General features: G+C 39.6%; 4 protein-coding genes and 1 non-coding gene across 9 annotated transcripts; 2 read left to right on the forward strand and 3 right to left on the reverse strand.

The window, feature by feature from the left end:
• Positions 1-708: 708 nt before the first annotated feature.
• On the reverse strand, positions 709-15,143 carry Eqtn (equatorin). Its single transcript, XM_071600397.1, has 9 exons — positions 15,137-15,143; positions 14,710-14,901; positions 11,223-11,313; positions 10,596-10,600; positions 9,414-9,467; positions 8,724-8,768; positions 7,716-7,775; positions 5,260-5,413; positions 709-1,000 (listed from the first exon to the last, which is right to left on the reverse strand). Exons 1-9 carry the CDS (start codon positions 15,141-15,143, stop codon positions 709-711), a joined length of 900 nt encoding a protein of 299 aa, XP_071456498.1.
• Positions 15,144-49,318: 34,175 nt separating this feature from the next.
• Positions 49,319-238,942, reverse strand: Mob3b (MOB kinase activator 3B). Of its 2 annotated transcripts, none has more exons than XM_071600677.1 (4): positions 238,754-238,942; positions 171,372-171,987; positions 82,728-82,930; positions 49,319-54,714 (listed from the first exon to the last, which is right to left on the reverse strand). In XM_071600677.1, exons 2-4 carry the CDS (start codon positions 171,787-171,789, stop codon positions 54,685-54,687), a joined length of 651 nt encoding a protein of 216 aa, XP_071456778.1. In that variant the 5' UTR covers positions 171,790-171,987; positions 238,754-238,942; the 3' UTR covers positions 49,319-54,684. The 2 variants fall into 2 exon arrangements, with proteins under 2 accessions (XP_071456778.1, XP_027786934.1); XM_027931133.2 differs by having other exon boundaries at positions 238,741-238,942.
• Positions 167,885-167,957, forward strand: Trnae-uuc (transfer RNA glutamic acid (anticodon UUC)). The gene has a single exon. It is a non-coding gene; the product is annotated as a tRNA-Glu (tRNA).
• Positions 233,217-233,816, forward strand: Ifnk (interferon kappa). The gene has a single exon (XM_027930865.2). The coding sequence runs from the start codon at positions 233,217-233,219 to the stop codon at positions 233,814-233,816; it is 600 nt and encodes a 199-aa protein (XP_027786666.2).
• Positions 238,943-261,557: 22,615 nt separating the features above from the next.
• On the reverse strand, positions 261,558-288,175 carry C9orf72 (C9orf72-SMCR8 complex subunit). Of its 4 annotated transcripts, XM_071600678.1 has the most exons (12): positions 288,121-288,164; positions 284,089-284,319; positions 281,328-281,815; positions 280,197-280,256; positions 277,168-277,263; positions 276,380-276,444; positions 275,093-275,165; positions 272,314-272,430; positions 268,075-268,310; positions 264,839-264,896; positions 263,516-263,625; positions 261,558-263,401 (listed from the first exon to the last, which is right to left on the reverse strand). In XM_071600678.1, exons 3-12 carry the CDS (start codon positions 281,769-281,771, stop codon positions 263,215-263,217), a joined length of 1,446 nt encoding a protein of 481 aa, XP_071456779.1. In that variant the 5' UTR covers positions 281,772-281,815; positions 284,089-284,319; positions 288,121-288,164; the 3' UTR covers positions 261,558-263,214. The 4 variants fall into 4 exon arrangements, with proteins under 4 accessions (XP_071456779.1, XP_071456780.1, XP_027786871.1 ...); XM_071600679.1 differs by lacking the exon at positions 284,089-284,319 and having other exon boundaries at positions 288,121-288,175; XM_027931070.2 differs by lacking the exon at positions 288,121-288,164 and having other exon boundaries at positions 284,089-284,650.
• Positions 288,176-288,358: the final 183 nt, after the last annotated feature.

The following is a 288,358-nucleotide window of genomic DNA, read 5'->3' on the forward strand; positions in this document are numbered from 1 at the left end:
AAACCGGGAACACCCTAATCTGCCTTGGTCCTTGAGCAAGGTCACCTACATTCAATGTCGCTGCAACATGTCAGCAACATGGGGTACGCTGGCAAGGAAATTGTCATACCTACTTGGCTAATGGCTCCCAGCAAATTTGCATAAAAGAAACATTTGTCTAAAAAGAGTTATAAGAATTAGCCCCTAGGAGTTTGAGGTCCATTGCAATGTTTCAGAGAAGAAGGAAAAAGTGAACACATGCCCTGGATAATAAAGACCTCACTGGGCTGGGGTTGTAACTCTATGGTAGAGCACTTGCTTAGTACAAGTGAGGCACTAGGTTTGATCCTCAACATCACATAAAAATAAATAAAGGTATTGTGCCCATTTACAACTAAAAATAGTTTTAAAAAAGGACCTCACTCAACATATAGCATTTCTGCCCCTGCCTGCCTTTTCTTTCCTATAAAAGTACTTTATTCCCTGGATCCCCTAAGATGGAGCTTTGAGGACAGTAGGCCCCACCATCTTTCAAAGTGCTGGACATCTAGTAAACCTGATTCATTTCAACCAACTCTCACCAAATAAAAATTGGTTTTCAAGTGGTGAGCAGCCCAGATCTCAGTCTGATAAAATGGAAAAACAAATTAAATGTCTCAGCAATTTCAAAATGGTGACATTAATGTGAGACACAAAGATCTTTTTTTATGACAAAAGAATTAAAGTTATCTATTTCTCTTCATGGCTGTCCTCACACAACTCTTCACGGTTAATTAGTAAACATGATGCCTCAATTAAGCCTGCATCATTTGAGCATGTGGAAACCACATCTGTTATGGTTTTAGATTTTGATATCCTTGTTCTTGATGGTTTCAGCTCTGGAGAAGTGGCATACAAATATGTGCTGCTGTCTTCTGCACTCTTAGAAAAAGATGTATCTGATACACCTTCTGACGGATGAAAGTAAGATAGGGTTGCCAGCTCTGGGTTGATGGAGTATTGACTGTCATAAGTTTTATAACTGGAAAAAAAAAGAACAGATAACAAAAATTGTGTTTAAGTGTGCACATTTGTAACTAATTCAATATAATTCATTTATATTTTATTTATAAGAAATAAAATATAATTGAATTGTAATATAATTGTCCAATGTACTAGTTCATTAATAACAGTATGTAAATGATATAGCTTTTCTTTAATATTAATCTTATTATATTTAAAGCCTATGTAGATGAAGCATTTTTAAACCTTAAGACTACAATGTAGAAACCTATTTACTGAAACAATGAAGTTTGCCTTAGCAAAAGTTTAATAAGATGGAAATGGTGCTGTATGCTTGCAATTCCAGCTATCTTGGAGGCAGAGGCAGGAGGATAACAAGTTTGGAGCCAGCCTGGGCAACTTAGCAAGACTCTGTCTCAAAATACAAAATAAAAATGGCTGGGGTATGGCTCAGTGGTAAAGTGCCCCTGGACTGAATTACCAGTACAACTAAATAAAAGAAAAAATATTTTTTTTAATTAAAGAGTAATAAGAAACATGTAAAATGACATGGAATTAGAGGGACTAAATACTTAGCATCAGAGTTTTAATGGACTAAAGAAATATATGTGAAAGACCTAAGCAACCACATTTTACTTGGGACCTCATTTTGCTCTGAAACTTAACCCCTGACCAACTGCAATCCTAAAGTCAGGAAATACCACAGAAAGCTCTGTGCAAACAGTTCTCTCGAAAAAAAGCCACAGACAGTGATTGCCTAAGATAGGCCAAGATATCGAAATATCTGAAATTCCAGACGCACCCCCCCCCACCCCCGCCACCTAGGTGGGGTGACCAATATCTAAATCAGAAGTCCTTCAGCTTGGCATGTACCCCCTTGGGACACCCTCATGGTTTAAACCAATCATTTTTAAGAGCATCAACCCCTTGAACTAACTAATAATCCTTTCCAGATTCTTTCCCGCCACTTGATAGGCTAATCATGTTTTAGAGTTGTTTTATGATTTTCCCGTGGTGTGTGATGATTTGCTAAGAGATGCTATGATGTATGTGAAGTCCCTGCCTTTCCCAAAGAGTGTATAAAACTGCTGCAAACCCTGGGCTCGCGGCCTCTCAGCATCAGCAGCTGTTGTGTGCGCGGAGGACCGAGCTAGCTCGCAAAAAACACCTCTTTGCTGCTTATATCCATCTTGGTCTCTGGTGGTCTTTTAGGGGTCCTGAATTCGAGCATATCATCTTTCCCTTTCTTCCGTGGTGAAGAGAATGCGGAGCAATTTTGGGCAATCATCCCAGGTAGGCTGGTGAGTAAACATAACACTATCCAGGAGAGAGATTAAACTCTTTGGGCTGTCAGAGTAATGGGGGGTTTTGATTCTTCCAATTGTATAAATCACTAGTGGAGAAGGGCCAATACTGAAGTCTAGGGTTCTCGGTCTTGTCAGGGGGCCCTATCTCCCTGAGGGGCAAGACCGGGGTGGTGTCAGGATATTGGGCAGGGGACAAGGCGCGTTGGGCTCCCCCTCCGGTTCCCACTGCTGGTCTTTCCAGTGCCCCGTCTGCTCTGCTCTTCCTGCTCCTCCCTCTGCACCCCCCTCATCGGGCTGGTTGGGGGGGCACATAGGGAGGGGGTGCAGATTCCGAGAGAAGCGGGTCCTTGCCCCCTTGGAGGACTGGATACGGGGGGGGGGGGGCTGACGGTTGGGTAGGTACTGGGGTTCGTGGCCTAGAATCAACCTCTTTTGCCACAAAAATGTTGGCCTCATGTGCCACATGTAAAAAGGGAGTTAGCCAATTAGGGGGGTCCTCAAGTAAGTCCATCCACCCTAAGATATAAGGGATCTGTTATGGATGTCCCTCTCTTCTCAGGTGAAAAATCACGTTCTTTACTCGGAGGACTGCACTTTTGTCAAAGGTCCCCTCCGGTAGTTACCCCAAAGTAACTAGCTTTCTTTCCTTTATCTCTATTCCCAAATTATGTCCTCTTTCCCTAACATCTGTGAAATGGTCAGTCAGTATGGTCAAAGGAGTAGTCTGAGTTTGTCCCATGTCTAAGTGGAAAGAGAAAACAGCTACAGCTATTCCCCAAATCAAGATTATAACACAGACAGACAGCAAATGCCTCACATAGCATTTCAAAGAGGATTTCAGAAGGCAGAGTAGATCTTCCATTGGACTCCCCTGGTGGCTTACGACCTGCAAAAATTCTGAGGGGGATTAGTTCCCTTGCCGGGGTGTCAAGGTGGAGGCAGACAGGACAATAGAAACAAACACAGATAACACAGAATGCACAGGGCTGTGTGGATTGCTAAACTGAGACTAAAAGCAGAGGCAGATGGAGGATCTGTCAGCTGCAAAATACAGACGCCTTTAGTAAAGGGCGATCCACTCAGAACCCAGAAGGGGCTAGGGACGTCTCCCACAATCCCCCGTCAGCGGCCCTATAGTGCGTCCACCAGGACCTTTTGCCGACCAGAAAATACAGAACCAAAACCTGCAGGCAACCAGAGTACCGAAAATTACACATCAGCAATGCCTTAATTTACCGGCCGGATTTTCATCACCTCTCAATCGAGATGTCTGGGTAGGCTTATAAGGGGGATCCCAGAAGAGCCCCCAATGATATGCTTGAGTTCTGGACCCCCCAAAGGACCACCAGAGACCAAGATCGATGTAAGCAGCAAAGAGGTGTTTATTGCGAGCTAGCTCGGTCCTCCGCACACACAACAGCTGGTGATGCTGAGAGGCCCCGAGCCCAGGATTTACAGCAGTTTTATACACTCTTTGGGGAAGGCAGGGACTTCACATACATCATAGCATCTCTTAGCAAATCATCACACACCGCAGGAAAATCAAATAACAACTCTAAAACATGATTAGCCTATCAAGTGGTGGGAAAGAATCTGGAAAGGAATATTGGTTAGTTCAAGGGGTTGATGCTCTTAAAAATGATTGGTTTAAACCATGAGGGTTGTCCCAAGGGGGGTACAGCCAAGCTGAAGGACTTCTGGTTTAGATATTGGTCACCCCACCTAGGTGGGGGGTCGTCTGGAATTTCAGATATTTCAATATCTTGGCCTATCTTAGGCAATCACCATCTGTGGCTTTTCCAAGAGAACTGTTTGCACAGAGCTTTCTGTAGTATGTCCTGACTTTAGGTCAGGGGTTAAGTTTCAGAGCAAAATGAGGTCCCAAGTAAAATGAGGTTGCTTAGGTCTTTCAATATGATTTATTAAAAATACAATAATCAAAAGAATTACTGTTAACTGTGAACATGAAACAATTCTATTAGGATTTTTGAAAATAATCGGTCACACTGTATAAATGAAAATTTAAAAAACAAGCCCCTTATTCAGGTTTCAGTTGATTTTAAAAAAAAAATTAGTTGTAGATGGACACAACATCTTTATTTATTTATTTTTATGTGGAGCTAAGGATCGAACCCAGTGCCCCAGGCTTTCAAGGCAAGTGCTCCGCCACTGAGCTGCAACTCCAGCCCCAGGTTTTAGTTGAATTTTTTTTTTTTTATGAGAAAGAACAAATGGATAAACTTCAAAGTATAAATGAGACAGAGGAACAAATGGATAAACTTCAAAGTATAAATGAGACAGAGGATCTGCTTTTCCGAAGAGTATCAGGCAAGGCTTGCTTTGGTGAAAAATGTTAAACCCTAAGAAGATCTGCTATTAAGGGAAAATATATATTCCTTGTAAGTTTCTTGCTTAGCATCTGGATAAGTCATTTTAAGTGACAGCTGCTATTTTAAGAAAAATTTCCCTTTCCCGCCCAAAGGGACTTTCTGAGAAAGGCTCACCACTCCTTCATATCAACCCCACCCTTAACCTCCTATATTATGACCCACCTGGCTCTCCTCCCTGAACCTGCCCCATAAAAGTCCCAGAACTCAAGCCTGTGTTGCCTCTCTCCGTCTATGGAGAGATGGCCTTTATTTGTCAGCTCTGACAAATTCTCCTATGGATCTCTGCCTGGTCTCCGTCTTTCATTTCTTGCTCGCCCATCTCTCAGTTCCTTGCTCACCCATCTCCCAGTTCCTTGCTTTCTTTTCATCCCTATTGCTGACGATTGAAAATATTGGGGAAAAGTTCAAGTAGGATATTGCCTGAGATGGCTCCTTGGGAATAGAGGAAATGGAGTCAAACTGAAAGACTGACAGCTCTATTATTCAGGCATTACAATATGCTAACAATTTACCCAGGACAGGAGGGACTGAGCTTGACAGCATGCATCAGTTATAAACACTGCAGAGGTTGGTGAGCTTACCTTAGCTGCTTCAGTTTGTACAGTGTGGCACTACAGAATGCCAAGAGAGCGACAAATAGGAAAAGGGTCATCAATGAGATACCCAGCATTAATTTGATCTTGATATCCTCTAGATCATCTGATTTGCTTATTTTTGTAGTGTTGACATCAGATTCTGACAGGAAAGAAAAAAAAGGCAATGGAGAAGAGTGAATTCTTGATGTTTTCCCTGGAGATTGAGGATGGTAGAAGATGCAGAGAAACCCCATGCCACCCTCAGTGTCCACTGCTCATTCTTCTACCACAGGCAATTCAGAGAGAAGGCTACTTCCCACGCCAAGCACTCCTTCCTCTTTACCCTTCACAGCACTCTTGGAGGAGCTGTCCTTAGCTCCATTTTGCAGGATCTCAGCAGTTCATGAATTTTCCCCTTGCACACAGCTAGTAAGTGGTAGAGTCTGACTTTAAATCCAGGTTACCAGATGTCAAAATGTGTATATAGCAGACTTTCTCCCTGACTTTCCTGGAAACCAGTTAAAGTAATTGATCATCTTTGTAGAGATGACTATTAATATGATCAATGTACACACAAGGCACTAGTGTTTCAGAAGAAAAGGGTGATGTTGTTCTGTTGTTGCAACATGTACTGGTTGTTCTTTGAAATAAAAGGATGGTGTGTGCAGGCTCTCTCCATGAGGTTTAAGGGCTAAGCTTGCCTTAATTACTGAGATGACTAAATCTAATGTACTTGACAGTGCATCGAGAAATGCAAACATTTTTTAACTCTTAAAAATAAGTTAAATCAAAAAATGATGCCTGGATCCAGAGACATGAAGAAAATTATTAAAACTAGTAATAAAAAATGCCTCTTTACTGACAGATCTGACCTTTTCCTGAATATTCATCTGACTTAATAAACTTGGTTGTCACTTCCTTTTTTCACAGTTCCTCCCACCCCCATTCCAAATGGTCCAAAGATCTTTCTTTTATGTAATAGTTAGTAAGCAATAACAAATTCCCATGTCTGAGCTCTCTGATAAAACTTAAAATGGTCAAAGTGTAATCTTCTTCCCTGTGGAAGGAGATGTAGAGAGCAGTCAATGGCTGTTAGCTGACTCTGAGACCAATTGTTTGGAGAATAATCCAACAAATTGTTAAAATGGAAAATTCTCCTAAGTTGCTTTTCTGACTCCTTAAAGAGTCATTCTAAAGAGGCTTGTTCATAGTGCATTTATCAAGGTCATGGTCAGAACCAGAGAAGAGTTTGGAATTCCTAATCACTGAAATAGCCAGTTACAGGTGTGGGACAGGTTTTTGCTCTAAGCCTCAGTTTCTTTCTCTATAAAATGGAGATAAATCCAACTTCATGGAGTTGCTGTGAGGATTGACATAATAATGCAGCTAAAGCTCCAGAATACCCTTGTGTGCTCAGCAAATGACAGAAAATCAATCAAGCCACATTTAATCACTTCAGTTAAAGAAACAATAATGCATTTTTAAAATGACCCAGCATTAGTGATCCCTGTGGATAGCATTTCAAAACAAAAAAGACTCACTCCATTTTCTTGAAGCACCACAAGGCAAATGGTGACATTCTTCAAATAATTCAGTACAGAACTGGGGTGACAGGTCTTGGATATATCACCAGATATATTTCTTTTTCCATCATTTTTTGTAGGACAGGCATTTGGGGGAAAATTAACACATTGCTTTTTCATGAAAGTGTCCATTCAAATTAGGAGTTGTTTTAAAAATGCAATTACTCCATTAAGGTAAAGTGTATTCAGCAACAGGAACTCACATTCATTACTGGTGAGAGTGTGCCATAGTACAGCCACTCTGGAGGACAGTTTGGTAGTTTCTTACAGAGCTAACTTGTGTATTATATTTTGATGATGGGCACATGAAATTATGCATTTTTCAAAACCCAAAGAACTGTAAAACACAAAGCGTGAACCTTAATGTAAACTATGGACTTTAGCCAATCATACTCTTATTTCATAAATTTTAACAAATGTGACACACCCATGCAAGATGTTAATAATAGGGGAAAATAAAGAGGCGTAGGATGTGGGACCCCTATGTACTTTAAGTTAAATTTTTCGCTAAACTTAAAATTCCTCTGCAATTAAAGCTTTTCTTTCTTTCTTTCTTTCTTTCTTTCTTTCTTTCTTTCTTTCTTTCTTTCTTTCTTTCTTTCTAAGACTGCCTTCTCTGTATTTCCACTCACCTACTACTCTATTTTGTTTCTCTGGGTCAGTAATAGAAGCTATGAAGCACTCGTCTGCAAATTGGTAACTGAAGAAGAATATTCAGGAATCATTACTCTTCTAAAACAGGAAATGTCCTCTTTCATGTGATGTTGGCCACCAGGACACCCTCCTGCCTGCACTACACTTTACTAGGAAAATAGTATCACCAAGGGATAATAAACATGTGAGTATTTATGTATCTATTAACTGAAGTACTCTTCTTACCTGGAATTGGTTGAAATAATTGATCTCTATCATCCATGCTCACTGTTGTTCCATTTATAGCTGTTAAAACAATAAATTGATGGTCATGGCAAATAACATTCTCTAGGTAAAATTAATATATGTGTATGATCATGTGTTTACAGAGGATGTAGGTCCTGTTCTCAATATTCATGATAATATGTTCTGCACAGTAAACAGCAGTATAACTCTGGCTTGAAGAAAGCTTACCTACCACATACATTTTCTCCATTAGACACATCACTGCCTTCTTGCATTAAAGAAAATTAACCAGCTAGTTTAACACCACACTTGGGGGCCAGCTGAAGGGATGACTGAGTGTTCTTATCAGGACATTAAAAATATATGAAGTTCTGCTGATGTCTAAATGGCCTCAAAGATGCTGAAAGCATTGATTTTGAGTGACAAAGGTATCATGGTGAGTAGATGATACAGAGTATAAATACAGAATGCACAAACAGTGAGGATTGACTGAATATTGTATATATTTCACATTTAGCATGCATGTATATCTGTGTGATACATGTATATATACATAACTACATGTGCACATACATACATTTATTTATACATGCATGCATATACTGATTTGGACAGGTGTGCATATATATTATGATACATATAAATTTTGTGCATGTATATATCTTGATAAATATTTTGCATGTTTACAAGCATCTCTGTATGTTTATGTGCACCCTGTTGCAAATACTAGAGGGCCTATATTGTGCAAGAACCTTATTTAAAAGTTTTAATCATGAATTAAATTGAATAACTAGATTTTAACATCTATATGAGAATAAGCCTTTGGGGAAGTGGATTAAAAACTCTCTTTAGCACCTCTCTGGGTTTGTTTGGCATCTGCTATTACATATGGCAACAAAACATTGACTTATTCTTAGCACTGTACGTATTTAGACTAATCATGGCTTTCTTATACAAGATTTTAGAGAACCAAATCTTTTTTCCCAGCTGCCTATGATATGAATTTACCTCTAGCTAACATTGTCCAAAAATCTGGAATATTTGGAGTTGTTTCTGTAGGAAAAAAAAATGATAAGTAAGAATACATTGTCTTAAATTAGACACCTAGTTCAAGACTTTAGAGTAGACCCATCCTGTATTGTTATGATTTTACAAATATTTCTTAAGGAAAAATAATCTTGGCAGAAAAGTAAAGTGGTGGTGTTGATTTTGTAAACTTTCACTCACAATATCTTTTCCTTTAATAATTTAGGAAACCCGTATCATTGACTCTATCATATATATATTTCTTCCTCAAGCAGGTAGATTTTTACATTATTATTAAGTTATATCTAATACATTGATATGTATATAAATAAAAACTCAGATATATATGTAAATATTTTAAGTTGGTAAATGTTTTCTTTTATACAATATAAATATACGTTCATTTAGCAGTATGTATTTTATGTAGATACAAACATAACACTTTTTGAAAATAAAATTTATAAAAATCCCAGTACCTACTCCTTGCCAGAAACATCTGAAATTTGACTCAAGACATTTACCACTTAAAAGATTTTATAGTGACTTTAAAATGTAGTAGTATAAATTCTTTAAGCATGCTATTCCTTTACATAATGCTCAGAGTGGTGAATATTATAATTTTAAATCATATGACATGATCCAGATATGAATACAATATAGTAGTTTTAATACTTGGCCTTTTGCGACGAAAGTGTTTTTCTTCAGTTGTTATCCTGGCAATTTTACCTAGGAAGAGAGATAAAGAATTATCAATATATGAAAATATTGGATAAACATCTACGATATTAAGCATATTTTGAAGCAAAAATACAACATAGACAAGGAGAGAGAAGAGATAGAAGAGAAAGATGAAGTTTTCCTGAAATAACTTACAGAGGGGAAAGGACCAGGCACTGAAGAATAAGATTTGGGGATGATGGGCTGCCTGAGGTGAGGTTAACATGCCTATAACTTGAGAGAGAGGAAAAGCAAGGCCCAGGGGGCCAGGCTCCTCTGGAGGTCTGGGAAATCACTGGCTAAGACACTTGGTTTCAAAGGTCAAGGCACAACCTTAAAATGACAGCTGCAGTCCAGAGCAGCCTGGTTGTTGTTCAATGTGATGACATGAAGAGGAGGCACCGAGAGTGTCCTTGTCAATTGGAAACAGTTTGGAATGAAAGGATTTGGGACTGCACATTGGATCGGCAGGCCTCATTCAGCACCCATCTCAGTCTATAATGTGTCTGTCTGGAGGTACATCACTGAGACAGGTGTGGGAACAATTGAGACTGGAGGCCCATTTCCCCCATGTAGTTGGCAATCTTTTTTTTAGTTAACTGCTGAATGCAGGAGCCAGTGCAAGTTCCATATGGAGTTCAAACCTTCCCAGGAGTGGGGAGTTGAACAGAGAGGCAGAATGAATCCAGCCTGAGCCCACAAACCCCTTTCAGGTATCCTGCTGACAAGGAAGGATGGAAAGGGAAATCCATTACTAGAGTTGATGCTGACTCAGGGGAGACTCAAATGAATGGTAAGGAATCTTTAAACTCTGCTAGACAATCATTTTCTTCTTCTTGGGAGAGGAGCATTCCCTTTCCCTGCCAGCTTTAGGATCTCTACTTCATTCAGTGATCTTCAAAGTTATCAGGGAGATCTCCATTGCCTCCAGGGACTCTCCTCTAGGGCATCCCTCCCATGACAGAGTGTCTCCTCTATCACAATCCCCTTGAACACTGCAGGAATTCCTTATCCCTATCCAACTTTTGTGACAGTCCCTTGGGGGCCTGGATTGTGGGGATACAATTTAGGTTTGGATAGCTTTTTCTTGTGTCCTATGGCTCTCAGTAGCACACATCCTGAGGGGTTGTGAGGTACCTGCACTGCTTGAGAGATGGGTATCTGGTTCTTATCCCACATACTTCAAGATGTTTGCTATGCACAAGTTAGATTCCTATGAGGGAGTATCTAATTAATGTTTGCCTCAGAAATGTCACTGTCTCACAAAGTTTGGAATTGCTCAGAAATATTCCATGATTGCTAATGCCTAATTATAATCGGGCATTTTTCAGTCTGGGTTTTCCCAGTGTTGAAACTGCCACAGCCAGAATCCTTCTCTCCTCTCTGTTGAAGGCTTTTGAAGGTCTACAAAGTAGAAAGGAGCAAAAATGTAGGTTGAAGAAAGTTGCATCATTTCCTATAATCCTCAATTCAGTTATTTGATTTTCCTTTCCCTGCAGACCCAAAATATGAGGTTTAGAATTGTAAGAGCATCTCTGCCTTTTGAAATTTTCAGGGCAATGGACCTGAGCCTCAAGGATATAGAGTGGGAGGAAGAATGAGAAAAACCTAAAGGATAACCCAGAAGTAGCTGGATCCCTGCATCATAGCATCTACTTTAGAGGGAGAATTTTAGTCTGTTTAGGAACAAAGACTTCTTTCCTACACACCAGTGTCTTGTGGTGCTTTAAGAACTTTCATATGTTCAACAGTGACTTTCAGGACTTACGGTGCTTTACAGCAAATCTCAGACCCGTTGTTGCTGTGACATTTATTTCAGATTCTGTACCATTTGGATTTTTTGTGGTGAACACATCTGAAAACATAAAATCAAAAGTCTTCAGCAAACAGATAAGTCACTTATTCATTAAATTTTTTTCTCACAGGAATTTTTTTTCTTTAAAACACATTCACTAATTTTTAAAAATTATAAAATATTTGAGTCATTTTTCATCTTCAAGAAAGATAGAAAGAAAGGAAGGAAGGATGGATGAGGGGAGGAATACACAGGGCACAGTAATACACTGCAGGAATCTCAGCTACTTGGGAGACTGAGGTGTGAGAATTACATTTTGAGGTCAACATGTGCTACTTAATGAGATCCTGTTTCAACATAAATAAAACAGGAATAGAAAATTAGCTCAGTGATAGAGCACCTGCTTCACATTTACAAGGCCCAGCGTTCAATCCCAAGAACTGCAAAAAACAAAAACAAAATGAAAGTGGGCCAGGGTCAAACAGAAAATTCATATGAAAAAAAGCCAAAATAGTATGCTTAAGCTGAATGTCTTTAAGAAACAATTATTGAGGAAATTCTTGGAAAAAAATATGTTGGTACAGAAGAGATGCCAAAATAAATTTGTACACGTGCAATATAATCATTGTTTGTACCGATATTATCAAAAAACAAGGAAGAAACATTCATTTGTATCTTCTGTGAGACTATTAAACACTTCAGCTTAAAAACCAAGTGGATCAACAACAAATAAGGTCTCCCACATATACTTCCATTTACCCATGAACAGAAAGAATGCTACCCGCTAAGTGTCATTGTCAGGTTGGTTACAGTTCAAAGCTAATGAACATATTCACTCAACCAAGGGGTAAAAATAATTTAGGGCAAAATTGCAAACTGAACATATATAAACATGTGTTTCTTCTTTCCAAAATATCATGGATGACAGAAAATTTTGAGCACACATAAATACATGTGCATGTTTAATATTTACATAATGTATTAATTTCTTTAAGCATATAACATGAAAAAGATAGTACCATTAACATACATAATTTGTTATAAAATTTCTGAGGTGGATCTATGGGGAAAATCACAGGCCAACATTCATATTATGAGTTAGAAAAATTAAAAAATTGAAATACTTTGGTATTTTCGTGCAGAGAATTCAGATAAAGAACAATACATAGAGCAACAATGGACCCAATTTCATATGACAATGGGATCATATTAAATATGAGACTCACATAAGGAGAGAATCAGTGTTAGATAATCAGCTCTTCTCTTTGAAAAGTATGTCTTAACATATATTATGCCATATTAAAAAATCATTAGATTTAAGTTAAAAACAAAAGTTGGAAATTATTATAAAAAGTTAGGAAAATATAACATCTTGGATTAGATAAAGCCTGTCTAAGCAAGACAGAAAATGCAGGAATTATAAGGGAATTAACAGAATTGATTTTATAAAACTCAAAATTTTCTCTATGATACTCAATTTTGAAGATAAGCAGTAGACTGGGAGAAAATTGTTAATACTTTTATCATAGAAATAAGGTTAATATACTATATATAGAAAGAGCCCTTGCAAATCAATGAAAATCCATACTAAGAAAAATGAACAAGATATTAACAGGTTAAGTCACAGATGTGTAAATTAAAAATACCCACTAAGGATTAAGGAAAATATCAATCACACAAATAATTAGAGTGCAAATTACAAAAGCAAAGAAAATATATTTGTCACTTATCACATTCAAATATTATAATTGTTGCTATTCATTGTGGAGAATTTTGGGGATGTAAACTGGTGAATAATTTTTTGCAAAGCAATTTGGGGTATCTACCAATATTTAAAAAGATAAGACATTAATATTCAACAATTTCAGTATATAGCTTTTAGCCAAAGAGAAATATAATCAAGAATATTAGGGGGAATTGAACATAATCTAAGTGTTCTCTAATGAGATAATTGATATATTAATGAACATCATTTTATTGAATACTGTGTATCCATTAAAAATAATGAGGTAGATGTTAAAAGAGCCAAAACTTATTAAAATAAAAAAAGTACTTTGTATAAGCTCATTTGTGTTTTGTGTATATTATGTATAAAATTTCAGAGTTTTTAAAATCAAAGTAATTGTCAATTAATTGCCAATTGTCAAATTGATTTATAGATCCTGTTTGGTACAAAAAGAGGTACATCCTGAAGAGGATGTATTTGAACTTTTCTGTTCTGCATATCTATATGCAGAGGTGTTCCAGAGGTCACCTAGAACTACTCCTGCCTCTGTTCCTGCTATCACACCTCTGTGATTAGGGATGTATTTAATAAAAGAGAAAACAATAGTACAACTTACTGATTATAATTTCGAAAAAGCACCGGAATGCATACACACACACACACACACACACACACACACACACATATATATATATATATATATATATATATATATATATATATATCTTCATTATTTTTTCTGTTGTTCTTTGGTTAATGTTAATAAGGATCCCATAATAATTAAATTTGATCTTAGTCTTTAGTTTTAGTAATAATTTCTTATGAAGTTTTTACTTTTTAGAATAGTACACCTTATAACAAATTGCAGAAAGGAAACCCATATAAAGTAATAGTGAGTTATAAAACTGAATTTCAATGGAACTTTCAAACATCTAAAGTAATGTTGTTATAGGTTGAATTGTGTCCACCCTTCCCAGCCCCTCCGAAAAAAAGCTTATGTTGAAGTCTTAACTCCTGGTACCTCACAATGTAGCCTTATTTGGAAACAGCTTTGTTGCAGATGTAATTAAGATGAAGACAACTGCAGTAGCATGAGCTCTTACTCATATGGCTGATGTCCTTACAAGGAGGAGGAAGTGTGGACACAGAGGCACAGGAAGAACACCCTGTGAAGAGGGTAAGGCAGAGACTGAAGAGAGACTTCCTGCCACAAGCCATGGCACACCTGGGCTGCAGAAGCTGGAAGAAAGGAAGGATCCTCCCCCTCGTGGCTTTGGGGAGAGCCTTTACTTGATCCACTAATATTTGGATTTTGGACTTCCAGCCTCCAGAACTGTGAGAAGAGATTTCCACTGTTTTGAGCCTATGAGTACTCACTGTGGTACTTTGTTTCACAAGCCTTATAGAACCAACACACCCCTTTGGATACATTTTGTTTAACTAACCATCAAATGAGGTAAGTAGCCACAATGCTGTGATGAACTACAGTCATTAGAATAATCTCCAGGAGAATCCTGCTAAAGTTTCAACATCTCAGGAAATAAACTGTAGGAAAATAAGGATTTCATTTTAGATGCTGAAAAGTGTATATGGCAAACCAGAATTTAAGAAGTAGGCAACCAAAAGATTTTGAGCATTTAGAAAGGAGAGTTAAGGTAAATCAAAGCTGTTAAAAATCTATTGTTGCAGGTTTTTTTTAATATATATTGCTATTAACTTAAAAGTCTTACATTGTTTTATATCTTTGTAATAATTGCCAGTTTTCTCATTAGCAGGAGTAGTATCCATATGTATTTCTTCTTCATGTTGTATAAAAGGAATACTTTCAGCATTGTTTCCTTCATCACTTATGGAAATATTATTATCCACATTTTCATCTTCTTTATAATAATCTTCATCAGAAGAATTCACTTCAGGAAGCTCTAAAAAACGTACAACACGCCATGGATCAGAAATATGTTGCTTTCCTTTGCAACTTTCTGCTTTCCACCTCAATGTTTCATAAACAATTTGAGTAAGTGATTTAAAATCTAAGTAATGCCATGTCCCCCAATAAACTTTACACCATCCTGTACAAAGCTGCCACATACCAGTGTTCCATGGTTAAGGGTCATCGTTCACATCTACCATTCTGTGATATTTGAAATGTCTACTCACCTTCCATGTTCGCTTTCAGGTTGCTAATCCCTGAGGGAAAAAACCCAGATAAAAAAATAAAAAATATAAAACTCATTGGGAAATTGTTGTGATTTATCCAGCGATCTGTGACTTCTCCTCAGATCTTCCTTCCTGTGTCACAGAAGGTCTTAAGACTAAGTAGGACATTATGATATCACTGCCCGTGGGAGTCAGAATGCTGTGGAGCATTCCCCAGAGCTTTGTGACTCGATCTCCATACTATTTCATCTTTGGCACTAAAATGGGTTTTAGTATTTTTTTTCCAAATAAACCATTATAAGAGTTTCTCTGAAAGTTAATAAATATGGTTTCAAGAAAGAATGTTAATTATTGGTTTCTGGGTTTTAAAGAACCATTGATATTCTATGTAGTAAAATTAAAAGCGACCATTTTGGTTTTAATACAATTACAATATGTTCTTTGGGGTAAGTACAATCAAAATATGTGCTAAAAACTAGTCAGAGAAAGCAAGATTCAATCCAAATGCCCTGCAAGTTCTGGTTTACGGATTGTTTAACTATAATTCTTGGGGAAAATTTTATGGAACTCTCATATTGGGATTCTAAAACCTAGATCCTATATAAAATCTTTGTTTTGTTTCATATATTTCTATTAACAAAGTCCATATTTTACTTCACATACAGATTGAAAAATGAATATAAAGTTTAAGTGGTCATAAGAGTACTCAGGAATAAATAGTAATATTTCATGGATTATTGATATAATATTACCATAGATTATTCATATATTATCTCAAGTAATAAGCCATAAAGACAGGAAAGTAAATGGACCCAATTTTTCTTCATGATATTAAAGGCTCACCTATCTTCCCATCTCAGTTTTAGCTATAGTTCATCATAGCCTCTCAACACTAAGAGACAGTGGTAATCAAAATACCACAAGCATCAGGAAAATTCAGGATGGCTGTGAAAGGACTTGAAAGTTTTCCAGTGCACCGAAAGCTCACAAATTAAGTCCAACCTTTGGTTCTATCCTGAACATGACCTAGAGAAATGGACTCAGCACTGAGTTCAATTGCCTAAGGCGAGGAAGAAGCAGAGAAGACTCGTCAAAGGGAAAAGATGTCAGGCTAGCAAGCCTCAGCCTGGGAGCCTTAGTCAACCAAAGGCAAGTGGACCCATATATAGCACTGGTTTTCTTTTGGACCATTTAGCTCATTGTCAAGTGAAGGCTGGGAGGGGGGAAAGAATGTGAATGAATAAAGAGCTGGCAGACCTTTGGAAGCCTTTCCTTTGGTATCTTTCTAACAGTCTGCAACATAAGAGAGAAACCTAAAGCAAGCATACCCCATGGGGCTACAAACCACCACAGGGCTTTGGAGGACACAGCCATGAGGAAGCTTGGTAAAGCACAGAATTTCACAGGAGGAGGAGTGGCATCTCATGGAACCACTAGCTGGACCTGATGATACCCAGGAGACAGAACTAGCCAGAGACATGTCAACCACTGTGTGCCCCAAATCTGTCAAGGATGTGCAAGTGCTTGGTCAATGAGTGCTTAGTTCAGGAAGCGTTCAAGTGCCAAAAGTCAGCTTTGCATTTTTGAACACAAAAGAGAATTTTCTTGTTTCACCATATATTCCTCTCTCTGCTGAGTCCTCTTCTAGTCCCAGGACAGTTATTTTTATTTGCTGATATGACAAATGCTCTCCACAGGTAATTGCCTTGGTAGAGCCCAACTGTGCTAGACTTATTTTAAAAATAGCGTTAGATTTCATGAAACTATTTCAGTTAATTTGAATATTGATTCTAATTTTCCTCTGTGCATTGATTCATCCTCCTTCTGAAATGTCTCAATAGTATGCTCCCAAATTCCTGTGTTGAAGCTCGAACCCCCATACTTCAAAATGTGGCCATGCTTGGAGATGTGGTTGCTGCAGATACAATTTGTTAAGATGGGATTATCCTGCAGTAGTATGGGGCCCTAAAACAACATAAGTGGTGTTCTTATAAACAGGATGTGATTTAGGGACACACAAAGAGAATGAGAACGTCATGTGAAGATAAAATAAAGACAGAGACGAGGGAATGCAGCAGAAGCCGAGGAAAGCCAGATGGCCAGCAAGCCACCCGAAGGTGTGAGAGGCCTGGGACAGGTGCTTCTTCTCAGTCTTCAGAAGAAACCCACCTGCAGACACTTGATGTAGGGCTTCAGACCTCCCAAACCAGGAGATGATACATTGGTGCAGGTTAAGACACTCAGTTGGTGGAACTTTGCTCTGGTAGCTCTAACCTACTAATTCAATATAGAAACGTTTTTACTTAGTGGGAAGAGATTATGGAAACAAAAAATTGAATGTTTCCTCCCTGAAGGTTATAATTTTGGGCTGTAATTAGTTTTCAATAAAAGTAGATAGTCTATTACTCAATATGTTAGAAACTTCCCTTTACAGGAGTGTGTTCATTTTCTTTATGTTAAATAATATTTTAATTCTTTAACGAAAACCTTAAGAAGCCTTCATTGTCAGTGCCAAGAATGTTATTGGATTATATTTTCTTATCTATGACTTGATTTATTTTATGTATGATTTCATGTTTCTTGACCACATCTGTATTATAAACCCCCTCTTATTTTTGTATCTTCTTCTACAAGATCATTGAGCTCAGAGTAAGATGGCTTATATTTGAGTTCAGCTCCATTAATTTTATCCATACGATCATGAACTAATTACCTTTTCTCTGACTCTGAATTTGCTAAACTGGAAATTTGGAAAATTAAATTTCACAGAAAGCGGATCCTTTAAATATCTATTGGGTTGAATGTCTATTGGTTTGAACTTATCTGAATTTGCCAAGTACATATGGACTAAGAGTGGCCAGATTTTCATTTCTTTTGGGTTGAATTTACTTACTAATCTTTCTATGTATGTAATGATTAGGAGTGGTAAGATTTTCACATATCCTTTTTTAAAAAATATATGTATACTGAGGATTGAATTCAGGGGTGCTGTACCACTGATCTACATATCCAGCTGTTTTAAAAGTTTTCAGTTTTGAGACAGGATCTCACTAAATTGTTGAGGATAGCTTAAAGTTGCAATCCTCCTGCCTCAGCCTCCATAGTAGCAGAGATTAGAGGTGTGTGCCATCACACTCAGCTTATATACCCTTTTATTAAGAAGCAGAGCATGTCAGTAGAATAGGCAATGAAGTTGAAGACATATACAATTTCAGAAATAAAACAATGTTACAGAATAGTTCAAAACATATTTTCAAAGAATGTTGACTTAGTCAGTCATCCTTACCTTGAACAAAGTTCATTAAATGCAGATAAATTCTACAAGATCTTAATTAGTTGTTGTGGCCCATGAACATAAGCCACAAGGCCTTGCTTAAAATATTACTTTGAATATTATTGTCCTTAAATCCAAATAATAAGTTCACACACTGCATAAAATAGAATAAGTGATTAAATAAATAATTAGTTTCAACCTTATAATTTTATAAAACTAATAATGAACTCTGTTTCATCAAAATGGTCAAGTTATATATCATACAGGATTTTAAATTTTCAAAGACCAAAAATATTTTAGTAAAATCGAAGGAGCCTCTTTTGAATAGAATGTCATCTCCTTTCTTTCTTTGTGGCACTGTCAGGAATTTATAGTGCCTTCTGGATTCTCATATTTTATTTTGTGTGCTAAATTAGAATATTGAACCCCTGCTTGTGACTAGAATACAAAGCAGTAACAGTATTTCTCTCATTCTGAAATCATTCTCATGTTGCCTAAATCACCTGGAGATGATACTTAGTGGCTAACAGCCCTGCAACCATCCACTGACTCTAAAAACAGATTCCAAGATGGCCCCTCATGATCCTCTCCTAGTTACTCTTGCTTTTGTGATAATTTCCTCTTTGTAAGCATGAGTGAAACATGTAACTTGCTTCTAACCACTAGAGCATGGCAACAATGATGGGATGCCACTTTTATGACTGCATCAAACCAGATTGTAACTTGCATTTTATAAATGGATTATCCCCTTTGCTGACTTTGGTCAAGTAAGCTGCCATTGGGCAGATCCATGTGGCAAGACAAAGAGTGTTCCCCAGAGCCATTAGCTAATAAGCAGCTGAGGCTCTCAATCCAATAGCCCTCTAGGAACTGAATCCTGCCAACAGCTACATGGGTTTAGAAATGAATCCTTTCCCAGATGATACCTTCATTGTAGCCCTTGTAAGAGATCCTGAAACAGGGTACACCTACATCATGGCCAGCTTCCTCAATTCCAAAAGCTATGAGATACTAAATCTGTATTGTTTTAGGCCAATAAATCTATTATGACTTATTACATAGCCATGCAGAACTGATACAGTGGCACTCAAAGATGAATATAAATAAGGCCTACAGTGGTCAAAGTCAAGGGAGTGCATTAGGTGCTCTAATAAATGCAAATTTCTAAATCCCACTCTCTGGATTCTGATTTAGTAATTCTTGAGCAAGGCCCAGCAACCTGCTATCACCAGCCACCTGTGGGCTGTGTGTGGACTGTCACAGTAGCCTCCTGAGGGGATAAGTGGCATTGGGAACTCCCTGTGGCACCCCCCACAGGGATTGACCACCTGATGCAGGTGAACTTCTCCTTCAAGGTCTGCCAAAGATCCCACACAGCACCTGAGATGGGTATGATCAGCCAAGATGTCAGTCAACCTGCTGACTGCAAGACATCATAAAGAAAGACTCCTCCTTGAAACCTTATCCCTGTCTTTGATGGACCCCCTTAAATAAACCACCAGAGCCATTTTCCTTTTGTCTAGTTCCAGAACCCATGTGGACTAGATATATAAGGGGCTTCATTTCCTGTAAATATATTTTTGAGTATTTGTGCTTTGTTATTTGCTAATTATCTGAGATTGTAAGTTTTAGGATGGCTTGGATTCCCATGGGAAGAAAGAACCCTGCAAAGAGACGCTGGCTATCCTTCCCTCCAAAAACCTACCTCTTTAAGTAGCACCCCTGTGATTTTGAGACAGGTAGCCAGCCCTCTCACTACATCTTGAGAAAAATTCATATAATTATTATGGTTACTATATGGAATTTGACTGTTTATAAACAAATATTTTTTAAAAACAATATCATTTGGGATCCATCCATACATGAGGGTAAGATTCATTATTCCTGATTCTACAGAAATCCAATGAAGATTATTATTTAAGTCAGCCTTTGTACTGCTGTGACCAAAAGACCTGACAAGAACAATTTCAGAGGAGGAAAAGTTCATTTTGGGTCTCATGCTTTCAGAGTTTCTCAGTTCACAGATGGCTGGCTCTACTGTTCTGGGTCAAAGGTGTGGCAGAACATCATGGTGAAAGAGTGTGGCAGGGGAAGGCCCTGGACATGGCCACCAGGAAGCAGAGAGAGAGACTCCACTTGCCACGTACAAAATATATACTCCAAAGGCACACCCCCAATGACCCACAGCTACAACCTATCCGCTTATAGCTACCACCCAGTTAATCCCTATCAGTGATCAATATACTGATTAGGTTAAGGCTGTCACAATCTAATAATTTCACCTCTAAACCCTGTTGAATTTGTCTGACACATGAGTTTTGGGGAACACCTTACTTTAAACCATAACAATGGTATTCCCAAAGTGTGTTCCATCAACTGTAGTACTATAAAAAGCTTCCACAATTAGCTAGTTTGGAAAACACTTCCTTTGACATGTATGCTTCTATTAGACAGTAACGGTGCATGTTAGAGCCTACAAAGTTTCAAAAGTTCTCTAGTAGGAAATCTTTTTCTAATGTTTTGCCAAAAATGTTACAAGCTTATTTGACCATAAAAATTGTGAAATCTGTGGAATTCTAACATTTGCAGATAGATTACTATAACTGACTAAGAGCCTAGGAAGAGTGCTCAGCCACAGCAGGGGTGAAAATGTTAACTGAGTCAGGTTGGATTTTTCCATGTTTTCCAGTTTTGAATATTTGCACAACCAGATCTGAGGAGAAAAATCTTTACTTTCTCTCCTCAATACGTAAAAGTCTTCCCTGGAAGGCAATAGTCTAGCCAGGAACAAGACTGTTTTGTGGGGCCCTTGGGTGACATGAACCCCTCTGATAGGGGACCAAAGGGGCAAGAGCTCCCCTGGACTCTTGACTGTATAGAGAGTGTAGGGTCTTAGCTTCCCTCCTGGCTTGCTTGGTTAGCAACCTCTGCAACAGGAGCAATGAGCCCACATGTTCCTCTCCCTCAATGATTTTAAGTTTCAGTAACTGTTTTTTTTTTTTTTTATCAGACTCACCCTTTTTTTATACTGTGAAGGAGGGATTCACTACACCTTGTGAAATTTTCTCATCTTTGCTTCCCAAGCTTCTGTGGGCTTTTGAGGGATAATTTATTTTATGATCCTCATGGTGTAAGAAGCTCTGTCATCAGCTTAACAAGCAAACAAGCTGAAAGGAAGAATAATCTGTGTGTGTGTGTGTGTGTGTGTGTGTGTGTGTATGTATGTATAATACAGTGATTAAGAAGCTCTGGAGATAAACTGTTTGGGTGTGTATCCCAGCTCCACCACTAACCAGCTACATGACCTTGGGTAAGACTCTTACCCCTAACCCTCAATATCCTCACCTGTAAAATGGAAATAGTAACAGGACTGCTTCCTAGGATTGTGACGAGAATTAGTTTATATACTCTAAATAAAATGCATGATGTATAGCTCTACATGAGGATAGGGATTTCCCCTGTGTGAGCTACCACTGTCCCAGCATGCAATCAGTACCCAGATTCTACTTTCACAGACTAGTGAACTGTCACCAATACTTCCCTCCATAAATGTTACAAAGATGGGATGAGACATAATACATCCAGAGTCAAGCACAGTGCTTGGCACCAAATTAATCCTCAGTAAATAAATTCTGAGCCTTTCTTTCCCCTAAAATGTCTTTCTAATTCCTGATAAGGCACTTAGCATACTCATCTGCTCTGTTCCAAGTCCTTTCTTCTTTTTTTCCCCACAATTTTTAATGGTACATTATAGTTGTACATAATGCTGGGATTTGTTGTTACATATTCATACATATACACAATATAACAATATAATTTGACCAATATCACTCCCCAGAATTTCCCCTGGTTCTCCCACCTCCCACTCCTTGGACCCTTTCCTCTATTGGTCTCCTTTTGATTTTTTTGAGATTCCCACATCTCCCTCAACTTTCTTTTCCTTTTTCCTCTCTAACTTTCACATAAGAGAGAAAAATATGACCTTTGGCTTTCTGAGTTTGGCTTATTTTGCTTAACATAATGGTCTTAAGTTTCATCCATTTTCCTGCAAATAGCATGATTTTATTTTTCTTTATTGTTGAATAGAACTCCAGTGTATACACACACACACGCACACATCACATTTTCTTTATCATCCATCCATTGATGGACACCTAGGATGATTCCTTAGTTTGGCTATTGTGAATTTTGCTGCTATAAACATGGATATACATGTATCCCTGTAGTAAGATGATTCTTTTTAATTTTTTTTCAAATATTTATTATTTTTCAGTTGTAGTTGGACACAATGTCTTTATTGTATTTTTATGTGGTGCTGAGGATAGAACCCAGGGACTCACATGTGCTAGGCGAGCACTTTACCGCTGAGCCACAACCCCAGCCCCAAGATGATTTTAATTCTTCAGGATAAATACCGAGGAGTGCATAAATATTTAGTTGCATCATATTGTCTTTCTTGCCTAGCCTTTTGAGGAAACACCATATTGATTTCCATAGTAGCTACACTAACTCACAATCCCATCAACAGCATAAAAGAATTCATTTTCTCCAGCATTTATTATTGTTTGCATTCTTGATGACTACCATTCTGACTGGTATGAGATGAAATTTCACTGTAGTTTTGATTTACATTCCCCTAATTGTTAATGATGTTGAACATTTTTTTTTCATGCATTTGTATTTCTTCTTTTGCCCATTTATTAATTAGATTTTTGGTTTAAAGATTTTTTTTAGTTCTTTTTTATATTAATCCTCTGTCAGAAGAATAGCTAGCAAAAATTTCTCCCATTCTGTAGGTTCTCTCTTCACATTCCTGATTGTTTCCTTTGCTGTGCAGAAGCTTTTTAATTTTATGCCATCCCACTTATTAACTCTTGGCATTATTTCCTGAGCTGTAGGGGTCCTGTTGAGAAAGTTATTGCCTGTGCCTATATGGTGGAGTGTTGACCCTAGTTTTCTTCTAGAAGTTGCATAGTTTCTGGTCTTATTCCTAGGTCTTTGATCCATTTTTAGTTTGATCTTTGTGCAGGGTGAAAAATAGGGTCTAGTTTCATTCTTTCACATTCCCAGCACCATTTGTTTAAAAGGCTGGTTTTCTCCAATGTATGTTTTTGGCATTTTTGTCAAGGATCAGATGACTGAAGTTCTATGGGTTTGTTATTTTATTCTGCACCATTGGTCCATGTGTCTGTTTTTATGCTGGTACCATGCAGTTTATTGTTACAATAGCTCTTTAGTATAATTTGATGTCAGATATTATGATACTTCCAGCATTGCTTTTTTTTTTTTTTTTTTTTTTTTTTTTTTGGCTTGCTTGGAATTGCTGTGGCTATTCTGGTCTTTTATTCTTCCAAGTGAATTTTAGGACTATTTTCTTCTAGTTCTGTGAAGAATGTCATTGTTATTTTGATAGGGATTTCATTGAATGTGTATATTGCTTTTGGTAGCATGGCCATTTTTACAATATTAATTCTGCCTATCCATGAACAATATTAATTCTGTCTATCCTTCTTTCTACTGAGATCTTTTCATCTTCTGAGGTCTTCAATTTTTTTCTTCAGTGTTCCATAGTTTTAATTGTAAGGGACATTTCTCCTCTTTGGTTAGATTATTCCTAGTTTTTATTTTATTTTTTTAGGTTATTGTGAAAGGAATTGTTTTCCTGATTTCTTTCTCAACAAATTCATTGTTTATTTTTATTGTAAGAGATATTTCTCCTCCTTGGTTAGATTATTCCTAGTTTTTATTTTTATTTTATTTTTTAGGTTATTGTAAATGGAATTGTCTTCCTGATTTCTTTCTCAACAGATTCATTGTTGGTATATAGAAAAGCTATTGATTTTTGTATGTTGATTTTATAACCTGCTACATTGCTAAGTTTGTTTATAAGTTCTAGCAATCTTTTGGTGGAGTTTTTTGGATTTTCTAGGTATAGGTATATCATCTGCAAATAGTGATAATTTGATTTCTTCTTTCCCTATTTTCATACACTATTATTTTCTTCTCTTGCCTAATTGCTCTAGCTGGAATTTCTAGTATTATATTCAACAAAGTAGTAAAAGTGGACATCCTTGCCTTGTTCCAGATTTTAAAGTAAATAAATGCTTTCAGTTTTTCCCCATCTGCTATGAGACTGGCTTTGGGTTTTTTCACATATAGCCTTTATGATGTTAAGGTCCTTCTATCCCTAGTCTCTTCAGTGTTTTTATCATGATTGGGTGCTGAATTTTATCAAAGGCCTTCTTTCATGTATTAGATGACTAAGTGATTTTTGTCTTTAATTCTGTTTATGTAATGAATCGCATTTATTGATTTGTGTTTGTTGAACCATCCTTGCATTTCTGGAATAAAACCAACTTGATTGTGATATACACTATTCTTAATATATGGTTGAAAACAATTTGCTAATATTTTATAAAGATTTTTGCATCTACTCATCAGGAATATTGGTCTGTAGTTTTCTTTCCTTGAGGTGTCCTTTTCTGGTTTTGCTGTGTGATTCTGGCTTCATAGAACAAATTGGGAAGTGTTGCATCCATTTTTTTTAATTTTTATTGTTGGTTGTTCAAAGCATTACATAGTTCTTGATATATCATATTTCACACTTTGATTCAAGTGGGTTATGAACTCCCATTTTTACCCCATATACAGATTGCAGAATCACATCAGTTACACATCCATTGATTTACATATTGCCATACTAGTGTCTGTTGTATTCTGCTGCCTTTCCTATCCTCTACTATCCCCCCTCCCCTCCCCTCCCCTCCCCTCTTCTCTCTCTACCCCCTCTACTGTCATTCATTTGTCCCCTTGTATTATTTTTCCCTTTCCCCTCACTTCCTCTTGTATGTACTTTTGTATAACCCTGAGGGTCTCCTTCCATTTCCATGCAATCTCCCTTCTCTCTCCCTTTCCCTCCCACCTCTCATCCCTGTTTAATGTTAATCTTCTTCTCATGCTCTTCATCCCTACTCTGTTCTTAGTTACTCTCCTTATATCAAAGAAGACATTTGGCATTTGTTTTTTAGGGATTGGCAAGCTTCACTTAGCATAATCTGCTCTAATGCCATCCATTTCCCTGCAAATTCTATGATTTTGTCATTTTTTAATGCAGAGTAATACTCCATTGGGTATAAATGCCACATTTTTTTTTTATCCATTTGTCTATTGAAGGGCATCTAGGTTGGTTCCACAGTCTTGCTATTGTGAATTGTGCTGCTATGAACATCGATGTAGCAGTGTCCCTGTAGCATGCTCTTTTTAGGTCTTTAGGGAATAGACCGAGAAGGGGAATAGCTGGGTCAAATGGTGGCTCCATTCCCAGCTTTCCAAGAAATCTCCATACTGCTTTCCAAATTGGCTGCACCAATTTGCAGTCCCACCAGCAATGTACAAGTGTACCCTTTTCCCCACATCCTCGCCAGCACTTGTTGTTTGACTTCATATGGCTGCCAATCTTACTGGAGTGAGATGGTATCTTAGGGTGGTTTTGATTTGCATTTCTCTGACTGCTAGAGATGGTGAGCATTTTTTCATGTACTTGTTGATTGATTGTATGTCCTCCTCTGAGAAGTGTCTGTTCAGGTCCTTGGCCCATTTGTTGATTGGGTTATTTGTTATCTTATTGTCTAATTTTTTGAGTTCTTTGTATACTCTGGATATTAGGGCTCTATCTGAAGTGTGAGGAGTAAAGATTTGTTCCCAGGATGTAGGCTCCCTATTTACCTCTCTTATTGTTTCTTTTGCTGAGAAAAAACTTTTTAGTTTGAGTAAGTCCCATTTGTTGATTCTAGTTATTAACTCTTGTGCTATGGGTGTCCTATTGAGGAATTTGGAGCCCGACCCCACAGTATGTAGATCGTAGCCCAATTTTTCTTCTATCAGACGCCGTGTCTCTGATTTGATATCAAGCTCCTTGATCCATTTTGAGTTAACTTTTATGCATGGCGAGAGAAAGGGATTCAGTTTCATTTTGTTGCATATGGATTTCCAGTTTTCCCAGCACCATTTGTTGAAGATGCTATCCTTCCTCCATTGCATGCTTTTAGCCCCTTTATCAAATATAAGATAGTTATAGTTTTGTGGATTGGTTTCTGTGTCCTCTATTCTGTACCATTGGTCCACCCGCCTGTTTTGGTACCAGTACCATGCTGTTTTTTTTTTTTTTTCTTTTTTTTTTTTTTTTTAACTTAGCTTTTGTATTATAATTTTTTTTTTTTTTTAATTTTTTATTGTGGGTTGTTCAAAACATTACAAATTTCTTGACATATCATATTCCACACTTTGATTCAAGTGGGTTATGAACTCCCACCTTCACCCCATACACAGATTGCAGAATCACATCAGTTACACATCCATTGATTTACAAATTGCCATACTAGTGTCTGTTGTGCTCCACTGCCTTTCCCATCCTCCACCCTCCCCCCTCCCCACCTCTCCCCTCCCCTCCCCTCCTCTCTCTCTACCTCCTCCACTGTATAACCCTGAGGGTCTCCTTCCATTACCATGCAATTTCCCTTCTCTCTCCCTTTCCCTCCCACCTCTCATCCCTGTTAAATGTTAATCTTCTTCTCCTGTTCTTCGTCCCTACACTGTTCTTAGTTACTCTCCTTATATCAAAGAAGACATTTGGCATTTGTTTTTTAGGGATTGGCTAGCTTCACTTAGCATAATCTGCTCTAATGCCATCCATTTCCCTGTAAATTCTATGATTTTGTCATTTTTTAATGCAGAGTAATACTCCATTGTGTATAAATGCCACATTTTTTTTTATCCATTCGTCTATTGAAGGGCATCTAGGTTGGTTCCACAGTCTTGCTATTGTGAACTGTGCTGCTATGAACATCGATGTAGCAGTGTCCCTGTAGCATGCTCTTTTTAGGTCTTTAGGGAATAGACCAAGAAGGGGAATAGCTGGGTCAAATGGTGGCTCCATTCCCAGCTTTCCAAGAAATCTCCATACTGCTTTCCAAATTGGCTGCACCAATCTGCAGTCCCACCAGCAATGTACAAGTGTACCCTTTTCCCCACATCCTCGCCAGCACTTGTTGTTGTTTGACTTCCTAATGGCTGACAATCTTACTGGAGTGAGATGGTATCTTAGGGTGGTTTTGATTTGCATTTCTCTGACAGCTAGAGATGTTGAGCATTTTTTCATGTACTTGTTGATTGACTGTATGTCCTCCTCTGAGAAGTGTCTGTTCAGGTCCTTGGCCCATTTGTTGATTGGGTTGTTTGTTTTCTTATTGTCTAATTTTTTGAGTTCTTTGTATACTCTGGATATTAGGGCTCTATCTGAAGTGTGAGGAGTAAAGATTTGTTCCCAGGGTGTAGGCTCCCTATTTACCTCTCTTATTGTTTCTTTTGCTGAGAAAAAACTTTTTAGTTTGAGTAAGTCCCATTTGTTGATTCTAGTTATTAACTTTTGTGCTATGGGTGTCCTATTGAGGAATTTGGAGCCCGTCCCCACCGACTGTAGATCGTAGCCAACTTTTTCTTCTATCAGACGGCGCGTCTCTGATTTGATATCAAGCTCCTTGATCCATTTTGAATTCACTTTTGTGCATGGCGAGAGAAAGGGATTCAGTTTCATTTTGTTGCATATGGATTTCCAGTTTTCCCAGCACCATTTGTTGAAGATGCTATCCTTCCTCCATTGCATGCTTTTAGCCCCTTTATCAAATATAAGATAGTTGTAGTTTTGTGGATTGGTTTCTGTGTCCTCTATTCTGTACCATTGGTCCACCCGCCTGTTTTGGTACCAGTACCATGCTGTTTTTGTTACTATTGCTCTGTAGTATAGTTTGAAGTCTGGTATCGCTATACCGCCTGATTCACACTTCCTGCTTAGCATTGTTTTTGCTATTCTGGGTCTTTTATTTTTCCATATGAATTTCATGATTGCTTTCTCTATTTCTACAAGAAATGCCGATGGGATTTTGATTGGCATTGCATTAAACCTATAGAGAACTTTTGGTAATATCGCCATTTTGATGATGTTAGTTCTGCCTATCCATGAACAGGGTATATTTTTCCATCTTCTAAGATCTTCTTCTATTTCTCTCTTTAGGGTTCTGTAGTTTTCATTGTATAAGTCTTTCACCTCTTTTGTTAGGTTGATTCCCAAGTATTTTATTTTTTTTGAAGATATTTTGAATGGAGTGGTTGTCCTCATTTCCAATTCAGAGGATTTGTCGCTGATATACAGGAATGCCTTTGATTTATGTGTGTTGATTTTATATCCTGCCACTTTGCTGAATTCATTTATTAGCTCTAATAGTTTCTTTGTAGAGCCTTTTGGGTCTGCTAGGTATAGAATCATATCATCTGCAAATAGTGATAATTTAAGTTCTTCTTTTCCTATTTTTATGCCTTTAATTTCTTTCGTCTGTCTAATTGCTCTGGCCAGTGTTTCGAGAACTATGTTGAACAGAAGTGGAGAGAGAGGGCATCCCTGTCTAGTTCCAGATTTTAGAGGGAATGCCTTCAGTTTTTCTCCATTCAGAATGATGCTAGCCTGAGGCTTAGCATAGATTGCTTTTACAATATTGAGGTATGTTCCTGTTATCCCTAGTTTTTCTAGAGTTTTGAACATAAAGGGATGCTGTACTTTGTCAAATGCTTTTTCCGCATCTATCGAGATGATCATATGGTTCTTATTTTTAAGTCTATTGATGTGGTGAATAACATTTATTGATTTCCGTATATTGAACCAGCCTTGCATCCCAGGGATGAATCCTACTTGATCATGGTGTACAATTTTTTTGATATGTTTTTGTATCCGATTTGCCAGAATTTTATTGAGGATTTTTGCATCTAGGTTCATTAGAGATATTGGTCTGTAGTTTTCTTTCTTTGAAGTGTCTTTGTCTGGTTTAGGTATCAGGGTGATGTTGGCCTCATAGAATGAATTTGGAAGTTCTCCCTCCTTTTCTATTTCCTGAAGTAGCTTGAAAAGTATTGGTATTAGTTCTTCTTTAAAGGTTTTGTAAAATTCTGCTGTATACCCATCTGGACCTGGGCTTTTCTTAGTTGGTAGTCTTTTTATGGTTTCTTCTATTTCCTCAATTGATATTGGTCTGTTTAGGTTTTCTATATCCTCCTGACTCAATCTGGGCAGATCATATGACTTAAGAAATTTATCTATGCCTTCACTATCTTCTAATTTATTGGAGTATAAGGATTCAAAATAGTTTTTGATTATCTTCTGTATTTCTGAAGTGTCTGTTGTGATATTGCCTTTTTCATCCCGTATGCTAGTAATTTGAGTTCTCTCTCTTCTTCTCTTCGCTAGCATCGCTAAGGGTCTGTCGATTTTGTTTATTTTTTCAAAGAACCAACTTTTAGTTTTGTCAATTTTTTCAATTGTTTCTTTTGTTTCGATTTCATTAATTTCAGCTCTGATTTTAATTATTTCTTGCCTTCTACTTCTTTTGCTGTTGTTTTGCTCTTCTTTTTCTAGGATTTTGAGATGAAGTATGAGATCATTTATTTGTTGGTTTTTTCTTTTTTTAAGGAATGAACTCCAAGCAATGAATTTTCCTCTTAGAACTGCTTTCAATGTGTCCCATAGATTCCGATATGTTGTGTCTGTGTTTTCATTTATCTCTAAGAATTTTTTGATTTCCTTCTTGATGTCTTCTATAACCCATTGATCGTTCAGTAACCTATTGTTCATTCTCCAAGTGATGTATGCTTTTTCCTTCCTTCTTTTATCGTTGATTTTCAGTTTCATTCCATTATGATCAGATAAGATGCATGGTATTATCTCTACTCCTTTATATTGTCTAAGAGTTTCCCTGTGACATAATATATGATCTATTTTTGAGAAGGATCCATGTGCTGCTGAGAAAAAAGTGTAACTGCTTGATGTTGGGTGGTATATTCTATATATGTCAATTAGGTCTAGGTTATTAATAGTGTTATTGAGTTCTATAGTTTCCTTATTCAACTTTTGTTTGGAAGATCTGTCCAGTGGCGAGAGAGGTGTGTTGAAGTCTCCCATGATTATGGTATGGTGGTCTATTAGACTCTTGAACTTGAGAAGAGTTTGTTTGACGAACATAGCTGCACCATTGTTTGGGGCATAAATATTTATGATTGTTATGTCTTGTTGGTGTATGGTTCCCTTAAGCAGTATGTAGTGTCCCTCTTTATCTCTTTTGATTAACTTTGGCTTGAAATCTATTTTATTTGATATGAGTATGGACACTCCTGCTTGTTTCCGAAGTCCATATGAGTGATATGATTTTTCCCAACCTTTCACCTTCAGCCTATGTATGTCCTTTCCTATCAAATGCGTCTCCTGTAGGCAGCATATTGTTGGGTCTTGTTTTGTGATCCATTCTACTAGCCTGTGTCTCTTAATTGGTGAGTTTAAGCCATTAACATTTAGGGTTATTATTGAGATATGGGTTGTTCTTCCAGCCATATTTGTTTATTTCTGTTACTAAACATGGTTTGTTTTCCTCTTTGATTATCCCCCCCCCCCTTTACTGTCCTACCTCCCACTGTTGGTTTTCATTGTTATTTTCCATTTCCTCTTCCTGTAATGCTTTGGCGAGGATGTTTTGAAGAGATGGTTTTCTAGCTGCGAATTCTTTAAACTTTTGTTTATCGTGGAAGGTTTTAATTTCATCCTCCATCCTGAAGCTTAATTTCGCTGGATACACAATTCTTGGTTGGAACCCATTTTCTTTCAGTGTTTGAAATATGTTATTCCAGGATCTTCTAGCTTTCAGAGTCTGTGTTGACAGATCAGCTGTTATCCTGATTGGCTTACCCCTAAATGTAATCTGCTTCCTTTCTCTTGTAGCTTTTAAAATTCTCTCCTTATTCTGTATGTTGGGCATCTTCATTATAATGTGTCTAGGTGTGGATCTCTTATGATTTTGCACATTCGGCGTCCTGTAGGCTTCTAGGATTTGGGATTCTGTCTCATTCTTCAAGTCTGGGAAGTTTTCTTGTATTATTTCATTGAATAGACTTCTCATTCCTTTGGTTTGGAGCTCTGTACCTTCCTGTATCCCAATGACTCTTAAATTTGGTCTCTTAATGTTATCCCATATTTCTTGGATGTTCTGCTCATGGTTTCTTAACAGTCTTGCTGAGCTGTCTATGTTCTTTTCCAGTTGAAATACTTTGTCTTCATTGTCTGATGTTCTATCTTCTAAGTGTTCTACTCTGCTGGTAGTATTCTCCATTGAGTTTTTAAGTTGGTTTATTGCTTCCTGCATTTCTAGGATTTCTGTTTGTTTGTTTTTTATAACCTCTATCTCCCTGTATAGTTGATCCTTTGCTTCCTGGATTTGTTTGCGTAATTCGTTGTCGAAGTGATCTTTCATTGTCTGATTTTGCTGTTTAATGTCTTCCTTGATACTCCAGATCATCTGAAGCATGTATATCCTGAATTCTTTATCTGACATTCCATCTGCTGCAGCTGTTACCTCTTCTAAAGTTGCGTTGACCTGCATTGCTTGTGGTCCTTTCTTTCCTTGTCTTTTCATACTGCTTGCGTATCTTTCCTGCAGGTGCGGGCGGCGGCTCTGCTCTCTTCTTATTCCAATTGGGGTGTCGTGGCTACCACGCCGGCAGGTCACTGGGCCTGTTCTGGGAGCTGGCGGCGGCTCTGTTCTGCCCCTACTCCAATTGGGGTGACGAGTGTACCACGCCGGCAGGCCACTGGGCCTGATCCGCCGGTCGGTTGCAGGTTTGCCTACCCTGCAGGCGCGGGCAGCGGCTCTACTCTGCCCCTACTGCAAATGGGGTGACGTGTCTGTCGTACCGGCAGGCCACTGGGCCTGTCCCGCTGGTCGGTCGCAGATCTGCCCACCTTTCGGGCACGGGTGGAGGCTCTGCTCTGCCCCTACTCCAATTGGGGTGTCGTGACTACCCCGCCTGCAGGACACTGGGCCTGTTCCTGGCACGGGCGGCGACTCTGCTCTGCCACTACTCCAATTAGGGTGGTGTTTGTACCACGCCGGCAGGCTCCTGGGCCTGATCCGCAGGTCTGTTGTAGGTCTGCCTACCTTGGAGGCGCGGGCGGCGGATCTGCCCTGCCCCTCCTACCACGCCTGCGGACCCCTGGGCCTGATCTACAGGTTGATCACTGGTCTGCTCACCCTGCGGGCACGGGTGGCGGTTCTGCTCCGCCCCCGATTGGGGTCACGTGACCACCACACCGGCAGGGCCTGATCCGGGCGTGGGAGAAGGATCTGCTCTGCCCCAACTCCAGTTGGGGTGACGTGTGTACCACACTGGCAGGCCACTGGGCCTGACCCGCCAGGCTGTCACAGGTCTGTTTACCTTGCACGCTCATTCGTCACAGCGCGAACCGCGGCTCTGCCCTGCCCCTCCTACCACGCCCATGTACCACTGGGTCGCGGGTCTGCCCACCTTGCGGTTGCGGGTGGCAGCTCCGCTCCGCCCCCTCTCCAATTGGGGTCACGCGGTCACCACGCTGGCAAGCCGCTGGGCAAGCTCCGGGCGCTGGCGGCGGCCCGGCTCCTTCCCTCTGGCTCGACGACAAATTGAGGAGACTCGGGTGACTGTGCCTCACCCCCCCTACCAGGAGACCAACTGCTTATGTCACCACTGGTATTGATGAAGTTCCCTCCTCCGCCGCTTTCTGCAGACATCAGGTCTCTGCCATGTTGGTATCCTATGCGAATGGCAGCATTTCGTTCCCCTTGCCGGGCAACCAAAGCACCGGGTGAGTCCTGACCGGCCCTCAGCAGGACCCGGACCGAGAAGCAGTTTCCGCGGGCTCCTAGCCCCGGGCCAGGGAAGTTCCGGGAGCTGGAACTCGGCCACTCCGTGCTCGGTGTAAGCTCCTATAAATGTAAGCTCCAAGAAGCAGTCCCCGCGGGCTCAGTTCCGGGAGCCGTAATTCGGCTGCTTAGTGCTTGTTGTATGCTCTGGTAGGTGCAGGGTCCAAGAAGCAGCCTCAGCGGGCTCAGCAGCCGCTCTGCGCTGGGTATTCACTCCGATAAGATCAGTTCTAAGAAGCACCCAGGCGCTGAGCCCTAGCAATCTGTCTGCAAGCCGCAGGCGAATTGCAGCCTGAAATTACCTGTTCTATGGCTGAATGAGCTGCGGTCAGTCGAAAACAGCGGTGGTGACGTCAGTTTACCAACATGGTGGCTGCTGGCCTCCTCTGTGGTCTGACCGGTGTGGAGAACCGAGATGGACCGCTTCCTTCCCCCGTCTCGAACCCAGAATTCAGCCCTGAGTACGGTGCTTGCGCGGCTGGCAGAAACTGCAGCGCTGTAACCCTGCGTCTCTATCCCCATGCTGTTTTTGTTACTATTGCTCTGTAGTATAGTTTGAAGTCTGGTATCGCTATACGCCTCATTCACACTTCCTGCTTAGCATTGTTTTTGCTATTCTGGGTCTTTTAGTTTTCCATATGAATTTCATGATTGCTTTCTCTATTTCTACAAGAAATGCTGTTGGGATTTTGATTGGCATTGCATTAAACCTATAGAGAACTTTTGGTAATATCGCCATTTTGATGATGTTAGTTCTGCCTATCCATGAACAGGGTATATTTTTCCATCTTCTAAGATCTTCTTCTATTTCTCTCTTTAGGGTTCTGTAGTTTTCATTGTATAAGTCTTTCACCTCTTTTGTTAGGTTGATTCCCAAGTATTTTATTTTTTTTGAGGATATTGTGAATGGAGTGGTTGTCCTCATTTCCATTTCAGAGGATTTGTCGCTGATATACAGGAATGTCTTTGATTTATGCGTGTTGATTTTATATCCTGCCACTTTGCTGAATTCATTTATTAGCTCTAATAGTTTCTTTGTAGACCCTTTTGGGTCTGCTAGGTATAGAATCATGTCATCTGCAAATAGTGATAATTTAAGTTCTTCTTTTCCTATTTTTATGCCTTTAATTTCTTTCGTCTAATTGCTCTGGCCAATGTTTCGAGAACTATGTTGAACAGAAGTGGTGAGAGAGGGCATCCCTGTCTTGTTCCAGATTTTAGAGGGAATGCCTTCAATTTTTCTCCATTCAGAATGATGCTAGCCTGAGGCTTAGCATAGATTGCTTTTACAATATTGAGGTATGTTCCTGTTATCTCTGGTTTTTCTAGAGTTTTGAACATAAAGGGATGCTGTACTTTGTCGAATGCTTTTTCTGCATCTATCGAGATGATCATATGGTTCTTATTTTTAAGTCTATTGATGTGGTGAATAACATTTATTGATTTCCGTATATTGAACCAGCCTTGCATCCCAGGGATGAATCCTACTTGATCATGGTGCACAATTTTTTTGATATGTTTTTGTATCCGATTTGCCAGAATTTTATTGAGGATTTTTGCATCTAGGTTCATTAGAGATATTGGTCTGTAGTTTTCTTTCTTTGAAGTGTCTTTGTCTGGTTTAGGAATCAGGGTGATGTTGGCCTCGTAGAATGAATTTGGAAGTTCTCCCTCTTTTTCTATTTCCTGAAATAGCTTGAAAAGTATTGGTATTAGTTCCTCTTTAAAGGTTTTGTAAAACTCTGCTGTATACCCATCTGGTCCTGGGCTTTTCTTAGTTGGTAGTCTTTTGATGGTTTCTTCTATTTCCTCAATTGATATTGGTCTGTTTAGGTTGTCTATATCCTCCTGACTCAATCTGGGCAGGTCATATGACTTAAGAAATTTATCAATGCCTTTACTATCTTCTATTTTATTGGAGTATAAGGATTCAAAATAATTTCTGATTATCTTCTGTATTTCTGAAGTGTCTGTTGTGATATTGCCTTTTTCATCCCGTATGCTAGTAATTTGAGTTCTCTCTCTTCTTCTCTTCGTTAGCATGGCTAAGGGTCTGTCGATTTTATTTATTTTTTCAAAGAACCAACTTTTAGTTTTGTCAATTTTTTCAATTGTTTCTTTTGTTTCGATTTCATTAATTTGAGCTCTGATTTTAATTATTTCTTGCCTTCTACTCCTTTTGCTGTTGTTTTGCTCTTCTTTTTCTAGGATTTTGAGATGAAGTATGAAATCATTTATTTGTTGGTTTTTTCTTTTTTTAAGGAATGAACTCCAAGCAATGAATTTTCCTCTTAGAACTGCTTTCAATGTGTCCCATAGATTCCGATATGTTGTGTCTGTGTTTTCATTTATCTCTAAGAATTTTTTAATTTCCTCCTTGATGTCTTCTATAACCCATTGATCATTCAGTAACCTATTGTTCATTCTCCAAGTGATGCATGATTTTTCCTTCCTTCTTTTATCGTTGATTTTCAGTTTCATTCCATTATGATCAGATAAGATGCATGGTATTATCTCTACTCCTTTATATTGTCTAAGAGTTGCCCTGTGGCATAATATATGTTCTATTTTTGAGAAGGATCCATGTGCTGCTGAGAAAAAAGTGTAACTGCTTGATGTTGGGTGGTATATTCTATATATGTCAATTAAGTCTAGGTTACTAATTGTGTTATTGAGTTCTATAGTTTCCTTATTCAACTTTTGTTTGGAAGATCTGTCCAGTGGCGAGAGAGGTGTGTTGAAGTCTCCCATGATTATTGTATGGTGGTCTATTAGACTCTTGAACTTGAGAAGAGTTTGTTTGACGAACATAGCTGCACCATTGTTTGGGGCATAAATATTTATGATTGTTATGTCTTGTTGGTGTATGGTTCCCTTAAGCAGTATGTAGTGTCCCTCTTTATCCCTTTTGATTAACTTTGGCTTGAAACCTATTTTATTTGATATGAGTATGGACACTCCTGCTTGTTTACGAAGTCCATATGAGTGATATGATTTTTCCCAACCTTTCACCTTCAGCCTATGTATGTCTTTTCCTATCAAATGCGTCTCCTGTAGGCAGCATATTGTTGGGTCTTGTTTTGTGATCCATTCTACTAGCCTGTGTCTCTTAATTGGTGAGTTTAAGCCATTAACATTTAGGGTTATTATTGAGATATGGGTTGTTCTTCCAGCCATATTTGCTTATTTATGTTACTAAACATGGTTTGTTTTCCTCTTTGATTATTCCCCCCCCTTTACTGTCCTACCTCCCACAGTTGGTTTTCATTGTTATTTTCCATTTCCTCTTCCTGTAATGTTTTGCTGAGGATGTTTTGAAGAGATGGTTTTCTAGCTGCAAATTCTTTTAACTTTTGTTTATCGTGGAAGGTTTTAATTTCATCTTCCATCCTGAAGCTCAGTTTTGCTGGATACACAATTCTTGGTTGGAACCCATTTTCTTTCAGTGTTTGAAATATGTTATTCCAAGATCTTCTAGCTTTCAGAGTCTGTGTTGAAAGATCAGCTGTTATCCTGATTGGTTTACCCCTAAATATAATCTGCTTCCTTTCTCTTGTAGCTTTTAAAATTCTCTCCTTATTCTGTATGTTGGGCATCTTCATCATAATGTGTCTAGGTGTGGATCTCTTATGATTTTGCACATTCGGCGTCCTGTAGGCTTCTAGGATTTGGGATTCTGTCTCATTCTTCAAGTCTGGGAAGTTTTCTCGTATTACTTCATTGAATAGATTGCTCATTCCTTTGGTTTGGACCTCTATACCTTCCTGTATCCCAATGACTCTTAAGTTTGGTCTCTTTATGTTATCCCATATTTCTTGGATGTTCTGCTCATGGTTTCTTAACAGTCTTGCTGAGCTGTCTATGTTCTTTTAAAGTTGAAATACTTTGTCTTCATTGTCTGATGTTCTATCTTCTAAGTGTTCTACTCTGCTGGTAGTATTCTCAATTGAGTTTTTAAGTTGGTTTATTGCTTCCTGCATTTCTAGGATTTCTGTTTGTTTGTTTTTTATAACCTCAATCTTCCTGTATAGTTGATCTTTTGCTTCTTGGATTTGTTTATGTAATTCATTGTCGAAGTGATCTTTCATTGTCTGATTTTGCTGTCTGATGTCTTCCTTGAGACTCCAGATCATCTGAAGCATGTATATCCTGAATTCTTTATCTGACATTCCATCTGCTGCAGCTATTACCTCTTCTAAAGTTGAGTTGACCTGCATTGCTTGTGGTCCTTTCTTTCCTTGTCTTTTCATACTGCTCGCATTTCTTTCTGCTTGGTGAAACTGTTGTGTTTTTGAAATTTTCCCCCTATATATTTATATTGCTCTTGTATAGTTGAAAAGTCTCCCTTGCAGGGGCGGGTGGCGGCTGTGCTCCTCCTCCAATTGGGGTGATCTGTCTACCACGCCCGTGGGCCGCTGGGACTGTTCTGCCGGTCGGTCGCAGGTCTGCCTACCTTGCGGGCGCGGGCGGCGGCTCTGCTCTGCCCCTACTCCAATTGGGGTGACGTGATTACCACGCTGGCGGGCCGCTGGGCCTGTTCTGCCGGTTGGTCGCAGGTCTGCCTACCTTGCGGGCGCGGGCGGCGACTCTGCTCGGCCCCTACTCCAATTGGGGTGATGTGACTACCACGCCGGCGGGTAGCTGGGCCTGTTCCAGGCGCGGGCGGCGGCTCTGCTCTGCCCCTCTGGCTTGATGACAAAGTGAGAGAGATACTTGGGTGTTTGTGACTCACTTTCTTTACCAGGAGACCAACTGTTTCTGTCGCCGCTGGTATCGATGAAGTTCTCTCCTCCGCCGCTTTCTGATGACATCAGATCTCTGCCATGTTGGTATCCCATGCGAATGGCAGCATTTCGTTCCCTTTGCCGGGTGACCAAAGCAACGGGTGAGTCCTGACCGGCCCTCACAAGCCCTGTCTCAATCCTGTTGCCACTGCCTATGAAGGCTCGGTTGGTATTTACCTCCACAGTATTCAGCAGGACCCGGACTGAGAAGCAGTTTCTGCGGGTTCTTTGGCCCTGGGCCAGAGCAGTTCCGGGAGCCGGAATTTGGCCGCTCCGGGCTCGGTGTATGTTCTGATAGGAGCAGGCTCCAAGAAGCAGTTTCCACGGGTTCTTTAGCACTGAGCCTGAGTAATTTGTCTGCGAGACGCAGGCGAATGGCAGCCTGAAATTACCTGTTCTATGGCTGAATGAGCTGCGATCAGTCGAAAACAGGGATGGTGATGTCAGCTCTCCAAGATGGTGGCCGCTGGCTTCCTCTGTGGTCTGACCGGTGTGGAGAACCGAATTGGATCGCTTCCTTTCCCCGTCTCAAACCCAGAATTCAGCACTGAGCACAGTGATTGCACAGCTGGCAGGAGCCCGCAGAATCCGCAGCGCTGTATCTTTGCATTGCTATCTCGTCGTTTCCCAGGGCGCACTGCAGACTCTAGCTGCAGACTGTAGCCGCGGGGCGATTTGCTGAATAAGCAGTGTGACCCTCCGTGTGGACAAATCGCTCACGTTTGAGCCCCCATAGCTGATCCTTGTGCGATGGAAATCCTTCCTCTAGGTTTTGGAGCACCCCAATTTTGCTGGAAATTCCTAACAAGATAGCTTTTAGCTGTTCTAACTCGTCATTCTCCCGCACAGTGACGCGGTACACGGGGGTGATGCACTCCCTTCGCCGCCATCTTCCAGCGCCCTCTCAACTTACCGTGTTGCCTCCATTTTTATTTCACAGAATAATTTGAAGAGTTTTGGCATTAGTTCTTTCAAGGTTTGATAGAGTTCATCTGAGAATTCATCCACTCCTGGCCTTTTCTTTGTTGAAAGACTGTTTATTACTGCTTCTATCTCATTACAAGTATTAGTCTATTTTTTTATGTCTTCTTGATTGAGTTTTGAAGACTGTATTTTCGTAGAAATGTATCAATTTCTTATAGGCTTTCCAATTTATTGGAGTGTAAGTTTTCAAAATAGTCCCTATTGATCCACTGAATTTCTTTGATGTCTGTAGTGATTTCTCTTTTTTCATATCTAATTTTATTAATTTGTGTATTCTATCTTTTGTATTGTGGTTAGTTTGGCCAAGAACTTATCAATCTTATTTATCTTTTCAAATACACAAGTCTTCATGTCATTAATTTTTTGTATTGTTTTTTATTCTCAAGCTCATTGATTTGGGCTCTGATCTTAATTATATCCTTCTTTCTACTGAATTGGTTTGTTCTTCTCTTTCAAGGGCCTTGAGATTCATCATCATGTTATTTATTTGGGATCTTTCTGATTTCCTTATGTAAGTACTCATACCTCTAAACTTTCCTCTTGGAACGGCCTTCAAAGTGTCTCAGAAGTTCTTGTATGTTATATCACTATCCTCATTTAAATCTAAGAATTTTTAAATTTCTCCATTGATTTCTTCTGTCACTAATCATTTAAAAGTGTATTGTTTAATCTCCATATGTTTATATAATTTATGTAGGGTTTTGTTGTTCTGATTTCTGATTTTATTCCATTGTGATCTGATAAGATGCAAGGAATTATGCCCCCCCCTTTTTTTTTCTGTATTGGCTAAGGTTGCTTTTCGGCCTAATACATTGTCTGTTTTGGAGAAGATTCATGAGCTACTTAGAAGAAAGTGTATTTGGCTATAGTTCAATGAAATATTCTATAGATGTCTGTTAAGTCCATTTGATTTATATTACAAATTTTTCAAGTCCAAAGAGTCTTATTGAGTTTATGTCTGGAAGACCTATCTAATGGTAAGAGAACTGTGTTGAAGTCATCCAGTATTATTATACTGGAGTCTATCTGAGGCTTCACTTTGAGTAGTGGTCTCTTTTATGTAATTAGTTTCACCCACATTTGGGTCATAAATATTTGTTATTGCTCTATCTTCTTGTTGGATTTTTCTCTTTATGAGTATGAGGTGACATTCTTTGTCTCTTCTGGTAAATTATGAGTTGAAGTGTGCTTTGTTGGATATGAGAGTAGCTACTTTTGTTTGTTTTAGAGCTCCATTCATGTGGTATATCAATTTCTATACTTTCAGTTTCAGCCTGTGGCTGCCTTTGCCTGTAAGGTACAGTTCTTGCAAACAACAGATAGTTGGGACTTGTTTTTTTTATTCATCCTGAGAATTTATGTCTTTTAATTGGAGAGATGAGACCATTGATACTCAATGTTATTATAGAGAGATGTTTATTAATTTCTGCCATTTTGATTTATTGATGTTTAATTTGATCCCATTTCTCATTTTCTTAGCTCCTCTTCAAATGAGATTTGTCATTTCTGAGCTCTTGAATTTTTTTTTTTATTTCTTTTGTTTTAAGTATTAAAGTTCTGAAGTCCTGTTTTAGTAGTCATGAAGTATTTTGGTTTCTGCTTATCTTGGAAGGTTTTTATTTCTTATTCAATTTTTAAGAATATCTTTGCAGGATATAGCAATCTTGATTGAGTTATTTCCTTTGAGGACTTGGAACACATTATTCTAAGCTCTCCTTACTTTTAGAGTTTGTGCTAAGAAATTGGAAGTGATTCTGATTAGCTTTCCTCTAACTATGACTTGATGTTTTTCTCTTGAGACTTCTAAAATTCTGTGTTTTGTATGTTGGCATTTTAATTATAATGTGACATAAAAAGGTTTTTGTCAATGGTGTTCTGAATGCTTCCTGTATCTGGATATCCATCTCATTCTCACAGTTTGGAAATTTTTCTGATAATATTTCCCTGAGAAAGTTATCCATTTCATTAGCCTGCATCTCCCAACCCTCTTCAACTGCAATGATTGTCAAATTTGGTCTATTAATATTGTCCCAGAGCTCTTTTATATTCTTGTCATGGTTACTTGTTTTCTTTAAAGTCTGACTGTTCAAGACTGACCAGTTTGTCTTTTAGCTCTAAGAATCTGTCTATAGCATGATGTACTCTATTAGAGACTTTCAACTAAATTTTTAATTGATTTATTGTCTTTATTTTCCATGATTTTTGTATGATTCTTTTTCAGCATTTCTATCTCCTTATTGAATTTCTCATTCATATCCTGTAGTGACTCCTTAATTCGTTCAATTGGTTTTTTTTTTTTTTTGTTCTATTGGAAATTCATTGGTCAATTTTATAATCATTCTTTTGAATTATTTATCTTATATTTCATCCACTTCAACATCTTTTGGGTCAGTGGCTGGTGAATTATGAACTTTAGGAGGTGTCATGTTACCTTGTTTTTTCATGTTTTGTATCCCTGTGTTGAGTTTCATGCATCTGTTGGGAGAGGGATTTCTCTTCCACTCACGTATGGGCCTGTTTAGGGCAGAGTCTTCATTTGCCAATATGCCTTAGCGTGATCTAGATTGAGATTCCCTTTGTGTTAATTCTCTCTGTTTTTGCTAAAACAGTGGATGCCATGGGTAGAACCTGAGGCCCCACCCCTAACCATTTCTATTTGGAGCCTGGTTGTTAATTTGTGTTTTTCTCTTTTCTATTCTTTGTATTACAGTATAGCTAAAGATTGAGTGTCACTACTTTGTGGAGCAAGGTATGCTATATTTTGGTTAAGTTGAGCTCAACAACAGAGTCAGTACCCTATAAACGTGTTCTGTCTCTGTAGGGAACCTCATAGTAGGGGGAACCAAACAATGCAAACAATATATAGTATTAAAGTAAATACCTGGTTCCTACTATGGCATCTACAATGCTAATTACCACAAAAAACCAGAAGTTTAGGTTCAACAATTGCCAACAGCAAAAACAATAAGTAACCATAAACTGGATCCTACATTAAAGTCAACAACAGGTGTCAATGCTACACCAGCAATAATTGCAACAGTATGAATGATGGGGGCAGGAGTTATATAAATGTATCAGTTCCAAAAGATGGTAAAAATGCAGTTAATTAAAAGAAAATAAAATGTGATAGGAGTTTATAATTTCAAAAAGTGAACAGAGACTGCAGAAGAGAGGTATTAGGTGATAGTTTTAAGAAAGGAGGAGAAAAATAGGAAAAACAAAGTAAAGGGAGAGAGAAAGAGAGAACAAGGAAATCTGGCTATTAGCAGGAGAAGAAAAGAGAGTGAGACAAGAGAAATAAATAAATTAAAACCAAACCAAACAACCCAAAATACACAAACTAAAAACCCTAACTCTCAAACAACAAGGCAAGGAAAAATAACATCATTAAAAAATGCTATTCATGAGAAAAAAGAAAAAATATGTATATGTCCATGAACCAATCAGCACAGCAAGAAAACACACACACACACACACACACACACACACACACCCAGAGAGAAAAAGATTCTTAATGAATGAAGGAATCATTTCCACCGAGGAGGTCAAAAATAGTATAGGAGAATGGATTGTCATAGTCTATGCCCAATTGTCTTTCTTCCTGTTTCCTCTTGGGCTATGTACTAAGGAGAGGGGGGGGCAGTTTAGGGAATGGTAACCACTTCTTTTTGTGTTGCTCACCAGGATGCCCAGTGTAGTGGCCTAAGGCTGAAGGTGGTTGAAATAAGTTTCAGCTTCCCTTATCATCAGTATGAAGTAGGATGGGATGACCAGTACTGTCAACTGGAATTTTGTCTGTGCAGACCAGATCTATGCACTCCCAGGGTGGGGCTGTTACAGAGTTCTGTGAGAGGAGTTCTGTGGCTGGAGTTTAGGTCTAGTCAGCCTTTGAGACTTAGTTGAGTGGTGTCAGAGAGATGAGATCAACATACCCCCAGGGCCTGGCAGTTGCTGAGCTCAGTCAAAAGTCTGAATCTCTTGAGCCTCATGGAACAGGGGAGCCAATCCTTCACACACTCTGCTGCCCATAAACAAGTCTTTTCAGTCTTAGTCCCTGAATATATTCACACTTACGGGTTCAGATTCCTAGACTTCTTCAGCTGGTCACGTGAGCCACCAGACTCAGAGGATAAGCTTCACTTTTCTGACTTAAATCCTCTTGGGTACAATCTTCTCTATTCTTTTTTCACTTCCATTCTGCTGGGTACACCCTGGGCCACAGGATAGGTGCTTGCCTGGTCAGAATGTCAATGTTTGTTCTGATTTTCTTGCTCCCTTGCAGCTGCAGCATGGCCTCCTCAAGAGGCCTTAGCTCTCAGCAGCCAGCTGAGAAACAGAGCACTTTTCAAATACTAGTTGGCGATGCAGCCTCTGGATCAGCTAAGTTCAGGCTGCTTTTCTGATCTCAGCTTCTCCCTCTTCCTGTAGTGAACCAGCACCACTACCACTGTCACAATTGCCTTGGCTCCAATGTACACTTTCTTCTTTGTTTAGTGTACCCACATTTCTGAGTCTCCAAGACACTCTGACTGTCCAATAATAAATTTTAGTGAAATCCGTCTTTCACCCACCTCGCTGAGAAGTACTCCCCGCTGCTTGAATCCTGAGCCACAGAGCCACTGGGAATGCAGCCTTCTAGCCTGCCATCTCAAATCTCCCCTAGTCCTTTCTAACGCAGTAACTCTGGGATGCATATGCAGCAAAGATGTTTATTTTAAAATTACTCATCTTTCTGTCCTTTTTACAACAGGTGAGGGGTTTGAGTACCTTCCTGTCCTATTTCTCTATCCAAGTGACACAGAAGTTTTTTTGTAGTCACTTAGGAGAGATAATTTGAATTCCAATTAAATATTATGAGACCAAAGGCTTACCTTCTTATGAATGCAAATAGGACAGGGAAATGATTGGTTTATGATTCTTAGGGTCTTCTGGAGTTGGTTTTTTTTTTTTTTTAATTTCAAACCTGTAAGATCACAGGGTTTTTCTGAATTCATGGTCCAGATTATTTCCTGCTAGTGCTTATTACTAACACTACACTTCATGCCATCTGTACAATCTCATGCTGAAATTGGGTCTGTACTACAAATTGCTCCTTAGAAGTGTGGGGTGAAGCTTACTTTTTTGAATGAATTTTCCTTACTTTCATGCAGCATTTGCTTATCTAATGATTTAATATATTGTGTATATATATGATTTTATGATCTGATTTAGATTTATTGACTTAAATCATTATATGTTATATTCTATCCGTTATCTGTTCATCTCTTGATGAATGCTTCCTCCTTCGATGTTCTGTGGTTGAATTCTTTTGTGAATAATATTAATGAAGCCCTAGGAATGGACATATTTATTTCATCCAGCGTATTTATTTTCATCACAGCATATTTATTTCATCCAGCCTTAAAACCTAAGCCTGTATTGCTTCCTGACATATTAAAGATCTCCCAATGGAATCAGGAACCAGAGAACATTTATGGTCTGTATAACTTCCAGTGACCTCAAAGGAAGTTTGAATGAATCAAATTGCTGCTTTTAGCATATGATGAATCCCTATTTATTTCTGAATTAAGTAAACGGAATATAAGCAATAATAATCTTACTGCTTTTCAGCTACATATTTCTGATGGTTCATGTACCCACATATATTATAACTGAAGAAGTAATGCCACTTAATTTATTTAGTGGAAGAGGAAAATTAGCAAAAATTAACTGTGATAGTTTTTCAAATCATTGATTATAAAAATAACATCTCGTGCTTTGGGTATTTCTTTTTATTAATTTTTAAAAGCCTGCTTGGATTCCTGTGAGTGAAATGTATGTTTTGCTTACATTTTAGAGGCAAGGAGCAAGACCCGGAAATTTCTTATGTACCTTTCAAATTGTCATAGCAATACCTTGAACCCACCTTGGGAGATTCTTTATGGACTTTTAAAATTGGTTTCCACCTCCTGCTCACTTGGGAATCCCCCTTTAGCCTTTAGTCTTCCCCTCACATCACCAATGAAAAAGTCATTCTGACAAAATTGGTTTCCCCATCCGATCCATTTTCCCATCTTATTTTTGATTCAGGGTCTCCTTTATAGTCTTGAATACCTGTTGTATGAAAAAAATGCACAATCTGATCTCAGATGGACTGATCATAGAAATGCCAATGCAACCATAGAACATATGACCAGGAAAGAAACTGAAGACTGGATTGCTAACGACATGGAGTGTGTGTCCAGAGAGGGGACCAGTCTGAAAGAGTGTCCAGTGCCAAATGGGTGAAGGCATCCCTCCTAGTGTTAAGAATGTGGGTACTTGAGGCTGGGGATGTAGCTCTGTAGTAGAGCACTTGCCTACCATGTGGAAGGCCCTGGGTTTAATCCCCAGCCCTGAAAACAGAAAAAGAATGTGACTCCTCTGGAGAATTGTGTGAATTAAATCCTGCTTCATCATTTTCTTGCTTGTGACCTTAGATGAATTTCTTAGTAACCTTGACTATAAGGCAAGGATATGCATGGAGAAGCAATTTCATGTCATTGCCACAACCATGTAAAATGCTTAGAATGTACTTAGTTTATAAAAAGCACTTGATAGCACTTAGTTGATATATAACTTTTGGTGTTACAGCATCAAATTGATGTTATCATTATTATATATTGTTTTGGATTAATCTTTCTCTATTAGATCTTAATTAGGCATTTATCTCCCATGTGAATTTATTCATCTGCCAAATGTTTGTTGAGCATGTACTATGTGACAAACTATATTCCAGGTGATACATATCTATACACAATATAGCGATTCCGGATGTCATGGAGTTTATATTCTAGTGGGACAAGATAGTGTGCAACAAATCTAATTTTAAAAATGGTATAAGTGTTGTGGGGAAAAGTGAAGGAATGGGAAGAAAGGGGGGGTTGTGAGTGCTGCAAGGTGTGATCAGCAGAGTTGTTTGTCACTGAGAAGGTGGCATCTCAGAGAGCTTGAAGGCGAGACATTAGAGAAAGGGATTTGGGGGAGAAATGTCCAACTCCAGTGAGTGACCAGCGTGTGTGCCCAGCCTGACTGAGCCCAGCAAGGAGGGCTCAGGTTGAGGGAGTGAGTAGGGGGCAGCTGGAGCCCAGGCTTAAAGTCTGAGTGAAAGGGGGTAATATTGCAGGGTTTGGAGGATGGGCTGCATTTGGATTCACAGACGGGTAAGGAACTGTGGTTGTCCATTTTTTGTTTCTGTGATCAAAATACCTGACAAAGACATCTTGGAGCAAGTTTATTTTGGTTCCTAGTTTCAGAGGTTAAGTCCATAGTCAGCCAGGCCCATTGCTCTGGGTCTAAGATAAGGCAGAACATCATGGCAGAAAGGCTGGCAGAGAAAAGCTCCTGGGTATGGCAGCCAGAAAACAGAGGGCAGGGGAGAAGGGCCAGAGGGAAGATGAACCCTTCCAGGGCACTTCCACAGTGACCCACCTCCTCCAGCCATGCCCCACCTACCTACAGTTACCATAGCCTGTATTTCCAGCGGTTCGGGAGGCTGAGACAGGAGAATCAGGAGTTGAAAATCAGCCTCAGCAACAGTGAGGCGCTAAGCAACTCAGCGAGGCCCTGTCTCTAAATAAAATACAAAACAGGGCTGGGGATGTGGCCCAGTGGTTGAGTACCCCTGAGTTCACTCCCCGGTACCAAAAAAAAAAAAAAAAAAAAAAAGTCAGTCCATTCAAACCAGGATGGACTGATAAGATTACAGATTTCATAATCCAGTCATTCTACCTCTGAATATTTCTTCATTAACACAGGAACTTGGGAGGGCACCTATATCCAGAGCATAATAAAGACTCAGTTCTTTATTTTCCAGCCAATGTGACCTTCTCCAATTCAACTTTATCCTGACTAAAAGTTCTAAGCATCTTTACCAAGGTTTTGTCTTCATATAGACTCATGTGGACCAAATATCCCTGTTGTACCTTTACATAATTATACTCCTGATTAAGACGGTCCTAAGTGAAATTGGGTATGGTAGTGTATGCTGTAATCCCAGTGGCTCAGAGGCTGAGGCAGGAGGATCACAAATTCAAAGACAACCTCAGCAACTTAATGAGGTCCTAAGCAACTTAGCAAGAGGCTGTCTCAAAATAAAAAATAAAAAGGGCTGGGGATTTGGCTCAGTGGTTAAGTACACCTGGGTTCAATCTCTGGTACAAAAAAAAAAAAGAAGAAAGAAAGAAAGAAAAAAAAAAAAAAGAAAAAGAAGAGCCCTAAGTGAAATAGTTAAATTTTAGACAAATAAATCAGAATCTGTCAATTCACTAAAGGCTTCTGCCGCCTGTAATATCAGTTATTAAGAAGTTTTTGGCAATATAAAATACAAAGACATATATCATAGAATGATATGCACAATTGTGGGGAATAGTTATCCCAATAAACACAGAATTTTATTTATATTCACTGTCCTGTATGTTCTTTATATTTCTTGAAAATGTGTAGATTATTCTCCATTGCTGATTTGATAATATGTGAGGACAGATCTCAATCATATGATATTATTTGCTCTAGAACAGATATTAAACAGATATTAGACTTAATAGCCACATACAAAAACAAAGTTTAATTAGGTTGACTTCCTACTTTAGCATTTTTTTTTTGTACCAGAGATTGAATTCAAAGGCACTCAACCACTTGCGCCACATCCCCAGCACCCCCACCTCTTTTTTGTATTTTTAATTTAGAGACAGGGTCTCACTGAGTTGCATAGGGCCTCACTAAATTGCTCAGGCTGGCTTTGAACTTGCAATCCTCCTGCCTTAGCCTCCTGAGTTGCTGGGATTACAGGCATATGCCACTGAGCCTGGCTTCATTTAGCTTTTAATCTATTAAATACTAGAAATTTTTGTTTGGTTTTGTCTTCATGAAAACTCAATAAGATGATGAATGCAACATTAAAACAATGAGATGTTTTTAACTAAAACATTTCATTTTAGTTAAAACAATGAGATGTTTTTGTTAAAACATCATATTTTACCAAAATCTGTTTAGTGAAAGTAAACCTAGATAAAATATGTAAATAATACTCCCATTGCTTTTCAATGACATTTATTTATCATTTTGGTCAATGTAGTGAAGAAGCTTATTTGAAAGTAGAGTTGAAGGTTTAACATTTATGATAATTAAAAGACTAGACAGATTTAATTACCACTTTAATTTCCACAAAGGAAGTGAGTTTCTATGGGAGTATTGATTTTTGTTGGGTGGGGGACTTAAGGCATCTGGTTTGAATTTATTTTCTTCTCTGACTTTTTCATTTGTCATCATTAATATAATGTTGCTAGAAAAAAAATAAGAATATGGCAGATATTCAATGGGGGTGAGTTCAAAAATTAATAGGTGATCTTTGTAGACATGCTGTAACATGGGTTGCAACCTGAGATGTAAATGAGTGCAGACTCCTAGTGAAAGGACAAACAGTAACTGCCAGTCAGCCTCACAGCTGGGAGGCAAGTACAGGGTGGGATTGGGCTAAATTGAAGAGCATATATGCTGTCTCAGTGATTCAGCCACCTTTCAGCCAATTTCTGTCACATGAGAAAAAAAGCTTGGTATTGCCAAATCTGATTTTATAAGAGAAGCCCAAATTTCTGATTTTTTACATGTGAAATTTCCCAATTTTTAAATGGCAACAAACTTAAAAAGAAACACTTTTTTTTTCCAAATATATATAAAAAAGATACAAGAAAACTCTGGAATCAGAACACAAGAAGCTAGTATGACAGCTTAATTGTTTTGATTAGAAATGGACTCTGCCTCCCCCTATGTTAGACAAACCCTTATATTATATCATTGAAAAAAAAAATATATATATATATATTTACTACCAGTTTTTCAAATATGTTTCCTTATTCTCCTACAATAAGTTATTATATGAACAAATCTATAATCCCAGTGTACAGTTCAGGCATGGAGCAATCAAGCTACCTAAAAATCAAGTAACATAGTGGCCAGCCAGAGATTAAAAATAGAGTTTGCATGCCCTGATCAATGAACTTTTTCTATGATCTGGTTTTATTATCTTTATATACTGGGTTATCATCAAATTAATATTAAATCCTGCTACAAGAAAAAAATATGTCTAACACTAATCTGTTGAGAAACTAAACTATATGCTTGACGCCTCTTGGAAAATTCTGTAATAGGATAAAGAAACTTCTGCTAAATACAAATATGTGCATGTATGTTTTTAAACAAATTTTGAATTATGTTTTGTAGAATTTTTACTTTTCCTCTTATTAAACTATTCCAGGACAGTTTTAAGATGAAGAAATTAAACACAATAGATATTAATTAAATATTATTAAATAAAATAAATAAATAAGTCAAGCATTAAAAAAGGCAGACCAGATGATGGTTACATGTCTTTTATTTATGACATTTGAATTTCTAAGCCCACATAGAACTGATTTTATAAATATCCTTTAGTTTTATCTTGCTTTTCTAATTGATTTAATTGTTAGTCTATTTTTCTTATAGTCAAACCCTTAATTTAATAACAAATGGAACTAAAAATATAGTCAACATTTTTTTCCAGAAGTATGTAGAAAAGATACAAGAAAACTCTGGAATCAGAACACAAGAAGCTAGTATGACAGCTTAATGGTTTGATTAGAACTGGACTCTTCCCTCTATGTTATACACATTCTTACATAATGTCACTGAAAATTCTTACCCAGAATTAATACCTGCCCAGAGGGAAATAGTCTATTATAAAAGTGTTTTGCTGATATATTTTTTTAAAGCAGGAAAGCAATCATTATTTCAAAACACACTTTGTTTGGCTAATTCTAAGAATCACCAGTTTCTTCAAAGACCAAAGTGGTCACAGCAAGAGAAATGTTGTTATCCAGATGACATCTCCCTCTCTTATTAATTGTGCCTTTTTACCATTTCTTGAAGACATAGCCATACTTTTCCTACAACTTTTTTTTCCCCCTTACAGCGTGATACTAATGGGGTTTGGAAGGGACACCAGATTAGAGACCATAGGAAGTGATGTGCTTCTATCACTGATAGATTGGCAAAAACCACCACAAAGAGATGAGTGGAACTCTAGTTCCTTCATGTTTTTCCTGTTAAAGAGGTGATTGAAAACAACAACCCAACCCAAGCAGTGTAATCTAATAGAGATGTTAAAAATAGGAAGAAAGAAAATTCAGGGAGGTTAGCCAAAATGGTTGGTTATAACATAGGGAAGAGTTTTGTATGGATACTTAATTTCTTTTAAAATTCTATAAGTGTATAAAAAGAAAGTCAGGACTTAACAAAGACACAACAGGGTTTCTGGAAGGCATGAACTAATTTCTTATCAGGTTTATGGTTGGTGACATTCATAATGCAAACTTGGGGAAGAGCTTTGGGAAGCTTTCTAGTTGAACAATAGAAATGGTTACCAACAGGTCAGCCAAGAAGGTGCTGTCATTGGGAGAACTCTAAAGGAAACAAGATTGAAGGACCATTGGGAACAATCTTGAAAAACTTCACAGATGCGCAAATGAAGTTATCTTTATTATGTAATTACTTATGCTGCACTGTCCCTGGATTTATTAAAGGTGGGACACAGAAAAGATGTGCTGAAATTCAAACAGTACTTTGCTGGAATCAAAGTGGAAGGATTTCAGATATTGTGGAGTTTCAGTAGGTTCTACCAGAGGATGATACAGAATTTCCATGCCTGGAGATCTGTGAGAGGAGAACAGATTTTCAATGGGAATGTCACTGACATGGCCTGGGAGGTAGAAGGAATGGATTAAGAAATCTCTCAAAGCTCCTCCCATTCATCCTGAATCTGAGACTCTGGGTCCTAAGAAATGAGAAAATACTCAGGGAAGAAAAAAATTGACAACCTAAGGAGCAGGAATGACTCTAGATGAGTGTTTCTTATTCTACTTTTTTCCCCCATTATTTTTCTACTGAGGAACTTTTTTGGCATTTTACTCCTACTCATGTCCTCCCACCCCTTATTCCATCCTTCATAAGATTTTAATACCACATAAATACTTTGTATCTGATTATGTGCTATGGTCCTTTGGAGGGCTACAACATATTATAAGATCTAAGATTCTCCCTCCGAGAAGCATTCGGAAATTCCTCTCAACAAGAAGGTTCTCTGAATAAACCATGGGTCTGAGTGGGAAGTCACTAAGGATAGGGGGATGCAATGTTACATGTATTTCAACTCTGGCTACATGACCATACAAATTCTCATCGGCCAGCATGCCCACATATTGCCCACACGGGCAACTGTCCTGTTTCTCTTCCTTCTGTTAAATGGAAAGGTATGAATCCTTTGCCACTGGTATATCATTTATCTGCAGTGGGTAGTCTCTTTGGGGATCATGAACTCTGGTTATTAAGAAATGGATGTTTACATGTATAGCTTCACCTTCTATAAAAACTAGGCTTAGTGAATTTCAGAGCTTAATAATCAATCATAGACGTTGATAATGGTTGGACCAGCCAGATAGCACCTGCAGCCACTGATCCTTCTTAATATTATGAAGAGATGTTAGACATGTGCTTCCTGATGTGATGCAACAGGAAGAAACAACCTGACTTACATACTATTCTTGCAAAAAAAAAAAAAAAAAAAAGGAGCATAATGAGGAAACAAGAGGAAACCAACCAAACAAAATCCTCCAGATGGTGGGACATTCCACGAGTAAAGTGGCTCAAATTCTTTAATAATGTCAGCTGGGTACAGTGGTGCATGCCTGTAATCTCAGCAAGTTGCAAGGCTGGCATGGGAGAATCACAATTTCAAGGTCAGCCTCAGCAATTTAACAAGACCCCGTTTCAACATAAAAAGATTTTAAATATGAACTGAGGATGTTGTTCAGTGGTAAAGTGTCCCTGGGTTCAATACCCAGTAGGAAAAATGATAATAATGATCATAATGATGATGATGTCAGAGTCATAAACTGATGGACACACTGCACCATGTACACATAACACAACACAGTGCCCCACAAACACACCTCACCACACATATTCACAAAAGGGAAACTCTAGTCCATTATCGGATACTAAAGAGAAAGGCAATAAAAGGCAAAGTGTTATTCTTGATTGAATCCTAGATTAAAAAAAAAAAAAAAACTATAAAGAATATTTTGAGACAGTTGAAGAATTTCAAACAGGGATTGTGTTGATGTTCAGTTTCTTGGAGGTGATAATGACATTGAAGATGACCAGGGCAAGAGTCATATTAAGAGGAGCTTGATGAAGAATCTTAAAGTTTTATGATGGCTATATCTTATTTTCAAACGATTGAACACTCAGAACATGTATTTATGGTAAGAAAGAAAATGGGGCAAAATGTTAATTGATGCACTTAAGGGCATAAGGATACTCATTATAATCTTTTAACTTTGAAATTTTCACTCCCCCTGCTCCCACCCAAGTGGGAAAACAAGGAGGAGAGGGGACCAGGTTGGGAGAAAGAAGCAGGGTTGCCAGTCTCTGACCCAGAGGAATGGAGAAATCTGGAGGCTTCCAGAAGCTCAGATTCTCCATTTGCAGTAAGAGATTTGTGGAAGACAAAATCAGGCCAAAGAGTTAAAAAAATTTTTTTTTCTATGAAGACTTTCCTTAGAATTTGCCAAACAAAGTTTTGTGAGAATAGGAACATCCTGTAATTAAAAACTACAAGAGCAGTTTTCTAGAATTTACTCTAGAAGAGTTGATTAGTGCAATTAGCCACATAGCCATGAGGAGAATGTTTCAAGAAGTTCAAAAAAATGTTTGGATGTTTAGATTTATTTCATACAGTTAGTAGACAACAACTTTATTAATGACACATGTCTTCAGATTCTAGCCTTCCATTTGATTAAGCATCATTGAAATGCAGGAACATGTTCAACTTTCTAAATGCAAACATCCTGTGGTTCTCCATGGTACAAAAATCTCAAGGGCATGGGCTCCATTTCTTTGTCCCACCATCCTGCATTTCCCATGTGGTATTGCATATTACACATTTCAGGAATTAGGGGCTCTTGTTTCCTCTGTATCCTTAAGACAGTTTCCCCCCATCCCAGTCAAAAATTAGGATGAGAAAAATTTTTGACTATCTTGGCCTCTCAAAGTTACTTAAGAGAAAAAAGAAAGTTTATTGTTGACCAGCGTGAACAACATGGAGAGAGGTAGCAGCGTCTGGGTTCCATGAGACAATGTTTATAAGATAGGAAGCAAGGATCTGTCCACGTGGTTGGGTCAGTGTCGAAGGCCACTGTGCACACAGTCAGCCCTTTCTTGGTTTGGACAGAGATTTCATGCCCTCTAGGCTTTCGCGGCAGCCACAAATGATGTTAACACATTATATATAATAAAAGAAATCCAGAGTCGCTCATTTCTCTTTTAATTGTTATTATATTAAGTGTGCTAATACATTCTTATCTACTTCCCTCCACCAACAGATATTTCATTAAACTCAAATTATCACTGGAAGTATTATTACCCCCTCGTTACAGGCTGGGCTGACAGGACCACAGTTTTTGTGAATGAATCAGAGAAGTCGACATTTCATCAATTACAACTATGTTAGGTTTCAAAAGGCAGGGCACAGTGCAGACTGTGTTATTCTGTCTACTGAAAGAGAAAAATTGGGGGAAAAAAATGGAATAACAAAGTTAGCTCCAGCTCTACTGCCACCTTGGTAACTGGGCACAATCAATGGGACTTTCCAGGAGTTAATTTTGTGCCATAACATAACATGGCAGAGGAGAAAGAAGACTGGTTGGGTTTCAAGCTCAGAGAGCCAGTGAGTAAGGTGACAAATCAACAGAGTGGGTGTATCACTGACATACACCAAATAACCAATTGTCCAGCCAGGACTCCCTGCTCTTTACAGAACAAACACCGCACTAATGTGGCTCAGGGATCTTACTGACCATTCTTGGTCATTTGTAACTTTCTTTTATTTCTCTTTTCTGGGAAACAGGAAAGAATATCAATAGGAGAGTCAGGGAGTGATGCTTACTAAAAAAAAGTACATTCTGATCAGGGCAAACTGGTAACTTGTTAGCTTTCTGCGAGTGGCCAGTCTCTTCCCTGGAGTTAGATTGTGAAGACCCTGTTTGGAACAGAGACAAGCCAGGCCCTGGAGTGGTCCCTGATAGAACTGCTTCTTAGGGAAATGGCATGGATGCTGCCAGATGGGCTTCTGATCTCACAGCTCCACAGCCCTGCAGAATGTGAAGCCACAGGATCAGAGTGGGAGCTTTCAGAGACCCAAAAGGAAGGCTTGCTATAGAAAAACTTGCTGTGTATCCAAAGTTCCCAAATTCACTTGGTACTTAGAAAACAAATGACCTAAAAGTCAACCGGCTGACAAGACAGGTAAGTGGAAAGGTACTAATAAACATCTCAGTCTTAAAACCTGAATTCCAGTAAAGCTTAGGCGGCAGGTCACAGGCAGAACCATGACATGCACGGAAGTGCAGAGGCCCCTCCTGGACGATTCCTGAGCCGGAAGGGTCAAGGGCTGGTCCTTCTTCCATGTTGTGGTCTTCTGGTCCACAGGTCTGGTCTAGCAGCACTCAGAGGGTTAAGAGCACATGAAGTGAGTGGGGAACGTGTCTCTCGGGGGTCACTGATCGACTCCACCTCTTCTGCTCCGGGAAGTAGGTGCACCATTTCATCCAGGGAGGTCCGCTTTCTGTCCACCTGGGGCTCCAGGAGGAAACGGCTTTCCTTTCTTCCGAAAGACGAGATGGAGCATTAGTGACACATCCTGCTCGTCATCTCTTTCTGGAAAGCAAGGAAAGAAGGATGGTTAGAAGAAACTATAGGCACAGCAATGATGGGATGAGGATTCTGAAGGCACTCTCAGGACCTGCAGGTTGCAAGCATGGACCATGAATAAGGTTCAGCATGTGGATGTGTTCCATTCAGTCCACAGGCTTATTTATTTATATATTCTATAATTAAGGTACTGTTTAAAGAGTTTTATTGTCTTGCCAAAAATCCAAGTTGCTTGCTTTTTCTAAAACTTTGAAAGATCTAGAGCCACTGAGCAGCTGGAGTTGAAGAATGGCTGTCCTCTTCAGACAGAGAAAATGCTCTCCAGATTGTCCCAGTCCCCCCCCCCCCACACACACACACTCTCAGTTGTGTCCCCAAGGGAAACATCACTTGCCAACCAATATGCTAAGTGGATTTGGACTGCTATTTTTAGAGGAACAACTTCTCTTTAGCTAAGTTTCAGTCAAAGATGGGAAAATGAAGAATAATTTCAATATGTAAAAGTCAATAAAAAGCAGAAGAGAGGACATTCTTCATGGAAATGAAGACTGTACCAAAGTGTCTGACGTGCAGTCACCTGACATTCACCCATACACATCATGTGCCTGGCCTTTGCAGGCATTCACGGATCCCAAATGTGCCATCCTTTTTCTTCCTCTGGGACTCTTGCCTATGACCAGTTCCTGCCACATCCCACCTACCCCTCTTTACTTGGTTAATTGACATTCATTTTCCCAACTCAGAAAAGATGACTTCCACCTGCCTGAAAGAACTTCTGGCACTCGATACCAACCACAGTGGAGACATCCATTCCCTCCACCTGTGCACACCTGGTCCTTGCATAGGGTATACTGGTTGGAACTTTGTGAGTGTGTGTGGGTGCTGGGCATGCCTGTGGGCCCTACTGGACTGCACATTACTAAGGGTCCAGAAGAGGAAACACTTCTCATATCACAACACATGCTTCCACCTTTGTATCCCCGACCCCTAGCACAAGCCTGGGCACTGGCTAGGGACTCCTCTTTCATCTCCAAGGATAGTGTGGGTAGCAAGCTGAAAATGAGCTCTGTGCCATTCAACACTTCAGGAGGACAAGGACAATGTTATTTTAATTAGATGAGTGAGTTGTTTCCAAGTTGCATCTCCTGCAGAATTGACTGTAGCCGCTATGTCTCTTACATGCTGATCCAATCACCTTGGCCTACAAAGCAGTCAAACATCTGAATCAAAGGAGCTTGACATGGAAGGGCCCAGGTGCTCAGAGAGAGTTATGTTCTAAAACCATACAAATGTGTTGGTTAAAGAAATAATATACAGTGCAGAATCTAGGCACTTTTGCATCCCTGTAATATTATTAAATATGGAAAATGATATACAAATGCATATATTGAAAAATTAAAGAACCATTTACTTATACATATTACTCATACTGCGTAGATGCCTGGGAGACAAGACTGCTGTATTCATGGAGCTGCAATCCATTGAGGAGGAAGAGGTGTGGATCACAAGCCAAAGCTCCATGACATCAATGCAAGAATTTATCAGAGGAGAGGCTATGAAGCACAGAGCTACCAAGCTCACCTGGATTTCAGTCCTATTTCTGTCACACACTGCCCACCTGTGTGATCTCCCCAAACCTCCAGATCTTAATGCCCGGTTTTAGGCACACTTTCTCTAACCCCAGAGACGGGGCATATTCCCCTCTTCCACCCTTTCATAGCACCCGTCTTCACAATTGGACTCATCTATTGTTATTTTCCTTCCTCTTCCTGGATTCATCCTTTGTAAGATCCTGTGGATCTGAGAGAGAAGGGTTGTATCTGTTGTTTGCTGTTGCATTCCCAGAGCTTGGCAATATTTTGTTTGATCAAGGAGTGAACAGCTCTTCTATGTCCTCATCTGTAATGCAGAGAGTAATACTGACTTGTAAAAGTCACAGAAAGGTCAAATGTATTAACATATGCTCAAAAAACCTTAATTCTTTTTCTGATCTCTTCCTACAGAAAGATGTGGTTCAGAAGCACGAACATGGAGGCAGTCTTTCTTGCTGTGGGGAGGAGGCCTTGGAGGACTTCTCTGATTACCCACTAGAGAGATGCAAACTTTAGAAGGGAGGAAACTGACCAATGTGGGTGGAGAGATAATACCTGACTAGGTATCTGGTGTTGCTATGGTTGAAGCAGAGGGAGCGGTGACCATAGCAGGATATGGATAGGTGAGTGCATAACTGTGCAAAAGAAGGACCCATGCTTCTGGTGTGAGGAATAGATAAACACCATGGCAACTCTGCAACAAACTTGCTGTTCCTTTTTAAGAGGCTCTTGTGTTTTGTTGTTGTTGTTGTTATTATTATTATTATTATTATTGGAGAAACAGGGCCTCATTAAGTTTCTAGGCTGGCCTCAAACTTGTGATTCCTCCTGCCTCAGCCTCCCAAGTCTCTGGGATTATAGGCATGTGCCACCCCACTTGGCAATTGAATTGAAATGTCAAGTGGGTTAACTTTTGATGAAAGAGACGGGAAAAATGAGGTGAGAATGTAACAAGGGTATGTGTGTACATTTGAGAGAAAAATAAAGGAAGATAGTATGGGATGGACACAATTTTAGCTTTATATCAAATACCGTAATTATTTGCAATGGGTTAGCACTTTCAGAAAGAAAGAAACTAGTGTTTGTTAAACACCCATAAAGTGCCAAGTGCTTTGGGGTGGTTATGTCTTTGCATCTGTATAACCTTAAGAATGAATTATGATCTTCATTTGGCAGAAGAGTCCTGGTCTCTGGGCAGGATGATTTGCTGAAGATAAATAGGGAAACTGCAGAGACGAAACAGGAGCAGTCGAGTCCATTAAACAGACGCATCTGTGTATCAGTCCCAGTGTCTGCTGTTCCGCAGGTGTTATGTCACGTAACCCTGACCCTGACACATGAAAGATGTGCCATCTCTATGGAATTATGAGGAGGCAAGTTCAGGGAAGGAGAGTAAATTATCAAAGTCACGCAGAATATGGCAGGTGTGGGATTTAAATTTAGGCCTATCTGGCTGCAAAGGTCAGCTCTTTCCTCTCTACTATGCAATTTTAGTTTAAAGTTTTTCAGACCATTCTTAGAAATATGCATTCAAGAGCTGTTGATGTATAAATTAATGACAGGTAGCTATAAATCATTTTCTGAATTTTCAAGATGCCAGAAATATTTTTTTTCTCCACCTGGACTTATGCCAATTTGACTTATAAATTATAATGAAGAAATACTAAAACAATTGTGCCACTGAAAAACTGTGGACACTAAAACTATTAAAGTGGTTAAAAAAAAGAAAAAGGTGGGTGAGGGTGAACAGTTCAGAGAGGATGTAGACTTATCCAAGGTCACTGAGTTAGTTTGTGAAAACTTAGGCCTGGGGCTTTCTTCACAGTGCACTGCCGCAACATGAAGAAAAAAAAAACAAAAACAAAAACAAAACCCTGTTTCCTGGGATGGCTGTTAAACTTTACAGGGAAAGAATGCAGATCAGAAACTTGACATTTCAACTGGACCCCCTTCAAAAATCTACAAGTCCCCAAGTTGTATTCTAGGACTTGTCCACTGGATGGCGCCAATCCGCTGTTTAAAGAAATCTAGTCTGCGGTGTGGGGTGCGGGGGCGGGGGAATCCAGTGGCCTTCCCCATCAGAGCCCTCCCGCAGGCATCCAGCAGCGCCAAACACATTCCTTCCTCCAGGGGACAGTGGTTCAAACAACTTCTAAGTAGAGCGCTAAGACGATTTTGCCATCGTTGGAGTCAAGGAACGCCAGAAGTATTAAGACAGACCACTGAAAGAATTCCAAAAGGTGCTTTGGGTTTCTGCAGAGGTGATGAGAATTTTCGGAGAAATGTTCATAGAGCCTTACTCGACTAGTATATCAGGATTTTTTTTTTCTTTTAAACACCAGATTTTTTTTTTTTTTTTAAATGTGTCCTTACGGAAGGAATAAAGCAGAGGTTTGGTTGAGCCACTCAGTATGGTTTGGTACCTGGTTCTCCACTGCCAACAGCTTGACAAAGGCTGTGGGTAGCCAGGTCCCCCCACCCTCTGCTGACCTGCTAATCCCCACCATTCACCACCCCAGCCAGGCCAACAGGGCTTCTAGCAGTTTCTGGGAGGCTGTTTCTTCTCCCTGGTAAATCCTTTCTGCTTTTCTATGCCTGGCAAAGGTTCACATCCTTCAAGTTTCAACTTCAGCTCCCAGAAAGCAACTAATGCCCCTTGTGGGTTGCCCCAAGGCCTTGCTCACATGCCTTACATCACTTTCTATTAGAGTGGGAATTCATTTCATTTTTGCCTCAGTCCTACAAAAATCTTAAAACTTTGTTTTATATTAATGTATGATGAGGGATATTTCTTTCCAAGTCACCTTCAGCATAGATGGCTTGAGGGATCCAGCTATTTTAGGGACAAAATAGAAATTATGGGTCTGACATGAGGTTGTTTTTTTTTTTCTGTCTAAATGTAATTATGCATGTTTTCTATTTCTGATGTTTTGAGTTTTGCATAGCCTCTGAATTTTTATTATTAATACTCATACTTTTTTCTAAAAAAACAAGTTATAGTAATTTAGAGAGAAATGAACAGGGAAGTAGGTGCAGACTCCAGATTGAATCATATTTGGTTTTAGAAATGAAGTTACAGTGACCTTTGCCCCTAGCTTTTGTGGGGAACTTCTTCAATGTATATAACCTTTTTAAATTGAAACTGTTCTCCATTTGTTAGCCATTTCAAGAAGTCTTGGTATCCACAGACCAAACTTCCGGGAACTGTATGAGTCAGATATTACTCTTATCTCTCAGCTTACCTATTTTTATAACTAAAGCAGAATAAATGGTCAAAAGAAATGCAATCACTTGAATGAACAATTTCTGACCCAGTCAAGACTACAAAGAAGCCAACTCTAACTCCTATTTTACAGCACTATGCCACTGCACATTTTAGCAATCTATTTTTTACGTAAAATGCATACAGAAAAAATATTTACTAGGTGTTGGCCATCATGCCAGCATAACAATTTCAATAGGTTGACTTTAAGCATTATAAACAGGTTCTGAAAAACTGACATCACCATAGTAGACTCATAGACCACTGCTCAGGCAGGGAGGAAACAGGGACATCTACCAGTCCAATGCCTTCACTTCAGAGATATGGAAACTCAGATTGTCAGAGAGCAAGTGTCCTCCCCACTCTGTGGATCTGGAAGAGGAAACCTGTGTCAAGGAGTCCTCAGATTGGGTTTGGTATGCTTCAGTTAAAACCCAGTGTCACAGGATGGCACTCCTTAGCCTAAACTGCTGTCAGGGCTCTCCACGACTTTCCTGTTAAGTCCCAACTGCAGCATCCACTGCATTTCCTGAGCGGGGCTCCTCACACCCAGCCTCACCCCTGCACTCCCCATCACTCCTCCTCTCTTGAGGCACCCATAGCCATTCCCCTATGGATGCTTTCACTTGTGTATTTCTTCCCAGAACATCCTTCTCCCAACTCCATCACCCTTCAGTTCTCTCAGTCTGTTGTCACCTCCTCAGGGACATCTCTTACCCTACGTCACTCCCCTACCATCTGCAATAGGTCTCAGATGCTCCTTGTCCAGTTTCCCTTCATGCTTGTAGCACCTTCCAAATCATTCTGTGACCATTTATTATTTTTGTTCTATCATGAGGCTACTCTCAAAGAGATGGATCAGATCTCATTTTCGCTTGAACCTTGGTGCAAAGCACACATCAGGTGCTTTGAAAATATTTATTAGACTAAAATTCAATGAAAAGCAATAATCAGATAGGCCAAGTAACATGAGAAGCGGTGGTGGGGGCGGGGGGAACATGCAGTGAGTACCTCCCATGGTAGAGGGATTTACACTTAATTCTGTGCACTTCTTTCTCACCCCACTGACAAACTAATTTACAGATGAGGAGTCACAGGCTCAGAGAATTGGATATTGAGTCACTTTCCCAAGTTCACCTAGCTTGTAAGTACAAGAATAAGGACCTGAACCCAGACTTTGTTGACTCCAAAACAAACAAACAAATAAAAACCATGCTGTTCCCACTACTTGGTGGGGGGAGGAATAGTATCTTAAAAAAAAAAAAAAAAAAAAAAAATATATATATATATATATATATATATATATACACATAAGAATGAATAAAAGTGCTGCAACAACAGCATCTTGAGACCCATGTCTTCCTTTTGTTCACCCACTTTCTACTAATTCTAAGAAACAAGAAGGAGAAAATGAATATTCCAATAAAGAAGTAACCAAGGAAGAAAGTTCAGAGACAAAAAGAAGGTGGGTGTCAAAGGGTCAGCAGGGGTTGAGAGAAGCTTCGCAACCTGACCTTTATGTACTATGTACTTGAGCTCCTCCCCTCATTAGCCCCCTCCCCTCACTAAAAATCTCATGACTTAAAATAGGTAGTGAAAAGTATACAACATAATGCTAGATTTGGATCTAATAGAGAAGCAAGTTGCCTGTCCGCTAACATGGTGCACTGGGTACAGGACGCATATTCTATCCATATCTGTATCTGTATCTCTATCTCTATCTCAAAGTAAAAGGAGACAGAAAACAGGAGAGCTTCACTGCCCGGAGCACCTTCCCAATCAACACATTTTAAAGGTTATGCAAGATGATGGCTGCTGAAAAACAGTGAAATTGAGTCCACCAGTAAAAGCTGTGGAGGCAGCAAGCACAGCCTCTGGGGACCCCTTCCCAGCCCCCATGCTAGAGTCTGGCCCCCTCTCTTCTCCCCTCCTCACTTCTGTTCTCCTCTCCTCTCCTCTCCTCAGGAAAGAGATGGATCTAGAATGGGCTTGCACAGAAGCTCAGGGTGGACATTTCTGCTGGGCTCCATGTGGGGTATTGGTGATACCAGAACCCTATAACTGGGAAGGTCAGGCACTCTGTCTGTAGAGGCCAGGTCAGAAAGATGGTGTTAGGTGGTGCCTTTTACCTCACATTCAGACCCTCCATATCATATCCATATCATATCCATTTGTTTCTTGAACTAAGCTATTTTTTCCCCCTCTCCCAGAAGTGTGTGGAATAAAAATTTTGGCCATCTCAAAAATCCCATTTCTCTCACAGGGGTCCCACTTTCCTCCATTCTGAAGAGTTGTGCTGGTGAGATCTATGCCAAGGTTTCACCCATCCTCCCTGCCCACCCTCTCTCCTGCCAACACCCATCTCTCCCTCAGGCCATATTTCTACACTCAAATTCACATAAGTATTTTGCTCTTTTCTCCATCTCCAGATCTAATCCCTTATGCAAAAGCAAGTCCTTTGGTCTGGGGAATGTTCTTGAAGGAGTGATGAGGAAGAGAACTAAGAAATGTGGATTGGCATCAGCAAGGAATGCTGTGGGACTCGGCTGGTCTGAGATAATTCCTGTCAGCAGACAGCAGCAAGGATCAGTGAGGTTCCTTCTGCCATCATGGCCCCAGGAGAAGCGTGGTGATGCTGATGTCAAGGGTATTCCAGCAACGGGCCAGCATGATCTGAGGGACTGTAAAATCAGAAGAAGTAGCTATAAAAATACAAATCAACTGATCTCTCTTCCTCGAGCTGAAGGACTCAGAAGTTCGCATGACAACGCACTGCCATGTAATGATACCAGTGTGTGGCCCAGGTGGAGAAGACGACTCTCTAAACCCTGCTGGTATCTTCAACAGTGCTGCCTAGAAAGATGAGGCTGAAGATACAAAGAGGTTTAAACTGATCTCCATCTCTTCCCAGATAAAGTACCAGCAACTTCATGTGACCTTCATAATTTTAGGACCTGCCTCCCTCCCTTGGGCAACCCAGCACCCAACCAGCTTCTGTATGTTTCTGTACTGCTCTGCATGGAGTGACCAGAACACTCCAGCTCACACTTTTATGTCTATGAAGCCATCTAGCAATTTCAAGGAAGGGCACAGGACTCCAGTGTGAAGAAAGAGAAAGAAAAGCTCAGTAGCTGGTTGCTAAGGACATAGCCTGGCAGCTAGCCCTCCCTCAGACAGGGGCACAGTGCATTGCAAGGGAGATCTAGGACAATTATCAGACTGTTTGCTGTAGGGAAATCCCTAGAAAAACAAAAGAAGGAAAAAAGTCAAGAAAAACAAACAAGCAAAATATAAAACATCCCAAACAACTCTTTGGCCAGTTCCCTGTGGGGAAGCTGGAACTGTTGACGGGTAGAGATGGTCTTTGAGCAGCTCTCTCGTGGCCTTGGGGCTCAGGGAAGCTTTGTCACAGGGCCACAGCTGTCCAAATTAGGATGACTTCCACTCTCAGTGGTGAGGGTTTCCCCTCTCATTTTCTAGAATCCAAATAGCTTCATGAATCAGAGGTGGTAATGCTGGCCTTCTCCTAAATACCTTGACAATTCCAGGGACAGGGATCTTCCCACCCCAACTCTTGTGAATGTGCAGGGAACCCCTCTGGTGGGGCCTCCTGGGCAGGACCTTCTAAGGAGTCTTCAGTTCCATCTGGGCAGTGTGAGGATGCAGCCTGGCTACACAGAATGCTCTCTTGGACCATTCCTAGCTGCTTCCCAGGATCCCGTGGGGGGAATGTTGCCCGTGGGGAGCTCTGTGTGCCGCCAGGGAGAATCTTCATGTCCCACACTCGCCCTAGACTCAGAGCTCTTCATTGTGGCCCTAGGGCCTCTGAGGCAAGGAGCATCTAGCTCCTCTGCAGCTGTCAAGAGGGCAGGGCCTCTCAGCTGGAAGCTTCTGTTCAGAGGAGGCCAAACTGACCATCGAGTAAAGAGCACATTCCTTGGGCAGGGGTCAGGAATGAGGCCTTAAATTATTTTCAAAACTATTTTTGTCATGTGGTTGTCATTTGACAGGAACTGAGAAAGAATTCCAGTAGGAGACTGACAGTAGTGACCCTAAATTGTTGGAACAAGGCTTTATGCATACATACATACATACATGCATACATACATACGTGTGTGCACACACACACATTTAAAAATAGCTTGATACATGGCTGGATGGAAGAACGAATAACGTAGTAGCAGGCCACAGGAGAGTGAGCAAGATAGAGCCATGATAACAGAACCCCAACTGATAAACAAAAGTGTCTTCCTCTCCTCATAGAGAACTATCATTCCCTGTGTCTCTCCTGTGTGCCAGGCACTGTGTTTGGTGTCGCACATTCATTATTCTTCTAGTCAGTCCTTATAGCAGTCCTGGGTGGCAAGAGGTCTTGTCCTCAATCTAGAGAGGGGAATCTGAGGGTAAGCACCTTGGCCAAGGTCATATAAGTAGTCATTAGGGTCACCAGGATTGAAACTTGCCCATCTGTATCCCAAGGCAACCTGCTGAACACCTTCATTTGAATCTTCACATCTCTCAGCTGGGTGTCTGAGCCAGCAGCCCCGCCACACCCACACAGGCCACAGACATGGGGAGGTGCAAGCAGTAATGGGGACATGCTGCAGAGATCCACAGGCAGGGATACTGTCTTTCCTTGCTTGCTAGCGAGGAAAGTCTGAACTTGAAAAGGAAGGCAGGGCGGCCAGATTAAAAAAAAAAAAATTAAAGTTCTCCAAACTCTATAAATAAATGTGAGCTCCAGCTAGCACATAGGAAATGAGAATGTTCTTTCTGCTGTCTTTTAGGAATGTGGGTGGCAAATAAGCCAAATGAAATAAAAATAGAAACACTCCAGGCCAGACCTCCCTAAACTGGAAAGAACAATATTTATTTGATTAATTCTGTTCCTAAACAGAAGCCCACATTACTGACACGGAGGGTGTTTCCACAATGTATGTGTGTGTGTGTGCATGTATGTGTGTGTGCACACATGCACGTGCCAACAAATATGCAGGCTCTCAAGTGCATGTATACATGTGAATGGATAAACACATACCCGCCACCCACGGAGAATATTTATCCATACTGGTGTAAGAATCAAACTCTTCTTTTTCCAAACCCTACAAACATTAGAAATAAGTCACTAGAGGTAAACATATCCAGCCTCTGGATTTGCACTGGTTCATAGAAAGGCAGAGCTGCATATTTCTTAAGTCCTCTCATTGAACCACGAGAGATGAGTGACAGACAGGTGGGGCTGACTCAGTGCCTGAGGAGAGCCAGAGTGTGAATCAAAACTGCTTCTCAAAATCCCCTCCCTGGAGCCCTGCAGGGACCTCATGCTTTTGAGAACCCTGACTGGCTCTGCAGATTGACCCACTGTGCCTTGCCATGCTGGTGCCCTGTTACCCCCTGATTAGGACAGTACAGTGGTGCAGCATGATTTCTGAATCAAGTGATGCGACCTGTGACCCAGCATGGTAGCCCTCTCTGACTTTCACTGCTGCTCTCTCCCACTAACACCCAGCTGGCCTCATTAGCCCCCTAGGAGGTCTGTGCAGCTGTAAGGGTCTAGCCCCTCACCCCCACAACTGCATTCATCAGCACAGCTGGATGGGTGGCTGGCAGAAGCTCCTTGTGTCCTTATTTGGGGATGAGCCACATCTTCTATGAGGGATGGAAGATTTAAACATGGCCCACTACCCACCTGTGCCTGACTCTTTGAAAGCTGGGTGTGGGAGGGCAGGTAAGGAATCCTGACCTTGACTTTCATCAGGGATAGGTGGAGGTGAGGCTACAGGACCAGGCTTTCACCAAATGTCAGACAAGCTGAATGGGCCTAGCTTTAATGATATTTAAGAAGCCCTGAAGAAACATGATTTGTCATTTTGGCGGTTTTCTGAATTTCAGGGCATGGGTCCCTGAAGGAAGAATTTACCTCCCCCTGGGAAAACAAAGAATCCCATAGAAACTGCCAGCTCTGCTGAACTTCACTGTGGGGCAGAGCTGCCATCACTTCATAAGACCTCTATTGTGTGTCTGATGAAAACATATGGGGAATTTTCATCCTCAGTGAGCCTGGAATTTAGGAAGTTTTGTCATTTCTTAGAAGGCTCATTACTTTGATAGAAACAAAGTATTACTTTGATGAAGTGCATAGACCTGGAATAAACTGGAAATTTTGTTTTAATAAAATCAGATCCATAGATGCTTCTTGACTTGCAATGGGATTATGTCCCGATAAAGCCATCATAAGTTGGAAACAGTGTAAGTCGAAATGCATCTAATACTCTAATCTACCCACCGACCATCCCAGCTGAGCAGCACAGAGCCCTGCAGAGTGAGGGCTGTTCCCCCAAGCATTGACATGGCTGATGGGAGCTGAGGCCCACGGCTGCAATCTGGCATCTTGACAGAGCATCTTAGCACATTGCTAGCCTGGGAAAAGGTCAAAACTCAAAATCCAAAGTGTGGTTTCTACTGAATGTGTGTGTTACTTTTGCATTACCATAAAGAAAAAAAAAGAAAAATGAAAAGTTGGACCATCATAAATTGAGCCGTTATAAGCTGAGCTGTTGTAAGTTATTTGAATAGCACCAACTGAAATGTTCTCCAGCTCCCAGAGAGAAAAAATCGAGGCTCCTCAGAGCTTTAGCAGCTGATCACCACTTTGTGTCCTACTTCATCACTGACTCTCCTCTCTGTGAGGTGGCCAATGGTGTTCCCCCTGTGGAGAAGCTGGAACTTGGGTTGGTGATTTTGCCCAAGGTTACATGGTTAATACTTGGCAGAGCAAGAATCTGAACCAGGACTACCATTCAGATCTTGTCAACAGGCCTTGGAATCCTGTTTTCCCTAATTTATATCAGGGACCAGAAAAGTACAGCTCATGAGTCAAATCCAGGCTTTACCTGTTTTCATGTGACCTATAAACTAGGAATGGTGATTGCATTTTCAAACAGTTGAAAAAAAATCAAAAGACTATTTCTGACATGTGCATATCATATGAAATTAAAATTTCAATGTCCATAAACAAATCTTAGAGGAACACAGCCACACCCAGTGGCTTTGTATTGTTTGTGAATGCTCCCATACCTCAACAGCAGAGCTGAGGAGTGGTGACTGAGACCATATGGCTCATATGCCCAAACTTTCAGCACTGGGCCCTCTTCAGAAAATGTTTGCTGAGCCTGCCCTGCACCAGGCCAACACCACAACCAGAGGGGCTCTATAAAGTCCACATGGTTACAAGTGGATGCCCAATCTTTCTTTCCAAAATTGATCTGGCAATAAAAAGCCCATTATTTCTCCTATCTCAGGAGACCAGTCATGCCACACCAGTAAGTTCCTACACACCTGAGGCAAGAAAGGAGAGAGCTCAGCGTGCCTGCAGTCCTTGACAGGTAGATGCCTAAGGCTTCAGAGGAGGCGGGAGGGGTAAGTCCTTTTATTTCCTTATTCTCAGACTCACGAATATGAACCACGAAAATGATATGAGCTGTACCTTTAAGAAATCTGCCTACCAGGTTAAAGTGATTTTTACCTAGTAGAGTTCCTTATTCATTTGTTCTTCTGATATCTTATTATGAGAATGGAATTTTAGACTTTTTAGCAATAGGGAACATTATGGGCTACTGTGATTATTCTGTGTTTTACTCTCAATAGAAAAGGGAAATTGTCTAATGTATTGGTAGGTAGCAGTTTGTAGCAGCACTACCTCAGTCCAAAAGAAATAAAAGATGTCCTTTTTCTTTGCATACTTTTGGTTCCCAGTTCTGGCCTCAATTGTATCTCCCAAGACCTGCTCATATGTGAGAAACAGCAACAATAAAAATAAAAATTACAGGCCTTAAGAAGGAAAGATCTAGAGCTGGATGGTAGTAATGGTTGCACAACAAGGTTAGTAAAATTAATACCACTGACCTGTGCATGTTACATAGTTGATAAATTTTATCTTATATATATTTTATCACAATTAAAAAACATTTTGAAAGCTTCATAGCTATCGATTTTGGAAAAAATTAAATCTTCAAAAAGGAAGATTTTTATATACAATTCTATTAGCAAAAAGTTTTTTAAAAAGTTCTCAGAGAAGGGGCTTTGGAAGATTTGAAGATTTACTGGGAAAAAATGAACACTATTGTGTGTTCGCGTATGTGCTTGTGACAGTATGTGCTTATGCATGTACATGTGTTCCAGAAAATATCCATTTCCAACTAATTTAATTCCCTCTGTTCCTGCTGCCTGTCTTGGAATTAAAAATGTTTTTAAAAACTCTTCCATTTAGAATGATCTCTATCAGCACAAAATGCCAAGTACCCTTTCATCAGCAACAGAAACCAAAATAGAATAACTATGTCTGAGAACTGCTTAGAACTGCACCATCATACACCAGTGACACCACAGGCAACCAGCACAATCCCTGAGCACCTCCTGAGAGTCCCCTGTAGTGCACAGAGGAAGGCTGTTAAAGAGTGAGTTCCAAAGAAAGAAAAAAACCACAATAGAAACCTTAAGCTGAAAATGGAGTTCAGCCATGGGCAGGAGTGCCAACCTTAATGAGAAGTCTTCATCTTTAATCACTGGGCTGTAAAGCTAAAGCTGAATGTGCATGTGGTTGAACATCATAACCATTTCCTGTCTATTTGCCAAGTTTTCCAAAGATCGATAGGTTAAAACCTCTCAGCGTGTGCTGCGAGCACCCTGGTGCTTTCCACCAGCTCCTCAGAGCTCAGGGGTGTGGGGTGGGCTCTGAAGACTCTTCTGTGTGGAACGCACACAATAGCAACAGCTGCTCACGGCCCGGGCCTGGCAGTGACGGGGTCAACACTCTCAATGCCAACTGGCAGTGACACTGGTCTTGTCAAGTGAAGCTGATGACAAAGGAACAGCCATGCTCTGTATCCCTTGGTGCCTTCAGCAAGACAGTCACTGCAGACCAGCAGTACCACTCCAGTACAAGGCAACATGCTATGAAGTTGACGCTAACTCCATCAAATGACCTGTCTTGTCTGCTTCTTCCAAGCCCTATACAACCCAGTTGTCCCCTCTGTCCCCAACATACACACAAATACTTCACTTCATCTGCTTGCAAATTCTGGATTCTCAAGATCAAGAAAAATTCTTAAAACAGTACTGTAAGTGTAGACACTGTACATGTGTAGCCAGGTTGTAATGGGCCAGAACCTCTCTTACTTCCCAGGGGTTCCATCTGAGGGCAAATGGATAACTCCTGAGCAAATCTGCACTCCAGGAAGGAATATTTTATGCCTGAGATTTAGAAATTAAATAATTGCTCTAATTAATTGCCACCACTTAAAATTCTTCACCTAAAATGTTCTAATTGCCTTTGGTTTGGAAACACTGGGTGTCTATGTCCACAATGAAACCATTAGCTGGAGATGCATGGTGGATGCTCCCTCAGGGTCTGACCTGTTAAGTCATATTCATTACCTATCTGGCTTCTGTAGGCTAAGGGTTTGGGTCTTTGGATTCACAGCCATTAAATGTGCTGAGGGCAGGGGTCATCATGTCTTTTGAGTGGCCTCAGCACTTGGCGCCAGCTCTTTACACACCATTATCTCATTTGAGTCCCTCAACAATGTACAACTCATTGGCTCAGCTGAAGTGACTTGACCATGGCCTCACAGCTAGACACTGCTGAGAGAGGAACAGAACCTCTGTTTTTGGACCTGGAGGCCCCTGGATATCATCTAGCTGTTTTAGTCATCAGAACCCATTGGGGTAAGTATGTCCCTGAGGGAAAATCCTCTTCAGATATATTTCATTAGCAGAGTAATGAATTTAAAGTGGTATTTATAGAATTGTGTATAGATTTGACTCATAGAATTGTGTGTAGATTATGTTCTGCCTGTTGGTGGCCCTTAAAATTCACATGTAGGAACCGAATACCCGATGTCATAGTATTAAGAAGTAACTTTTGGGAAGTGATTAAGTTATGAGGGCTTTGCTCTTACAAAAAAAAAAAAAAAATGTTCCAGAAGTTCCCCTGGCCTTCTACCACGTGAGGATGCAGCTAGCATGAGCCATTTTAGAAGCGGATAGATAGCAAGATGTTATGGCTTTGATGTGAGGTGTCCCCCACAAGCTCATGTATGAGACAATGCAAGAAGTTTGGAGGAGAAATAATTGAATTATGAGTGCCTCAAACTAATCCTTGAATTAATTCCCCTGATGGGATTATTGAGTGGTAACTGAAGGCAGGTGGGTTGTGACTGGAGGAAGTTTAGACATGGCAGGGTGTAGATTGGGGGTATATATTTGTATCTGTCAAGTGTACTCTTTCTCTCTGCTTTCTGATCATCATGTGAGCTGCTTCCCTCCACCACACTCTTCTACCAAGATGTTCTGCCTCACCTGGAGCCCCAAAGAATGGAGCCTGCTGTCTGTGGATTGAGAGCTCTAAAACCATGAGCCCCCCAAATAAATGTTTCCTCCTCTACAGTTGTGCTGCTCAGGTCTTTTAGTCACAGCAGCTAAAAAGCTGACTAACACAAGCCTTTACCAGACACAGAATCTGCCAGGGCAGGGATCTCAGACTCCTAGGCCTCCAGAGCAGTGAACAATAAATTTCTTTTGTTTATAAATTTCCCAGCCTAAGATCTTTTGTTCTAGCAGCCTGAAAACACTAAGACTGGCCACTTTTGGGATTTGAAGTAAAAATGAACTTGCTTAATTCCTGGTTCCATAAAGCTATGTGACATTGGACAAATGACTTCACCTCCTTATCTGATTTCCTTCCTTTCTTCTGAAATGGAGTATTTTAGAAATAAAAAGAGTATTTATCTCACAGAATTGTGTGTAGATTAATGGGTAATACATAAATATATTTCCTGTAGTACCTGGCTTATAGCTTTACTCAAAAATGATCCATTATTATATCAAGGATTTAACATAGCTAATAGAACACATTTAGTGAGCTGGGCACAGTGGCGCATGCCTGTAATTCCAGCAGCTTTGGAGGCTGAAGCAGGAGGATCGCGAGTTCAAAGCCAACGTCAGCAAAACAGTGAGGCACTAAGCAACTCAGCGAGAACCTGTCTCTAAATAAAATACAAAATAGGGCTGGGGATGTGGCTCAGTGGTCGAGTGCTCCTGAGTTTAATCCCAGTACCAAAAAAAAAAGAAAAAAGAAAAGAAAACATTTAGTGAGGTCTGGAGTCTAAGGTATGGTGATGATAGCTGCCCACAGGGGTTGAGAGAAACATCATTATGGTCTAGACAGGGTGCTGGGTGTAAGGTCGACTCGTGGGGAAGGACTGGGGTGGGAAAGAAATTCTGAGCTTAGAAATAAAAGGAGAGGGCTATATGCATCTAAAAAAATCAAAGTAAAGAGGTCACCCAACCTCTGGCTCAGGAATCTTGTTGACCTCCAATCCTTCCCAGAAATTTGAGACAGCAAATTTGGTATTAGTTTCAAAATGTGGTGCCTGGATCACCAGCATCGGAATTACCTGGGTGCCTATTAAAAATGCAGACCCATGAGCCACATACTGAGGCATCATATGTAGTGGCGCAGCCCATGCATCCAGGTCCCTCACAAGCTCCCCAGATGCTCGTGTACAGGAAAAAGTTTGAAAAGCCCCACACATAATCTTACTGGGGCATACCTAGGGTGTCTATGCGAACCACCTGGAGAGCTTTACTTTATCTTGGAGATTCTGATTTAGGGCTGGGATAGAGCCTGAGAATTGGTATACCTGAAATTGCCTCAGGTGATGTGAAGCAAGGAGAGAGAGAAACTGACTTGTAAACACCTGTTTGCATACCTGGAACAGCTATGGTGTATGGGGACTTAGGACACGGGCCTGGGAGACAGACGCATTTCTCAGTCATGGCATCCATTGGGGCCAGTAAGAAGGCTGAGAGATGAGTGGTTTGACTGACTCCTCTGGGCACTCTCTGAAGAACCCCACACAGGCCTTTCCATCCAGCTGCTTTGGAGCCTGATGTTTAGGTCTGATGCTTTTAACTTTAAAATGTATAGTAAGAGACTGACAAAGAGCTAAACGAAAAGTTTCCTGCCAGTGGGTTCCTCATGTCTTTCTCTGTGACATGGATCACTTTTTTGTTATTATAACCAACTGAAATGCAGATATTCTAATTGACCCTTAGAGATGAATTGCTATTTTTTTTAGTTTTGTCTTACTAATTACCCAGGCAGCAAGGAAGTCAAAAGTTTTCAGCAAAGACTTGTCAAAACATTGATCTTCTGAATACTGAAGGTGTTTTAAAAATATGTTGGATTCATTTCCTAAGAATACTTTTAAAAATAAAATTTATTAAGGTATATTTTGTCTTCAGTAATATGCTTTTATTTAAATGCACATTTTGATGAGTTTTGACAGATATCTGGTCCCATGTAACTAACACCATAATTAAGGTACAATGTTTCTATCACTCCTGAAAATTCTCCCTTGCCCCTTTGCAGTCAAGTCCCTTGACCTGTCTGGGGCCCCTGCCAACCACTGATCTGCTTTCTGACACACTGGATTACACTGTTCTAGAATTTGACATAAACAGAATCAAACTGTATGGGCCTTTTGCATCTGGTTTCTTTTACTCAGTACAATATTTTTAAGAACTCTCCATAGCAAGAATTATCAGTGAATAATATTTCGGTTGCTTCATTCATGTACCGGGCGTAAGTGCACGAGGGCCACAGGCTCCTACTTCAATGGAAAGAGCAGGTTTCTGGAGTGGACAGCAGATTACAGTGAATTGAAAGGGAAGTGAGAAAGCAGAGACAACTGGCTAGATTGGCTTCTTCCCAGGAAGGGGAAGAGGCAGAGATCACAATGAGGTAATGGGAGTTTTCACTGAGGCAGGGGATTTCTAAATGAATAGAAAAGGGTGGAAAACATGCTTTACCATTTTGGACACTAGTCCATAAAAGATGATGGCTTCCATCTTGGTTACGCTTTCTGGGATCAGGACATCCTGGGAGTGAGCAGGGAACTAACTTGTAGAGTGAAGGATAGTCATCCCCTAGGAAGGGGCAGGTAAGCTGAGACCTGCAGAATTAGCAGGACTTAGGAGAACACAGAGGTGGAGGGTTTTGTATACAGAATGGCTTGGAGGTGACAACACATGGCCCATCATTCAAGAAATGTTGGCAAGTTCCCTTTGGAATAGACTATATCTCTTTTCATTTAGATCTACCTGCATGCATTTATTTTTATTTGTTTTTCCAGTTAGATTCATGCTATAATTGGAATCTATTAGAACTAACATGGTGGGGCTAGTATTGATTAGTACTCTGACCCACTACTACATATAGCTGTACCTTTGCCAATGGCTTGCATATCTGACCTTCATACATAAGATTACATCATGAGAAAAGGTTCTAAGACCATACAAGTGGCCATGTGAGACCTTAGATGGGAGCCTGTCTGTAATCTTATCCTCATGCCTTTATCTTAGTGGGACAGATGGGTGATGAGAGAAGAAACAGTGTTACATTTCAATAAGTAAATCCTTCCTTCCTTCAAGCCAAAAGTTAATACTCATTTGATGGTTTTTGGAGCCAAAGAATCTGGTCTTATCTGGCCGGGAAATTTGAACTAGTCTAGACCACACATAGCAGCCAAAATTTGGCAGGCTTGCATTTGGGCACCAAGCCATGCTGACTATTCATTCACATTTTCATATAAATGCTCAGGAAGATGAATTAATCCCTATTGCGATTGACATTTGCAGCAATTTCCAACACTGTAGAACACAGAAAGGGGGGGGGGGATTCAATAAAGAATTGGTATCCCAGAGACCAACAGCACTCCTAATATTTTTAAGCTCTTTCCTGACATGGAAGGTCTGATGTGAGTCCTGTGGAGAAATGATGAGCTGACAGCTTTGAGTTTTATCTATTCTGTACCTGTAAAGTGGGAGAGAAGTGGCTTAGCAAAGAGAAGCAGATCATACCAGGGGCTTAAAGAACAAAATGGAAATGCCCCATTCAGGTAGCATGGGAACAATTTAGAATACATGGGCAGCCATCAGTGGTATGAGGGTATCCCTAGTGTGTTGTGGGAAGGACCTCTTGAAGATAGAACATTTGATCTGCAAGTGTTGGACAGAATGTTCCATGATGATGAAAATGTTCAATAGATGTGACATGCAGTGCAACAGCCCTAGTCATCACATGTGGCTTTTGAGCATTTGAAATATGGCTAGCAAGATTGAGAAATTATATTTTACTTTCATTAATTTTAGTTTAAATGGCCACATATGGCTAGTGGCTACCATATTAGGTAGTACAGTTCTAAGAATTAGACAAAAGGGTATCATACTTTGAAAATGTGAGCTTCTTACAGAATGGAGATGTGTGTTACTTGACTGTTACTCTGTGCTCAGCACAGTGTCTGACGTACAAACGTGTTCTTTAATAGACACCCAGCAGCCCTAAGAGGGGCTTACAGTACAGAAGATAGATCACATAAGACTGTATAGTCAGAATTTCCCAAATGGTATTTCAGAGCTTCAGACCTACAGAATGCTTGGTGGAAGAGATTCCTTGATCAAAGAAATGCTGCACATTCTATGTCTTTCTTAGAGAGTCAGGATGCACATTAGCAAATTGAAGAGACCTGAATTGCAGCATTAACTCAGTGTTTCCCATAGTTACCTGACCATGGAACCCCCTTTTCATATAATTTCTTTTGACCTCCCTTAGATCTAGTAGGTTCTGGGGAAAATACTTTGGGTAACAATGAGTAACGATGGGAGTAGAAGGAAAACTTCCAGTTAATTCTTAGAAGATAGGAACCCTTGATTTTCAGCACATGGCCAGCAGCAAGTAATAAAGGTTTACTGAATGGTGTAAAAGGCACTCTGCTCCAGGCCAAATCAGAGGCAGCCCATAAACCATTTCCCCAGCTGAGGTCAGAGAGAGGGCGGAAGTGTGCACGCAATTCTAAACATTCTCAGGCTGCCATAATGGGCACCTGCAGAGCACCACAATGATCCAGCACCTGAGAACTAGATGCAATAGCAATTCAAAACAGAAAAAGAGAGTTATGGGAATATATTAACTGTTTTTAAGCTTGCATTTTAAAATTTAAATAAAATGGCTAAATATTGAGAATTTGTTGTAATTAGAATATCAACCCCCATATAAAGGAAGGATCAATCAGAGATATCGGATGGTGAGAAGCAGGAGGGGGCATGGACATTAGTAGAAAAGAAAAATGTTAAAATGGAAATCTGATTGAGACCAGGACAGAGGTTTGGTCCTTAGTACTTTCTAAGGCTTGAGTTTTGCTAATATTTTAATAAGGATGGGTTGGAGTTAAACATAATTAACTATAGTTTCAGCTAAAAATTATTTCTAGTTATTGTGCATACACTTATCCTTAAATGTAATCAATTGTGTAAAGGCCATTACTTGGTATGGATTAATTTCTTTTTAACAAATCCCTTTTTTCAAAGTTAGAAAAACCAATATAAACAAATCTCTTCAGATCAAGTTAAGGAATCTGAGCCTTTTATTTTCACTTAGTTTTAATCACCAGAGATAGGAGAGAGCCAACATAGTTCTCAGTCCTGGACATACAGGCCTCTTGTCCTGTGAGCTCCAGTCTTTGTTGTGAAGGCCTTTTATATGCATGAGGGTTACTGATTACATAAATGATGAGTGTATGTGATGGAAAACCTGGAAAGCCCCAGAAAGTATCAAAAAGAAGCACTGCCCATAATTCCATCCAGAGAGAACCACTATTGACATTTTTTGCTATATTTTCTTTTTCTACTATGGACATATGATTAGTGATTCTCCAATACAGCTCTGGAACCTGCTTTTATTATTTAACATTAAGTGCTGACAACTTCCTATGGGCACCATTTTCAACCCTAATTGATTATATCTTTAGGCCTGGAAATTAATTGAACCATATCTTACCCCTGACCTGATTAAATACAAACAACAACAACAAAACAAAATAAGCAAACAATAAAGAGCAGAAAAATGAAATCCCAAACCAATCACCTACCATACTATAAAACAGAAGTAAAAGCTCCCTGGACATCAACAGGGATGAATAAATAGAACTGGCAAAGACACGTGGCTGAGTTTGCACAATGCAGCTCCCTGAGAATAATGACATATTTCTTTGCTATTTTTCAAATTGACACATTTGAATTTATCTGCCAAAGCTCCTAAAATGATCTTTGGCAGGCTCTCCATCTCACCTCTGGGCTTTTGGGTTGCCCTAAGCAACCAACCACCAGCTGATACCAACACACACACACACACACACACATACCATCATCATCATCATCATCATCATCATCCAAAGAGAAAAAGTCCTGTGGATGCAGACTCCAGCTACTGACTATACCATGATGGGCTTTAATCCATGAAAATCCACGAAGGCCTCTCTAAGCAGAGAGAGGTTAGCTTGGATAGAAGATAACAAGCCTTGGGACATGTCAAAGATTGTAATCTCAGTCAGTCAACATGGGGGACTCTAGAGATTATTTCTTTTACAGATGGGAAAACAGAGGCCCAGAGACATTACAAGCCTTGCTCCAGATCAGACAACTAATGTGGTAACTTAATAGTAGAAATGCCATTGTAAAGGCCAAATTTGCCAGACTCATGGGCTGAAGATCTTTCTTCTACAAAGGCTGTGTCCATGTTTGAGCCATTTGGCTGAAAGTCAAGGAACCTGCCTAACAAAAAGCAGTCTGCAGGCTTTTGTACAGATGATGTTTCAAAAGAAAAGGTCTTTTCAAAGACCCCACAATGGCTTTTCATTGCCAGCTATTGTGGAGAGCTGCTTGGCTCATGTGAGAGGCTCTGCTTCTTTTCACAGCCCTGACCTGATCTTGCCACTGCAGGCTAATCTTGGCTACCACACTCACCCAAGTTTCTCCAAGGGAAGTGCAGGCACAGTCTGGCCATGTCTTAAGGAAACACAAGGTCTGCTTTTGCTTAGGCTCAGATGAGGGGTTTCATGAGATGAGGCTTTCTACATCTTTGGTCTTCAAAGGTCTAGTCCTCAAACTGCTTTAAAAAGTTTCCTTCTTAAAGTGATGAAGCCTAGTATGAATGTCAATCGTTAGTCAAGAGTTGCCCACACATGGTGGGTGGGGTGGGATATGTGCCCTAGTGTGACAAAATGTCAGAATGAGGGATGGGGAAGAATGTGGCTCACATGTTTAAAAACTGCCCATCACACCTCTCTGAAGTAATGGCGACAAGTGTGAGGATAAGAAATAGCAGGAGAGTTAAAAAAGTATCTGGAAGTCAAGAAAGGGAGCCACTGCTTATTTCTTGAAGACACTTGCACGTGGTGAGAACACAACCATGGGTCACACCACGGGGAAGACTGAGGAGAAAGAACCAGTAGGACTGGGCTTTGAAGCCCTCTCAGATGGAGCTTCTCTTCCTTCCTCGTTCTTGCTGGCTTTCCCTCTTCCTCACAGGCTTTTTGAGGAGCACTCCTGGCAAATACTGATCTTTAGATGTTTCTCCTTTGTTTTACTTTCCTGCCCCACTGAACTAACTCCCAATCCTAGAGGAGAAAAGACAATGTGCCAAAAATTATATTTTTCAATTTTGAGGATAATTTTCCTCTCAGGTCTTTTTTTTTTTTTAATTAGTTGTTCAAAACATTACAAAGCTCATGATATATCATCTTTCATACATTTGACTCAATTGGGTTATGAACTCCCATTTTTACCCCAAATACAAATTGCAGAATCACATCGGTTACACACTCACATTTTTACATAATGGCATATTAGTGACTGTTGTATTCTGCTACCTTTCCTATCCCCTACTATTCCCTCTCCCCTCCCCTCCCATCTTCCCTCTCTACCTCATCTGCTGTTGTTCAATTCTCTCCCTTGTCCCCCCCCCCCTTCCCCCTCACAACCTCTTTTATGTAATTTTAAAGCGTGGTCTGCAAACCAGCAGCACCACTGTCACCTGGGAGCAAAATGAACACTCTCAAGTCCCATCCTGTCAGACGTATGGAATCAGAATTTGCATTTTGGCAGTTGATTCCTATGCACGATACAGTTTGAGATGTACACTGAGGGTGCTTGGTATTAGGCACTAAACCAGATGATTCTGATTTGCATATCCTGGATGAAGCTCAGATTTGCATGTTTAAAAACCCCATCCTCAGGGGATTCTGAGGCAGGTAGTGTGGACTCCTACAAAGAAACACTGACTGAACCACAGATCTGTGGCCCAAGCACCCAGCCAGAGATAACAGAATAGCCCTGCTGTAACCCTTAGTTTCATAGCAACACCTCTACAAAGTGCGTGATGGTATAATCATTTTCCTGGTTAGCAATAAGGAATGGGGTCTGGGAGAAAGAATGGGAAGGCTCTGGACCTAGGTCACTCAAGTGTCAGTGGCTATATTAGGGTGTACCTTCCTGTCTGGTCTTCCCACCTTGCCAATCTTTCCCTTCCTGCCCTAACCAGCTCTTCATTCACAGCTACTGCATTGCTAACAGCCCTCATTGAGTCTGATTTTGTTTTTAGTGAAAGGCCCACAAAATACTGCTGGCTGTTTGTGCTTCTTCAATCAGGGCCTGGCCCATTTTCCAATTACCAGCATCATTTGGGCTCCTTTCCTCCAACTCTGAACTTGCTTGAGTTCAGGTCATCTTCAGCTGATGCATTTACATGAGAAACGGATGATCTGTCACATCTGTCAGTGTGCCAGCCTCCCCCTCCCTATCAGATAGCAAGTGAAATGGCAAGTGTTTCCCTGGGTTCCCAGGCTGCTGGCTGCAGAGGTGGAGCAGCAGGTCCCAATGGGAGCCACAGTGCAAGCCCTGGAGGCTGACCGACATGCTGGCCTTCACTGTGCTGGCCGGTGTGACCTTTTCCCAGCTTCTGAATTCCAAACTGTATTCCCACTAAGAGGACTGAGAGGGTGACCAACTATCACAATTTGCCTGGGACCAAGGGTTTTCCCCATGACATGGAATTTTCAGTGCTAGAATTGGTAGGGGTGGTCACCCTGTTTGGCATACCAGGACACAAAGGCAGTGTGAGAGCATTCGACATTCCCTGGGTGATCTATCTGGAATCTGGGACAGAGATCATTGAAGGCTGTGGCCACCTTTTTCTCTGTCATGTCTGAAGCTTACAGTGCTTCCCTTCACTCATTTATGCCTTATTTTGTTTTTAATCTCTGTTACAAATTGGATAGGGTAAAGTATAATTTCCAAAAAGTAAATGGCTAAGTGAAGGTACAAAGGAATGGCGGGGGGTGTAATCCCTTTGTCCCTAAAGTACTCTTCCCAGTTCAAAAACATATTAGGTATTTATGATGAACTAGGGACCATGGATGTTTATGTCCTCTTATTCCCAGTCCTCAGAGAGCTGACAGCCCCATGGGAGAGACTGATTTAAGTACAATTAATTATACTTGCTTCAAGGCTACCTAGGGGTTCATTAAGATGGAGAAAAGGCCGAGAAACCTAGGGAAGAATTAGGGTAATTCTTCCATACTATGTGTTAAGTACATTTCTTACATTCATGATGTCATTTAACAGCTAATATTTCTTAAGCATTTACCATGTCACTAACCCATTTCATTTTTAGAACTCTATATACTTACTCCATGAATGAAGAAAATGGGGCTTTGAAAAGCTAAGTATCCTTACTTAAGGTTGCAAATTAATAAATGAAGAGTCCAGGGTGGGAACCCAGAGAGTCTGAGTCTTGTCTCCTGCCTTGTATGACACTGAATCTCCTACCCTTCAGTGTGCTGGATCCTCAAAGTAACCACATGCCAGATACTCAATCAACGTCAGAAGAAAGCAGCTGGTTGGTCTCTGGGAGCAGAGGGTGGCTGTGCGTGATGGAAGCACAGAGGAAAGAACGTGGTGGGTCTCTGAGTTCTACACTGGAATCCCAAGGCATGACTCCAGGAGCGCACCACTGGTGGTGTGAAACCTCTGGGAATGCTAATTTTCTAAAGAAAACTGTCTGGACAAAGGCTGCCCTTCTGGCCCCTGGCTCTAGTAGAGTCTAAAGAATGTATGAACAGAATGTGAAGGCACAGACTAATTTCTTCCTTATCCTTCCAGGGCTGAAGTTGGGAGAGATTCATTATATTTTATTTCCCAGCTTGCTTTATAAGCTTCTGGAGAGCCCATCTTTCTTATGCATGTAGAATATTTGAGCAACTTGCTTTGTGCAAAGAGAGTACTTGAAATAGGCAAATCAGACAAAAATGCATTGATTTGATATGCCACATCTGATCATAACGTGTTCATTGCAACAGCAGACTCAGAAGTCCGATATTCCAGTACCATCAACTTACGTAAGTTTTCTCAATAATGATCCACAAGTGTAGCACTCTTCCTAGACATCAGATTAAGCATCCAGAGCCTGACATCATAACACATCCTCAAAAACTGTCACAGCATCTATTCTTGTGCTTTATAGGTTTTGGTTTGGGTGAAACAAATATATCATTTCAGAAAAATTAAGTATTAAAAAATACTAACATTAATTTCCCTATAACTATAATTAATAAAACATAAGTGTAGGAAGAATATTGTTCCTACGAAATTTATAGAAATAACAAACTTCTGGGGAAAAACTGATATTTTCTTGCCCACTTCCACTGTTAATAATTTCTGGTTAATATAATCATAGTTTTTCTATCAGACCCCAAAGTGGGCCTGTTCAGGGCCTGCCTGTGACTCTGAGACTTCAAGTCAGCTCCTGGCACTGCGAGGTGCTAGAATTCCTGGGGCCGTTCTTCTTCAGTTAGAGAGAAAACAGATTTTTTTCTTTTCTTTTTTTTTTGATGGCAAAGAAAGGCTTTCTCTACTTGCTGACTTATACTCAGCTTTATCCTACAATGGTCTTTATGCTTCTGTGCATAAAGGAGAAATTGACTTTCTGCTCTATCCATCTGATGTTCTGTTACTTTAGCTCAGCAACACTGAACAAGTGGGCACTCAGGATAGGCCTTCTTTAAGGTGTGCCTTTAGGGAAGGTGTTTTTCTTCCACCTGTTGATGCTCACTAAAGGGAACTGAACTCAAACCCTTAGACGCAGAACCATGTCCCCCCACTTCTTCATAGACATGGCCCCTCTCCAATCTTTCTTTTGTCCTTGACATTTTATGAAATTAGCTTTATCAATGGTTTCCAGTCTTTTAACTTCCCTGAGTTATCCTGAGTTATTTGCGCAACCTTTTCTTCTTATGGTGGCTGTTTACCCTCAACAGCCTTTATAAAGAACAAACTAGTAAAACTCCACCATCAATGAATTTCAGTTTATTTCTATTTGAGTTTTCCAACTATGTACAGAGATAACTTAGTTTCTGCCCCCCACCCAGAGCTTTCTAGAAAACTGTTGAGAAAGAAAATGAAGAAGGTTAGCTTTTCTTTAGCCAATGATATAACTTTTTTGTTGTTGTTGTTTCAGGGATCGAATTCAGGCGTGCTTAACTAGTGAGCCACATCTGCAAACCTTTTTTTATTTTGAGACAGGGACTTGCTAAGTTTCTTAGGGAGAGTCTTGCTAAGTTCCTGAGGCTGGCTTTGAACCTGTGATCCCCCTTCCTCCACTTCCCTACCTGCTAGGATTATAGGTATGCACCAGGCTGATATATCTTAATTGTATGCAAAAAGTCGTGCTGTATTTCAGAAGAGTTTAGTGATGCAAAGAAAAAATATTTTTTGCCACGTACTCCCACAGCACGATCATAGATTGTGAACTGAGAAATTCTAAAGGTGACATAAAGTTCATCAATATCTTCTTTGCCAAATACAGGTGCTGTACTGTATTAAACATGTCTTTTATTTTTTGTATTTTGGTTCTTTTACATCTGGGCCCTATTGATCCTGGAGGTGCTGCCTCTCCCAGCAGCACTGGCTAATTCCTAGAGATAGTAAACAGCTCTTACCCAAACTGTTCACACAACAGCCAACACAAACCAGCCAATCCAGAGCCCACCTCCTCCATCAGGCTCTCACACCAACAGCCCCAGGGCCAGGACCAGACAAGTAGGGACAGCTCCTGTGCCCCAGAATCTGCTGAGATTATTCAAACTAGTGAGCCCTAAACCTGTTTATCCTGCCATTGCCATTCCTCCTCATGGAAACTCCAGAAAAGGCTCTTGCCCGTTTTTTCCTTGTTCCCTTGGTCTCCTGGCTGACCCTTGCTTTTGGGTTGTGTGAGTATTAACAAAGTCTTTTCAATGGCAGTTGTCTGACCTGTCAACCTAGATGTACCTACATCATAGAAAACCTATAATTAAAAACATGTAAATAAGGAGATTCGGGGTAGCAAAAACAGATATCCTGTCCCCAGCATTCTGGACGTCACTCAAATAAATTTAGATGAAACTTTGGTTGCTCTGTGAGCTGTACTAAGCAAAACTACCACTTTAACTGTTTTAAGAAAGAAACATTGATTTTAATACAAAGCAAAGTATGCTACTGGATAAGAAAGTACTCCATCAAGTGGAAATTGCTATGATTAAAGTGTTCACATTAAAGTACCTACCGATTCCAAAGGGGATGGGGTTTTTAGGGTCCTAGAATTCCAAAGCACCCCTTGAATCCAATGGTGAAAGTAGCTTAGAAAGAAAGTGAAAATAAGCTTCATTCACCTATACACAAATCCTAATGCTTCATCTTCAGTGTTCTGAATTCTAATACATTCACTATAATTTCACTATAGTGGATTCATTGTGAAGGGCAAAGTCTCTATGGCACTAATTCTTGTTTAAGGCTTACTTCCACTCTTTCTCAAAGGCAATTTTACTTAACTTTGTATGCCCAGCAGCTGGCACATAGTAGGTGTTAAAATATTCATTTACTGATAGAGGAAATATTTCTGAAACATCCTTGTGAATAATGTAAGCGATACCATGAGAGATCCAAGATGCCCCTTTAAGATATTAAGTAAGTAAGTGAATGGTTTCAGAGTTGAGAATTAAAGCTACTTCCTCCAGCCCAAACCACCATATCCCCCCTACATTATGCCACCTCTCAGGGAGCAATCTCAGACACTTAATGGCAACAGTGGACATCTTGGAGTCTCTGGGCTCAGCTGACTACTGAGCCCTCTCATTCTGCGACTCTCCAGCTAACATTGTAGGCATTTTCCATGGGCCTGGCAATGCACTGTGACAAATGGCTGAGCTCCTGGGGGTGATTTGGGTAACACTTACCAAGGGCTCTAGCTCCTTGCGGTCTATGAGGTTCATCTCTGTGACGAAGTAATAGAAGTGTTTGTAGCAGGTGTTGACGTGAGCCTCTGCGCCCATCACAATGACCCGGTCAAAGTGGTGGATGTAGACATGGACGAAGACTCGGAAAAGGCGGCACAGGATCTTCTTGCAAATCTGAAGGAAGTTCTTTGGGAAGGGAACACCTAGAGAAGCAAAGAGGGAAAGGCGTGAAACCACAGTGGTAGGAGGGAGCAGTGGGGAGGTGGCAAGTTGGAAGTGCTTTTCTGCTTCTGTCCAAGGGACAGCTGCTGCACTCTAGCCCAAGAGGCCAGAAGGGGATGGAGGATCAGGGTTATTAGAGCTTCTGATTTCTCAAGATAATGCAGAAACCTGCTGTTTTATGTGAGTCTGCTGTGTTTTTTTTTTTTTTTTTTTTTTTTTAAATGTTAAGTGGAAGTTTAAGAAAAAAAATACAACACTAAATAGATGATAAAACAGAACATCTCTCTAGATTAGGCTTGGTCTGCAAGCCAGCTTGTTTGCACATTCTGGTCCAAAACCTCTCCCAACGTACATTGTTTCTGAGGTGGGCAAATTCAGCAAACTCCCCAGATACTATGTATTGGTAAGAGTTAGGGGTTATGTTTCCTAAAACAGAAAGGGGGAGCGACTGGAGAGTCACTCAGATTTCCACTGCTCTCAACTTGGCCAAAGCAGCACAGGGCAGAGTGGCAAGCCCACCTCCTTCCTCCCTCTCAAACACTATTTAAATTCTTATTATTTACACTGTCTTTAAGTGGTACCATGTTGTAATGGATTCCTAAGTTAAACAGACTTTGTTTGAATTCTTATCTTCTCCTTTTCCAGCTGTTTGACTGTGGGCACGTTATTGAACCTCTGTTTTCTCGTCTGTAAAAGAGAAATGGAAACGAAACAAAACAGTCATAGTAAGACCCTCCATGCAGTTGGGAGGATGTTACCATGAGTAAGAGCCTCTACAGTGCCTAGAACACTACAGGAACTCACTCAGTGGGACTCCCTACTCTTCTTTCTGCAAGGTAAGGTCCGGAGCACTTAGCTTCTGGAAAACTTCCTCATCAAGAAAAGACAGACAATGACCAGCCTTTCAGCAGAATTGCAGAGCTCTGCTCAGGGAATGCCCCAGGTTCCCAGGATGCCCAGAGTTTTGCTGTCCTTGCCTCCACGGGCACCTGGGGCAGTTGCCTGCTGTGAGACTCTGTAAAGGGATCACCTGGGTCCCCCAGGGCAGGATGAGAGAGACAGGGCACAGCTGGCAGTCGGCAGTGACAGGATCTGCCTTCCCCAGGGTCCCCACACTGATATTGGCTTTTCTTTAAAAACAAAATGGCAATATATCAAATGAACCCAGGGAGAGTCTCAGGCAAGGCTTGGCATCTGACTCTCTGGGTAACAGATGCTGGGGTGTGGGCGTAAGGGTGAGGTAAAGCCAGGGGGAAGGTGGAGGGCAGCCACTTGCACAGCCTATGGGCTTTCTCTGCTGGACCAGGGCCGCTGAACCCCTGCTGCAGGTTAGGGAGGGTCTGGAGCCTTCCACAAAGCCCAAGTCCCAGAGGGGATGGAATCCCTGCTAAGATAGGTGTGTTGACTTCAGAAGGTGAGTACTGTAACTCTTGTCAGATGGTTAATAAGTGTTTATCTTGACAACCCATCTGTGAAGTAGATCTTATTAGTCCCATTTCATAAGATGACCAACTCTGAGACTCTGAAGCATGATTCAACTTGCTAAAAAGTGGCAGGTCTGGGATTTAAACCAAGTCAGTCTGATTCTCAAATCCAAAGTTTGAGTACATCAGGAGTGTGACTGGCTCTCTTGCCTGGGTTAGAGGCACCACACAAAGGGGAACCTGAGGCTTACTCCTGTTTTTTTTTTTTTTTGTTTGTTTGTTTATTTCTTTGGTTTGTTTGTTTCTTTGGATTGAACCCAGAGGAACTTAAGTACTAAGTCAAATCCCAGCCTCTTTTTATTTCTTATTTTGAGACATGGCCTTCCTAAGTTGCTTAGACTTTGCTAAATTGCTGAACATGCTTTGAACTAGCGATCCTCCTGCATCAGCCTCCTGAGTCACTGGGATAACAGGTGCACCACACTGCACCCAGCTGAGGTTAACCCTTCAGTGGTGCAGAAACATAAGTATGTATAAGAAAAGAGATGGAGAAAGAAGGGCCCAGAAAAAGTCCACAGGGTTGAAAACCACATCTGGAGGCAATAGAAAGTCAGCTAATGTACTCTGCTGCCTACAAGGAAAAATGTGCTTTTCTTTCCCAGGCCTTACAACCGTGGACCTGGGGCTAAGAGTGAAAGCTAATATTTACTGAGCACTTAATATGTTCTAGGGCCCATGCCAAGAGCCTGGTAAGTGCTGATAGAGCTCTCAGAACAGCCCTTAAATTATTATTTCCATCTTAAATTATTATTTCCATCCCACAGATGAATAAATAGACTCAGGAAAATTAAGCAGCAGCCCAAGGTCACCTAGCAGGCAAACAGAGGAGGTATTTGCACCCAGGTAGCCTGACTTCAAAGGCATGAGCCCCCGGTACCCTGAAACCCAGTGATGCTGCTCTAGGGCTCTACCCACACCTCCAGCTACACAGACCTTCATTTCTGGGTTACCTGGACTTCTTCAGCTTACCATTCCCTCCCCCTGGCTCTCTAGTCTGGTGGAGGATCACCAGTTGCCAGGGGACATGAGGAGTTCCAGCTGTGCCAGTCCCTCTTCCTGGCCCCAAAGGCAGTGCCTGCACCCTATGTGCTAACCACAGTGAGGCAAAATCAAGGACAAACAGAGGATGTTCGCAGCAATTTCCGCATCCCTCCACCTTATTCCCAGGCTGCTTTTCTCCATCCTGCCTCTGCTCAGCTCTGAACTCCTGGGCTCTGTCCTCTGTTTCTTACCTGGTCTCTGGCCTTGTCTATGGCCTTGATGGCATTTGCCCTTGTCACTTCCCTTTGGGTTATAGCTTTAGTGTGATTGAGAGAAATTGATTCTGGAGTCTGGCAGACCTAGTTTCATATCGTAGCCCTTCTGCTTACTGGCTGAATCAGCAAGTCAAGTCATATAATTAATCTAGTTTATTATAAAATTGATAAACATATTTACTTTATAGCATTCTTATAACAATATATATGTTGTGCTTGGACCTTTGTAGGAACTTTAGAACTAAGCTTTACTTTGTTATTTTCTATCTGAATTCCTTGGGTAGATAGGTATTCTGGTTTGGATCTAAAAATGTCTCCCAAGAAGCTCATATGTTAGGTAATGCAGCAATGTTCAGAGGTGAAAAGACTGGATTATGAGAGTTGTAACCTCATCAGTGGATTAATCCCATTTGATGGGTTAATAATTTGAATGGACTATTGGATAGTAACCGTAGGCAGGTGAAATGTTGCTGGAGGAGTAGGCCATTGGGGGGATGCCCTTGGACTATAAGTGTCATGGCCCCTCTTCCATTCTCTTATTTTTGGACACCATGAGCCGAGCAGCTTTCCTTTGTCATGCCCTTCCAACATGACGTTCTGCCTCACCTCAGTCAAGAGCAATGGTATCAACTAACCATGGATGGAACCTCTGAAACTGTGATCCTAAAGTGAACTTTTCCTTCTCTAAGGTGTTCTTCTCTGGTATTTTGGTCACAGCAATGAAAAGTGTAGGACCCCAGGCTCGGAATCTCTTGGTTCTGGCTACACGGTGGGCCTGACTTGCACTATTCCTTCCCTTGTGTGTGCTTTGTTCTCTAAGAGTGAAAGCTGAAAACGGCTCAAGTCAAGACAAGCTCAGCAGGCATGACTGATCACCCCAGGCCAGTTCTGAAAGCTGAGCAGCAGTTGGGTACTCTAGGGAGTCTGGAGCCAAGGGGGTTTTCCCAGTAAGCTAGAGATAAGATGCAGGCCACAGAATGTGGGGTTCAAAATAGGAGAGCTACAGGCATTTGAGAAACTTGTTTGATCACTCAGGAGCCAGTTCTATAGTCCGTATACTATGTTAAGCCTTTCCTCCCTTTCTCTCTTGCCTTCCAGACATTCAGATGTGTGTGTGTGTGCGCGCATGTGCACATGAATGTATTTTAAATGAACCTTCAAAAGATGGGAAGTAGAAAGGATCATTCCCCTAGATATAAAGAACCTGTATGAACCTCCTCTTTGGAAGATTCTGGAATTTTTCATCCTGTGTAACTGGCCTTATGGCAGCAAGATAAGGCCAGAGTCAATCCACTGACCCAATCCCTTCAGTGATAGAATACTGACTGATCTATTTTCTTCTTGGTGCTGCAAGAAAGTATCTAGTCTTCATTAATCAGCCACAAAAAAAGGGAACCCTGAGTGATCCTGAGATATGCACGGATGTCAATTAATTCCAGAAACAACCTGAGCAGTGGTATTGTTATTTCTGTATGTCAAAACAAGGAACCTGAGGCTTAGCTTAGCTAAAGAACATTTGCTTCATGCCACACAACTAAAGGAGATGGAATAGAGATCAGAGCCCAAGCTCATGTGCATCCTGTGCTTTCTGGTGCCAGGGGACAGATGATTGAGTGTCACTTAGCTTACCTGTTAAGTGGTGTCACTTAGCTTACTTGCAGAAGAAGCTCAAAAAAAAAAATTTTTTTTAAATATAGTAAGAAGAATGAAAGGCTAATGGATTATCTGAAATGGATGCCTGGCTATTGACAGGGGCAGCCTGAATATGAGCAGTGTATTCATGGTGGAGTCTGAGCCAAAGGCAGTGTGTGGTCCACAGGGCACCATTCACTTTCCTCCTGACCAGAGCCAAGCCCCTCCTTCCACCCTTTCCACTTCTTTTGAGTATATAATATACTATGTGCCCTTTACTTCAGGATTTTTCAAGATGTATTTTTTAAAAAATCATAATCCTGGGAAATTCTTGACTGAAAAGAGAAGGCCATGAGTTCAAACATATTTGCAAAAATGCCATTTTCGTAAAAGTTTATAATATAGCCAAGTGTAGTAAAGGATCTCAGAATACCTGTAGCAAAAAATCCTTTTCCTTATAATACCTGTTGGTTTAAAACAGTCTATAATCAGTCTGCTCAGGTTTCATTTCTGGCTTTACCACGTAATAACAATGTAGCCATCCATATGCAAATGGTTTAGTCATCCTAAACCTCAGTGTCCTCATCCCAAAAAACCCAGGATATAGTAATGTTACCTGTCACTCAAGAGGTTCTTGTGAGGATTGAATACATATGCATATAAAAAGCTTTCCTTAATGCCTTGCAGATGGTAAGCACTGTATTGTGAGCTAGTTTAATATCCCGTTGACCAAATGTTCTTTGCAACATACTTTGGGATTAAATTCCCTGTATGTTTATTTTTAGGAGAGCAGTCTTGGTATTAATACATCAATTCTGAACTTGCAGGAACTTAAGAGTGGCAGATACTCAATTAAACACTAGGTTATACTCTGCTTTACATTATTTTCTCATACATATGTACTTATGTATTGCTGTGAGTACTGGGGGGAAAGATTGTCTTATATTTTGATTCTACTCTTTAAAAATACCTGGTACAAACAAGGCAGGTGATATGTCATATCGAAATTGAATCATAAAAGACCAGTGGCATTATTTAGTCAAGACATGAATCCATCATCTCCTATTTGGGAGAGAAAAAAAAGCCCACAGCAGAAATGATAGTCTTTTTTTTTTTTTTTTTGCCAGTCTTGATATAGTCCTGGCTTGGAAGGCTGCACACTACTTTTGGGAGGAGAATTCTGTGATGCAGAATATTTTTGATCCAGTTTTGGGGTGACAAGAAGGAATCTGAAACTCCTCTCTTTATCGTTCAAACCTCCTTTCTCTTTTCAGTCCAGTTTTTCAGGTGATGAGAGTTAATTTTCAGTCACTGTACTCCACTAGAAAGTTAATGCCAGACAATATTAACTGAAATTATTTCAGTCTTAACTGAAATAATATATCTTAAGGGTTTGGAGTTAGACTTTGACCAGACTTCGCATTCAGACTTTGAACTCTTAATTACACAGATAGATTGATGACAATAATTCCTGACAGGTAGATATGAATCAATAATATAGAAAGCATCTAACCAGAAGTCTTTAAGTGACTTGTAGTCACTCATTAGAATCTTGGAGCATGCTCTTTGCCCTTCCTTTTTCTCACTCTCAGGACATCCTGTGACTCTCAGATTAAAGCTGGGAAATTTCAGAGTCCAAGAAGTTGGCCTGAAATGAGAAAATGAGTCTAGACGGGTACTCCACAAAGAAATGGTAGGCATCCAGGTGTGGGAAGATGACCTGAGGCTCGGATGACCCTAGGTCACGTGGAGTGGCTTGGTCTGGTGCGTAGGTCAGTACTGAAATGGAATTAGTGAACCTGAAACAGAGCCAGGTTGAGCTCCGATTTCAGAATGGGACCAGGCATCCAATACGCCTGGGCAGAGGTCAGGATCCAAACCAGTCACTCATATGAGATTCCGGCAGGAAATTGCTTAACAATTAGACTGAAGGCAGGACTAGAGATTGCAGGGAGGAGGCTGGCCCTGGAGCTGGGGCAGAGGGGGAGGGGGAGGTGAGTGCAGGTCTGGGGACTCTCTGGAAGCAGAAGAATTTGGTCCTCAGTCAAGAAGCCAGCATCTGACAGAGCCCTGCAGAGTTTATGCAGTGTCTAACCACAGCTTTCTGATCTCTAAGCCGAATTCAGTGAGAGAGCTAAATGGAGCATGGAATACAATATTTCTCTGGGGCCCGCCTGTGGATTTGCTCTCATCTCTGACTTAGCAAATCTCCTTTTTCCTAAATGAAATTCAATAAAAATTCCAGCAATTTCTCAGCTTCAAGCCATTTTTCTTGCTTCTTCTATCTCTCCTCTTCCCTCCTTTTCACTAAGTCCTCAAGTGCCCCATTCAATTCTTCCTTTTGGGGCACTCCAGATAGGAAATAAGTTGCCCATGTGGCTTGTGTTATTCTTTTTAGCCTGTTACGAAGACCACAAAGGGAGAGTCCCTTACACAATGTGGAAATGCTTTGGATGACAAAGCCAGACAAGATCTGGGGGGTGTTTCTGAGCGATGGGCTGCTCAGTCCTGTTTTCATGGTTTTCTCTTTGCTTCTGAAGAGAAAGGCTGATGCTTGCCAATGAGACTCTAGCCTGTGGTCAGTGCTAGGCTGAACTTGGGCTTTGGAGGTATGGAGCTTAGGACTTGTCTCCATGGACCCCAGAACACTACCCTCAAATACCCCAAGTTCTGCAAGCAGTTGGAAGATATTCCACCCTTTCTCTTTCCTTAATCAATGTGTCTTCTTTCTTTAGACCTTAGCTCAGTCTTCCCTTATCCCACATTCAGGGTCTCTGGCATCTGCTGCCCTGCTCCTGAAATTTTCCTGAGCACAGATCACAAGTGGTGACTCCACAGTATCTGTGGGCATCCTTGCCTCAGGTCTGTGCCCAACCGCCCCCGGCCTTCAATCTCCCTGAGCACAGGGGCTGGGTCAGTCTCAAAATTGTCTCCTTAGAGCCTAGCATGAAGCCTTGAGTGGGATGGGTGTGAAATCAATACTTGATACCTCTTGGAATGAGAGTCAAACTCCTCTGCCATCTGCTTACCTGAAATCAAAACTCAGAAAGATCATGGGGCAAACTTTTAGGACTTACAGAGCTAAGTCATGATAGAAAGGGATCTGAATTCAAGTCTGTCTTGATTCCAAAGCCTCTACTCTTTCCACTCTGCCAGGAAACTTTGCAGAGTCCACATGGCTCCTTTTATCTTGCTCCAATCCATTTGTCAGAATTAGGGAAACAAAACTTATTAAAAGATGAAGGTAGAAAAGGGTTGTCTGGTTCTTACTTCCCCAAAGTTTTGTGCCAGGGTTAAGGACACTGGTTAAGGATTTGGCTCTGGAATGCTCCTACTTGGGTTTAGATTCCAGCTGTGAACTTCCATGCTTGCTTGCCCTTGAGCAAATCTGCTAACTTCCAAAAGGTTCAGTTTCCTTATCTGAGGAATAGTGACACTGACACTAGCTGTTCAGGTGATTGAAGCCCTATGCCACAGGCACACAGAGGAATCCAGTGAATGGCAGATGAACCTTAGAGATGGTTCTTCCTCATCATGGCACCAGGTGAGAACAAGTGGAACAGGAGGTGAAGCTGCCTTTTCCCCAAAGGACAAACTCTTTCCTGGAAATCCGATCGGAAGAAATGCGATATATGGGAACATTACGATAGCTGTCCTGGGAGCTTCCACGTGACACATGACAAAAGCCAATGGCTGGCCAATCTTTTGGGGACTCCTGATGGTACATCATAACAGTGACAGGAAACGTCCACTTTTATCCTTTAAACTGCTATTCATTCCTGAGAGCATTGGCACTGTTCTTTCTGTCTTGGAGTCCAGGAACAGGGATGTCACGTGTGAAAATCCCTCTACAAGTCATAAAAATCACTCATTTTCAATAGCTCATGAATAAAAACAACATCCCACACACGTGGGAAAATAAAACAGACCTCCTCTGGCAGCGTGGCCGAGAACACACTATTTCCAAAATCTTGCAAAACAAAATGCAATTGGATCATGAGGGGAAAAAATGAATACAGATGTTTCTTAAAAATATGCAGTCCCCTCCTCTTAGTTTACTTTCCTCCTCCTTCATATGAATATTCCCATTCCCCACCTCTTGCAAAATGTAACTATCTACGTGTATATATTTATCAAAAGACGCCTCATGCTCTTGCCGATGCTGATGAATTCGGCTGCCGAGGACTGATTCCTGCTAGCAGATGTTTTGTGTTATCTCAATATGTTCCTCAAGAAAGTGTCTGTTCATCATGCCAAAGAAAACAATCCCATGCTGCAAGACTTTGTTCCTCTGCCTTTATATATATATATATTTTTTAAAAAAGTCCCCAAACAAACTGACAGCTGCAAATGGTTAGAAATAAACTGGTTACTACTCTGTTCTCCACCTCCCTTTCTCTGCCCTTCCTTAGCTCCCTTGTGCTACCCTCCAACCTATCATGGTGGTTAGACTCAAAGAAAGGAAAAGAGACTAACCTGTGATTATCTGTTCTAAACGGATTGTTAATTCTTCCAGACATGCTATTTTCCAGGGACAGGAAGTGCTGTTTCAGCCACCCAAAGGAGTGACTGTAAATACAGTGTGCCTGCTTGTCACACTTCCTGCTGCTCCCTCAGTGCCACTTCTCAGCTACCAGAGGCTCCCCTCATGCTCCTCTCCAGAATGGCTGCCTTCGCCATCTTGCCCTCTCTCACATGGCATGCACATGGGTGGAAGTCAATTAAGAAAACTTGAGAAAAGTGTCTACTGTGGATGGACAACAAAAGCCACTGAAAACAATCCCTCACTCATGCAAACCTGCCCAGTTTCCTGAAAATCAAATGGTCCCAATGCACGAGATGGAATAAGCAGAGAACAAGATGTTAGTGAACTTCAAGTGAGGTTAGAGAACCACTAGTTTGATCATGAGCCCCAGAAATTTGAAAATGACCTAGATTCCTTATCTTGGATGTGATATTGTGAGTATATTCATAAATAAAACTTCTTTATTCACCAGCAAAATCTTTCTCCCACTATGTGAAGGGCAATTAGTACTAAGTCTTACTTGAATAGTTTCTAGTTCGTAAATTTCTTTCCAACTCCAACAGCCTCTTCCCTAGCTCAATCTACCATCACCTCCTGCCTGGCTTATGTGGCTCTCCAGAAACCGAGCTTCCTTCTTCTAATCCAATTTCTAATTTCCAATATCCATGTGGCAAGAATGGGATCTGCTAATATGCAAATCTAACCAAGGAATCTGTCTTGCTGCATAAAACAATAAAGCAGCTTCCTACTTCCTCCAAGGTGAAATCAAAGCTATTTAACATACATTCATTCACACACATGTATCTCCCCATCCTCATTTTCTGAATCCTCTCAACTTGCATGCAGAACTCCAGACACTTGGAGCTAAGATGCTCTGGCTTGTTCCCTTCTGGGTGTCTTCACATGCAGGAGGATTGGCAGCTGGAAACCTCTTCCTCATTTCTCTTTTTTTGTGTGGCTAACTCCCACTTGTTATTCAAACCTCAACTAAGCTGTCACTTCCCCAAGAATTTCCTCCTTGCCCACCACACCTTCAGTCAAGTTAGGCATGTCGTAACACCCTGTACTTCTCCTACGATTATACTTAACGTTGTATTTTATTTAGAGACAGGGTCTCACGGAGTTGCTTAGCACCTTGCTTTTGCTGAGGCTGGCTTTGAACCAGCCATCCTCCTGCCTCAGCCTCCCAGCCCACTGGGTTTACAGGCATACACCACTGTGCCCGGCCAAGAACTGGAGAATTTTGAGGAATGCTGCTCAGATGCTTTGCAGAATGTTCCTCTTTTGGGTTTTGTCTGATGTTTTAATCTTGATAGTCAGATAGCATTGGTATGTTCTGGAGACAAACACCACAGAAACAAAGTGGCTTTTCCTCCCATGCTATCAAAGTTATGTGCTATGAACCTGATTTACCTGTACTAGTGTTAGCTGTGGCCGCTAACATTTTATTTAAAAATTGGGAAACAATAATATGAAGTTCAAGAATTATAGCTTTCCTCAGAAAACCTGGCATATCTGGGAACTAAAATTCCCACATGGAGATAGTAGTGTCTGTTCCCTATGCATGGGAGATACTGTACTTACCTGGGCAGCTCCATTCATGTATTCAAAAGATTGAAAGGATTACAAAAGAATCATCTTATAGTCTTTTCTGTTTGTTTCCCAGTGGATAAAAATTTTGTAATGTCAAGGAATGAATCTGTTCACAGTTATATCTCTGGCATCTCATGCAGGCCAGAACATGGTGGTTCTCAATAAGTATTTGCTGGATGAAAGAAATGGACTGAATGTTCATAATCCTCCTAATTTTGTGTTTGAAATTCTAAACCACAAGCTGATATCAAGGAGGTAGGAGCTTTGGGAAATGATTAGGTCACAAAAGCAGAAATTTCACAAATGGTATTAGTGCCGCTATAAATGAGATCCCTTTTCCATCTCCCATGTGACATTTTGGAAAAAAGACTGCCATCTTGAACCAGGAAGAGGTCCCTCACCAGACACTGAACCTGCCAGTGCTTTGATCTTAGATTCACCAGCCTCCAGAACTACAGAAATAAATACCTGTTGTATCTAAGCCACAGGAGTTTAAGCTATTTTTGTTGTAGTGGCCCAAGTGGTCTAAGACAGTGAATAAATGAACAAATGACTACACAATCCACAGTAATGTGGGGGTGATGAGGAGCTTTCTCTGTTTGGGTTCCCATTACTTTTTCCAACTCCCAGCAGTGGCCCTTAAGTCACACTTTGTAACCATTGCTCTGTAGAAAGATTCCCAGGAAATTGTAATAGGCTCATGTTTACCTTGATATGCAGTAAAAATTAATGCACATTTATCTCTTAATAGCTCTGAGAGACATGCATCTTTTCATCAGGTTTTTAACTGATATTGAGGATGAAGCTTCTCCTTCCACAAGTTGCATTGCATATTTACTAATATTCAAGTGCCTACTTTCATCTAAATAGAAAGGTGTGAAATGTGGCTTTCCAGAGTTTATAAAGTTTACAACAAGCCAGGATTGATGGAAAAATAACCCTGAAATACATAATGAAGAAAGAAAGGGGTAAGAGAGAACATAGGAAAAGTAATTGATCCTCTTTAGTGAGGTGGGAGGATCTAGTAAGAATGATGATTGGAACCCAATTTGAGGGGTGCTTTGCAGAGCCAGAATAAAACAGTGACAGGGAGAAGTTCATCTGAAGCTGGAATACAACTGTTGGGGGGATCTTCTGCAGATAGAAGGGGTCTAACAAAGGGAAACTTGACAAAGAAGTTCAAGGCAGACTCCGCCTGCTTATGCATGTAAAATCCGAGGAAGGTAAAGTTGATTGGATCCAAATGAAACCAGAAATGTTCTAAATTCTGATCATGGGTCAGCGTTGACCTACATTCATGGACTAAACTATGTCATTTAAGTAAATTATTTACTTGAACATGTTTGAACCAGGAATCCTGTATTCAAAAGATTTAAGGTATTACAAAGGAACATAAATGAGTCAAGTAGGCTGGGTTTAATATGATAAGGAGTGGCATATACTTTGACAATCTACAGAGTACACAGAAATTATACAGGAAAGAGTATCTAGTGTGATACAGAAAAGGAACAAAGCCTCTCAGCCTTAGCTAATTGTTACACAGCAGGAAAATGGGTCCAGGATCGCCAGACCCCCTGGTCTTCAAGACAATCCAGAAGTCTAGACATGTCTATAAAATCTTCTCATAGCTGAGTTGGTTAATTCAAAAATATTAAACCATTTTTCCAACATTTAACTTAACATGATTTTTATATGTTTAACTCATCCTGGAAGTCAACTACAAGATGACGAGGGAATGTCAAAGAACAGTGGAGGCAAATATGAAGGAGAATGGCCAAAGCTAGGACCATCTGAGCAACTAAAGAAACACAGTAGTACTAGATTATAACCCAAGAATGTTATAACTAGATTACAACATTCATGAACCTACACTGATATAAATAAATGGTTGAATAATAAATGGAAAGTTGACAAATTTCCTGTGCAGCAGAATTTCAAATAATTTATGTACATATTCTCCTCTGCAGGAGAAGAGGTCCTTGAGAGTGGGCTACACATGATGACTTGCTTTCAACGGGGAGAAACCTGACAAACAGGACCTCAGCCAAGCGGTCACAGCTAACACCAGTACAGATAAATCAGGTTCATAGCACATAACTGTGATACCATGTGAGGAAAAGCTACTTTGCTTCTGTGGTATTTGTCCCCAGAACACACCAGTGCTTTATAACTATCAAGATTAAAACATCAGACAAACCCCAAATGAGGAACATTCTGCAAAGCATCTGAGTAGCATTCCTCAAAATTCTGCAGTTCTTGGCCCGGCACAGTAAACCCAGTGGGCTGGGAGGCTGAGGCAGCAAAAGCAAGGTGCTAAACAACTCAGTGAGACCCTGTCTCTAAATAAAATACAAAATAGGGCTGGGGATGTGGCTCAGTTTCAGTTCCCAGTACCTGCCAAAAATTCTCACTCAGTTCTTCAAAAATAAGGAAAAAAAAAGGAATGTCTGAGAAAAATATCATAGTAGAGGAGCCCGGGGAGACATGGTGACTAAATGTAAAGTCCTAAGTATCCTGGATGGAGCATGGACAGTAAAGGCATTAGGGAAAAAGTAGCAAATCTGAACACAATGTAGTTTGGTCATAGTGACATTCCAATGTCAGTTCCCTAATTGTGACAAATGTAAATGTAACATAAGATGTAACCAATATAGGGACCTGGGTAAGGGAGACATGGATCTTCCTCAAATATCTTTGCAACTTTTCCATAAATCTAAAACTATTCTAAATTAAAAGCTTATTTATATGGGTGGGGGGAGGCACTTTGTGGGTCAAAATATTTGATTGGTTCCAGGGGCTGTTGAGTTTGTCCCTCTGATGTATGTGCTGACATTCTGTGTTTTACTGACGAAAATCTCTGATCAGGACTGTGTACATAATTTGAAGAGCCCCTTGTTAAAAAATTATTCAGAATTTCAAGACAGTGACAACAGAGAATTAAACCAAGCATAGGTTCTGTCTGAGTGCGGGTGCTGTGTGTTGGTGCAGGGTGTACACGGGTGAGGACGGTGCTGTCTCCCTTTGTACCAAGATCCCAACATGGCTGTCCTGCCAAGAGGCATCCTTGCCAGATGAAATCCCACCACATGTGCTAGATAATGCAAAGCACCCCTTAAAAAAGTTAAATTGGGTGATAAGTCATCTTATACCTAAGTGAACTCTGGCACTGAAAGTGACCCCAAGATCCCCCTCAGGTGCAGATACTCCTCAGGTTCATCCCCTCAACCTCTCTATTTTCTCCCTTCTCAACTGCAACATGATCTATTACAACGGAACTTCTGAAGAAAGTATATTTTTTAAATTCTAAAATTAAATACATAAAAGGTTCTTAGGGTTGTTTTACAACATTTATGATTAAATGTTTTAATTACATTGGCTTCTAAGAGAAACTTTTACTTTCTGAGAATCTAATAGTATGAGATATTAATATATGTTACTATCTTTACCCAAATCCAACCAATCAGTGACCTAGGGCAAGTTATTTCTTCCATTTTGCAGATGAGAAAATGGGAAGTTCCCACAGAGGTTATCACTGTCCAAATGATACAGGTAATGGAGCTGGAATTCTAACCCTGATATAGCCTGCTCCAAAGCATCAATTTCCCAAAGAATATACCGTTTATCCCTCAAAAATCAAGGCAGTTTCTTTACAATCATCTTTTAAATTAACTGCATCATCAAGAAAGTACCTCTCAATAGTTAAGAGTTTTGAAATCTCAATTGAAATAAATTACCAATTAGGCCATTAGGGAATTTTAAGGTCCTTATGAAACATGAACTTTGAGAAGAATCTAAGAGTTCAGGAAATTTGTCTTTTAGAATTTGGAGGACTGCGAGGATGCAGATGACCAAACCAATTGCCCCTGAGATTCCAAGGCAGAAGTGAGACACTGAGGGCGCTAGCCTACGTCAGCCAGCAGGAGTGTTTTCTTTGGACTACATAGTTTTGAAATGCTGCCAACATTTAAAAATTGGGAAACATAATATGAAGTTCAAGAATTCTAGCTTTCAGAAAAACTCAGAAAACTTGGGATATCTAGGAACTAAAATTCCCACATGGCGACAGCAGTGTCTGCTCCCTATGCATGGGAGAAGCTGGACTCACCTGGGCAGCCCCATTCATGCCACTCTTTTGTTTTACCCAGCCTGGACCTTTAAAGAAAACAATGCCTGTGGCTACAAATTGACTGTACAAATGGTAGGCACTGCTGTCTTTTTCTTGGGCCAGGTCTTCCGCTCTCTAGGAAGGAGGGGCTCTGTCTATCATGGGCCATATCAGGATGGTGCCCACTGGCCTACCATCTGCTCCTTTAGGCTGGATCACAGTCTCAGCCCTTGTAGAAGCTCCTGCCCAAACACTTTTTGCTTGTTTTCTTTTACAAAAGCTTGTGGTGGTTGGTTACATAGAAAATATCTACTGACCAGAATTGGAAAAATCATTCCCTTAGCAACACTGTCTCTGAGTACCTCAGACTTTCAGATTTCTTCTTTTCCCAGGCACCACTGAGCACTGTAGTGGAATAGTCCCTTTCACATGTGGTAGTTGACACAAATGTGCAGAAGGCACCATTGGCTAGTTGTCTGAAGATAACCCAGGGAGCATGGACAGACAGACTTCTGAGAGTGACAAAGTAAATATGCTTGGTATTTTGCAACAGGGACAAATATCTTCTCCCTATGTCTTTTCTTTAATATTTATAAGTCATTCTCAAGTTACATACACTTGACTTTCTTATTACCTGAATACTGCACAGTACATGTGGACATTGCTAGATCTCTTTAATATGACACATTTGATCTAGGATACATTAATACAGTGATGCTTTGGTGACATTGCACAGGAGCACAACTGGCCAGCTATACTTGTTGGAGGAGAGAACAAAAGCAAAAGCCTACCCCATCCCTTGCATCCTGAAAAGCCCAGGGAGCCACCTTGCAGAACAAAAGTCCCCTTGCTCAGCACCAGGTCCCTAGGTGCCTTTGAAAGTTCTCGTCTTTCCTGGGCTCAAAGGCATAATAGTATCCTTTGGGACTGTAGTTAAAATGTTTTCTAGTTCTCTGAAAAAGTTTCTAACTTATAAATCTATGGTTTGTATTTCACATAGGTGTTATAGAACACATTTTAAACAGCAGGTAAATGCCCAAATTTCTTTTTTTATTCTAAACATAAATATAATATTGTTAAAAAACTTGAAAATGATGTCAAGTATAAATATCATTATCATTCATAATCCCACCAGGAAATAGCTTCTGGAAATATTTTGGTGTTAACTTCTGTTCTTTTTGCTGTGTGTGTGTTTCTTTAAAACATAAGATTAGAATCATACTTTATATTCAGCCTGTATATTCCTTTCAGCACCTAAAATTCATTATAAGTATTAATTTTCCTTCCTTCCTTCCTTCCCTCCCTCCCTCCCTCCCTCCCTCCCTCCTTCCTTCCCTCCCTCCCCAAGGATTGAATCCAGGGGCACTTAACCACTGAGCCACATCCCCAGCCCTTTTATTTATTTCTTTTTTCATTTTTAAATTTGAGACAGGGTCTCACAAAATTGCTTAGGACCTCATTAAGTTGCTGACGCTAGCTTTGAACTTCCCTCAGCCTCAGCCTCCTGAGTTGCTGGGATTACAGGTATATGTCACCATGATCGGCCTAAGAATTCTTTAAGAACTCATAAAACTTAACATCAAAACAAGTAATCCACTAACAAAAAAATGGGCAAATAATCTGAACAGACAGGTCTCAAAAAAAGGAAAGAAAGAAATTCAAATGATTTGGTATGGTGTGACACACCTATAATCCCAATTATTTGGGAGCCTGAGATAGGAGGATTGCAAGCTCAAGTCCAGTCTGGGAAACTTAGTGAGACCCTGTCTCAAAATAAAAAGTAAAAAGGAGCTAGGATGTAGTTTAGTGGTAGAAGTCTGGGTTCAACCCCAAGTACCACCAAAAAAAAAAAAAAAAAAAAAAAAATGCTCAATATCTTTAGTTATCAGGGAAATGCAAATCAAAAGTACATTGAGATTCCACCTCATTTCAGTCAGAATGGTTATTATAGATGGCTATTCATATTATGTAGAAAAATGATAGAACTGGGCCCAGCATGGTGGTGCACACCTGTAATCCCAGCAGCTCAGGAGGCTGAGGCAGGAGGATCTCAGGTTCAAAGCCAGCCTCGGCAACTTAGCAAGGCTGTAAACAACCTAGCAAGACCCTCTCTCTAAATAAAAAAAATAAATAAAAAGGGCTGGGGATGTGGCTCAGTGATTAAGCATCCTGGTACCAACAACAAAAAAAAAAAAAAAAAAGGAGGAGGAGGAGGAGGAGGAGGAAGAATAAACAGAAGAAGAGGAAGAAGAAGAAGAAAAGGTAGATGGATGATGGACGTGGAAGAATCATGCTACATGAAATAAGTCAGACACAGAAAGATAAGTGTTACATGTTTTGCATGTTTTCTCACATATGGGAAAACTGAAAAGAGAGAGAGAGAGAGAGATACGAAGGTATAAAAGGGAGTATTAAGGAAGTAGAAGGGCAGTGGTAAGAGATGGAAGGGAAGGTGGAAATGATTAAAGCAAGATATATACATGTATGCAAATATCTCAGTGAAACCTATTGCTTTGCATAATTAGTATTTATTGTACTAGTAAAAAAGGACACAAGTATTCTTATGGTATATTTCTCCATTTAAGAAACACATTGTTGCTTTACAAATTCAAAAAAAATTAAAATTAAATCAATAAGGATGGGGAAGGTGGGGATTAAAGGCAGACTGAAACCAATGAACCCAAGCACGTTACAAATGAACATCAACCACATGAAAGCAGTCTGGGTGGTAGGAGGACTGCAAACAAATCCTGAAGTTCTCTTAGGAGGTTTGTTTTTGTGATTGGAGCAAAGCAATTCTGAAATCATTTTGGATATACTATGAGAAGAGCAAATGACTATATGTACTAATGTTGCTGGGAGCCAGGGTTCTTATGTGGAAGGAAGGCAAGAAAGAATTGACGGGGATGGACAGGAATACTGAGGAGACTGTGTGACTTTAAAATACATAAAGCTGGCCGTCCTTATCCTTGGATTTCACACTCAACATTCGAGCAACCACAGATCAAAAATAAAGTTTTAAAAATTACTCCTTAATGAAAAATTAATAAGTATTCTTTGAACAATGAATCATCATAACCCATCACATAGATTCAATAACTATTAGGACAAAGTAATGTCTAGAAGACACTACTATCTTTGGCAGTTAGTCTTTGATGACTTTCCTTGACTAGACTCCTAGGAGTGGATTGTATCCCATGCTTTATTATTAAAAGTTCATTCACATTTTATATTATACTCCATGAAAGATCTGTTTGTTTTATAGAAAATATTAAAATTTCCCCAAATCCTGAATAAAATCAGGTAGCATTATTGATCTTGCTGTGTTCACACTCCCTGGCACACCACTGAGCTCCCCAGCTGTGTGCACACCCCAGCTGGAGAAATACTAATATGGACTCAAAAGTCCTAAACAGCAGTTAGAGCAATCAGCACTCTTCCTTTGAGTACAACAGTGGTTCTCAACCCTAGCTGTGTGTTTGAGTTATCAGGGAAGTTAAAAAAAAAAAAAAAAGAAAAGAAAACTGAAATGCAATGTCCTACACTAAAGCAACCGAGTCAGAAATTCCCCAGAACTTCCCTAGCCCAGAGCAGAGATCCTTAAAGTGTGGTCGCTGGACCAGCAACATCAGTAGTATCTGGGAACTAGTCAGAATACAGCACTGAGTCAAACACTTCTGGAATAGGGTCCAGCAACCTATCCTAAAATGTCCTCCAACAATCCAGATCCATGCTAAATTTAAAAATCATAGGCCTAGAATGTTCCTTTTTGTGTAATCCCGACTTAAGGAGACAGCCTTCTTAACCACGTAGTAAGATTGGTTGGAAATTCACAGAATCTGGTGCCAGACAGACTTGATTTCATGCCCTAGCCTGCTAGTTACTAGTCACGTGACCTTGGGTATGACATCCTCTCTGAGGCTCAGCTTTACCAGGTAAGGCATGGAGTATCTACCGCCTCGGGTTGTTGTGAAAATAAAATGAAAAATAAAATAGTGAAAGGTATTTTCCAATGTAGATGGAGCTTGCTAAGTTTTGGCTATTATGACACATCAGAGAGTCATTACCAGTGGCCTAGAGATCTTGAAGTAAGCTCTGGAGGCAGAGGAAGCCACTGGTCTAGAGATCTGAACATAGGAAACAGATGTTTTTATCCTGACTTCTCTGGACCTAAGCTTAAATTGAGATGACACCTGCCAGAGGCATACACAAATGACTCTTCTGGAACAGCTGTAAGTCATTCCCTTAGGTGCTGTCTCTAACCTGCGGAAGTGCTGGCAATACAAGGCTAGAGAGCTATGAGTGTTCACCTGGACCCCAAAACTGCCAAGGGTAAAGAAGGGAGAGAGCACCCTCCTAACACTTAGACCAGCATTCTCCAACGGGAGCCATGAGAAGCTCTGAGAAGGCTTGTTTAAACATAGACTGCTGGGCTGTACCACCAGGGTTTAAGTGGTTCTGGTAGTCGGGTGGGTTGGGGTGGGGGTCCAAGGATTTGCACTTTTAACAAGTTCTCAGATGATTCTCCTACCGACCTGACCATACTGACTATGCTGAACTGAAAACACTATCTGAGAGTTTATGAAACTGGAAGACAACTGAACTGAGACTATAATCAAAGCTTAAGAAGTGGAAGTTGGTTTGGGGAACTTTCACATTTCTTCTGTTAAATTCAAATTTCCTTTGACATGCTATTTAGATTTGCTCCAGAATAAATCTGGCAAGTTTACAGACTCAGGGTCGACAACATGTATATCGGAACTGCAGGTCCCATGGAGGTTGGTGGAGTGGGGTGACGGGGCAGGCTGGCTGCTCTGCCCTCATGGGTGGTAGGGAAAGAACTCAATCATTCACTAGCAGACCACCAGATCAGTTAGGACCTCCTCCCCACTCCCAAGAGGGTGACACGTATCAATCCTTTAGGATGTTAAGTGTCATCTAATCCTTCCTGCAATCCTATGATGTTTTACTTGTATCCTCATTTTAGAGAAGTAGGAACTGATGCTCAGAGAGGAAACAGACTTTGGGAGGTCATATGCCTAATAATAGGGATCTTCAGGTTGAAACATCAGATCTCAAAACCTTTGCATTTTGTCTTTCATACCCACACAATGGGAGAAGATTCCTTACTCCTACACTGAAATGACCAATGACTGAGGATGAACCAGGCACAGTTGGTGGGGACATCCTGCATCTGAGCTAGATCAGCTAACAAGGATAGACTCTGTACCTGTGCCTGAGTAAGCAGAGCGCAGCCCACCATGCTCTGATCTCAGCATCTGGACAAAATGACCAGGAGGGAGAGTTGGCTTGGACCCCATTCAGTGTCCTCAGGAATGTGGCCAGGATGACTACATCCCCTCCTAGTCCTAACTCCAAAGAAACACAGCCAGGGTTTAATCCAAGAACTCTAAGAATCAGAGGTTAGCTTGGCCAAATGATCATGCTGGTGAAGGATGAGAATTTGGTGTGTCAGAGACTGTTCACCTCCCTCTCCTATGGCTCACTCCTTGGATTTCTGGTGTATTCTCCCAGCCCTGGCTGGCCCTGATGCATTCCCTGGCACAGAACCACTCCTGGGGCAGTGGTAGAGTCTGGGCATGTGGCTGAAGTGTAAGGGGAGTTGAGGTCTTAGATAAGGAGGGTAGAATAAGACTGGAAGGATAGGAAGGATAGTCATTTGGAAGATGAAAGGGAGAAGAAAATAGCAAGCCACTTGTCCAGAGTCACAAAGCTAACAGGTGCTGGACTGGACTTTAAGGCCATTTCTTTCTGACTTCAACATTTGTCCTCTTTCTCCTACTTTTTCTTGCCTCCTTATTGCCCAAGGCAACCTCTTTATTCTTAGATCAATGTGAAAACAACCTTCCATATTGCCTGAAGGATCCACAAGGGGATGTCTCCAGTGATGGTAAGCTCTCCAGGAGGTGTTCAAGGAGAAGCCTGGAGACCACTCGCTGGGGCTGGAGAGAGGATTCAGACAAGAGAAGATGAGGTTACACACGACAACTGTCTGTGTTGCTTGTTAACAGAATTGATTCCCAGACTCCTTTCTGATTCACGTGTTCTTGGGGGCAGTTAGAAATATGGAATTTTATAAGGCATCGTCAGGGATTCGAATATGTTTTTATGAATCATTGTGCTTTCCTTTAACTCTGAAATACTGACTCTAGAGTGTTCATGTTGGTGATAACAATGTCAACAACACCTGTTATAAGTCCTGAGTGTTAACTCCAGGCCAGGACCAGCAAGTAGCTCATGAAGTCCCCACAATTCCACCTACTGCCCTCCCCTAACCCCAGGCACTTTTCAAGAAGAGGACATAGGCAGAGGAAGAGTATGTTTCCTGCCCAAAGTCACAACACAAGGTACTAGAGGAGCCAGGCTGTGAGTACAAGCAGTCTGAAATGATCCAAAGCTATCAGGTCCAAGAAAGGTTCTGAATGAAAGCCAGCAGAACCTAACCTCCCAAATAACAAAAACCGTACCAGGAAAGTGAAATAGACTCTTAGGCTGTTTAGGGTGAATTATGCCATAATTATGTCGTAAGTTTTAAACAGACTTAGAGATGACTATGAGTTTAATTGTTGCCAAGCTCTCAAGGCATAAAGAATTTTATTTTAGAATGTGGTCTAAATGTATTGTATTTGTTTTTCAATTTAAACATTCCAGCATTATCTAAAGTGTACTCAGGTGATTCCTACTTCCATTTCTTCATTTAAAAATAAAACTTGCTGCCAGGTGAAGTAGAACACACCTGTAATCCCAGCTATTCAGGAAGCTGAGGAAGGAAAATCCCAAGCTTGAGGTCAGCCTGGATAATTTAGCAAGATCCTGTCTCAAAAAAGGGGTGGGGTGGTGGGGGGGGCAGGTGGTGTAGCTCAGTGGTAGAGCATCTTGGCCCCCAATCCTCAATACCATGAAAAAAACAAATAAAACACACACAAAAAAAATGCTCATTAAAAATGGTTTTATCCTCTCATGGAATTTTCAAAGTTTCATTAAGTTTATTGACACAATGGTTAAAACATTAACCCCAGTGAAACTCCTGATGTGTTAATTCAACAGAAACTCCCATGCCTTTCTGGGAAAAGCCGGGTCAATACCTGTACCTTACAAGATATGTCCCAGCCCTCACCCACCAGTGGGTCTGGAGGCCATACCAGGAGAGCAGCACTTTCTCAACCAAATGTGTTCTTATTTCCTCTCTCAGGGTGACTCTTAAAGTTCTAGATGGAACTAGAGCAAGCATGGAGAAAGACGAGAGATTTCTATATTATGAGGGCTAAAGCCAACAGTGACTTTCTCGGTTAAGTGCCTTATCAAATTAACGCTGTCACTAAAGTGGATTCTGGGCAAAATGGGGACTGGGGGAGGTGGTCCATCTCCTGACCCTCACCACACAGTGCAAATCTCCCTTGTGCCTGCTTTCAGCCCAAGGCTCTGAAACTATTCTAATTATTTAAGGTTATTTCTCTCTAAATATATATCTACTTAGGACTAAGTGAACTCCAAGGTTGTTTCAAAATCTGATGAGTAGGAAAAGAAGCCCCCCCCCCCAAAAAAAATTAAGTCCAGGGGCTCTGTCAAAGTCACCCAGTTGTGTGGGACACCCTTTGCTTCAGACATCAGATCAATACTCTTTCAACATAAACTTTTCTGTCTCAAGCCCCAGGCTTCCCATAATACAGTAGGATCAACCTAATTATTCCCTGACTCACTCACCCAGAAACCAGAAAGGATGTGTTTTTTCAGAAGATCTGTGCCAACCCTCTCCTCTCTTCCCTCCACCCCCATGGCTTAAGGCAGAAAAAAAAAACACCTAATAAATCAAGGCACATTATAAGTTCCTCATGCTGACTCAGGTAAATGGCTCCTTGGTTCCTACCTGGGCTGAGTAAAGACAAAACCAAGAATTCCCGGAAACTTGACTTAGCAAGACATAATAAAAACCTAATAAATGCAAACTTGTAGTGAGATACTATGGCTCTCTGTGCCATGAAAGATGAAGGGATGTATGCAGGGGCCACTCATGGTGTTGCTACAGAGCAGAACTGGCAGAAACAGGGTGCTACCTGCAGTTCCTCAAAGGGAAGAAAAATGACCAAAACTTTTCTCCCCGTGTCCTATTCAAAGTCCCATAACACTATCATGAACTTCAAAACTTGGTGCTATGTGGTCTTTACAGGTGAAACATACAAATGACTAAGCAAATAAAAATGTACTAAGAAAGAAGATGTGGTGTGGGGGAGAATAAACCAGATAATAAGAAATAAGAGCTGCATAGGGGGAAAGGATGTAGAGAGAGAAGAAAATGTTCAGTACACACCTACCATGTGCTGGGCATGATACAGGCTTTTTATGTAAACTTTGACAACTCTACAAAGGAGGAATTATTAGTCTCATCTTCCAGGTAAACAAATTGAAGCTCATCCAGTAGACGGCAGAGTCATGGCTAAGACACCCAAGTCTCTGCCTCTGGAACAGAGATTAGCCTTAACTTTTAGTTAGCTTTTTTTGTTTGTATGTTTCTTATCCTGCAAACATGAAGAAACAAGCAGCCATCATTGACAAGAATGGTTTGCACGTACTCTAGCCTGAAGCTAAGACTTGGACCAGCAGCTGACCTCTGCTGGCATTGAGGATTAGCTCCATGGAAGGGACTGGGAAGACTGTTATTTCGGAACTCAATAGCTCAAACAATCCCAATCCATTTGTCTTAGCAACTCTGTGGCCTTATTGACTGATGAAAAATAGCTGGTCATTTGGCAGGCCAAATCACTCTCATTAAAATGGTTGTTCTGCAGTGATTCTTATTCTTCCAGAGAAAACAGCAGTGGAGGCAAATTCACTTTAGATCTGGAACTTACACAGAGCAAAATTCTTTCCAGCATTTCCCTGGCACATCTGAGTATTGGACAGGATCATCCTTGTCCCTGAGGCCTGCCAAATGCCTTGTAGCCCAGGCCCCCCGCTGATCTGCCAGAAAGTAACATCAGCGACCAGGGCAAGTCCTTCTGTCTAAGTGGCATCTCCATATCCAGGGAGATGCTTGGGTGAGGATGAGGAGCTGAACCTGGTCCTTGACCAGCAGCCCCAGTCTACAGCCCCTCGGCTGGGATGCAGACAGTTTCTCCTAAGGCACATAGTTGTTAAACAGGACCCATCAAGAGGAAGCAGGGTGAGCTCCTGGGGACAACTAAGGGTGGAGATGGGCATTTATCCCTGGAAATTAGCATGAAGTCAAAACTGTTTAATTTCTGCTCCATAGTCCTGCAATGGGTCAGGAAGCAGGAGGACTAGGAAGGAGGAAAAGGAAGATCTTCAGAGGAAGTTTCTCCAAAGGTGTTTTCCAGTTGAGTCTTTTCCATGGGGTTTAATGTGCTCCCCTGAATCTTTATATTCAAATAACATTTTTTAAGAAACAAAGCAGGACACAAAAGAACCGTGCTGTTTCCCTAAGTCATATCAACCCAATCTAATATAATGAACACTTCAGAGGGTCAGGTCCTGTGCTAGGTAAGGTGAGATACAGTGGCAATAAGATACATAAGAAAGAAAGTAGGCCAGAATAGACCAGTGGTCTTAAAACTGTGTTCTGCTAGTTTTACATAGGCACCTAAGAGGCCTTCAAGTAATATGGGGGTGGTGAGGGGCTGACGGTGTGGGATCCTTTTCCTGCCCACCTGCCCTCTCTCTCATTCTCTTTCCCCACCAACTTAAGCAGCTCTTTTGTTATCTGTTCTGTGTTTTTGCTTGTAGGAGAGCTGCTGGGAGGTTTAATTTATTGATGTCTGAAAAGCCTTTGGGAATTTTTGATGGTTTTCTGCTGGACTGGCCTGGGAGCAGGATTCTTATTAAGCATGCAAAGGCAGATGCCAATATTGATTGCCCTAATGGGTTCTGGCACAGGAAACACACTTAGAGTTCAGTGTTGGCTGAGTCCTTTCAAGTGAGCACAAGCACCAGTCAGGCCTGGCACTTACTCAAGCATCTGCTTGCTCCCTTTCACAGTTGCTTGTGGCAGCTGCTGGCATAAAACCCTGAGCACCCTGAGGTTTGGACACGTCTCATGCAAACAGCTTGGAGAAGGACACCTCCACACCTTGTGCATGGGAAATGAAGAAAGTTCTCAGATGCTTTCCCCTCAGACATGTCTAGGGGTGGTTTGCAACCTGGTGATATCTGCACCTGGATATCTGTACAGAAATGTGCAAGAGGCACAAGGAAAATTCATCCTGCTGTGGTGCTCAAAGGCAAAAGCATGTGGAAAGCACTAGGTGCCCAAGAACGGGTCCAAGGTTCGAGTCCTGGCCTATGACTGTCTTACTTGTGATCTTGGGCAAGTGACTCCTGTCATTATGTCTGTATTTTTTCACTTGTAAATCATGGGACTGTGACTGTTCTTATCTCATGGAATTTAGGGGTTAATGTCTCCACATAAAATAAGTGCATGGTAAGTGCCCCATACATTTTAGCCATTTTTAATATTATTGTTATTATTATCAACATATCCAAGAGGAACAACTCAACAAGATCAAAGGAAACGTCCCAATAACAGCAATAACTCATTTGAATACAACAGACACTAGTATGGCAATATGTAAATCAATGGATGTGTAACTGATGTGATTCTGCAATCTGTATATGGGGTAAAAATGGGAGTTCATAACCCACTTGAATCAAAGTGTGAAATATGATATATCAAGAACTATGTAATGTTTTGAACAACCAACAATAAAAATTAAAAAAATAAAAAAATAAAAAAAATTTAAAAAAAAATAACTCATTTGATGATGTTGTTCTGGAAGCGACGCTTGTCAAGCCAAAAACTAAAGCACATTGAAGAAACTGCTTTGTTGATGGCAATTTTCTTTCTCATCAAGAATGGCATGAAGAACTTCTTACATTTTTATCAGATGCTATAATGAATAAATCCAAGAAACTTCTCTCCTTACAGAAATTTACCAGATGGAAGCTTTTTTTCAAAGGAATTTCAAAATCTATATATGTAGCACAACAGGGTCATGTGGAACCCTATACTGGCTGTCAACACATTTTTTGATGGCCCTTATGGCTCAGGCAGCCTGAGTTCCACTGATATTTTAACAGGAATTGCATTTTAGAGCAGGTTTTGAAGGAAAGCATCACAAGCTTATCTTTTCCAGGGGCTAAGGCAGCCATCAAAGTATCACCTTAGGGCTTTGTGTTATATCCCTCATCCAAGTACACACCTCTCTGTCATCTATCTGAGGAGTGTCACGAAAAATTGTGAGCTCTCATCCCCGCAAACCAGAGACTCTGCACACCTGTAATCTTACCGCTGCCTGCGGTTGCCACATGATACAAATATTTGTGTTGACTTCTCCATATGATCTGGAAATAGCAGCAAAATGTGGCAGAGTTGCTTCTGGGTTCCAAAAATAACAGTTACAAGTCACAATCACTGTGACTTAATTGAAGTCTTTGCCCTAAATGTGGCTCGCTAGAAAAGCTGAAGGTGGATGCCCTCTTTAAACAGAATGAAAGGAGAGAGATGAATGAATGAATGAATGAATGAACAAATTAATTAATTAATTAAATGCCCATTTAAAATATCTTTGGTGGGAATCAACAATTTTTAAAATTCTACAGAAATTTTTTACTGAAAGGACTTTTAAATTTAGAAATATGAGTCAGGATTGTAGGTAATGAGTCTTAGCAAGAAGAAGATTTTACACACTCATACTCTCTCCCATCAGATGACTGCCCCTCCTTTGGAAACACAGAAGGTAAGACCCTATATCTTCTGTCATTTAACTAACTATCTGTGTGATCTTGGGTAAGTCACTGCACCTCAGTTTCCTCACTTTAAAATGGGGATGATAATAACAGTACCAAAGTCATAGCATTGTTGTGAGGATTCCATGAATTAACATGTTTGAAATGTTTGGATCTGTGTATGGCACACTGGCCTATATAAATGTTAACCACCACAACTACTGTTATACCATCATGATCTCCATCAGATTCTCCTGGTACATTCTTCCTCCTCCAAATGCCCTGAAGTTCCTTGTATCAGCAATATCGACGGGACCATTTTAAGGCTTTTAAGGCTAACGGTGTCTTCACCAGAAGGTCATTAGAAAATCTCATTAAGCAGTGACCTGGGTGGACATTTCAAATGGATTGAAAGTCACCTTGGAAGACTGGGAGGCTGGCAGTGAAAACAATCACATTAAATGAGGAAGAGTTTGTCTTTTGGGCGAGAGGTACCACCAAAGGGTTGAAATGTCCTCTTAGGGACATACTTCTCAATTGTCCTCCTGCAAGGGATATTTGTAAAGTCTGGAGAAATTTTTTATGGCACATTTGGGAAGGGGTGTTATTGGCATCTGGAAGGCAGAGACCACAGATTCTTCTAAACATTTCACAATGCACAGGATAGTTCGCCACTGCAAAGAATTATCCCATTCAAATGTCAATAGTGCCAAAGCTGAAAAGACTGTTAGGTAAACTTTGGTGCAAAAGCCCCCTGGATCCCCAGATGCTTGGATATATTGTTAACTTCCAGCTGCCAAGAGCTAACCAAAGGTGCCTGGCCCAATTCTAAAATGGTGCACATGAGGTGCTACTCCTGTAGTGTAGCAGCAATTTATTTCAGATCAAAGACTTAAGATCGCAGTTGGTCCCCCCAAACCCATATAGTTCTCATTTTAGCACTGACCAGGAGACTATTTATTTCCTTCAATACTTTTAGTTCATGTACTGAAGCTTCTATACATTCTAGGCTCTGATCCTTCAGAGATGGTTCTTCCAATGTGACCTGTCTAAAAATATCCAATTTATTCTTTTCCTCTACCTCCTACGCATGCTCCTGCCCCAGTATTACCCATCTTAATAAATGCTTTGACCCTCTTTCTTGTTTCTCAAGGCAAAAACACAGACATGTAATATCCTCCACTTCCTGTTGCACACATCACATTAGATGTAGATCACATTGTCTCCACCTCCTAAATTCATCTTGAATGCTTCCTGTTTTCTCTGCAGCCATTGCCCTCTCCTGAACACTGTGGATAACTTCCTAAATCATCTCCTCACTTTTATTCTTGATAATTTCCAACTCATTCTCTACACAATGATCCAAGTCATTGTTTTAATAATAATAAATTAAAAGTTATCACTCTTGACTCCTTTGATGGCTTCACATTAATGCTTCAAAGGAAATTCAAACCTCTTATACTGGCTTGAAGAAGCCTTATAGTGGAGTTCTCAAACAGCTGCATCACCTGGAGCTTGTCAGAAATACAAATCTCATTCCACCTCACTCAAGTCAGAATGGCAATTATCAAGATTACAAGTAACAATAAATGTTGGCAAGGATGTTGTGGGGGAAAAGGTACACTCATACATTGCCGATGGGACTGCAAATTGGTGCAACCACTCTGGAAAGCAGTATGGAGATTCTTCAGAAAACTTGGAATGGAACCACCATTTGATCCAGTTATCCCACTCCTCGGTCTATACCCCCAAGGACTTAAAATCAGCATACTACAGTGACCATATCAATGTTGATAGCCACTCAATTCACAATAGGAAAGCTATGGAAACAACCTATGTGCCCTCCAGCAGATGAATGGATAAAGAAAATGTGGTATATATATTACTAAGTCACATAAAAGAATGACTTTGTGATTTTTGCAGGTAAATGGATGGATCTGGAAACTATCATGCTAAGTGAAATAAGCCAATCCCAAAAAACCAAAGGCCAAATGTTCTCTCTGATATGCAGATGTTAACACACAATAAAGGGTGAGAGGAAGAATAGAAGTTTAGTGGATTAGACAAAGGAGAATGTAAGGAAGGGAGGGGGGATGGGAATAGGAAACAGTAGAATGAATTGGACATAATTTTTTATGTTCAAATATGAATCTACCATCAGTGAAACTCCACATCATGTATAACCACAAAAATGAATCCTAATTAGAATAAGTTATACTCCATGCATGTACAATATGTCAAAATACACTCTACTGTCATGTATATCTAAAAAAGAACAAATTTTTTAAAAAGGAATACAAATCTCAGCCTCCTCCCCAGACCTGCTGGGTCACCAACTCTAGGGGTGCAGCAGCAATCCATGTTTAACAAACTCTCTGTGTGCTTCTAATGTATACTCAAATTTGAGAAGAGCTGCTTCATGTGCTCTGGTTCCTGGCTCCCCGTCCCTGATCAATTTGTTTCACTCTTTTTTTCTGATTACACACAGCCAGGCGGACCTCTTTCCAATTCCTTGAATATACCAAGTTCTTGTCTACTTCAGGTCCTCACACAGGCTGCTCTTACTGCTGGGGCACATTTCACATCTTTCTTCTCATGCTGCGGGTCCAACTGAGATGCTTCCCCTGACCCCTCTTTCGTGCTAGCTTTCCACCTTTGATTTTTCTGTAGCTAAAACCAATGGCTTTCTTCACACATTCCCATGATTCATTATATGCTATCTTTAGTTTCTAGTTTACTTGCTATTCTCTGGTTCCTTTATAGTCCATAGGGGTTGGTGGGTATTATGTGAGGTGTCCCCCAAAAGTTTCTGTTAATGCAGGAATATTCAGAGGTAAAACGATGGAGATTATGAGAGTTGTAACTAATCAGTCCACCCTAGTTTGAATGACTAAGTGGTAACAATAGGCAAGTGAAGAATGGCTAGAGGAGGTGGGTCACTAGGGCACACTCTAGAAGGGTGCATCTTCCCTGTGGCCCCTTCCCCATTTTTCTCCCTGCTTTCTGACCCTGCCATGAGCTAATCAGCCTTCCTATGTTGGGGCCTGTCCCCATGACGTGCTGCCTCACCTGGGGTCCAGAGTAATGGAGTCCAGGCATTCTGTGGACTGAGATCTCTGAAATTGTGAGCCCCAAATAAACATTCCCTTCTCTAAGTTGTTCTTGTTGGGTATTTTGGTCACAGTGATGGAAAAACTGACTAAAACAGTAGGCTAAGTCTGTATACAATGGATATACTACAGGGCTTAGTAGATAATAGGTGATCAATAAATAAACTCAAGAATGAATTGACAGTCTTAAGGCACTTCCAGGCAAGTGCAAAAAGAGAAAATACATGGCATGGTGCTCCAGCTCTCAACCTTGACAGAGACAGACATCATTACTTGATTTCCACAGTCGTCATGGCCTAGAAATTTTTCAAGCATTAATTAAAAAAAAAAAAAAAGGTAAAAAGTTTAAAAATTACTTAAAATGGAAGTGGAAGTGATGAGTACATTAATTTCCTAAAATCATACTTTAAAAGTCTAATTGCTATTTTTTTCTGTGTGTGTATGTGTGCCATGTACTGCTAACATTTCATAATCATTATTTCCCACACAGGGTAATTGACAGAGCGGGGATCTGAAGCCATTTGCCTGAGCTCATCCTTGAATCCTTTCACTACAGTGAGAAAAACAGATGATAGTTAGATACTGATAGGGGAGCACTTCACCCAATTCAAGGTGTCAGAGGGTGCTGTAGTCTGAATGTGTGTCCCCTCAAAATTATTATGTTGATATCTTAACCTCCAAGATGATGGTATAGTAGATGGAGTCTTTGGGGGTGATTAGAAAGTGATTTTGGAGGTGATTTGTGAGGGAGGAGTCCTCAGAAATGGGATTAGTGTCCTTATAGAAGAGACCCCAGAGAGCTCTCTCCCCACTTTCATCATGAGGACACAGGAAGAAATTGGCAGTCTGCAACCTGGAAGACATCCCTTACCAGAACCGACCATATTGGCACCCTGATTGTGGACTTCCAATGTCCAGAACTGTGAGAAACAAATTTGTGTTATTTATATAAGCCACCCAGTCTATGGGATTTTGTTATAGCATCCTGAATGGACTAAGCCAGAGGAAATCCTGGAGCTCTAAGGCTTGAGTTAGTCAAGCAAAGAAGTTCAGAAGCAGAAGCATGAGCCTTTTACTTAAAAAAGATATCTTAGTTGGAAAGAGGAAAGCTTTGGTAAAATGCACCACATTCACAGGTGGATGTTTGACTGAGTATGTTCTATTCAGAAGTAATGTTGCTACCTGCCTGTCACCTTAGCACATTTTTCACTGAAAATGTTTTGTTTTTTTTTAATATTGGCAGCATATCTGATCTTAGTAAAGTTTATTTATGTAAGTGAACAGTAGGATGGGGTGCAAAGTGCTTAGAGGGTCTTCTGGAGAAGGGGCACAGCTTTTCAAGTTATTCTTGTGCTGTGGATAAATTGAGCACCTGTCCTGGGTTAACAATCCCTTTATAATGAGTTGTTATTATCAGAAGTATGCTGTTCATATCAGAAATGTGACAGCGGAACATGTTTGGAAACCATAGACATAGACTTTAAAGCAATTTTAATGGAAGTGTTTATACTAAATATCTTCTCTGAATGTAATTAAAAAGTAGAAATAATTCTTAGTTGATTTACAATAAAGAGAAACTGCATGGAGGTGGAATTTGTAGCATGGCTCTCTCTTTCATGGCAACCCGCTGATGTCACAAGCAGGACTGAGACTTTCCCAATGGATCCAGGATTCAGTTTGGAAGGGTCTTCTGTGTAATTAAGCATAAAAAGGTCTACAAATTTAGGTAACCTTCTTTTTAAAAAGGATCAACTTTACTTAAGTTGAATTTGGAAGGAAGTGCTTAAAGCAAATCAGACAGTTCTGCTCTAATATTTTAATGAGACATGGATGTAGATATGTCATATAATTCACAAATCTGAGTTTGATGTGATGTCATGCCTCTGTTTCTCTATGGAAAGAACACAGAATTCTCCATGCAGAAGAGAGATCACATCCTATAACACCCAATCCCTTTATATTAGAGTTCCTGAAATTATTATCCTCATAGAAGCTGCATCAGAATCCCCTCAGAGGCTTGCTAAAAATTCCAGAACAGCTGGATCAGTCTTTGAGAGTGAGGCTCTGGGGTGTGAAATTTTAATATTGTTCAGAGATTTCTTATTTGAAACCGTTTTTTTTTTTTGGGGGGGGACTGAATAAAGGAACAAGAAAACATTCTTTTATCACATACAGAGGCATGTAATTCATGAAAATCATCAACATTTAATAGGCCATAGCACATACTGGGTCCCAGGCTGTGGGCAGCACCCCACAGCTCAAACAGGGGCATGGAAAACACTGGCAAGGATGGAAGGAAGCAAGATGGTGTGGCCTGGTAGTACTAGACTGCTGGGTTTCAGAATACTGCCAAAGTGTTAAAATTTAACGTAAGTTGTCTACTTGTACTTTGTCAACAAGGTCAATTATAAAACTCTCACCAATTCTCACTCTCATTTCATAAAAGAAAAGGCATTTAACAACAACAACCAAAAGAAAGAAAAGAGAAAAAAGCTGGAAAGATAAAATATCAGAATAAAGGACATCCCTCTACATAGATAAATGCAGGAATAAAGACGGGCATTTGAAGTGTGCCCTGTTTTCCTCATTTACTGATAGCATCACAACACTGATATTTAGGAAGCTCTCAGGTATTGGAAAGACCTGCATTTAGTAAAGAAAGTTCTAAGTTCTGGCCTGGCTATTGTATGACTTGAACAGCACTAATAAAACTGATGTGTCTTGGTTTTCTTACCTATCAAGTAGGTATAATCCATCATAGGGACTGTTAACAACCTTACAGGGATTGATGACTGGCATATAGAAGGGACTCAAATAATGAAAAAAAAAAAAAAAAAGTCCTCCGACTGGGTGCAGTAGGGCACTCTTGTAATCCCAGTTAGTTGGGAGGCTGAGGCAGGATGATTGCAAAGTCAAAGCCAGCCTGGGTAAGTCAGCAAGACTGTCTCAAAATTTAAAACAGGGCTGGGAATGTAGCTCAGAGGTAGAATGCTCCTGGTTTCAATACCTAGCATGGAAATAAGAAAATCTTTCTTTCCTGGATTCCTCTTCTAATGGATTTACAATCTACTAAGAATCTTGTTGGACTAGACATCAAAAGAATTGAGAGAGATAGAGATAGAGATAGAGATAGAGAGAGAGAGAGAGAGAGAGAGAGAGAGAGATGCTTGAGATAAAAAGGAAGATAAAATTTTGACTTTAATGGATGGACCCCAGTATTTTATTTGCGGCTCCTCTCTTGCTTTAGATTCTGATGGAGTTCCTCATTAGAGCAATCTTGGCACCTTCTACTGAGTGTCTGAAACAGCACTTCTCTGCCTAGTTTGTCACATGACGCATGGGGAATAATTAAATAGCTGTCACACATGTTTACAATGCTTTTTCTCTTATGCCTCTTCACAAATGAGTTACTTCCCCAAAGTAAATACAGGCCAGATAATCATTTGTACAGGATGAAGAGATGTGTGTATATGCATACCTGTGTGCTTCTGTGTATGTGTGGGTGTGTGGGTGTTGTGGAAGGCAAGGAGGGGGTTGCTCAATTGTGCAACTCCAGGGGCACCATTCATACACTAGTCTAAGGGAACAATGTCCCATTGTTAATCATGACCCTAGGAATTGAGCAAGATAGTGGATGAGGTGGAGAAAGGCATATAGATAAATATTATTTCACAAAGACCTCAACGTGAACTCTAGGAATTTGTTAAGATAATTTCAGAGCCAACATTTTTGAGTGCTTATGTGTTGAACACCATCCTAAGCACTTTATGTGCATTGTCACGTTTTATCCCTCACAAAACCCTGTGGTTTTTATCCCACATTCTACATAAGAAAACCAAGTCTTTAGTAGTCACTTGCTCAAAATCACCCATGATTGTCGGTGGCAAAGGCAGAATTTGAAACCAGGTGTGTGGAACCAGAGTCCAAACCATACAACTTTTCTGAACCATCTGCCAAGAAGAAAATACAGGGAGAATGGGGATCTTGTTTCATATTCATTAACTCTCATGGAGGATTGTTTTCCTTTCTTTCCTTCTTCTTAGAAGGCAGTTGGCTAGGTCTGGCCCCTATTTTACCTGTGCCATGATAGGAAATAACTACTTTGTTCAATAACCTGTTCAATAGTCCCTCTAGCAATGGGGTCTTTATTTCATTGGGGCAGGGACACTTAAGCATTCAAGGTTCTCTCAGAATAAGTTGGTCATTGTACACACAACCCCCCTTCTTCCAGAAGGAACCACAGACGCTCTGCTGAACTGGAAGAAAGTAGTAGCCAAGCGTCCTGTCATCAAGCCTCCTCCACGATCCCTCTGGTCAGTGGTTATTCTGGAAGTGGCTCTAATCTGTCATGGTAAGCAGCTTTTGGAAGACTCGCTTTATTAGCTACCACCAAGAGCTAATAGACCATGTCAGGAAGTCTCCGTAAGCTGTAAAAACATTTCCAAAGGTCACTGCCAACACTCCGGACTTCAATTACTTTTTAAAGGAAAAGCAAACAAAAGCGGAGGTCTAGAATTCCAAAACACAGAACTCCCAAGTGAAGCGTTCTCAAGTGGGCTGTCCAGGCTTACAAAGCCATCCTCCACCAGCCAATGAGCAAGCCCTGTCCAGAGCTGTCTTGAAGTCAAGGACTAAAAGCCCCAACCCAGCAGTGGGGATGATGGTGAAGAAGGAAAGAGGACACAGTTGTCCCTGGGTATTCACAGTGGATTGATTTCAGGAACTGGCAGTTACCAAAATCTGTAGATGCTCAAGCCCCTTAAAATAGCACAATATTTACATCTAGTCTGGGCATATCCTCCAGTACACTTTAAATCAATTTGAGATTACTTACAACACTTAATACAATATAAATTCATGTAAATAATTGCTAGGCTGTATTGTTTAAGGAATAACTACAGGAAAAAAGTCTGCACATGTTCAGTATAGAGGGAGCCACCATAGGCCTGACTTTTTGATCCACAGTTGGATGAAACTACAAATACAGAGGGGGCCAAATGATTTCTCCTGGTTATTTAGATTTGGTGCATGAGGCATCTAACCCTCATACCTACTCACACTTCTAGCACCTAACATAGACTCCTTTGTAAGCAATAGTAGAGAAGTGATTAATTTGAGATTAACCCCAGTGTATCAGGCATTCTTCATAATAAATTACGTTTTTCTATTCAAATAGTAAACAGACATCCTAATTTTAAAAAAAGTAGTAAAGCACATAAAGAAGAACGAATCACATCGCCTTAAAATCTGATAGTCGAGTTTTATGATATTTCTTGCATCAGGAGGTTTGCTTTGATTTGGAGATATCTCAAGGCAAGTGACTATAAGTCAAGGATCCTACTAGATTGGAAACACTAATAAGCACTGAGATTTCCATTCACTACTGTTCAGGTCCAGCCACAGAGGAGACAATAACGTTTCATCCTGGCTTAGAATAAGAAAAATTAGTCTTGAAATCTATAATTTGGGGTTGAGGGAAAGGTCATCTGTAGAGTTATTAAGTCAAGGTGTCATATGGGAGAAGCATCCAAAAACTGTTGATTAGGGAGATGTTGGTCAAAGGGTATCAAGTTTCAGTTAGAAGGAATAATTTCTAAAGATCTTCTGTACTGCATGCTGGCTAGAGTTGATAATAATGTATTGCATACTTGAAAGATTCCTAAGAAGTTTGAAATGTTCTCACAAGAACATATGAGCAGTGAAATATAAGTTAATTAGCTTGAGTAATCATTCCACAGTGTATACACATGTCAATACACCATGTTGTACACACTAAATATATACAATTTTTGTCAGTTTAAAATTTTAATTAACTAATTAAAAACAAAACAACAACAACAACAACAGGTTCTGTCCTGCTTCAGAGCAGTTCCTGGCCTGTTCTGAAGCTCACATTGTACATGGCTGTCCTCAGTGATACATTGCAAGTGTTCAATAAGAAGCAAACGTGATTCAAACCCTAAACATTCCAATGTTCAGTGATCTTGTCAATAACGGGATCTCTGCTGCTCCTTCCACTCTGCAGTTCCTGTTTTCTTTCTCCTCTCTTACTTTTTAATAAAGACAATCAAAGTAGTAAAAGAATCTAGGCCTGGGGCAGGGAATGTAGCTCAGTGGTAAAGCTAGCACCCAGCACCAGGCCTAGTTCAATCCCCAGTGAAGGAGGAGGAGCTGCTGCCTAGGCCTTACAGTCCCTGCTCGGCCCTGTGTGCTTCTCCCTGTAGGTCCCTGTGCTGCTCCATTCAGCTGCATCTTCACCACGGACATCACGACAGGACGAGTCTCAGGTGCACTTACAGGGTTAAATGAGACATGCTCTTAAGGCAAGAAGCTTGGCACCTCATAGGCATTTTAAAAAGCGAAGAATCCACAATCATTGTGTTGCTAGATGAGGAGCTCTGAGAATAGGGGTCATGTTCTCTCTTTTGGAGTCTGAGCACAAGGTGCCTAGGACACCCAAGGGAGAGGGAGGGGCTCTAAAATGTTCAAGAGTAAATGAATTTGGCTGCATTTATTTCAGTTCCTTTCCTGGTACATTTGTGTGTGTGTGTACATACATATGCACATACACACACACATACACACATATATATATATATATATATATATATATATATTTTTTTTTTTTTTTTTTTTTTTTTTTTCTTTTCTAAAACAGTAAACTACATTTTCTCCTGCTTCAAACAGTTGTATCATCAATAGTAAGAGTAAGGTTATCCAACTCTCTCTTATTTACTTATTCTAGAAATATTTATATTTCTCATATTATTTTTTCTATCCAGCCCTCTTTTCCCCTCTCTTTTTGTAGCTTTCCTCCCCAAGGCAGTGATTATTCCTCCAGTCACTGGAGTTCCAGCAAGTGCACCATTTTGTTATCTACACCCTCATACCTATGCACCCCTGGTCTCCACATACCCATAATTATCAGTGATTCTGATAAATCCTCTTTCCTATTCAGGTTAGGCAGTCAGTTCCTGTTGCTTGCAACCACAGAGCTCTACCTGACATGAATCTTGTTTTTAATTCCTTTCCAGTCATGTTTCTTTTCTACTTCATGAATGGTTTCCCATACCATTCTTTGACCATCCCCCACCAAATTGAACCTCCTCCACTGAACCTGGCTGAATTTATTACATTCTGTGAATGAGAGGGACAGCTGTTCTCTTCTAGTATGTTCAGCCGTCCTCTTAACTGTAGAGTAGTTCCACAAAATTCAGTTACCCACAGGCAGTCTGAATTTTTTCCCCAATTTTTTTCCCTATGTGCCCGAAGGTTTGGCTCTAACAATTCCAAAATGGTAATGCACAAGAAGGAGCTACCATTTGCTTTGACTTTCCATTTTACTCTGAGGAAAAAGGAGGAGAACCTTTTAATGACTTGAGCAAGGCCAAAGCACTAAGGGACAGATTAGAACAATCTCATGATATTTGATAAGGTGCTATCAAATCTTATTAAGAAACTTACAAGAAAGTAAGTATTTCTTAAAGTATTTTAAGAACTGTCCAAGCAAATGTCTTTGTAAAGTTGTAACATCTACAAAATAATCTTATAATACAAACAGCTAAATATTGTTCAAAATAAAAGGAGGTCAGGGAAGAAAGAAATGTAAGAAGGGAGAGAGGTGTGCAGGAAAAAAATGCTTGGTGTTATTTCTTAGGCAGTGCAGAAATCCTAAATAACTGATCACTCCAAGTCATGTGGCAGGCTAGGATAAGATGTTGTGACTATGAGAGGGGAAAAGAGGGCTGGATAGAAAAAATAATACAAGAAATATAAATATTTCTAGAATAAGCAAATAAGAGAGAATTAGATAACCTTACCCTACTATTGATGATACAACTGTTTGAAGCAGGAGAAAAATGTAGACTGCTTAAAAAAAAAGATCAAGATTGCCATGTTAACAACTCCTTTTTAAAAATAATTAATTAATTGATTGATTTTATTGGTGAACTATAATTATAAAAATAGTGGGATTCATTCTGACATATTTGTACACGCACACAACAAAATTTGGTCAATGTCATTCCTTTGAATTCAAGGTTTTTCTTCGATTGAGCCATAGACTAGTTAGTACAAACATCTGAAAGCATTACCCAAATGAATGCAAATCAATCAGCTCTTCACTGATTATTCCATAAAGCAATATATTACAAAGGAATACATCAACCTGCCTTAGTATTTTGAAGTTTTCACTAATTCCAAGTGGCTACCTCCTCCCTTTGCTCTGATGAGTACAAACTATGAAAAGGAGTACATCTCTTTCCTTACTAAAATATAACTTTTGGAGTTCAAAGAATCTAATAATGATGATAGAGCCTCCCTTTTGAGGACCTATGCCATGACTAGTTTATAGTTCATAATTTGTAGTCATTGTCTATGTGTGTGCAAAGAAGTGCTTCCAAAATTCTTGAGAGTTCACAAAACCAACCGGTTCTCTTAGACTAGGTGAATGGTTTTACAGGCAAGTGCTCTTTAGACCAGGGTGTCCTCACCTAACTCAATGCACATTTGGGGCAGGATAATTGTGTGAGAATCTGTCCTTTGTACATTGCAGGGTGTTTAGTCATAACTGCCCACTAGATGCCAAATGTAACAATGAAAGCATATCTAGACATTGCTAAAAGTTCCCCGCAAAGCAAAAATCACTCCCAGTTGGGAACTTGTGCTGTAGGCCATCACCAGTTGCTTATTAACTTCTCCTTTGTCTTGATAGAAAATCCAAACATAAATTTTATGGTGTACTTCCTCCCCAGCCCAAAGATTGCCCTTCTGGCTATCTGAGTAGACACTGAAGTGGTTTTACCTTTAACTACACAGCATCCTTAGGAGGAGCTCATGTGTTATCTTCATTTCATTGTTGAGAAAAAGAAACTGATGTCATCCAGGGAGTCAGAGATATACAGTGTGTCCTGAAATGCTCCCCCCACACCCTGTCACCTCACCCAGTTGCCTTTTTCCATTAGGGATATAAAGTTTGCCCTGCAGGATTTCATGGTTCAGAGAAAGAAATAACCAATGACAACCATATCTTAGGTAATGTGGGGCAAGTTATCTCATCTCTTAGAGCCTCAGTTTTCATAGCTATAACAATGAAGACAATAATTATACCTCTAAAGGTTGTTGCTTGAAATTGAGACACATGGCTTACACAAAGCAGAGTCCAGTACACAGTAGGTGAGCACAATGTTAGGTCTTTCATTCCCTCCATATGGGGAACCTCAAACCAGGACCATGATATGATCTAATTAGGAAGTCAAAGGGCTGAGTGGAAAAGCAAGCAGAGCATGTACCACCTACCACAGACTGGAAGAAAGGGGAGACTCAGCAATTATGGAAGAAAGCACCTCTGAGCATCTTAATATTGACTGTGTAATACTGCCAAGTCTTTCTAAAAATGTAGCAAATTATTCAAAAGGTACATAAAATTTCTCCCACTTTCACCTCACAATCTTCATTCTTAGCTGTTTCTAAGTTGGCGCAACCAAGCATATGAAACTGCTGAGGGTTGATTCTATTTTATCTGCAAATGGCAATTAGTTAGGGGTCAACTTAAATTGGGAGGGGGATGGTAAACTCATATATTTGAAATATTAAGTCTCTAAATGGAGATCAAATAATTTCTTATTTGTGGGAGAAAAATGCTGAGGAAACCATGCCCATATTAGATCTATCAGGATGTGTGAAATTCCATTTTTCCCCATCTTTCTTTCATAAACCAAAGATGCAAATTTATAGAGCCCCTTAAGATCCTACAACCAAACCAGGTGCGGTGGCGCACACCTATAATCCCAGTGGCTCAGGAGGCTGAGACAGGAGAATCGCAAGTTCAAAACCAGCTCAGCAACGGGGAGGCGCTAAGCAACTCAGTTAGACCCTGCCTAAAAATAAAATACAAAATAGGGCTGGGGAAGTGGCTCAGGGGCTGAGTGCCTCTGCCTTTAAGTTAAATTCATGGCACCACCCCATCCCCCCCCCCCCACACAAAAAAGATCCTACAACCAAAGAGGCAGGAGGCAGGTGCTTGATATCAATTCCCAGCAGCACTCTGAATTAATCATGGGGGTCTAGTGCATACTAGGCAAGTAATCTACTACTGAACTACACCCCCAACCATCCAAAAAGTGGTTTTAAAACCTTTACATTGGGTGGACATTGTCCACATCACAGGTCTGTGGCATTTATTTAAGTGAGAATACACATATAAATTATTTACTTTGCCTTTGGTAGAGAATAATAAATAACACTTATAATAATTATTAACTGCATTGCTAATTATATATATAATTTTTCAAAATCTGGTCCCACCAAACCTTTTTCTTGCCTCTCATGGGAATACCTGCTTTTCCAAGGGAACGGACTTCCTCCCAGTTCCATGAACTCAACAAGCTGTTGTATATCGTCCTGCCTTTGAACATTCAGTCCCTGTACCCTGAGGGCCTGCTCCATCCTACCTTTCCAAACCACCCTTTAGGAGTTGAAGAATTGAAATTAGTCATTCCCTTCTCAGATGAACATTTTCTTATCCTTACCATAGTAGCTTCCATATTGTAAGTTGACTCATTTGGTTACTTGCCTCTGTGTTGGACTGTGAATACTTAAGAACAGGTGAGACATTGCTCATATCTGTCTGCCTGTACCTAGCAAGGAGACCTAGGTGCAGTGATGGTTCTCCTAAGGTTACATTAAGTACTTACTTAAAAGGGACAGCTTTTCCTACCTCCTTCCCATTCCTTCTCACTGTGATACACATTACCTGTTACTGAACGTGCATTTTGATCTATCTGTGACAAGGAACAGAAATCTACTCAAGCTATTTAAGTCAATGCGGGGGTAGGGGGTGGGGGGGTTGTTGTGATGGTGCACAGTACCCCAGGACAGGAGATGAAGCACAGAGGTGGAACTGGGTCAAGGACCAAAAGGGTGGGGACTAGAATCTCTTTTTCACCCACAGGCTATGTGGCCTCCCTTCTGTGCCTCACTCCAGGCCCTGGAGCCCTTCTCTTCTCATTTCATTCTGTGAGACTGTACTCCCTCTTCATGGGACATAAAGTGAGCCGTGAATGGCAGCCTTGGCCTGGTTCCCATTGCCTTTCAACTAAATGGCTAGCACTGGACTAATGACTTCCCATTGGGCCATAGCACAGAGGTCCTGAGAGAGGGCTTTAGTTGACTCAGCTCTCCTTCTGGATGGCACACAAATCACATGGCACAAGCCAAACCATTGGTGAACCTAGGTGTCTCAGGTCAGGTGTCCACCCTAGTCCAGTCACCTGTGTTAAGAAGGGGTGGGATCAAAGGCATAGAAGCCCTCTCATCTGGGACTCTGAGCAAGCACAGATGATCTGAGAGGGGTCACAGGCAGCACGAACACCTCCAATGGTGCGTTCTTCCCCACCCCAAAGAAACTTGCCCTACATGTTTTTCCTCACCCCCTCATTCCTGGCAGCTCTTCTAGTATCCAAGGGCTAGATAGAGCACATCCAGCTGCCAAAAGTTAAATCCTCCTAATATAATAATGAGAATTCAAACCATTAAAGAAACTTCAAAGCAAGGAAAGTACAAGACAAACACAGGTAAACCCAAAGCCAGAAACATGTGGCGAAGGTAGCAATCTATCTCCTATCTCAAAACAGCCTTTGAAACATGAGCAGCCACAATGATTCAGGGAACTAAACATCATTTCACCTATGACTCTACATAAAAGGTGGGCATTATGCTCCACCTGTATCCACTGACCCTCTACAACAGCATGGTCCCTAACGTGGACTTGTGACCAAGGGAAATTCATCTAACTTCTCTGTTCCAGTTTCTTTATCAAGTGGAAGTAATAAAATCAACCCTGTAGGGTTCTAGTGCATGTTAACTGTGACAATTACAAGCTCATATTCTAATGCCTGGTGCACAGGAATCTGTCACTAAACAGGAAGTATTAGATTGAACCATATGGGGTTGACATTTTAGTAATTCAAGCTCATATTGTATATTTCCTTTGTCAGGGGACTTATTATCTTTATTATTATTCTGTGTTCATACTTTTCTACGATAAATGGTAAGCTCCATGTGACCCTGAACTCTGCCCATCTTGCTTCCCACACAATGCCTGCCACAGAGTTGGCAGATAGCAGGTGTTTTATCTGTATTTATTGAATGAATGAACGCTGATCATAAGATTGATGCCAATACACCTGGGGACAATTATCAACAATATAGGACTTTACCCCATTGCCTGGTATATGTTAGGGCACAATAAATGTCTTAAAAGAATTAATGAGTGAGCAAGGTAGTGTAGCAATAAAATTTCAAGACCATAATGAAAGGCCAAAGAGACCATCAAGTCAGTATCCACTGCTATGACACTGGTTTCTGGGTATCACCATCAAAAAGCACTGAGTAGTCTACCTTTGTTTTCATGTTTCCGGCAGGTTCTCTGGTGTCATGTCAATACTATCAGTGTGCACTCAACCCTGTGAGCCTCTAGGTAAATGAGAGAGGCAGTGTGTGAACTGCTGCCTGATGAGCCAAGGGAATTTAGGGCTGTTGTGTGTAGATTCAGAAGCCTGCTGGGTTTTGTCTGCCCAGAGACAGCTGACAGTTTTCTACCCTGCAGTGAGCCTTTGGATGGAAGAGACCTGTCCAAGGGACTGTGAGTGACTCATGCTACTTAACACAGTTTTGTCCTAAGGGCCTGCTGGGTTGATTCCCTGCATCTCTCACCAAACTTTCAACTCTCTAGAGAGGAACAGATCAGAAGGGGAACAGTTTAAACAAAACCAAAAAACAACAAACCAAAAAAACAAGCCAAGTGTGGTGGGGCATATCTGTCATCTCAGCAACTCCAGCAACTCTGAAGGCTGAGGCAGAAGATTGCAAACTAGAGGCTAGCCTGGGCAACTGAGCAAGAGCCTGTCTCAAAATTAAAAAATAAAAAGGGCTGGGTATGTAGTTTAGTTGTAGAGTGCTTCTGGGTTCAAGTCCCAGTTCTGTTAAAAAAATGAATAAAAATATAAATATAAATAAATGAATAATCTGGTATCTGGTCCTAATGACCACCAAGAAAACAGGAGAGGGCCTGGAATCAAGAAAACAGGAAAAAGAATTACAGTAAAAAAGGAAGACTTAACCCATCCATACATGTCTTTAACATTTCAGGTGTTGGCCAGTTTATGTCTCTGCATTTAACAACGGAGTCACATTTAGGTTGGGTGTGATAGAACACTCCCATAATCCCAGCTACTTGGGAGGATGAAGCAGGAGGATTGCAAATTGGAGGCCAGCCTAGGCAATTTAGCAAGACCATCTCTCAAAATAAAAAATTAAAAGGGCTGGGAATGTAGCTCAATGGTAGCGTATTTGCCCCATATATGTGAGACGTTGGGTTCAATTTCCAGTATCTCTCTCTCTCTCTCTCTCTCTCTCTCTCTCTCTCTCTCTCTCACACACACACACACACACACACACACACAGAGTCACATTTTAAAAAGGGGAATGTTTTTTCTGGTTCTGACAACACATAAAGGAGAAAAATGTATCAAAGGCAGAACATACTTACATTTAGAAGAAAATCAACCACTTTATATAAACTTCAGAACATAAGTATACACATATAGAGAGAAGGGGGGAAGAAGAATCACTGAGGTCTACAAAGATGAACATGTTGAAGTTCTGTCCAAGTATCTCCAACACAGCTTAATGCTTGGACCCAATCCTGTGCTCTCTGTACCTTCCGGGTTTAGGAAAAAACTCAGAGCAGAACATCAGGGACTCATTTCCAAGTGAGGCTGAGGTTGCTGCCATTCCTCAGGGTTCTGGAGCTGCTCTTTTCAACTCAAGCTTCTGTTTACAGAAGCATTACCACAGGATTATAATTATGGGTTTCGCTTAGGTATAAAGAGGGTCTGAGTCCTCCATCAAAGGAAGAGGAAACAACTCACTCAGACGTGTGGAGTGGATCTTTCACACTCACTGCCCCATGGAATTCCAGTGGTCTGCAGGGATTGGGGCCAAAGCATGAGCCCCTGAGGCATGGAGAGCTTCAGCTCATGCTGAACTAGAGGGTCCCTCTGGAGAAGCTGTGGGGCTGGGGGAGGCTAGGAAGCTCTGGGCTCCTGCAGGGCCAACTCTCCCACCGGTCAGACTTTCTTCTGCTCTGGGGAAGTGCGTTATTCTCATTTCTCCTGTAAAACTTGAAACCAGAAGTTTCCTCACGCTCTGAGGGAAGGCTATCTTGGCTCTAGGAAGGTCGGGAGAGGCTTAAGGGGTTTTCTCTGGCAAGACAGTAAGGATCTCCAGAACACCTATCTATTTACACCCAATATTGCTTCCTTTCAACTTTTTTTTTCTTCTTCTTTTTCTCTCAATTTTGGCCTTGACCCTGGAACTTGGTCACTACATTCTTAGATAACCCATCACATCTTTGACACCTAGAACCCAAGCCCTGATCCTTTTTCACCCAAGCTGGTAGCCGCACTGAGTACTCACAAGCCTCTCTATCTCTAGTGGCTGTTTTTGGCCACTGAGCCTGGAGCCCACAATGCTAAGGGCTCACTGATGTCCTGGGGTCTCCTGCTGACCTCTGACCAAAGGATTACACAGCAGGTTCACAAAAAACCCTGTGCCTTCAAAAGAATGTGGTGAACAAAGAGTAGAATCTTTGGGCTTCCTTCCTCATGAAAGCTGCACAGATTAACATCTCAGGTGACTCAGCCACTGGAATAATGAAGGCACTGCTCTGAAACACCCAGTAGGCTTTTGTCAAGTTGATGAGACAGGGAGAATCTGGGGGTGAAAGTGAGAAACATTCTCTTCCTCAGAGAAATCTGCTTGACACTATCCAGCATCCATACTGGACAGGGAGCAGACAGTCTTCAGCCCATCTGTGTTCCCAAGAACCTACATTTCTGCATTCAGGTGAGAAAGAGAGATTTCTATCAACTCTGAGCAAAGGAGAAATCCACAGCCTTTTCAGTCTACTTCCTCCTGGGGCCTGGGACATTTGCATTCCATTAACATTCCGTTACATAAAGCTAATTTTCCCAGTGCATTATTATGCATCTTGAAAGAATGTGGTAGCTGTACTCACAAGACCTACCATCAATCACTGGTCATTAATCCTCATTGAATGTGACTCCTGCTGCAACCTATCCTGCTGGGTTTTGGCTTAAGGTTCCATGGCTGGGACAACTGAGAGCAAGCCTCCTGGTTCTCCTCCTTTTGACTCCCCTATCACCGACCCCCAGCATCATTGTCAGGGAGTGCACTGGCTCTGGGGAGCTTTGGGCTTAATGGATTTTGCAGAATTTCCCCTTCCTTTCTGCTACAAAGCTCCGGCTTGATGTGAAAGCTGCCCATGATCCTGAACCCACGGCATCTTGTGTCTTGAGGAACTCACTACATTGCCTTAACCTACAGAAGCAGCTCCCGGCTTAGAAGTAACAAGTATACTTATGGAGTGCTCACTGTGTGTCAGGCGGTATGCAACTCTGGATGGTGTCACATACATAATCGACCTTGACAGAGGGCATGACTTTATAGTTGAGGACACTGAAACATGTTATTAAATTAGGTCAGGTCACATAGCTAGTAAGTGATGGACAGTAACTCATCCATTTAACAGATATTATTATTTTGGGGGGAGAATTGAATTCAGGGGCACTCAACCATTGAGCCACATCCCCAGCATTATTTTGTATTTGATATAGAGACAAGGTCTCACTGAGTTGCTTAGCACCTTACTTTTGCTGAGGCTGGCTTTGAACTTGTGACCCTTCTGCCTCAGCCTACAGGGCTGCTGGGATTACAGGTATGCACCACGGTACCTGGCCATTCAACAAATATTATTTACCCCTTACTATGTGTCAATTCTAGAGCTTGGGGAGACTTTAGTGATCCAAAACAGGCTTCCCACATAGAGCTGATGTCCTACTGGGTTTAAATCCAAAGCTACCTGATCTCAAAACTGTACCTTATAACCATTTATTTCATGCACTCCCTAGTTCAAGGAAGGCCACAACCCCACAAAGATTCACTTAAAAATGTTTGATCATAACCACAATGAGATATCACTTCACATCTATGAGACTGACTACTAGCAAAAAAAAAAAAAAAAAAAAGCAAAGTAACAAGTATTGGCAACAATACAGGAAATTGGAACCCTGTGCATTGCTAATGAGAATGTATAATGATGCAGCTGCTGTGGAAAACAGTTTGGCAGTTCCTCAAAAATTTAAACATAGAATTATTGTAAGCTTGGGCAATTCCACTTCTAGATATATTCCCCAAAGAACTGCAGGCAGGGACTTGAACACATACTTGTATGCCAGTGTTCATAGCAGCATTATTCATAATAGCCAAAAGGTGAAAATAACTCAAATGTTCATCAAGAAGGGAATGGATAGTGAATGTGAAATATACATATGACTAAAAAATTATTCAGTCTTTAAAAAGGAAGGAAATTCTGACACTTGCTATGACATGGATGGAACCTTGAAAATAAGTGAAATAAGCCAGACACAAAAGAACAAATTCTATATGATTCCACTTACACGAGGTATCTAGACCTTGCAAGCTCATAGAGACAGAAAGCAGACACTGAGGAAGGAGGAAAAGAGGTAACTATTAATGGGTACAGAATTTCAGTTCAGGTTGATGAAAAAGTTCCAGAAATGGATAGAGGTGATGATTGAACAACATTATGAGTGTGTTTAATGCTACTGAATCATACACTTAAAATGGTGAAGATAGTAAATTTTATGTTGTGCATGTATTACAACTAAATAAATAAATAAAAAGTTTGATCATAGTGGAAATCAGCCCAAGAACAAGAAGTTAGCACCAATCTTAAGAATCTTGGAAGTCTGGAGCACGTACCTATTCTTTGTCATTTGTTTTAAAAATGAACAAACATTTCTGACCAGGACACTTAGGGAAGTAAAAATGTCAGCTCTTTACAACCTCAGCTCATCTCCTATCCAGTGTGTCATTTATTCTGAATGTAGTCAATATAGTACAAATATAATGAATAAGCCTGATGAGGAGGGTGGCGTGGGAATATTGGCACCTTTGAATCACCCAGTTTAAGAGAATTTTTAGAAGCGCCTATAAGAGAATTGCACCTGACTGGGAAAGTGCTTAGAAAAGAGGAAATTTTGCCTTGTGTTTCTGGAAGGCCCTTCATTTTAAGAGCTCAGATGCTTTTAAATGGGTGTATATTTTGCATCTTTCTGGAGTGAAGTGCAAGCACACTGACTGCTCATGGTTTATGTTTCTAACCAGGGCTTTGCATCTCCACTGCTTCCAATCAGACTTACTGTGGAAAAAGGAGGGTGCCTGTTGGGCTTTAGGCTAAGCACATTGCCCCCAAATAGCATATAGACCAGTACTTCTTTCTTTAAAAAATAAAGTTATTATGTTTCTTTTCCTGATTTATAGAATTAACAATGTCATCACAGAAAATTTGGAAAATGTGAAAACAAACAAAAAAGATCCTAACCCATCAAAAATGTTGCCCCATATTTAAAATATTCCTTAAAAATATGATTTTAATGGATGTCTAAATTCTATAGTATGTATGATTCAATATTATGAAGGAGAAGACAGAGCTTAGTACAAACTTGGTATTGTTGAGAGTCTGTGAGGAAAAGATCCTCTTATTCCTTTATGCATGCAATTCTATTATATAGATATTATATTTGTAACAGGGTTTGCTATGGCCATTACTAAGGCATGCATTAGGGACAGGGTCTGGAACTAGCAGGAGAGGTTTTCTAGTGGCTTCTTGCCTGGCATCTTTTTTTTTTTAGGAAATCAGAACATTGCTTTCTCAGTCTGAAATCCAGTTTCTGGGAAAGTCTCAGGATTTGAGAGAAAGGTACTACTATTGAGGGAAGGACTCCAGTTCTTTCTCAAATTTTCTGAGAATGAGCAAAATTTCATAGTAAATCAATGTTCTCTAGTTTTTCCATCAAGTCACTTGAGGTTTCTACCAACCTCTTGGAATTCATGTGGAGCTCACAAGCCAGTTGTGAAGTCATGGATGGTCAAGAGAGCTTGGAGGAGCAGGACAGTCACCATCAGAGCACACATGTCGCCTCTTTTGGACCTTTAAATTGTCTGTGAATTTCTATCTGATCTCCCTTAGGGTTTGGCAGAACTTTCAGAAAATTTGAAGCAGCAGTAGGTATACTAAATGAACCAACAGAAAGAATCCTGCTCACACGGAATGAGAAAGAAAGAAATAAACAATATAAATGATAAAGAAGAGAATGAAGAGGGGAGCCCAGGGGGATTTTATGGCAGTGGAATTATTCTTATGTGATATTGCACTGGTGGATATGCATTTGCCAAAACTCACAGAATCGTACAACTCAAAGAGTGAACCACTTCAGTTCATAATGAATCAATTTTCATTCACCATGTATAACAAATGTACCATACTAATGCAAAACATTGATAGGGGAAATTTTGAGGGGGAAGACACATATGAGGACACTCTGTTCAATTTTCTATAAACCTAAAACTGCTCTAAAAATAATTTGCAAATTAAGAAGGGAGGAAGATACTTGTTAACCCCAAATCACTTCTTATTGGTGGCATTTTACCCAGTTATAATCAAGTGAACTGAAACAATTTACATAGTGTGTGGCAAGATAACATGGGGCAATAATTTTTTAATAAGCCAGTCTTATCTAGAAATCTGCCTTTAAGTAAAAAATATAAATAAAAAATAAAACAAATTTAAAAAGGAAGAGCAGCAAGCCTGCCCCTGTCAACAGTGGTGGTTACACAGTGGCTGCCAATCATTCAGGCAAAATCAGGCTTGGCCAGATTCCTTTGCTAACTGGAGATTCTTCCCCAAAGCAACACTTAAAAATTCCTAGTTGACCCCTAATAAAGGCAAGGGATTCCAAGATGAAGCCCTCATCTTTCTAGGTTCAAAGGGTCATTGTCACACAACAACCCCATTCATACTGTTTATTTTCTATACTTGCCTGTTCAGGAAATACTCAATACTAGGAGTCAATATTCTTGTCACTTCTGCAGTTATTAGCTTATTTTTTTTTCTTTTGTTTTGCTAGTTTTCCTTCCTTATTTCTAAATCAAAGCTTTGAGTTTTACTTTCCCCAGAGTGAGTCTTCTGGATTTAGAGCCATAAATCAAAAACAAAGCAAATATTCTTATTTCAGTCTCAGGGAGGATAATGGAATTCAGTGCTGAGGGCTAATGCAGCATCAACTCTGAGGAAGAGGAAGGCTGTGCCCCTTCCAGTTTTAAACAGAAGCAGTGGCCCTGACAAGGTAGTTAGCTTATTATAGAGGGTCATTTAAGTTGATAGACCATAGCTGCCTATGTTGCAGTTAACTTCTAAAGACCTACTCACATCCCAGTGGTGGATATGCTCTGTGGCAGTGCTACCTATGGGATATACACCCCTGCAAGGCTGCAGCCAATGGAAACACGGACCAAGCTGATGCCAATCTGGACAGTCAATTCATATGAATTCTCCCATGAAAGGCTCCCTTTAAAAACTTAGCTTTAGCCCTCTGTGGGGCCAGACTACACAAAGCCACCCAACGAAGTAATAACAGTCCAACCCTCTGTTTCCGGCTCCCTTCCCATGCTTTGTACCCCAAGCAGGGTACAAAATAGCAGTGAATAGTGGGAAAAGAAGGAAATAGAATCCATATTTCTATTGCTTCATTCCCCTAAGGCAAATGGCTCAACAATAAATCTTAGTGCAGCAGAGAAGAGAGGGGCAAGGGTGAGAAAGGAATCTTATCTTTGGAATGTTATTTTCTTGGGTTGGACTCATTCCCTTTACTGAATTGGTACTCATGTGTGTGTGTATTTGTGTGTGTGTGTACATGAGCACATGTGTGTCTTAAAGACACATAAGACCATTATTACCTGTGAGTGATTAGGAAAGCTATGTCCTACAAGAAAGTTATCCAAGAACAAGAGGACTACTGCATCTCAGAGGAGGAGACAGAGAATAAAGTTGTGTTTTGGTTGGTAACACTGTTATACCCACTAATGAATCAATTATATACATGACTAGACTTTGTTTTAAAAGCTTACTCTTGGCTATTCTGAAGAGAGTAGATCCACAGAAGGGCAAAGATAAAGTTGGGAATCAGATTCCCATTATTCCTATTGAGAGATGATCACAGAAATGACAATGAAGAAAAACCAAATCCAACACACATTAGAAGGTACAAGCCACAGGATTTGATGATGGATTGAAAGTGAAGAGGGGAAAGAACTTTTCTAAGTTTCTTTCCTGAGCAACTGGGCAGAAGATCTCAGCAGAACTGTAGCTGGAGAACCCTGAAGGAGGAGCAAGTTTGGCATAGGCAAGAGAAAGCACCCCTAGTAAAGCCAAGCCTTAGCAAATCACTGAGGCTCTTATAAAACAAGTCTTCCTAACAGTTTTGGCTTCCTTGGGGTTTCTCAATGAACAGAAGGCAAATGCTGGAGATGTATTTTAAAAACTGACATATGTGTTGGCTGGAGTTAAGCTTTCATTTAGCTTGGGAGCAACAAAGTATCCTGTAACATCTCCCCACCAAGCCTAGCTCTGTAAATCTGGACTGGGTTCTGATGGAGAAATACATGTGATCTCTTTCACTGCTGCTTCCCAAGGGAGGGGCTTGCTTTTCAAAGAAGAGAATGTTTGCCTGCTCTTGTCAACACATGACAACTCCTACAAGTACCTTTAAATGGCTTCAGAAGACATTGGAGCATGGCTGTGAGTAACCATCATTCCTGGCAACAAAAAAAGAAACTGCACATTCATTTCCCAATGTCCAGAGCAGAAACATCTGTCTGAAGCCACAAGGCCTTGGGGGATGCAAGCATCTGGAACGCGGGGGGCTCATTCATCTCAACACCAGACTGTTCCAGATGTTTGCAGCTGCCGGGAACCCATTCTGAAACTCATGGCCTCCATTCAGCTAGGGCTGGCCAGTGGGATGACCCTGAGGATTCCCCACATGAGGAAAAACCCACTTCTTGCCTCAGCAAAGCAAATGGGAGGATTAACTTTAAAACATCAGTGTTTTGAATGAAAGGGAGTTTTTCTTGGCTCCCACTACTGAGGTTACACTCCCTGTGGCCCCAGATTTGGTGATAAAGAATGGGTTACACGTGGTGTAATTTTCAAAGTGCTGCCTCACTACTTAAATCAGCAACGTAATAACTATGAGGTGAAGTGGTAACAGGATTATTTTTTTTCCTCCCCAACAAGTCAAATGCATGTGGTTCTTCCAAGCAGCTGTTTGTAGAAATCGCTGTTCAGATCTTCACAATTCTCACAATTCATTTTTTTTTTTAAGATTGTCACAATTCTTATGCACCATAAGGAAAAAAATCCTGTGAGAGTCAGGTCGTACTGTTCTCTAGGTATGGTTTTAAAATACTTTGGAATGAAGGAGATTTTAGAAGATGGCTTTATGCATGTGTACAATTTGTAAAGACAAAACTGCCATTTTTCCCCCTTAAAGGTAGTTTTACTATTTGCTTCCAAAGAAATTACTTAAAATTTTAATGTTTTATATATATATATATATATATATATATATATATATATATATATATATATATCCATTTCTTTGGTTTGAAAATGGCTGTAAGGTTCTGTAATATGTTAACAATAGGAGAAGCAGGGTGAATGGTATATGGGAATTCCATGTAGTACTTCTGCAACCTAGGGGTTTAAAGTTATTTCAACTTATAAAATAAAAATTAAGAATTGGTTCTGTGGTCTCTGGGTTTTTTTATCTATTATCTCCCTCTCTCTGAAAATTTTCTTTCTCATGGATGAAACATTAATCTGCTCAATTGTGGATGGGATCACTAAGAAACAAACAAGAGTGGCACGAATTTTATATCAGTTAAAACTTTCCAGTAATTGTCCCCAACATGCTAGCAGCACACCATCAGCTAACTATGTGAGAAAAATCCTCATCTTTCACTTCAAATGGAAAAGGTCCTGGCTGATTCAAATGGATTTGGCTTTAGATCTAAAAACAACTGCATGCTCTGGGAATAACCAAACAGATGTGTGTCTGCTTAACTGAAAAGCTGTCTTGCTGAAGAAAACAAAATTCATCACATCTGGTCCTCAACTGCAAGATGAGTGGATTCTATCGCTCATCCGGATTTTAATATGGAGCTTGGTGCAACAATCTATTTAGCTAATTCATGCGCATACAGGATTCTATTTGTTTTTCATACACTGCCACACCAGGATGATCTGTAGATGATCTTAAAGGAAAAAACATTTAAACTTTGTTGATAATTGGGTTTACAACATGTTTTTGTCCTGTCATAACATGTTCAAAAATTCATTTGTGGGCTGGAAATGTGGCTCGGTGGCTAAGTAACCCTGGGTTCAATCCCTAGTACTAAAAAAAGAAAAATGCATTTGGGATTAATACAATATTCTGACTGAAAAACTATATGTGGCATATACAAGAATTATTGAGTTCTATTCAGAAATTAATTAATTAATTTGATTTGTTAGGATTTAATAAATTGCACTTGTGGAAATCAAGCTTTGAAATTTCCCTTCATGGCTGGCTGCAGTGGTACATGTCTGTAATCCCATTGACTTGAGAGGCTGAGGCAGAGGAATCACAGGTTTGAGGCTAGCCTCAACAACTTAGTGAGACCCTGTCTCAAAATAGAATTTTTAAAAGGCTGGGGTTGTAGGTCAGTGGCAGAGCTCCCCTGGGTTCATACCCAATACAAGACACACACACACACACACACACACATACACACACACACATACACACACACACACACACTTCCTTCATGATCTTGAAATCCCTCAAGACTTTACAGGAATGCTTAAAGATCAGCTAGCAAGAGAAATCTAGTAAGTGGCATATTGAAAAAAAAGCTTTTCTTGGACTTGAATATAATAAGTAAGCCTGGTAAAATGGCCACAGGAGAGGAACCTCAGAGAACATCTGGTTTAATCCCCATATTTGGGGATGCATTATTCAACTTTATATATAATTTGGAGGGTTTTTACAGAACACGTGAGTCAGTTTTCTCCTCCTCCTCCTCCTCCTCCTCCTCCTCCTCCTTCTTCTTCAAATTGTTGTTGTAAAACAAAGGCAAAAGACAACCACCAGGAGTCTGTAAATATGTTTATGAGTTGGGGGTGGTAGCACACGCCTGTAATCCCCAGCAGCTCTGGAGATGACGTCAAGTTCTGAGCTAGGCTCAGCAACTTAGTGAGACCCTAAGAAACTTGATGAGACCCTGTTTCAAAATACAAAAATAAAAAGGGCTGGGGATGTGGCTCCATGGTTAAATGTCCCTGGGTCCAATTCCAAGTACCAAAAGAAGTGTTTGTGAATGTTAGCATAATCCTGGACAAACTGATGAAAGAGGCGCACACACAAGTTGTTCTCTTTAGTTACAGGTGGGGTGTGGAATTGGGATGGGACAGAACCCAGGAAAGTTTAGGCAGTTCATTGCTTAAATTGTTGCTATGAGGATACAGGATGAAATCCTTTTATAAAGAAAAATGCCTGAATAAATATAGCAGAGAGGGGGTGGAAGAGAAGGAGAGAGACTGACATTGCTTGAAACTGAACAATAAAGTTGCTTTGGAGTGCTCTGGCTGCAGCTTCTCTGCTCATAATCTCCTGCCCCCAAGCCTCAGGAATCAACTAATTCTCTTTCCTAGGATACCCTCTTAGCTTCTCCTGTGCTCAGTGTTCCCAGGGAGAAGAAAAACACCAGTACTTGGGTCTTCAGCAGCCAAGGGATGGCAACAGGGGCGATGCTTACTGAATGCCTGAAAGGCACCTTACATAGACCATCTCACAGGCTCCTTGCATCAGCCCTCTGAGGTGAGAACATGGGAAGGTCACAGCGTAGTCACTGACCCAGAGCTCATCCTGATGATAGTCACTGTCTCTGTGCCGTGCAGAGCAGCCTTGCACCCATCTTCTTCTACAGGGATGGGGGGCAGAGGCCTTCTCACCTGGCTTCACGGTGAGGCATGAGGGGCCCAGGTGAGAGCAGAAAAAAAAATTCAGTGCCCATCTCTGCTCACCCCAGTCCCCCTCTTAAGCCATGATGCCCTCTACCAGCTGCTGGAGTCATTCTTTTAAAACACAAAGGGACAGTTTCACGTTTCTGCTTAAAACCCACTTCCAGCTTCCCATTGACCTCAGAATAAAATCCAAAAACCTCACAGAGGCCTTTCATGCTTTGATTTTCTCCAACTTTCCCCATTTCCCACTCTAGCAGCCTTGACCTCCTTGCTGGTCCTCAAACATTCCAAACACATTCCCACCTCCAGTGCCTGACATTCGCTCTCTCCTGTGCTGTAAGAAGCTTTCCCAGAGGTCCCAGGCTTTCTCCCTTATGATGTTCAGGACTTGCTCAATATTGCTTTCTCAGAGTGGTTTTTCTGCCCTCCCTGTATAAAAAAGCCCCTCTCACTCTCTCTGGTTTTCTTCATAGCACAACTCAGATGCAGGTGCCTGAGAGTAAGGACTTAGTCTTTATTATTTTCTGCAGAAAGTATGGAAACACTGCTTGGAAACTCGTAGGGGCTCCCTCCGTGTTTGCTGAGTGAATTAGTGAATGAAAACAAGAACAAATGAATGAATGGTACCTCTCCTCAGGGCAATATGCTACAAGTGAAAAATGGTAAAGATAAATAATTCAGGTCACAAATCTGGGGCAGATCCTGCTTTCTGAATAGGTGGCTGGCTCAGCAGTTTCACTTCGGATTTCATTTCCCAGTCTTTCCTGAGTTCACTCACTTCATCTTCCCCCCCATTAAAATAAATCAATCACCCACCATTCCATGCATAAATTAAGTTCTGTCCAACTTAACTCCTTGCTTTGGTAAGTGTGAAAAACGCCAATCAACTACCTTGGTGGCATTTTTCTCATTTTGCTGATTTGGTCAGACCTAGGTTAGCATTAGGAACTTTGGAGATGTTAAAGTTATCGATGAAATATAACCAAGGTGTCACACTGCATTGAGACAACTGAAGACAGATTTTATCTTTCTGTTTTCAAGCATTTGCAATATGTAGCTTTATAGCTTGCCAACAAATTCAGGCGAGTGCTGTACTTCCTAAGCTTTTTGTATGACAATCCCTGTGAGATCAGGCTCTGATGAATATGAATATTAATGGCTTTGAAAAGATCCTATCTGGAGAAGATAATCCTAGGGCTGGATGAAGCATGTATACCACTAATTCTACTTTGGTTATAAATTTCAGCTCCAGAAACAATTTGTCAGGCACTTTTGTATTGTGATTTTTTTAAAAAAATCATTAAATGTATGTGTAAAAATTTAAAAGATGAACCTTGAAAATTAATTTTCTCTGTCCTGAATCTAGACAGGAAGTAAGTGGGAATATAGATCTGTTATGTCTAGTTAGGAGAAAAGTGCTGCTCAACTGTCATCTGAAAAGAAGATGAATACTAGGTGGATCAGCCCAATTGTAATGAACATGAAACCTGAGAACTCACAGGGTAGAGATTTTTCAGGGAGAACCAGAAAGGACATTCCCTACCTGGATGTCAGGACACCCAGACACTGTTCATATTCATGAACATTTCTGGTGCTAATTATGCATCAGGTACTGGCCCTGCCTGAGATTTGGGTGTCATTTTGCTTTTTTAGAAACCTCAGGGGCTGGGGATGTGGCTCAAGTGGTAAGAGCGCTCGCCTGGCATGCATGCGGCCCGGGTTCGATCCTCAGCACCACATACAAAGATGTTGTGTCCGCTGAAAACTAAAAAATAAATATTAAAAAAAATTCTCTCTCTCTCTCTCTCTCTCTAACAAAAACAAAAAGAAAGAAAAAGAAACCTCAGGTTCCTTATCTGCAAATTAAGGATAAACCCTACCCTGCTGATTGTTATGACTATCAAGGGTGAAGAATAAAACTAGTAAGCATTACAAGTCTTTTGGTTATTACTAAGATAATTGTTGCAAGTAAATATAATGCTTCATCTTTTATGTGTTATAAACATGTTTATATGTTTCATATATGTCATATATATATATATATATATATATATATATATATATATATATATATCACATATACATGCAGATAGATAGATAGATAGATATGTTATAAACATCTTTGGCTCCCACATGTAAGGTTCTAAGGGTAAGCTGCGCATCGTGGTACACACCTACATATAATTCTAGCAACTCAGGAGGCAGTGGCAGGAGAATTCTAAATTGAAGGCCAGCCTGGGCTACTTAGTAAGACCCTGTCTCAAAATAAATAATAAAATGGGATGAGGATGTAGTAGCTCAGTGGTAGAGCACCCCTGGGTTCAATTCCCAGTACTGAAAAAAAAGAAGATTATAAAGGCAATAATTTTTTCTCTCTCTTTAAAAATTTACCAAAGATTTAATTTTCCTCAAGTAAGCAACTATTGATATGATTGAAACAACTTGTTTAATATCTACCTTCACCACTAAACTAGAAAATAGGTGACTTGCTTATTCTTTTTCAAACACTGTGCTTTCACTGTGCCTTTACACAGTAGGTACAAAACACACACACATGAATAGACTGTAACTCAGACTCCATTTTCATTAAAGAAAGTATCAAATATCTAGCTAGAAATTGTTTTAAGCCAAGGGCTTTCCAATTGCTTTTATATATATTAACTCATTTCATCCTCAGAGCAATCACACGAAGGAGGTACTAGTAGGCCCACATTATAGGTGAAGAAATGAGAACCAGAGAAGTTAAGGTACTTTATGGAGGTGAGATAGCTAGCATGGGGTGGAACTAGACTGGCTCTAGATTCTGCACCCTTAAGCTCAACCCTAATCCAGTGTGAAACTTCTGTGTATGCTTTCTATATACTTGGCTCAAAACTCTACCTTGCTGATAGCTAATCATCACCAATGTTGTATTTGTCTCCTGATATACCTTAGGCTTAAGGGGAAAGGACATTTAGCGATGTTTCTGTGGCTTCATAAAGACAGGAAGAACAAAAATAATGTGCTTAGAAGAAATAATTAGGTTAATTTACGGGTTCATCACAAATATCCCAATAGCCATGGCCAAGCGAAACCAGGTCTTCAAACCTGCTGACCAGAGTCAGAAAACTTAGTAGAGTTCAAACTGAAGGAGGGGCAGGACAGGACCTGAGTGAGGGCTGCATTTCAAATAAATTGCCTTTTGCCATCTTTCTCCTATTTTACTTCATTTCTCACATGTTCATATGTGAATCAAATCCCAGAACCAGGGAAATCCCAGAACTTGGGAAAGACCAAGTGTGGGTGAATCCTGCTATTGTAAAACACAGTGGAGGTAACACTGGAGGCCAATCGCAAGTCTCCTGGGACCCCAGACTACACAGTCAACATGCTGCTTAACCCAGTGGGAGTTCGGCAGAGCCTCTGAAAACCACCATAAAAGAAGTTCTAAAGAAGGCAAATTCTGATAGTGAAGTTAAGAAAAAAGGGCAATTTTTACTGACCACAAATCAAAATACATAAGACTGGAAAGCCAATCTGCCAATCAAGATATACATATTAAGTTTCTACCACTTGCCAAAAATGACTAGGTCACCAGGGTTTCATTAATGCAACAATGGCCGTCATCCATCTTCCATGTTCAGGCTACAAGAACTATGCTATCCTTCAGAGCTTAAATATCCCCAAGGGTCCCCATGTGTTAAAGCCTTAGTTCCCAGGAAGGTGCTACTGAGAGATGGTGCAATTTTGGAGGTAGGTTCTAGTGGGAGGTCCTTAGGTCACCGAGGACATGCCTCAGAAGACAATTATGGGACACCGAATTTTTGTGGGACACCTTCCCTTTTCTCTCCTTTTTGTTCTCTGGCTCAGTTTTGTTCTGCCACATGCTCCTAGCATGATGTGCTGCTTTGCAACAGGCTCCCAAACAATGGGCCAATGGATCATGGACTGGAACCTCCAAAACTATGTGCCAAAATTTTCTCTTTATGAGTTAATTATCTCAGGTATTTTGTTATAGCGATAGAAAACTCACACAAACCAGAACTCTAGAGAGTGGGTCCTTGATAACCCTGGCCTGCTTCCAGCTCCTTCTGAAAACAGCTGCATTTATGCTCTGGGGTTCTGTAAAATATGCCAGCAATCTCTGAAATAAAGTTTCCCCTTAATTTATTATTTGTTTGCTTAAACTATGAGTTTATGTTACAGAAAATTCCTCCTTCAAAGTCATTGGAGACAGATTTATTTCTAGAACTCAGTGATTTTCAGAACATAGAATGGTTTTATGGTGTATATACTGGCCCATTACATAACACCCCCAGCAGGACCTGGAGCACCACTCTGGAATCAAGAACATTAATATCCTTGCTGGGAAACATAAGGATGTTCATACTAAGTTAAATAAAGAAAAATATAATTAGCCTCATGCCAGATAAAAACACTTGTGGTTTTCAGATCTTTTCTTGACTTTAGAATGGCTGATAGTGGATTGTCTGCAATTATAACATAAAGTTCCATAGAGTGGACTTTAGGAATTTGGAAGGGGTCAGGGTGGGATGGAAGGCAGGGTCAGTGTGCTCATCAGAAAGCCTGCAGCTCCTTCATCAGCCCTGTCTTCACTTCATTTATCTTTACCTAGCAGGCCCCTCCCCAAGGCCTTTCCAAATGTGATGTACTTTAAGCACACATTTTACCATCTATTCATCGACCATATCACAGAAAGCCCAAAATTTAGGACTGGAAAAGTCCTAGAGAAGGAAGGAAGGGAGAGAGACTGGAAACTGACAGATCCATGAAACTTTACACAATGTAATCCCAATTCCTCCAGCAGAGAGAGGAGGGTAACCTGCTTCTTCCTGGGAAAGGGGGGTGGGAAAGTCCAGTACTTCCTCAGTCAGTGCTCACCACAGCAGAGTGCTGTGCTCCTTTGCATAGAAAGTCTCACTTCCTCCTCTTAGCAAATCTCAAGAGGCAGGTGCTGTCCTTTAACCTCATTTTACCCATGACATCATAGAGACTCGGCAAGGATGAGTAACTTGCCTCTAAGTGGCAGGCTGGGAGATCATGAATGCCAACTTAGATCATGAATGCCAGAGCCCACACTGATAACTGTTTAATTTGTTATAGATAAAGTCACCTACGTTGAGTGTTACTTGAAATGAATTTTCTCGGAGTTGCAGGCACCACTTAGGAAGGAAAGAAGGTCATATGTTGGTGATGGTTCTGTTTTTGTTTCTGCTTGGCGTGAGCAGGACAAGTAGGCATTGTGGAGCCCAACCCATTTTTTTGGCTCCACCAAGAAGTGCCCAGCCCACTTCGATCCCCAACTTGTTCCAATTTTGTATCTTCTGGGTCACAGTGCAGGCACAATCCTTCCTCTAACAGTAGTCACAGCAAACTGAACGTTCCGTCTATGTCATTACTATAGGTAGGAATGTATTGGGGGCGGGGGGCAGTCTTAGGGAAGAAGAGAGTTTTTCAAGTCAGCATCTGTTGAGATACCATGGTGGCAGAGATCATGCACACGGAGCTCCAGGCAAGTGACCACGCCACTGTGAAGCAGGTTTTTTGTTTGGGCACACATTCCACTCCTGCGGAGATTTCTGAAGCTGACTTAAGAATGTAAGTGTCATTGCTTGTCCGGGGAACTCTAGTTCATGTCTAGGTGGCAGCTACTATTTCTTCCAAGGAAGTCCAGGCTCAGTTGATCTCTAATCTCAGAATAATACATGATACTCTCCCCCATAAACAAAGGGGAAATGAAATCCTCCAGGTTTCCCAGGACTCATTTCCCTCACTTGTACTTCTTCATTCTCTGCAGCCTTACAGCCTAGACCTGGAGGACTGACTTCCATCAGAACAACCTCCCTCACCTCTGTATGCTTTAGAGCAAGCTCTCAGAGTCCATTGCAAGCACAGAGAGGTGAAGGGGAATGGATTGGGGAGGACACTTGATCTTTCTTGCAGAATTCCATGCTGGTGTAGGCAAGATGGAATTTGCAAGCACATACTGGATTATTATTCTAGATGCCAACTTTGCAGAGGATGTCCAAGTTTGCCATGAGCAAAGGCAGAGTGAGGTCTACGTGCTCTCCTGAAAGCAGAACCTGGCATTCCAGGGCAGGGAGTACAGAAAGCCCCAGAAGCCTGACTTCTCCCTGGTATGCAGTAGAGTTCTGAACCCCTTAATGCAATCCTAAGGTGGCACAAGTTTATTCTTCTCTCCTACCATAAGTCCAGTGCCTCCTTGGAGTTAACGTTCAGCCAAAGGAGAATTTCGATATCTCATGGGAAATCAATGTGCACACATCCTCAGGGAGCATCTGGTTATCTCTGGGAAAAGGAAATTCCAGCAGACATGAACCACTTCACCCACCAGACGATTTCCACACAGCTGATGCCAAACACTCTTTCAGAGTGACCAATCTGAAGAGGGGCATCTGCACCAATAAAATCCTTCCACATCAGCCACCTCACCTCTCTGTCTTACTCTAATGGTGCCTTGATGTCAGTCCAGGTGGTCGTGTCTTTGGAATAAGTAGGTACTATAAAAGTCACTACTTAAAGTCTCAGATTTTCTAAGCAGCTTGAGTGATGGATTTAATCGCTTTTTTGGCTCATCTCCCCCCTACCCCCCAAGATCAAATAAATAAAAGGAATGTGCTGAACCTGAACAATGAAGATTTTGTTCATATGTTTTGCCTTGTCTTTGATCTAGTTGGAATTTTTGTTTTAATATTAGTGGGAAATAATTGCCTTTGAAATTTCAGTGTACCTGTCCAAATTTATTTCCCATCATGTCCTTATGAACCCTCACAGAGGCTGTACTACGTCCTGGCTTTTCTGGTTCTGTCTTTGCTCCCCCTGTTCTGGGTCAGGCTCCCCAGCAAGCTGGCCAAATAAGCCCAACTGGTTCCATCTTGCCAACTAACTTGGTAGTTAAATCTGTGGACCTAGCTTGAGTCCAGCCCAACAGTTTCAGTTCTACTGAGTGGTGCACATCCCACTTCCATCCCCAAGTGTTCCAGTTTTGTACCTTCTGGGTCATACCTAGGCACAATCCCTCCTCTAACAGAGATCACTGCAACGTGAATGCTGGTCTGTGTCTTTTTTATAGGTGATTCATATATTCATGGCTATTTATTGAGGGGCTGCCATGACATAGGCACTGAGGCACTGTCAAAGGGGTCAGATGGTAGCAAAAAAACAAACAAACAAACAAACCACTGTTCTTGTCATGAGAACTCATGAAGTGGATGAAAGTTGAGAACATTATGTTAAGTGAAATAAGCCAAACTCAGAAACACAAAGGTCATACTTTTTCTCTCATATAGGGAACTAGAGAGGAAAAAGGAAAAGAAAGGTGGAAAGGGACATCTCATAAAAATCTAAGGGAGACCAGCACAACAGAGGAAAAGGACCCGGGGAGAGGGAGGAGGAGGAGAGGGAAAGGAGAAACACTAGGGAATGATGTTGACCAGATTATATTGTTATATCGTGTGTATGCACAGATATGTGACAACAAGCTCTACCATTATGTAGGACTATAATGCACCAATAAAAAATATGGAAAAAGGAGCTCATGATTTAGTAAGTTGTGCCTCCAACAGGCACATGGATTGCCTGAGGATAGAGTTAAAAATGCAGATTCTTTCCCAGTAATATGATCTCAGGTGGGGCCTGATCTTCTTAATAATTTTCCAGGTGACCCCAACACAAATCAGGCTTGGAGTAGAAGGTAGGAGGAGAGTGGACCAGAAAGTAGAGAGGGCTGAGAGTGGCCACAGAGATATCCATGATACAGCAGCCAAAGACCCACAGGATGGGACAATTTGTTCTCGAGAAATAAAGAGTGGCAGAAGTGAAAGGTGAAACAAAGTAAAAATGTAGAGTTTCTATTCACCAAAGTCTCAAAACCTAAACAGAAGGAAGTATTTCAAGATAATGCATTGATAGGACTTATTGCCAGGGAAGACAACAACTCATCAGAAGTGATGGCTACAGGATGGCCGGATATAGGCACCAGGGAACCCAGCTGTACCCAAGATTCCTGTGCCCACTAATTAGCACAGATGCAGCACACTCAAGGGGACCAAGTGGGCTGGGACAACAGAAGCCAGTGTAGATAAAAGACCAGGTGGGCTGATTTATATTTTGGCACTGAGTCAAATCCTGGGAGCTTTGCCAAATTCTGAGGAATAGTAAAGTCTAAGCAATGTACGAGCGTGGGTCCACCACCACCTGGTAGAATGGGGACAGTACTCAGGTAAAGTTAAAGAAAAGAAACATGACATTCTGTGTATAGTCAAAAAAAAGTTTTCCCCCTTGATTCAGGTATAGTTCAGGAACTCAAAGTGTTAAATCTCTATGTGACACCCACAGTCTTTAGGAGATACTCTGACTTTAGGTTCACACTGTGGATGTCACGACACATAGGGAAAGGCCCAGAGCAAGACTTCCAAAATTTCCAGTGCTTCTCACCAACCCTAGGAATGTCCTTTTATTTTTTAAGTTGTAATCAGACACAAAACCTTAATTTTATTTATATGTGGTGCTAAGAATCGAACCAAGTGCCTCACACATGCTAGACCAGTGCACTACCACTGAGCCCCAACCCCAGCCCCTAGGAATGTCCTTTTTACACTCATTTCAACCAGTAAGTCTTGGTTGGGTTTACAACCTCATAATAACAGTCTCAGATGAGCCATTTGGAAAGTCCAGTTAGGCAGGACAGTCAATAAACCAGCCACTGCCTAGCCTCACACAGAAAAGCATGATATTTGGAGATATCTCCATGGAGGGACAGGGAGAAAGACCAATAGTATCTAATAGTAGGCATCAGCTGAAATCCTATGATCTCTGAAGTCATAGGAAAAGATAAAAAGGGGGAAAAAACTGTCCTAAAAATATTCAAATCACACTTGTCACAGTGGCACACACTTGTAATCCCAGCAGCTCAGGAGGCTGAAGCAGGAGGATCATGAGTTCAAAGCCAGCCTCAGCAAAAGCAAGGTGCTAAGTAGCTCGGTGAAACCCTGTCTCTAAATCAAATACAAAATAGGGCTGGGGATGTGGCTCAAGTGCCACTGAGTTCAATCTCTGGTACAAAAAAAAAAAAAAACTGAGTTCAATCCCCAGAATTTTAATCACATTTAGAGCAATTCAGAATGAGAAAAAGAAAAAAAAAATCTGAAAATAAACAGAGGAAGTATTCTTGGAAAAAAAAAAAACAGTCATATTCTTAAGTTTGCTGTAGCAGTTTCTTTATGGCAAGAGGGAAAACTGGGTTTAGCACTAGAGTTAGGAATCTCGGGAAAGGAATGCACACATGCTGTGGCTGTCTCACGGATGGGGAGCTTAAGCCAGGCCACTAACAGTGCTGGTAGAAGTTGTGCAGTTTCACAGTTCCCATTCAACATCATGAAGCTAAAGTCTCATAATAGTGACTTTCAAGAGTACCAGTCAAGGAATAAGCACCATAGCCAGGTGAAAGCACAGATGACATCTTTAATGACTACTGTGAAACTGGGTGTGTGTGGGTGCAGGGGTGGGGGGATGTGCTAAGGATCAGAAGATCCAAGACAGCAAGGTCAGAGGTTGCTGCTCAGGAGTGAATGCAGCAAAGCTCTCAGGAGCTCCAATGGAGTCCATCAGTGGGCCCTGGAGGGACACAGACTGCCTGGTCAGAACTTCCCAGGGCTATTGCTCAAAACGATCAACTTCTATAGTTCTAAGAGGACATCTCTGCTCCTTCAGCATGTAAAGGCAACACATGCCCGTCTTCTACCGGGCACACCTTCTCAGGATAGAGAAGCATGGAGGAGATGCCAAGGCCTTGAAGGTGGGCATCTGAGTTCACAGACTCTTCTATCCCATGCTGCATGGTCTCAGGCAGCCTCTCGTGGTCTGTGACACCTCCCTGACTCTCTCAAACAACAAGGGAAGAAGTTTCCAAGGAAAATCATAAATGGCAAACGTTCATGGATCCGTGGTGTTCGAAATGTGCTCTCTAAACTTTGGAGTTCTGCCTCTAGAGTGAGGGAGACCACTTCACCTGGGAGGAGGGGGTAGCATGGGTGGTACACTGCAGCCAGTGCAGATCCAATTTTACTTATTTTATTTCAGTTTCTGTGTCTTTGTTTGAAAAACATAAAAAGGTTTGAAGCCACCAAAATGGTATGTCTGCAACAGTAACATGACACCACATTTTGATAGTTACCACAGTATAAGGATTAAAGCTAAGGTGGAATTCAAAGGAGATGGAAAATTCTTAAGACAGGTAATCGTGAAACACAAAAGCTCACTGGGCCACTTGTCTTGCCTATTCAATGAGGATTTCTGTGGTTGCTGTTTTTAAGTATATTCTGTAAAGTAGGCACAGCTCCTGGTTCTTATCGCAATGCTAACCTACTGAACTTTTTCCTTCAGACCATTAAGCACATGGGTTTCTGTTGCAGTTTGTTAGCCAGCATCCTGCCTGACAGAAGGAAAAAAAAAAAAAAAAGAAGAATTTCCCAGTTAAGGATCAGATTTCACTTGAGACTCCTAAACCTCAAGAATTTGGTCACTTCTAATTTAACCTTTCTTTAAACAGGTCCCTCCACTTGGCAATGGGCATAGCTAGAAAAACTGACTTCTGTGATTGGGAAAATTCCCCCCTTTCTTAAGATTTTTTTTTCCAGTACTGGGGCTTTAACTCAGGACTTCACATATTTGTTAGGTAAACACTCTACCGCTGAGCTATATCCCTAGCCCTTTTTATTTTTTTTATTTTAAGACAGGGTCATGCCCAGGCTGTCCTGAGCTTGGAATCCTCAGTCTCCCAAGCAGTGGGGATTACAGCAGTGTGCCACCATGCTGAGCAGAACTTTTCACTTTTTAAAACTGATTTTCCACCCTTGAAAGGTCATTTTCTATATTCTCCAAGGAGATGCTAACTCACGCTACAATTGAAAAACATACAAACAAACCCCATGAGTCACCTCCAAAGAATGAAAAGTTAAGCAAACAACATTATTTTTCTCAATTAACTAGAGATACAACATGCAGTTTTATCTTAGTTGTTAAATCACACTCCTAACCTCCCTCCAAACATGTCTAGTGGCTTAATTACCATATTTGAGAGGAAAGCCAGGAAAGAAAATGGAGACAAGGAAAGACAGGGAGGCATCTTCTTGGATGCTCCTTACCCTGTCTTCACAAGTATCAGAGGGAGTCAGACCCCATCAGGAGAAGAACCTTAAGCACCTTCTAGAAAAACAAGGCCTCCCTTGGGAAGGCCAGCTTGACCTCAAGTGGCAACGGGAGCTAACTACTACAGACAGAACACAAGGGCCTCCATAAATCTTGCTTGAAAACCAAAGCACAGCACAGATGGGGGTCAGCCTCAGAACACTGGCCTCTCCCCTCCCCACCCCCATCTTCTTTCAGGTCCCTTTCTAGTCTGCTTTTAAAGTTTCAGGGTTGGGTGATTGGGGAGGTGTGAAGCCCCAGAGGAAGAAAGAAGGAACATTCTGTCCCAAATGACACCAAGCTGACTTAAATAAGTTTATTTGTTCAGAAAAGGTCAGTAAAGTCGTGCTTTTCCCATTAAAACCGTATACAACCAATCAACACAAAGGATAAACACAACTGCATGTACCAAGAGACCCACGGCTTGCTAAAAATTCCCCCAGTCTCTCTAGCACATGATGCTCGTGTATCCCACACAGAACTGATGAGCTGACTTTGCAGGTACCCGATGCAGGTGAGGCGAAAGCGAAGCCAAAGACACCTTTGAGGGCTGGAATAAATGAAAATCAGCCCAGGAAAAAGGTTCAACATCCATTAGACGGTGTGCTTCAGAAAAGCAAAAGATTGGGACAAGCAACTGGTACTTTCAGAAAAATAAATCAGAGACCTGTACAGCTAAGAGAGAAATTAATGGATGGGAAGAAGGCAACCTGTTGTTCAGGTGGTCAAGGGAAAGAGTAAGGGACCCAAGGTTTCAATTCCAGTCATTTCCATAAAATCTATTTCAATCACCCAACCACTTCTTTTATAATTCCATTTCTTTTTTTCCCCTCTGTTCATCCCTCACCCTTCCTTCCTTCCTTCCTTCCTTCCTTCCTTCCCTCTTCCTCTCCTTTCTCTCTCTCTCTCTCTCTCTCTCTCTCTCTCTCTCTCTCTCTCTCTCTCTCTCCTCTTTCTGAGTTTTTGAGTTTCTTCCCTGGGTAGTACAGGCATTTCTAGCTCCTTATAGAATCATTGCCAAAGGATACATTGGAATAATCTTCAAATTTAGAGATTCTTAGTATTTTCCTATTGGTAAATATGAATTTCCTATTGGTAAATAGTATTTTCCTTTTGTTTTTACTAGTTTTTTTTTCATCTGGAGATGGTAAGATTAAGGACAGGGAACACTTTTTTGTTTTGTTTTGCTCTAATTAGTTATACATGACAGTAGAATGCATTTTGACACATTGTACACAAATGGAGCATAATTTCTCATTCCTCTGGCTGTACATGGTGCTGAGTCACACCAGTAATGTAATCATACATGGATATATGTAATAATGTCTGTCTCATTCTACCTTCCCATCTCCACTGCCCACCCCTCCACTTACTCCAAAGTTCCTTCATCCCCAACCCCGCCCCGCTACTATGAATCAGCATCTGATTATCAGAGAAAACATTCGGCTTTTGTTTTTTTGGGATTGGCTTATTTCACTTAGCATGATATTCTCTAGTTCCATTCATTTACCTGCAAATACCATAATTTCATTCTTCTTTAAGGCTGAGTAATAGTCCATTGTGTATATGTACCACATTTTCTTTATCCATTTCTCTGTTGAAGGGCATCTAGGTTGGTTCCATAGTTTAGCTATTGTGAATTGAGCTGCTATAAACATTGATGTGACTGCATCACTATAGTATGTTGATTTTAAGTCCTTTAGATATAAAACGAGGAGTGGGACAGCTGGGTCACATGGTAGTTCCATTCCCTGTTTCCTGAGGAATCTCCAAACTGCTTTAAGGGAACATTTTTGTGGTTCTTTCTATGTCCTGCAATGCTTCCCCCATGCCCAGGGCATGGCAGGTATTCCATATGTCTCTTCTGAATTGAAATAAATCTCCCCTAGGGTTGCACACCACCCCCAATCTTTTCTTACCCTTAGAATAGGGACCTTAATTGAGGATCCTTTCCCATAATGGAATGTTAGCACTTGAGAGAAATTTGGAAGTCTTCTAGTCGCATCCCTTCCTATCCAAAAATGGCATTGGATAAATACAGCATTCTTAATTTTTAAATAGACGTGGTGTTTAATTCTAAGTTCTCCAGTGTCCTGAAGGATATACTTGCTTTGCCCTCTTCTTGATTCTATACCATTGTGTGTGTGTGTGTGTGTGTGTGTGTGTGTGTGTGAGATGTCGGGGCAGAAGGATGAAGAGAGTTAGGCTACAAGGATGAAGTGAAATTGGAAGATGAGAAAGGAAATTGTTTCCCCTCTTTTGGTGAAAACACAAAAATATTCCCCAATTATATGGAATGGTCAGTTTATCTGGAAGACAGACAATAATGCTAAAGATTAGATTTAGGGACATCTTTTCCTGTTCTCTGAGAATACTCTCTTTTAAGAAAGTCAACGTTTTTCCTTTTTTACTAATCAGATTTGCTGATTTTCAACCAGGGAATCCCCAAAGTTTTAAATCAGAAGTTGTGTTCCCTTTCTCCCCTCTTTTCTAGCTCCAAACATATTTCCCACCTACATCTGTCCCATGCTATAGCTGTTCCCATCACCCATCTTAAGCAGTAAGATGGTTTTAAACTGAGAGGCAGCCAGGAATCAAGCCACATGGATAGAATGAAATCACTGCTGGGTATTCAGTGGATATAGGGTGCAAATCATTCACAAAAATCAGAGTTGCAAAAGGTCTCGAGCTAGACGGATTTGGTGCCTTCTACCTTAAAAATAGAATTATTTCTCTATGTTTTTCATAGAGCCAAGGATACTAAAGGAGCCTCCAAAGCACTATCTCCACCCTTCCAGTTAATCAAGTCTGAAAAAAATTCCTGGAAGCAGAACAACGAAGGGAGGTTGCACTGTGAATTGTCAAGGCCTTCAGAATTCCTGTGATTTATAGACGAGAACAAAGCTTTTCCGTGCATGTTGGAGGTGCACGAGGTTCTTAATTTATGGGTTCAGAGTTGCAGGCTATAGCAGTAAACCTGCTAAGCCACTGAATCACTGCCAAGGCTGACCTTCATGCAGCCTGCAGAGGTCAGACAGTCTTTTCTCTGCGAGTCAAAGAGTTCTTGGCAAACCCAACACTCTTTTGGTTGAAGCAAAGAGCAAAGCACTTAAACCAACAGAAGCTCAACCTAGGCAGTCTGTTGGAAAGAAACAAGAGCAGGAAACTGCCCAGCATCATGAGGGAAGGGAAACAACTGGAAAGTCAAGACCCTGGGTGTAGTTCACCTTCTGGGAAGATGTGGTACCCTTATGTTTTGCGCCTTCTCCTACAGAATAACATCCTCTGCTTTGGAACTGGGAAGGGGAGGTGCTGGATGGTCTCTGTTAGGCACTGAAGTAGACCAGAAGGTCTTTGGAAAGACAAATGCTGCCTGATACATGTTTTACCTCCTCTAGACTGTTCCTCGTCCCTTTCTCTGTGTTTACTACCATGTGTTTGTCTTTTCTGCCCTCCTGTTACTTAAGCTTTCAACACCTTCCTCCCGGCAGCAAACTCTTCCCTCTGCTCATGGGGACACCATTCTTTCCTGGTTTTCCTCCTCCGACTCCTCTTCAAACTCCAATGATTCTCCCTTCTCTATCCTCATTAAATGTGTCACCCAGAGCTCTGTCCTTGGCTTTTGCCCTTTATTCATTAAATTACCCACTGAAGTGATCTCAGCAACCCCAGGACTTTAGCACCACTTACATGGTGTAGCCGAGAGCTTTCACCTGAGCCCATATATACGGAGGGCTCAGGTACATATTGTATGTCTACTGGCCTGGTCCGTATTTTTCCATAGGTATCTCAGGAGAACCTCAAACTCAACTCATTCAAACTTTTTACCCGCTAATAACCCTTCCTCTAAGATCTTTAGCCTCAGGAAAATGATTGCTCAGTTGCTCCAGGTGGACACCTCGGAATTGCCTTTTATTCCTCCTGGGCCCTACTTACCTCATATATTCCTCACCAACTCATCTCCTGAAGCCTCTCTGACCCACTGATTCTCTCCAGGTGCTCACCATCTCCTATCTAGATCACTGCAGTGGTCTGGCCACCACCTATCACCTACACTCATATATCCCAATATACCCCAAAATTCGAGTGTAGATCAGATCTCCCCTAAATACGCCTCTTTGACATATTGTTTCAAGATGATTATTTGGAGAAAACTGCCGACATAAGAGTTCTCTAAAGTCAGCTTTTCAAAAGAGAAATTCATACCTACAAAGGAAATGCCATTTGTAAGGGGGTCTCCTCTGTACCAGGAAGAAAGGGAGGGCTGAATGGGGGGGGACATGGACTGATATCTGCATAATGAGCCCTGGTTTGTTATGGTTTGAATATGAGGTGTCCCCCGGCAAAGCTCTTATGCTAATGCAGGAATGTTCAGAGGCCAAGTGATGAGATTATGAGAGCTGTAATCTAATCGGTAGGTTAATCTATTTGCTGGATTAATAATTTGAATGGACTAACTAGATGGTAAATGTAGGCTCATGCAACATGACTGGAGGAGGTGGGTCACTGGGGACATGCCTTAGGGATTATATCCCCCCTCTCACCTGGCGTATTCTCTCTCTCTCTCTCTCACTCTCTCTCTCTCTCTCTCTCTCTCTCTCTCTCTCCCTCTCGCATCTCTACCCTGGCCCCCACCCTCAAGGCCTGTTGCTTCCTGACCAATACAAGCTGACAGCTTTCCTCTACCATGACTTGCTGCCATAATGCCTCACCTTGGGTCCAGAGCAACAGCATCAGTGACCCTGGACGGAACCTCTAATAAAGCCCAAATAAACTTTTCCTTCTCCAGGTTGTTCTTTTGAATGCAAAGCGGAATAACACACCCTTATTTTCCCTGCTTTTTCTGGCCACCTCCTATCACCAGGGTTCCTGATGTCCTTTTATTCTTTGTTTCATCAAATGACAGTATTTAAGCCTGAACTTTAAACTCTCTTTCTTTGAAATTTACTATAGAGATTTATTCCTTTCTCCAGGTTTTCTCCCATGCATAGCATGTGACATACATGTTAATAAACTTCAGTTTTATTTCCTTTGGTTAATTTGGTTTTTGCTATTGCAGTACTGGGGATTAAACCAAAGGCCTTATACAAGATAGACAAGCACTCTACCACTGAACTAAAATCCCAGCTCTTTTTAAAATTCTGAGACAGGGTCTCACCAAGTTGCCCATGCTGACCTTGAACTGTGATCCTCCTGCCTCAGCCTCCCAAGTAGCTAGGATTATATACAAGTGTGTGTCCCAGCACCCAGCACTAGTCTTTGTTGTTGTTACAGGGATTCCCTGTTAGCAACTATAAAAGATTTGGAGAAATTTATTTGTCCCCTACTTTGATGTCTTCCTTGCCCTTCTCCAATCTGGGTCCAGACCAATCCTTTTAACATTCAAATCTTATCACTCACTCATGTTCTTAGAGGCTTAAAGTCTCCAGAGAACAACCATACTCTCTTGCAAGGTCTCCAAGACCCTGCTATCTTTCAAGCTCCTTATCTATCACTCACATTTGCCTTCTTTTAGATTTCAGGAATGCCACACTTTGCTCACCTCAGGGCCTTTGCATCTATGGTTCTGTCCCTCTGCCCAGAACTCCTCCATTCTACCCTGATGCATCCCACTCACACTTCCATCTTTCCTTAAATATTACTTCTGAGGCACTCTGTTAAAGACTTTGTGTGTGTGTGTGTGTGTTTATACGGAAGTAATTGAGGGTGGTTTTGCACTTTGCATATTTGGCACATTGCATTTTCTTCTACTAAACTTTTCACACTTGTCACTGTTTATTTCACCTGTTCCTTCATCACTTTGTACAAAGCACTTGCATGTGCTAGCCCCTACTGGAGGCCTGAGTTTGCAACACTGAACAAGAGGGACCCCTATATTCATGGAGCTTCCATGCTTTATAATATCTCACTCCACTACTTGGTTTTAAGTTTCATGAGGAGAAGAGTATGTGAAATGTTTAATAAATATCTGCTGACGGATTGAACGGCCTCCTGAAGTTATTACTGTACTGGGCACATTGTAAGTAAATACATTTTGAGTTGGACAACTGCTTTCAGGCTGTCATGTTTGCAGAAAAAAATAATATTTCAGATTAATGACAATTTTCGTTTTATTATTTGATATTTAATAAGAAATTATTTGTCCTCTTATCTCTGTTGCAATTAGTACAAACAATAAATGTGCAAAACAATTTCAGAGCAAAAAAAATGAGAAGAAAATTAAGGTATAAGGCTTTGGGTTCGAATCCCGGCACGGGGAAAAAAGAAGAAATAAAAGGAAATTAGACCAATTATCTAATAAAGTAAAGGGATTTAAATTACATTATACTGAATGTTTAAAGAAGTCTTCTCCAAGGAAGGGAAATTTGAGCTGAGACCTGAATTATCAAGAAACCAGCTACACATAAATCCAGGGCCAAGTGTTACAGACCTAAGGGACAGAAGTGCAAAGGCTTGGGGGTGAGGAGTGGGAGGAAGAACTAGTTTGGCATGGGGGTGAGGGGGGTGAGAAGCATAAAGAAGGCTGGGGTGGCTAGAATCTGATGGGCAGGGGGAAAAGAAGCAAGAGAAAGTCAGAGAAATAGCCAGGGGCTTGCTCAGGAAGAGGTCCAGCAGGCCATGGTAAGGATTTAGGATTTTATTCTGGTTGCAATGGGAAGATATCAAGTTGGTTTTTTGGTTGTATTTATTTATTTATTTATTTAATTTTAGCAGAGAAGTAATATGGTCTGTGGTTTCAAAGAAAATAATTATTTGCTATGTTTAGAACAGGCTGAAGAGTTATATACCTGTTGGCACTAAGATCTCTTAGAATGTCAAAGATAACTAAAGGAAAAAGTAAAAAGAGATCTGATATTCAAAATATTTTACTTCCCTTCGGCTATTATATAAAGTTTTTCATATACTCCAGTCCTTTTGGTAATTTTTAAGTCTTATACAACTGCCTTCAACTACTACCAACGGCAGAACGTGGTCATCCGAGCTCTGCCTTTTGAAACTCACTGATGCATCTTACATTTGTCAAGCTCATTATTTATGAGCAGCGAGCTATACAGTGACGTGAGAGTCATCCTCAGGGACACATCTGCCTGTCTTACACTTGCCACGGCTTATCTCCAAGGAAAGAAGAAGGCTTCAGTTTTTTATCGTGTCATTAAAGAAACATGCTGTCGTATTTTTAGACTGGACTCTTCTTAAAGCATGGGTTAATGACTTTGCTGACTCCTATTGATAACAAAAACACATCCAGGAGCTATGGAAACAGTGATACCAAGTTACTATTTCTCAAATTAAGAAGGGCTGCTGAAGTGGATGAATAGGGACCTCTTGCATTTTTTCCTTCTTTTATTTAGTTGTAACACTATTAAGACAGATACAGCTAGTTTACCTTGCAGAAGCTGGATTCACAGACAGCAGCCACAGTAAATAATCAAAAAACAGTGAAAATTCTTTGTTATTGTTTTTTGAGTCAGGCCCTTGTCACACTGCCAGGCTGACCTCAAATGCAAGCGCCTCCTGTCTTAGCCTCCTGAGTGGTTGGGGTTACATACGTGCACCACCATGCCTAGCTCTGAGAATTCCTTTAAGGAAAAAGGCAACGGCAGTTTTACTTACTCCCCCATACGGCTGCTTCCACTTCAGCAAAAGAGCATTAATTTTAGAAAAAGTCCTACCAGGAAATTCAGGCACTAGGAGCCAGAAGAGAACTTGTGGAGAGTTCTGAGCTCCCTGTTGAGAGTGCTGTGCCCAGCCAATGCTGTGGCTGACTTTAAAACTTTTTTTTTTTTTGTATTGAGAATTGAATCCATAAGTGCTTTATCACTGAGTTACATCTTAGCCCTTTTTAAAAATTATTGTTTTTTATTTTAAGACAGGGTCTTTCTGAGATGCTAAGGCTGGCTTCCAACTTACCATCCTCTTGCCTCAGTCTATAGAGTCACAGGGATTATAGGTGTGCATCACTGACTGTGGCTGACTTCAGAACTGCTGTTTCTGAATAGAAAGTGGAGGTGCCTTGTAGATCCAAGAGGATAAGGGAGGTGCTTGGGGCAATCTCAGCAGGCAGCAACTGAGGGGGAGCCCTACTGGATGCGCAGAATGTTGGGGCAAGAGGACTAGGTACTGGCAAGGGAATTAGAGATTGGCCAATGTTCTGCATGGAAAGAATTGGCATTAAGGAAGGGGGACTCTACCATTGGTCTGGATATCAGTGGTAGGACTCCATTATGGAAAAACTGGACAGAACTTAAATAGATCTAGTGGGTCTATTTTATTGGGTAACTTTAAAAGTTCACTTTTAATAGTATGAAGCTTCCTCAGAAAATGAAAAATTAGAACTACAAAAGATCTAGCTATACTGCTCCTGGGTATTTTTCTGAAGGAAATGAAATAACTGCATACTGTTCATAATAGCCAATACATGGAATCAGCTTAGGTGCCTGTCAACAGATGAATGAATATGGTATCTATCACAATGGAGAATTATTCAGCCATAAAGAATGAAATCCTGTCATTCGCAGGAAAATAGATGCAACTGGAAGACCTCATATCAAGTGAATAAGCCAGATATAGAAAGATAAGCAACACTAGTTTTCTCTCATATGTGAAAAATAAAATTAAAAAAAAAAAAAAAGATCTGGGAGTAGAAGAGGAACTATTAGAGAAGTGGGGAGTGGGTGGGGGCAGGCAAGAGAAAATAGAAGGGAGGGTACATGACCAAAGCACAACATATGCAGGTATGGAAATGTCAGTGAAATCCACTAATTTGTTCAATTAATATACATTATTAATAATTATTTTTAAAAGACTAAAAAAGAAAAGTTCACTTTGACAATGTCTTCTTGTCAGATTGTCCTGGAAAAGGCTATGATACTTTATCTGAAAACCCTGAGCCGCCGGTGTTGGTCACATTTCCCCTGGGCCAACAGAGTCCCACAGGGGCCCTTCCTCAAAGGCAGCTGCTATATAGCACGAAATGGGGGGTGGGATGACAAGGGGCTGTCGGAGATGAAATGCACACCTGTGGCACCTGAAATAACATCAAGTCCAATCAGCCCACGTGTCGTCCTAGACTGTTAAGTACAGCCAGGTTCCACGGCCATTTAAAGAGTCAATGTGCTTTAGTCAACATGGACCAAGTGAGAAATGACTAAGAAACCAGGACTGAAATGTCCACCAGAAGAAAGTACAGAAAACTACCTATAGGGCCCTTATTTCTGGAAATATGAATGGTTTATCGATATGTGCAGCTTCTAACATGGAAGAAAACCACAGCAATTCTTGGCAGAAATACAGTACTGACAATATTATTCATAATAACATTAGCTGATATTTACTGAACATTTTCTACATACAAAGGCCCACGCATCATCTTATTAAAACCTTGCAGCAACCTTAAGCTCCAGGGATCCTGGTGTTAAAGAGCAGGAAAGAGGGTCAACAGACTAGGAAGTAAAAATGAAAAGCAGACAGATAGTCAGAATCCATACTCTGGGTTGAATATTAAAAGTTGCAAGCACCAAATTGTATCGGTTCTCTCATTTGTTAGCTGTGAAACTATAGGGCATAACATGCAGCAAGTTGGCATACCTTCATCTTCTTCCCCCTCCCCCCCTTCCCTTTCTTCCTAGCCAGGGAGACTTTTATCTTTAAAAGACACCCATACAATCAACCCTCAGCACACACACAAAAAATTATTGAAACATCTGTCTCATCTTATTAATGGTAGGTTTAGACAACTGGCATAGGTCTTCCTCGTTTCAAAAGGCCTTGAGTCAAACTCCACGTATTCCAGGTACAACGAGAAATTATCAAAGCCACGAGTTGAAACCTCTTATCTATGTAGAATCTCTTCTGTCAGGGCCTCATGCCTTAGTGTCATCGAGGAGCTAAACATTCTGCTTCTTCAAATTATCCTTTCATTTTTCATCCTTCACTTTGCATCCCCCTCTCAAGCAGTCTTTGAACATATTTATGTTTGTAGATTATGCAAAGGCATGCAAGTACGTGCCAAGAATGCTCATCTCACAGATGCTCCTGGCATAGTGGGAAAAAAACACAAAGGAGTCAGAAACACCAGCAGGTCTCAGCACACGGTATGACCTGTGTGACCCCTGTCACCTCTCTGAGCCTCATTCCCCTTATCTGGAAAATAGGCAAAGCCTACCTTTTTTAAAAGATTGTCATGAAAAGTAATGAGCAATGAAATGTGTCTAATCTACAGTAGAAACTCAATGAATGTTAGACACCCTTATTTTAGTGTCTGCGTAAAATGAAAGCTAGATATGGCATAACCTGCTTAGCAAGGCAGGTACGAGATTGGCCTCTGACACGAACACTGAAATCACATTTCTTGGGGCATAAAATATTTTCTAAACCCCATTCAGAAACTAGTCTGTCCACAGAGGATAACTCAGAGCTGCTCCTCTGCAGGGTGAAGCAATGCAGCCATGTCTGGCTTATGCTAACCAATGGCTGTCTCCCTCATGGTACCGTCTATTATTAAATTCAGTTAATGCTGAATTGAATTATCTATGGAAAGGGCAGGGTCCCAGATAATCCAAAAGAGCAAGTACTGTGCTTTCTAAATCATTAATTCAATTTCTTTTCCATAATAACTACTTTATAATATTAATAAAATCCTGGATAATGCTTGGCATTCTATAAAAATCCACATCCTTTGATGATGGAAAGAAACTCATGACCTCTCTGAGTCAGACAGAAAGCCCTCCTGAACTTCAATAGCTGTTGTATACAATTTGCAAGGTAGGTAAGAGAGGTAGGTAGTCTCTAATGACATTCTAATGTAATGTATGAGACAATAATTATATCATAGCAATGCCATTCAAATTTTATGATACTTCCTACATGCACATGAAGTACCACCAGTTAAATGTTTAGTCAGAATTAGTTCATTAGATCAGTGTGAACGTAGTGCTGAAGAAATCAGAGAGCTAATTTTTTTTTCAGAGACCAATTAGCATCTTTCTTTTTGTGGTCCCCCAAGAGTGTGTGATAGGGACATCGCAGTGACTAGGTAGAGTGAGGTGAAAAGTCATCAGCTCTCCTGGATAAATACCACAAAGCATATGTCCTACTAATCAATGGGCCCTCTGAACCTTGCTTTCTAAGAGGTTTATATTCCTATGATACTATGATGTACCTTTAACCAGAGACATACTGTGAAATTCTCAATGCAACCTCAATTTGTATTCATTCAATCAACATTGCCAAGTGCATACTGCGTGCAGAGGACTGCCTCCGCAATTGCTTTATCTATAGCAGGGGTCCTCCAAGCATGTATGGATCCTTGGGAGTCCTTTTGGCAACAAGTATTCAAGTTCAGGAGAGCTTTCTCTCTGGGTCGGAGAGGTCATGGGTTTCTTCACAACATCAATTGATACATAGCTATGAATCCCTGGGGGTCCTTTCAGAGGTACACATAGTCCTCCCCTTTCCAACTATATATCGGTGTGAGCCTGAACTTGAAGCAAAACAACATATCAGAATCCACTGTTGTGCAGAAGCAGATGTGAGAATCCCTTAGTCTACTATAAAATCACAAGTTAAAGAGACTTGTAAAAGGTAATATAATGCCACTCTTCTTCCTCAAAAAATTTACTTTGTTTTGGGAAATACAATTATTTTTCATTTAAAGATATTATTTGTTACATATATATTATGTTTATTATTTTTAATGAGTTAATTAATATTTCTAAAATGTCCTAAGTTTAATTTCTAATATGATAATTACTAATACATATAACCCACATAAACAAAAGATCTCTGGGATTTTCAATAATTTTTAAGAGTAGGAAGAGATTCTGAGACCAAAAAGAGTTTTGAGAACCACTGTTCTAAATCTCTGTCATCTGAACTTTAAAAGTCCCTTTGTCCACGTTGTCTTGGAAGAATTTATTGCTATCTAAAATGATCAGTCATCCATCTTCCTATTATTTTAGCCTGCGCCACTCTGGAAATACCAAGTTCCTAAGCATCCATATATACATAAACTATTTCTCTCTTTCTTTTATCATTCTAATACTGAACCTCTTCAAGCATTAAATGGTTTGTTATAGTTGGATGTGCTGGTACATGACTGTAATCCCAGTGACTAGGAGGCTGAGGCAGGAGGATTGAACATTCAAGGCCAGTCTTAGCAAAATGATGAGATTCTCAGCAAGACACCATCTCAAAAAATGAAAAGAACTGGGGGATGTAGTTCAGTGGTTAAAAAAAAATTATTAAGATTTAGCAGGGGAAAAAAATCAACTACATCTGTGATTTTACAGATTTCATCTTTTGTTTTCTCTTTCTGAGGAGTTCAAGTTAATCCAAACAGGCACCCCAACTCTTCAGTGCCTTCATCATTAGAGAGGCCACTCTTTGGACCACCTTCTACTCTTATACACTCTTCTGAGTTGACTCAAAAGCCAGGCACTCAGACTTCAAGAACAACCACCAGGGTTTTTGATAAGACAGTGACAATTTAGTTTGCTTTTAGGACACTTCCTGACCATGCCCAGAATTTCATTAGCATTGGCACTAGGTTGGACTTCAGGGTACCAATGTGCATATGTCTGGTCTCTTCCATTGAGTTGTCAATGGTCAACTTTAAATAATTAAAAGAGGAGTAGCATATTATGAAACACATTCTTTTTTTGCACTTATGCATAATCACTAATCAAACACAGCATTTCGTCCCATGAAAGAATATTCTGAGAGAACACAGCCATTGTACTTATCTCATGCCCCTAGTGATTTGATTCAGTTTCCAGTAAACGGAAATGTCTGCCGTTTACTTCACTCATACTCAAGTTGAGGAGTAGGGAAGGAAAAGAAAGAAAACATAAAGTATCCCTCATAAACCTACTTTTTTTCCCCTCCATTCTTTTAGATGTCACTTGTAAATGGGGCTTGGATACTGGGAAGAAAGGAGACGAACTCTTTCAAGGTAATCATGAAGGTATTTTCACAAGCACATTGGAACTTTAAACAGAAACATACATGAAAAAGCCAATCTAAATTTTTCAACTTGAAAAGAAATGTTTTATCTCCTTAATCTCTATCATTTTAAGAGTTATAGACGTTGCTTTCATCTTATTTGTTTTTAAGTTATTCTGTTTTTGGAGAGGGGAAACATCATAATTTCACTGAATGTAGCTTAAAAAAAAGCTCTATAGATTTGTAGTTAGGCAAGTCTGGATGCTAAGCCTGGATCAACCACTTACTATACAGGTGACTTTGGGAATAAAAATGTATTGTTTCCTTATTTGAAAATAGGATTAGCAATACTAATAGTCAATCAGGGATACTGTGTGGATTAGGAAAAAATATATACATATTTGGGGGCGAACACAGTGCTTGCCCCCAAAATAGGTAATTAACATTAGTTAAAATATAACTATATTTTTTGAACTTTGAAATTACTGCCTTACACACAAAAAATGGAATCTATGGAATCTATTCAGCTGATATTCAAGTTTTGATTAATTGATAGCCTAATGGATGTGGAAAAAATTCTTAATTATAGTAAAAATTCATGATTATAGTAACTGACATGATCTATGGCTTTTCTCAATTTTTACTTCAACCAAAAGATAAATGGACATAGAATACTTTAGGTAAAATTCTATAAACCAGGCAGTATAAAGTACAATAAATCAGAGGTCTTCCCTTTTTATGTCACCGTGAAAAGGAAATTAAGCTAAAATTTATTCAGCACTTAACAAGAACAGGCCAAGTGCTTGACTTGCATGATGTCACTTAATTCTCGTTACCTTACAAAGAAGGTTTTATTATTCTTACCCACTTTTCAGATAAGGAGAGAGTCTCAGAGAGGTTCAGGGATCACCAAGTTTACATAGCACACAGGGAAAGGAGAAGATCTAAATCAAAACTGAACGTGAGCCCTTAACCTTGACACTAATTCTGGAAAACAGAAATCAAGTGGGTCATTATTCCACATGCTTCGATACTACCTGCCCTCAGATGTGTCCTGGGACCTGGGACCAATTGTTGACATATTTGCTCACATTTCTCTTCAGAGACATGGAAGATAGCTGGCCTTAGTGGTAAGCTCTTTTTCCCCACTATGGGATGGCCACATATCTGATGGCCATAACAGTGAATCTCCAATATTCAACAACGCTCTTCCTTCTGCTGCAGGTGGCTATGGCAGGTTCCCTAGCTAGGCCAGGCAATCACAATGATGTTGAGGGAAGGGTTAGTGATCCCCCAGTGCTGAGGCCAATTTGTGCTGTCCCATTAGGCATTAGGGCTCCATCACTTCAGCTAGACCAGAAGCCAGGTGGGTGCCTGCCATTGCCTGCAGGTTGCCAGGGGATGTGACACAGGAAGTGGGCAATAAACCAACATCCAATTATTGCCTGGAGCTTCTCCTTTAAATCATCACTGCTCTCCAGTGCTGGTGACCTGGGCAGCGTGATGGGAATCACTAAAAGCCTACTGTTTCGTCGAAGAACATTTTTCCCCCTTAGAAATAGCTAAGTAAGACATCAGTTTGTCTCCTGAGAAGGCATCTTAATTTCTAAAGGATCCATTAAATGTATCACTATAAGATGTGTTCACATAATAAAAGGATTCTTTGCCAAGCTTTCTTTCAATATTAAACTTTACCTGAGAACTGAAAATACTGGCCAAGTGACACAATGAGGCAGCCACCTCAGGACTTTCAGGAATACATTTGTTCTTTAATATACATTATACAGTGGCATCAATTAATTTCTATTCACACAATAGCAACTACTTTCTACAGTGTCAAGCTGGGTCCTGCCGCCTATAGCAAAAACAAGAAGTGAAAGTGGCTTTGTGTAGGCCACATTGGCTGCACACATGAAATGTCCTCTCCAGTTCTATTGTGCACCCCTTCCTGCTTCTAGCTGTCAATGCCAGGGGAAATCAGTCTCATCCCTGCAATGTTTCTGTTCCTTCCATTGGTTCCACAAGATAGAGCAAAAGACGAGGGGAACATGAATGATCAACTGCATGCGCAAAGGCTTGATCTAATTACAAATTTTCCCCCCGAGGTTCCTTCCTTTCTCAGTTCCGTTCATCTGATGAGTCTACTTCATCACACTGACACTATGTGGTATGGAGGAAACTAACGTTTCAACCTTAGCCACTCTATGTCCCAACATGTGCCAGGTGTTCTACATATAGCATGCTATTTAATACTCTCAACAGTCCCACCAAGTATGTACGTTCCAATGCATTTGCAGACAAAGAAACAGGCTCAGAGAGACTGAACATTTGCTAATAAAAGTTGATGACTAGGATCACACTCAGGTCTTACAGGGACTAGTATGTCTATTCCCTTTAACCACCCCTCCTTCCTTCCCAAACTGGCTTGTCTTCCCAGATCATCCCTTTCACTAGAAGACTGAAGGGGAAAACTTGATTATGTGAGGGGAAACATGGATAGAATTATCAATTAGAATTTGAAATTAGCATGAAGTTTTAAAGAATGATTTCCTCTGCAGAGGCCTCTACAGGTAAGACCTCTCTAGGCCTACAAAGGTACTCTGTCAATCCAAAGGGGAGGCAGGGCACTGGTGGGAAGCAGAGAGAAGGCTTCTGGGGTCAGGGCCCTGCTACTATGTCCCTTCACACTTGGTGCTGAGCTGGCCTGCCTCCCCAAGCACCACTAGCTTGCAGGGCTCAGCCTTTGTTGATGCCATGGCTACAAGTGACCAGCCACTAATGGAGCAGCAGATGCCCCCTTCCCTACTCAATTATGGCCTTTTTTTTTTTTTTTTTATTGCTGGCCTCCACTGAATATCACATGTCCCAATTTCCCTTCCCAGCTGGTGCTGAGATGTAACAAATTGTCACCTGAGATATGGGCCATTAAAATTACATTGCACAGGTAATGGAGAACCCAGAGCAAGTCGGGACAGCGGGAGATTAGCCTTAACTTACAGAACTGTCTTCAAGCCTCTGTCTCCACTGTCTTTTGCTCTACTTCTTAGCATATTGGAGGCTCTTTCCAGAGGTATCTCTTGGGATTTGTTGAGAAGGGATGGTTATTTAACACTGTCCTCATTAACTCAGCCACCAAGTCACTAAAGTATTGGGTTGCAATATAAGGGTAGAGTTGTGACCCTCCACAATGCACCATCAATTCTCCAGTGGCAGTGGCTTGGGGGAGGGGAGTAGATTCAGCTGTCTGCATGTTTTCCACAAACAAGCAACTGAACAAACTTGGGTAGTACCAGATTTTAGAAGAGGCAAGTTCTTGAAAGGCACAGAGTCTTAGACTTCCCACCTGTAGTAATTTGCATCAAATGTAGGAGCCTGTTTCAAGGTCCTCCTGTGACTGCTGGTTTTCTCTTAGGATGTTCTTTAGAGAGGATTCAACAACGGAGGCAATAGGCAGGGGAAATCCAAGGGCAATGCTTCCTCTGGGGTAAGAACATCATGGACTTGAGAGGTTGGTGTAGTGAGAACAGGGCTTTGGAGCCCAGCTGTGTTCTCTGTGCTGCCTGTGTGATCCTCGGCAAGTTATATTTTTGAGTCTCACTTTTCTGGTCTGTGAAATGGAAATCATACTACTACTGCCTGATGAACTTGTTTTACAGGTTAAATGATGTACCATACATAAAATATTAAGGTAGTATGAATTCAGAAAGTGGCAAAATTCATTTTATGCCCTCCCAACTAGTAAATTCCTAGGAACCAAACAATTTACCAGATTCCAAAAGCAAATCCTGTTTCCAGAGACTTGGAAACACTTCCCAGTTGACAAGATTATTTGGGGGAAGCAGGGAAAAGGGGGCTCTACTCCTGGCAGTAATGGTTTGAGGACACTTACTCTATTTTTGAGAGTTACAATCCAAGTAACCTTACCCAACATTGGTTTTAATAAGCAGATTGCCCTAGATGGGACCAGTGGGCAGTCCCCGACTTCTCTAGCTAACCTGTACTCACTCTCTGCTGTGGTTAGCTGATTTGATATTGGACATGAGCAGATTTAGCACTCTTGTCTTTTGAAAACCAATAATACAGACCCATCCTAGTGGCTGTCTCTCTAAAGATTTAGGTGGTCATCCCTGAAGCAAGGATTTGGTCTAGCCCCAAAAGAAACAGTAGAATTTTCCAAAGCCTATGAAAGATGACAACCTGAAGAATTTGTGATTCCAATCACAGAGTGATTCAGCAAGGAAGTCTGATACTTTTTTGTAAAATCTTACTGAGTCTTAAAATACAGTTTATTATTCTGCAGATACGATTCAGAAATTGTCTAGTAGTCTCCATGCATTTTGTCTAATAGTTATATAGAAATGCCTGGGGGTGGAGGAGAGAACACTAACATACATTTATTTTTAGTAATTCATGTCTCAAACTCTGGGATATGTGTTTACACTCATATTGTCTCATTTAATCCTTACAATGGCATGATAAAGTCAGGATTATAATCCTTAGTTAACAAACAGAAAAATGGAAACTTAGAGATAACATCACATAGTAGCTCATAAAGGGCAGAGCTAATTAATTAAACCCAAATCTGAGTATGAGTCTACAGTGCTAGTTCTACCATACTGTAAATACATTTTTTTGAATGCACATTTTTGTCTTGCAGGAGTTACGTGGATTTATATCTAAACTTAAAATTATAAGGGAGACACACAGCAGAAAATTTAAAAGTTAAAACATACACGCTAATTATAAACTGAACCCTTCACCATCCCAAGTCTGAAAAGCCCAACCCTAGGGGCATTTTTACATTCTCACATTCCTTGCCACAATATTTTGAAGGAGGATGAAATCAGATGTGGTCTCATGAGAGAGATTGCCAAAGGGATACAGCCATTTCCACAGTGCATCTGACCACTGGATAAACTACTCATGTTAGAAAAATGTGCAGAGTGATTTTAGCAACTAGCCATCTGGACATTATACAAACTGCTCAAAGACAGGGACTCTGGATGCTTTGCTCTGTTGGTAACTAAAACAAGACCTGATCCTGCACAGCAAGCACTCATTGAATGGGTGAGTGAGTGAATGAATGAATGAATGAATAGTAGCAGCAGGGAATGGTGGACTAGTAATGGGTTTTTATGAGGCTAAGGAATCTTCTGCCCCATCTCAGAAGGGAGCATGGAAGTTACAGTACCTGGACACATTCCCGAGGCATTGTGGTGGTGATTTTTTTAGAGGAGCAAAAACCAAAACAATAACCATGTATTTAAAAGTTCTAGGGGGAAAAAATGAAAATTTCTCCATCCTACACATCTAGCTAAAACCATTCATTGAAAAGCCTCCAACCATTGAAGGAAGATCTGTGAAATAATGATACACACTATGAACCATAGTAGAGTGTGATGACAGCACAGATTTTTGACTAAACTCAAACTCTTGACTCCTAAATTCTGTAGTAGCAGTGCAAGAGTAAGAAAGCCCTTTATCTTGTTTAAACGTCAGCTTTCTCACTGATAAAACAGAATGTTAACTTCATTTTTACTCCATTTGAGCTACTGTAGGAATTAAGAAAGACTAAGTAGCAGGTACTGTCTAGTGTTCAGCAGGCTCCATAGAGGTGAATTCACTTTCCCTCTTCTTTTCCCTGATCTTTCCTGACACAAGACTATTTGGGGGAGGCAGGGAAGAGGGGGCTGCACTCCTGGCTCCAATTTTATTGAAAAAACAAACCAACAACAACAACAACAACACAAACACGCACACACAAAGGTGGGTGAGCTTATGTAATTGTGTTTTATGTGTTCTTATTCCTCCTTTCCAAAGACTTTTGAAAAACAAATGAGTCAGAGAAGTTCTAAGCTTTCTACCCAATTTTTTCCCTGAGTTTCAGAACTAAAATATTACCTTATTATATAACAGAAAAACAGGGAAGCCAGAGGCAAGAACACAGAACTTATTCTAATTAGACAGCAACAGAATTTTTTTTTTTTAAATGTCTGTGGTTTTCTGTTTTTCTGTCTTGGCTGTTATCTCTGAAGGTGGTTACAGAGAGAATCCAGGAGATAGCCCTTGCTTCTGAAGTTTGCGCTGATTTAAGGACTTCCCAGAAACATCTGTTGAGTTCCTTACAAAGGAAGCCCTAGGCGTTCAAGGGAAAGTGGAGGAGACTGTGGTTTACAAGGGAGCCACATCTGTTTGGTATTCTCCCATCAGGGAAAGCTGGACTTCTGGACCGGCATGGGTCTCCTTGTTAAACTTGAATCTAGCAACAGATGAAAGCCTTTCTTAGTGTCTCAATGGCAGAGACCAACAGCCGTTTATATCCTTTAATTCCTAACTAAGGGTGAAGCCTTCACAGCTGTTGGTATTTTCCGGTTCCATTTCCTTGGATGGCAAGGAAGTGAAGTTTGACCCCCCTCCCAGTCCCCAGGCAGGAACACAGAAGGATGCCCAGGATTGAAAGCTGAAAATTCTAAGCAGAAGTCCCAGTTTCTTGCCCTCCCAGAGATCTGCTGTTTGCCTAGAATTCTTTTTAACGTTATCTGGACAGACATCTTGATGGTTTCCATGATAATGAGTCAAGACAGCGCAAAGATCAAAAGGAATAAAAGTAGGCTAGAATCAGGGGGAGGAAGAAGAGGCTGAAATGGAGTGTAGAAGAGAAAGTGGCTCCTAAAAGTAGGTCCAAAAGACACCAACAACATCTGAGAGCAAATCACAGAGATACGTGGGATACTGATGAATATCTTCATAGTGATGGGGGATGCTGGTCCTTTTTAATCGACCCCTAACATTTCACCTTGGAAAAGCTAAACAGAAAACAAAACAAGGTAGAAACAAGGTGCAGAAAGTAACCAGGAATGTTGACAAAGAGATTCAGAGACATGTGTTACACTTGCTTTGTCCATCAGTGCCATATACATATTGGGACTTGAAAAGATTATTTTGCATCCACCTGTCCATCCATCCAATCATTTATAAGGTAAGAGGACTGGACTTTGTGCTGGGATATTCAAATGCATAGGACGTTTCCTATAATTTTAAGGGGTTCACATTCTAATGGGTGAAAGCCTCAATGGAGGACATAGCTCTCAGCTGGGCCTCCAAGGATGCACAAGGATTGTCTAGACAGAGAAGTGGATGGTTATAGAGAGAGCATGGGGCAAAAACCAGAATAGGAAACTGAATGCTTCCGAGGGAAGAACAAGAATTCTGGGTGGTTACAATTAATGGAAGAGTGGTGTGTGTTTATGAAAACTGAAGGTTCATAAGGAACTCAAACAGGTCATCAGAAATAACCCAATTAAAGGGCTGGGGATATAGCTCAGTTGGTAGAGTGCTTGCCTTTCATGCACAAGGCCCTGGGTTCAATCCCCAGCACCACCAAAAAAAAGAAAAAGAAAGAAAGAACTCAATTAAAACTACCCAAAGGAGCCGGTAGTCCCAGCAACTAAGAAGGGCACAGGATGAGGATCACAAGTCCAAAACCAACCCCAGCAACTTAGCAAGTCCCTAAACAACTTAGCAGAGACCCTGTCTCAAATTTTTAAAAAAAGGGCTGGGGATGTGGCTCAGTGGTTAAGTACCCTGGATTCAATCCCCAGTACCAAATAAATAAATAAATAAATAACAATAATAAATAAAAATACACAAAGGATTTGTCTGAATAGACTCTTCTCAAAACAAGACTTGCAAATGGCCAACAGGTATATGAGTGGATAATGAAAACCGTGGTGTATGCATAAAGTTGTATATATCCAGTAGATGAATGGATAAAAAAAAATGTAGCATATATACACAATGGAATACAATTCAGTCTTTGAAAGGAAGAAAATCCTGTCATTTATGGATGAACCTAGAGATTATGTTAAGTAAAAAAAAAAGTCAGGCTCAGAAAGACAAATAACATATGATCTTATTTATATATGAAATCCAAAAAAGTTTAATTTGTAAGAGTAGAGTAGAATGGGTGCTACCAGGAGTTGGGGAAGGGGTAGCTGGGGAGATGTTTGTCAAGGGACACAAAATTTCAGTTAGCTAAAAGGATTAAGTTCTTGAGATCACTTGTACAACACAGTGACTATAGTCTTTTGTTGTTGTTGTTCTAATTAATTACACATGACAATAAATGCATTTTGACACATTGTATACAAATGGAGCACAACTTCTCATTCCTCTGGCTGTACAAGGTGCTGAGTCACACCACTAATATGATCATACATGCATATGGCATAATAATGTCTGTCTCATTCTACTGACCTTCCCATCCCCACTACCCCATCCCTTCCCTCCCTCCCCTCTGCACAATCCAAGTGTTTTTTGCTGTGTTTTGTTTTTTCTTTTTTCCTTTTTTTAAATTAATTTATTTATTTTTTATTATTTCTTACTTACATCACAATAGAGTGCATTACATTCCTAATTTTTTTGCATTGCAATTCTTAATACACCTTTATACACAATTTATCAAATCTCTGTTTTGTTTTTTTAAATACAGGTTTTTAGGTCTCACGTAAGAGATTCTGATTCAGTTGTTAAAGGGAAGGATCAAGAATTTGTATTTTGAACAGAAGGCCCAAGTAATTCTGACATAATAAAAATTTGATGACTCTAACTTATATAGCTTAATGTTTCCGAAAAGGTGATGACAATCTTTCTTCTGTTTTTTAAAATAAAGATACTGGGTCAAATTAGGAAATACCACATTCTAAAGTATTCTCTTCTTGGAAATTTATAATGCACAGTGGCATATTAAAAGTCCTGTGGTAAAGAAATCAATTTCACTCAGTATTTCCCAGATGTATTTTTCCATGGGGGTGGGGTGGGCGAATCATAGTAAAAGCTCTCAGAATACCAGTGTGCTATGGACCACGGACTGGACAGAACTGAAACAGAGGAGTCAACTTGTTCCCTGAGCATACTGAATAAGGAAATGTCTAGAAAAAGAAAGCAAAGTCAGTGACTCTGGGGGACATGGAGGCATCCACCCATTTCCTCCGAAGTCTAAAACCTCCTATGATGCCCTGTTTTCCAAGCAGACAGCCAGAAGCTGCTTTGCTCTCAAGTAACACACATGGCTCTTCATTGCAATTCCTGTTCCGCAATGCTATCTGGTAACCACAGCTGCCAGGGAGAAGGAGTGCCCAGAGTTCAAAGTATCCAGGAGCAGGCACAGGGGAAGGACCAAAGAGGAGGTATCTTTGTGCACATTTATCTATCTTTATTTTTATCATATGTTCTGCTCAGAGCTTTGCCCATTGTTTCTAAGTTTTCTGGAAGAGGAAAATTCCTCCCAGCACTGTAAGTAGCCTCTGGCAGTCAATGAAAGTGCAAAAAGACAAGAGCCTGAGGAATTCCCATCCCTCCCAGGTGCCCAGAGGAGTTTTTTTTTTTTTTTTAACCTACCTTCTGTGCCTCTATGCACACTACCATACAGTCCACCTCCTTCCTGCTTACGAGAGACAAGAGATAAAGAGGGAATTGGAAAAGCCACAGCAACAGGATTCTGACAAATTGGTTTGTGTGCTGAATATTTCAAGATGTACCATACGACACCAATCAATTTATATACATTTTTTTTTTGGTATAAACTTAATTACTTCCATGTGGCCCTTCTCAACTTTCCACATGCCTCATGGGGACACCCCCCATCTAAAAGTGATTTCAACAGTATGCTTCAAATACTTTTTAAAAAAATGCCTCAGTCATCTCAGAGCTTTTCAAGAAGGCTTTCTAATAGCACAATATTTATTCAATCATTCCAGAAATATTTCCTGAGAGCCCCCACAGGCTTCAGGACACTGTACTAGGCACTGCAGATATGATAATGGAAGTAGAGTATTGTTCATTCCTGTTGAGCCCCAGGAATAAAACAATGAATTTTAAATTTAGCCCACCAATGTTCCACAGCAGAAAGAAATACAAGAGACAGAGAAGGTTTGGTCCTTCCTCTTAAGTTTCATGGCTTATAGTACAAAACAAACCAAAGCATTTGCATTTCAAGAGTTCTGGCAGGTCCAGCAGCTATGCAAGGGTTGGAGTTAACAGTGCAGCTTGGAATTAATAAGTTATGATAGGAGAAGGAGCAGAATGCCAGGATCTTCATTTCCCCAAAATGTGAACCCCTATTTGTTTGCTCCCCAAACAAATTCATGGATTCCCACACTGGAGCTTATTAATCCTAAAAGATAAATATTGCCAGTAATGCACCAGAGTCAATTTAACCTTAAGTAGTCAATCAATTAAGAAACAAAAATCTTACCAAAATAACTGGGTAAGTGTGGAGTCTAGTCCTAAGAAAGCCAACAAGATCAAATCTAACATTGGATCAATGTTCTGGGGGCCACAAAATAATCGTCAGTGCTTCATAAATGATTTTTTAAAATTTCAATAAGGTTCTTAGGTATGGAGAAAAAAAAATTACAGGTATATGACTGATAGAATTTGAGAAGCTGGGCATCATGGTGAGTGCCGTAATCCCAGTGACTTGAGAGGCTGAGGCAGAAGGATCACAAGTTCAAGGCCATCTTCAGCAATTTAGTGAGGCCCTATGCAACTTAGTGAGACCCTATCTCAAAACCAAAGCTAAAAAGGGCTGGGGATATGACTCAGTGCCCCTGGGTTCAATCTCCAATCAGAAAAAAAGAAAAGATAAAAATAGAATTGGGGGAAATACTGCCATGGGTATTGTCCAGCATCACAGGCAGCTAGGGAGAATCCCGTTCTGCACACTTTTTGAGCTTGTGTGGGGATAATATCAAAAAAATAAACAAATAAAGCCTGAGAAGCTGGTCGTGGACTTACCCACACATGTTGGAAATATATCCTCATTATTGATCTGGACCTCGATCCAATCCATAAGAAGGTTCATGTACTGGGGAGCTGGCAATGCAGTTGGTTTCTTATACTTAAGGTCATCCTGCCACCGATACTCATATTTGGGGCCCCCTGACATCACAGGGCAGGTCTGCTCGGTACAGAATTCACAGATGGTGCCATAGATGAGGTTGATACGATTGAAGAAGTCCACCACATGCACCGCCACCCAGTCATTCTGGTCTTCTCCACTAGGCAGCTGCACGGCTGCCTTCAGGTCCACGCCTGAGTTGAGGGACGCCTGAGCCCGCTTGTGCAGCTCAAACCTCTGCGTGCCGGGTTCAAATTTTCTCTTGGGCCGAAAGGTCTTGTCCTTGTTGAACACCTGCTTCAGGGCTATAGACATGGTTTCCTCCTTCTCTTCCTTTCTTTTACAGGAAGCAAAAAGGCACTTGGAACTTTTCAGTGAGAGATCACAGCTCAACAGCGTTTTCCACTGCCAGCCTTCTGGCCCCAGCCTTGCAGCCTCCAACTTATAATCTCTCTTAAATGGCCCCTCCCATCTTCTTCTTCAGTGATATCCAAGGGAACTTCATGTTCCTTCCTAAAGGCAGAAGAGAAGGGAATTTGTGAGTGGTCTGTTTGCATTTAAGAAATGACAGAGCAGGGCATGTTGGTACACATCCGTAATTCCAGTGACTCAGGAGGCTGAGGCAGGAGAATCACGAGTTCAAAGCCAGCCTCAGCAACTTAGCAAGGCCCTAAGCAAGTAAGTGAGACGCTGTCTCAAAATTAAAAATAAAAAGGGCTGGGTATGTGGCTCATTGATTAAGCATCCCTGGGTTCAATCCCTGGAAAGAGAGAAAGAAAGAAAGGAGGAAGGAAGGGGGAGAGAAGGAGGGAAGGAAGGAAGAACCGATGAATGAACAGAGGCTTAGGCTCCATTTCCAGGCTGTGGGGCTTCTATTTAGGTATATAGACAGGAAGTTAAACCTGTAAATCTGCACTGGTGCAGTGAACCATACAAATGACTATAGAAGAAAAGGCATCACTTTCTTCCTTCTCCACCTTTGTCAAATCTCTACTGGCTCTTCTCTGGGTGATCACAGCTCAATGGGCCTCTCTAAGGTAGCAAGGGCAAGTGTGTGGGCCAATGACCTTTATAGTCTCCTTTTCAGAGCTTCCTCCATTGCCCCTCCTGAGTAAGTATATCATTACTCCTCCTTTTCCAGGAAGAGATGATCAGAGCAGGAGTGGGTATCTCACCTAGCTGGCTAATCAGAATTTCTCTCCAGGGAATTTGGAATCAAATTACAAATTCCAAATTCCAACTTGTGTTGGATATGATTCATGAAAGGTAATGAAAACTGGGTCTGGTTGAGCCCTATTTGGACCATGTGTAGTGAAGTTGAGAAAGATGAACTGTAAACCAAAGAGGAAGAAAACAGAGAAGAGAAGGAAGGAAGAGGGGGAGGAGGTGGTGAGAGAAATAGTTATTAACTCTCAGAGAAAATGAAAGATCAAAAGGACTTAGGGAGAAGAGAAAAAGGAGACAGACAATGAGAAAGGAAAAGTGGTTTCTTTAGTCTCAAATAATCTAGGAAGTGGTTCTAAATCCTCTTGAAGCTTAGCTGTGCTTCCTGCCTTTGGGATCCATTTGTTTTTCCTACATTAGTCAAATAAATCCCTTATTTTAATTCAGCTAACTTGAGTGAATTTTGTTTTTCTCCAACAATTCTTAATTATGACAGGATGTCACCCCTACAATATGCCACTTTTTTATATTCTTAATATCATAGCCTTGCTAGCACTTTGCCACAGAGTTGTCCAATAGAACTTTCAATGATAGTGTGCAAATGTTACACACACACACACATATATATATATATATTTGTGCAATACGGTATAGCCAATAGTCACATGTGTCTAATGAGTAATTGGATTGTGGCTGTGTTACTTTTTACTGCATCTTAATTAGTTTAAATGTAAACAGGCACATGTGGCTACTGGCTACCATATTGGATGGAACAACTTTTAAGTATTCAAGGTTCTCTTCTCCAATTGTCTCATTTGACCCTCAAAAAATTAAGTGAAGTTTATCGATTTATAGCAGCTACAATAAATTTAGAGCAGGTATTCTTCTTCCTGGATCTCTAAGAAATAAAATTACTTGCCTAACGAGGTTCTACAACTAGTAGAGGACAGAGTTGGGATTGAAATTCTTTCATTGACCCCTAGGAAATGCTCTTTCCATGTGATCTGATTTTATAAAAAGTGATATCTATCTTTTTTTTTATTAGTTGCTCATGACAATACAAAGATCTTGACATATCATACATTTGATTCAAATGGGGTATGAATTCTCATTTTTCCATGTAAATTGATATCTTTCAACCTGCCTTCAACCTGCTGGTTCATGAATCTCCCTTTAGCCAGAGCTTTATCTCTTTTTACCTTTTATTCACACATTCCCCCCAAAGACTACTAGTTTAAAGTGCTGGAGGTGAGAGCTCCCACCCACAGGTCATACTCTTAACAGATTCAGAAGAGCCCATCATGGAATCTATTTAAAAGGACTTGAAGCACAATCCCACTGAACTGCTTTATTCCCACCTGGAATGGATTCTGTTGTCCCATAATCAAACGTGGCTTGGAGATGCATTTGATCTTAAGTTATTAAGGCAAAAAAATATTCCTGAGAAATCTCCATTCCCTCCTACAGATGCTGCTCTTTGCTCAGAACTGCTGGCCAGACTGCTGAGTGGCTCCCTGCAGCTCTCTCTGCCTGCTCACTTCCTCTCTCCCCACCCTGCCATCTTGCTAAGAAGGTTTTCACTGAAATACCCTATCTGGGAGGTGGTTCTTTTCTCTCCTTCTCAAAGTCATTGAGCATTCAGTGCCTCCCCCAACAAAGAGATCCATGTGGAAAAGCAGGTCACAAGGCTCACTGCCTGAGGCAGTCTGTAAAATCACACTCCAGGGAAAGTGCTGTGGACTCTAGGGAAAGGAAGGGGCAATCTCAGCCCAAAAGAATAACTTCCCAAAAGCTTAGCCTGCTTGAAAACAGGCCTGAGAAAAATGGAGGGTCTTAAAAGGGCATTTCCAAAATAAAAGGGTGAGCTAGAGGTTGGGAAGATAGAGAGAGAATGGTGAAGATTTAAAAAAAAAAAGACAATAGTCCCTCTATGTCTCCAATGCTTAATTGCTGAGAGTGAAGCAGTCACAACCCAGCAGCTGCCTTTCCAACGTCTCCAGTAAAGAGGACTGGCTGTTCTCTTATTCTGATAATGAGGGTACCATCCATTCCCACGGCCCTCAGAGCATCTTCTTTCATGGCTTTATATGATTCTGCCTGGAGTGTCCACTTGTGTGGACACCATTACATGTGCCAGGTTCTCGTGCACACCACAAAGTCTATTTGTCACCTCAGATAGGAGCATGTGAATGGGACAGAATAATCATGGCAAATCCTCAAAATCTTTCAGTGGCTGGTACTCAGAAATATATTTTTTTTAATGTTAAATCTTGTTTGAAATTTAGAGATTTTTTTCTTCTAGACATACTTAAAAAACAAACTTCAAGATATCAGTCTCTTGAACTGGATGGGTATTTACCCAAAACTTAACCAGCTTTAAAATGACCTTCTCATTTTGTCTCCATTTAACAGGCTTCCTTGGGGGAAAAGACATCTTTGAAGGCTTATTTCCCAGCTAAGTCTCTTAACTGTAGCTCTTGGCCACCATTTATTAAATTCCACATATATCACTAACATTCCTGATCCTCCCCACACATTATATGGTTGAAGTTATGACCATTTTTTTTTTTTAAATTGAGGTTCAACTAGATGGAATAATTGCTAGGAATCACAAGGTTATGAGATGGTAAGGCTAAATTTTGAACCCATATCCCTGTCACTGAAACACACATGAAGGTTTCTCACTAAAGCAGTTTTCACCTCATGAACCTTATGTTTTCAAAGTTCCTGCTCCTGTTTTCAATTTCCTCACAAATAAGGCTATAAGGGAAACCAGAATGGGCAGTATCATCATCCCTATTTTATAGATGAGCACATAGAAGCTCTGATCTCCTAGTGCTGGATTGAACCTGTGAATCATTCTGATGTGGCTGGTCATGAGGTTGTCTCTTCTGGGGAAACCTTTTCCTCTACAAGGAAGTTCTTAGGGAAATGGTTGGTCAGGTGGGCCCCCATGCTTAAAGACAACAGCAATCAGGATGGGTAAGAATAGATTCATCATGCCACCAAATGACTGAACAAAGAGGCATCATTTGTATCTTGTGCTAAGTGTCAGGCGTAGAGTTTGAAATGAAAAAGGGAACAGCGAGCACTCCTGGCCTTACTTTCCATCCCCTATCCCAACTGGGTCCCTATCTGTGACTGATTCTGTCAGCTAACTAAATGGTTAGAGCAATGTTTGTCACATGTTAATGTGAGACTCCTGTTAAAATGAAGGTTCTGATTCAACTGGTCTGGATGGCAGCTAAAAGTCCACATTTCTAACAAGCTCCCAGGTGATGCCAAATCTATTGGTCCATGGATGACACTTTAAGTATCAAGGCCTGACCTAACTAAAGGATTTTGTTAGAAATGCACTCTCAGGCTGCACCCCAGACCTAGTAGATCTAAATGTGCACTTTAACAAAGTCTTAGAAGAATATGCTTTGAGAAGCCTGCGGTTGGAGGGATGCCTGGCTGGAATAAACAAATAAACTTTCAGTTGTTTTGCTGACAGTTTGCTTCAACTCTTCAGTTGAATGTGCATATAATTGGTGGGAAGGGGTGAAGAGAGACTCACTGTTGTGAATACAACTGCCTTGGCAGATGGTGACAATGACCCCGTTTTTTGATCTGGATCGATTTGGATAGCACAGCACCCAGCACCTAGAAGTCCCCAGTGTATACCTTTTCATAATGCCAGATGGGAAGCAGCTGCTGCTACTGCAGTCGCATGTGTAGAAGTTTCTTGGGCTCAGTAAAATGTAGCACTAGCAACAACACAGTGATTATTCTCTGTCCTTGTCTAGTGTCCAGAAAGAAAATGAAAAGTTCTAAGTTTTGCACCCTGGGTACAAAATCTAAGCAAATTTTGTTAGGAATAGTACCTATTAAAAGGCTGATTCTCAAGAAATATTTGAAACTAATTGCTCATTCAAACAATAAACATCTACTAAAGACCTTTTATTTGCCAGGGTTAAGCACTAAGGACACAGGGTTAATTAATTAATATTTGGGTCCTGTCTATGAAGAGTTCATAATTTTGTGTCTAGAGTTGAGGTGAAGCTGAGATTTTGCTTTTTAATGCTATAATCTTAATGCACTAGAGTGGATACCATGGATACCACCAGCATGACTCTCTGGGCTTATTACTTAGTTTAGGAATGAAAAAGACAACAAGAAGTAAGGTCTTAGGAAAGAGAAAACGGAAGTCCAAATAAACAACATAAAACTGACAGAAGCTCCATGCATTCTCCATATTTTATGCTTAATAGGTCAATTTTAGCGATAAAGTATAATGCACTACAAAATATGCCGAGAGAATTCAGCCAGGCTACAAGGGAATGTTGATGAGGTAACTAAGCAACGTTGGCAACATAAGTTCTTATTTTTCTTTTCCTATTGATGTCTTCTGCCTCATTAGCTGAAAATCGGAGTCCTTGCCAAGGATAAGGAAGAAATGAAACAACTCCCACTCACTCCGGAGAACTCCATCTTCTCCAGCTGTGACCACCTCTGAGACACCTTGGTGGAGCAGAAAGGGTAAAAAGGACCAGGAACAACAGGGACCAAAGTTGACCCATGGTGGAGGAAAAAAAGTTCAAAATCTCATCTGTGGGGAAGGACCAGCTGGCACAGCAATTCACTACAAGAAGATCATAAGAGAAATTCCCCAGCCAGTGCAGTGGTGCATGACTTTGTAATCTCAGGGACTTGGGAGGTTGAGGCAGGAGAACCACAAGTTCAAGTCCAACCTGGATAACTTAGCAAAGACTGTTTCAAAATAATAAGGGCTGAGGGTATAGCTCAGTGGTACAGCTCCTGGGTTCAATCCCCAGTACTGTGAGAATAAATAAAAGCCCCAGAAACACCCTACACAAAGAAGGTACAATGCCATCTTTGTGATCAGAGCCCCCAGGAGCAGGAACAATGCTGGCACAGAACCAATTTCACTGAATATTTGCTGAATGAATTAATAAAAGACAGTGGATAAAGAATACTTTACATTAAAGTGAAACCACAAAAGTGAAACCAAATCAGACCTCCTGTGTATAGTTATTTGATGATTCTACTTCAACCTGAAGCTCACGGCCAACTCACTGAGTCTGGATATGCAAACTTCTGGGCTGCTCTGCAGCTACATGCCCACCCCCTGAAGGAACAAGTCCATCTCCCTTTCAAAGGGACTACTCCTTTCCTCTATGTTATCTAAAATTCTTGTTCTTCAGAACCAAAGAATGACAACTGTGATTTCTCATCCTCCCCCTCTTTTTTCTCTTTATGGCTAGAATAGTCCTTGGAACTTTCCTCCTACACCTCAAATATCGAATTAAAGTAGATTAAGTTTTTATTTTAGAGTTGTGTGTGTGCGAATAAAATGAACATCATCTGACTACCCCATGCTCTTCTTAAAGGATGTGCCTAACGCTGCCATTCTGTCCACCCTTGTGCACTGTTTTATCTCCTAATCTCAGTAGATGCTATATTTGCTGACGAGACAACCCCCAAATTGAAGAAGATTCCTGTCTGATAAGCAGTTTTACTTTCTTTTCCCCCAACTAACCCACCTCCTCAACTTAGAGCTGCTGCATCGTTGCACTTTGTTAAATCAGTTGGGGGAAACAGGGCTGCCTCACGTGAATCTTTAAAGACATGCACAATTTCAGAGTTTCAAAATACCCATGTTATTTCTAAACACAGACGAAGTTAGGAGGAACAGGTGCAACCCTACACAAGTGTGAATCTTGACCCTCACTCCCCATCATCTTCTAGCTCTTCAATACCCAACTGAGTTGCATGCTTGCTGTCTCATCTGCTTCTTTATTTGCGATGAATGCAAACATTCTAGCATTAAAAGTATGAGTAAGTATTCCAAAAATGAAAATATTGCATGCCACTTACATGCTACTGCAACAGCAATAGCAGAAATGGGTGAAGGCATAGGTAGTTTTGGCAAAGACTCATAATAATTTACCATGTCCTAGATTCAGAAACATCACCAGAGGAGGACTGTTATTCACATCTGCATTGCTATGACCAAAACGCCAGACCAGAACAATTTAGAGGAGGAAAAATTTATTTTTGCTCAGTTTTAGAGGTTCAGTCCATGGCAGGCCAACTCCATTGCTCTGGGCCCAAGGCAGAATATCACGGTGGAGGGTGTCATGAAGGGAAGCTGCTCCACTCATGGTGGCCAGGAGGCAGAGAGAAGGGAAGGGGCTGCAGGGAAGAGGAACCCTTCGAGGGCATGTACACAGTGACCCACCTCTTCTAGCCACACCCCACTGGCCTGTTACTGCCTAGTTAGTTCACTTAAACTAGGAAGGACTGATTAGGCTACAGGTCTCATAAACTAATCATTTCATTTTTTAATATTCTTTCATTAACCTAGGACTTTTGAGGGACACCTCATATCCAAACTGTAACATTCTGCCCCTAGTCCCCAGAAGTTCATGTCTACCTCACAATGCAAAAGGCATTTAGTTGATCTCCAAGAGTTCCACAGTCTTAATAGTTCCAGTGTTTCCCAAAATTCTAATTCCAAAGTCTCATCTGAGACTCAAGGCAAACTTTTGGCTGTGAGCCTTTGTAATGATCAAAAGCAAGTTACATGCATACAGTATGTCATGGCACAGAGTAAACATTTCCATTCCAAAAGGGAGAATAGGGGCATGAAAGGAAGGGATAGAACCAAAACAAAATCAAAACCCAGCCAGGCAAATGGGTCCTGTAACTCTGCATACAGCATTTAGGTCACATGCCTGTAAGACCTAAGCAGCCCTGCTCCTTTGGCCCAGCATTCATGACCTTTCTCAGCCTGGCTCTTTCCATAGCCAGCATCTTTTCTCAGAAGACAGTCCACATTACTGGCATCTTTTAATTCCTAGAGTCTCCATTCCAGTTTTGGCTTCACATTCACAGCTTCATGCATCCCACCTGGGGAGCACCCCCAGGGACTCCGATTTTGCTATACTTTGTCTGGCTTTCCAGGCCTGCCACTGAAATCTCCAAGGAAACCTCCATGACTCCTTAACTCCAACCTTCTGCATCCCTGCAGAATCAGCACCATGTGGCTAGCACCAAGGACTGAACTCAGCTGCCCCAATAGTTAGGCCTCATGGCATCATGGCTAAAGTGGCCTCTGAGTGCGTAGGTGACTGAACAAGGGGAAACAACTCCCTAAGACCCCTTACTAGCTGATTTCAATATATAGATATAGATATAGACATATTGCTGAGAATTGAACCCAGTGCCTTGCACATGCTAGGCGAGCACTCTACAGCTGAGCCACAACCCCACCCCACCCCATGGTCTCTTAAAGGAGTTTTTGCTTTTAAACCCTTGAGCCTCAAGTCATCTTTTCTATTATTTCTGTGCAAAGTACTTGACTTCTCTTTAGTGGTGGTAACATCTTCAACAATAAACCTTCCCTTGTCATCAGTTTTACAGGCACTATTTTTCTGGCCAAACTGCAATTTTAAAATTCTCCTCTGCTTTCTGCTCCCAATTATTCCAGTAAACCTGACTAAAAGCTGTTAGCAATACTCATGACACTGACTGAATAATGTACTGCCTTGAAATTTTCTCCATTAGATTAATTAGTCCATCACCTTTGGCCTCACACAAAGTTGCAGCACATGGTCAAAATATAGACAATTATTTTCCTAGAAAACAACACAAATGTCTTCTAGTCCAATTCATAATAGAATCCTCATTCCCCTCTGAAACCTCACAATGAGCACAATCTTTACTGTCAGCATTCCTATCAGCATTCTAGTCATTTAAGCCCCAAGTAGAATTGCCCACTAAACTCCGCTAACCACATTCTAAGGCTTCCCCAGCCTGCATTTCCAAACTTTTCTAAACTGTTTCTACAAACCAGATCCAAAGGCTGCTGAACCACAGAGTCAGGTTAGTCATGGCAATGATCCCACTCTTGATACCAATTTTTGTGTTAGTCAGATTTTCATCACAGTGGCCAAAATACCTGACTAGAACAATTTAAAAGAAAAAAAGGTTACTGTGGCCCATGGTTTCAGAGGTTCAGTCCATGGTGGGCTGACTCCATTGCTCTGGGCCCAAGCTGAGGCAGAACATCATGGTGGAAGGGTGTGATAGAGGGAAGCTGCTCCATTCATGATGGCCAGGAAGCAAAGAGTGATGAAAAGTAAGAGACCTCAGGGAAAATGAACCCTTTCAGGGTATATTCCCAGTGACCCACCCCCTTCAGCCATGACCCACCTGCCAATAGTTACCACCCAGTTAGTGGTAACTTTTTAGATACTTAAATTAGGATGGACTGATTAGGTTACAGCTCTCATGATCTAATCACTTCACTTCTGAATATTCTTACATTAACCCAGGAGCTTTTGGGGGAATGTCTCATATACAAACCATATAAGGATCTTCAGTAGCAAGAGTAGAAAGGGCGGAAGATAAGGAAAGAGAGGAATTTACTTGGTGTGTTTTAATGACACCACATACTCACAATCCATAAAAGAAAGAAATACCTTTTAAGATTTTTTTTCTTTTTCTTAAAAAAAGAAAATAAATGTTCTCTTAAAGGCTTTTTAGATACCAGTACAGACTGGCTTGGTTTGCATGCAATAAGGACAACGGAGAATCTTTGGCCCAAACTTGGGATAGGATTGATCTAACCTTACCACAGTTTTAAAAATAGATAGTGAAGGCAAAATTATTATAAGAGCTCAGTTGACCCATTTAATCTTTATAATAGACATTTTAATAATTTTATCAACATTTTAAAAGGAACAAGAGAAAAGGTAAAACACTTCTTCAATTCAATAGAAATTTGTGATATTATTTCCCGATCTTTTGATCTTTTGTTTGAAAATATTCATTTTTGTGGTTAAAAAAAAAAAAACCATGATTTGAGAAACATAATATCTATGTCAGGTGAGGTAGGAGAAAGGTAGATGAGTAGGGAACTAGAGACAATGCTAATATAACAACTGAAATAAAGAATTAAGACAGATCAACCAATACCAGGAAAAAGGTCATTGTCAATTAACATTTTCTTTCTTGTTTCTTTGAGATAGGGTATGACCAAACATTCTTGGAAAAGTTTTACTTTAAAGGAAAAATGTTTGAATTCAAGGAAATTGGCTCCTATAACCGTCAACAGACTGATTTACCCTTAGCATTCTGAGTGAATTTGGGACACAGAGGCTGGAAATTTTTTATCCCTGGCTCTAGGGGAGCTTATGTGTGACACACTGAGAGAACTTTTCACGGAGATGAAGAAGCCAAAATGGGCTGGCAGATTGGAAATTGGAAAATAGAGTTATAGTTTTCAAAAGTGTACAATTTTAAGCTTTCAGGAATCAGGGATGGTTAAAATTGACACTAATCACAAGCAAAACTTAGAGCCAATCAAGCCCAGTGACCACAAACACAGCTTCTGCAGGGTTGCTATGAGAATTCAAGAGGTTATATGTAAAATGTTTGGCACATAGGTACTGGGGGAGGGGGGAATGTTGCTATCCCATCTTCATCATTTGGATTTCATGATTGTGAAAGTTTTAACAGAAAATCAGATTCTCGAGAAACCAAACAGCTACTCAGATTCTATCTTAGGATGCTTAAAATTCTATTCAACCTAATTATATAATAGTAACAGTATAAACTGACATTTATTGAGGACTTGCTATTTATTTCAGTCTTCACAATGTTATGCATAGGTATTATTATCCCTATTTTACACTTCAACTGACAGTAAGATAAAAACTTTGTTCTAGGTCATAGAAGCAGTTAATAGCTCAGCTGACTCCAAACCTCTTCACACTGCCTCTTTAGACAGTTGGATGATTCAAAAAAAGATAGGACCAGAGAAGTTCTGGGACACATCTAAGGGGGTCAGGGAAGGAAACAGGGGCAAAACAGACATAGCCCTATGTCAGAAGACATCTTTCTTGAACTTTTGTGGTCTGGAGTCAGAAGACTTGAATTCAAATCCTGACAATGACTTCAATTGGTAACATTTTTGGACCAAACACCCTTTACTATCCTCAATTTTGTCTTCTTTCAAGATAGTGATGCTTATGTCTCAAGGTTGTTGTGAAAACTAATAGAGATCAGGCCTGTAAAAACACTTGGTAAATGGAAAACAACTATGTGGTTGGTATGGTGACTGGTACCAAAGAGAACTAATATTAATCTTAGTGATCTGATGGTAAGTCAGCATTCCCCAGCATTTATAAATCATTTAGGGCATTCCAGTATTTTTTTCTGCATGTAATAAAATCTAGTGTAGATGCATTATTTCATGAATTTGGATATACCATACCAAATTATATCTCTCAAGTTCTCACACTAATTCCTCAATGCTTTTCAGAACGAAGCACCAAATCTTGTCATGCTAAAGTTTAAAATGCTCTACTGTTAGCATACACATTAGGTTATACTCCAGATATAATCTCTGTATTCTAATATGAGGAATAACTTTTTAAACTATTTACAAAGTTACCAGGAATATAGAGATCTTGCTGGAGGATTAAGGCTACATCCTTAGAAACTCTCAGAGAGAACAGACCAGCCACGAGTATCTACCTCAGAGCTTTTCACACTGTCTAGATGCAAATAGGAACTGTGGCACATACCTATAATCCCCAGTGATTCTGGAGGCTGGGGCAGGAGGACCTCAAGTTCAAAGTCAACTTCAATAACAGCAAGGTGCTAAGCAACTCAGTAAGACCCTATCTCTAAATAAAATACAAATAAGGGTTGGGGATGTGGCTCAGTGGTTGAGTGTCCCTGAGATCAATCCCCAGTATTTTCCCCAAAAAAGAAATAAAACAGATAAAAACTAAGACAAGTAATTAATGATGCTATCAGCTCTACCCTTGGAAAGATATTCACAAGTAAAACAAAAAGTTTGAAATAAAAATGAGTCAAAGGAGCAATGGCAAACCCTGTGCCCACCTTAGAGACTAGAAAATATCCTACCTTTAGAGCCACAATACGTGGGCTTAAGTCCATGGTCTGGCCATCAACTCATTCCCCCTAAGGCTAGGTGGCTAAATGAGGCATTACTACCAACAGTATATTTGGGGGACAAGTGAGGTAATATAACTAAAGACAGGCAAACATCAAGTATTAAGTTTATTGATCCATATTTCTCATATTATCGGGTTTCAGGCTTCATGAACAATGGGGATTCCCAACCATCATTATTAGGTCTAATCTTTGACTTCTTCCCCACAAGACCTTAGCACCTGAGCCTCACAATGTACAATATCTCGGAATCTGTATGAGTGAAGCATCATTTCCCCACGCCTGATCTTTATGAGGAAGAGTTTTCCTAAGCACAGTACTGGATTATCTTTGTCCTTTCACTAATGTTGTCCCAGGAGAAGAAAAGGAACTAATTTATCTAACTGATAAATTCAAGAAGAACTTGAACATGCTCAAGTGGTTTAGCCTTCCCTTTTTTCCTATGAGAGTAGTATGCTATTTGCTGCTTCCTCAATTTCCTATCCCTGTGAATGGAGGAGGCCTGAGTTCTCCAGTACTGAATGGGAAAAAAAAAGGTGGGTACATTTTGGGGTTAGAGTTAACAGACCCATTTGCTACAGACCTATGGCTATATCCTCCATTCTGGCTTCTAGAAGAAGTAAAGTCAATGTTTGTTTTTGTGGTTTTGTTTTAATCAACTTCTTAAAGCTATTTATAGAAGAGGAATAATACTTGTTTTTTCGGCATCCCTCTTGGAAACCCTGTAAGAGATTGTGCAGACTGGCTTGCCAGTGCAAAGCAGTAAAAAGTTAGCTGTCTGGGGGCTTTGTTGTTGTTGTTGTTGTTGTTACAGAGACTTGTGACAGCAGTTCTTAAAGAACCCTGCTCAAGACATAACTCATTCACTGCAGAAGGTCTGAGGCTACACACTAGGAAGGCCTGGGAGAGACTCCAGTCATAGGGTGCATTTAGCCCAGATGCTGCCCAACTGCTGGCACAAAGAGTGAGACTACTTAAAACAGAGCACCTCATATCTGAGAGTGAGCTTTGGCCTGGCAGTCCCCTGTTCCCGTATGTGGCTACCATCCAGGACATATGATATCAGAAGTGTGCTCTACAAGGAATTTAAAAACTTTCCAGCCACCCAGATAAGGCTTCTCCCTTGCCCAGTTTCAATTTCATCAAACTTCTTCCTGGTTCAATTTCAACCCATGGTAGGAGGGAGGAGGTAGAGAACAAAGGAGGAAATAGCAAATCATCTCAGTCCTGTGCCTTCTGTATCTTGCATGCATCTCTGACATGCAAACCCCATGACCTCACACTACACTGTGTTCTTGTGCCCACATGGCTAGTCCCTTCAACGGTCTGTGAGTAGACTTCATTGCAGCACTAGGAACTAAGGCAGGACTGACAGGAACAGAAGGTCAAGAACCTTTGTGGTTAAAATGTTCATCTAAATGACTGCTAATTTTTACATAATGCCCTATTAGTATTTGGGGTAAAATTGGGAGTTCATAACCAACTTGAATCTAATGTATGAAATATGATATGTCAAGAGCTCTGTAATGTTTTGAACAACCAATAAAAAAAATAAAATAAAAATGACTGCTAATCAAATACAACACAGATAAACAGTGCTTCCTCCTGTTGAAAGTACCTTACCTCCATAATCATGATGAGACATGATCTACATAAGAAACATTCTCAGAAAATAGCTACTGGACTCAAACAACCACCACAGCTACTGGACATGCTGTTTCCCAGGCCAGTGTAAACAGCTGGCATATTTTCCTTTTGCAGCATTCAGTGAAAAGACAGCTCCTTTGGAAGCATGCCCAACCTTAAAAGAATGTTTAAAAACTCAGGATGAATCCTTTGTATAGACCTTTGCATGGTGCTACAAAGACTTTTACCTGCGTACTTTGTTTAAAAATAAGTTTTAAAAATATACTTTGAAGGAAAAAATAATGGAGAAGAAATGAATTAGCTTAAAGATTTTTTTCCCTAATATAAAAAGAAAAAGGTAACATATTTCCTTTAGGGCAAACTCTACTTTGTACCGTAGATATAAATATGGAACTAAATTCCATCATTATGTATAATTATAATGCACCAACAAAAATAAATAAGTAAATAAACAAAGCAACATAAGACATACTGTATAGTTAAAAAAAAAAAAAAAAAAAACTCTACTTTTCAGTTACCCTTTCCCAAGCTGTCTCTGCTGATGCGTCCACCCCAGTCCCACTGTCTCTTTACAGTTTGTAACCCTACAAAATACCATGCACCAGTTCTCCTCATGCTCTGACCTTCTAAACATCTTTATGTGTCTGCTGGGGAAATCTGACAGCAAAATCGTTGCTGATAAGATTTCACAGCAGAAAGAACTCTTGAAGCATCACTTAATTCAATTCAACCTCTTATTTTGTTAAAAACAAAACCAAACACACCTAATGCCCAGAAAAGTGGAGTGAGTTTTTTAAGCCCACAGTTAGAAAAGGCCTGGGCTGAAAGTGAATCTCCATGCCAATGTTCTTCCCACTGGGCAACGGCTCTCCTGAACACTTGAGCAAGGCAGATAGATGCTTTACTGCCCTTGGAAACTACCCCAACTTGACTTCTCTTTAGGTAGGCAGGTTTTTTAAGCCCCTGGTGTTTTTTTTAAAAAAGAAACATAACTCTAATATTTCCCCTCAACAAAGTTTTACACAGGTTTACTAAATTTATAAAATTAGACCAACATCCTCTCTTCTTTAGTGAAGTTGGGAGAGTCTATCCCATTCCCAAGTCACTTACACCTTAGAGAACCTGCAGGTTTGACTTTATCAGACAATTCAGAAGATCCCTAATGCCCACTGTGCTTGTCAGTGTCAAAACCTCTCCCCCTGCCCTTTCCCCAGCCTGCCACTCACCATGATCCTCCACTGGCTTTCCAGGCCCAATTGCCACTGGGTCTCCTGGGAACCCTCAATTGGTGCCTCCTTCAAGTGACCTTTCCTTACCACACTGTTAGGAAGCAGCTGTTGTCTCTGCTTTGTTCCAGAGCTCTGAATCTGTTACCTTTCCTTTGTATCAAAACAGTTTGAACCATTTGCTATTCTCATGCCTCACTCCCAGCTATGACAGAGCCCACACACCCATCTGTCAGTCACTGTGAGTCCATCAAAGCAGGTTCAAACACCGAGTGCCCCTTGGGTGGAGGTTCAGCCCACTCCTTCCTTTCCCTCCTGACCCTTCCCTAACCTGCCTTTGTTTCTGCTTACTCGTATTGCACTCATTTTGATCTCTTGCTTCTTAGCAAATATTTATGGGTTTGACTCTTCCTATACTCTTTCCCCAGCACTGCCTCCCATTTATCCTTTTTCTCTTTCACTTTTCTTCTTTTGACCTCAAAGTCCTCAGGACTCTAGTAGAATGGTGGCTGCTGAATTTAAAACAAAAACCAAAAAACTCCTATTCATCCTGAGCCATCTGTCTACTGACTGACTATAGAATTGCCACTGGGTCTCCTGGGAACCCTCAGAAATGAAGGAAGACCAAGATCACTTGAGTTACATGTTTAAAATGTAGGCTATTGGGTCCCAGCCCTCACCTTTGAATGTGTTGGCTCAGATGCACTCTAATATTTCAGAACTCTGAGCCAGGGAGTCGGCTACACCTGCTCTGGCATATTCAGGGGTCACTGGACCCAAAGTTATTTGCCCAACAGAATGGGCATGATAGAAATGTGGTCATCTGAAGAACTGAATTTCCTGCAATAAGAACGACAGAAAAAGTCCTTGGAAGACTAACCTGAACTACACTGGGGATAGAGGTGACCCTCCTCTGCCAGCTACACCACCCGTGGAGAGGATGGCTTCCCCTGTGTTCTGTCTGTTGGTCCTTGAATCTTACAGTCTGGTGGTTAAGGATAAATGAGTCTGAGATCAAACTGCCTGAGTTTGACTCCCAGGTTTGCCATTTTCACATCTGCTGCGTTATTGATCTTATCATATCACATCACTACATTTTATTTTCCTCTTCTGTAAAATGGAGATAATAAAATGATGATCTACCTCATAGTGCTTTGGTCAGAGTTAAATGACATTATCCAAATAAAGCACTGGTCAAGGCATAAGGTAAGTATATGATTATAAACATTAGCTTCAATTCTTATCATTACCAAAATGCTGTCTTAAATGTATTCAGATATATATGTGCCCCTCCTTGTGGGCAGGGAATTTCTTAAAGCAGATCCCATAGGCTTCCTCCTTTCCTCCTTCCCTGTCACAGAAGACACTCTTAGTGGACTGTCCCTTGCAACACTGTAGTGGTGTTCAAACAGGACAGTAGGCGAGAATGGGTTATCATCATCAGACCTAATACATAGTAGGCATTTAATAACTGCCACTGATTATTGAAGAGTGTGACCCATTTGACCCCTTCAGAGAGAGAGAAACAGCAGAACTATCCCCTGTCAGGCCTAAGGCACTGGCTCCTCATCCAGCCACTGAGCAGATCTGCCTTTCCCCAGGGTGGAGTACAGGTCAGGAGGCTGCTCCAGGGTCTTCACGGGAGCCTGGCTAGAAAGCTTGTGTTGACTGGATACTTAGGCCTATTATTTTGTTGTGAATCCAAGCTCTCCTAGCAGTGCCAGAGAAACTCCTCCTGAGTTAACGGATGCTTTTTTAATACCAAGTATCTTAATTCTGATTTTCTTATGTAACCACAATGTGTAGACTTGCCAAAAAATGTTAAAAATAGAAGGAACCAAAAATCAAAGAGAAAAACTTCTCATAGTTACTAAACCAACTTGTATGGAAACTGTTGCCTCACAAAAGCATGATGGATGTGATTTTCTTCACTCATTTGGGGGTGCTGTATTTGTTTTCCTGCTTTATTCTTTGGGTGGTTTTCTTTCTTTTTTCCCACACTAAAACAATAAAACCTACATGAGGGGAGAAAAAGCCCTCAAAAATCTCCAAAGCCCTTACGAACTTTTGCCAGGAGAAATGCCCGCTTAGGCAAACCCATGGAAAACAACTGCCCTTGCAGGCACTGGGCTGAGCCAAATCCCTGCGGGGAGGACTTGCTTTATTTTTGGTCCAAGCAGAGTCCAGGAAACCACATCCACTGACTTCTTATTCATTTAAGAGTCTACATTCATCAATAAGTCCTGATGAGTAAGCCCCCATTAGAGAGTCCTCTATTTGCAAGAAAAAAGAGGAAAGAGAAATATTTACTCACTATTCCTAGGAAAATAGTATCTGTCCAGCAAGAGACCCAAACAGGTGTTTGGTAACAGCTCTTTCTCTATTACCTTTAAATTGTACTGTATTCTACGGAAAGAAAAAAAGAAAGAAAAAGAAAAGCAAATTCCTTTTGAAAAAAACATGGTGGGTGGTGTACAATTCTATAAAAACTCTGATAACCATAAGCATTTCTTCCACCAACTTTAGTTACTTAAAAAAAATTCAAAAGCCTAATATAAGTGAAAACTGAAAAATACAGAGTTCCACAAAGACAACTAAGAATGTCATATAAAAAAGAAATCTAAAAAAACACTTTAGTACATGTAAAATGCAAACCTTACAAACATTTGTATTTTAAACAACAGATACCTGTTCCAAGATTCTAAAGATTTTATGTGCTTATACAATGAACTGGTCCTCAGTTGGTCTCCTCTAATTTGTCCTAACATTGAGCAGCTTCTAGAAAAAGACAAAACCTGACAGAATAAGGCAGTTTAGCCAAGGAGCTCTGATTTATTTCAGCTTTGAAAGGCCTCTACACTTGGATTCTCATTTTTGCAGGGAACGCAATCCACAGGACTGAGCTTGTTGTCCTGAATAAAGTACACGTTTTTCTCATCTAGCAGAGTAATCTTGTGAAATGTGAGCACAACCTGCCAGGTTGTCTGCAGAAGGCACAAGGGGGAGGATGGGGTCATGCTGGGACATGGAAGGAGGAGTCACTCCAGGTTTGGAAAGCCTAGCTCCCAGGGCACCAAGCTCACAGGAGGGTCCTGACTTCCAAGGTGCCCAGCTTTCCAAGCAGGAATCACAAGAGGAGATGGAGCTGCAGCCCCCAAGGCTAGGTCCCTAAGCTAATCCACCTGGCCCTTTTGTGGGGGGCAACACAGGAAGGGAGAGACAGAGGGTGGGGAAAATCCCAGTTCCTCTCCACCTAAGGCTAGCACAAACAGTGAATGTTGATGATAGACCCCATCAAGACCTCCTCCAGGCTCATCATAGGTCATGTATTTCCCCCTAGATCCACATCCCACCCAACTTTGCTCATAACAGGAAGGTACCTTGGATTTCCTTAGGAAAGTTACCAGGACAATCTAAGCTTTCAATGGGGCATGTAACCTAATAGCAGACAGAGGGCCATGGACTGAATGATTATGTCCTCCAAAATCTATACACTGAAATTCTAACCCCCAATTTGGTGATATTTGGAGTTGGGGCTTTGGGGGGACGTAATTAGGTCAGATGGGCTCCACCTTCATGAATAGAATTAGCTTTCTTATAAAAGGGACATTGAGAGTTCTCAAGCCCTCAAGAGGGTCCACACCAGAACTCAAACATGCTGGGATCCTGATCTTGGACACCCAAACAACAGAACTGTGAGAAATAAATACCTGTTGTTTATAAGCCACTCAGTTTATTATACTTCATTATAGACTGAACTAAGACACACACGCACTTGGAACACTAATTATTTCATTTTTATAGCTTCAGATGTGTTTAGTTTTCTAAAGCCACCTCAAATTGTGTGAGGAGGAGACGAAGTAATTCTTACAATAATTTACATTTCTGCCAACCATCATGGTAAATATGAGGGCCCTTTTATATAAAAGAACTTTCAGACTAACAATGAAATAAAATCTCATTGTTCCAAGTCCTACTAGAAGAACCTGAATTCTGAAGATGTAGAAGAAATGATTCAAGTGGATCTTCCCTAGACATCGAGGGCCCAAGCTTATTTTTTTCATCCCTCTTACTAAGATTGGCAAAATAAACCTTACCCTTGCCAGCAAACAAGTAAAGGCAATGGCAGTTTTTAATGGCACAACCCAGGTCATCATACCCTTAACCGGTTACCATGATGACAGGGATTGCAGGAGCCTGCTGGTTAGAACATTTGTATCATTTGTGATGAGACACATAGTTATTTCCTGTTCTAGGAAATTTCAGATGGTGGATAAGAAGAAAGCCAGGAAGGGAAGAGACATTCTGACAAAATCTGGCAAAGTCTCTTGAGGATCTACAACCTCTTCCCTTCTGGCAGTGGCAAATAACCCCATTAAGATGAATTTTGAAATCTGGTGCAAAGTTTTTGGAAATAAATCTAGTACTAGAAATTAAATTTTAAATATGCAAACCCACCTTTAATAATCTATCACAAACAAATTGGGTTACTGTGGTAAAAGATTTCTAAGATGGCTCCCAATGACCTCTGCCTGCCGGTGTCCATGCTGTTGCTGCTTTGGTGAGGGCTAAAACTAGTGACTTACTTCTAATGAATGGAATACAGCAAAAGGAATGGGGAACACTTCAAACATCAGGTTATAAGGGACTGTGAATTTTTCTTGCTGGACTATTTTTACTCTCGTTTGCTCATTTTGACAAAGTTAGTCTTTTATAACTATGAGATAATAATTTGTTTTTAAGCCATTTAGTTAGTAGGGGGATATTTTGTTATGAAGCAATAGAGAAATAATAAGGTTGTTTAAGCATCATTTTTTACAATCATGCACATGAAAAGAAAATGACCCAAAAGTCCATTCAGAAGGAACTAGTTCCAGAGTGATACATTCACACAAACAATACTGTGTAGCCCTCAAAACACTCTGAGGTCAGTATCTGACTTGAGATGGAAAGAAGTCCATGAAAATGCAAAACAAGTAGCAAAACAACATGAGACTTCTAAAATATGACAGATACCTATATTTCCATTCCTGTAAAATCCGGACAAGCTCTTTACCCAGTGTTCCCATGTCAGAAAAAGATTCTAGTTGCCTAGTTGCTCTATTATAATATAAAACACTTCTCACCTAAGCCACCATTCTCTCTTTCTTTACAGTTGCCACGGACCAGACTGGTTGCCCTGCTCCTACTTCTGCTCCTCTTCAATCTATTTCTAGACAATAGCCAGAGTAGGACTTTAAAAATATAAGTGAATCAGGCCACTACTCTCTCGGAACCCTGTAACAGCTTCCCATCACACTAAGAATAAAAACCAAAGTCGCCATGTTGGTTCACAAAGCCATAATGTACAGAACTGGCCCTTGGATACTTCTTCCCCTACAATTTTTCTCTCACTCACCTGCTCCATCCATACTGGCCTCCTGAAGTTTCTACAACACACCGAAGCTGCTATAACCTCAGGACTATTAATTTGCAAGGATGTCTGTAACACAATATCTAAAACTGGGTGACTTAAAAAATAGAAATGTATTATCTGTTTTGGAGAACAGAAATCTGAAATCAAGGTACTGGCATTGCATTGCCATGTTCTCTGAAGAGTGCCAGGTAAGGATCTGCCCAATCCCTCTCTCCTTGCTTCTGGTAGTTTTCTGGCTATCTCCAGTACTTCTTGGCTTGCAAATTCACCACCCCAATCTGCACCTTCATTTTCATCTGATATTCTGGTGTGCATGTGTACCTCAAATTTTCCCTTTTTGTGAAGAGAGTAGTCATTTGGTGTTAGAGATCTTGCCTACTCCAATAGGACCTCAACTTAATGAATTATACCTGTAAGGATCCTATTTCCAAATAATGTCATATTCAAAGGAGGTAAGAACTTCAATATGTGAATTTTGGACGAGAAACATAATTCAACTCATAACAAGAGACTTTGCAATTGTCGTTCCCTCTCCCTAAATAGAGAAATTCTTCCACCCAGTGCAGCTGCCATGACAATGTCTTATAGACATTCAGCTTACAGGGAGAATAATTGTCCAGGAGTTAGCTACAACTGTCTTGCTTTGAAATCCTTCTCTTGAGTTTGTGCCAAAGCCATGCTTCCCACTGACTACTCCTAATGAGTCCCCGAGAAAAGCAGGGGTACCAAGGCAATCCTGTTCCTAGGAGATGAAAACTCACATGACACATGGCTTCAGCTCAAAGACCCCCCAGCAGCCTCACCAAACTCTCTCAGAATGACACAGCACTCTAGGATGTTTCCACTCTGCGTTTATCCCATTGCTTCTTCACCTGGGATCAAACTTGCATCACAATCTGATGAGCTTCCCAGGGTCCCACCAGCTCCCTTCTCTTTTTTCCCTTACAGTCAGAGTACTCAAAATGATTGCACTTGAATGCTCTGCTATAGCCATCTTGAAATTCTTTTTCTTTTTTCTTTTTAATTTGCAATAAGGAGCCCCATATTTTCATTCTGCACTGGCCTCTGGTCTTACAGGAGTTGCCTTAATAGATCTCTTGCATAGATAATCCTGTCTTGACATCTGCTTCTCAGATTACCCAAATGGAAATCCCAGATATCAGCATGACTCTTCATCACATTACATAAGCCTCTGATCAAAGGTCCCTTGCTGTCCTCCACAAAGCACATTCATCTGACCTGTTCCTCTTTGTCCTCACTTATCTTGCTTTAACTTTCTTCATAGCTCCATTTGATTTTACAGTATTTCTCTTTGTTTTCTGTTTTGTCTTTCCTTTGAGAATGTAAACTATGGAGGGGGTAAAGATTTTGTGTTGCTTATTTTTGTACCCTAGATCTATAACAAAGCCAGAAACATGAGAGTCTATAATAAAGAGTGTGTGAATGTTGAACTGAACTCACTCAAATACCCCTTCAGTTTCAAACATATATAAAATATAACCCAATGTGACCATGATAGGAATGTACCATATAGACTTATACAACGTAACTGTTCTTTTTTATAAAAGCCAGACATTTGAAAACCTTCATCTATGTGGGGAAAAAAAAAAAGACTAGAAAAAGTACCATTGTCCCCTAAGTAGATTAGGGAAGGCAAGTAAGTCTGCATTCTGATCTTCTTGGGGTGAAAAAATATATACCTAAAGAAAAAAAAGGATAAAAAAAACAACACCAAGCCTGTGCCATGCACAAGTGTATTGCCCCAACTCACATTGCTTAGATTCTGCAATAAATCTGAGCCAATAAAACTTGAACCACAAAACACTATTAAAGTGTTCCCAGAATCAGGGAAAATTCTGCAGAACCAAACTCAAATTGCTAGATAGAAATATTTTCATAACTTAGGACACAAGCCTCCCCCACAGTAAACTCTTTGCTGATCAAACCAAAGAACCAAACCATTCAGAAGGAGAAGCTAGCTATACATCATGAAGAATTAGCACTCAAGAACCCATGGTAATAGAATAACTTGATAGGTTCTATAAACTATGTTTTAAAGTATTTTTTAATAAAAGAAGGAAAAAATAATGAAAGAACCATCCTCTATGAAAAAATAAAGGACAGATTTGAAATAAAAAATGAAAAAAATACAGTAAATCAAATCCTAGTTATGCTGAAAAAAGAATTATTACTGTGAAAGATGGATTTGCAAAACTATTCTGAATGGAACAGAGAAAAAAGAGAAAATATCAAAGAGAAGTTATAAGACATGGAATTAAATCAAGAAAGTAAAACATTTTTTGGGCTGTGGATGTGGCTCAGTGGTAGAGTGGTCACCTAGCATGCATGAGGCGCTGGGTTCGATCCTCAGCACCACATAAAAATACAATAAAGATGTTATGTCCACCGAAAACTAAAAAATAAATATTAAAAATCAATCTCTCTCTCTCTCTCTCTCTCTCTCCTTAAAAAAAAAAAAGAAAAAAAAGAAAGAAAGTAAAACATTTAAATGGAGTTCGAGCACTTTTATACCGCTGTTGGTATTGTAATTAGTGCAACCACTATGGAAATCTGTATGGAGAGGTTCCTCAAAAGACTAGGAATGGAACCACCATATGACCCAGCTATACCACTCCTCAGTATTTATTCTAAAGAATTAAAGTCAGCTTACTATAGCAATACATGCACACCTTTGTTTATAGCAACACAATTCACATCAGCCAAACTACGAAACTAGCCTAGGTATCTGTTAATAGATGAATGGGTAAAGAAAATGTGTTACATATACAAAAAGGAGTTTTATTCGGCTACAGTGAAGTTTTATTTAGTCATCTTCAGGAAAATGGATGGAACTTTAGAACATTATGTCAAGTGAAACACGCCAATCTCTGAAAGTCAACGGTTCTATGTTTTCTCTTATGTAGAAGCTAGTGAGGCAAAAGGAAAAGAAAGGTATATGAAAGGATCTCATAAAATTAGAAGGGAGATCAGTAGAGGAAGAAGACCAGGAGGGAGGAAACAGGAGAGGGAAAGGGGAGATACTGGGAAATGATATTGGCCAAGTTATATTGTTATATCTGTGCACTTACAAATATGTAACAATGAATCCCACCATTATGTATACTTATAATGCACAAATAAAAATGTGGAGTTGTAAAAAATAAATGGAGTTCTGGGAGAAAGGAAAAAGAAATTGTGAGAGAGGCAATATTGAAATGATAAAGCTAATAATTCAGCAGAAATAAAGTAATACATGTGTCCTTGAGCTAAAAAATTGCAAATTCCAAGCAAGATTTAAAACACACACACACACACACACACATGTTTAAGAAACTGCAGAACATTAAAGTCAAATAGAAAGTCATAAAAACCACCAGAGATAAAATGATAAATTAACAACCTAATAATGGTAGTCAGATTGGCAGTTTATTTGTCATCAATAATACAGAAGCCAGAAGATTAAAGAATAACATATTCAAAATGGCATAAGAACATAACTGTCAAACTAATATTCTATATCTAACTAAAATATTGCCCAAAACATGGGAGTGAAATAAAAATATATTCATACAAAAAAGAGGAGGATATCCAATTTCCAGACCCTTCTTGAAAGAAATACCAAACAATAATAATGTATTTCAGTATAAAGTAAACTGAGAAAAAGAAAAGATAAACAACAACAAGGCAAGAAGATAATAATTGTGTTAATAAATTTATAAATACCTGTACTTAAAAAACTTCATCAAATGAACAGGGAGAGGAGTTATAAATTTGAAACTAAAATATTTACAGCAATAATATGGAAGGACAATTATGTAAAATATTACAAATTCTTTGTACTATTTTATAGGGGAATGGCAATTTTGAATAACTTAATTTTTTTAAAAAGCTAAGCATGCATATTATAATGGGGGGATGAGGAAGTAGGTGAGAGGATAAGAAATAGAGTGTAACTTCTAAGGTAGTAGAAGGAAAGAAAAAAGAAAAAGAACTCTCAAATGAGACATGTGCAAACAAATAAAGCCACATAAATTTGCCATCAGCAGATCGTCATAAAAGAAATTCTAAAAAAATGCCTTTCGGACAAAAGGAAATTGACCACAGATGTAAGACATATAAGAGGAGTTGACGGAGTAATTTCTATGACATAGAAAGATAAGTGATTCTGAGATACTAGAAAAAAAGTAAAAAAACAAGAAGTGGTAAAAACATAGGTAAATGAATGTACACAGTGACTCTAAAAGAATAAGAGGAACCGGGCACCGTGTTGCACACCTGTAATCCCAGCAGCTCAGGAGGCTAAGCCAGGAAATCTGTGAGTTCCAAGTCAGCCTCAGCAACTGCCAGGCACTAAACAACTCAGTGAGACCTTGTCTCTAAATGAAATACAAAATAGGGATGGGACTCAGTGATTGAGTACCTCTGAGTTCAATCCCCAGTACCCTCCCCCCCAAAAAAGAATAAAATAAATTTAAAAGAACACAGACTTAAAATACTCAAAAACTAGCATAGGGATTGGAGGTATAAATGGGAAAGGTGCTGCTCAGAGGAAGATAAAGGTATTGATCACTTTGGGATTTAGTAAGCTCAAGATGAGTGCTATCATTCAGGGATTATAGGACAAACAGCATGAAAGACTCCAGCAAATGTATATTAAAATATATCGGCTAATATAACAAATGTCAATCAACTGAACACTTCAGCTAAAAGACAGTCACAAATAGCAGTGCTAACTGGGGCAGAGCAGGTCTTATAAATGAGTAAGCAGGGACAGGAAGGCAACAGCTCCCAGCAAATGGCCACCTCAGGGTGGGTTGAAGTGCTGGGAGTGTCTGTCTAAAGGGGGCAGTTCTCACAGACCACAGCCATGCGGGAACACAGGCCTGAGCCATATAGGCCAACTTTCCTGCAAGGTGGGAAATTCAGCATTTTATGGGAAATCTGATTGCTAAATATTGATCTCTAATTTTTTAAAAAAAGCAAACATACATAAAGAAGAAGAAGGAAGGAGAAAAGATTAATCTAGGTGACAGAAGCAAGGAAATAAAGTGAAACTAATGAGAGAGGGGGAAAGCATGGTAAATACAATGCAAAAGCATATCGCAAAAGAGAAATTGAAAAAAGAAGAACGCTCGCAACATGCATGGAAGTAATGGCTGGTACTAAAGCACACTGTGATCCACCCTGTAATTTCCACCCTGTTCAACCTTATCATTTGGCTGAAGATGCCTAACATTAAAGGACGGGAAAAACACTGAATAGTCCAAACATGAGTCACATGGAGCCCCAGTGGTCACTCTAAACTCAAAATAATGTCTGGATGTTTATTCCATCAGTTTTCCTTACACCCAGTCTCCGTGGGGCCTACTGGATACCTGGGTTTGCCTAGCTGTTAAGAAAAATCATGATATTGAAGAAAATCATGATGTTAAATGGAATGGTTCATGTCTGAAAAGATGAAGAAAGAGGAAAAGAAAATCAATGACATTCTCCTTAAGTTACTCTTTGAATCTGCTATTTGAGCCTGTTCCTGGGATGTTACTTCTTTTCCCTCAAAAGTTTAGTGTGGCTACCAAAGCCTTTTGGACCTAGACCACCTGTGTCCCAGTCCCTGACTCTACATGTTTATCTATGCGGGATCCTCTGTCGGGATGCACTTCAAACCAAATCCACTCCCAGGAGAAGCATTCTCTAAAGGCTGCTTGAGGTTCCTGATGAAATAGCTCTGTGTGAGAATGTACTAGGTGGCTATTTTCAAACTCAGTTGAGCTCTGTAAAAATATGTGCAATGAGGGCTGGGGATGTAGTTCAGCGGTAGAGCACTTGTCTCTGCCTGGGTTTGGTCCCCAGCACTGCAAACATATATATATTTGGAGAGAGAGAGAGAGAGAGAGAGAGAGAGAGAGAGAGAGAGAGAGAGAGAGAGAGAGATTGATTCTGGAAGGCAGAATGAAGAATAAATGGGCTGACCTGATGAGGCTGCTCCCGGCAAGGAATGCACACCCTATGGGGACAGACTCCTAGCGGGTCTTTGCCTATGGACAGGCCTCCTGTTCAACTGCCCTAGACACTGAAAGCATAGCTACAATGCATACTGCTCACTCTTTTTTCAGGGTGCATATAGAGATTTGATGGCTTAAAAGAGATTATTGTCTCTAGAACATAAAGAGAAAAATAGAAAATCTGTAAATATTTAAGTAAGTATCTATAAACATAGGATGCTTACTTCTTTAATTGTTAAATTTACTATTTGAAAATATTTTATTACCTATGAAAACAATTGTAGGTTAAATTTTCTTAATTTTAAAAAAAGAAAACTGTACTACTCCTGAAAAATCTGAGTCAATCATAAATTTAAAGAGTTACTTATAGTCAAATGATTCCAAAAAGCAAATTATAAACACACTTTTCATTGCTTGAGGCAAAAATAATGTTTAATGTGGGGTGTGGGTGCACATTGATATGTTTGGTATGTGTGTGGGCAGAAAAGGACCTAGGGCATCAGAATGTCTCAAAGATCCAGCCCCTTGTGCAGCTGGAAGGTACAGGGGGTGCTGGGGGAATATGAAGCAATCCAAGGGGAATGGCATTGAAATCTTTAATAAAATTACAGGCCCAGGACAATGCTGAATTCCACCGGATTTCTTGTAGGACTGTATACAGGATAAGGCTTTGAGTCCAGGTAGGAATCTGTGAAAGTGAGGAGCTAATGAATTCTGGAGCAGGAACAGAGAGACAGAGGAAGGCCTGAGGGCAGAGGTGCCATGCTGAGCTCAGACAGCTGATCATCAGGGTTCAAGACAAATTCTACCTATGTTTTTTGAGAGGCAGGGATGCACCAAATGAAAAATGTTACTGCATTTCATAAGGTATGCTCTTTTGAAAACGCAGGGCTTGTTAAAATTGTCTGGAACTAAAATAGAAGTGGTCAGGAGTGTTTTATAAGGGCTCCCAATCAGAGGTTCACATTAATTCAGAGAAAAAGGTGTTAGGGCTAAGAAAGTTCTGCCACAGGAGACCCTGATCCAACAAGGTCTCCCAGAGTCTCCATGGTAGCCTTCTGTCCAGCAAGTCCTTCCAGTTATATTAGACTTCTATTAAAAATAAAGAAAACAAAACAACCCAGGTGGGGCAGCAAGCCATCACAAGAAGTGACCACGTCTCTGTACAAAACTGATGGGTGGAAAGTAATACACAGAGAGTGCAGTAAAGTCCATTATATTAAGTTGACTTGTACTTTTAATAAAAAGCATGAAGAACTTGAAAAATATTAGATCTCCAATAGAGTCACACCAACCTATCAACATTGAAGGGCCACCATGAAGGTTCCAAGGGCAGTAGTCCCAGGATAATTCCCTCCTGTTTGCTCCAGACCATCTGCTCATCCCCATACTACCTCACTGCCTCACTGCCTACCCACAATCTCTTTTTCTCTTCCTCTCTCTCTCTCTCCCTCCCTCTCAGAACTCAGAAACTGACTCCATCCATCCTCAGACTTTTTCTGCAAGCTCTTATATCCAGGCACGGGCTCATCAGAGTACCAGCTAATGAAGTAGATCCACACAGTCAGATTGAGTAACCCACTTTGGAAGGGGACTCTGGGCTACACAGATATAATGCCCTTTACACCTCAGTTAGTGGAAGTGTGACACCTACCCTTTAATCTTGACAACATATGAGCTGCCCAGGAAAATTAGCCTTTTTACTATTTTAAACAAGCATTCAGCCAAGCTCAGAATGAGCATTTTCCGGGCTGGGGATGTGGCTCAAGCGGTAGCGTGCTCGCCTGGCATGCGTGTGGCCCGGGTTCAATCCTCAGGACCACATACAAACAAAGACGTTGTGTCCACCGATAACTAAAAAATAAATATTAAAAATTCTCTCTCTCTCTCTCTCTCTCTCTCTCTCTCTCACTCTCACTTTAAAAAAAAAAAAAAATGAGCATTTTCCAGTGCCAGGTGGACAGTTTCAGCTGAACATTTCATTGGCATGCAGTCTACACACTGATAAAAATATCAGTAACAACAGAGATCATAGCAAATTACTTTTTTTAGTATTTATTTTTTAGTTTTAGGTGAACACAATATCTTTATTTTATTTTTATGTGGTGCTGAGGATTGAACCCAGCGCCTTATGCATGCTAGATGACTACTCTACCACTGAGCCACAGTCCCAGCCCCAGCAAATTACTTTTATATATGACTTATTTCATAATGTGAACTCATTTAATCCTCATAACAATCTATAAAGTAAGTCTTCTTATCATTTCCATGTTATAGATGAGGACACTGAAAAAGATTAATTTATTTACCCAAGATTGCATAGCTAGGAAGCAGCAGAGCTGAGATTCAAACCTAAACAATCTAGTTCCATAGTATAGACTTAGCTTCTAAACCATGTCAAACAAAACCAAGCACATTGCTGCCACAAGATCAGTCATTCTCCTACTCTTCCTAATGTTAACAAGGTCTTTTTCTGTTTGTTCATTTCTATTTTTGTTGTGTTTTGTGATACTGAGGATTGAACCCAGGGGCACTTTACCACTAAGCTACATCCCCAATCCTTTTTATTTTTTATTTTGTCCTGGCTGATCTCAAACTTATGATCTTCCTGTCTCAGCCTCCCAAGTGGCTAGGATCACAGGCAGGCACCATGGAGGTGAGTTTTTGCAGAAGATAGCCATATACAGAGTCCAAAGGTATTCAGGATAGCACTATTAGAGGCAAGGCAAAGAGTAGGAAAAGCTCCCACTGGAGGAAGTCTGCCTAGCAAGAGAAAAATCCTTACAGGAGCACAAAATTCTTCTGTAAGCCTTTAAAACACTACAGAAGGTGGTGGTATCTAACTCATTCCTTCACCATCAGTCTAGTTCTTTCAGATCCTCTTCTCACCTTCATCATCTTAGGTCCTAAAAAGTAAGCTGCGTTTATCCACAGAAATGCTTAATAACCACTAGTAAAACTAATTCAGGTAGTTTTTTAAAAACCTTGTGACGAATAACTGTGGTCAATGTTTTAACTTGCCAATCCTTTTAGAGAGCAATGTAACCCACAGATCAACTTAAAAAAAAAGAATGTATATAAAGTAAATATTATTATATAATAGTTTTAAAATTGTTATAATATATATTACATTTTATTATATATAAATATGTATTTAAATATGTGTGTATATTATATATATATTATATATATTATATATATATAATATGTGTGTGTATATATATATATATATATATATATATATATATATATTATACATATATATATAAATTTTTTTTTCAGTGCCAGAAATTAAACCCAGGGCCTTGAACATGCTAAGCAACTGCTCTACCATTGAGCCATATCTGCCCCACCTTTCCCCTAAACAGCAGATTTCAACAGATTCCAATTTGTGTTTATATTTCTTTCTTGTGTGTAGATTTATGAGACAAGCTTTATCTTTTATAAGCATCAAAGTTTCATTTAATTAAATGGATCCAGACTTTTGAAAGAAGATCTGGAACAAGAAAGCCTGATAATAGTAACTATAGGAAGGAAAACAGATGACTTCTAACTCTAATTCAAATTCCATGCTAGGTTAACAACACATGAGGCAACAGATAGAAACGATTCCCTGTGAGTTGGTCAGTCATATCTCACATGAACAGAAACAGAGTGGAAGCTGGTCATGTGGCAACCAAGTGTCAGAGTTTCACATGTGATTAGATGAGAAGTTCATAAGCAGCCTTTCTGTGAAGAATAATTGTGTACAAAGTAGAGAGAAATACGCAACTATGTGACAACCTTTATGTAACAAAAATTTGTTTAAATTTTGTTAATTTAAAAAACAAAACCAAAACTTTTACCTAGCATTTGACATTTTAACCACCATCTAATCCCCCAGCTTTGTATTAATTCTGGCCTTCTATAAGTGAGAAGCAGAAACCCACCCAGGGTGGTGTGAGTAACGAGAGGATTGGTGCTTTTAAGAGTGTAATATTGCAAGAAAGAAAATGTGGGCTTCATGTTAATTCAAATAGGAGACAAGGTAGAATTTGGCTTCATGGAAACTGGGAGACTCAAGGCAATTTCAGAGTTCTCCGTGCTAGAAGATAATTTTTCATGATGTTTCTAAAAGTTTTACTCCAGACTATCTTTTCTGGAATATCTGCATAGCAAACAGCCTGGGAAGCCAGGGCATGGGATCCCCTGCAGATCAGAGGGGCAGGTTTGTTTTCCTGATCAGCCTAATAAAGACAGAACATCCTCTGCCCAAGGATGTGTTTACTTTCCAGGGTAATAAAGATAATGTTACTGTCTCTAGTGGGGAGGATGGGCAGGTCCCCTTATAAAATCGGGAGTTTCCTAAACCCAGTGTTGCTCAGCTCTGAAATGGACCCCAGTGCTCACAGAATGCACTTGGCCCACCTCCATATCACCCCTGTGGGAACTGGGGATCAAGGGAGGATGGATGTCAAACCTGATGCTCAAGCTGCCTGCTGTGCCCTAAGTCATAAACAGAAAAGACTGTGTTTAGGTTCATTGTTTCCTTACCAGCAATTTAGTATCACTAAATCGCTCTATGCTGCCACATGATACTGCTTAGCCACTAACTCTTAGAAGCAAAAGTCTATAGATCTTCACCTTTGTGTCTGCTATTAAAACAACTCAGCTATCGTGACAGAATTCTCAAATAAGTATTTCTCACCCTGATGCTACATGTCTTTCCTCTCCCTATGGATTCTACTAAAATATCATGATTTCTTTCTTCTCATAACTTTGGTTCATTCATAGCCTATCATTTGCATCCTTTCAGCTTCCATGGCTAACTATCTGATATTGTTTACCTCTAAAATCAGATTTCTGAGGGAAATCAATTATTGCATCAACTGTCTGAGGAGACAGAGATTTTGAAGCTAGGTGGGTCCACAGGTCTGCCAATATTCAGACTGGCTCCCCTTGAGTCCGGGGACTACCCATGGTGATTACTTATCTGCTGTCTGAGCCTCACACCTGGCCTACCATCTTCTGCTTTGTGTTGCCCCTAAGGCTGGTAGTCTACAAGCAACTTTTTTCCCAAGCTCCTTTGTCCACTGATTCCCTGTTGTATTTATTGAATTCAAGAAAGGTGGAGGAGGGTGAGCATCAGGCGAATTATCTTGTACTGCATCATTTCAGTGTGGCAACTGCTGTAGCAGTAGCAAGACTGAGGTGATTCAGAACACAATGTCTAGCTCAGAGCTCAGAGCCACGTTCAGCCTAGTAGATACAATGGAACATTGCAAACATAATTTCTTACAGAGAAACTCAGATTGGTGTCTTATCTCTGAAGTACTCATGCCACACCCATCAAGTAGCACTGATTTGATCATGTGGAATACCCTTTGCCTCCCCAGCAGAACACCATGATATCTTGGTCAGCACACAAAGGGACAGTGGCTGCCATGATGTATGAATTTCAAGGCTGCCTGTGGTCACTTATCTGGTGCGTGGTCTGAGAGAAGGGCAGGTATGGAGTTATAACCATTCCATGGCAGGGCCCCAGAATTACTCCTACATATTCTGGAAAGATTGGTAGCTTGCACAGACTAAAAGCAGAGGGTTTGATGATGCCGGTGGGAATCTTAGATAATTATGGTTCTCACCTTGGTATTGGAAAATTTGGATGCCACTGCCAAGTTTGTTTTTTGTGGCCATTTTGGGCTCATTTTCCAGGTTTTCTCACATATGCCTTTTGTCAACTGTATTCCCTTTTACTTTTCCTAGTCCATCCTCCTCTTTCACTAGAGGTTTTCTTCCCTTGTCATTTAAGCTTTCTCAGCTATGCATAGAAATCCAACACAAGCCTTTTGTGTGTGACTTTGCCTTGCTCCCAGGCAGTTCTGAAAGCAGCAGGTGCCTTAGGCAAAGGCTTTTGTTAGATCTCAGACTATAAATCCTGGGCTCTCACTCTCAAAAGCAGTAAGATGAACTTAAGTCAAAAACAGGTCTGGTTGGGGTTAACTTGCACATCTTGAACTAAAGTCACTTGCCTTGACTTATTCCAAAAACACACTAAAACTTATTTCTCTCATCATGGGAAGAGAGAAAGACTATGCTTCTGGTATAAAATGTATAGAATATATCACACAGGAGGAGGCAAGGCATGCCCTTCCCTAAGCAAGCAATAAAATAAAGCAATAAAATAAACTGTGTGTATGTGGGTGGGGCTGGCTTACGGGGTACTAGAACTACAAGTGGAATAACAAACTTCTCTAGCTGGGAATAGGCACTGGAAATGGAAATATCACACCAGATAGGGAAAGAATCTATTTCTTTTTGCTCAGCAAGGCACTAAGGTTCAATATCATATGAATAATGTCCACCTGTATAACCATATACAAAGCATATTCTCTCCACTCTCAGTGCAGATGTATCTCTGAAATAGTCAGGCAAGCTGAAAAGAAAAACAATGATAAAACATGGCTTGATGTTGTTTATTGATTCATTCATGTGTGTTTGTGTGAGAGAGATAGTAAAAGTAAAGACATAAAGTACCAATGGTTTCTGACTGCAGGGTACTTGTCAAGTCTAGAGAGAAGAATATTGAAAGAGAATGGGGAATGCCTAGAACGGTTTATTTCTTGAGTAAGAAAGGAGGGATCTAAAGCTTTTGTAGAAAACCGTATCTGCTAGATCTGGGTGGTGTGCATTTAGGAGTATAACCTGTCATTTTTTATTTCTGTTTATTTAAAATGCTTCATGGTGTAAACAATTACAATATAAAAATGGGAATGGTGTCATAGGATTCTTCAAGTCATAGTTCCTCCTTTAAGCCATCACAGATGGGTTAGACAGAGAAACTTGGAAATCACATTCACTAAAATGTATCAGAGGGGGGAAAAAAAAGACAATTACACACATCTGTTTCCAAATTATTTTAGGAATGATCCCATCCATCCCACAAACACAGCAGCCAAAGTGATCCTTCTGAAGCACATATGTGATCAAAGTCCCATGCTCAGAGCCCTCAGGGCACTCCCCTGCCTTCATAGCATAGGAAAAACACCTGGTCCCAGCCTCAAAGATCCCTCTGGATCTGGACCTTGCTTAGTCCTTTGAATTCGATGTTCCAGTCAGAATATGCTTCCTGGGTGCCCCGAGGGCTGCATTCTCTGACTTCTGGGCTTTGTGAATGCCATATCTGTTTGCCTTGTGTACTGTCCTCCTTTGGCACTTCCTGGCCTTGCCGTGGCTCCCTCCTCCTTTCCTTCAGATCTGAGATTAGACAGGCTTCTGGGAAGCTGTCCCTGCCTGCCTGAATCTGGATTAGGTGTCCTCCCTCTGTACTTCCCATGTCATAACTCTTGCCATAAGGAAGCCAGTCTCCTGGTCCTCTCTTTCCCAACAAGAGAGTGAGCTTGTGTTAGCAGGAACTGCTTTGTGACCTCTGTGTGCCTGGTATATGGCATAATGCCTGTGGCTCAGCAACCTTCAGTAAACATCTACTCGTAAGTGGAGAGTGCCTGCGTGACTGGATGAATGGACAGCTCCAGAACCAGCACCAACCAGCTTCCCTAGTTACTTCTAGTCCAGGGTCAAGAGGTCCAATAACTTATTTTCTGAGACACATTAAAAAAAAATGAAAATATTTCAAGCAGTGTTTGATTTATTAAAATGGTCACTTTTCACTTAACTAATCAAATTCAACAGGCCAATGTGCCGTACTTACAGATGAGAAAGGCTTATTCAAAACTGTTAGAGACTGGGGGAGAGAATAATGTAATAATTTATAAATTTATCATAACAAACTCCTGGTAATTACACTATCAATTCTTGAAGGCAGTGTATTCAGACATCAGGACCAATAGCACAGTTCATTAGGGCTCTGAGGAGGTCGTTTGCTTCTTGAGCTTACCAATGTGAAATGGCAATCCAACAAACTTCTTCTGACACTGACATGCTTTCCCTCTGTGCTACACACACAAATCCTCACCTGACTGACTTTCTGCACATCTAAGTCCTCTTGTTCAAGGTCTCTGTCCAAACACAGAATTCCATAACACTGTTATAACACCATCAGCCCAATCCCCAGCTGCACATAGGAAACTGAGGCCCATGCCTTCAGTAAGCCAACAGGTAGCAAGCACTTAAAATGCATCAGGGGAAGCCCTAGGCCCTGGGGAGACAATTAAGATATAGTTCCTGTGTTAAGGGTGCTTATGACTTTGGGAAGGAGGCTCTGACAGCCCCCACCACACACTTACAATGAAATGCTGAAAGTGTTATCCTCCTTTGCAGAATTATGATATTCTCAAACAGGAAGAAGCAAGTGGGAGTATTTAAGAGAGGGTCTTAAGAAAAGAGGTCTTAAGACCCTCGTTTAAATACTACCATCTCTGGGAGATGAGATTTGAAGTTGGTCTTTTAAAGATAAGTAAGAGTTTGGTGGGAGAGAAGAAAGAGCATCCAGGGAAGAAGGAATAGCATGTGCAAAAGCCCGTGTGAAAGCACTTGACCTACTGGGGAGGAAGCTGGTGTGGCCCAGGACTTAGCAGTGGCAGGGGCAGTCTAGACAGGCTCCTGACCTGCGCAAAGGTTCCCTGGACCACTGCCCACCTAGCCAGGCTTCTTTCTTTCTTTTTCTTTTTCTTTCTTTTTTTTTTTTTTTTTTTTTTTTGATATTTCTTAGTTGTCAATGGAACTTTGTTTTATTTATTTGTATGCTGTGCTGAGAATCAAACCCAGTGCCTTTCACATGCTAGGCAAGCTCCCTACCACTGTGCCACCACCCCAGCACCTAGCCAGGTTTCTTGACTCTTACTCCAGGGCTCTTTTCGCTGAACCCCAGTGCCTTTATTATCAATAAAATGCAGGCATGTGAAAGGACAATTGTTTTTTTTTTTTAATAAATGCATCAAATGCTATGGGTATAATGGGAAACTCTAGAGGAGGCCTGAAGGAATTCCAGAAAAGCAAATTAGAAAGGGAAATATAGCAAGGATGACAATCAGAATAAACAAGATGCCAAATAGCACATCATAGAAACTTTGTTTAATTTAGAAAATAAGATATACCAGGAAGAGGAAGATGATAATAACAGGGATAAAAAAGGCAACAAATGTTCCTAGTACTTTTGCTTTTAAAATCCTCCCTTACATAGTACATTATTTCTTCATAAGAATAAAAGAAATTATATATGTGTGCGTGTAATATGTGTATTACATATATGCATAACACATGTAATTTTTGTGGCCAAAATTAACTATAATCCATAACTATAAAGAACAAGATATATCATTTGAGGATATCATTGGGATTTAAATATAAAATAGATACCTTCATGATAAGGGTTTTTTTATTTTGTTTTGTTTTGTTTTAGGTACCAGGAATTGAACTTAGGGGCATTGGACCACTGAGTCACATCCCCAGCCCCATTTTGTATTTTATTTAGAGACAGGGTCTCACTGAGTTGCTTAGCACCTTGCTTTTGCTGAGGCTGGCTTTGAACTTGCGATCCTGCTGCCTCAGCCTCCAAAATTGCTGGGATTACAGGTGTGCACCACCACACCCAGCATGATAACGGATTTAACATCAGTTCCATACAAGCCAGCTGGTTAGAAAAACAAAGCAGAAGCGCATTCATACTGTTTCTTAGGGAAGAAAATGTTTTCCCCACAAATGATGGGAGGCTTTCAAGTTGTGCAAGGAGCAAAGCCACAGGCGAGGAGAAAGGAACACAATGTTCTTTCAGGGCATTTTGGGCCCTCAATAATTTTGCCAGAATAAGTGATGTTTCTCTCTAAAAATCATCAAACTGCTTAATTTTGGAGAGTGAGAGAAATGATGTTAATATCAGCCCCTCTTGTCCATACATATTTTTGCACATCCTAGGCACCTTTTGATATCACTAGCTGTGAAGGCCTCCCTCCTCAAACTCCAGCCTGCAATGCCTAAACCGAAAATAATTTCTTACTTCCTTATGCGAATTGAGAATCTTTGTAGTGAAGAAAAAAGAATATCACAAATGAAATTTGACAGTACATGGAGGGTTGTCCATGACACTTAAGAGTGAACTACAGAATATATTTTTATAAAACTGAAAACCCTTTATGTGCAAGTGTCAGCAGATGTTGGTATGAGGCAGGAGAAAGAGTAGAACTTTGGACAATGCTCACCACTGTGGGGTAGAAATGAAGGGACTAGGGGACACATTAACTCTTTCCTCAAATAGCCTCATAATGTTCACGTTTGTTACAGTGATCATAAAATGTTACATTTCCCCTTTAATCGAACAGGAGGAAAATGAATAGTAAAGAACCCCAAAAGGAAAATAAATCCCATGAATGAAGATATCTTTTTAAAATTGATTCAATGAAAGCATTCTCTGAGGGGCCCTGGGTTCGATCCTCAGCACCATATAAAAATAAATAAGTGAAATAGAGGTATCATGTCCAACTACAACTAAAAAATAAATATTAAAAAAAGCATTCTCTTGAGTAAAATATATTCCATAGCAAAGAAATATATTCCATATATTCTATAGAAATATATCCCAGGTAACTAACAGGTAGTCTCACAAATGACCCCCAATGTGAAGATTTTCAGAAAAGTAATTCACCAAATATCCAGCACTACCAATTAGGAGACAGATTGTATTCAACCACTTACCAAAATTGCCTCTGGGAACCAGCAGTGGCCAGGCATCATGCCAGCAATTTGAGAGCAATTATGAATTTTATCAGAGCAGAAAATAATTAACTCCAGTTTTGGAACTGTTTAGGTTTTAATATGCTAAATTTCTATCATGAAACAGACAGATAAAAGGAAACTAACTGAGTGTTAACAAGTGTGAAAAGGAAACTAACCCAGTATAAACAAGTGTGCAGGGATTGTGCTTCAATATTTGGAAGTCTAAGGGGAATTGCAGTGGGATGAGCAAAGCTTTGGAACCAAGCAGTCCTGGGTTCAAATTCTGGCTTGGTTACTACTTGCTGTGTGGCCTGAACACATCTCGGAACTTCTGTGAACTTCTATTTTCTAAGGGGCAAGATGAGGATGAGTATTTCTCACTCTTTCCCCTCCCCTACCCCAGTACTGGGTATTGAACTCAGGCATGCTCTACCACTGACCTATATCCAGTCCTTTTTATTTTGAGACAGGGTCTTGCTCATTTGTCCAAACTGACTTCAAACTTGTGATCCTCCTGCCTCAGCCTCCCGAGTCACTGAGATTAAAGACAGGCACTACCACCCCCGGCTAGGGATGAATGTTTCTATCTAGCAAATTGTACAGGGAAAAGAGTAAATCATATATTTAAGCAGCCACACCTGGAAAGCAATAGACACCCAATAAAGGAAGCTATTATTACTAAATTTTTGAATTAACTATTGATCAAGACTGAGCTCTCTGTTCACTCTTCTAAGAACATATATTTGTAATCTTCTGCCATTCTATTTATGAGAAGTTTTGTTCAGGTGACAAAATTTGAATCCTGTAGATCTTGTTAAAATGCAAATTACAATTCAACAAGTTTGAATGGGGCCGGAGATGCTGCATTTCTAACAAACTGCTGTTGCTGCTGGTCTGTGGGCTAAAAGCTAAATGGCAAGGTTCTGGGGTACAACAGCTATAAGTTAAAATTTTTTCAAAAAATTGGGGCTGGGGATATAGCTCAGTTGGTAGAGTGCTTGCTTCATATGCACAAAGCCCTGGGTTCAATCCCCAGCACCACCAAAAATAATTTTTTTAAATGGTGCTGAGGAAGCCAAGAAGAACTTTGAGAGGGTTACTCTATCTGTGTGCCTGCACACCGGGCACATGTCCATCGTAGATTCATCACACTGTACTAGAATCCCCCATCTGCTCCACTGGGCTCGAAGCTCCGTGAGGGCCAGCAGCCCATCCATCCCCACAGCACTCAATTCAGACACTCAATTAAAGATAAAAGTCAATAAGTGAAGGGAAGAATGGATCCATGAATAGCTTGAAAAGTGAAATTCAGGGAAATTGTTATCAATTAGCATTTAAAAGTATAAATGAGTTCACACTTTATATTTCTTGATTACAGAGTTAGCTTCACTTATCACTGAAGCCAAAGGAATGGGTTAACCTGCTCCTAGCACTAGCAAGTCTTATTCACTGTTACTCTTTTGCCTCACTCCACTAAACCTCTTTCCCCAAATAATTAACCAATAAACTCACTCTGCTTGAAAAGAAGAATCAGGAAAATATCAGAAATCAACACCAGTCATATGTCCACCTAATCAGTGATCTTTCTTTTGATTTACAGGAACCAGGACGTCTGGAATGCCTGCTGACCTGTGGACAACATGTCAAGAGAACTGATTACTGTGAGAATTAATGACTACTCCGGTGCCCACCTGGCTATGGCTGAAATGAAATGCTCTAGAAACCCCACAGAAGCTTTTGTGTCTGTGACCCCTGGCAAGACGGAATTTTGGAAGAAGCTCTCCATCTTCCAACTTGCTGGCTTTTTGCCAATAAAGCTGTTTTTTCTCCTGCCACTCTGTCTCTTGAGTCATTAGCTTTATCAGGGAACAGCAGAACCATGGTTACATTACTAGTGTTGTTGGTGTTTAGTGCTTTATTGAGCTTGATAACAACCATCTGAAAAGCTCAATAGTGGACTTTCACTTTAGAAATATAACATTTCAAGAATTCACTCTACTATAACATAAAAAGAAAGATCTAGAACTTCCTTCTTTCCAGGGAAGTCTCCCCACTTCAGGGAACAGTAACTACATGTCCCAGTACACCAATGTAACAACAACTCTTACAAAACAATCATACTGACAGTATATTATAATTAGCATAGCTTCTCTTCTAAGGCATTTAACAGGTTCATCTCTCTATGCTCTTCCAATTTATAGATTTTTCTAAGTAATTAAGGATCACTTAAAACAAAGAAGCAAATATCCATCATCACACCTATGACAAAATGTAGCACATTTTCCAACTGAATTTTCCGATTATAGAATCAACTTGTACAATGAAATCACTGTACTTTTACTTAATGCTACTGCAGGAATAAGTGGAGATCAAATTTGCCAAGTAAACCACTGAAGCAGAATCTATTTATTGCTAGGAGTTAGAAACCTGTTAAACTCAGAAAGACCATTGAAAATTCCGTATTAGACAATATTAAGAAACAACTGTCCAAATGTGATCTATTTACACAGCATAAGTCTTCTGATCAGAGCCTCTAGTTGTAGTCAATTGTTCAGTTCGAGGCCTACCTTCCTATGGCTCTTTTGCTGCAAATTAAAGATACTACACACATGGAGAGTAGTGTGGCAACTACTCAGCTTCTCCGGGTATGTTTGGAAGTTTAGTTCTATAGTCTAAGTGTTCAAAAACATGGGTGTGGCTAACGGTGGCTAATCTTCTCAATAGAATAATAGGGCTCTAATAAATAGAATGCATCCCATTTGTAATAAGGGACTGTAATTAGGTATGTTTTAAAATCTAGCTCTGATTTAAACAAGTCACCCCAGGCAGTCATATATTAGTAATTGTCAGTAAAGGAATCCATCCTTTCTGAACTCTAAAGCTTCCAGAGAACTTTTAAACCTCATTGTGCAGTTGTTATAAAGCATTTTATTTTCTTGGTCCCAAAGGTTTTCAAAGCAAATGCATGTTCCCCAGCAGACTTTTATGTTTTCTTACATAAGAGTCAGTTTTCCACTGATAATCTAAAACAAATGCTAATTAAAGTGATGGTTAAGATGGCCCATACTTTCCCCAAACATTTCCATAGCAGGCACACTCCACTTTCCTCTTCCCATATTCTAAGAAACTCTAGTAAGTGTTAGTTTTCTTCTTTGGATAAAAATACCTAGAAGAAAGCAGCCAAAGAATATACAGAGCTGCTTCCTGGAAAGACTGTCTTAAGCAGCTCACTGTTTGGGGCTGTCACACAATGCTGTGGGAAGGTTCAATTCCTATAGTCTTTGTGGAGGTCATTTTAAAGCCCAACTATCCTTTGATTCACAAATCACTCTGAGAATGTTTCCTGAAGAAAAACTGTGCATTTACACAAAACTTGGATGCAAGAGTTTAAGCACGTGGTTATCACAACACTGTTTATCTTTCTAATTTGCAAAACACAACTATCCAAATTTCATGGAGTATCCAAATAATGAAATTCTACCTAGATATTAAAAATGCTTTCATAAGACACTTAGATATGAAAATATTTATGATTAAGTAATCTAATGAAATAATATGTCTATAATTCTGTTTCCTAAAAAAAAAAATAGGACTTGACTGAAAGTCAAGTTCACAATAATTACTTTTAGATAGGATGATTTTAAATGTTTTCTTTGTACTTTTTTGTAGTTTTACTCTGTAATTAGGATATAAACTGTTTTCCTCATTTTTTCTTCTTATCAACATGAAAACAGTCTTTACGTATGTGGAGCCAATCACTAGATTAGTAGGAAATTAATGGATTTAAATAATGATGGGTGAACATAAAATCCACTTACCATATAGATTTGGTTTTAACTTCTTATATTTAAATAAATTCTTCCCAGTAGATTCTCTACCACCTAGTTACAGTTTCAACTAGCTGCTCCTTTCTCTGAAACAGTTCAGTAATTCCTAGTAAATCAAAATGAAACTCCCAGACAGATAAGGAAATAAAATGTGCCCAGGGAGCTGGCCTGGATGCTGTGCGGAGGGACGGCAGCCATGCCTGTGAATGGATGCAGCGCTTAGACAGCAGGATAATGGAAGAGGGAAAGGCTATTCAGATGACAGCTGCCAACTCCCTCTCCTGGTCCTGTCACTCTGCTGCCCACCCCCTTCTCCAGGCCTTGATTCCCAGCCCACAGGAACACTGTGGTGCATGTGGCCTTCATGGTGTTCTCACACTCCAAAAGCACAGAGGATAAAAGGCTGCTGTGTTGAAAGCTTGTGCCTCATAGAGTAACAAGGATGCTAAAAGTGCATAAAAATACGTTGCTCCTTTTCATATCAATCACAGCGTTTGCCAGGCTACTCCCCAATCTGCTGGGAGGTACAAGGGTGAGCATTGTTTAATTGGCTTTGGGAATCTGAGCTGTGCTAGACCTTTAATTAGAAGTTGTTAGAGTAAGCGTGTGTTGTGTGTGCCAGGGAGGGGCAGGCCGGCTCTGCCCTGGTCTTAGTAATGTGCACTTAAAAGAAAGAATTCACTTCTTATTAAAACAAAGTTGAAGGTAGCAGGACCCTAAGCTTTTATTTATGACCTTAATCTCTTTGTATACAAATATGGCTTCATAATGCTTCAATTGTTTTATTCTTCAATTGTTTATCCTCAATTTCAGAATTTTCTTATCTAGGCCAACAGAGAAAACTCAGATTTTCAGAATTGGAGTTTCATACTCAAATGTGTTTAGCTGCCAGGTAGATACAAGAAAGATGAACCATTGAAAAAGGGTAGTTCCTCAGCACCAGCTGCATGGAATCCATGGCTGGATCTCCTGATTTTTTTTAGAGTAACTGAAAATCCATATTTTCATGTGAAACCTACGTATTTTTACACAAAGAAAAATCATTGCTCCCCATGAGCAAAACAAAACATCTCTGAGGGTCAAAATAGGCCTACGAACTATACATTTGTAACCTCTAATTCAAGAAGAAAAAGATCTTAACAGGATTTTTCAAATGCACTAAATTTATCTGTTCATGTATATAAACAGACTAGGAAAGAATCATGAATTTAAATTTTAAACTGCCTGACCAATTTATCCTAGTTAAGTTCCTAAAATCATTTGCGGTCTGTTTTCCTCCATTAATTAAAATAAGAATAATGTGCTAGGGTGTTAGAATTTAAATATTTTACCCAAGGACTTAATAGGGAAAATGCATTTATTTTTGCACTCAGAGATACTGCTGATTTGTCTCTTTTATGTGTGAAAAGAAACGAGGGAAAAAGAAAAGTCATGTATAAGGCAGAGCATGAGGCTGGAACACAAAGTCCTGTCTCTTTATGATTCAGTGATGAAATAAAAACTTCTCTAAAGGATGACCAAGAACACAAGCCTATTAACCCTTTAGGTTCCTGAAGCAAGTCATCATGCAAACAAATTACTTTTATGGTAGTCCCAGTAAGACAAACTCAGGTTCTCACTTCAAACTCCTGGAAAGGAGAACTGTGAGGTGATACATCTTTGTATGTCTTGAACAAGTGGACTATTAATCACATTTACAACAATGTATATTTTAAGATTAGTAACTCAGATGGTCACAGGGATGTCCAATTTAATGAACATTCCTAGAGTCCTGGAACTGACACTTCAATATTCACTAATTTGCTTTCTACACTTGGCATTTCTTGATTGAATGGCATCTTCCGGTTTATGAGGGAAGTGAGTCATTTTGGGCAACCATTCCATCTTCTGAAGGACAAGTCAAAGCAAGAAATAAATTATATCCCTTGCCCCCTGCTCTATCAGTACAGGAAACCTGTATTCTAAAAGTGAAGGAGCTCAACTTTGGTGTATCATTTGTTTATAGATAATATTTGCAACTTTCAGAACCCTGTCTATCAATGAAAATAGCACAGAATTCAATTTTTTCCATGAAGTTATAAGTTGAAATAATATGTAATAAATAAGATACTAATATAGATACCAATTTCACTTTAAATGAGTCTAGTTCACCCCGTTAGTGTCTTTCTTTTGGAGTCTCAAATTTCCTGTACTAGGAAAAAAGAAAAATAAAACTGTGATCTATAGATATAAGATAGATTGTGAGAAATACAAAATTCCTTTGCAAAGCTGCCTTATTTGCTATCCAAATTACAGTAAGAACAAACAAGAGTCCTTACTTAAGGGCTGCAACCAGGCATCCTTTAAAACTCCAAATGCAACAATAGAACCTTTAAAAAGACACAATTTGTGAGACAGCCATATACATGGAATGATGTAATGAACTTCCAGCAAGGAAAAGAATCCAAGAATTGATATAATTAGGGCAGCCTCTGGTTTGTTTGCTCAACAAGAAGAAGTTACTGAGCGAAAAGAAATTTTAAAATAACAGCTGAAGTTTTACCCTTGACACTCTTTTGGGAAAAGATATCCTCAATAAAAAAAAAAAAAGGCAAAGAATGGAATCTGACCCAGTTTGTCCCTGTCTTCTGCCATCAGGTCAGCCCTCTTTTTTCTTCCATGTACACACCATCCCTCTTCTCAGTTCTGCAAATCTCCAGTTTCTAATTGTGATTTCCTAAGCATAGTGCTGCAAGCTCTGTTTTCATATTTCAACTTCTTACTATCAGATCAATAAAATAATGAGAGAATTCTCCTTTATATCAGCACACCCAGCCATGCAGGACCTAGAACTATCCTAGTAAGGTCAATCATTGATCTAAATCTCCTACACCATATCAAAACCAAATAATAATATTTACAAACTCGAATCCAACTCTGTCTTTACTATTTGAATACTTGCTGTAAGATTTATCTTTCACCCTTCTCCTAGAGTCCAGGGGCTACATAACTAACTCTTTAACTTGTCATTGTATATTCAGCATTTTATCTCTAAATAACTAAAAAATTCCAGTACATCCCACACTGGATTAAAGGTGTGCATTTAATATAATCTTGAAAAGTGAAACACCTTCGGCCAACTGAGGGCAGTTATGTGGAGACTGCAGTCCAGAGATGGCTAAACATGTGTCAGGTGCCACTCCTTCCTGGGTATACAACTGTCCCCCAGTCAGACAAGGGCTTTAGCTGACTTCAGAATCTTTCTTGACACAGCCTCTCCAGGCAGCCACTACCTAAAGGTCATACTTGGTTCTTCAGATGAAAAGCCTTTATCATGTCTCCTCCAAACCCTGTCCACCAGGATGTCAAAACTAAATTCTTATAGACGGCAGTGTCTTCCTTCTTCTTAAGAGAATATCACAAGGAAGTAGGCAGGACTCTCTTTTTATCTGGTATTTAGCCTAAGCCTTAAGATCAGCAATTCTAAAACACAGCTGTCAGCTCTCTGTGACAAAGTCCTCTATTATCCTGTTTATCTCCCTGCTGAATTCTTAGCAACCACCCTCAGAGGTCTGCTGACCCTTTTTGGAGGGTGGGGGTAGAGAAAAGTTTCTCAAAGCCGTAAGTGCGAGCAGATCAATCACTTCAGAGCATGAGAGGTGCTGACCCCATTGTTTCACAATTCAGTGACATTGGAGCCAGACTCCAGGCATGTAATTCTTCATGAATAAAGACCTGAAGGTGGCTAACAGGAGGTAGAACATGAAGGGTGCTGGGGGGTCTAATAACTAAAAGGAAAAACAAAACAGGGGAGGGACAGGGAGATTAAAAAAAAAAATGTTTTCTTGTTTTTACATCACACCTATATTTTACTAGAGGAAAAAAATCCCAGAAATGTCAAACCTAGCAACTATTTATTTCAAGTTCTTGACATTGTCTACATCTACTCCAATTCAGAGCCCAAGTGCCCTAAAAAGACAAGATTAGACCAAGTAACAAGACCTCCACGTTCCTTCAAATTATCAAGTTGCAGTAACTGAAAGCCAAGGTGGAGGCTGATCAATCCACCACGTTGGGGCTACTGTTCTCTCTGGGGAGGGGAGGCTGCCACTCAGCCTAGAAGGCAGCCTTGCCTTCTTCCTCCAGCAGTTCTGACCTGCCTGGGTTCAGCCCCCTGTCAGCTCCCCTCTGCTCCTGTCTCTTCTCCCTGCTTACAGTGCCCAGATTCTGACTTGGGCCTCGCTAGAAATACTGATTGGATCTCTGTAAAATTTAGCTGGCCAAGTAGCACCAGAACCATGGGAAAATCAGTGTATTGGACCCTTAATGTGCTGTCCAGATTTCTTTTAGATAAGTGTCTGTATGCTCCCAGTATTTGGGAGCATTGGAGGCTAATGGCTCTCAAGGAATCACACTTGGTTAGACAGAGACCCCTCAGGAGGGAGCTTGCCCCATGGGGGATAGGCAACCTGCATCCACTAACTGGCTGATGGAGGCACCCCTTGCCTTGATGAGGGACAATTCTTCAGGCTGTCTGAGCTCCACAGCCCCATGTGCATCACAGTCAACTTCTCCCTTTGCCCAGTTCTGCTCCTTTATTTATCTTCTGGGTGTTGTTGCCATCAGCTGTCCACAGTAAACCTCCTACAGGCAAATCTCAGAGTCTTAGAGACTGATTCCTGAAGAACTGAACTATAACCCTCAGAAACAAGGTACAAATAATGCTTCATTATTGTTTGCTCAACTTTAAATCCATGGATTGTTTACTGAAATCCCCAACAATTGTATCAGCCAAATTTAGTCTTTGGTATTCAGCATATGCATGAGGGCACCGCCAGCCTGTCCCCTAGTCCTGTTAGACCAACTGTACTGTTGGACTTATGCCATAATTTTAATATACACAGTACTTATCTTGCATGATTCTGATATGCATCATTTCGGTGCCTGCAGGGTATTTTATTAGTAACTGAATGAAGTATATATTCAGCAGCAAGTTCTTCAGTTCACAAATTATTACATAAATAAAAGATGTATCTCACAGCTAGTGATCAAGCACATCACTTTTTTCAAAGTCTGTTGGTGACTCATTTGATCACTGTAAATCTGAACAGTGAGCATGAGCCAAGGTGATGGCTGGTTCCTAGGAAAGCAGGACCCTAGGCTAGATGCTGGGAGCAGAGTGTTAGAAAAGTCCTAAGAGTATGTTAATTCATCCACTCATCACCTTCAAGCACAGAAAAAGTGGGACCAATATCAACCCTCAGGTGTCAGTTTTCTGATGCTTCCCTAACAAATTACCACAAATCAGTGGCCTAAAACAACACAAATTCATTATCTTACAGTGTGGAGGTCAGGAAGCTAGAACAGGTGGAAGGGTTAGGTTCCTGCTGGGTCCTGTAGGAGAGAACCCATTTCCTCACTTTTCTTGCTTGCAGAGGCTGCCTGCATTTCTTGATTCATGGTCCTGCAAACTCTGACCTCTGCTTCTGCTGTGTCTCCTCAGACTCTGACCTGCCAGCCTCCCTCTTATAAGGACCCAACGATTACATCGCAATTACCCATTTCAATGGCTTTAACATAATTCCTATGAAAAATCCCTCTTGACTTGTAAGAAGTATATTCATAGGCTTTATGGTTTAGAATATGGATATCTTTAGGGGAATATTAAGTCCCCCACACCCCATCAGTTTTTCCCAATGACTGGTGCTCTCTGGACAGTGTCTGGCTTTAGGCTGTCAGAAAGACAAAGCTGCCTGCAAACATCTGTCTACAGAAAAGCTCTCTTGTTTCTGACAAAAAGCAATCAAAATTGTCAAATGACCAGTGCAATTTTTTTAGTGCTCATTATTTTATCTAAGACACAAATTCATTCGTTCAATAAAATAGTATAAACAGAAACATTAAGTTTCATAGTTCTAAAGCCAATTATTAGTATCAACATATGTTTGCTACAGGAAGGAAGGGAAGGAGAAGAAGAAGGAAGGAGAGTGAGGAAGGAAGGAAAGAGGGAGAAACTCCCCATACACCTCAAGTTCCTCAAATTTAAAGTTTTTAGTCCAATAAAAATATCCAATACTTTCAGTGACAAAATGTACTTTATTTACAACTTTATTTTCCTTTCAACGGAATTTTAACACATCTTCTGACAAAGAAACATAACTGTAAGTGGCTCATTTAATGAAAGTAAGGCATTTATGTGGTAATAGAAAAAAAGAAAGGGAAAGAAGATAAAAGAGGGGGCAAAAGGCATTTACAACATAAAAGATATGAGTTTCTCATGCTTTTCTTTTGTTTAAAATCAAAGGAAACAATGATGTTACGTGGTGATCATTACTGCTGCTTATGTTGCCCAAATAAAAGAATAATTTTGTAATCTTCCATGGAGATGGGCCATCAGAATTTAGATATCAGATTTTTTTCCTAACATTGTCTTCTTGGTCCACTCTATTTAGATCACCCTCGGGATGTTAAGTGTGATTTTTTTTTTTTTTAAGTATGTAGTCACACAAATTTAACATGTCATGGGTTAAAAGTTGAACGTTGAGTCTACACTTACCATTTGGTTTTCTAGATTTCTTTCACTACAAAATCCTTTTGTGGTGTTTCTGGCAAAATGAGAATTTCAGGGAATCAACTCTTGGAAAATGGATGCTTTCTTTGTGGTGGTGCTGGGGATTGAACCAAGGATCCTGAGCATGCAGAGCAAGCACTCTACCAACTGAACTACATCCCCAGCACCCCTCAGGATGCTTTCGGAAAATCCTTCCATCCCCTCTTTTAACTGCCTGATGCTTCTGGTCCTTCCTACAGCCTGTCTCTGTAGTTCCACACAGTACAGCTCCTGGGATACTCATCACATCTGCTGCTGTGCAGAGACCTTGGCAGACCCAGGCTTCTGCCTCTTATCCCAGGAGCAGCAGTGTCTCTTGCTCCTTCTACCACAGAAGCCAGAAACAAATTCCAGCCACACCCTGGAATCAAGTCTGCCTGGTCCCTGAGGTTAGTCAAACTGCGGAGACTCATAAACAGCTTCCAAGCATCTAAACTGACCACATAAACAGGGAAAGGACTGCACACTCCAGAGGCAGAAAAAGAGACCCGAGTGTGTTTAACGCATCTTATCAGAGCCAGAAAGACTTTACCAGTCTGTTTTTTAAAAGTTTTGAGAGGTTAGGGTTGTAATATTATTAGGTGACAAATTTTCTTCTTTATTTAAAAAAAAAAAAAAAGGAAAACATGACGTGCTCAAGACAACTATTTTTGACATAAATAACATTTTAATGGAAAATGATGCAGACTTTAGTTTTATGTGACACTTACCAAGATGTACAACTTTTTTGTAGCCCTCATCCTTTAACTATAAAATGAGGACAAAAATATCCATCTTGCAGCATTCTTTGGGTGACAAAGTGAAATAACAGATGCAAGCTAGCAATGCTATGCCCACTGCAGTACTAACTGGCGATGGTACTCAGGGATCTTCTTCTGTGTGTTGACCCCTATGGGAAACAAGCTCCATGAGGTCTGGTCACCCCCCCACCCCCAGTTTGCTATTTTATTTATTTATTTGTTGTTGTTGTCATCTTACTATTTTATTCTTTAATTGAAAAATAAAATTGTTATGTATTTGTCAGGTACAACGTAATGTTCTGAAGGGTATGTATATTGTGAAATAATTAAATCTAGCTTATAACATGGGTTCTGGTTTTTAAAGAAAGCCAGTGACGATATCTTTCTACCAAAATAGTTTTTTTGTTTTTGTTTTTCTTTTCTTTCTTTCTTTTTTTTTTTTTTTTTTTGTAAAAAAAGCATGTTTCTTTTTAAGATGGCAAAGTAATCATTTATCTTGTTATCTGTATAACCTTGAAAAGAAATGTTAAGTCTTTTACTTTAAAAGTATTACTTCTTCTACTCTTTCAAAAAAGAAAGTAACCCCGCTAGAAAATTAACTATGGCTGACAACTCCAATTCCCTCCAGATGGGTTTTAAAACATCTCTATTGGGCATCTACAGTGTGCCCCATCATGCCAGGCCAGCACCGTGGGAGCTAACTTATAACAGTGCAAGTACATTTTGATTGATATACTGTTTTTCCAATGGATCAGAAGCATGGCAAAGGTGAGCTAACTGTTCCTCAAACTGTTCCCTCTCTTTTCTGGGCATGTGACATTTCCTGGAATCCCTTGAACTTAGCTGTGACCATGTGAGTAAGTGCCAGCCCCTGTAATGTGAGTGGAAGTTGTATGTGTCCCTCTGCACCTAGCACATGTAGCCCTCCATGCACACTTCTCTGTGCTCTTGCCCCTGGACCCCAACTTGATGAGGATAAGCCTTGCAACTTGGGAAGCCAATTGGAAGATCCAATGTCTCTATCCCTGATTACTGCTTGGAAAGGGCCCGGGCAGTTCACATACCCCTGTTCCAAACAGAGGAGCCAGCAATGCTCTCTCGTGTTTGAGCCATTCTATATTTTTAGATGCATTTTTTTTTTTTTTTACAGTAGTGAGTATCTGGAAGTCAAGAGATTTTTACAGAACATTATGAGATTATTTGTAAAAGTATGTACTAATCAGTGGATACCAAATCAGACACTAGCTCATAAAATAACTAATCTAAATCTGAGAGATCATTGCAGACTAGGTTCTACTAGGTAAACCATCAGAGGCACCAAAAGTTTAAGAAAAATGTTGAAAATTTATTTGAAATGTAGAAACTTCTTTTATTTAATTTTTCTGTGACACAGAGAGGCTGCTGATGTTCAGTTTCAGGGACAAGAACATCTTGATCCACCCTATTAAGCACCAGTGTTTCAGGGAAGTACAGTTTGAGTCAGAGCATTAGGATTGGGAGACATTTATGTGATTTAAAAAAAAAATCAGAAAGAGATGGCGTTGCATTCATCTATATTTCATAAATAACAGATTAGGATCACTTTCTTTAAAACTTCATTATTTCTTAAGTTATGATTTTTGTGTTTATATAACTATAAACTATACACACTTATCCATAAAACTATAGTTATCTGTGATTTAAGTAGATCATGAAACATTATTTAATTAAATGTAGGAAATACAGGGATACTCACTATGTCCTGTGTGCACACAGGAACTACATCAGGAGTTGATACTTTCAGAAATTTAAGCCTCAAGGAAAACCTGTGAAATTCAAACCCTAACCCCAACCTAAGTAAGCCAATTAAGTAAATTATTTATGCCATTATCTAACAAGTAAGGACCTAACCTAGTTTAAGGCCATGGAGTTAAAGATCTAATGCTAAATGTGATTACTTACTTACTGGTTACAAAAAACTATCTTGTTTAATTTGGTACAGACCTTATAATCAAATGGATAATCAGTGGCACTTTTGGAAACTGCCTTTGGTGACAACAACAAGATGTTAGCCTGGCCCCAAAAGGCAACATAAGCAATTTACTAAATCATGTCTCAGATCAGTCTCTCACCTCATGCTCCTGACTTTGCCTAGAGCACCAGAGTTCTCACCTGTCTGCTGAAATACCACTCTCAATCTGGTCTCCTTGCTTCCATGCTTGACCCTTTTCCAAACTGTCCTGCCACAGGGCCACCAACATGTCTCTTCAAAGCACATGTCACATCCTACCACTCTCATTTAAAACTCTTTCATGTGTTTTCATTAGTCAAATAATCAGTTTGGAGCGCCATCATGGCCTACCATAGCATACCCAATCCCAACCATCCCAGTAGCTGCCTCTCTGTTCCCTTGACTCTAACTCAACTAATCTTTGTATTTAGATATCCCAAGCTCTCTTGCATCAGGGTCTCTGAACTGGCTGTTCGGTTGGTCCCAAATGCTCTCCTGCCTGTTCTACATGGCTGACTTTTCTTCATCCTGCAGATCTCAGTTCATCTATCACCTCACCCAACCACTCTCTGGTGCTATTTATTTCCTTCAGAGCACTTATCCAACCTTATAATTTTACTTTTATTTCCTGAAATTCTGGATACTTTATGAAGATACTAACCTTCTCCCATCTTCTTTTTTTTACTATGTTGTAGCAGGCATCATATCCTCAGAAATGGATGATGGATAGAATGTAGTAGGCTCTTTCAATATTGTTGACCTAGCAACTGGGACCAACCATGAGAATCTATATTGCCATATTTAGCAATAAGCATTACTGTCCTGTCCTGATGCAGATGTTACAGGGCAATCCCAATTTCTGTTCTCTTAACTTCATCTCCACTGAGAATATAAAGAAACTTTGGTTCTGTGACCATTCACATAGTTCTTTCCACATAATGAGTTTTACTCTTAAAGGAAAAATACTCAATTATACAATACTGATAATCCCAAGGGGAGGTGTCAATACTTGGATGTAATATTTGGAGACTCGAGGCTAGCCTGGCTTTAAATTTTAAACCATACAACTTATGAAGATGTTCTTTCAGGGAAAATAAAAATTCACTTCAATGTAGAATGAACCCCCAGGCTGCCTCCGTAGGTGGCTGCATCTAGTTCCTTGGAGCAGCGCACAGCAACTCAACCTGTGACTGTGTGGACATCCAGTATGCGCTTTCCCTTGTTCATGGCGCAGAACCATCCCACAGGATAGCTTGTTTCCTTAGTCCTGACTAAATGGGAGAGAGCGGTGCCTATAACTTCTTTTCCCAAAAGCTCCTCTGTACATTTAATACGAAGTACTGGAAGGACTGGATCTGGGCAACAGCTCTGGAAATGCCAGAGCAGTCTGTGGAGAGACTGCCAACTCGTGTGACCACACTTTTCCCCACTTTAGATGATGGGGAGGAAACACTACCTCAGGCCAACTGCACAGCAAAACGACTTCCTGTAGCTTGACATGAGGAACCCACTGAACCCCTGCAGAATGCCTGCCACAGAACAGCACACTGGCAAGGAGACATCTGCCCACCCAAGGGAGGTTACAAGATTCAGCCCTGCCATGCACACAGTGGTGGTTACTTCTGTGAGGATGTTGCCAAGGTCTCTGCCCAGGGTAACCCACAGTTATCGCTTCGAAGGCCTACGGGAGAAACTCCTCCTAGAACTTGGCACCAAGGAAAGCTCTGCTTCTACTGAGGACAGTCTTGCTGTTGCTTTGTTGGATCTTTTGGACACTGTGAAACTTTTAACTGATCACATTTTCTCTGCATGCAGAAAACACAAGTCAAAATATGAAAGTCTCTGCAATAATTACCCTGGACATTATGACATGCATTCTTATGTACTAATTGTACCCCTGACTTCCCATTTTCTTCCTCTTATTTTTCCCTTAATTCTGATTTATTACTCTTTACTCCCTTGTATTGTATATCTTTAAGTAACTTTCAAATCATTCCTCCTCCTCTTTACTGAGGATAAGAACACTTCATTGTACAGTGGCTGTAAGAATTAGAGAAAAATGTATCTAAAGAGTTGGCACTTGAGGGCTGGGGATGTGGCTCAAGCAGTAGCGTGCTCACCTGGCATGCACGGGGCGCTGGGTTCGATCCCCAGCACCACATAAAAATAAAATAAAGATGTTGTGTCCACCAAAAACTAAAAAAATAAATATTAAAAAAAAGAGTTGGCACTTGAGTAATTGTTATCTTTTATTATTATTAAAAATCTATGCAGATTATTACTAAAGAAAACTTAAAGATGACCCCTGGGCTAATCATGTTGGTAGATTTTTGAGAACTAACATCACCTAGTGGCTAACTCCTAATAACATTGTACAGCACATTTCTTTCTAACAAAGACCTACAGTTATACAACTTTCAGGTGAACTCATTGTCTGTCATTTTTTACAACATACTGGAAATGGTGCAAGAACCTGTCCCTTTAGGCCTTCCTGCAGCATATCTCCTACTATAGATTGACTGTGTCCTCCCAAAAGACATATTCAAGTCCTAACCAGCAACACCTATAATGTGACCTTATTTGGTAAGCGGTCTTTACAGACTGAATGAGGTGAAGATGAGGTTATACTGGATCATACTGGATTAGGGCGGGTGCTAAATTCAGTGAGCAATGTCCTCATCAGCAGGCCATGTGCAGGGGCCTGTAAAGGGACACACAGGCACATGGAGAATGCCATGTAACTATGGAAACAAAAACAACAGATCTAGAAACCAAGGATCGCCAGCAGTTACCAGAAGCTAGAAGAGATAAGGAAGGGTTCTTGCCTAGAGGCTTTGGAAGGAGCATGGCCATCATGACTCCAGAACAATAAGGGAATAAATTGTTTTAAGCATCCACTAATACATCCCCCTACCCCTACAGCCCCAAGTGGCCAAAGTAGAGCAACCAAACCAACCTTCAGTCTAGCTGACTTTGCCAAAAACTCAGACACGCATTTGGCAATAGGATGTTTTTCATGGGGGGTATATTCTAGAATGGCCCAAAGAGCTTGACCTTAGGATATAATGGATTACTTTCTCTTTAATCTTCAGATATCTCATATGTAAGATGGTATAATCTATAATGTTAGGTGTAAGTCAACAGCGGAAAATAGGGCTTATTGGGAAGGGCTGCATTCAAGTATGGTACTGAGGACAATTCTGCAGCCATCTGGGCAAAGTGGTAGAGACAGATAAACAGTTGAAGTATTCCCTCTCCATTCTCCTGGTGTTTCTGGCACTATCCTCCTTGGTCTTTGTCCTCTTTTGCTGCCTACTCTTTAAACACAGGAGATTTTCAGGGTTCTGACCCAGTTTCACTTCTTTTCATTCCATATCTATTTTCCTTAGCTGTACTCACTAATTGTTATGGTCTGAATTAGGATATATGGCTGCTAATACTTTCAAATCCTCTCTCCAGCTCTCCTGATCAGTCTCTGGTCCTAGCCTAGACCCATATGTCAGCTGAGAAATTACCAGCAACACCTGCAGGCCTGCTCACCCTTCACATGCAATCACAGCTAGTAAACTTGCACTGGTAAACTGGCACTTCTCCTTAGTTTCCCTTGGCCTCTCTCTCACTCTCCTCCTATTCCAAATAAATTGTCTAGATCTGCCATTCTTACTTCCTAAGTAATTCATTCATTTCCATTCCTAATTCAAACTTTTACCTTTTAAAACTGAGCTCAGGTCCCACTGCCTCCACGAACTCCTGCAAGGGATGACATCTGTCTTGTCTGCCCTGGTATCCTTAGAATTTAGCCTTGTCTAAAACCATAGGCAACTGAGGATGATGAAGATGACAACAGTGAGGACAGCTATCATGTACTGACCACTTACTATGTACCTGGCACTCCTGTCAGCACTGAACATCTCCACAAGCATGATTTGGCTAGGTATTCTATATTATCCTATTTACAGAGGAGCACAGAAAGTTTCAATGACTTTCTCAAAGCTGCACGGTTTAACAAAGAGAGTTGTTGAACTGATCAGAAATTCCATTTCCATTATAATATATTCATAGGTTAAAATACTGAAATGTATTTATTCACCAAATGTTTATTGAATGCATGCTATTACTCAATACACAGAGTGCCTGCATTGATACAGTCCTAGGCACAATTTGATGCATTTGATGTATCTGATGAATGTGTTTGATGTTGTATTCAATGAATACCTAAACAAATTAATTTCAGATACAGGGACAAAGTCCAGTATCTCTCAGGAAACCCATTATAAACCACTTTTCCAGGGGAATGATTTTAGGCCTGCACTGACCTAGGAGGCTGAGAAAATGGAGTCTTTATTCGTATAATGATAAATAACTTTGTAGAAACAGTAGAGGTGTCAGACTCAAATCAGGGTTTTTCTCCTTTGCTAGGCTTCTTACTAGAGCTGAGAAGCCCTTGTCTAATTCCAATAGGAGCCTGAGTTATGGCTACTCTGTCTGGCCTTCTAGTAGAGACAAACTATCTCTGGATAGGGGAGCTGCTCCTCTGGGAAGAGTCAGAGGGAAGGGAGCTCTCTACATAACACTGACAGACTTACATTTTTGGAGTCAAGGTGAAGGGCCCTGGATCTCCACCCAACTTTGGGCCCAAATAGCAGTGTGACCTTAAGCAAGCCACCACTCTCACCTCCATAGTTGATGTTTAAATAAGTTCTCTGAACCCTACTTCCTATGATTAGAGTCTCCATGTCACAGGCTTCTTAGGGCAGGAGTATTACCAGAAAGAAAAATATCCCCTCTGGCTCTAGATTGTTCCCAGACACCATTCCCAATCATAGGCATTGTAGGGATACTAAAGAAGTTCAAAAATTTGCAGCACATGAATCTTCTTCCTGAAAGATCATTTGATTTTTTTTCCCATAAAAAATGCCTTTCTATGCTCTTCATGAATGTCAAGAAACATTATGATCACATATGAGCTCAACAGTAATTAGGTAAGTGGATGGAGTGGGAGAATATTATGCTAAGTGAAGTAAGCCAATCTCAAAAAACCAAAGGCCAAATGTTCTCTCTGATAAGTGGATGCTGATCCAAAATGGGGAGGGGGAGGCATGGGAAAAATGGAGAAACTTTGATTGGGCAAAAGGAAGGAGAATGAGAGGGGTGCACAGGGTAGGAAAGACGGTGGAATGTGATGATCATCATTACCCTAGGTACATGTAAAGACTACACATAGGATGTGACACTACATCGTATACAACCAGAGAAATAAAAAGTTGTGCTGAAATTGTGTACAATGAATCAAAATGCATTTTGCTGTCATATACACCTAATTAAAATAAGTTTAGGGCTAGAGTAGTGGCTCAGTAGATCACTTGCCTAGCATGTATTAGACACTGGGTTCAATTCTCAGCACCATATATAAATAAATAAAATAAAGGTCCATTGATCCTGTAATAGCCTGATCCTGTAATAGAACAGCACTCTGCACATAGTGCTATGCTAAATAAATAAAATTTTAAAAATTTTTTTAAAAAGAAACATTATGACCACATACGAGCTCAACAGTAATTAGGAGAAGACACTTCCCTCATCTCTGCACCACCAAGTCCTTAGATTTTTATCTGTCCATCGCCCACTCCACTCTGGTCATTTCTTCCCAACTACGGGCACTCTCAGAGGTTGTCCGGGAAGAAGTCCACATCTGCTCAGTGAATAATGGGGAAAGATTATCCTGGATGGTGACATCTTTCATTGTCACCATCTGAAAGTCCTACTACTACTACTCCAGAAGTGAAAGCCCTTTTGGGGCTCAAAAAAACACAGAGAAGCCTACAGTGGAGTAAAAATGTGGATGGAGTCTCTGCTGGTAACCCCAAAACAGAGAACACATTTTACTAATGGCGCATATTTATTTACTTAAGTACTTATTCCACATGGTGAAATACTTTTTGTCCAGGATCATTTTCTAATGATTCAAAATTATTTCTGTGTAAGAAGTTACTATGTGCATAGTTTCCGGCAGGGCTATAAAAGAGAAATGGGTGTTAGTTTGTCCAGGAGCCTCCCTAATGGTGATAAGATAAAGTGACCACTATTGGGAGTATCTAGGACAAAGAACTGGCCATGTGGAGGATGGTCTTAGAACTCAGCAGTGTTGCCCACAGTGATTAATATCCATCAGACTTGAGAACCACAAGAAATCACATGGCAGCCATTTGATTCAACCCTTAATGTCTATATGTAACAGCTGCCCACAGATAAAAAACTGAGTAAGTCACTTTTCTAGTCTGGAGGGGAAGATAGAGGAATCAACCAAACAATACACAAGTGCTTGATATCACTAGAGTAGATACAGTACAAAGTGCTTATGACTTACACAGCCCCAGGAAATTTCAAAACAGAAGCATCAGAAGTAATAGATGACATGAAATGGATACTTGAGTTGCCCTCTATCATTCTGTGAACTCCTCAGTCCACCCCAAACACCTGACCTTTGTCCTCCTTACATCCCTACACAAAAAGAACTAAATTTAGAACTAACTTCCCTGTTGAGATATGGCTTCGTTATCTTCATTCAATCATCCAACAAATAGTAACCGAGCACCTACTATGTGCAGAGTGCTATGCTATTACAGAATCAGGCTTCAAAGCATATTGCAGTTTTTATAATAGTATTTTGACAATTGAATAAATACATGTACTAGTCCTCCCATCCCCACCCATGGAAGTGATCCAGGCCTCTCAATCTTTGAGGGTCCTACTGAACATTCAGGAGGGAGCAACAAACAAGCCAGCAACTGTATGTGCTATCAGAAAAAATTGTGTATAATGGGGAGAAGAAAATGAGGTCACATATCAAACTGTTAACTACAGTTACGGCTTGAGAGGACAGTAGCATGATGTGAGGCTGAGCTTTCAGGCAGCCTTCACTTCCCCTGAAGGGTTTGAATTTTTGCAGTATGGACGCATCTGTGTATTATTTGTGTAGTTGTCATAAACCACTATACCAGGCAGAGAATTCAAAGAAATATAACCAAGAAAGGGACAGTGGACCCTGTGAGATGCTGGACCCCATGAGGAGGCAGTGAGATTGAGTTGATAGAGCTTACAGGGTTGGTCCAGGCTGAACAGCTACAACTTTGGGGAGACCATGGTCTACACACCCTGAGGGAAGTTCTGCCTGGCCTGGATGCAAACCTCCTATCCTTGGGCTCTTTCCCCGGCTCAGTCTCCTTCTGATCTCCCAAACAGAATGACTCATGTTAATGTACCAAGTAACAAGATGATCAACAAGATACTCTCATCTGATCTGAAACCTGCCTCTTCATGGGAAGCAATAAATCTTAATAGCAGATGCCATGTGCCTCTGAGCTGAATCAAAGCTAGCTTGTCTAGACTGAAATATCTCATTTCTCCATTCTGACAAATAAGGTGCACCTTGTTCCCCACTGTTAGCCTTATAATCCCCACAGACTTAACACAGTTCCACGAATAACAGGGCAGCCCCTGCTAATCAGCTTCCCCTCTGAGGTCAGTCTGACTACACAGAGATCACTCCAGGTCACGCTAAGGAACTAAGAACCTAATATTACCAATCACATCCTGTTAATGATAGACTGGGCAGTTGTGACAGACACATTCTGAGGATAAAGGTGTTTTCTTAAACCGACATTCAATTTTCTGATCATCTTTTGAGATACAATCAGGTGACAGGGCTTCAACAGAAATAGGCAAGACCAAGTAACTAAGCATTCCAAAATGTTTCTAATTGCAGTGATCTGTGAATGCATCCATATGTGTATACAGTGTTCTCTTTGGGGTATGTACTGTTCTTAGAAACATGTGCACAAGTAAAGCCAGCATAGAGAATGAAATCAAGTGCAACTCTGTAGGAGAGAGGGAGGGAGGAAGGGAAAAAAGGGAGAGAAGGTGGGGGAGGGAGGGAGAGAGGGCACACAGAGGAAAGGCTTTCAGTGAAGTCTGTATCATTTTCAAACTCTGCTCAGAGAGCTTGCATGGTGAAGAGACTGGCCAGATAAAATAAATTTGAATTTTGGATAAACAAAGAATGTGGGTTTTTTTTTTTCGTGTGTGTAACAGTTTATATCAAATATTGCATGGCTGTTCAGTAATTTTATTTGCTAAATCAGACAATCCCAATGGTGGAAGAGGGGCAGACATGCATGCCAACCATCTTTCCGTCTTTGTCACAAATATTGTCAATATCATCATCAATTAACATTTACAGAACATGGGGAAGGAGGTCCATGCTACAGGAAGGCCTAAAGTTTTATCCTCCTACTTGAAACATTCCAAAGGTGCCTATTTCTTCAACTGTGAATTCCTTGAGATCATGCACTAAGCTTTATTCCTCCTTATGTGCCACTTGGCCATGATTTATATGTGATAAGTGCTTAAAAATTTTTTTTCAATAAGTGAGGATATGGAATGGCAGTAAAGGGAGGAAATTTTGGGATGAGAGTATAAAAATGACAACCATGCATAGCGGAAAAATACGGGAACTTCAAAATGGTTGAAAAAAGCCAAATATGTTGCCACTTCCATCACCTATGAGCAGAAACTCCTTGTCATAGTAAGGCTATTGAACAACCTGAGTTTGGTTAGTATTGCTGAACTATCTAAACAAGTACAAACCATACTGATCACCATGGGCAAGTTGGGGTGTGGGGTGGAGAATATATTAGATTAGGAGAGCAAAACTTACACAATTGCCTGTTTCAAACTTATAATTAAAGAAGACAAGGCACTGCAAAAGCTCAAAAGAGGAGAAAGCAAGTCTAACTGGGACTAGGCAAGAAGATTTTAGGTAGAAGATGTATGAGCTATGTAAGAATGCATGGTCCTCCCTGGGCACAGTGGGAACACACCTGTCTGTAATCCCAGTGACTTGGAAGACTGAGGCAGAAGGACTGCATGTTCAAGGCCAGCCTCAGAAACTTAGCAAGAACCTGTCTCAAAAAGAAAAACAAAAAAAAAATAAAAAGGTAATAAAAGGTCTGGGGATATATCCCAGTGATAGAGCACCACTGGGTTCAATTCCCAGTGATGGAAAGAAAGAAAAAAGGGGGGCGGGGGCAAGGAGGGAGGAAGGAAAGAAGAAAGAAAAGAGAAGGAAAGGGAAGGGAAGGGAATGAGGGAATAAAGGAGAAAAAAAGAAAGTGTAACCCATGATCCTTAGGGGTGCTTTGCATTTTATAGATGGTGTGTACATATGTGCATGTTTAAATGAGTGTGTGATCATAAATGTATATATTCATACATACACATGTATTTTTTAAATCAAAAGCTGCAAGAATAGTATATTGAACTCCCACATAACTCTACATTGCTCATACCAACTGAATTTGGAACTGAACCTTGGGGGAAATTGACATTTCCTTTTGAAATACTCCAGAATGGACAAGTTTAAGTAAACATATAGAGATTCCATTTCAGATATATAATAATTTTACTTTTAAGTGTATCTTCTTTTAAAAAATATAGTCTTGTCTTTTACTGATCACAGAAAACTTAAAATTTTAGATAAATAGAAATATAAGAATAAAAATTACTCATTATTCTTCCAGTCAGAGATAACAACTCAAAAATTTTAGCATATATACCTCAAGATTTTTTTCCTGTACATCTATGCATATATCTATATTTAACAAAAAACAGCATCAGAATCTACCATTGAGGATCTTGTTTTTAAGCTACAAAGTGTATTCTACCCAAGGGACCAAATATAGTAGCATACAAAATTTTTAGTGCTTGCAGAGAAGCCTTTATTGACAGTTTACTGAACCAATTACCCATTGCTGTATATTTAAATTGTCTTCCATGCTTTAGCTGTGATGAACTTCCTAAGAGCCTAGTCTTTAAGGACGTCATCATTATTCCTTGGAGATAAATTCCTAGAGGGCGAATTCCCAAGTCAAAGATTATATACATTTTTAAGGCTTTTGATCCATAGCCTCCACTATTTTACCCTCTATGAAGGTTGTGTCAATTTATAACCTGATAAAAAGGGTCCATTTTTCTAATTCCTTTTCAAAATTAGTCACCCCAAGAAATTTGCCTATGAAATCAGGTTTTATATAGAAAATATAGAGTAATATATGCAGTAAGTTTTCTATTCATAAGACACCAGTCCAAAAAGTCAAGATTTTAAGAAATCTCACTTATCCACAATGAGACTTTGATAAAGCCAACTGATTAAGATAAGAATTTTTAAGCCATTTTTTTCAATCAATGTCTGTGGTTTTGGCTGCTTACCATGTTTAAATGACTATGTTGAAAACTAATGTATTTCTTTTTTTAGAAAAATGATAAAATAAGCTAGACTCATTTAATGACATCCCATTTTATTTTCTTAGGGAAAGGAATCCATTTGCTTTGACCATGATCAGAAGATTATTTGGTCAAACAAGTTAAAGGAGGATAACCATCATTACCATACTGGTCCAGGTGTGAATTAGCTTGGCTAAAATGGATGGTATTCTACCGTTTAGCCTTCTTAGTGAAAAACAAACACAAGAACAAACAAAAATCTTTATAGTCCAGAACCAACAAGCAAAAGTTTTAAAACTGTCTAAACTATATCTAAAAAAAGAAAGAAAATGTATAATACCACAAAAAAGAAACATTTGAAAGCAGAAAAATATTCTCCAATATACAACTCACTGGAAGATTTCTAAGGCATATGAAATGCAAGCAAGGCATGGATTTAACTGAAGGAAAGAACAGCTGTGCAATACCAACCTCTTCTAATGGCAACAGAAAACCAAACCATGTCAGTCTTTATTTGATAAATGCCACACTAAATTGACCAACTCTGTTCAGCTTTTTTTGAGACTCAGAAAAAACAAATAAAAAGAAAATATTCAAATACAAAACTTAATTTATCAAGATTGAAAAAAACCTAAATCAGATTATGCTCTGGTGACCTGACTATCATCACAAGTCATCTCATCAATGTCCATGATTAACTCAAGGAGAGAAGATTTTTGACTATAGGGCCAGGCATGAAAATATATTTTCTGAAGCATCAATCTCTATTATGTAACAGAGTAGGTAACTTTTTTAATTAAAAAAAATATATTTCTTTTCCAGTTCTGGGGATCGAACCCAGGGCCTCCTGTGTTAGTCAAGTGTTCTACCACTGAGCTACATTCCCAGCCCCTCTGTATCAGTTTTATATGGTGATTCTTTAGTGCTAGGATAGGCCAGATAGGCTATCTAGGCATCTAAGGTAAAGCAATGGTAATGCTGTGCTCACTTTTCTTAAAAAAGAAAAAAAAAAAATCTGTTTTGTCAACCAAAGGTAAAATAGCCTCAGGGGCAAAAGAAAGGGGTTACAACCCTGACAACCATCAAATGAGAAATGAGAAAACTCCTCCCCCTAAAGAAATTCAGGTATATAGAGTCCAGTGAAAGAGAACTTAAAACAGCATTGTCAAACTTGGGTGTGGAGATTTTTTGGCTTGGGGAAAAAATATCAAGGTTGACATGACCCCAAAGTACACCAGGCTTGCTCTCCTAGTGGATCTGTTTATGACCCACATCCTCTGTCAGGACTGTAACTTACTAAAAGTTCATTTGAGCACATTCACCTGGCAAAACCTGATGCTTCTGAACAAGATGAGCAATTCAATTCCTGTAGAATGTCTCAGAGAAATCCACGATTTTGAGTTGCCCAAAGAGATCCTATTATCCACCCAGCCTGAGAAGACAAACATCAAGTATTTCTTCTATGAAATGTTCACACAGGCCATCAATATCTTCAGCCAAAACACCTTCAACTCCAGTTGGGATGAGGAACAACTGGTACAACTCCAAATCAACCTTTATGAGCAAGTGGAGTATCTGAAACAATGCTTGAAAAAAGAGAATAAAGAAAAGGAAGATGTGAAAGCTGATGAGAAGAAACACTCAGGAGCTGGGGTGCTCCCTTTGGGCAACCTCAAACTGAGGAGATACTTCAGCAGAATATACAATTTCCTGAAAGATAAAACATACAGTCGCTGTGCATGGGAGATCGTCCGAGTGGAAATCAGAAGATGTTTCTACTACTTTAAAAACTTCATGACACTCCTTACTAGGAAATAAGGTATATTTTTTAGAATGAAATTCTTATTTCCTCCAAAAATCTCCCCCTTGTCCTCGGTCTTCATCTTCCTTTTAAGGATGCTTGTACTATCCTAGAATTAATCCTGTCCTCAGTCAGACTGCTGGCAGTTCATGAAAGGTTTGTTGTCTCTAACTGAAGCCTGAGCTTAGCACATCAGCCACATTTGCCTCTTAGAAAGTCCTGATGACAGATTTAAAGGATGAGATTTCCTCTCCATCTTATTCTACTTTTTCTTCCTTTTTCCTTTGGCCATTTTGTTTAGCTTTGCTCTACCACCTTCAAAAGTCACCAGAATAACAGCTAGAAGATATGGAGTAGAGAATGCTGCAGAATATAACATCCCAACGACCTACCCCTCTGGTGACCAAGGTTGTTTATTCCATAAAAGTTCGGCACATTAAAAAAGTTTATAGAAGCTCTGTAGAGCCAACCCCTCACTCCTTTCCCAGAGGAAAGAGGTTGACATTTCTGGACATTTGCTTGGCAGCTTGGTTGGTTTTAAATTATGTAGTTTGAAGAATGGTATTCATAGTGATACTTAGATGGAGGGTTGAATTCGATGACCATTAAGCTTTCATTTAACCCTTGGGAATTTATGACTTTGAAGCAGAGTGTTCATCATGCCAGATGCATGCTGTCTGATTCCTACATCTAAAGGCAGAGAAAATGCTAGAGAAAAAAAGTATGAATTTTCACTGTTTTTGTGTGTGTATATATATATATATATATATATGCCTAAAATGAATGAGTTAGAGTCACTTTATGAAAGAATTTTACGTTGGATTTTTCCAGTTACAAGACTACTGCCTATCAGTCAAGTAAAGTAGCCTTCCTGATAATATATACTACTTAGATTTCATCTTTTATCTTTTTAAAAAATTATTTTATAACCAGGTTACCTAGATTATTTACTTAACTCTACTCGTATGGCTTCTTGTCTATTTTAATTTGCCACCTACATGAATGAATTTTCTCTTTCTCTTTCTCCTCTGTTTCCATTTCAGAATCCTCTACCTTCATTCAAGAATTAAGCCAGAGAAAGTGGTTACACAAATGAGGGTGAAATGTACCTGATCCAGTTCTTGGAAGACTTCTCCTGCTAATGCTATTAACAACACATTGCTAAAGAGTTCAGATTCAAGATTGTTCCAAGTGCAGGATTCCTGGCCAAAAGAGTCAAAGAAAGTCTTACCCTAAAAGCGAGGCAAATTTCAGCCAAAAATTTAGAAGAGATGTTTAAATGAACAAGAAGCTGTGTGGATCATGGCAAACAGGTTATCAGCAGAAGGATCAGACAATAAAATGAATTAGTGTAATCCCTTTAGCAAAAACAACTCATCAACAGAGTTCTTCCAGATTGGGGAAAAAAAGAAAAAGAAAAAAAAGCAGCATGAGCTATAAAGGAGTTGGAGCATGCAAACTACTAAGCAGAAAATATATGCTTGATTTTTTTTCCTATGAATTTCTACTACCTTTACCTGCTCTAATTACTAGGATGATGGTGGTTACTTTAGTAATTTATGGTTGTGGTTTTGCCAAATATTTCCCTGCACAAGGGAAGATAACTGGCAAATAAAGCTGACACTTTCTAATCAATATAGATTGTCTGATTGTGTGGTCAGGAACAGCCGTCACAATGGTATGCTTTTATAAAGAGCACATCTAACAAAAGAGAAAGCAGAACATCCCCACTGAAATGAATAGTCAAGGACACCATTGGGCATCATCATAAAGGAAGAAGTAGGAAAAGTATTTAATCTCACTTTCAACTTAAGAAATGCAAATAAGGCAGCAATAAAGATCCCTTCCCATCTGTATGGCAAAGATGAAAAACAATAATATAGAGTGTAAGTAGAGGGTAGGATATGCAAAACAGATCCTCTTGCATATTGTTAGGGAGATGATAAACAAGACAATATGGCAATCTTAAATATCCTAAAAAGTATATCAACTTCTTTCAGAAAGTTATTTATTAAGGATACAATTGGATAAGATTGTTCCCTGGAATGCTGTTCATAAAACTACCTCCTCCTCCTCTTCTTTTTGTTTCTTTTTAATTTTCACTTCTGTGTTTTCTATTTTTTTCTACAATAATTTTGGGGGGAATTTTTTAAACTCTAAAATTTAAAAAGATAAGCAAAAGCTTATCTTCCCCTATGAGTACCCTGTTTTCCTTATATCCTTTCACATTTTTAATAATACTTTGTGGGGGCTGGGGTTGTGGCTCAGTGGTAGAGCACTTGCCTAGCATGTGTGAGGCACTAGATTAGATTCTCAGCACCACATATAAATAAATGAATAAAATAAAGGTCCATCAACATCTAAAAAAAGTTTTTTAAAAAATAATATGTTTTGTGGTACTCCTTGAACAAGCAGTACCCAAAGCAGGCCTTCTTATATAAGGCCTTATTGTTGTTTTGCTGCTGCTGCTGCTAAATTTAAAGAATCTTTCCTTGGTGATCATTTTCATAATGAAATTAAAGTGTCTCCCAGTACTTCAAAGATTTTGCTTTTTTTTTCTTTTGGTGATGCTACTGGTAATATCCACAACTTGCTGGGAAAGTTATCTGTGTGACCATATTCCTGACTTAGCAGTCTCACTTCTCTGTTAAATGAAAGCTCAAAAGTTCTGTTAAGTCAGGAAAGGTAAACCTAGATCTGTGCAGGGCCCAGCATAATAAAATTTCACTAAAAATCTCTGAGTAGGGACTGGGAATGTAGCTCAGGGTCACAGCACTTACTTACCATGCAGCACGCAGTAGATACTGGGTTCCATCACCCAGCATGCCAAAAAAAAAAAAGTTTGGATGGGTACATAGTTCACAAAAGTCCCCACATAAGCTTCCTCCTTCCCCTGCACTGGGGAGGGATCAAAAGTTGGAGAGTGGGAGGACAAGGGATGGGGAGGTAGCTCAGTGGTGGAGTGCACAAGGCTCTGGATTGAATCTGCAGTTGGGGGTGGGGAGCAGGAAGAGAAGAAGAATGTAATTGAGTCTCCTTGGGAGAGAGACTGATTGGGACTGGGGGAGGGGGGGAGGAACCGGCAACACCGGGTCAACCGCAACGCTGAAGAGAGGTATAGGTTCCAACAGGTGCACAGGCTCAGACTCCCCTGATAGAAAACCGGCTCTCCAGAAACCATCTGGGGCACCTTCCTTCTCAGGGTGGCTAATTTGCTTTCACCCTAGTTCCTTAGTAAATGGTTCACACTCAATAAGAATCAGTACGAGTTTTGCGCATCTAATTTTTACAGGCAAACAGGGCCACCTGTAACCTACCAGGCGCACCCACAACGGAACTTGAGGGCATCTCACGCCACTGTTCTCAGCGGCTTGGAAGCAGGAATACTGCTCTGGCCCCATCTGCACCCTGTGCGGTGGTCTGCTTTTTCTACAATGCAGGGAAAGGACTCGGGGTTTGAACTTGAGCCCTACGAGAAATTAGAACTCTCCATATACTCTAGAGTGAGCCACGACATCACTATTTCCAAGTAGAGTCTTGAGGTTCCTAAGTTATCAGCATCTCCAATCTTTATGGAGAATCACATGCCTTCCTGCCTTGGGAAACTCAAACCCCAGAACCTCGGCCTTATGACTACCAGAGGTGCCCTGGCCCGCTTCCATTGCCCTAGCAGTGGCCCAGCCACAATGTCTTTAGCTAGAGATTGAAATCCTCTAGAACCAACCACTGGGCACCCTCGATTGGAGCAGAACTTTGCTGCCACTCTTTTCGAAAGCAGCATCCCTCTCGGATTTTCATCCTTTGCGGCGCCCTTGGGATAAGATCTGAGAAATGCGCCTCGGGCCACTGGCAGCAGAGGAGGCGGGGAAAGAACAACTTTCTCTCCGCCCTCTAACCACAAGGCCCGAGTGCAGCGGCCTCGGTAGGGTCGGGCTCTTCTCCTTCCCCAGCCGGGATCCCAAACCCGAGCTGGCCCAGGGGCTGGCAATGGAAGGAGGGGGAGGGAGGCAAGAGGTGCTTCCTTCTCTCCCCAAGCCCCACCAGATGTTGGAAAAGCAAACAATAGGGGAAACGTGGAGAAACAAAAGGCCATTCGACACGATCTCAGTGGCTCGGTCGCCGGGTCCCTGCGGAAAGGGTTATGGGAGGGGGTCAGGAATGGGGATTGGAGCGATCTGGAATGGTTTGGGGTCCCCTGGTAGCGTCGGGCGCCATAAGTCAACCATTCGCTCTAATCCCCGCGCAGGGGTCCAAAGGTAGGGTGGGGAAATCAAAGAAAAGTTTAAGGGTTTCCACCATCATCGTGCAGGGAAAGGCAGGGGCTGTAATTCCCGATGTTTGACAGTTGGCCTAAGAGTTCAGTAGAATTTGTACGTCCTATATACCCTCCTTCCCTCTGTGAAGCATCAACATCCCGTCAGCGGGCGGGGGGGCTAGGGAGCCACCCGGTTGAGGGTGCAGAGTTTCCTACTCACTCCCAAATCGAGCCACTTCACTCAAGATCAAGCCGCCCAAAAGCTGTCCCCCTGCTCAGACGCACTTTTGTAAAAGTTTGTCTTCCCGCCATCCACAGCCCAGCGCGCACCCTGCAGGCATAAGCGATTCGGAATGGCATCGGGATAGATTTGCACCCTAAAAGGAAGATTTTCTTGGTATATCTTTTAAAATAAAGGCCACGGACCCCTGATTAGAAACTGGACCAACGTTCCTGCCCGGGAAGTGCGCACCGGGAGCCGGCCAGAAGCCGAGACTCAGGCACGGTTTAAAGAGGGCTCCAGCCCCGGAAGCCCGCGGGAGGCGGCTAGTGAGCGGGTCCACCACCTCCAGGGTGCCTGTTGCACCGGCCCCAAGTGCGCCCCACACCTCTGCCGCCTGGACGCAATCAGAAGCGAGTTGCTGAGGGATTGTACCACCTTCCCTCGCTGGGAGCGGGGTTCTTACCGTGGGGTTTTACCTTCAGCCTGGGGCCCTGTCGGCTCCCTTTGCCGGGTCAGCAGTAGCAGGAGCAAGAGAAAGAGGGTGAGCTCCAGGAGAAGGGGCGACGTTTGCCGATCCACGCGAGGGACTTTCTGGTCCGCGCGCTGGGCTCCGGCTGCAGTCTCCGCGGCTCCAAAGCAGCCCCCACTTGCACCCAGCACGCCGCACAACCCTCCCGGGCTCTACTATCGCCACGGGGCGCTGAGCAGGGACCTCTGGCGGCAGCCTACGGAAAGGCAGCTACGTGGGGGAGAGAAGTCAAGTCGCCTTTAGAATCACCCTCTCTCCAAAAGATTTGGAACACGGACAGTCTAAGAGAGCACCCAACCATGCAGAAAGACACAAACCCTGGTGGCTAGGGCGGCAAGAATGATGTCGGTTGGGCCCACGATGGCCATTTCCAAGGCACCCAAAAAGGAACAAAAGGCTCACCTTTTTTGAGATTTTCTGACTATTGAAAAATGCCACAGACACAGAATGGAGCAGTAATCATTGGGAAATACTTTGGAATTTCAGCAGATTAACTAGAACAAGCTGGGAGCCATGGAAAAAAATATGAACTTTGAAGCAAAACCCACACAGCCTTCCACTCTCTATTTGTGTGATCTTGGTCTACCTAGGACCTTTAGGCCTCAGTTATTCTCCTGTGTAGGTTGAGGGGAGAGGAGAAATATGTGCTTCCCAGGGCAGACAGGGAAGTTGTTGAGAATAAACTAAATATAAAAAATATTCTTAGTTCATAGAAGTTGTCTAATATGAGCTTCCTGCCTTTCTGAATGAAAGAATTGGATCTTCTATTATTTTTCTTTTCTTCTTATGATAGCATCTTAATTCATATTTTTACATTTTACAATTTTTACTTTACAGTTTAAGGAGGTGTGGAAATATAGTAAGTAGAATCTAAGATATATAGAGAAAATATATATCCTCCTCTTTTTGAGGAGGCTGAAAAAGATTTTTCCAGGTCTACTAAATGAGAACCTCTAAAATCACATATTTTGCAATATCAAGTCATCTTTGATATTGCAAGAATAATTCAATGAGTAATCACAGCCCAGTGAGATCAACCTGGATTAAAGGATTCTATGTAATTCTGTGTCATTTGGGCAATAAGATGTTGTTGACTGTGGATATAAAACTCAAACATAATGGAGGAAAACTACCATATACAAAAGTGCAGTCACCAAGTAAGGTTTCTTCTGTCACTGAGGAAGACAAGCTTATTTACAAGCTGCCCCAATCTTTACACACTCAAACCCCCATCACTGCATTGAAAGTTTTTTTGGGCACTGTGGCAAGCAAAGAGCTTATCCATCATGCAGAACAGTTAGGATGAAACTCTTAATTACATCACTTAATCCTTATCAGTCCTTCTCTCACTCATTAGTCCCTAATTCACAGGAGAACATTAGCTCCTTGAATTCTCATTACATGATATTTTTTTTTCCTGTCAAGAAGAAAGGATAAATAAGATTCTTTGACTCAGAAACTAAAGTAGAACCTTGAGATACAACTTTTGCCCTTAGAGGTAGGGCTCATCCCTCTGGGCACAGATAAGCAGGTCATGGACAGAGCTGAGGGCATCCAATTTGACCAACAAACATTAGCAGAACTGTCTGTCTCTCTCCTTGGGCTTCATCCTCACCACTAGGGAAAAAAGAGATTTTATCCCACTTCTATCCCTGTAGTGGCTCCTTTCCTGGGGAGGACTGGCAACTGGGAGAAGTCTTTGGTGTTCCCTGACTAACTTTCACTTCACCCACTCTTGGATCCAGCTGCTCTGCCTGTGACCAGGTGACTGGAGGAGGAGGACAGCTCTACCTTCAGCATCTGCTCTGAAGGGCCATCATTCTATATTTAAGCCCTCCTTGGTCCCTCTGGGCTACATCTCTATCCATGCTATGAAATGCTCCTTGGCTCCCAGAAATGCCAGGGAAGTTTCTACCTTAGACCTTATCATTGTGACCTCTGCTACAGCAGTTTTTCTGATGGCTCAGCTGCTTCATGGCTCAGATACTCTCTCGCTTCCTTCAGCTCTTTGCTCAAAAGTCACAGAGGCCTCCTGTTTCAATCTTATTTAAAATCACAATCATCCTTTTCTTCTGACACACCCTGGCCACATTCCTTACTCCAGTTTTCTCCATAGAATTTTCTGTAATCTGATATACTATATATTTTACTTGTTTTGTTCATTGCCTATATTAGTATTCTGTGGCTGCAGAACAACATACCACAAACTTACTGGCTTAAAACTATGCAAATTTATTACCTTATAGTTCTGGAGGTTAGAAGTGCAACATAGCTCTTATTGGACTAAAATCAACATGTTGGCATAGTTGCATTCCATTCTGAAGTCCATAGAAATGATCCATTTTCTTGTGTTTTTGTTGTTATTGACCAGCTTCTAGAAGGTTGTCCATATCCCTTGCCTCCTTTTTAAAGCCAGCAATGACACGTTGAGTCCTTCTTTTACAGCATCACTATGACTTTTCTGCCTCCCTCTTTCATTTTTAAGGACTGTTGTTGTTGCCCTGGGTCTGTTGGCTTTCCTTCTCTATGTTAAGGACAGCTGATTAGCAAACTTAATTCCATCTGTGACCTAATTTTCCTTTGCCCTGCAATATAACATATTTGCAGGTTATGGAGATATATTGTGTAGTCTCTAGGCACTGTTATTCTATCTACCCATGCTTACTTTTTCTACTAGAATTAATGTAAACTCTAAGAGACAGGGACTTTGGTCTATTTAGTTCATTGCTATATCCACAGATTAGCTCAAAAAATGTATAGACACTTGATATTGACTGAAATGTGTTCCCTTGAAATTGATGTATTAAAGCCCTGACTCCCAGTGTGATGTTTTGGGGGATGTAATTAGGGATTGATGAGGTCATTTGAGGTAGGCCCTTATTATAGGATTAGTGGCAGCAACAGCAGAGGGAGGAGAAGGGAAACAGGAGGAGAAGGAACAAGGGGAAAGGTGAAGAGGAAAGTAGGGAGAAGGAGGAAAAGGAAAAAAGAGCCCCTTTTCCACCATGTTAAAGACACAGGAAGAAGGCAGCCAGCTGCAAGCCAGGAGGGGCCCTCACTAGAAATCAAACTGACTGGCTCCCTGATCTTAGACTTTCGAGACTCCAGAACTGTGAAAAATAAACATCTGTTTAAACCACCCGGCCTGCGGTATTTTGTTATGGCAGAATAAATGGATGAATAAATTATTGAATTAATAAATAAGAGACCTCACTGTAAGCATTGCAAATGTTTAACATCTACAAGGTTCCCAAAATATGTCAGATTCTTGCTAAATATTTTACATGAAACAGCTCATTTAATTTTCATGAGATCCCATGTGGTAAGTACAGGTGACTATAGGCTAGAAAGTTGAAGTAACTTGCCCAAGATCATGTAATTAGTAAGCACGTAGCCAGATTTTACACTTGGCCTTGTGACCTGAACTCATAGCTGTAAGCCTCACACTGCCCTGCCACTGTTGTGTGTCATTGGGCAACCTGGATCTTGCCCTCACAATGCTTAGGCTATAAGAACAGCAAGAGAAACACAAAGAGCACTGGTTCAAGAGAAGATGGGGGTGGGTAAGATCTTTTTTTTTTTTTTAAAGCCCCAATAATTGTACATGGAACACAGACACAGGAAAACAAAAGGGCTGAAACGATTGTGCAGAGTTTTAGGGTAGATGAAGTATTTGAGCTGACCTTCGACCTTGAAAATGCGGGACATTGCTGGAGTTAGATTCAGATCATTGAGATAAAGAGAACCACAGAGAAACATACAGAAAGGAAGAAAAAATTGAGACGTATTCTGGAAATAGAGATTAATTTAGTTGGTATGAGGACCAGGCAAGTAGATAGATGATAAGGGCTGGGGTCCCAAATGCTAGGCAAAAGATGAAAGGAAATTTAATGATTCTTGTTAGCAGTTATCAATAGGGAAAAATTACCTGCAGCAACTGCTAAAGTCATGTTCAAGCTGTTAACTCAAAAAGCAATAAGTTGAAGAGAAAAATCTTCTTGCTGGTTAAAATGTTTTTAAAGAATGTTCACACTGTTTTCCAGGAAGACTGAGGTAGGAGGATTGCAAGTTTGAGGCCAGTCTAGGCAACTTAGTGAAACCCTGCCTCAAAATTAAAACTATTTTAAAAAGGGGCTGGAGATGTCTCTCAGTGGTAGAGTTCCCCTGAATTCAATCTCCAGTTCTGAAAAAAAAAAAAAAAAAGAAGGAAAAAAAAAAACTGAGGGAGGGGCGGTGGCAATTTTGAACCAATAATTCTGAGTCTAGAGTAAAATCTCATATATCTTAGATTTTAAGGTTCTAAAAGAGCAGAAATGGACAATAAGGGTATGTAGCCCGTTCCTGACCTCTGGACAAGCATTTTATTTTCCCATTTCCATTGCATAAGTGAAGTATCTGGTTGAAACAATTGAATTCTCAAGATTTCAAAACTACCAAGACGGGGGCATTGACTCCAGATCTTATGTACGTAAGTGCTCTGTGTGTTGTGTCTTCATATATATATGGAAAAGGCCACATTTGTCTGAGATGAAGTTGTTAGCGTTCAACTGACTTCTCTCCGGGTTCCTGTGGAAGAAATCTGAGGAATTCATGGATCTTAACTGCAAGCTCTCCCAGGGAAGAGAGGCCAGGTTCATCTGAAAGATACCAGGGAGACAAGGTGGTGTGGTGATTAAGGGGGTGGCCTTCAGGGTCAGAGAGACCCAAAGTAACTGATTCTAACTTCTCTAAACCTTAATGGCCTCATCTTATAAAATGGGGATATCAATAAAAGTAGTTGTATGAATTTAATGAAGTAATGCATAAAATGTGCCTGGCACAGTGCCTGTCCCATGGTAAGGATCAAGGCATGCCACATATTGTTCTTTCCCACATAATTCTCACACCACCCATAGGTAGGTCCCCCCCCTTGTGAGGGTAAAAGACCCTAGCACAAGCTATAATAGTCACACTGAATCTGGAAGCTTCACTGTCCCTTGGGATGTTAGTCTCTGGAATTGAAAACAAAAAGAGAGTATTTCCAGCTAGTTTGGTATTGAATGAATAACATTCATACTTCTCACCCATTTCTATCATTTTCAAATTATACATTTCCTCTAACAGGAAAGCCACACTGGTCTTCAATGGTATGTGAGCAAAAACCCCCAAAGATTCTATTACCAAGCCACTTCCTTACATCTTCCCCTCAAAAGGCACTGAAAGAGTAAAAGGGTGCCATCATAGCAAGATCCTAACAGGTGGCAACAGAGTAAGAAGGAAGAAGCATGTTTGCCTCCTCAGTGACAAGCTGAGATCCATCATATGCTCTGGACAGCAGTGCTCAGAGTTCAAGGGCTACTTGATTTTGATGAGAGGCTAATCTTATTCAAATTTACTGAATCAGATTACCCAATGTTCTGGTGCTCCGAGGTGTACTAATTTTAATGATTACAGGCAGTTACATAGAAATGGTAGTCATTCTCATGCCTTTGTATCTCGAATGAAGAGACATGACACATCTAAGTGAGTACCTAGCAAATCTGCAATAGTAAAGCATACTTGTTTTCAAGACCCTGACTAAGCCCAGGGCTCAAGAGATTGTCTCACTGTTTTATGGGAACATCTGTAATAATAGAATTTATATTAATGAGCCCTGGGTCCTGAAAATGAATGTGCGTGGCTCCTCCTAAAGACAGAAGTAATGGAAATTCAAACAAGAGGATAGACAGATAGATCCTTTTAAGCAAATCCAAGCTGTAACAAAAATCATATATTATCTTAAGGAGTGTTTTATGCTAGCATAATGCTTAACATTTAACAATAATGACACTCTCTGTCTACAGTAATTTCCTCTGAAACCCACATTACACCAATCACATTTTGCAGAAGTGGAAATGAGGTATAGAAAGGTCAAGTCTGGGAGTGGGGCAGAACCATGACACTGTTCAAAGCTGCACCTGTGACAGCTGTTCTGGACAATGTAGTGTGCAGTTAAGCAGGCATTAACCTTCCACTCTATAGGAATGGAGTGAATGGGTTTTTCCAAGTAATTTTCAAGATAATTTTATGGAAAAGAGTATATGCTCCTTGCTCCCGCTCCTGCTCTGTTTTTATCATTCATAGTGACCCAATGCTCCTTCAGATCTTCCTACTCGACTATGTGTTTTCCTTTTTGAAAAAAAAAAAAAATTTTTTTTTTCAATTTTTAATGAGTGATTCTCCTGGCATGATGGTGGTCTGCCTCAGTACTTTTAATGATGCACAGGAATTCCCTCATCATAAAATGGATTGGTCTAGTTATTGTGCAAGGAAGGTTAGTTTCCAGGAGAACCAGTTTCTAAGGTAATCACTCCTAAAGACACCCTAGGCAAAATCCCCCAAATCAGTTCTAGAGCAAAACTTTAGTATCTTATTTTTCCCACATGGTGTGTGCTTAGTAGTTTTGGGAACTCATGCTCTCCAAGCAATGAATTCAGAAAAATATAGGAAGATAAGAAAAGAAGCTGGTATGTCAGGATGCTTCCAACTTGACATACCCAATCCCATTTTCCAAATAGGAAAGTAACCAGGATCTCAAGTAACTTTCGCAAACTGATAAATGGTTTTTTTTTTTTTCAATTGTTTTTGTGATCAGTGCCCACCGCCATCATGAACAAATCAATCATCAGTCTCCAGCCCCCTTGTATGGAAAACAAAGGAGTCTTTTTTTTTTTTTTTTTTTAATCTCCTCTGCCTTCTTTGATTGCTTTTGAGGAAAAAATAAAGAAATGTTCTACTGTCAGACTGAAGGCAGCTTTTGAAGAACTGGAAACATCTCCAAACCACCCCCACTACCCTCCTTTCATAAGAAAATAAACAAGACTTTTTAAAATTTCACATCCTAATTAAGGCAAAAAACAAAAGTCAGAGTACCAGTCATTATGATCTTTAGCATCCAGCTGTCCTTAGGACTCATGATCCTATTTTCTCAAGATTCCAATTAGGTTTGATACACCGTTCAATAATAATTTCCTCTTAAGAAGCTATTTCACCAACTGGAAATCCCCTTGGGCTGAAAATTATTGAATTTCTAAATGGCTTCTGACCAGCCTCAATGGTGATTCTATTTCATGTCCAGCATTACAAAAGACTTGCGTTGTATATTTAACAGCCCTGATGATGCTTTTCAGAGGAGAAACATCTCTCAGAAAAGAGTTTTGGTAAAGTTTTAGTTAAAATTTTCCCCATCTTTTTTTGCCTAATGCTCTGTAGACATGAATCCAAAACTAGCTAACTTCCTCCCTCCTTCCCTCCCTTCCTTTATTACTTCCTTTTCCCTCCTTTGTTTTTAATTTTCTCTTCCTTTCTTTGATACCTGTACCAAAGAGCATTACTCTAGGTAATTAATCAGAACCCCAGAAAAACAGCTCTTCTTTTTATAAAATTGAATTACACATTCATCCCCTTTCCTGTATGTTTTCTGGGTTTTTTTTTTTTTCTTTTTAACATATGGTAACCCAGGTTTTCATTTGAAGTGGCTCCTCATTGCAGCCCCAGAAGCTAAAAGGAAAACATATATGGCAGTAAGAGAATCCTGGGGCTGGAAAGGATCTACACAACCCCGAACCCCTAGGAGAAAGATGGAAACCCAGATGCATCAGCCACCAGTCGAGTCTCAGTTTGTCCATGGCAGCACCACTACTAGAACTCAGATTTCTTGGCTTTCAGGCCAGGTGTTTTTCTTGGTTCCGGAGGGGATTCCACTTTTAGCATTGACCAGTGATCTTGGCGCTCTCCTGTTTCTCCTCCTTGCCTTCTCTCTACACCCTTACTCCACTATCTCCCCACCACCCTGCCCCAGGCTATAGTTCACTGAACCTTCTTGGCTGATGACATAGGAGTCTGACATAATCTCTTTAAAAATTCCTTCCTTTTGCGAAGTTTGTTTACCCAAACCACTTCATTTTTAATCCTACCTGCAATTTCCTCATTCCTTGGTTTAGTTTTGGAGTTTTGAAAGAATACACTGGAACTCATTGCTTTTGCCTTTCTCCTTTTGCCTCACACATAGTCCATTGAGGCTGACCCCTTTCAGCAGAACTGCCCAGATGACCCATGGTATCGAACATTGACATTATGGTTTTAAGTCACTGAATTTTATTGTTGTTGCTGGTGGCTAGGACTTGAGCAAGGGCCTCACACTCATCTACTGAGTAGCACCCAGCCCTGAAATCACTCAATTTTGCAGTGATTTGTTATATAGAATTATTGTGACAAAAATAACTGATACAAATAATGTAGAGGCTGCCTTGGCTTTTAGGCAGACAATAAATGTTTGCCAGTCTAGAATGAACTGGCATATAACTTATTGTTCGTCAATAATGGCTTGAGGAAATATATTTTGGTAGAGGTCAACAACAGACCATTAAGCTGCTATTAAAAACAATGAGTATAAATTCAATGAACTGTTTAGAACTTATGCATTTTTCTAATGTACCTTAGACATCAGTAAAGAAAGCATGTTACAAAGCAGCATGTAACATAAGCTCCCAGTTTTTAATATTTAAAAAGACGACATTGTGGACATTTGTGGAAAAGGACCTAGGAGTATGTCAAGAAGTCAACAATGGTTTTCTGGGTGAAATCATAACAGGTATTTTTAATTTTTCTTTTCTATACTGCTTTATCTATCTTAAAAAGTTTCAATTTTATTTTTACAGTAATGAAGAAAAAAGGTCATAAGAAATATTTTTAAGGAGTCCAAGACACCTGGAGTGAGCTACCCTGATACGACATTTCCTATTTATTTCCCTAAAGCACTAGCTGTGTCACTGAGGACCTTGGAGGGCACACAGGGAGAGGGCGACACAGTTAGGCTTTGTTTCACTCCAAATGAATGTGCTGAGTCCTTGCATTGTTCTTGAACAGCTCTGTTTTGAAGCTCAGCATTGGGCCACATTCAGCCCCTGGCTGGAACTCTGCAATTCTGCTGGCATTGACAGAAGCTATATATGGATCCCGCCTCCCTAGTGTGGTGTGACTATGGGGGCCTACCAGGGTGACTCTCCCCTCAACCAGAAGTAGCAAGTAATGGCTGGTCTGCCAGGACCTCTTCTGTCCATTTCTGCTTCACTGTGTCCCTCTTCTCACCTTGTCTTAGTGAAGTGTGCCAACATGCAGCCTTTCCCCACACCCTTCCTCTGGCACAGAAACTCTGCTTCAGCCCATGGGATTCCAGCAGGCTCCAGTGACTTCAAGGGCCCCACTTTCTGGGCATTATGTATGTACATGAGCCAAGCAACACCCATCAGAGTCGCCCTTGAGATTTCATACATGGACTCTGAGGTCACCAAGCAAGGATGATAAAAGCTGGAGTTCGCCATGTCTAGAACATCCTCCTCTCACCACTCCTGAATAAGGGTGAACCAAGCTATAAGATAGGGGAAAGAAGTAGCAAAAGAAGCAGCTGAGGGGGACATAGAGAGAAGGCATCTGTGACATTATTTGAGTTCCTGTACCTAGTTTAGTGCCTAAAGCCAATGCCAACCCTGGAATTCCCAGTTACAAGAGTCAGTAGTTTCCCTTTTTCTTTAGTTTGAGTTGGGCTTCTGTCACTTGCCACAGTGAGAGTCTAATACAATTCATAACTTGTCAGAGAAATCTCAGAATGATACAGTGAAGAATTGGAAGGACCCTCAAGGCCATTTGATTAAGTATCTAGTGTAGCTCCAGAACATGTATATAAGGTAGAGGGCAGGGAACTAACATTTTTTTGAATATCTATTATTGCTAAAACTGTTCTAGGCACCAGGCATTTTCACATAAACCAGCTCATCCAGTCCTTCCAATGACCTGGTCTGGTAGGTAAAATGTGACTCCCACATTTTAGAGATGAGGGAACTTATCTGAGATTTATACTGTGCTTCTTCAGTGCTCTAAATCATGACCTGGTGTCTTCTCATATCCATCAAGCCTAAAATAACAATTATTAGTGTTTAGGGAGGAGGGCTTAGTGCAGTAGACCAAAGATATTGCTCTGTCACAGCTCTCAATTTAGTGCATTATGAAGTGGCTAGTTCCTAGACCTCAGGTGCATACCAGGCCTCATTTTGCTGTCTGCTATAAGACTGTTCCCACAGCTGCAGGAGCTTGTTCAGCCCAGGAGCCAACACAGTCTGTGCTGCAGTGAAGGAGGTGGTCACATTCTCCAGGGACAACCAAATGTGGAATGAGACCAGTGAATGAATGCTTGAGGTGGGTGATCATGGGAGGCCTTCTTCATGTTTTTTAGACACTCAAGAAAAATTTAACACCAGTTGCCTGAAGTAGTCACTTGCCAAATTTATTCTTACTTTGGCTTTTCCTTTGTGTTCCAGTCTGCCCTAACTCATGGAATCACTTCCTAGATAAACTAACTGCGCTCCAGTCCTTGTCTCAGGAGGATTTAGGGAAATCCAAACTGAAATACTTGGTTCCTGGTAGGCTGGAAATGAAAACCATCTTGTGTGCTGACCACTAGGGGAAGAGGTTATTATTGTGAGGCATATAAGAAAAATAAGCTCAGGGAGAGGCCCTGAAACAGACACTGAATTCCAAGCCAGGAACTCTATTAAGAAGTACATCCTATATAGAAATTCCTTTGAGAAACAACACTCAAAGTGTGGATTAAACATGCCCCAAAGGAAATACATTAAAGTATTAACCACTTTTTCCTCCTGAGTAGATCTTCAGTGCAAGTTCCTCAGAGCTTTCTCACTTCTCATGTTATTCAATAGTCTTCATCTGCTTTCTGAGGCATCTTAATTCTTGTCACTGCAGATAATGACCCTTTTTCCTCCTCCTGAAATTAGGTAGAAGCCATTTGACTATCATTCTCCATGTGGAAGGCAGCACTGAGTTAGTTCAGGGTCTGGTGTTTGCAATAGAGGAAGGTCAAGTTCTAATCAGCTGGGTGACTTGGTCTCTAATTCAAGTTTTGCTATAGAAACAAATCCCTGATGTGTCAACTTGATTGAGCTATGGGATGCTCAGATAGCACAGCTATCATTATATCTTGGTGTATCTGTGAGGGTGTGTCTGTGAGGGTGTTTCTGGAAGAGTTAGCAGTTTCAGGAGACAAGATATCTTCATCAGTGTGTGAGGGCATCATCCAATCTGCTAAGGGCCTGGAACTAACAAAAAAGCAGAGGAAGAGAAAATCTGCTCTTTCTTCTGGTGCTGGGAAATCCTTCTTCACTGTCCTTGAACATTGCCTGGTTAGGACCATCAGTGCCCCCACAACACACACTTCTCAGGCCTTTGACTAAATCACGTCATTGGCTTTCCTGCTTCTCCAAATTGTAGAAGGCGGACTGGGATTTCTCAGTCTCCATAAACATGTGAGGCAAATTCCATAATAAATCTCTGTATGGATGGATGCATACAGAGATAATCTCTTATTGGTTTTGCTTTGGTGGAGAATCAAGACTAATAAAACTCTCAAACCCAGTGGCTAAACACTGCAAAATTTAATGTCTTGCTTATGCAACATGCATACCTTGATGGCAGCTGAAACAGAGTCTCTGCTCTAGTATCTTTCTCAGTGAAACCTAGGCTGAAGAGCAGTCACTGTCTAGTTAATGGTCACTGTGGCAAAGTGAAAAGGAGGCAGAGCACCTACTTCCATACTGTCTCTTTTAACCGTTCATCTAAAAGTGATATATACTGTTCATGTTTCATTGGCCAGAAAAAGTCATGTGGTCATGTCTGAGTTCTACTGAGACAGAACACACAATCCAACTTCCAGGTTGAGAAAGGAAACAAGCAGAGTGTGAAAAACTGTCTGTCACATTTGAACAATCATTTACCTGTGATCGGTGTTCTCACGTGCTATGTGTATTTATTTTTGGAGGTTATTATCAGAGTTGAATTCAAAACTGCCTGTAAAGGATATGGCACAAAGCCATTATTCAATAAATGTTGATAATTTAACCATGATTTTTTGTATTCCTTTATATTCCTGAAATAAAATGTTAAAGTTTTACCCCTGTCTTTTCACAGATCTCTGGGGATTGAAAAATTCATTAACTATATATTTTCCATAGGTTGCATTTTTCTTTTTCTGTATGGGGGTAGGGGGATTAAACCCAGGGGCATTTTTGTCACTGAGTAACATCCCAGGCCCTTTTAGTTTTTTATTTTGAGATAAGATTTTACTAAAGATATGGAGGCTGGCCTAAAATTTATAATCCTCCCACTCCTGAGTTGCTGAGATTACAGGAGTGCACCACTGTGCCCGGCCACAGGTTGCATTTTCTACCCTTAAAGACAATTATTTGTGCTTTTTCTTTGAATCCTCCAGGTTCTGTCCATTCTAAGATATGGTATCTAGCACAATGTTTTCTACATAAAAAGGATGTGAACACCACTAAGGAATGAGAACATACTTTGTTTTGAAGGGGAGCTCTACAAATATGAAGTGATAATTGCACTTATAATCTATAGCATGTATTACTCTAGTACCCAAACTCAGTACAAGTACATTAGAACAGTATGGGCCTCATTAGAGAGAACATAGTATAGTGGTGCTCAAAAAACTAGGACTGGGTACAAAGTTATTATAATAACATGCAGTCTGTTGGCTGAGTATGTTATTACAGTTTCAATGGGACCATTATTTTGTCAACAGAATACATGGTGAAACCTGTAGGGGCTTCCTCTGACTTCATGAGAGTCTGTAGAATCTGGCTTTCCCTGGGGAAGACAGGGGCCTGGTAGAGTCTGAGCCAGAGCCTGAGGCCTAGGCAGTAGCCCCTCCGTCCCTCACCATCCTAGTGTTTGATTTGGGAAGCCAGTTTTTCCAGAATTTAATCATAAGACTTTCTTACCGTCTTTGGGTAAGGTCTAGGCTCCTGCCCCCTTCTTGTTTCCACATAAGGTCATTGACCCTTAGTTTTATAAGGTGTTATTTCTGCAGAATTTGGACCAGGGACTCTTTCTATTCAGCAAGTGATTCTGCTCATGTGGACCCTGGGGTTGTTTACATTTTCAGGAACTGCTATTGCGAAATTCTAAAGAAGTTTATTTTGTGTAGTGAGATTGTGTTTGCCAGATGAATACACTTGGTCAAGTTATTTTTAAAACTTTTTTTTCCCTTAGCTCCTTAGAGAAACTCTAGTCTCCTCTTATTTTGTGACTCTAGGCCAGGAAAAAAAAAAATACGCCAATTCTACTGAGGGAAGTCAGAGAAAAATGTCTAGCCAAACTGGATCAAAGAAGGTTCTCAGCTTTGAACAAAACAAAACAAAACAGAAACCCTCTACCCTGAATGCTGGGATAGGACATTATATGGTGCTAGTTCCAGGGCCTTAAATCTTTCATGCTCCTAGAAGGCCCTGCAAATGTGTCTCAAACTGCTACTACAGATATAAGGTGGGGGTAGCTGGGGGTGGGGCTGGATATTCATTCAGAAGAAACATTGGCTACTGCCAACTGGAACTGCCACAATACAGCAGCAGGGAGACCACTAGAGGCTGGAGGCAGTCAGGGTGTAGAGCCACAAGCCTGATCTGGTCAAAAGCCTCTGGGTCAAAAGGCCTGAAAGGACCCATTAGGCTACCTTGCACACATTTTATTTAATAACTGATTTTAAAAATAATTCTTGGGCTGTAGTTGTAGCTCAGTGATAGAGCACTTACCTAGCATGTGTGAGGCACTTGGTCTAATCCTCAGCATCACATAAAAATAAATAAATTAAATAAAAGGTACTGTGTCCATCTACAACTACAAATTTTAAAAAAAAATACATAAAAACTAATTATCTAGGACACAGATTTTTATCTTTTGGAGCATCAGAGACCTCTTTGAGAATCTGATGAAGGTTACAGAAACAATATCTGAGGAAGGTTTTGGGTGAAAAAACCCCACCACTCAGAAAAATATATAGACATGCAAATTTTTGTTTACGATTTCAGTAGTGTAACTGGGATAACATTCAAGAACCATCAGGAAGATTCATAAATCTCTTTGCTTCAGGATTTGGGGAAACATCAAACCTGAGATTAACAGCATTCAGAACTAAGCTACTGTTTCATAGCAGGCACTATGATAGAAGATGGGGGAGACAAGGCCTCAGCCATGTGCAGCTCAGTCTAATGGGAGATACAAACAAACTCATAATAATTATGCATAATAATGAGTTAAGTGCTGTTAGAACTGTAAGCATAGGAACTAAGAGCCCCGAGTAGAGAGCTATTAATTCAACATGTGTTTAATAAAATTATTATGTGCCAGGCAATTAGGTAGAAGTTAGGGCATAGAGTAGGTCTCTGGCTCAGGGAGGCTTAATGTCTGGAATATTCTAAATCCAAAGTTAAGGGAGGGTCCTAGAATAACATGACACCCACCTAAGGTGAATCCTGACAAGTGAAATTTACCCAGGTACATGGAGTGACAGATTCCAGATGGTGAGAGCAGCATATATATGCACAGGTCCAGAAGAGCAAGGTGAGTTGGGGGAAACTACAAAGAGCTCATCAGGACTCCACACATATAAGTGATGAGAGGAAAAAGCAGAAAGGTATGCTGGGGTCTGCTCCCAGAGGCCCTGTGCTTCACCAGGGTGTATGGGCTTTATCTTCTGTCAAAGGTTGCCACTGAGGGTTTTAAAAGGAAGTTTGTGAAAATATCAGTTTTCTATTAGAAACATCACTTGGCCTTCTGTGGAGAATATGGATTAGGCAAGGGGACATGGGGTGGTGAATGGGTGAAATCCTGGACCAGAAGGAAGGAAGCTGATGAATTAATCAGGATGAGGAATGATGAGTCCTCAGCATGACATTAGAAAAGCAAGATAGGGCTTCTGGACAGTGCCTCACATTCACTACCTCATTCCCTAGAACAAATTTCACCTAAGGCAATGCTCTCTGTTCTGTGCAACGAGGTTGTGATGGGTTCAAACTAATAAACTAATCTTGCTACTAAGGGAGTATCACCTAGAATCATGACTTTTCTTTCTTTTTTTTTTCTTTCTTTCTTTTCTTTTCTTTTTTTTTTTTTGTTGGTACTGGGCATTGAACTCAGGGGCACTCCACCACTGAGCCACATCCCCAACCGTATTTTGTATTTTATTTTAGAGACAGGGTCTCAGTGAGTTGCTTAACACCTTGCTTTTGCTGAGGCTGGCTTTGAACTCACGATCCTCCTGTCTCAGCCTCCTGAGCTGCTGGAATTACAAGCATGTGTCACTGAGCCCAGGATGACTTTTAATAATCAGATGTGGGAACTCTAAATTTAATCCCTTAATAGTGATAATGACAATGATAATAATAGCTGCAAAACAATTTTATTTGTATTTACTCTGTCAATTATCTTTCCAAGCACTCTGTATTAAGCCAATTAATATTCAAGCAGCCCTATGATGTAGGCTCTATTCTTATTCCTATTGAATAGATGAAGATACTGAAGCAGCACAGAGAAGTTAAATACTTTGCTTAAAGTCACACAGCAGGTAGCAGAAAAACAGGAAGTTGAACCTTGGTAATCTCATCCCAGTACCCCTGCTCCCAACAATTCTATTTTTGCCTACAATAACAACCAGAAACATAGTCTTTCTCCATAGAATTAATATAAGCATTAAAAATGACTTGCTTTCCCCATTTGTTCTGAATGTTCTGAACAAGCACAATAAAAAAAGTTTCCACATCACTCACATCTCCAGAAATGTCAGAGAGGTACATAAAGCAAAATGCTGGGTGTGAGTGTTTTTGCAGATTCAAACTCCAAAGAATAGAAAAGCAGAAAAAACAAACAATGGTGTTTTTACACAATGAACGCTGTTTTCCTTTGGACATAAGAGAATTTTAAAACTTGATGAAGCCATTCAGCTTTCAAAGCATTCCACATTCCCCACCCACAGCAAATGCCAGAAAAGTGCCAGTTTGAGCCAACTCTGAGTTCAGGAATGATTTTCTAAATACTGGATCAGATTTCTTGAATGTCCACACTCCACAGATGGATACCTACCATTGTCTTGATTGGTCTGATGAATAGTGCTTAGGAATTGATCAACCAATTTGAAAAGAACATTTCAGCAGGATATGACAGGCACAAATGCAGAAGCAGAAAATGATAAGGCATTACTACTTCAAAAGATTGAACACCGTGGCCTAAGGTCTTTGAAATTTTAAAGCTGGATTATGGTAGGCTTAATTTCAATGAAGGTCTTTCTGAAAAAAAGTCTTGATTATGTTCAGAAAGTAATTTCCTCAATTTGTGGGAAATTGTTCTTTTTAAAGAGGAAAAAGAAAATAATGTTTATTATATTCAGTTATTCATTTATTCAACTAATGGTTTCTGGAAGCATGCCCTATGTTCAGCGCCATGTAGACACTGAAATATCCAAATGGAAAAGCATAGATTTTTTTTAAATAGATCTATGTGCTAGCATAGATCTAACACAGCTGGGGAGATGGACAAGCCAGGGGATTGTATAATAAATGTGACACATATGTACTAGGTGCACCTGCAGAAGGAAGGTCAGAGGGATGAACAGAAATGTGTTGCCAAGAGTTTGGACTTAATTCTGTAAGTGATGAAGACTCATAAAGCAGAAGTAATTGATTTTTTTTTAGAAGTAATTGATTTAATTTCAGAATAATCATATTATTATCAATGTGAAAATCAAAGGGGGTGGAAATCAAAGGCAGATTGAGTTCTACCCTTTATAAAAATCATTCCACAACACTTTGGTGCCTCGTTTTTTGTTCTCCAATCCATTTCCCCTTGCTCCCAAATATACACAATTTAGACATTTTCTAACTTTAAAAAGTGCTATTTAGTTTCCACGTTTTTGAGGTTTTTCCAGGTATACTTCATTGGTTTATAATTTAATTCTGCTATGGCTGACAATATACTTTGCATGGCTTGAATCCTTTTAATTTATTTAGACTTGTTTTATGTTTCTGAATATGGTCTACCTTGGTACATATTCCATGCACTCTTGAAAATAATGTGTGATCTGCTGTGTTTCACAAATGTCACTTAGTTTACTTGGTTGACAGTCTTGTTGAAAACTTCTATATACTTATTGATTCTATATGCTTATTGACATTATTTAGAATTGCTATGTTCTCTTGATGGATGACCCTTTTATCATGAATTGACCTTCTTTATCCCTGGTGTGTTAGTTAATTTTTCACCACAGTGATCCAAACACCTCACAAGAACAACTTGGAGGAGCGAAGATTTATTTTTGCTCACAGTTTCAGAAGATACAGTAGATGGTCAGTTGCTTCCATCTGCTGAGTGAGGCAGATCATGGTGGAAGGGTGTGGCAGAGGAAAGCTCTGCTCAGCCCATGCAGCCAGGAAGCAGAGAGGGTGGGGAGGGGAGGGAGGGAGAAGGGAGGAAGAGGCCAGGGAGAAGATCAACCCTTCCAGGACGTGTCCTCAGTGATCTACTTCCTGTAAATAGGTACTACCACCCAGTAGTCCTTTCAGCCATCCATGGATTTATCCTCTGATGAGGTTACAGCCCTCATGATCAAATCACTTTCAAAAAGCTTTACCGCTGAGCACAAGAGACTTTTCAGGACATTCCAGATCCAAACCATAATACCTGGTACTATTCTTTGCTCTGAAATCTACTTTGGTTGGTATGAATATTGCTATCCTAGCTTCTTTTGATTAACATTAGTATGGGGTTCTTTCCTTTCCATTTTAGTCCATTTGCATGTTTCTGGGAATTGAATTGAGGGCCATCCTACCACTGAAGTTACATCCCTAGGCCTCTAAAAAATTTTTGGATTTTGAAACAGAGTCTTGCTAAGTTGCCCATTTTGGCTTCGAACATTCATCCTCCTGCTTCAGCCTCTTTAGTAGCTGGCATTAGAAGCATACACTGCTGCATCTTTATTTTTAAGGTGTGCTTCTGTTGGCAGCCTACAGTTGAATCTTGATTTTTATACAATTTGACTATCTTAGCAACTTAATTTTTTTTAATTGATAAAAATTGTATGCATATGATGAACAATATGTAGATCTCACATGTATGTGAGTTCATTTGGCATTGATCTTTTTTAATTGCAATGTTTAGAATGCTTATAACTCAAATCTCTTTTAAAATAATTATCTTTAAGTAAAAATAAATGTGGAGTTTATAACATATATAAAGATAAAATATGAGGCCACAATAGCACAAAGGTGAGAAGAAAGAAAGATGTATACCACTGTAAGGATGTTTTTCTTCCATTTTTTTGGTGTATTAAAATTGTACATACTAGTGGGACTCATTATTACATATTCATATATGTTCACAATTTAACAATATAATTTGGACAATACCATTCCCCAGTTTTGCCCCTTCCCCTCCCCTTATTCCTCCCCCTGGTTCCTTTCCTTTACTATACTGATCTCCCTTCAAATTTCATTAGACCCCCCCATTCTTCTTTTCCTTTTTCCTCTCTAGCTTCCACATGACAGAAAACATATAATTCTTGACCTTCTGAGTTTGGCTTATTTTAGCATAATGTTCTCAAGTTTCATCCATTTTCCTGCAAGTTACATAATTTCATTCTTCTTTATGGCTGAATAAAACTCCTTATGTTTACATATCACACTTTATTTATTCATTCATCCACTGATGGACAACTAGGCTGGTTCCATATAGTATACAGAACTATACAGTATACAGAACTATACTGTAAGGATCTTGTAGGTCAAGTAGTATACCACTTGAAGATAAACTGTAAGTTAAAGATGTATACAATAACCTTAAGTCAATTACTAAAATAACAAAGTGATGAACAAACAGCTAATCAGGTAACAGATAAAGCAGAATAATAAAAAGTAATCCAAAAGGATGAGGAGGAGGAGGAGGAGGAGGAAGAGGAGAAGAAAGAAGAAGGAGGAGGAGGAGAGGGGAGGGGGAGAGGATGGTGGTTGGGGAAGAGGAGAGTGGGGGAGGAGGAGGAGGAGAGGATGGTGGTTGGGGAGGAGGAGAGGAGAGGATGGTAGTGGGGGAGGAGGAGGAGGGTAGGGGAGGAGGAGGAAGAGGAGGAGGAGGAAGAGGAGGAGGAGGAGGAGCAAGATGATGGATTTAAGCTGCCATACCAATAATCATAGTAAATGTTCTTTGCCTGGCATGCTCAAGTTCTGGGTTCCATCTCCAGCACTGGGGGAAGGGAAAGGGGTAAATGTTCTAATTGCCCCAAGTACAAGTCAGAGACTGTCCAGGTGGATGAAAGAGCAAACCAAGATGCAAAAGTACTGGTTAGGTACCTCACACAGTTTAACTGATTCAACCTAACAAGTATTTGAAGTGGGTATTATTCCATTTCAAATATTTAAAAAAATGAGCCTCATTTATCAGTTCTAATAGTCTTTTGGTATAGTTTAAATTTTTCCATATATAGAATCATATCCTACAAACAGGGATAATTTGACTTCTTCCCTTCCTATGCATATGACTTTATTTTTTGTCTTACCTAATCGCTCTGTTTAAAACTTCTAGTATTATATTGAAAAAGAACAATGGGAGTGGATTCCCTTGTCTTGAATTCAGTTCATGCAGCAACATACAAAAAATTGTGCTTTTCCATATACCAAGAATGAATTTGCTGAGAAAAAAGATCATGAAAGTAATCCCATTCACAATAACTATAAAACAATTCTAAAATTCATACCAAAAGACCCTGAATAGCCAAAGCAATCTTGAGCGAACAGGAAAAAGCTGAAGGCATCACAGCACCTAATTTTAAGATATCTTATAGAGCCACAGTAACCAAAAGAGCATGGTACCAGTATAAAAAGACACAAGACCAAAGGAATAGAATACAGATTCCAGAAATAAGCCCATGTATCTAATTGATTCTCAACAAAGGCTCCAAAAACATACATTAGAGAAAGAAAAGCCCCTTCAAATAAATGGTACTGGAAAAACCTAATGTACACATACAGAAGATTGAAACTTGACTCCTCTCTCTCAGTCCGAAAAAAAAAAAAAATCAACTCAAAATGAATCAAGGACTTAAATTTAGAACCTGAAATTACTAGAAAAAAATATAGGGGCAACACTTAAGACAATGATAAAGGCAATGATTTTTTTTTTTTTTTTTTTTTGGATAGGACCTCAAAAGCACAGAAAACAAAAGCAAAAAATTGACAAGTGGGATTATATTGCACTTAAAAGTTTCTATAGAACAAAGAAAATAATAGAATGAAGAGACAACATACGGAATGGGAGAAAATATTTGCTAACTATTCCTCTGTCAAAAAGTTACTACCCAGATTATACAAGGAACTCAAAACACTTAAGAAAAAAAAAAGTATTAGGGCAAATGATCTATCTGAGCAGTTACTTCTCAGAAGAAATACAAATGGCTGAAATGAAAAAAATTCTCAATGTCATTAGTCATTAGAGAAATACAAATCAAAACTACAATGAGATGCCGTCTAACCTCAGAATAGCTACTATCAAAACAAACAAACAAACAAATAAATAAATAAATAAATGCTGGAGTAGATATAGAGAAAAAAGTACTAAAGAACTTTTATATACTGGTGGTGGGAATGTAAATTTGTGCAGCCATTATGGGAAACCTATGGAAGTTCCTAAAAAATTTAAAACTGGATCTATCAAATGATCCAGCCAAACCATTTCTGGGTATACATTCAAAGGAAACAAAACCAGCATACCAAAGAGACACCTGAACACCTATGTTTATTGTGGTACTATTACAATAGCTAAAATGTCCATATACATATCCACCTAGATATCAGTCTAGGTATCCATAACAGATGAATGGATAAAGAAAATTTGGTCTATTTACACAATGAAATATTATTCAGCCATAAAGAACATCTTGTCACTTGCAGCAAAATGGATGAACTGGAAATAGAAGACATTGTTAAGTGAAAAAAGGCTGACAGGAAAGACAAATGGTGAGTGTTCTCTCTCCTATGTGGAAGTCAAACTGAGTGTAGACTAGAAATTATAGAGCTTGGGAAGGGTGTAGGGCGGGGAAAGTGAATATAGACAGGTTAGATTTGATCATGCATGCTGTATGCATATTATGGAAATATCACATTGAGCCCTTTGATATGTAAAATTGATGCATACTAATAACTTTGATAAAATTATAATTAAAAAGTAAAAAATACATTAAACAGATAGATGAGGTGGGATGGAAAGGGAGAGAAAAGGGAATTTGCATGGTAATGGAGGGAGACCCTCATTGTTATACAAAATTACATATAAGAGGTTGTGAGGGGAATGGGAAAATAAACAAGGAGAGATATGAATTACAGTGGATGGGGTAGAGAGAGAAGATGGGAGGGGAGGGAGGGGGGATGGTAGAGGATAGGAAAGGTAGCAGAATACAACAGTTACTAATAGGGCATTATGTAAAAATGTGGATGTGTAACTGATGTGATTCTGCAATCTGTATTTGGGGTAAAATTGGGAGTTCATAACCAACTTGAATCCAATGTATGAAATATGATTTGTCAAGAGCTTTATAATGTTTTTAACAACCAATAAAAAAAATTAAAAAAAAAAAAAAGTAAAAAATACTTTTTAAAAGATCCTCAGAAAGGTTCAAACAACATAGTAAGGTACTATGAAGTGCTACAGGTCCATAATACTTGCTTCCTTCTCTCTTCAGTACAACAACACTGAGTACGTGCTACATTGAGGAACAGTGCTAGGTGCTGCGTTGCATGGAAACTACAATTGTCCAGGAAGATATCCAACTCCACTAGCTGTGTCACCACTGGCTGCAAGTTATACTTCTTTAAAAAATCTTTTCATATTTAGGATGAAAATAATGAGCCTGATAGAGTTATAGTGATGATAGCCTGAGAAAGGCCAGTGGATAGGGTGTGTTAATTGAGAGTAGCTATCTTTGTAACTTTAAGCTATACTCTGTAGATTCTAGGAGAGATACCAATTTGTGCAATCACACATCGAAATCTAAATACTGTTATTTAGATTTTATTCAGAAGTGACATTCATTATTTTTCTGTTTAGCCTGTAGCATCACAGAAACATATCATATAAATAATTATATCATTTTACTTTATAGCATTTTATGAAGCTTTGGTTTCTTCTTTGAGAATGTTACTGATGAAATAAATCACTTTTTTTTGTTGTTTGTTTTTTTAAAGCATGGTGGAGTTACTGGGAATTGAACCCTTGGGTATTTTGCCACTGAGCTATATTCCCAGCACTTTATACTTTTTATTTTAAGACAAGGTCTCATTAAGTTGCTAAGGCTGGCTTTGAACTTGTATCGTTCTGCTTGGGCCTATTTAGATGAAGGAATTAAAAATCAGTTTGTGCTTGGCAAATCAGTTTTGTTTTAAAGAAAGCTTTCAACCCAACAGCTATATTTATTAATAAAACTGTTTTCATGGAGTGAAAATGCCAATCCCACTTCTTGCTTTCCAAATTAAAGAGTTCAGATTACTTGTACTTTTACCTTGGATACCTGTACAGATACCCATAATGAGTAACTTCAGGTAATATTAATATCATTATAACAGAAAATTTTAAAAAGTTTACCTAACTACTATTTTACATTTGAAATATGTTAAGTGAAAAATCAAAATGCCATCCTGAAAGTTAAACAAAACACTATTTTATTTTTTAAACGTAAGAGTGCAGCATCATACAGTACCTTTAAATATATTTTCTTTGAAGATAGAAAATTTAAAAAAGATAGTTTAGATCCAACATGACTGTCAGCCAAATCAGAAGCTAATCAGTCTTCCAATATCACAATAGTGGTTTTTCCTGAACAATAAGTGAAAGAGACAAAATTTCAAATATATTTTATTCAAAATTCTCCAACTAGGAGAAAAGGTAACAATGTTTACACATGCTTTAATAACTTATTTCACTGTACATCTTACGTTCTATACAACAATACAATAAACCAACAAAAGAAAATAAGTCAGCACTTAAATAGGGATCTACCATATAAAAGCATTGAGCACATACAGGACACTAAAAGATGGTATCTACAAAATTTTTCTTGACTGACCTACATGTAGTATATCCATCTTGTTCAGTTTTTAAGATGTCTACCTCTTTCTGACTCATTATGCAAAAGCTATTATGACCTTTCAGAATAGAACATACCTTTTTCATTAAATTTTGTAGATGGGAGCAGAAGGGCTCTATCAATTTTATATCTTTCATCTACTTATATTTTCCCTTTCATGTCACTTCCAGTTTTAAATAAAAATATCTGTGTTTGATATGCTCCTATGTCAACACTTCTCTAGCAGATAATTATGTTAATTATTTTATAGCCAGTAAAATGGTCCAAACACATTAAGGAAAGTAAAGAAACAGACCACTTAGTTCTGACAAAAATAGCACCTAGAAAAATATCACTTCTGTCAAGTTTCTCCTGCTGCTCTTATGTGATGCAGGCAGCAAGGCAATAACTTCCAATACGTGGGCAGAAATAAAAGGTGGAAGAAGACAAAAAACTGTTTTCTGTTCTCAAAAGATCTTATTAGTTAGTGTATTCTCTAATTCATTTTATAAACTTGGATCACCATGACTGCCAAACAAGGTAAATGATAGACTCTGTATGAGAAAAATAAGTGGAAAGGACTGACCAGTGGAATCTGAACTTCTTCCAAGTAATTATACTTTCCATGGCGGGGAAAAAGGCACAGGAGGTACACATTTCTATTTGGCTTAAAAATAATAAAAATTAATCTAAAAAGTTGGCAACAACTACTAAAACAATTCAATTTCCTATATTTTCCTGGACAGAGCTTAACCATATTGGATGTTGACAACAATGATAAACAAAAACCACACTTTGTTTACCATAATCAGGGACTGCACATAACTGCCTGACATTTTTATATAGACTGAATTCTAAAGACTAAATCTACAAAGTAGGATCTAATGATTAATTTCAATAATTACTGAATTATTGATCAATCTCTTCTTCCTATTCAAGCTAACTTCCTTTCTGTGGAACTGAAAATTTTAAATGCTCTAAATTTGCAGATGATTGCAAAAGTCTTATAGTAATCCTACACACCAAGAAACATGAAAAAAATGTCAAGTCAATTACTATGATATTTGCAGAAGCTAACTCAGATTTCACTTTGATACGTGTAAACCATGAATCATAAATTTCAAAAAAAAACAGTAGTTGTGGTCAAATTTATATACTATTAATATATCTTTAAAAGACAGCAATAGTATTTGTTATAATTGTAAACAGAAGTCCCCAAGAGAGCACATCTAGAAAGAGAGATATTCAATGTTAACGATGCACCTGACATCCCCTACAGACCTCTTGTGGCAACTGTAGTGTAACTAACTTTAACTGCAATGCTGAGTAGGACTCTAGGGGCATAACTTGGGGGAATGATGCTTCCCACACCATGGAACTACACAACAGCAATAGTGACTGTGATGAAATATACTTAATAAATTACACATTTAAAAAGTCATTAGGACATCTCGTTCTTGTACACTTGTGTAGAAAGGTCTTCCAAAGATAAAAGAATGTAGGCCTGGTTTGATTTTCTCTGCTAGAGCCATTATTATGTTAAGATCGCCCTCTGCTGTTAAATCAAGGTCTATCTTCAGATTCCGAAGAGATTTAAAGGGCTTTTTCCCCTTCTGCCTACAAATAATAAAAGAAAGAAAGAAAGACCAAACATTATAATACAGCAAATATCAAAAGGGAACAAAACAAAAACATACAAAGGCTTTTCTTCTGTAAAGGACTGTTACTCACGTATCATCTTCTATGTATTTTATTAGTGTCAAGGCTTTTCTGTGAAGGACAAGAAGAAACTGTGCAAGGAAAGTACTCCTGAGAGATAATCCAGGTTTCAAATGAAAGACCTGCAGGAAAATGAAGCATTTTAACACATGGATTTCCTACCATTCTATGTATATAGCATGTTTCCCTGACAGTGTTGGGAGTTACCTGGCATTTTCACTAATGCCCTCTAATATATAGGAGTGTGGTAGTAGCACTAGTCTGAAAGCAATCTGAGTTTTTATAATTTCCTATTTTATCTATTTTGGTGCACTCAAATTCTGCATTTTATATCAAAATATATCCATGATCATTTATTTTATTATGAAAAATCATTATGTAAGTTATTTGATGCTGTATTATCTAACTTTTTCTAATCAAATCTTAAAATTTCCTATTTTATCTATTTTGGTGCACTTAAATTCTGCATTTTATATCAAAATATATCCATGACCATTTATTTTATTATGAAAAATCATTATGTAAGTTATTTGATGCTGTATTATCTAACTTTTTCTAATCAAATCTTAAAATTGAAGCTCTCAGAAGTCAGGCCATGCTCATGGACTATGGTTTTGAAATACATATCTATATTCTAGCATGGGTAGGAGAAATGTGTGCTTATGTAGGGGGAGAGTAGAAGGGTTTTTACTTCGGCATGAGAAACATGGAAATTGCATGACTACAAATTATCCTGAACTTTGCAATATATCCTTAACTTTGCAATATATCACAAACTACACAGACCTGGATCCAAATTTTCCAGTTAACATAAGGATCTCATTATTTCAAAGTTACACGTATGACAGTCTCCTGGCTCAATCCCCAGAACAACATTACAACAATGTTTTGTTACATAAGAAATAAGTCCCAGGTATCTATCATTTTCTTCAAATGTGTAATTAAGTAAATATTTTTTTTAAATGAGACAATAAAGATGTTATAATCTAAACAGAAGTATACTAAGTTTTAGGAACATTTTTGGCTCAATAAAAGCAAATAAACAACTTACCTCCCCTCAAAAAACAAAACAAAAAAACCAAAACCCCTGAGTGAGGCTAGCATTTGAAATTAAAATATTTATTTTCAGTGGGAATGCTGAATCTTTAATGAGGCTAGTCTCTACTAATAATTCATAAGAAAAATGATTTAGGAGCTTTAGAAAGATCATAGAATAGGTACTACAAAAAAGAGAACTTAATCCCATGATGTTTCAAATATATAGCACAAGTACTATATGATATGTTTGAAAAGAAAACATTTAATCATTCTGACAATGGATGGTTCCATGTTTACCTGATCCAGGAAGGCTTTGACTAGAGTGTCTCTGTGTAAGACATCCTGGAAAATATTCCTACAAAGAAAAGAAAAGGTCCAAATGTTGAAATGGCTGTTTAAGACACTTTTTACAACCTCTCACTCCATAGTTAACAAGTTAAATTCATATAAATGGTATATCATGCATAAACGTATTTATTAGATTATAGATGTACATATTTGGAGATAGAAAATATATTTCCAGAGGCTGGCATTGGGTATTTAATGGTACAATGTGTGTTTAGCATGCATGGGTCCCTGAGTTCAATTCTTAGCACCAAAAATGAATAGATAAAAATAAATAAATAAAACATCTACTAATTTATTTCAGAACTCTCATCTTACACATATAACAAAAGTCTTGGGGCTGGGGATGTGGCTCAAGTGGTAGCGCGTTCACCTGGCATGCACAGGGCTCTGGGTTCCATCCTCAGCACCACATAAAAATAAAATAAAGATGTTGTGTCCACCGAAAACTAAAAAATAAATATTAAAAAATTCTCTTTTTTTTTTTTTTTAAAAAGTCTTAGACAATTAATAAATAAATTGCTAATTCTGACAATCTCACAAAAAAATAAAACCAGCAGCAAAAATAACACTAATGTTATCACCAAAAACTAAAACAAATCAGTGACATTTCAGTGGGATCAAGGAATAAATCCAGTTGATAATGGGCAATATCACAACCTCTGGGTTAGCATTAAGAGGACATCATCTGCAAATAACATGAACTAGAAACCTAAGAAAGTGTCATCTACCTTGGCAATGACCAAAGAGAGAGAAGTCAAGACATGATACCCACTTGAAATGATTTGTGTCTAACACAGCACCTAGGACATACCAGATGCTAAAACAAGCAAGACTGTTTTCTTCCCAGGCCTCACAGCCTTTCAGCTTTTCTCTTCCATCTTCCTTAGGTTTCATTCAGATCAGAGAGGTAACATAACATTCAATAAACGAAGTAATTTTTTAAATGAAAGAGAGACTGAAAATAGTAGATAGAGATCATCATATTACTGATAGGAGGGATACAGAAGAGAATGGGTGGTGCAGACTAAGAGAGTAACTCAAGTTTCTTAATTTAGGAGATGAGTGTAACTAACTACAGCAGGAACTGAGAAGGAAAAATCAACATTTCAAGATTATTGGCTGGGCATTAACAACACCACTTTTCAAGCTTTGAGGAGAGAAAGCTTTGTGACTATAAAGCCCAGTGTTCTGGTTTTATTTCATTGAATGAATATCTCCATCATATCAGAATTGTATGAAGCAAAGTATTTAAAAATATTTTCAGTGACTGGATTTTAATATATAGACAATGACTAAAATTATTTTTATAAGTTAAGTTGAGGTAGTATGCTTGCCTAGTATGTGTAGGTCACTGGGTTGGACCCCAGCAGAGCAGGAAAAAAAAAAAAACAGCTCCCATAACATAGAAAAAGTAAGTAGTATTGTTTAAAACACAAAAAATGGTAAAATGAGTCTACCACAAACTAAAGTTTACACATATTCTTGTAATTGAAACTATTTTTCAAACTTTTATGTTCAAAACATTTAGGGTTGTAAATAAAATTTTAAATTTATGACATTATTATGCCATGTTCAGCAAAACAAGAATAGCTGGCTTAAACATATCTACAAAATAAAAGGAAAACACTAAATGGTTACAAACCCATTCTTTTTTTTTTAAATACAGCAACAACAGAACTATTCTTTTCTTTATTTTTTTAGAGAGAGAGAGAGAGAATTTTTTTTTTAATATTTATTTTTTAGTTTTCGGCAGACACACCATCTTTGTTTGTATGTGGTGCTAAGGATTGAACCCGGGCCGCACGCATGCCAGGCGAGCGCGCTACCGCTTGAGCCACATCCCCAGCCCGCAAACCCATTCTAAAGTTCACTAAATTCTCTTAATGGAGCTCCTAAGCAGCTAATCAATCAAAAAAAAAAAAAAAAAAAAAAAAAATTCTAAACCCTTTAGAAAGTGCAGATTAATTTTGAGAAATCTATATTCATACCCAAACTACTAATATGTGAAAACTCAGTGACATGGAATTCCAATTTGGCCAATGCTTTTTTTCTGAAGCAATTCCTCTAAAACTTTCTAAATAGCCAATGAGAACACTGGAGACCTGAGAAAGATGGACCCTAATTAAGTCATCTTTATGCATATAGAGACCTATGTTGCTGGGGATTCTTGGACATAATGTTCTTATTCTGTGCTTTTGGTCAACATTTTACTATGGCTACTATGCTACATGAGTCTGTTGCCTCAGTTCAAAATTTTCCTTAAAAGCAAAGCATAGAGCTACTCAATCCAATTTTATTGCTGCTTTATATACTTCAACCTGGGTAATTATAGTTATGGTTTTTTGAGTATATTCTATGTGCCAGCACTGTGCCGAGCACTTTTAATTGATTCAAAAAACCCTAGTATACTACAATTCTTTCTCTGACTTCAGAACACCATTTAAGTATTTTCTTCAAGTTTTATAACTATGAATTATCATCATCATGTTTTTTCCTTAATTGATCCACAATCAATATTTAACTGTCATTATTATTCTTTTTAGTGCACTGATCACACTTTGTGGTAAGAAATGACTAAGGCAAATATAAAAATAACATAAAATATATTACATGCAATATAAAACACAAAGCATAAGAACACTATATTAATGTATTTCAACAGTTTAATTTTTTTTCACAATATCTTTATTTGTTTATTTATCTTTTTATGTGGTGCTGAGGATCGAACCTAGGGTCTCAGACGTGAGAGGCGAGCACTCTACCACTGAGCCACAACCCCAGAATTATTTAATATTTATGTACAAGAAAAATAGACTTGGAATTACTTTATATAATAATCCTGTTCAGACTATTATACACTATAAGTGGTGAGGGGAGGCTATTTGATGCACTACTATTAACCATACTATTTCCTACAGGCTATGAGCTCAATACCTATTTGTTAAAAAAGTATTTAAATGTTTCTTTTAAGTGCTAATTTTAACTTATTTTAGGGGAAACACAATAATATTTTCAAAATGGATAGCTTTTTAAAAAAAAAACAGTTGATTATTTTTTAATATTTTAATATTTTTTAAGCATCATTATGCTAGTGATATTTCTTTCCTTTTAAATATAATGTGTTTGTTTTTACTCATAAAAGATTCATATTGTTTGCCAAAATCAAAAGGCAGAGCATTACATACAAATCAGGAGTGAAGCTCTCATCTGTGTAGATGATGGTGTCCTGTGCCATGTCTTCTTCTGAAGTGGCTCTCCAAAATGCTGTCAGCTCTGATCTCATGTATCTACGCTGATTATAAATGTGTTCATGACAGGGTGGCATCTGCTTCACAGTATTGACATCCACATCGATATGTGTGGTGGGATATGGTGCATACATGACTTGACGGAAGGGCAGTACAAAGCTTCCAGTTGAATCCTGTCAGAATGAAAAGAGAACTTACTGTCTTACATGCCAAATGATATGAAGTTTTTTTTTTTTTTTCTAATTAAAGCAATGGCTTTGATTTTATTCTAGAAATTTATCATACCTTACAGACAGAAGTGTTCACTACAATATCAGTTTTAAAGCAAAAACATGAGAAACACTTTAAGCATCCAAAAAGAAGTGATTAAATAAATTTAAAATGAATTTATTATCTGATTGATAAAAATAAATTTACTGAAAAGTTCATGTTGAAATTGGAAGAGGTTTACAAAATATTGTGAAAAAGCAGGTTAGAACATGCAGAGTATAATCCAATGGGGAGAGGTTGAAGAAACTACATAATTTACAAAGCTGAATTAATGTTTCTAGAGATTTTATTGTTTCAATATATTTTTCATTTTTAATTGACACATAGTAATTATACATATTTGTGGGGTATAGTATGACATACATACAGAAGAAAAAAATACTAGAAAGATATGTGCCAAATAATAACTGTGGTTATATCCAGGCATAGTTGTGGTGCATGTCTATAATCCCAGTGACTCAGGAGGCTGAGGCAGGAGGACTATGAGTTCAAAGCCAGTCGGAGCAACTTAGCAAGAGCCTGAGCAATTAAGTGAGACCCTGTCCCAGGATAAAAATAAAAAGGGCTGGGGATGTTGCTCAGTGGTTAAGTACATCTAGGTTCAATTCCTGGCATCAAAAAAAAAAAAAAAAAAAAAGTGGTTCCTTATTGATTGTGTAATTACCTATTGTGTATGAGATACTATGTTATGAAGAGAACATAGAAGCTATTTATATTTTTTCACTCTAATAATGCTGCAGTAATCATTTTTATATTCTGTCAAGGTATTTTCTGGAAGGTTATACAATTTAGATTTGCATGGAGAACTCCTGAAATAGTTTTTCACTAAATCAGTTTCAAGTTTTCCATTAAGCATCTGGTACTGATCTCTTTCAGGATAAAATTATATAATAAAATGAGAGGCTGCTGAAGAAACCCTTTATGTTATGCCTTTAGTAGAAAGAAGTATAAATTTTCAAATTTGTAAAACTTAAATTAGAAACATGCTTCTTTAGTTTATTTTAACACTATTCTTCTGAGTGCAGTACAGGCATTTTACTGTGCTGAATTAATAATTTATAAAGCTGAATTAATATTTCCAAAGACTATTGTTTCAATACATTTTTTATCTTTAATTGATATATAGTAATTATGTATGTTTATGGGGTATAGTATGACATTTCAACACATGTGTACTGATCTGATCAGGGTAGTATATCAATCACCTCAGATATTTATCATTTCCTTTTGTTGAGGATGTTCAAAATTCTCTCTACTAGCTATTCTGAAATATACAATTGATTGCTGTATTAATTCATAATAACGTGCTACAGGACACTAGAAGTTATTCCTCCTATCCAACTGCATTGTTACACTCATTAAGCATCTTCTCTCCATCCCTTCTCCCCCACACCCTTTCGAAGTTCTGGTAACCATTACTCTATGCTTCTATGAGATCAACTTTTTAGCTTTTACATGTATGTTAGAATATAGATTATTCATCTTTCTATGCCTAACTTATTTCACTTAACATAATGTCTTCCAGTTTCATCAAGGTTGCAGCAAATAACAGAATTTCATTTTTAATGACTGAATAATTTTATTTATCCATCCATTAATGAACATCTAGGGTGATCTCATACCCTGGCTGTTGTGAATAGTACTGTAATAAACACACCAGTGAAGATGTTTCTTTGATATATGGATTTCATTTTTATTGAGTACATACTCAGTAGTAGGACTGTTAGATCAAATGGCAGTTCTATTTTTGAGGAATCTTCATATTGTTTTCCACAATGGAGTGCTAATCTATGTTCCCACCACATGAGAGCTCTCCTTTCTTTTTATCTTTGAAAGCATGTTATTTTTTTTGAATTTTTCATCATATCTACTCTAACTGGGGCTAAGAAGGTATCTCATTGTCATTTTAATTTGCATTTCCCTAGTGATAATATTGAACATTATTTCATTTGTTTATTGGCTATTTGCATACATTTGACAAATGTCGATTCAGATAATTTTTAAATCTGATTACTTTTTAAAAATTTGCTGTTGAGTTGTTTGAGTTCCTTATACATGCTGGATATTAATCCCTCATCTAATGAATAGTTTGCAAATATTTTCTCTTTTTCCACAGATTGTCTCTTCCCTCTGTTGACTGTTTCCTTTACTGAGCCAAAGTTTTCTAATTTGAGATTATCACATTATTATTTTGAATTGATTTTGTACAGGTTAAGAGATAGTGGTATAGTTTCACTCTTCTGTATACAGATATCCAGTTTCCTAATACTATTCATTAAAGAAACTTTCCTTTCTCCAATGTGTATACTTGGTCCCTTTGGCAAAGATCAATTGGCTGTAAATAATGTGAATTTGTTTCGGGATTCTCTATTCTGTTTCACTGGTCTATGTTCATGTTTTTATGCCAGTACCATGCTGTCTTGCTTACTATTACTTTATAGTATGTTCTGAAGTCAGGTATTAGGGTCATCAAATTTGTTCTTTTTCCTTAAGATTGCTTTGGCTATTTAAGGTCTTTTGTGGTTCCATACAAATTCTAGGAGTGTTTTCTATGAAGGATATCATTGGTATTATAAGAAGAAATGCATTGATTCTGTAGATTGCTTTGTGTGGTAAGAACATTTTTAGAATATTAATTCTAGTCCATGAACACTGGATGTCTTTCCATTTTTTGGCATCATCTTCAACTTCTTTAATCTGTTTTATAATTTTCATTGTAGAGATCACATCTTTGTTTATATTATTCCTAGATATATGTTTTTGTAGTTATTGTGAGTAGGTTTTTTTCTTGATTTCTTTCTCGCAATTTTGTTATTATTATGTCAATCAGTACCATTTGTATGTTGACTTTTTATCTGTAAATTTACTGAAATTGTTTATCAGTTCTAACAGTTTTTTTGGTGAAGCCTTTAGGTTTTTTGATATATAAAATCAAGTCATCTACAAACAGGGATAATTTTATCTCTTCCTTTCTTATTTGGGTGACTTATGTCTTTCTCTTACCTTCTTGCTCTAGCTAAGACTTCCAATATCACACTGGACAGGAGACACTTATTGCTTACAAAACACTTTTCTTGTTTCTAATCTCAGATGAAATTATTTCAACTTCTCTCTAATCAGTATGATATTTGTTGTAAGTTTGCCATATTCAGCCTTTCTGGCATTGAGATGTGTTTCTTCTATACCTAATTTTTTAAGGGTATGTGCAACATTTTAAAATATTTTAATACTTATTTTCTTTCATTTTGCTATGCCTACATCCTTAAGAAAGCATTTACTATGAAAGAATCACACAACCATAAGGAAAGCATTTCTTCATTTCTTTGACTATAACTGAGACATCAATAATAAATTCAATAAAGTGCATAATTGCTTTTCCCTTAATTATTGAAAATAATTATCAATTACCTTTATATGTTTTAGTCTTTGAAAAATAAACTCAATTAAATTAATATAAAACTTTTTCTAATATGTATTAGTAATACATACTTTTTCAAATGTATATGTTAATATATATATGAATTACTCAAATCTTACACACTTTTAAAGATCTTTAAATTTTTTCAATAAATTTCATATGTAAATACAAAATGGTAACACAAAAATTCAAATTGGTTCAGTAAAAAGAAATATTTAGAGGTGCAACCTAATTCAAGCACATATTTTTTAAAAAATCCTGAGGCTATACACATATCTACACAGGAAACCACCTGGCAAAGAAAAGATATTTCATAGTGTTACACTGACGATACTAAATATATATTCATAAGATAATATAGTCTATGCTCAGAACTATGTAAAGGAAGTCAGTCCTTGGGCATTAAACAAAATACTTCAAGTATTTTTACAGAGTCTCAAAAATTATTTTTAAAAAATGGTTTCACTTGTGATAAATGGAAAGTATACCTTTAGCAGGCCTTGCACAAAGAGTCCTGACTCATATTTAAATGATGATTCTGCTTCACATAATCTGGAGCATTTTCTCTCTGCTGGAGTCAGAAAAAGGCATAATGTTCTCACTATCTATAAAAGAAAAGATTTTAGCATTAAAATATGAAGTATATGATTTGCTTATAAATTTTTTTTTAAATTAAAAATTTTAATTGTTTGGTCAATTAACTTAAAATATAAATCCTTCCTTAGTCACCTGGAACAGTCCATAGGATATAACGTTTATTGCTTACAAAAAGGTGATTTTTATGGCCAAATGAGTTCAAGATATGCTTAGTAAATTAACTATGGTATCTCAAAACCTGTAACTTTTTTTTTTTTTTGTACCAGGATTGAACCCAGAGGCACTTAAACACTGAGCAACATCGCAACATCTCTAGCCCATTTAAAAAAATTTTTTTTTTCTTTAAATTTTGAGATAGGGTCTTGATAAGTTGCTTAGGCTGGTTTTGAATTTGTGATCCTCCTGCCTCAGCCTCCCCAACTGCTGGAATTACAAGTGTGCACCACCACATCTGGTAAAATCTGTAATATTTGAATACATATTGTGACTCTCCAGGTGAAAAATATAATACATACCTTTTCTCATACTTATTTGACATATTTGTATTAGGTTATTAATTTTAGTGGGAATTTATGACCTAATACAGTAATTGGTTATATCTCCACCCAGCAACAATTGTTTTTCAAGCAAGTAAATAACTTTCAAGAATAAAAATAAGTGCATTTAAATTAGCCCAAATTATAACTTATGTTGTAACAGTTCTACATGTAAATCCCATTATAATGAATATCAAGGAGTATCCAAATTCTTAAACCAAAAGAAAATTAATTCTATTAAATTTGACTTAATATAAACATGCTATTGGTGGGGGTTCAGAAAACACTGATTCTAATAGCATCTGACCTAGGGTACAACTAGAAAAAATAAAAATGAGCCATATAACTGTTGGAATTCAGACTAGAGTGATAATGTTAAAGCACTGTTTTTTAATTACAGAAGTGGAAAATTTTCTGTCAAATTAAAAAGACAAAAGGCAAGCTATTCAATCTTAAGAGGATAAAGGATGAGAAAAAAATTTTTAAAAATATTTTTTTAGTTATACACGGGCACAATATCTTTATTTTGTTTATTTCTTTTTATGTGGTGCTGAGGATCGAACCCAGGGTTTCACACATAAGAGGCGAGTGCTCTACCGCTGAGCCACAACCCCGGCCAGAGAAAAATTTTTAATAAACAGAGCCTTCCTCCTTTCATAATGCAGACTGAGAAGCACTTCTAAAGAACTCTAAGGCTTTGTGGGGGTGGGTCACAAATGGGAAGCCACGTTTTTGGGGCAACACAAATAAGATTAATAGTCTCTAGATGAAATATAATGAGAGAAGAATATTAATCTCTCATAAATGGTTGTGTAAGAGAGATAATTTTGGCAAATTAAGGCTCATGTGAATACATGGGATGACAAATTAAACAAACAAAAATAATGAATAGCTTTGTAAAACAAATAATCACCTCCAACATATCTTGTTTAAAATGTTGTTAAAAAGAAATTAGATTTGCTTAAATTGATAGACATATGCACTTATATCTGGATTCTTTCTAATTTCTAACTAATGGTCAGTGAAGAAAAGTACAAAATATCTTAATTTACCGACTAATGCTTGGAAATATAACTAACCATTCACTAATTATTTACTCAAAGCACTGAAGGAAGTAGTCAAAACATTACTGAATAAAGTACAGCCTCCACTTACCATGTAGAAATACTAGCTCCCTAAAAAGGATAGACATGGGGTAAAAATCAAGGCAATGAAATCAAGATGATCAAATGCAGTTCTTCAGAACTAGTATTATAGGCCAGGCTATATGGGCAATGGCCAAACAGACTCCATTTTACCCTAAGATTCCATGTCATGTAAGAAATCCTTCTCTCCTGGGAACACCCTGCCTCTGTACCCATCAACAGTTGCTTAGCATAGCATGTGTGACAACACAAAATGACAATTCTTATATAATGTAAAATTGTTCTCTTTGGTTCCCATTTTTCTTGAACAAAGTACCCTGTCAAAGAATGATTGCCTAGACGTTAGTAACCATTCTTTAACTTGTACTCAACTAGGGTCATTTTGACACACTTTCCCTTCTGTTTATGATTTTAGATCTCATGACATTTGTTTATGGTTTTGAATCATAGCAACAGCCACTTATGATTAATGTGGTTCTGGAATATAAAGGTAGACTCACATCCTGGGATGGAATCGAAGGGTGTAGACTTGTAGCCTGTCCCTTGGCCTGCCAGCTGGTGAATCCAGACTGCCTGCTGGTGAATAAATGTTCCACCTCTTGCTTTAAGATCAACTTAGTGATTTATTGTAATCTTGCCATAACACTAGTACCAAAAGTACATAGCTATCTTTATATTTATTAAAGATAAAATTGGGAAATAGAAGGCATTTTTAAAGCTATCTGATTTTAAAATATTCTCAAAACCCTTTATACACAACTGAGATTGGTGTTTATGAGTTATCAAAATGAAACTGATAACTGAATTCCTATTCAAACAGTTCATTTCAAATTCATTCTGCCATAGGGTGTCACAATAATTTGCTAACATTTTATTTTCTCCTTATACTATTAGACCATTTGAATTATAACTTAACATGTAAATGACAATCCATAACATGTTAGTAGTATTAAAATTCAGATCATAGTCTATGTTATAAAATGAATTACCTTATTTACTTTCTCTGCACTGCTGCCTACTACAACAGAGCAGCCACAGGTTTGCAAGTGTGAGCTGATGGCACTGTAGATCAATAAATAAAACAGATTTAAAACCCTGGCTATAAAACAATTTCATAAATTTAAAAAAATAGTAAATAAGCTTCAAATAACTCAGAGTAGTTTTACATGATAAACACCAACACCATAAGTATAATACTATCTTTTATTTGTATGAAACTTCACATTATCTAGGGGCCTTTCACAGAGATTGTCTCGTTTGAATATTAAGATGACCCAGTTAGTAAAATATTATTTTATAGCTGAAGAAACTGATATGTAGAGAGGTTAAAGCCAAATGAGATTAAAAATAATATATGAATGGCTGACTTAATAGATTTAATACTAAAGGGTTTATGATTCAAGCTATTAAGATTTTTTAGGTTAAACATGCCTGATACTCCATCATGAGCCTAAAGGAAAAGAACGTAAACATAAAAGTTAATACTTTATTTTTTCACTTCTCATTTTTAAAAACAAAGTTATCTGCAAATGTAAAGAAATATGAGATAATACATGCAAGGCACTTGGTATTAGGAACTAGCACATAGGCGCTCAAAAAATAGAGGCCATTACTATTATTTTCCTTAGAAGAAACATAAATAGAAAATGTGAGCTATTGGCCCATAAGTGATTTTATGTGCCAGGTAGTGTTGTAAGTGCTTTATATGATTTATCTGATTCAATGCTCACAATAACCCTAGAAAGTAAGTACTATTATTCTTCCCATTTTACAGATGAGGAAAAGGAGGCACAGACATTTTAGGTGGCTTATCCAAGGTCACACAACAGTAACCCAGGCAGTCTGGCTTGAGAGTCACACTCTTAAGTACTAAACTTCATAGTTAGATAAAAAAGATCAGTACAAATAATTTTAATGAATAATTTCCATTTCAAGGCCTAAATTACTTGAGGCTATCTATAATACAACTTAACTCAAGTATTTTTAATTTTAACATCAATGGGAAGTAAAACAAGAAATCAGAACGAAAGGACCAAGCTCTCTTGTCTGGGCACTATGGAAACTCAGTATCTTAAAACACTAAAAGGAGTAACAGCTGATATATCACAATGAGTGAAAAAGTAACACAAATGTTAGTTCAAATATGCAATGTTATCCTTAAATTGTCTGGGGGAGTAGGTATCATTATTTTCTTCCTTCCAAATCTTGTTATGGGTGAGTATATAAGATTTGTATCTGTTTCATTCAGCATTTAGGAAATGAAACAAAATTCTTACTTGAGAAGAAAGCCTTCATGACAACTGTCACCAATATCATCATCATTGAGTACCGTATCAGCTATCTAAAATGCACCCAAAAAATGAACAAACGAAAAAATTAGTCTGGGTAAAACAGGGTTGAGAGAATGCTTTTATACCTAAGTTTTAAAGTCTAGGTTCAATATAACACATTGTCCTCATTTTTGAGCATCAAGAAAACCCATAAAACAATCTCTTTGAACTATCACAACCTTTCAAAGAACAAATGTGAAAGGTGGTCAGTCAGGTTAAGCAACATATTTTATAAGACAACTTCCTCTGCTGAGCTGTCTGTCAGAATCAAGAGACCAACCTCAATGACAAAGTCAGAAAGCAGTAAGAATATTTTCCAAAGATCTCTCTCTATACATGCATAATGTGTGATTTAAAATGTTCTCAACAAATGATTAAGGAAACTAAATTAGTGAATGTAAGTAAACTTCCATTAATAGTCATTAATTTGCACATTGCTTTGTTGCAAAAAAATACTGTATTAAATACTTTAATGTTTCTATAAATTCTGGAATATTCCCACTTTTAGGAAACATAAAGGTGGTAAAATAACTAAATTTAATTTTGCCATGACTATCAGTGATAAAAAAACTGATCATAAAATTCAGGATTCTATGTGTGCTTATTTGTGGCTAATACTTCATCCGAATAGTATAATGATAAAATGCTTACCAGCAAAATTAGAATGTTATTAATATATATAATAGTAGAATAATTCAGGGGAACTGATAAAGGTCACCCCCATAAGAACTTACATCTATTTCTTCAGGAACACTGTGAGATTTCATAGATGAAAGCAGTTCCATTACAGGAATGACTTCTCCAGTAAGCATTGGAATAATACTTTGACCCTGCACAATAAAGTAAAATGAAGAGAAGACATAATAGAGGACAAGAAGGGCAAAAAAACTTAAAATGAACTTAAAGAATTTTCATGCTATTTAAGCTCATTTTCATTCTTTTAGGAATAATTTTTCTTTAGTAAACATGGACTCTGGTTTATCATTTACTATTACATGCAACAAATAAACAACTGTGCCAAATTTAGAAAGAATCTCCTTTGATATCTAATTGAGTTATAAAAACCTTATTAATTAAAGGCAATCAAGTTAAGAAAGTCAAGCTTAAAAAGACTTTGAAACCCTTACCAAATAACTCATTAGTAAAACTTCAATAAATGGCCAACCTCCACATTGGAAACAGGGTATAATCTATCCAAAGACAAATCAAATCATCACAAATATTTTAAAAGTATCTTAAATAAGGGTGATTCCTCATTTACTTACTACCACACCACCATTCAGTTTTGCAACCAATGTAAATATGTGAAATTTTAGAGATGTAGATAAAATTGTCAAATCTCTATTAATTTTTAGCTAGACACATTTAAAATCACATTATTTGATCAATTCAGTAGGTTTTCTTTCCTTACATTTCATGAAATAATTTTATTCAAATTCTTCTCTTGTATCTTCAAATTAGGATCTCTTTTATCCCTATATCCATTTTTTTACTACCTTAACTCAGCTTTTCAAAGTCCCTTATCATTTAAATTGCTTAAGATTTAAATGTGCTGCTACCTTTGGAAATTTTATCCTAAGTTGTAAACCTCTTTGCATAACAGGCATTTTATTATTTTAAAAAATGCATTTTATAGTAACTTCCAAAATTAACCACACTCATTGCTTTTGATTTTTAAAATAACTGTTGAAATGCTTGTTTACAATTACAATTAATACAACAAATCTCATAAGAACAATGACTCAATCTGTGTTGAACTTCCATCTTTGGTAAGTGATTTACCAGATGACAGCTATGAACATCCAAAATCAGCACTCACTAAAATTGTTTCATACTATTGTGTCATTCCCAAGCAGAATTTATTTTTCAATATAAGGCTGTTGAAAGCACATAATGTGAGACATGCAAGACTCAATTATAAGACAACTCCCCCTTTTCAGAAATAACAATTTTAGGAAAACATTTCCCCTTAGGTTTAGGCTCAGATAATATTTTGGACAAGGAATCTCAGGCATTTATCTGACTCTAAGTAAATGAACAGTCTAATGCTCAATAGCGACAACAAAAATCCTACAAGACTGAATACAGAAGAGGATCTTAAAAAAATACATACATATATATATGTATGTATATGTGTTTGTGTGTGTGTGTGTGTGTGTGTGTGTGTGTGTGTGTATGGCCCCACATACATAAAAGAAACCCCTGGGGATTTCTTTTCCTCCTTGTTCTTCTCTAACTTGAACTTCTGAGTTTCCTCTCTAAAGTCTCCAATTTGTCCCAAATATCCTTTCCTACTGACACAGAAGGATAAGATAGCAGTTTTAAGAAAAGCCCTTGAGAGAGGCAGAAATTCATTAATCATGGCAGAAACTCATTAATCAAGGTTTCTGGTTTAAAAAAAAAAAAAACAGTTTTACTAAAAACAGAATTTTATTTGGTCCTAAATTTCCTTATCTTGAGATAATTCTATTTAATTACTCCATAAGTATCAGGTTAGAGGTTGGTGAACCCACTAAAAGCAGAATTTTATTTGGTCCTCAATTTCCTTATCTTGAGATAATTCTACTAAATTACTCCATAAATATCAGGCTGGAGATTGGTGAATCACCACATTCCTAGGGACCTGTTTACCAACCAGCAAACAAAGTAAAGGCAAGCTTCTCTGGATGAAGGGAAATCTTTTCTTATAAGTTTTAGCCTTTTCCCCAGAATTACCTCATTTGATTTGGAAGGTTATTTACAGAAGTACAAAGATGATAATCTTGCAAAGATTATTTTACAGGCTTTAGTATTTTCTTTGTTAATGCCCCATACGTTCACAAGAATTATTTTGCTTTTTTTGTAGGCCTTGTACATGCTAGGCAAGTGCTCTTCTACTGAGTCACACCCCAGGAAGCCACACCCCTAGTCTCTCATAAGTATTTAGAAAACTAAATGTTTTTAAAGCATCATTCTGTCCCAGTCATACTAAGGAGAAACAGAGCAAAGGCAATGTAGCCATGCTTAAAAGACTGGAATTTTACAAGAAGAAACAAAAACGGAGGATGGCCTATCAGAGCAATAGGAGTAAAGTTAAGAACATTTTCTCCACTGGGATTCCCTTCAGGAGAACTTTTCTGCCCCACAATGAAATGGACTGTATTTAATTTCTATAAGGGAAGTTATCCTCTTGCAGTCATGCTTCTCAAACTCTTAGCATCTATTTCCCAAGGACATTCAAAGGTACAGGATAAACATGGTATCTTTTCCTAAGGAATCAATGTTACTGAATGGTAAGAAGCTAAAAAATGTCACTGGCAAATTTCAATATTAAAACAAAGATATATCATGGAATAAAATATAAGCTGCATTAGTTTTAAAGATACAGCATGAGACTAAAGAAATAGTCTTAAATGTGCTTAAAGCTGTGTTGCGCCCTGAACACCTACTCCTCATCTTTCAGTTACTCATATATAGATATCTGAGAAACAATACCTAGAAAATCACATATACATTTTAAAAATTTTTATATGAACAAGTTTTCCAAAAAAGGGAGCAAAATAGTAATTTGTAGATGTAATTATCATTTCCCTTTATTTATTTATCTCTTCAGATGTAAAATATAGATACTTTTTGTTCAGTTTATTTTATATGAAGACTGTTTATTTTCAGACTCACTCTGTCAAACTAACATGTCCTCAAGGCCTTATAAGAAGCCAAATGCCTTATATGGACATATGCTATGGGAATAATGGGATATGACTGCATGTAATCTGCATTTTACCTGATCTTCCATTCTCTCTGTGCCTTCTAAGACAATCTTCTGGACATTTTCTTGCCTTTCCTAAGCAAAAGAAAATTTATTTATTAAAAAGCCACAGCATTTGAATACTTAGTTTTTCAATATAGATATGTTCTGTGTAATTTACTTTGTAGAAAAAAATATTCTCTAGAGGGAGCTAAAGGGAGCAAGGCAGGATGAACCCAACAAACCCATGCTTTCATAGATAGTATAAAACAAAATACCCTTTATTCTGCAGTGAAAAAAGAAATATAATTTAGCAGGAAACAATCAAGTTTACACCTGCAGTTTCAAAAAGGAACATAACAAAGCATTTTTAAATGAAACAAAATCAAATTGAATCTGAGGAATACAGAGCTTGTTTATTTTAAATGATTTTCATAAACATGAGGAATAAGGAGGTGAGTCTACAAAGAGTAAATACCTATTCTTTAAAGGTGCTATTTCTCCTTACCATCAGTTAGAAGCCTTATACAATTAATAATGCCTTAATAAGACTTTCAGGTTAGTATTAAATTGGAAAGTAGGAAGAAAACTTAAATTTGTTCTTTCAAGATGCTAAAAGAATACTGAAATATAAATATGATTATATATTAGAGTACAGGATTTAGTGGGAAATGATAATTCCCTCTAGCTTAACCCGCAAAATTAAAAGGAATATTATCTCCTAGAAACTGTTTGGTCCAACCTTCTCATTTTATAAATTTGGGAACTTGGCAAGTTAAAGGGACCAAAGGTTCCCGGCAGATAGTTTCTGAAACAAATGTTCTAAACTATTATACCTACACATTGTAGTAAGTACAAGACAAGGTCATGCAATGAAATAAAAATAAAAATGTTTTAGAGTCAAAGGCTCCTAAGACAAATCTAAACTCTAAAAATTTCTTTTTCTCTAAGCTTTAGCTTTTTGTTTGTAATACAGTGTTACCACCTCCTGCCTTCCATGATTACTGTGAAGACAAATTCATCTATATCTAATGGGGTAGACATAAAATATATGTTGGCTATGTCAAATGTTAAATGCATGTAATTTCTAAAAATTAGATAAATGTGTCTGAAAATAAACTCTGAACGGCTATGTTAGCATGATTAACAAGCTGAGAAACCACTCACCTTATGCATCCATATCCTTCCTTTCCGAATAATATGTGTTAATCTATCAACACACACTCTGTGAAGTGGGAGATAGAAACTAAGCTCCGTCTGTGGAAGTATAATTGATAGTCCATAAGTACTCCGATCTCCATTCCAGTTTCCGTCGAAGATTAATGAAACAATAATTACTCCTTTTTCAGACAAGACAAAAAACTTTACATCTATAGCCCCACTCTCTGCATTTCGAAGAATTTCTCCATTTAGGGTGTGGTTGGCAAGAAAAGTTATTTCTCCATCACTGAGAAGTACCTGATCTGTCTTAGGGGCCCAAATATGCCTTACTCTAGGACCAAGAATATTGTCCCAGTAAGCAAAGGTAGCTGCTAATAAAGGTGATTCACCACTTAAAGCAATCTCTGTCTTGGCAACAGCAGGAGATGGTGGTGGGCAGAGAGTCGACATCACTGCATCCCAAATTTCACATTATCCAAATGTTCCAGAGATATCTAGATGAGGGCATACAAAGCAATGATTAGGTTCAGCAATTTTAAAGATATCCATCCAAACCCCCAAAGAGACGAATATTATAACTAAAGCTCATATAACAGACGATTGTTCCCCAAATATCTGGACTTTGTGCAATTCTATCATGATTAGATATTTGGTTCTTAACCATTATAACTAAAGAGGGGGAAAAATGGGAAGGGGAAGTCTCAGCTAGACATGGTGACACTTCTTGTGGGTTGGTTTTGAACCCCAAAAGATAGGTTCAAACCCTAACCCCTTATATATGTTAATGTGACCTTATTTGGAAATAGGTGTAATTAAGTTAAAATGAGGTCATATTAGATTAGAATGGGTTCTAATTCAGTGGGCTTCTAAGGGGAAAGAGAGAGATTTGGAGACATGTAGACACAAAGGAAAGACAGCCATGTGAAGACTAGAAGATAGAAACTGAATGATGCAACCACAAGCCTAAGAATGCCAAGGACTATAAGTAACACCAGAAGTGGAAGGCACAAGGAAGCTTCCCTACAGCCTGTAGGATCATGTTCCTGCTGATACTGGACTTCCAGCTTCCAGAACCCAGAGAGAATGGATGCTATTTTAAGTCTAGTTTGTGATGCCTTATTACCCTAGCCATCTGACAGTAGAAATACCTTAAACCTGCTAAAAAAAAATTTTTTTTCATAAGATGACAAAATCATGTCTGAAGCTACAACAACAACAAAAATGATTAAAAAGTTTGGTTATCCTTGACAAACTCTCTGGGAATCAGGATACTAAAGCTCAATACTAGTAAAAATACTGGTAAAAACACTGACAGGTGAAAACAAAGATAAATACATTTAATACATTAGTAAAGAAAATGGTATAGTACTTTACCATTGTGAAGAGAGTTCTATACTAAGTGGCTAAAATAAATGCTTTAGTTATTAGAATAGGAAAAAACAAACAGAACGGATGAAGCCCATTCAAAGCTTTCAATCTGCTGAGGAAACAGACATGGAGAACACAAACAAGCTTGCAGCCAAGCTAGAATGCAGGGCTCAACTCATATATCTTGATCCACTCAAAGATATCACTCTGAAAGTGTATATTCTATGTAATATTAGTGTAAACCTAACCAACCTTGCAAGTACTATAATTGAAGACTTATAATCAAAGACTGAAAGTGAGAACCATTAGGACAATTTCATTTAAGCAAGTCTAAAATTATGGATTCTATTATCATAATGTAATGGAGAGCAGCTACAGGTGAATGCTGATACACCTGTTTGATGACTTTGGAGCTAACATTTGATCTATAACAAAATTTGTGTCAAATTAAACTATTTTACATTAAGGAATTTTATCTACATATTGTCAAGAGAGTTCAGAGTCTTATGAAAAGCAGTGACTTCTATTTTTAAAGTCTGTGGTGAATATTTTTATCATACTATGAAAAGGCACACAAACTATGGCAAAACACTTAATAGTGAAGTATGTACGAAAATAGTTAACAAAAAACAGTATTTACCTGTGTATTTTTAATTTCAAAACTTCATTTAGGTAATATTTGTGTTTTAGTATATGTCAATTTAATAAGTCTTAAAAGGCCACAATGGATATGAGCTCTATCGCTTGTTAAAAATATCTACTGTTTTGAATATAACTTCAACAGTCAGTTTACAATGACTGAATACAACAAGGTAATCTGAGTTGGAACTGTAATGATGCTTTTGCTGTCACTATGAACAACAGCAAATGGGAAGCAGAGGCAATAAAGTAAACACATAGCCATAAAATCATACTGTAAAACATTTCTCTTTTATTCTTTCTTTTTGGATAAAAAGGTGAAAATCAAAAAGGCAACATTACAACTCAAATTATTATATTGAAATTAAAAGAATTTCCTAAATAGGATTGAGAGCTATAGCAAAATCTGATTGAAATATGAGAAAACCTTTTACCTGATTGTGAGAACTAAATTACTAACGACCACTAATTACATTCAGTCTCACTCCTAGTATTAGAAAGAAAATGAAGGCTAAAGATCATGTTGAACTGCTTAGCTTTAAAAGTTGACAAGCAAGAAATACAGTAGTTGCCCCTTATCCTTGGGGGATACCTTCCAACTGGATCCCTGAAACTACAGATGGCACCTCTCTCTATATACTGTAAACTCCAATTTATGAATTAGGCACAGTAAGAGATTAACAATAAAATAGAATTGTAGCAATATAATAAGTTATGTGAATGTTTTCTCTCTGAAAATATTTCATTGTACTATACTCACCTTCTTCTTCCTATGATAATGGGAGATAATACAATGAATATGTAATAAGCACATATGTGACATATGTGCTGTGACTCAGCTTTAGGCTACTAATGACCTTCTGATGATACATCAGGAGGAAGACATCCACTTCAAGTGATCCTGGATCATTGAATCATGACAACGTTGATGTTAGATGTAAGCAGGAGACTACTTTGATGGTTGAAGATCTTCCAAGTTCAAGGGAGTTTTCTGGAAGAAAATTTAATCAGAAGTTGTTGTCTCTTTCTAACTCACAGGGTTGCTGCAGAGGTTTTAATACTATGGGTGACTTTAATGATGTTCTATCTGAAGGTAGTATTCCATAATTTTGCCCTTTAATGTCTGTGCAATTTCAAATACTTCAGCAAATTTTAGAAATGTTCAGGTTGCTAGTTCTGTTTCAGTTTCATCTTCCTCTTTCTCTGCAGATTACTAAATAAGTTCTTCTGATTCCTCATTTTTAAAACTTCCCAAAGGCCCTCAATGTTTTTCTACTTCTTCATCCAGCATTTTGGCAAATCCTTCTCCACCAATTTGTCTTACAGCTTCTCCAGCAATTTTTGCATACTGCAGTAAATGGCTTGGTGCCACATGTTTCAGAAACCTGCTGATGCCTTTGTGTAAGTTCAATGCTTTCTGGTACAATGTGCTGCCGTCACTCAGAACACATTTTCTGTTAGTCATATATCCACAAATTGAATGTGTTTTCCATCTTAACTAAGCACTTATCACACACTGTGGCTGTAACTTTTGTAATTTGAGGTATACCAGCAAGACTAGCATAGTACTTTTTCCTTCTTCACAATTTCACAGAGAAAAGATTCATTTTTATCATAGATCTTAGCAATGTCAACATATAGGGTTTTTTATTTCCTTATTGAGAACTTTTACCTTTTCACTTAAAGAAAGGAACTTATGGCATTTTCTCTTGCATATCCAAATTGCCAGCATCTTTACTCCTGTGTTTTGCGCCATTATTAATTAAAATAAGGGTTACTTGAACATAAGCACTGCCATACTGTGACAGCCTATCTGACAACCAAGATGGCTACTAAGTGACTAAAGGGCAGGTAGCATTACAGTGTGGATACACTGGACTGTTCAAGGACAGCTGGACAAAGAGACGAATCATATATTGGGTGCAAGAGAGCAGAAAGGTGTAAGACTTCATCAGGCTACTCAGAATGGCATGCAATAGAATTTTTCATGTATTATTTTTTAACTATATTTGAACACATAAACTGAAATCATGGATAAGGTGGGACTACTATAACCTAAGAAATGAAATGTCACAGAGAAGTATAATTAGGAGAGTTGTAAAAATTAATTTAATGCTCGAATCATCTTTGGTAAGAAAAACCCATATGTACAAATGTGGCAAAAAAACGTTCAGCTGAAAACTAATATTTTTATCTACATATTTTATGTACATGTAGTGTTGGCTACTCCAGGTTATCTAACATTAGTCATACAGTCTTTTTAGGGAAGCAAGGATCCAAATTGGGTGAGATGGTGGTTTGCCATTCCTATAAACAAAGAACAGGGTTCATGAGGGTTTACCCAATACACTTCCTAAAAATAATCCAACATATGCAGACATATTATATTAATTAGCATCTATTTAATCTATTAGCATATTGGTAAATTTGAGCTTTTGCTTCTTTAAACTTTTGCTAAAAATCAGATATCTCTTTCCTGATTGATATTTGGAAAGTTGACTGGTCCACTGCTGTGAATCAGAATTCTTCCATGATAGGCTCTCATTCCCTATAACAATGCTTTCTGTTTATTTTTCCCAGACCCAAGAGAAGCAGGGTCCTAAACCAGCCCACTTCCAAAACATGGGCTGCCTATGGCCACTTTAAGGATAGTGAACTGCTTAAAACACTTTCTAAATTTTTAACATCAGGCATTACTCAGAGATGAAGTTCCTAATATCACTATCGAGCCATCTCTCACTGATCAAAGTTTCTCAGATTAACAGGTAAATTAATCTACCACCCCTTGGAAGTACGCAATTAACACTGAACCAATAATAATCTTGAAAGAAAGGAGTCTCCATTTTTTTTTAATCTCTTTCTCTGAAAGTAAACTTTAGACTGCTAACATGGCCAAATAGAGATTTTATTAATTTCTCAAGTGGAATGTAATTGTTTCCTGGAGGAGGTAAATACTGGCTTGGTTCACAATCAAGAATATAGTCTGCAATTTTTCTCGCTTTTGTTTCATAAAGAGCACAGTCATACTGGGGCAATTTCCAACAGATTCAGTTTTCTTAAAGTGGCAAGGACATGGTGGAGGTGCTGGTTAACAGCACTTGTGTAACAGAGGTTTCAGATACCTGTGGTCAAACTTGATCCCAAAATATTAACTAAAAATCCCCCCCATCCCCAAATAATAAGTTTTAAATAGCACACCATTCTGAGTAGTGTGATAAAATTCACTGTCTGCTCCAAGGATGTGAATCATCCCTCTGTGCTTTGTATTCATATAGATATATTCATATATATATTCATATACACTACCTGCCCATTAGTCACTCAGTACTCCTCTTGGTTATTATCATAAGACTGTCTAAGTATCAAAGTGCTGGGTTCATGACAACCTTTATTTTACTTAATAAAGTTGAAAGTACAATGATATTTTTAGAGGGAGAGAGAGAACAATCATAGAACTTTTATTACAGTATTTAGTTATAATTGTACTATTTTATTATTAATCTCTTGTGCCCAATTTAAACTGGATCATGTTTGTATGTAAAGGAGAAAACAGTATATATAGGGTTATATACTATATATTTACGATCTGTGGTTTTAGGCTTCACTGGAAACCTTCTTATGTATACACTAAAGATAACTACTCTGTATTTCAAATATCCTGGTTCCATATAGTTTTTTAAAAAAATTTTTTAGTTGTAGATAAACACACAGTATCTTTATTTATTTTTATGTGGTGCTGAAGATTGAACCCAGTGTCTCACACATGCGAGGCAAGTGCTTTGCCACTGAGCTACAGCCCCAGCCCCAGGTTCCATATAATTAATACCCCATATGTCATAGTCTTGTTTTCTGTGATGCTCCCAGATTATGCTAAAAGTTTCCCAAAGTTTGTTGAAGATCCTAACAGTCCTTTTTTGAACGGTTTGTACAAAGTAAAAGTAGTGCCTAATTGTGTACTCTCGCCTTGCACCACTGGTGATGGACAGGAACAGAATAAACAGAATTTATTCACCTGCGCCTAAGAATCTGGATGTCTGAAAGAGGTAACCCTCCTAGGCCAATGCACGAGACTTCCCACCTTTTCCTGAACACAAGTCCTTGTGGAATTCACCCTGATTAGAGAGACCCTGTGTGGACGCAGACATGTAATCAGTGCACTTCTTTCTGGAACAGATTACCATCAGCCAAGTGATACCTAAGTCACAAGAGTCACTTCCTTTAATAAATGTATGCAATCTCGGAGCTGTGAAGCAACCAGGCCATGTCTCACAGACTGGGAGTACACTCTGCCTAGCACTGCTGCCCACATTTACAAAACAGCACTCCTCACAAACTTCTACTGATAATCTGCAGGCGACCAGTAGTCTGTTCACACCCCATCGCACCCGGCGCTGTCTCCTCTCGGCAGGAGCCCTCTCCGGCTCACCCAGATGGGCCGAGCGCACTCCGGCTTTCCGCGGGCCAGCCCCTTCGGTGCCCGAGGCTCCCTTCCTTGAGCCCGCAGCGGAAGCGCAGCTGGAGGTTGCCCCGGGTCTCGGGAAGAGGCCGGCTCGAGGCCTGCGGGCGAAAAGCCGGGAGAGGCCCGAACCCATCCCTGTCTCCGTGCCACCGCCGCCGCCGGGGGCCGGGATGCAAGCAGCCCTACTACGCTAAAGCCGGAAAGCCCCAAGGCGGCTTTCAGTCCGGGAAGAGAATGAGTCGAGCGCTGGGAGAAAACCCGCGATCGCCCCAGTGCCGACCCGGCATGCTGACCCCAAACTGCTGGTCTAGGACTCGCCAGCTGTCCACTCACCCACTCGCCGCCGCCAGAACCTCCGCCACCGCCGCGGGCGCAGGGACCGCAACCGCAGCCCCGCCCCCGACCCGCCCCCGGCCCGCCCCTCGCGCGTCCTACAGCTACCGCACCGCCCCACTTCGCAGTTCCCCTTTCGTTCTCTTCTGGTTAATATTTATCAGTTCGTTCCATGTTCGCTCTTTGCGAATACTACGAAAGAAAGTGGAGGGCAGGAAGGGGGGGAAAACAAAAACAC

Source organism: Marmota flaviventris, chromosome 13 (assembly GCF_047511675.1).
Source record: "Marmota flaviventris isolate mMarFla1 chromosome 13, mMarFla1.hap1, whole genome shotgun sequence".
Taxonomy (NCBI): domain Eukaryota; kingdom Metazoa; phylum Chordata; class Mammalia; order Rodentia; family Sciuridae; genus Marmota; species Marmota flaviventris.

Bases quoted from the DNA above. Each gene is read 5' to 3' on its own strand.
- Eqtn (XM_071600397.1), bottom strand. The intron at 8,769-9,413 runs GTATTAAAACTA...TTTTTCCTACAG, and splicing joins CTTTCGTCGCAAAAGGCCAA to AAACAACTCCAAATATTCCA. The intron at 7,776-8,723 runs GTAAATTCATAT...TTGTTTTAACAG, and splicing joins TTGGACAATGTTAGCTAGAG to CTATAAATGGAACAACAGTG.
- Ifnk (XM_027930865.2), top strand. From the start codon at position 233,217: ATGACCCCAAAGTACACCAGGCTTGCTCTCCTAGTGGATCTGTTTATG.
- C9orf72 (XM_071600679.1), bottom strand. From the start codon at position 281,771: ATGTCGACTCTCTGCCCACCACCATCTCCTGCTGTTGCCAAGACAGAG. The intron at 280,257-281,327 runs GTGAGTGGTTTC...TCTTTTGCTTAG, and splicing joins GAAGGATATGGATGCATAAG to GAAAGGCAAGAAAATGTCCA. The intron at 263,626-264,838 runs GTAAACATGGAA...ATTTTCCTGCAG, and splicing joins TCAAAGCCTTCCTGGATCAG to GTCTTTCATTTGAAACCTGG.
- Mob3b (XM_071600677.1), bottom strand. From the start codon at position 171,789: ATGTCTATAGCCCTGAAGCAGGTGTTCAACAAGGACAAGACCTTTCGG. The intron at 82,931-171,371 runs GTAAGTCCACGA...TTGCTTCTCTAG, and splicing joins TATATTTCCAACATGTGTGG to GTGTTCCCTTCCCAAAGAAC. The intron at 54,715-82,727 runs GTAAGTGTTACC...CTTGCTTTCCAG, and splicing joins GCAAGGAGCTAGAGCCCTTG to AAAGAGATGACGAGCAGGAT.